The 288,358-nt window shown below is 38.4% G+C and overlaps 3 protein-coding genes and 1 non-coding gene across 6 annotated transcripts; 3 read left to right on the top strand and 1 right to left on the bottom strand.

The window, feature by feature from the left end:
- The first annotated feature begins 33,424 nt into the window (after positions 1 to 33,424).
- Positions 33,425 to 60,712, top strand: ATP12A (ATPase H+/K+ transporting non-gastric alpha2 subunit). The gene is made up of 23 exons (XM_036097131.2): positions 33,425 to 33,539; positions 34,203 to 34,358; positions 37,404 to 37,463; positions 40,316 to 40,519; positions 41,298 to 41,411; positions 42,398 to 42,532; positions 42,664 to 42,781; positions 43,036 to 43,304; positions 43,955 to 44,153; positions 44,312 to 44,421; positions 46,003 to 46,137; positions 49,281 to 49,473; positions 51,637 to 51,812; positions 52,489 to 52,625; positions 55,398 to 55,548; positions 56,090 to 56,258; positions 56,346 to 56,500; positions 57,798 to 57,921; positions 58,104 to 58,249; positions 58,735 to 58,868; positions 59,022 to 59,123; positions 59,560 to 59,651; positions 59,737 to 60,712. Exons 1-23 carry the CDS (start codon positions 33,531 to 33,533, stop codon positions 59,763 to 59,765), a joined length of 3,117 nt encoding a protein of 1,038 aa, XP_035953024.1. The 5' UTR covers positions 33,425 to 33,530; the 3' UTR covers positions 59,766 to 60,712.
- Positions 60,713 to 91,943: 31,231 nt separating this feature from the next.
- RNF17 (ring finger protein 17) lies at positions 91,944 to 238,960 on the top strand. 2 transcript variants are annotated; one of them, XM_036097134.2, is made up of 35 exons: positions 91,944 to 92,073; positions 94,229 to 94,323; positions 99,546 to 99,637; positions 103,007 to 103,118; positions 104,295 to 104,375; positions 105,623 to 105,723; positions 122,060 to 122,231; positions 123,835 to 123,911; positions 124,280 to 124,354; positions 128,304 to 128,611; positions 130,723 to 130,881; positions 133,011 to 133,200; positions 134,083 to 134,251; positions 136,605 to 136,795; positions 137,659 to 137,800; positions 151,042 to 151,195; positions 153,450 to 153,565; positions 154,536 to 154,656; positions 157,930 to 158,050; positions 168,752 to 168,979; positions 169,646 to 169,796; positions 169,953 to 170,071; positions 184,676 to 184,766; positions 185,731 to 185,846; positions 187,470 to 187,759; positions 189,553 to 189,716; positions 200,932 to 201,051; positions 201,996 to 202,076; positions 204,517 to 204,642; positions 206,231 to 206,287; positions 209,711 to 209,827; positions 229,639 to 229,807; positions 232,706 to 232,841; positions 234,743 to 234,932; positions 238,862 to 238,960. In XM_036097134.2, exons 1-35 carry the CDS (start codon positions 91,944 to 91,946, stop codon positions 238,958 to 238,960), a joined length of 4,860 nt encoding a protein of 1,619 aa, XP_035953027.2. The 2 variants fall into 2 exon arrangements, with proteins under 2 accessions (XP_035953027.2, XP_077926743.1); XM_078070617.1 differs by having other exon boundaries at positions 184,676 to 184,778.
- Positions 238,961 to 239,665: 705 nt separating this feature from the next.
- Positions 239,666 to 288,148, bottom strand: CPAP (centrosome assembly and centriole elongation protein). 2 transcript variants are annotated; one of them, XM_036097135.2, is made up of 18 exons: positions 288,040 to 288,148; positions 286,051 to 286,131; positions 281,804 to 282,313; positions 281,135 to 281,258; positions 276,132 to 276,431; positions 273,900 to 274,011; positions 272,986 to 273,088; positions 271,227 to 272,856; positions 268,125 to 268,257; positions 263,775 to 263,940; positions 257,107 to 257,349; positions 253,000 to 253,084; positions 248,934 to 248,998; positions 248,331 to 248,450; positions 244,582 to 244,722; positions 244,418 to 244,502; positions 244,214 to 244,334; positions 239,666 to 241,661 (listed from the first exon to the last, which is right to left on the bottom strand). In XM_036097135.2, exons 3-18 carry the CDS (start codon positions 282,245 to 282,247, stop codon positions 241,469 to 241,471), a joined length of 4,065 nt encoding a protein of 1,354 aa, XP_035953028.2. In that variant the 5' UTR covers positions 282,248 to 282,313; positions 286,051 to 286,131; positions 288,040 to 288,148; the 3' UTR covers positions 239,666 to 241,468. The 2 variants fall into 2 exon arrangements, with proteins under 2 accessions (XP_035953028.2, XP_035953029.2); XM_036097136.2 differs by lacking the exon at positions 286,051 to 286,131.
- LOC118538898 (U4 spliceosomal RNA) lies at positions 268,014 to 268,158 on the top strand. Its single transcript, XR_004918829.1, has one exon. It is a non-coding gene; the product is annotated as a U4 spliceosomal RNA (small nuclear RNA).
- Positions 288,149 to 288,358: the final 210 nt, after the last annotated feature.

The following is a 288,358-nucleotide window of genomic DNA, read 5'->3' as shown; positions in this document are numbered from 1 at the left end:
GGAAAGGACAAGAGAACAAATGCAAAGAAAGCATTAGGAAGGGCGCCTGGGTGGCTCAGTTGGTTAAGCAACTGCCTTCGTCTCAGGTCATGTTCCTGAAGTCCTGGGATCCAGTCCCACGTCTGGCTCCCTGCTCAGCAGGGAGTCTGCTTCTCCCTCTGACCTTCCCCCCTCTCATGCTCTCTCTCTCTCTCTCACATTTTCTCTCTCTCTCTCTCAAATAAATAAATAAAATCTTTAAAAAAAAAGTAGTAGGAAGAAAGTAATATAGATAAGGGTAAAAGTAATGAAATAAAGAATGTAAAAACCATAGACAATCAACCCAATAAAAGCTGGTTCTTCACAAGGACTATAAAATGGACAAACTCCTTGCAAAATTGATAAGAAAAGAAAAACAAGTTACAAATAGGCAAATTTAGAATGAAAAGCGTGACATACCTACATATTCAGTAAAGTTGTTTAAATCCTAGGAGAATACTACAATTTTTATATCATTAAATCTGGAAACTTCAGTGGAATAGAATAATTCTTAGGTATAACTTACCAAAATTGACCAACGAATGAATAGAAAGAATGGAAGAAAAACAGAAAGAAATTGACTCAGTACTTGTAAATATTCCACCTAATAATGATATCAGGGAATAAATGAATAAACGGGGAAAATAGATAAATCTCCCACACAGAAGCCTTTCAAATAATTTATGTAGCTACTCCATCCTCAGGAAAATGAAGCATAACTCCTCACTCCTTAAGTGCAGGCTGTACATAGTGATTTTCTTTCAAAGAGTACAAAATGGATTGCACGGGGTGTGAGTGGGGAGAGTAGCCTTCCCATGGACAAATCTAGCAAGCACTCCCTCAGCCAAGTGAGAAAGGTCAGTATCAACAATGATAAATCATACTGAATGTATGTACATTTGATTTGATATGATGAGAACAGCAATTCACCTTTATGGTCTTCTTCCCCAAAACCCATAACCCAATATAATAATAAGAAAAACAGGGGCACCTGGGTGGCTCAGTCGTTAAGCGTCTGCCTTCGGCTCAGGTCATGATCCCAGGTACTGGGATCGAGCCCCGCATCAGGCTCCCTGCTCTGCAGCAGGCCTGCTTCCCCCTCCCCCACTCCCCCTGCTTGTGTTCCCTCTCTTGCTGTGTCTCTCTCTGTCAAATAAATAAATAAAGATCTTTAAAAAAAGAAAAACATCAAAGGGAACCCTCATGCACTGTTGGTGGGAATGCAAGCTGGTGCAGCCACTGTGGAAAACAGTATGGAGGTTTCTCAAAAAGTTAAAAATAGAGCTACCCTACGATCCAGCAATTCCACTTCTGGGTGTTTATTCAAAATAGATGAAAACACTAACTCAAAATGACCGCACTTATATGTGGAATCAAAAAACAAAAACAAAGCAAAACAAAAACCCAAACTCATAGATACAAAGAATAGATTGGTAGTTGCCAGAAGCAGGTGTTGGGAGGTGAGTAAAATGAGTGAAAGGGGTCAAAAGTACAAACTTTCAGTTAAAAAATAAATAAGTCCTGAGGATATATTGTACAGGATGGTGACTACAGTTATTAAGACTGCATTATAGGGCGCCTGGGGTGGCTCAGTCGGTTAAGCGTCTGCCTTTGGCTCAGGTCATGATCCCAGAGTCCTGGGATCAAGTCCGCATCGGGCTCCCTGCTCTGTGGGGAGCCTGCCTCTCCCTCTCCTCCCCACTTGTGCTCTCTCTCTCACTCTCTGTCTCTCTCTCAAAAATAAATAAAATCTAAAAAAAAAAAAGACTGCGTTATATATTTGAAAATTGCTGAGAGTAGATCCTAAAAGTGCTCATCAGAAGAAAAAAATTTTTAACTATGAGTGGTGATGGATATTAACTACTCATTGTGGTGATCATTTCAAAATATATACATATAAAAACCACTATGTTGTACACCTGAAATTAATATAATGCTATATGTCAATTTTATCTCAATTTTTTAAATAAATAAGTAAATATTTTTTAAAAAGAAAAACATCAGATGAATTCCAACTGAGGGACATTTTACAAAATACCTAACCAGTGTGCCTCAAAACTGCCAAGGTCATTAAAAACAAGAAAAGTCTGAGAAACTGTCATAGCGAAGAGGAGCCAAAAGAGACCGGATAATTCAGTGTAATGTGGTTTCCTGGGAAGGGATCCTGGAACAGTGAAAGGACATTAGGGAAAAACTAAGGAAATTGAAATAAAGTATGGACTTTAGTCAATAATAATGTATCAATATTGGTTCATTAATTCCAGCAAATGTACCACACTAATGTAGATATTAATAATAGGGCAAAGTGCATGTGTGGGGTGGCGGGTTATATGGGAACTCTCTGGACTATATTATCTGCTCAATTTTTTAAAATAGGTTTATTTATTTATTTGGGAGAGAGAGAGAGTACGGGGATGGGGGGAGTGCAGGCAGAGGGAGAGGGAGAAAAATCCTCAAGCAGTCTCCCTACTGAGCAGGGATCCCAGAATGGGGCTCCATCCCAGGACACCAAGATCATGACCTGATCCGAAACCAGGAGTTGGTGCTTAACCGACTGAGCCACCCCAGCACCTCTGATTTGCTCAATTTTTCTGTAAACCTTAAGGCTTCTAAAAAATTGTCTACTAACAAAAAAGCAGAAAAATAATTAAAAGTCAACAATTGTTCATTATTTGTTAGTTTCTGCTTATTGGAATATTATTAAATAAATAAATAATTTTTTAAAAAGCTCTTGGCAAATGTGGAATAAACAAGAATTTCCTTAACCTGATAAAGGGCATCTACTAAAAACATCAAACTTTACTGTGCAGCATCAGAAGTAGTCCATTTAAAGTCGGAGGCAAGGCAAAGGTGCCTACTCTCACCAACCTATTCAACGTTATCCCAGAGGCTAAGTCAGTGCAGTAAGAAAAGAAGCAAAAGATGTTAGGATTGGAAATAAGTGGGGAAAAATCATTATTTGCAAATGATAAATTTTACCAAATATATGGAAGTGAATCCACAGAGCAGCTCTTAGAGCCCCACTCTGTCACCTGCCTCTGACTGAGCTGCGTCTCTGAGGAGGGGCCTCAAGGAAAATGGAGGCTGTGGGTCAGGTCCTTCTCTCCAGTTTATACATTTTTCAAACCGTCTCCGTCTCCTGTTCTTCCTAACAGGAACCTCTGTGCAGCTGTCCACTGTGAGACGAGAAGAGAATTGAACAGATCCGTTGCACAGCTTCCCCGAAGCTGGCTTGGCCCAGTTGGAGGCAAGTCAAATGTCACAGTATGTAGCACCGTGGAAGCTGGGAGTGCAGCCTCCCCACCAAGCTCCTAATGCTTAACGTTTCACAGTTTGGGTTTGCTGTCTCCCACATCAGACCAACAGCAGTTTTGTCCCTCTAGGAGATAGAAAACTCCAGGGACAGAAGGGTCTCTCCCCAAACACCTTGAACTACATAAGCCCTCTGTACCACACAGACCCAACCCTCGGGACAGCTGGGGTGACCTCCATCATAGCAAAGCTGACTTTATACCACCTGGCAAATCGAATTTGAAATAGAAATTAAACTTAGTTATAGAAAAACAAAGTTCTATTTCTCACACTCTCAAGTTTGTTATCTGAGTCTCATTCCCTCTACATGAACATTACTGATGCTCAAAAATGTTTAGGGGTCATGACTCAACCTAAGTCACATGCGCTGCAGCTTGGGTGATCTCGATAAGTGACAGAAACTATCTTCCCCAGCAAGCTGTTAAGGTAATGACTTCTGAGAACAAAGATGGAGGGAAGGCAGCAGAGACGCTTTCATGCTTACATTATGCAGGGCTACATTACTTTTGTAATTAAAAAAATAATTTAAAAAAGAACTTATCAATTATATCTCAATTTTAAGAAAAGAAAAAATAAAATACGTTTATAGTACACCTAGCACATAGTAAGCTCTCAGTAAATGATAGCTACCAATGAGAAGATCAATGTAAAACAATTCTTGGAAGGCAACTGTCCACAAGCCATGAAATTATGTCCTTTCCCATGAGGATTTGTCCTTATTACTATTGTTTATTCTGCCCAATCTTTATTTTTTTTAAGATTTTTCTTTATTTATTTGAGAGAGAGAGAGTGAGAGTGAGCACAAGCAGGCAGAGGGTCAGAGGAAGAAGGAGAAACAGACTCACTGCTGAGCAGGGAGCCCAACGTGAGGCTCAATCCCAGGACCCTGGAATCATGAACTGAACCTAAGAGAGACGCTTAACCAACTGAGCCACCCAGGCACCCCACTGCCCAATCTTTAAATAGGATATTTTGACTCACTGATCAAGCATTTAACCAAATGAATTACTGTAAATATAAAAAAATTCTAAACAACAGAACATAGTACATAAATTCAAATAAAATTTGATATTTAAACAAGTATTCCCAAAAATTACGCATGTATGTCTTACTTTATGGAAAAATTAATTTTTAATAACATGATCTCTAAAATTATTCCCTTACTAATTTCCCACTGTTTTCTATTTTAAAGGGGAAGGAGTAGATGAAATAATATACCAGTCTGAAATTTTTTGTCTAAGGCCATTAGAATGCTGATAGTCATTGAAATCAAACAATTGAACACTAACTGATGATTCTGGTCACCTGTTAGTTCACATTTCCCATATAGCAGCAACCTGAGCCTCTTTTGACTGCTACCCACTTCCTTCCGAACCACAGAATTTACCATAATCCCTAGCTTTATACCCACTGCTTCTATTGTCATGATTTTGCCTTCCCTTGTTGCCTCGTAAGGCTGGACATTACTTTCACTGCTCCAGTCTAACACACGGCATTTTAGTTTTGAGGATGGAGAATGCATAAAATGAGTTATTTCCCTGTTTTATTAGGCTTAGCACATTGTATGCTGTGTTTACTGAAAGAGAGGATTACTCACACTATATATAACATCCGAAGATGTCATATAAAGGCCATTATTGGATTCATAAAGCTTTCCTTATATAGCCAGGATCATCATAAGGTGTATTTGTGGAGTGTAAATGGAAGAACATTTCCTATATCTAGTCAGTGCTGTTCCCAATCTCTGCCAGGCTTAAAAAAAAAAAAAAAAAAAATCTGCATTAAACACATACACACATACACACACATATCAGTATTCCTCATTAGCAAATAATTCTTTGTTCATCAGTGATTGATACTACCAAAATGATTACTTAAGAGCCACGGATTTTTTTCAGCTTTTACATTTTAGTGAATCATCAGATAGCTTAACTTAAAAGTTATCTCACTAACTACCTGAGTCCCCAAAAGTTATGAAAATAGTGCAGATTCAATCACCTTCATATACTTGTGGAGACAGAGAAAGAGCCATGCTCACCATAAAACTAAATTCTTTTTTTAAAGAGAGAATGATGATGCTCATCACCAAATTATAAGACTAACTAAAGTATTTTGAAATTATCTAAACAAGTCCTCCAAGACCATTTAGAAAAGGAACACTACTTAAACAGTTGCTCAGTTGTGTGTTACTTAAAAGTTACATCATGGGTTCTATATATTGGCTTGCACAGGATTCCTTTCTATTCTCAATAAAACAAAAGCAACTCAGCTTCTGCTGCTGCTATAATTGGTACTTCAAAAAATAAAGAAAAGAATATCTACCCTTCCATCCTTCCTGGTCTCTTGCTCCCCAAATGAGGGGATTACTTGAGGAAACTGAATCCTTTGCTCCAATCACACATCTGACCTTGAAGATGTAATTTCCAACATACATTAGGATCTATATTTACACAGACTTTATGAGAACACGGATGAGAATTTTATTTTTAGAAACAAGGAAACTACAAAGTTTATTCCAAGTAAATATATCTGGGGAGTGTTCTCTCTCTACTTAAGCACAGGAGATTTTTCTAGTTTGGGAGGGAGCTATCCTCTGCCCTGAAGGATGAATTTTGTTCCTCATTACATACAAACTCACTTTTCCTGGAAGGAATTTTTTAAGACTTCCTTGTGTATCTCCTTGTCTCCTGAGTAAATGAATTTTTCAGGTTTCTAAGAAAAAAATGCTACATATTGTGGGAGAAAGTATTCTACACTCCTTCCTCCCCTTGTCCTTGGGTCTGTTGGCTGCCATCTTCAATCCAGTGAAGTATATAGACTGTGGGCACCAAAATTCCTGTGTGCCCATGAGATGGGAAGTGAGTTCACTCAGCTGCAATGGTTGGGTCATCTTAGAATCCCTTTTTGCCACCCCTTCTTGAAACACTGCCTGTCAAGTTCCCATGACCCCTCAGGGAGGCTACCTGTGCCTGCCTTCAGCACTTTGAAGGGGAGAAGCAGAAAAATGGATCCATATCCCAGGAAGTTCTAGAAGAGCCTGTGCTATTCTTAGAGTCTAAAGAAGGGAAAGGGCTAGCCAAATAGTTTCTCACATTTCAAAGAAAGGCTTCCTGCTTCTCTCAATTCTCACACAACTTTCTGTGGAACTTTACAGAGAATGTTCAATAAATTCTCCCTTCCCTTTTGCCCAGAGTCAGAAAAATGAAGAGGTTACATAGCAGAAATAACTCCAGGTTGCAGTCCTGGATCTGGTCCTTGCATTGGCACTCACTTGCTCTGTGATATTGTGAAAGCCACTTACCCAAAGGAATTTCCACTTGCCCACCTGCAAAGTGCTTGTGGCAACTGTATCAATCTGAGTTCCACCAGAGAAACAAAACCTGGAGGAGATAGATAGTGAGAAACTGATTACAAAGAATTGACTTACACAATTCTCGGGGCTGGTGAGGCAGGTCTGAAGGCTATCAGGAAGTGGGGCTGGACCTCTGGATGAGAGCTGAGGCTTCTGGAATTTCATGTTCAGGGAACCTTCAGTTCTGCTCTTAAGGCCTTCACCTTTTTGGATTGTGCCCACGCAGATTCTAGCACAGTGTCCCTTGCTTAAAGACAACTGATTGGAGACTTGAGTCCCATCTTCAAAATACCCCACAATACCTAGATGAGCATTTGATTGAATAACTGGGGACTGTAGCCTCACCAAGTGGACACATCAAACTGACCTTCCCATGAATGTTTGTCCTTGCCGAGCCCCAGGCCTGTGAAATGATGAGCCACACTTCCCATACCTGGGAGGTTTGAAACTTGCTCTCTCTCTCTTTTTAAATTTAATTTAGTTGTATTTAAATTCAATTAACAGATAGTGTATTATTAGTTACAAAGGTAGAGTTCAGGGATTCATCAGTTGCATATAACACCCAGTGCTCATCACATTACATGCCATCCTTAACACACAAACCCCCCACCCACCTCCCCTCCAGCAACCCTCAGTTTGTTTCCTAGAATTATAGTTCCCCTTTCGCCACATCCTCGCCAACATCTGTCATTTGCTGACTTGTTAATTTTAGTCATTCTGACTGGTGTGAGGTGGTATCTCATTGTGGTTTTGATTTGGATTTCACTGATGATGAGTGATGTTGAAATTTTTTCATGTGTCTGTTGGCCATTTGTATGTTTTCTTTGGAGAAATGTCTGTTCATGTCTTCTGCCCATGTCTTGACTGGATTTTTTTTTCTTGGGTGTTGAATTTGATAAGTTCTTTATAGATCTTGGATACTAGTCCTTTATCTGATAAGATATTTGCAAATATCTTCTGCCATTCCATAGGTTGGTTTTTAGTTCAGTTGACCGTTTCCTTTGCTGTGTAAAAGCTTTTCATCTTGATGAAGTCCCAATAGTTCATTTTTGCTTTTGTTCTCTTGTCTTTGGAGACGTGTCTAGCAAGAAGTTGCTGTGGCTGAGGTCAAAGAGGTGGCTGCCTATGTTCTCCTCTAGGATTCTGATGGATTCCTTCCTCACATTTAGGTCTGTTATGAATTTTGAGTTTATTTTTGTGTGTGGTGTAAGAAAATGGCCTAGTTTCATTCTTCTGCATGTGGTTGTCCAATTTTCCCAGCACCATTTGTTGAAAAGACTGTCTTTTTTCCATTGGAAATTCTTTCCTGCCTTGTTGAAGATTAGTTGACCATAGAGTTGAGGGTCATTTCTGGGTTTTCTATTCTGTTCCATTGATCTATGTGTCTGTTTTTGTGCCAGTACCATACTGTCTTGATGATTCCAGCTTTGTAATATAGCTTGAAGTCTGGCATTGTGATGCCACCAGCTTTGGTTTTCTTTTTCAACATTCCTCTGGCTATTCAGGGTCTTTTCTGGTTCCATACAAATTTTAGGATTATTTGTTTTAGCTCTGTGAAAAATGTTGATGGTATTTGGATAGGGATTGCATTGAATGTGTAGATTGCTCTGGGTAGCATAGACACTTTAACAATATTTGTTCTTCCAATCCACGAGCATGGAATGTTTTTCCATTTCTTTGTGTCTCCTTAATTTCTTTCATAAGTGTTTGGTAGTTTTTAGAGTACAGATTCTTTACTCTTTGGTTAGGTTTATTCCTAGGTATCTAATGGTTTTTTGGTGCAATTGTAAATGGGATCGATTCCATTAATTTCTCTTTCTTCAGTCACATTGTTAGTGTACAGAAATGCAACTGATTTCTGCGCATTGATTTTATATCCTACCACTTTGCTGAATTCTGTATGAGATCTAGCAATTTTGGGGTATAGTCTTTTGGGTTTTCCACTTACAGTATCATGTCATCTGCAAAGAGCGAGAGTGACTTCTTCTTTGCCAATTTGGATGATTTTATTGATTTTTATTCTCTGATTACCGAGGCTAGGACTTCTAGTACTATGTTGAACAATAGCGGTGAGAGTGGACATCCCTGCCATGTTACTGACTGTAGGGGGAAATGCTCTCAGTTTTTTTCTGATGGGGATGATATTTGCTGTGGTCTTTCATGATATTGAGGTATTTTCTTCTTTCCCTACACGGCGGATTGTTTTTATCAAGAAAGGATGCTGTATTTTGTTGAATGCTTTTTCTGCATCTATTCACAGGATCATATGGTACTTGTCCTTTCTTTTAATTAATGTAGTGTATCACATTGATTGATTTGCAGATGTTGAACCACCCTTGCAGCCCAGGAATAAATCCCACTTAGTCATGGTGAATAATCCTTTTAATGTACTGTTGGATCCTATTGGCTAGTATCTTGGTGAGAATTTTGGCATCCATGTTCATCGGGGATATTGGTCTGTAATCTCCTTTTTGACGGGGTCTTTGTCTGGTATTGGGATCAAGGTAATACTGACCTCATAGAATGAGTTTGGAAGTTTTCCTTCCATTTCAATTTTGAAACAGCTTCAGAAGAATAGGTAGTAATTTTTCTTTAAATGTTTGGTAGAATTCCCCTGGAAAGCCATCCAGATCTGGACTCTTATTTCTTGGGTGATTTTTTATTACTGCTTCAATTTCCTTGCTGGTTATGGGTCTGTTCAGGTTTTCTCTTTCTTCCTGTTTCAGTTTTGGAAGTTTATATGTTTCTCTGAATGCATCCATTTCTTCCAGATTGCCTAATTTGTTAGCATATAGTTTCTCATAATATATTCTCATAATTGTTTGTATTTCTTTGGTGTTGGTTGTAATCTCTCCTCTTTCATTCATGATTTAATGTATTTGGGTCCTTTCTCTTTTCTTTTTGATAAGTCTGTGTAGGGGTTTATTGATCTGATAAATTCTTTCAAGGAACCAGCTCCTAGTTTTGTTGATTGGTTCTACTGTTCTTTTGGTTTCTATTTCATTGATTTCTGCTCTAATCTTTATTATTTCTCTTCTCCTGCTTGGTTTAGGCTTTATCTGCTGTTCTTTCTCCAGGTTGTGTATTTGAGACTTTTCTTGTTTCTTGAGAAAGACCTGTATTGCTATATACTTCCCTCTTAGGATTGCCTTTGCTGCATCCCAAAGGTTTTGAACAGTTGTGTCTTCATGTTCATTTGCTTCCGTGAATTTTTAAAATTCTTCTTTAATTTCCTGGTTGACCCATTCATTCTTTAGCAGGATGTTCTTTAGCCTCCATGTATTTGAGTTCCTTCCAAATTTCCTCTTGTGATTGAGCTCAAGTTTTAAAGCTTTGTGGTCTGGGAATATGCAGGGAATAATCCCAATCTTTTGGTATAGGTTGAGACCGATTTGTGACCCAGTATGTGATCTATTCTGGAGAATATTCCATGTGCACTTGAGAAGAATGTGTATTCTATTGCTTTAGGATGAAATGCTCTGAATATACCTGTGAAGTCCATCTGGTTCAGTATGTCATTCAAAGTCCTTGTTTCCTTGTTGATCTTCTGCTTAGATGATCTGTCCATTGCAGTGAGTGGGTGTTAAAGTCCCCTACTATTATTGTATTATTATCCATGTGTTTCTTTAATTTTGTTATTAATTGGTTTTTATAATTGGCTGTTCCCCAGTTAGAAGCATAAATATTTATAATTGTTAGTTCTTCTTGTGGGATAGGCCCTTTAAATATGATACAGTGTCCCTCTTCACCTCTTATCACAGTCTTTGGTTTAAAATCTAATTTGTCTGATATAAGGATTGATACACCAGCTTTCTTTTGATGTCTATTAGAATGATAAATGGTTCTCCGCCCCCTCACTTTCAATCTGGGGGTGTCTTTGGGTCTAAAATGAGTCTCTTGTAGACAGCATATCAATGGGTCTTGTTTTTTTAATCCAATCTGATACCCTATGTCTTTTGATTGGAGGATTCAGCCCATTTACTTTCAGAGTAACTATTGAAAGATATGAATTTAGTGCCATTGTATTACCTGTAAAGTCAGTGTTTTTGTATATTGACTCTGTTCCTTTCTGGTCTATGTTACTTTTGGGCTCTCTCTTCACTTAAAGGATCCCCTTTAATATTTCTTGCAGGGCTGGTTTAGTGATCACAGACTCTTTCAGTTTCTGTTTCTCCTGAAGCTTTATCTCTCCTTCTATTCTGAATGACAGCCTTGCTGGATAAAGTATTCTGGGCTGCATATTTTTCTCATTTAGCACCCTGAACATATCATACCAGCCCTTTCTAGCCTGCCACATCTCTGTGGATAGGTCTGCTGCCAGTCTTATGTTTCTACCCTTGTAGGGTAAGCACCTCTTGTCCCAAGCTGCTTTCAGGATTTTCTCTTTGTCTCTGAAATTTGCAAGCTTCACTATTCTGTTAAGGTGTTGACCTATTTTTATTTATTTTGAGGGGGGTTGTCTGTGCCTCCTGGACTTGGATGCCTGTTTCCTTCCCCAGATTAGGGAAGTTCTTAACTATAATTTGCTCAAATAAACCTTCTGCCCCTGTCCCTCTCTTTCCTCTTCCTCTGGGACCCCAACTATTCTAATATTGTTTTGCTTTATGGTATCACTGATCTCTTGAATCCTCTCCTCATAATCCAGTAATTGTTTATCTCTCTTTTTCTCAGTTTCTTTATTCTCCATCATTTTGTCTTCTATTCTTCTATTTCACTGCCTCTCTCTTCTGTGTTGTTTATCCTAGCGGTTAGAACCTCCATTTTTTTATTGTATCTCAGTAATAGCCTTTTTGATTTTCACCTGATTAGATTTCAGTTCTTTCATTTCTCCAGTAAAGGATTCTCTAGTGTCTTCTATGCTTTTTTCAAGCCCAGCTACTATGTTTATTTCACTTAGCATAGTACCTTCTAGGTCCATCTGTGTTGTCACAAATGGCAAAATATCATCCTTTTTTTATGCCACATAACATTCCATTGTGTATATATACTACATCTTTCTTATCCATTTACCAGTCAAAGGACATTTGGGTTGCTTCCATATCTTGGCTCTTGTAAATAATGCATATATCTTTTTAAAATTAGTGTTGTCATTTTCTTTGGGCAAACACCCAGCAGTGGAATTATTGGATCATAGGGTAGCTTTATTTTTAATTTTCTGAGTAACCTCCATACTGTTTCCACAGTGGCTGCACCAGTTTGCATTCCCAGCAACAGTGCACAAGTGTTCCTTTTTCTCCACATCCTCGCCAGCACTTGTTATTTCTTGTCTTTTTTATTTTAGCCATTCTGACAGGTGTGAGGTGATATCTCATTGTGGTTTTGATTTGCATTTCCCTTTAAGATGAGTGAAGTTGAGCATCTTTCCATGTGTCTGTTGGCCATCTGTATGTCTTCTTTGGAAAAATGTCTATTCAGTTCCTCTGCCCATTTTTTTTAATTTAATTTAATTTTATTATGTTACGTTAGTCACCATACAATACATCATTAGTTTTTGATGTAGTGACCCACGATTCATTGTTTTCGCATAGCACCCAGTGCTCCATGCTGTACGTGCCCACCTTAATACCCATCACCGGGCTAATCCAAACCCCCATGCCCCTCCCCTCTAAACCCTCAATTTGTTTCTCAGAGTCCATAGTCTCTCATGGTTTGTCTCTCCCTCTGATTCCCCCCCTTCATTTTTTTCCTTCCTTCTCCTAATGTCCTCCATGCTATTCCTTATGTTCCACAAATAAGTGAAACCATATGATAATTGACTTTCTCTCCTTGACTTATATCACTTAGCATAATCTCCTCCAGTCCCATCCATGTTGATGTAAAAGTTGGGTATTCATCCTTTCTGATGGCTGAGTAATATCCCATTGTATATATGGACCACATCTTCTTTATCCATTCATCTGTTGAAGGGCATCTCGGCTCTTTCCACAGTTTAGCTATTGCGGACATTGCTGCTATGAACATTAGGGTGCATGTGGCCCTTATTTTCACTACATCTGTGTCTTTGGGGCAAATACCCAGTAGTGAAATTCCTGGGTCATAGGGTAGCTCTATTTTTAAATTTTTGAGGAACCTCCACACTGTTTTCCAAAGTGGCTGTACCAACTTGCATTCCCACCAACAGTGTCAGAGGGTTCCCCTTTCTCCACAACCTCTCCAACATTTGTTGTTTCTTTCCCTGTCCATTTTTGCCATTCTAACTGCTGTAAGGTGGTATCTCAATGTGGTTTTGATTTGGATTTCCCCGATGGCTAATGATGATGAGCATTTTTTCATGTGTCTGTTAGCTATTTGTATGTCTTCTTCAGAGAAGTGTCTTTTCATATCTTCTGCCCACTTTTTGACTTCATTATTTGCTTTTTGGGTGTTGAGTTTGAGAAGTTCTTTATAGATCTTGGATACCAGCCCTTTATCTGTAGTGTCATTTGCAAATATCTTCTCCCATTCTGTGGGTTGCCTCTTTGTTGACTGTTTCCTTTGCTATGCAGAAGCTTTTTATCTTGATGAAGTCCCAAAAGTTCATTTTTGCTTTTGTTTCACTAGCTTTTGGAGACGTATCTTGAAAGAAGTTGCTGTGGCCGATGTCAAAGAGGTTACTGCCTATGTTCTCCTCTAGGATTTTGATGGATTCCTGTCTCACAGTGAGGTCTTTCATCCACTTTAAGTTTATCTTTGTGAATGGTGTTAGAGAATGGTCGAGTTTCATTCTTCTACATGTGGCTGTTCAATTTTCCCAGCACCATTTATTGAAGAGACTGTCTTTTTTCCATTGCAAGTTTTTTCCTGCTTTGTCAAAGATTATTTGACCATAGAGTTGAGGGTCCATATTGGGGTTCTCTATTCTGTTCCATTGGTCTATATGTCTGTTTTTGCGCCAGTACCATGCTGTCTTGGTGATCACAGCTTTGTAATATAGATTGAAATCAGGCAACGTGATGCCCCCAGCTTTGTTTTTCTTTTTCAACATTTCCTTGGCGATTCGGGGTCTTTTCTGATTCCATACAAATTTTAGGATTGTTTGTTCCAGCACTTTGAAAAATGTCATTGGAATTTTGATCGGGTTGGCATTGAATGTATAGATTGCTCTGGACAGCATAGACATTTTAACAATGTTTATTCTTCCGATCCATGAGCATGGAATATTTTTCCATCTTTTTATGTCTTCTTCGATTTCTTTCATGAGTATTTTGTAGTTCCTAGAGTATAGATCCTTTACTTCTTTGGTTAGGTTTATTCAGAGGTATCTTACGGTTTTTGGTGCTATTGTAAATGGAATCGTTTCTCTAATTTCTCTTTCTACAGTTGCGTTGTTAGTGTATAAGAAAGCAACCGATTTCTGTGCATTGATTTTGTATCCTGCCACATTACTGAATTGCTGTATGAGTTCTAGTAATTTGGGGGTGGAGTCTTTTGGGTTTTCCACATAAAGTATCATGTCGTCTGCGAAAAGAGAGAGTTTGACTTCTTCTTTGCCAATTTGAATACCTTTTATTTCTTTTTGTTGTCTGATTGCTGTTGCTAGGACTTCTAGTACTATGTTGAACAATAGTGGCGAGAGTGGGCATCTTTGACGTGTCCTGATCTTAAGGGAAAGGCTCTCAGCTTTTCCCCATTGAGGATCATATTCGCTGTGGGTTTTTCATAGATGGATTTTATGAACTTGAGGAATGTTCCCTCTACTCCTCTTATTAATGTGTTCTATCACATTGATCGATTTGCGAATGTTGAACCACCCTTGCATCCTGGGGATAAATCCCACTTGGTCGTGGTGGATGATCCTTTTAATGTATTGTTGGATCCTATTAGCTAGGATTTTGTTGAGGATTTTGGAATCCATATTCATCAGGGATATCGGTCTGAAATTCTCCTTTTTGATGGGGTCTTTGCCTGGTTTGGGGATTAAGGTAATGCTGGCCTCATAGAATGAGTTTGGAAGTTTTCCTTCTGTTTCTATTTTTTGAAACAGCTTCAGTAGAATAGGTATTATTTCTTCTTTGAATGTTTGGTAGAATTCCCCAGGGAATCCATCAGGCCCTGGACTCTTGTTTTTTGGGAGGTTTTTGATCACGGCTTCAATCTCGTTACTGGTTATTAGCCTATTCAGGTTGTCAATTTCTTCCTGTTTCAGTCTTGGCAGCTTATAGGTTTCCAGGAAGGCCTCCATTTCATCCAGATTGCTCAGTTTATTGGCATATAGTTGTTGATAATAATTTCTAATAATTGTTTCTATTTCCTTGGTGTTAGTCGTGATCTCTCCCCTATAATTCATAATTTTGTTAATTTGGGTCCTTTCTCTTTTCTTTTGGATAAGTCTGGCCAGTGGTTTATTGATCTTATTAATTCTTTCAAAGAACCAACTTCTAGTTTCGTTGATCTGATCTACTGTGTTTCTGGTTTCTAATTCATTGATTTCTGCTCTAATTTTAATTATTTCTCTTCTAATGCGTGGCTTAGGCATCGTTTCTTGCTTTTTCTCTAGTTCTTTAAGGTGTAGAGTTAGTTGGTGAATTCGGGATTTTTCTATTTTTTTGAGTGAGGCTTGGATGGCTATGTATTTCCCCCTTAGGACCACCTTTGCAGTATCCCATAGGTTTTGGACCGATGTGTTTTCGTTCTCATTGATTTCCATGAATTGTTTAAGTTCTTCTTTGATTTCCTGGTTGACCCAAACATTCTTGAGCAGAGTGGTCTTTAGCTTCCAAGTATTTGAATTTCTGCCAAATTTTTTCTTGTGATTGAGTTCCAGTTTTAGAGCATTGTGGTCTGATAATATGCAGGGAATAATCTCAATCTTTTGGTATCAGTTGAGACCTGATTTGTGACCCAGTATATGGTCTATTCTGGAGAAAGTTCCATGTGCGCTCAAGAAGAATGAGTATTCTGTTGTTTTAGGGTGGAATGTTCTGTAAATATCTATGAGGTCCATCTGGTCCAGTGTATCATTCAAAGCTCTTGTTTCCTTGTTGATTTTCTGCTTAGATGATCTGTCCATTGCTGAGAGTGGAGTATTGAGGTCTCCTACAATTAACGTATTGTTATCAATATGACTCTTTATTTTGGTTAAAAGTTGGCTTACGTAGATGGCTGCTCCCATGTTGGGGGCATAGATATTTACAATTGTTAGATCTTCTTGTTGGATAGACCCTTTAAAAATGATATAGTGTCCTTCTGTGTCTCTTATTACAGACTTTAGTTTAAAATCTAATTTGTCTTATATAAGAATTGCTACCCCAGCTTTCTTTTGAGGTCCGCTGGCATGGAAGATGGATCTCCATCCCTTCACTTTCAGTCTGGATGTATCTTTAGGTTCAAAATGAGTCTCTTGTAGACAGCATATGGATGGGTCCTGTCCTTTTATCCAATCTGCAACCCTGTGCTGTTTTATGGGAGCGTTTAGGCCATTCACGTTGAGAGTGATTATCGAAAGATATGAATTTATTGTCATCATGTTGCCTGTGAAGACGTTGTTTTTATAGATTGTCCCTGTAAACTGCTGTTGTAGATCACTCTTGGGGTCTTTCTCCTTTTATAGAACCCCCCTTAATATTTCTTGCAGGGCCGGTTTAGTGGTCACAGATTCTTTCAGTTTCTGCTGGTCATGGAAGCTCTGCATCTCTCCATCCATTCTAAATGAAAACCTTGCCGGATAAAGTATTCTTGGCTGCATGTTCTTCTCATTTAGTACCCTGAATATGTCTTGCCAGGCCTTTCTGGCTTGCCAGGTCTCTGTGGATAGGTCTGACGTTATTCTGATGTTCCTCCCTCTGTACGTAAGGAATCTCTTCCCCCTAACTGCCCTTAAGATGGTTTCCTTGGTTCTAAGATTTGCAAGTTTTACTATTACATGCTGGGGTGTTGGCCTGTTTTCCTTGATCTTAGGAGGGGTCCTCTCTGCCTCTAGACTTGAATGTTTGTTTCATTCCCCAGATTAGGGAAGTTCTCAGCTATGATTTGCTCAAATACATCTTCTAGTCCTCTCTCTCTCTCCACTTCCTCTGGGATTCCAATTATTCTGACATTGGAATGCCTCATGGTGTCACTTATTTCTCTGATTCTATTTTCATGGATTCTGAGTTGTTTTTCCCTGGCCTCCTCTTTTCCCTTTTTATCTATTATATTGTCTTCCAGGTCGCTTATTATCTCTTCTGTCTCAGTTACCTTAGCTGTTAGATTATCTAGATTGGATTGGATCTCATTGATAGCATTTTTAAGTTCTGCCAATTCACCTTTTATTTCTGCCCTTAGAGACTCTATGTTGCCATTAATTGATTTCTCCATTCTAGCCATTGTCTTCACAATTTCTAGCCTGAATTCCATCTCCAACATCTTGGTTATATCTGCATCCATTTGTAAATCTGCAGCATAAGTCATAATCTCTGAGTCTTTTCTGTTTTGGGGGCTCCTCCTCCTAGTCATTCTGTTGATGGGTGTTTGAGGGAATGTATAGAGTCCAAATTATTGACCAGAACCCAAGCAAGATGCACCTGTTTTCTTGGGACCTTAGGGTTGCTGGCCTCTTGTTTTCCCAGCCTGTCTACTGGGGGAGGGGCCTGCCACGCTGTTACTTAGGCAACCCTGTTGGGGCGGAGTTGCCCTGTGCCCCTGTGGTGGTGGATGGGCTCAGCGGGAATCAGTTTTTGGGGCTTTTGTTCTCTGGCAGCTTTCCCTGGTGGCTTTCCGCGTCTCTTCCACAAGTCAGAGCAGAAGAGACCATTTCCAGCCCTCTGCCTCAGAGCAGAGAGACCTCAGTCTGTTCTTCAGTGAGCTCTCCAGGCCACACTGTCTCCGTTTCTGTCCGTGCTGGTATAAACTGCAGCGTCCTGGGTTGTGCGCCCCTCCGCAGTGCTCCCAGTCCTGCCTCTAGGTTGGGGCATGTCTCTGCCCTTTGTGCTTCTAAAACCGCCAGCCGCTCCCAGTTCATGCGCGTGCGACCCACCCCCCCACCCCACCCCCTGTTTCCATCCCGGGGGCTGCAGTTCGCAGGCATGACCCCGCTGCTCCGGGTTTCCACCCCGGGGGCTGCCCTAAAGTCCTTTCCCCGCCGCTACCAGTCTGCGAGTCTGTGCCCGTCCGCAGCGCGGGAGGCTGTCACTCACCGGCGGTGTAGGCCAGGCTCCCTCCCGCTGCCATTTATCCTCCGATATCTGCCCGCAGAATCACGGCTCCCCGCTTTGTACCTCAAAACCAACCGCCTGCAATATTCTGTTTGTGAGATCCAGATCTTCTTACATCTCAGGCTGGTTTCGTGGGTGCTCAGAGTGGTCTGGTAGATATCCAGCTCAATTCCGGGGACCAGTGGGAATAGGGTCCCCTACTCCTCCACCATCTTTCCCCTTCTCTCACTTGTAAACAATTTAATTTGCTGCTTTTGTATTCCATTTTTTCTTTCTACCAACCCTGCTACTTATAGGTTATATGGAAGATGGAACCTCCATTCAATGTCATGTTCCTTTGCCCACTCTTGCATGTCATGACTTTTGAAATGTGACCCCTAATGATCATTTAGTCAAGGAGGGTATCCATATGTGGTACTTAGCTTCTCTAATTCTAACGGTGGCAGCCTGGTTTGCATAGAAACAGTGGAAAGCTTTGGGTCAGGCCAGACGTAGTGTCCACACAAACCAAGGCATATTTAGAACCTCGTTCAGAGGGAGGGAACCAACATAATCAATTTGCCAATCCCTCATTGGTTGGGAACTTCAGTGAATGGTCCCAGATTCTTTTGACATCTTCCTTGGGCATTGTTTAAAATACATAGGACAAGCTTTTATTGTATTAACCAAGTCATTATACCTCAAAGGCAATCCAGCATCCTTGGCAATATGCCATCCTACTCAGGCATTGTGATGGCCACTCTTTCTACACACCCAAACTGCTGTATCTACTGAAGAGTTGGTAATAGGGCTTGTACCTGAGCTAGGACATCAGCTTCCTGATTGCCAAGGGGTATAAGTGCCTTATGAGCTGGAGGATGAAAAACAGTGAAGGCTACCTTAGGCTCTTGCAGGTGTACCCAAATGTCTTTCCACATATTTTGCTCCCACAAAGGGTATTTATGATCATCTACCACTTAGCTTTCCATTGTCCAAGCCGTAGGGTTAATCCTTTTAGAACAAACCGTCAGTGCAAAAGATTAATGGCCAGAGTTCATGAGTAATCACCAGCCAGACCACTCTGCATCCATCCCACTGGCTGCTGCACTGGCTGCTATGTGGGAGGTTTACCTGGAGGAGCACGATGTACACTGCCAGGAGCTGGTGCTCTGTGAGGGTATATTGGCTTTCTGTCCCCTAGGGGCATTCTTCCATTTTGTTGTCTCTGTCACAGTGTTTGACACATACCTTCCAGGGTAGTATTTTTGCCTTCTCAAAGGCAGCTTGCTGCTTTGATCACAGGTCCCACACATGCCTTTCTTTACCAGGTGGCATAAGGGATGGAGGCACTGTGCCAGGTAAGGAATTAAAGTCCTCCAAACTCCCAAAATCCCTACTAGGGCTTGCACCTTATTAATCACAGCTTATCAGGCCAAACAACTCCCAAAACAACCTTACAGCAGTGTGTGGGCATTGAACTTTCTGTGGGTTCATTGCCCATCCTCTCCCTCATAGGTGTTCCAGCAAAGCCTGTAGGGTGTCCTGCAGCAAAGGCAAATCTTTACAGGTTAACATGATATCATCAGTGTAAGGGGCCCATTATACTGATGTAGGGAAGAACAGGGACAGGTCTCAGGCTACCATCCCATGACATACTGTGGGGCTATGAAGGTAGCCTTGGGGAAGCACTTGAAAGGTTCATTATTATCTCTCCCACAAGAAGGCAAATCGATGTTAGCTATCAGAAACCTGTACTTGTCAAAAATCTTTTTCATGAATTTCCTTGAAGTGAAGCACTTTTGTAGGAACACTTTTTGCCAAAGCATCAGAGCAAAATAACTGTCTGAATGACAAAAGGCTTAAAAATGGCCATGGTTAAAGATCTGATGAGACATTATTATTTATGACAGTATTATTTATGATAGTTATTATTTATGACTACAGCAGTCTGTATTTTGAAAAGGCTTCCTCCTATCCTTTTTTTCCTTCAGTGCCCCTGGGCAATGTTTTGGTTATCCTCTAGAGTGCTTACATTTCAAAGACATGATAAGATTTTCAACTTTCATAGGACAGAGAAAGAATGCAAGTTTTCTCCTAGGAGTTTTGGGGTAACTGACATTTAAAATTTTCCTCATAATAGGGGCCAGAAGACATGGGGCATTTTATCTGTTTTTTCATCAATTACCATAACATCCTCCTCTTCATTTTCATCACTTTGTCAGAGATCCTACCTCTTAGCATCTAACTTTGTCACAGATACCCAGATCTTCATCTGATGAATCCTAGGCCCTCCTAGGTTTGGAGAACACATGCCAAGGCCTCTCACTCCTTATCCTGCTCTCCCACTGTCTGCCAGCCATGAAGCTACCAGAGTATCGGACATTCACACATCCTTCTCTAATCTCAGCTGTTCTAATTTTCTTTTATTTATTTTTATCTTTATTTATTTATTTAGAGAGAGAGAGCACGCAAGCAGGGGTGAGGGGAGGAGCAGAGGGAGAGAGAAAATCTTAAGCAGGCTCCACGCTCAGCATGGAGCCCATCCCGGGCTTCATCTCACAACCCTGAGATCATGATCTGAGCCAAAATCAAGAGTTAGATGCTTAACCAATTGAGCCATCCAGGCACCCCTCAGCTGTTCTAATTTTCTACTTCAAGCTTCAGCCTCTAGTTGGGCACAGTGGCCACCAAACTGCCCACAGTAGAAACCAGCCCACTGTAGCAACTATGAGCTTCCTTTCTCTTCTGCATTTCCCAGGTGTCCCCATACTTACACAGTGGTCCACAAGCATCTGACATACAGGCCACCCCTCCCCACATAGAGACCTATGTCCAACTTGGGATTTTCCCAAGGATGCCTCACTCTCAAGGCTCATTTCCTCCATCTTCTGGCTGATTAACTAATTGTTGGGTCACAACCAGCTCAGAGCTTCCTGTGTAAAATATGAAATTCTCCCCCCATATGTAGACCAAAGAAAGAGGACGCCACTCCAGGTTGGTAGGTGGCAGTTTTAATAAGTAAAGGGAACTTACATATGAGGCTTATCTTGGGCAACATCAAGATGAGTGGATCCCTACCTCTGCTTGCCAAATTTTAAAAGATTATTAAGAGGCCCTAACTAAAGAATCTGTATGTCCATCAACAGATGAATGGATAAAGATGATGTGAGACACGCACACACACACACACACACACACACACAGGAATATCACTCAGCCATCAAAAAGAATGAAATCTTGCCATTTGCAATGACATGGATGGAACTCTATAGAGGGTATTATGCTAAGCGAAATAAGTCAGTCAGAAAAAGACAAATACCATATGATTTCACTCATATGTAGAATTTAAGAAACAAAACAGATGAACATAGGGGAAGAGAAGGAAAAATAAGATAAAAACAGAGAGGGAGGCAAAGTATAGGAGACTCAACTCTAAGAAACAAACTGAAGGTTGCTGGAGGGGTGGTGGGTAGGAGGATGGGGTAACTGAGTGATGGGCATTAAGGAGGGCACTTGATGTAATGAGCACTTGGGTGTTATATGCAACTGATGAATCATGAAATTCTACCCCTGAAACTAATAGTACAGTATATATATATTTTATTTTTTTTATTAACATAATGTATTATTTGTTTCAGGGGTACAGGTCTGTGATTCATCAGTCTTACACAATTCACAGCGCTCACCATAGCACATACCCTCCCCAGTGTCCATCGCACAGCCACCTTATCCCTCCCACCCCTCTCCACCGCAGCAACCCTCAGTTTGTTTCCTGAGAATAAGAGTCTCTTATGGTTTGTCTCCCCCTCCAGTTTTGTCTTGTTTCATTTTTCCCTCCCTTCCCCTATGATCCTCTGTCTTGTTTCTCAAGTTCCTCTTAACAGTGAGATCATATGATAATTGTCTTTCTCTGATTGACTTATTTCACTTAGCATAATACCCTCTAGGTCCATCCACATCATTGCAAAAGTACAGTATATTTTAACTAAATTGAATTTAAATAAATTTTAAAAAAAAAGAGGCCCTAACTGGTTTCAGTCATGTATACAGTGCAGGTATTCTCAGCACCACATTACATCTCAATCCTATGTTCTTGGAGCAGCCTCTGGGATCAGGAAAGGCAAGTGAAACCCACATTCCAAGGACAGCCAAGGGGATGAGGAGTCTCTGAGTGCCCAGGTTCAGCTCACAGGTGAATCAGCAGCCATTTCTTTTGAATGACTTTCCCTACCACCCTCTGAAGGAGGTTAATGGGGTCTTAGTACCTTCTGAATGCTAATAACATGGCAACTCTCCTAAGGATGAGAAGATTCCAAACATTTTTGAATGTATTTGTCCGTATGATCATGTTGCAGAACTAAGAGTCCATGGCACACATTTGGGGAACTATGAATAAGATAAATAGAATCTTCAAGAAATCACCTTTCTGTGTTTCCCCTTCTCATACATTAATAATCAGAGCTGAATAATTGATTCACTAAGACCAAAGAAGCCAAGAACACAAGAGTATTTAGGCAACTGTTTGGATCTTTCCAGTTCCCAAACCTCCAAATCTAGGTGATCCTGTGAGCTGCAGACTTGATGTCTAATGCTGTTTAAATCCACCAGAAAGTTACTGGGTGCCCTATTTCCTTTTATTTTGTAGAAATAGTTTACATGCTGCATTTTATTTTATTTTATTTTTTTAAAAGATTTTTTATTTATTTATTTGACAGAGAGAGACACAGTGAGAGAGGGAATACAAGCAGGGGGAGTGGGAGAGGGAGAAGCAGGCTTCCCGCGGAGCAGGGAGCCCGACGCCGGGCTCGATCCCAGGACCCTGGGATCATGACCTGAGCCGAAGGCAGACGCTTAACGACTGAGCCACCCAGGCGCCCCTACGCTGCATTTTAAAACAGAGCTTATAACCAGCATGAGATTTAGCAGAAATAGCTTGATTTCTCTGAGTTCCTAGGAAAACTAAGAATTCAAATCACTTCATCACAGCCTCTCAAATATTTCACAACCAGAGCCTCTACTCCATGCTTCTCTTACTTGAAGGTGATTGTTCATTGTCTGCCTCCCTACTGCTACCCAGACACCCCAAGATTAGTTAAATGACTTTAGAACAAATCACAAGGAAATCTGTTCTAAATAGTGCCTTTGAAAATGGAGCAGTTGATGGTAATATCTAGTTATGAGAACATTAATAGATTTTTTTATATAAACCCCATCCTAAAAGGTGGTCAATCCTATAGGTCTCCTTTAGGTTGTAGATGAATGACAGAAAACTGCCTTTGGCATCTGATTTCTTTTCTATATGCTAAAAGTTCTCTGTGTGGTTTACTGGGCTGAGCTTAAAGAACTCTCATTAGCTTGTATTAGTTCAGGATTCTCCAGAGACACAGAACCCATAGGATGTTTAAATATAAAGAGATATATTTTAAAGAATTAGCTCACAAAGTTGTCAGGGCTGGCAAGTCCAAAATCTAGAAAGCAGGCCAGCAGGCTGGTGACCCAGGGAAGACTTAATATTACAGCTTGAGTCCAAAGCGGTCTGGAGGCAGAATTCCCTCTTCCTTGGAGAACCTTAGTCTGTTTTCTCTTAAGTCCTTCAACTGATTGGATGAGGCTCATCTGCATTATGGAAGGTAATCTACTTTACTCAAAGTCTATTGATTTAACTGTTAATCACATTGAAAAAAAAAAAGCTTTCACAGCAACATCTAGACTGGTGTATGACCAAAAACTGGGTAGCATGGCCTAGCCAAGTTGACATATAAAGTCAACCATCACAGACCTTTAGTCAGAATTTTCTAAGAGCTGAAAGTTTGCATCAGAAGTAAGAAGGAGTGATTGAACTGAGACCAACTTTTTTTGCTTCTGTGTAGCATGTCTTTCATTGTTTGCTGAAGTGGAGCTGAGGGATGCCCCTGGCAGATGATCTGGTTCACAATCCGTGTCAGGACCAACTCCTTGGGAAAGCAGAGGCTCCAGGACACAGCCCGGGGTCTGGCTACTCTATTCTAAGCCCCACCCCAGCTCATCCTTCCTGGCCACACAGGGAGGGAAAGAAGAAAGGTGCCTCCAAGTTGCCGCCAAGGTGCTGATAAGCTTCCACAGGTGTTCTGAGAAGAGGGAGTCAGTGTTAGAGATTCAAATGGCCTGTAATCACTTAGACTAGTAGGATTTCCAGTCACTTGCTCACCACAGAAACAATGCTATTCTTACTGCAGATAAGCCATCTCTTACACACTCTTGATATCAAGACCAAGTAACTCATCACAGAGGAGTGGAGAACAATTGACAAAGCCTAGCATTTGCTGAACTGAACTAGAAAATCTCCCAAAGAGATCACAGGTGCTTGGGTCCTAGACTGGGTCTCTGGGAGTTAGAAACTGGCATTATGATGTAAACTGTGTTCTGTCAGCCCTCATTCCACTCTGCTAATGCAGAACCCCGACATCTACAGAGGCCTGGGATGCTGGGAGAGGTCAAGTCTCCCTCCTACCCTCCCTCTACTCTAGCCCTGTCACACTCCACTGCTAACTCCCTGTCCACCAGGCACCAAGGATCATCACCACTTCCTGCAAGTTCCTGCTGAACCTCAGTTTTTATGAAGCATGGCCACTGTGAACACACAGAACTTATAGATGCCAAACCCCAGAGTTTCACAGGTGTGGGGAACAGACTTCTGAGCTTTTACTCTAGTCCTCTCTCTTCCTTGGGCCAGAAGTGCATTATAAGCTGGGTCAAGAGGCAAATTAAAATGACAACACGTTGTACTGTCCTTCCAATGACTAAGGTTTTTGTACTGGACCAACCTTTGCACACCTTGCTCTTTCTTCCCTGCAAGGAGATGCCTCCACCCAACCTCCTTTTTTTGGCCTGCCCCACCAGTTAACCAGACATGCCCAGGCAGGTCCTACTCTTGGACACAATTTAGGCTCGAGGTGGAAGCCCTGTCGTGCTCCCAATGTGTTCATCAGTTACATTTAAAAATATAGAAGATATTAGAAATGTGGTTACCTTGAGGTCATCACAATTCAATACATTGATTGTAGAATGAGTCTATATCCCTGTTCATGAAAAGCTCTACTCAGATATCAATACTCACACATTACTGGAAGCCAGCACATGGCTGGGACACTCAACTTACTGTTGGTGAATGTGCACTTCAGGTGTCTGCCTTATAGTATAACTGGCCTGTGCTTACTCACCCACACTCCCACATCCCCTTCTTCCTGGGAACAAGAGTGACCCTTTGTAAAGGAGTGGCTATGAGACCTTTGCCCTTTAGTCTACAGATCTAAGCCACAATAGGAAGGCACCCGTTTTAATTAAATGCAATAAAACTACCACATAAGTACTTATAAAGGCAAGGTAAATGTTGTCGGACCATAAAGTGTTAGAGTCAGAAGGGATCTTATTGAACATCTAGTCCAGGGCCCTTGACCTTGATTGCACGTTAGACCCACCTGGGGACACAGCTCACACTAGACCATCGAAGTCACTCTCTGGAGGTCCAGGCATGGACATATGCAGGAGGGCCAGTGATCTGGTCCAATGGTTCTCAAGCCCACTTGTTCATAAGAATCACTTAGGGAACTTTATAAAAATAAACTTCTAGGACTTACCCCAGACTTACTTGGGTGTGGGGTTTTTAAAGCTCCCAGGTTATTTGGTGATCAGTCAGGTTTGGGAACCATTGATCTACCCAGCTCTAACACTGTACTGAAGCCACAGACATGTTAAATGTCTTGCCCCAGCAAATGCAGTCAACAGACAAGAAAGCCAGGACAAGAATTCAGTTGTACAGGTTCTCAATTCAGCATTATTTATGAAGAAATTATGAAGTCTTTCTCTCTTTCAAGCTGGAAAGAAATATCTACTTTCATATTTTAGTCTCACAAAAATTTTAAACCATGTTTTGTTTTGTTTTGTTTTGTTTTCTATTTCATCAACAGCTCCTTACATCTAGAAAATCCAGCTTCAACATGAGTTTTTTTCAGTAGTTATAAGGAAGGTGCTTTCCTAATTCCAAGAGTCAATCACAAAATCAAGGGTGATGAAGGAAGATTGTGGACTCTCCTTTAAAAATATTCTTTTGGGGCACCTGGGTGGTTCAGTCAGTTAAGTGCCTACTCTTGACCTCAGCTCAGGTCTTGATCTCAGGGTTGTGAGTTCAAGCCCCACATTGGGCTCTACACTGGGCGTGGAGTCTACTTAAAAAAATTTTTTTTAATATGCTTTCATTTTCCAAGATAATTGAGATATAGAGGCACCTACTTTGTGCCAATCACCATGGCCATATTTTTGAGAGATGTAAAGTATAAGACATGCCACAAAGAGCCTATTTCTTTGATGGGGAGACAAGCAAATGAAAGGAAGCAACGGGGCTATAGGGCCAAAACTATGATAATGCGTTAGTCCTTTGGAGCAGGTAGAGTGTGAAATGGGATCTTACTCAGAGAATACCTCACAGAAGAAGCAAGTCTTAAGAAGTTGAACATGATGTTTCCAAATCCCATCCAGCCCTAGGCGTAGGGAAACATTCACCGTTTTTTCATATAATCTTTTTTTTTTAAGATTTTATTTATATATTTGACAAAGACAGCACAAGTGGGGGGGGGGGAGCCACAGAGGGAGAGGGAGAAGCAGGCTTCCTGCTGAGCAGGGAGCCCGATGTGGGGCTCGATCCCACGACCCTGGGATCATGACCTGAGCCAAAGGCAGACGCTTAACCAACTGACCCACCCAGGCGCCCTTGTTTTTTCATATAATCGTGTGGTTTGTTGTTTCTTTGCACTAATTACCATTGGAGTTTTTTGTTGTTATTGTTACTTCTTTTCTTTTACTGCTGGTTTTTTTTCCTGGTTTGTTTGTTTGGGGTTTGTCTTTTACTCAAGTTGTCCTTTGCTCAGTCAGAAATGAAATATTTGGCACATAGTTACAAAGCCTGCGGGGGTTCTATAAATTCCTGGTGCCTGAGTGATGCCAGGTGGCCCCAACAGTAATGATCTCATCCAGGTAGCCTGAGCCTAGTGTGTTGTTTTGGAATGTGCTCCCCCTGCTGGTCACCTCTAAAAGTGAACATTAGTGTTTTTTGTTTTTTTTTTAAAGATTTTATTTATTTGACAGAGAGAGACAAAGTGAGAGAGGGAACACAAGCAAGGGGAGTGGGAGAAGGAGAAGCAGGCTTCCCGCGGAGCAGGGAGCCCGATGCGGGGCTCGATCCCAGGGCCCTGGGATCATGACCTGAGCCAAAGGCAGACGCTTAATGACTGAGCCACCCAGGCGCCCCAAAAGTGAACATTAGTTTTAAGAAAGGCACTGAATTCCTGTAGCGCTCTTCTCAGAAGAATGTGACCTCTGCAGAGTGGTAAGAATTTTCTCGCTGAAAAGATATCTGATTTAAAAAGAAAAAGAAAAAAAACTTACTCCCACATGCATTCAAATTGACTGGCTTAAAGCAAATCTGGTTCAGATGGGCTCTTGGGAGGGACGGGCAAAAAGAGAAAATGTGAATCTGTTTTACTTTCATGTTTGCCCTCTCAATAAGAAGACCAGTAGAGCTTAGGCCAATGTCCCAAAATGTGCCTGCTGACAAGCAACAAAGGATTGACCCCCAAGGCCTCTACAGGGAATAGGATTGCCAGAGTTAGGAAATAACAATATCCAGTTAAATTTGCATTTCAGCTAAACAACGAATAGCGAGTATGTCCTTTTTTTTTTTAAGCAAGCATGTCCTATGCAATATTTAAGACATACAAAAAAATTATTCGTTGCTTACCTGAAATGCAACACTAATGGGAGCCCTGTGTTTTATCTGGCAACTCTAAGCAGGAAGAAAAAGTGAGATGAGGAGAAACGTCAGTCCGGAGTCAAAGAAATCTCTTAGATGAATACTGCCCAAATGTAGTGGTGGCTGAAGCTGGAGACAGTTGAACCGTTAGACCAGACCTGCCAAGACCCTTTTTAATTCAATTTTCTCTCCCTAGAGCTGGAGACAGGCCCTGCACTATTGCATCTGTCAATTAACTAATGCAGTTTGTCCTGTTTTTCTGACTCCACCTGTTTTCCAGGCTATCATCATGCTGGTCTCATGTTAATTAACACATATGACACTTCAGCAGCCCATCCAGTGGCTTTATTTCCTAAGGGGATACTTTGGCAGCCACAGTAAGATGGCCTATAAAGGTACTAAGTGTTTTCTCTTGTCCTTCTCACTTCTGGCCTCCCCCAGCACCCAGATGCACTTTACAAAGCAGATCTGACCCTTTGCTGTCTCCTCTGAGTGACGGCAGGCAAAACTTCAGAACCTCCACGACCAGCTCATCTCTTAGGGGAACTTCCCAGGAGAATTTGCAGGCAAGCATCTGCCAGTTTTCTCCTAATTGTCCCTTGAAAGCAGTTTCTCATTCCTTTACTCATTTTTTATTTCCCTTCATTTATATGCAAAATGCCTAAAGTCTCAAGCCATGCTTTGGACTCTTCACTGGTTTGTGGCATGGTCCATTCTTGTGCACCTTTCTGGGTCAGCAAGAGCTAAGTTGGCCTTGCTGTGAATGAGACCAGGAATTCAGGCTGTGTTCCTTTTCTTTTTTCCCCTTTGTTTCTTCGTGAATTTTTGTTATTTTGAAGTGCTGATCCCAGAACAGATGTGAGCATAGAGCTAGACATGCTGACTTAAGACGTGGGGTTATCACAGACAATTATATAAAGTACATCAGAGAGAAAGAGAGAGACGATCAAGTAAGAAAGTGATTGTTATCTGTGCCTGACTTATATAGAACACTGACTCCATAAGGACAAGGTCATTCTCATGTAACCCAACACCAAACCTGTCATCTCACAAGGGACATATCAGAGCTGAGGGAGATGAACATAGCTGTATTGACTTCACTGAAAAAAGGTCAAACTTAGATCATCATAAAGAATGAAGCACCTCATCATTATTACTAAATTGAAGCCAATCTTTGTGGATGAAACAGACTATATGTCTCCTGTGATGTCCTTTAATTCTATAGCTTCTCTTCCCCACCTCTTAGAACAGCTCAGTTCACCCTGGAAACATAGCATAAATATAAATTTATTGGGGCATGGAGAGGGGAAAGTCCTCTAAGCTTCTCTAACGTAGATTGTGTGACGACCATTTGCTCTCTCCCTGGTTTCATTCCAAAGACTCTTGATAGAACAAATAAATTCTGCCCAAAATAACAGTTGCTTAGAGACTAGACATGCTTAGGGTGTCAGGGTGCTAAAGTACACTTGACAAAAGCAGCAAGACACCTTGTTTAGAACCTGCTCACTGACAGGAACCTACAATAAAGAGAATAGGGTTCAAGACTCATGCTGGGACAGTTGTAAACCCAGTAACTTCAGAGTCAGAAGGGCTCTCAGTTTTTGCTCAAGAACTGCTCATCTTTCCCAAAATATTGTTTCCATTAGACTACTCTCATCCTCAAGGGCTCCCTAAGGCACATTGATAAAATCCAACCCCAGCACAGTCCCACCTTGAGAGCTGGACCACCTGCTACTCCGAGAGAACCTGTCTGCTCCGGCTACCAGGCTCCTTTCTCTCCTTAGAATGCTGTCATTTTCATTCCCATCCCTTCGGTCATTGCAGGAGTCATAAACTTCTTCTTTCCTCTTCTCCTACAGCATGCAGTGCCCTACTCCTCCTTAGTTGTCTCAGGTTACACAGCCTTCAAAATCCACTTGCACTTGCCCCCCTTCGAGAATCACCCATTATTCCACTGTCTAGAGCTCACTTCTTCCTTGGCTCTTCTGGAATTCTGGTGTCTGTCCACTGACTCAGGGCTGGACCAGATGTAGCCTTTTTTTTTTTAAAGATCTTATTTATTTTTTGGGGTGGAGCACAAGCAGGAGGAGTGGCAGGCAGAGGGAGAAGCAGGCTCCCCACTGAGCAGGGAGCCTAACACAGGTCTCTATTCCAGGACCTGGGATCATGACCTGAGCCGAAGGCAGATGCTTAACCCACTGAGCCAGCCAGGTATTGTCCCTCAGGTATAGCCTTTGATGTGTCTTTATATTAATATTCTAACCCAGGGTGATGTATCTTACCTCCTTAATCAAGTCGAAAGCTCTTTCAGAGGAAGGACCTAGTATGGCCCTACACATTTATCCCAGGCCTCCAGTAAATATTTCAGAATAAATAAATATTGGAGTATCTGCTTTTGTCTCCCTACCTCTGAAGAATGTGGAAGCTGGTGACCAAGAGAGTATCACCTCACTCATGAGAGGCAAATGCCTACAAAGTTGACTGAGCTTATTTGTATGAATAATATCCTTCATGTCATATGTGTTATATGTCATATATGTTACACATATATATATGGTATAACTTCCATGATAAAGGTGAAGATGATTCAAATGGGAAGAATCTGTTTCACCCTCAGATTCAAAAACAAATTTAAGACCTTCAGGATGCAGTCAATTTTTTTCAATCACCTAATAAAAGGAAAATGATAATTTTTTGAAAAAGGATCTTAGTACCCAAAATAAGTCACAGAGAATAAACGTTGTAGTAACCTAAAATTTGGGGGAGCTACATTCACAAGGGGAGAAAGCATGCCCTGTGGCATGACCCCACCTAAGCCCCATGCGGGTCTTTTATCTACTTCTGGAATCACCCCTGTCCACTCTGGTCATGGTCTTTAACAGCCTCAGGCGGGGCCATTATTGTGGTATTGGTGCTTATTTCCGAAAGCAGGTTTCCTTTCTGCACGTTGTTCATCTGCCAATCTCAGGGTTTCTTATACGTGAAGAAACGAGGAAACAGCGTAGCGGTGTGCTTGGCTGCAGTTTTGTTTTGTTTTGTTTTTGCATCTTCACTCCAGGTGCCCTTGTTGGTGGAGAAATGCAGCCTAGTCAGAGCCTGGCACGATGAGTGAGCACAGGTGTGTGGGGACTGCCCGTGTGCGTGGGACAGGAATCCAGGAGAGGAAGAAGATAGTGGGTAACAGTGGCACCGGCTGATCCAGATGTGAGGCAGGAAGCGAAACTTCCTCTTCCCATTAGCACCTGGATCCCCTTCTCTGGAGTACTGAATCTTCACACTCACACTCTTGAGCCAGCTGGTGGATGTCCCTTCACCCAGGACTCTGCAGCAGGACAGGGGCCTTCAGGGCAGCAAGAGTGGTCCATAAACAGAAGGCCCTAACTCTGCCACTCTCTCTGCCTCTCTCCCACCTTTCATGGAGAGTGGAAAGAGATAGGGAAAAATCTGAATAATTAATTCTAAGAAATAAAAATCTTGCCATCTCCCTCATCTTTCCTTTAAACTTTTAAAGCACTCAGGGCCTATACCATTTAGCGCTAAATTCTTTTCTGGCTTGGGTCATTTACTATCGTCTATTCGTTAATTTTGCCTCTCCAATTCATCGCTTCTCGGCCTTTTGGCTAAGATCAAGTGTTGCCTCTCCAATTCATTCGTTAATTTTGCATCTCCAACTCAAGTGTAGCTTTCTTGAGGGCAGAGAATGACACAATTTTAGCACCATTTCTCCCCAACAGTCCCTATGTCTGGTACAGTTTCACAGACATTGTGTGCATTAATTGATTAAAATAAGCTAGGAGTAGTTACAGATATTATGACAGCCTATCCCAAATATGTAATATTTACCAATGGGAACAGTCCCAGAAGAGATTCGTGGCATGGATAGGCTTTTTTTGAAAGACAGGAAAACCCAGCTTTAAGCAGAAGCTGCTACTAGAGTATTTGGGCTGAGAAGGTGTCCCAAGTTGTACCCTGGCCTTTCCGGCCAGTTCAAGAGAGGTCATAGAATTGGGTGGAATTCAGGGTACACTGCCCAGAAAAGGATGGGGCATAGTTCCTGGGGCCAAAAAGTGGTGAGTCTGTGTTTCTGAGGGGAAATTCAGTCCATAGTTCTATCAGGTGAGGACCACTCCAGGTACCTGCCTCACAGATACCTGGAGGACCTTCTCCTCAAGAAATATTGGGATGTCTGGACTCTGGGGCAAGAGGACCAGCAACAGCAAAGCAGTAACTGGAGTTAGGGTGTGTGTGTGTGGAGTGGCCCCATTTGTCCTCTTTGGTAGAAGTCGCTATCCAGGATACCCGATGGCATCAGAAGCTGCCACGTGGGCCATAGCAGTAGTTGCCAAGACTGGCCCCTGGCAGGAACCAGAAACTCTGCAGGACCAGAGAGGTGCTAGAGTATCTGACAGTGTTCTCTTTTGTCCAATTTGGTAGTAACTAACACTTTCCCAAACTTGACACCAACAAGAATAAACAGCAATCTTCTCTAGCAGGAGTTGTTACAATTTGCTGACTTTAAAATCTGCTATCACCTCTCCATTAGCCCATTCCTCTCCCTACATCACTCTCTCCTATTCCCCTAATTAAGTAAGTGTGAATCTGACTTTGCTTTTGAAGCTTAAACTAGACTTGAGTTCAGGGGCATTTCTCTAGCCATCCTGCTTCTCTAGTCTCTCTGTCCAAAAAGGTAGAGCAGGAGCTCGAAGAGTGGAAGGTGAGCAAGCAGCCACTTGTAACTGCAAAATCCCTTCTCTTGGATTCCCAGCAAACAGTGGGAACATCAGTTGCATGCAAATTTTTTCTCCGTAGCCCTGTCTTCAAATTTTCCTTTGAAGAGCATTCTCCAGGGGAGAAGGAGAGGGAAGAACACAACACAGACTTAGCCAGGGGTCCGCTGTTGCTTAAGTCTGGACTAGAATTTAATGTCCCCTCCAACTCCAAAGAACCTGTGATCTGTATCTGCAAACCAAATGTCACCCGGAATTTTCCTGTCCCTTACCGTTTAGTTAAGAAGTAACTCACTGGTGTTGCCCAGCCCCACAATGGGTGTGTGTGTGGGGGGGGGGGGGGTCTGACTTCAAATTCTGCCATTTTGGAAAGAAAAGAAGAAAGAAAGGGCGGACAACGGAAGGCAAGAAGAAAGGAAGGAAGGGATTTATAGCATTGGCGGGAGAAGGAGATGTCCATCCCAATTAGGGGATGAGGGTGTTTATCCGACCCCAGCCTACAGCTTCGGTTCTGCCCACGAGGCAGCCTCATTCCTGAGTCCTCTGACTGCACAGCTTCCTCCCATCTCTCCTCTCCACTCCCCCCTCCACAATTGTTTTAGAACTCCAATTTTTATCCGGATCCCGCAAGGTAATTCAGCTACTCCTCAGATCTCTCTCCGTAATTCCCAAATTTACTCTGACACTACATTGGCCTGTGGAAATCCAACCTCCGATAATAAGGTTGCGTTTTATGGCCAGGACACCCTAGAGAGCAGTTGCCGGTAGGAGCCGCAATTCTCCCGCTCTGCTTAGTACTTTTACGAATTCCTTTATTAGCAAAACAAAGCGGGTGAGGGTCCCACCAAAGCTGGGATGAGGGCGTGCGATCGTCGGGGGCTCGCCCGGAGGCAGGCTGCGGCGGTTCGCCGGCGCTGCCCTTGGGGACCCCCAAGTCCCCGGCCGGGGCCCGCGCCCTGGATGGAGGCCCCGCCGCGGGCTTCCGCGCCCGGGTCCGCGCCTGCGGGATTCCCGCCTCCCGGGGCGTCGTGAGGCCAGGCAACCCGCTCGCGGGTAGGTACGTGGGCGGGGCAGGCGGCATTTAAGGCGGGCACCGCCTCCGCGGGCCAGCGGCTGGAGCTCGGCCGCGGGAGGTGCGCCTAGGGCTCGCGCCGCCGCCGCCGCCCGACCGGACCCCCGCCCCGCGCGCGCTGCCACCCAGAGCCTGGACCCCGAGCCCGCCTGCCGGCGGCACCACCACCCGCGCCATGACCAAGGTGCGTGCGGGCCCCCGGCGCCGACCGGGACCCGTGCAGAGCGGGTGGAAGGCGAGGGGAAAGAGGAACGACTGGCCGTCTTGATTCTGCGCTCCTGACCTCTGCACGGCTCCTCTCCCTTCCCGGAGCTGGCTGGGGTGAAGACCCGAGTCCAGACGCTGTGGGAAGGGGCCCCAGGGGTCCTAGGCCGGCTCCGATGTGGCGCGTGGCGCCGGGCTGGGGGTTACACGGCCGCCCTGCCCGGGACTGGGATTCAGTGGGCACGTCCCACCCAAGAAGCGGGACACACGCCGTGTGTCCTGGGGGGAGCAAGGTACTAGAGAGACCCTGGGGCTTGGAGGGCTCTTGTCTCGAGTGGGAGGAGGTAACTTCCCCCACCTTCCCCAACCCCAGGGTGGGGTCACCCTGAGGAGATGCCGGCAGGGCTGTGCTACCCAGCCTTCCCTCTACACTGGAGGGGAAGAAAGGAGAGAAAGGGCCTGGGAGTTGCTGTTTGAAGGTGGGGAAGAGAGAACCTCTCCACATCGTGCGACTTACTCTCTCTAGAGGAGAGAATGAAGGGGGCTCCCTTCCCTGTAGGTCCCTGACCCACAGAGAGAAGCGCTCGACACCTCTTCAGAAAACCCATCTTGGACCAATATTGTACCTCTGCTTTCCTTTCAGAAAACACTAGAAATTTACTCTGTGGAGCTCAGTGGAATGAAAGACATCGAACAAACAGACAAGGGGAACAGCAAGGAGAAGTACAGAGGCCTGAAGAACTGCTTCGAACCCAAAAAGAATCACCGTAAGGAGGAGCTTACGAAAGAACTGGATCTGGTCAGTTGATTTGGTCCTTAAGCCAAATGGGTCCACTGCCCTTCCCCCTTGAGAACTTGCCCCTATAACCTACCTCTTAACAAAAGAAAGATCAGTCTCAAGGATTTGAAAATCCCCATGAGATTTGTTTCCTAGTTTAAAATGAATGGTGTGATAATATCTGCCCAGGGGTCAGAGGCCTTCTGCAGGATTCCTGCATTCTGGTTGTAGCCACTCCCAGGTAGAACTCTGAGGGAAGCGCCTCTGATTCCAGTCCCCACAGGCACAGCCCAGACCTCTCTCCTTCCTACCCGTTTCACTGAGATATCCCTAACCAACTGCCAGTTTTTAGCTGATAAGGGAAAACTACTGGAGCTGGAACCATGCAGGAGGAAAACAAAACCACTAAACCTTGCTAGGTTTCTGGCTATGTATGCCCCATGAGAAAGAATAATTTCACTGTTAAGAATATTGGGCTTGGATTCAGAGGACCTTAGGCTCAATTAAGTTCCACTTCAGTGATTGGTAACTGGGAGCAAACTACCTAGCTTCAGTGAAGCTCCATTTTCTTTATGTAAAGTGGGAAATAAACAATTTGCATGGATGAGGGGGAAAAGTGAGAAAAGAGTAAGAATATTTTGTAATTTATGCAATTTATAATTAAATTATAATTTATAATTAGTAATTTTGTAACTTATGGAAGCACAATATTATTCCTGTTAAGGAAGAACTTTGGAGTTATTAAAGCTGGCCACCATGGGCAAGATCTGCCTCAGAACTGAAACGTGACAGGTTATGTTTCAGGAATGTCAAGGGGGGACCTTCTACACCAAGCTTGAAGTTTTATAGATCATCCCTGCAGTTCACTGCAGACTTTAAAACTGTTACTGTTGGAGCAGACAGCAGTGGTGTGAGTTCACATGGGCTAGAGAGCCCATCGTTAAATATTCAGGAATTCGGCAAGTTGATTGACACTGAGTTAGCATCTTGGAACTTGGTTATGGTGAAAAATCGGTAAATGCTACAAATCAGAGTTTTTTATTTATTTTTCCTGGAGAGCTTGTTAAACATTTAGCAGCACACTACTAGGCATTTGCCTATGTATGTTCTGACAGATATTTAAGAACACAGCCCTGAAATAGGACTGACCTGAATTCAGATCCCAGTTTCATTGACATTCAGTTCCTATTTCAAAAAATAGGAATTAAAGACAGAGCCTACCTGTTGGAGTTGTTAAAAAGGTTAAATGAAATAAAACTGGAGAAAGACTTAGCACAGAACCAGATAATAGTCGTTCTTATTTCCTACGTATCTCTAGCATTTAGGATTGAAGACATATCTAGTCTTCCTTGAAATTGCTACTTATAACATGACTATATATCCATTCTATCATATGCCTGTTTATTATGAAGAGAATCTCCCTTCTTTGAGCATTTTGTGAAGATACATAATATAGAAAGATAATTTTCATAGTGTTAGCTAGTGTGCCCCTGCTTCCCGGCTGAGAGAAGACCATCTTTCCTTCTTCTTTCCCAACATTCTCACAAGAATCCTATAATTTGATTTGTGAACGCGTACTGGGATGCCCTCTGGCACATTAGAACCTTGACGAGAATGAAAGGATCCCTGGCTGCTGAATGAACAGGCTGATAATGTCGGAAGCCTGAGCCACAGGATGCTGCCCCGAGCTATTCTAGTGCTGGCCGGCAGAGTGCACCACAGGCACCCAACATGCCTCCTGCCCCAGGCTCTCATCCCCAAAGCCAGGGCTGCAGAAGGAAAGATAGTCTGCCTCCTTCTGCCTCACGTACAGGCCCTTAAAGTCTGAGGTCCAGCCATGCAAACAATGGCTCTAATCACCTGTTACTTGTATCTGCGCAGAATTTAGCACACTGTGCACAAAACTGTGTCTTAATCCTTTGAATCCCCAGCAATATCTTTCAATCAATATTGGTTGGTACAATGACTAAATGAATAAAGCAGAATCTGGCTGAGGAGAAGACAAAATAATTTTTTAATTGGAAAATCTAATCTCTTAACACAACAGGTAACCTTTTTTGCATATACTTAAGAAAAGAGTTGGTTCTAGTACCCATCACAGTATAAATCTTTGTTTCAGTTGATCAGAGCTTGAAGAATCCTGAGTGCTAGGTTTTCTAGGTGGGGTAAAGAAGGCTTACTTACCCCTGGGTTTTCAGAGACAAGAAGAGGCTTCTAATCCTGTAGCCCAATGGCTCTCAAGGGACAGGATAGGAGGAATTTGCCCCCCATTGGGACATTTAGTGAGGTCTGGAGACATTTCTGCTTATCACTACTCCAGGGAGGGTGCTAGTAGGTGGCCTATAGTGGGTGGAAGCCGCCTCCCCCCCAACAAGGAGTTATTGGCCCAAATGTCAATAATGCCAAGGTTGAGAAACTCTGCTTTAGTCTAATGATTCTATAACAAAATTAGCAAGTGTGGGCCATACTGGTATTTATTTGGCAGTTTTAAATCTGCAGGACTTCTCTAACAAGTGAACTCCCTGAGTCTCAAGTACTTGATTAAGGAAAGGCTTGCTTCTCTCTACCAGACACTACCTGCCCAGTGGAGGGCTTCATGGGTAAGGAGTTGTCAGATGGGTCTGGTCTGGTTTGGTATTGCTCATCACCGTCAACTAATCCCAGAACTCAGGTCTGAACTAAGTATCCAGATCACTAGCACCCGGACAGCAGGCAGGTATGCTAGAACTTGCACGTGCTGGAGATCAGATTGAGATGAAATGCATTGCTTTGTTCGTAAAAACTAAAGACAGCTAATATGTAGTAAATGACAAATTAAGTCTGAACTCAAGGGATGGCCAGAAAATCCCCTGGCTGGTGAATCAGAAGAGTTTCTCCTGTAGCAAGACTCTCTCTTCCCTCAATGCAATAACCACCTGGCACAGAGGCTTTTCTCGTTCTCTCCCTCACTCCCTGGCCCCCTCCTATCATCAGTGCTTCTCTCAGTTTTCCTGGGCTGGGCAAAGCTTAGGGTTTGAGTATTCTGGAATTATTAATGCACTCTCTTCTTCCTTTCATGGACTTCAGGATGACCACAAACTCAGCATTAAGGAACTGGAAAAGAAATATGGTACAAACATCATTACAGTAAGTCATCAAGGGATTGGGGATTGGGAAGAGAAGCCCTGGGACTATGCAAAGGACTGTACAAAGCCGTGTGCTTAGGGTGTATGGAAAATTCGATGGCATCTTTAGGATGAAGCAGCAACTTTGAGAATGCCAGTCACCCACACGCCCAGCACGTGAGAGAGGGCTGGTTGACCTCAAGAGCTGGCGTGTCTGAACTAAAGCCCAGAGTCAAGCCCCTCTGCTGAGCTGGACGCCTGGCTATAAACATTTCTTTTGATTGTAACTGCAGGAAAGCTGTGGTATCCCCAGAAAGGCTCGGACACTTTCTTATGGTCATGGTCAGAGGTTGCTTTAGATCCCAATGTCCAGGAAGTATAATGGTCTTATCAAAGAATGGGGAAAACCAATGTTAAAAAGCAACCATCCAGAGTGACAGTCTTATAACCCTGCTTGTCCATCTCTTCCTATGAGAAGGAACGATGACTCCAGGACATACTGGTGTGCTCTCAGGTGTCTGGCAAATTCCCCCACCACAGAAGGACTGCTTTCTTGTGTGAATTCAAACTCAAATTAAATTTTAAAAGTTTTGGTGTCTTGACATCAGGAGATTTGGATGCATCTGTTCAAGTCAACAAAAAGACCTACTGTGTGCAACACACAAGACTGGCAGTGAGAGGGCCAAAGAGAGGCAGGTGATCCCTGGTCTTAAGGAGTAAGCATTTCAGCAGGGGAGGCAGGGATGTAAGAGAGTATCATAACATCCAGTCTGTTTGACTTAGATGGCAAAGAGAGGTCTAAATGGTGTGCTGAGTGAGTGACAGATTCTGACCTGACCAGAGGAGCCAGAAGGGGTTCCCTGGATCATGCAGTGTTTGAATCAGGACAGAAGAGGAGGATTTGGGTTTAAGTTAGCAGAGTACCCAGGAGACCGGAGAGGACAGTCTGGGGTTTCTGGGAGCTAATGTGTGTGGAAAGGGGAAGGAGGGGATAGAAAATGAGACCAAGGAGAGGTAATTTGGGTGAAACCATCAAGCACTTCCATATTAAACTAAGGAATAAGGACTATATTAGTTATACACAATTTCTAAACAGGGAAGTGATTTAAATAAGATTGGCTTTCAAAAGGTATTTCTGGTAGAAGATATATACAGATACAGGTAGTAGGTAGGTGGATAGACTTTTTTTTTTAAGTGGGAGATGGAAGGGTCTAGAAGAATGAGACAATAACCCAGGAATATAAAATGAGGAACTGAAACAAGGCAGCAGCAGTAAGATGGGAAGGGAAGGGGACAAGATTCCAGAGATGTTTCAGAGAAATAACTGGTAGGACTTTGTTTCACTGGGGTGTTTGAACAAATTCCTGATCCCAGTTACCAAGGTAGAGAAGCAAGAGGAGGAGATTTGGTCAGGTGGTCAACAGGGCCATGGTGGGACATGGGGCTGAGAGATTAGAGAAAACAGCAGGAAGGAGATGGTGATGAATTTTATTTTGACTACAAGTTAGTGACTTCAAATCCAGTTATTCAGCAAATATTTGAGCCTGTATTACAGAACAAGCAAGACACCCTATAAAGGACACGAAAATCAACAAGGATAAACTCTTTTTTAAAAAAAAATTTTATTTATTCATTTGTCAGAGAGAGAGGGAGAGAGAGCACGAGCAAAGGGAGTGGCAGGCAGAGGGAGAAGCAGACTCCCTGCTGAGCAAGGAGCCGGATGCGGGACTTGACCCCAGGACCCTGGGATCATGACCCGAGCCAAAAGCAGCCACTTAACCAACTGAGCCACCCAGGCGTCCCAGAGTCTTTTTTTTTTTAAATTAAAGATTTATTTTACTTACTTTAGAGAGCACGCATAAGTGGGGGGTGGGGCAGAGGGAAAGGATCGCAAGCTGACTCCGCATTGAACGTGGAGCCCAACACGGGGGTTGATCTCACAATCTCAAACAACCATAAAGTAAGGCCTGAGATCATGACCTGAGCTGAAATCAAGAGTAGGAAGCTTAACCAACTGAGCCACCCAGGTGCCCCAAGGATATAGTCTTTAAGCTGTCCTTTAAGTAGCTTACAACATGATTAGGAGAAAAAGTAATGACAAGACTTTCTCCATATAGGATAGTTTGTGGGGAAAAAAACCTTATGAGTCACAATACAGGATTTCAAGGGGGGTGGAGGGGCCTCTGTACCCCATGGAGGGCATGCTTACCAGGGAGGGCTTCTGGCAAGAAGTGACCACACGTGGGCTTCAGAGTTGGGTAGAATTTATAACTCTTAAGATGAACAAGAACTTAGAACTTGGAGTGGATATAGAGAAAAGCAGAAAGACACCAGACTTAAGGATGAAAAATTAGCCGGTGCAATATGTAGAAGTTCCAGAACAGAGAATATTTTCTGGATAGTTACCACATTGCCCTTAACCTTGGCGATTAGCTTTTGTATTTCGAATCCTCCCTAGCCAAGTTACTCCTATCTCTAGATAAATCTCCAAGAAACTAAAATGCCTTGGTAGAGTCTAATATAGTGGCTCTGGAGCCAGGTTACCTGGTCCCATTTACTAGCTGGATGATTTAACCTCCATGTGCCTCAAATTTCACATCTGTAAGATGAGGATAATAATTGCACCTTCTTCAGAAGGTTATTTTGAAGAGTAAATAAGCAAATATACAGAGTACATTGCCTGGCTGATATTAAGCATTAATATTAAATATTCTTTTTAAAAAAGTGTGAGTTGGGGGGAGGTGAGGCATCATCCACTTTTCCCAGGCCCTTCTTGGGCATGGTAACTCCTACCCACAACCTGCAGAAAAATGACATCCAATCTGAGGGAAGAGAAATGTCTAATACCTCTTTGTTTTTGTCTGGCTTTCTCAGGGTCTCTCCAGCGCCCAAGCTGCTGAGCTCCTGGCTCGGAATGGGCCCAATGCCCTCACTCCTCCCAACGAAACACCAGAGATCATCAAGTTCCTCAAGCAGATGGTGGGGGGGTTCTCCATCCTTCTGTGGATAGGAGCCATCCTGTGCTGGATTGCATATGGGATCCAGTACTCCATGAATACATCCTCATCCCTAGACAATGTAAGGGGGACTCCTTCCAGGGTTTGCTAAACTAGTAATGGGAAAACAACCATAAAGTAAGGCCATTAGTGGGCAGAGCAGTGGGCTGCAATCAGGAGTCTACACTGATCAATCACTGTGCGGGTTTGGGAAAATCAGTAATTTCGCCAGCTGTAAAATACAAATCATAGCTGACTTTCTGATGTCTCAGAGGCAGTATGAGCATGAATTTTAAAGGGAGAGAGAGACGCACTGTAAGTTCCTAAGGGGACAAAAAAGATCTATATCCATGTGAAATATTTTGGGTTTCTCTCTCCTCAAAGCTAATTGTGTCCCTTTAACATGGGGAGCATCTCTGCCTGCTGCTAACAGTACCAAAACCAAAAAACTGACCTGGCCAGCATGGTGCTAAGAGAAAGAAGCCAGATGCAAAAGGCCACATACTCTATGATTCCATTGATAAGAAATGTCCAGAACAGTCACACCTTAGAGACAGAAAGCAGATCAGAGGTGGTTAGGGCTGGGGGCAGGAGTGGGAAATGACAGCCACTGGGCAGTAGCGGTCTTATTGGGATGATGGAAATGTCCTAAAACTAGCTTGTGATGATTGTTGCAAAATTGTGTAAATTCATCAAAAATCATTGAATTATACACTTTAAATGGGTAAATTTTGTGACCTGTAAATGACACCAGAGTACCACTGCCATGTCTCTCACCTTCCCATGGAGAGCTCCAGCCCTAGGACCTGGCTCATTCCTGATGCCTGTTCTTCTGATTGATGCTTCTTCTCCTTACCCAGGTATACTTGGGCTGCGTGCTTGCCTTGGTCATTATTTTAACAGGGATCTTCGCTTACTACCAAGAGGCAAAAAGCACCAACATCATGGCCACCTTCAATAAGATGATCCCGCGGGTGAGTGGCAGCCATCCCTCTCTGGTCTCCACATGACTTCAGATGAGGAAGCATCAGATAAGGAGGAGAATGGGGCCTCTGAGGCAGAGGGTCAGTGCTCCACCCATTGCTGTCTGAGAAGTCTTAGGCAATCTTTCTGAAGCCCCATTTCCTCACAGAGTTTTGAGATAATCAGGGAAGTAAGATACAGGAAAATGCTTAGTCAAGAGCAAAACAGGACAGAAACATCAGTCATCGCACAACATCTTCTATTACTGCTCTTGAGCTTTGGTGAACTGTTCAAACAAAAGTAATTCAGGTGCTTCCAAAACTGAGTTGTAGAAGTTCGGGAGTATTCCCTGGTAGCCAAGGAGGTCAACCTACAATTCTTTATCTGTGACCATTTTTGCACCCATTTTGGAGTCTCTCTGCATGTTGCCCCAAACTGCTGTCAGTGAGGGACGCCCACTGCTCCTGTCTTCCCACAGGACCCCACGTTAGGAGTCTTCTAGGGAGACCACAAACCACTGTCAGCACAGTGGGAACACCACACTGCCCCTGGCCCACAGAGCTGCCAGCTGGAGAAGGTTCTGGATGGAATCGTCCATGCTAAGAAGTGGGAGATCTGCCTTCCACTCTGTTAAAGTCTTCCTGACCCGAGCAAGAGTATTAAACCCTTTGGCTCAGCCATTGGGGTTCTTCCTGGACATCCCAGCCAAGATCATTCATCCTTAATTGTCCCTCTCTGTCATGCTTGGGGCTGTCAATTTGCTATATCTGCCCACAGCAGCCTTTTCTGGTTCCAAGAATATCTCTAAGAGTTCCTCCTCAAGAAAAGATAGTTCTTAGTGTCTTCAGGCCCCAAGTAAAAGTCTTTTGTTGCATTTTTGCCATTCTGACAGTTGTGCCTTCCAGCGCCTCCATTCTGGAGATGTGGGGAGATGAGGATGGAGGAGAGTTGGCATCATTCCAGGATCTGAGGCATCTGTCACCGTTTTCTTTTGCAGCAAGCTCTTGTCATTCGAGATTCAGAGAAGAAGACAATCCCTGCAGAGCAGCTGGTGGTGGGAGACATAGTGGAGATTACAGGAGGAGACCAGATCCCTGCAGACATCAGGTTGTTGTCTGTTCAGGGCTGTAAGGTAAGTGCCACAGGGCACCCCAAAGATCACGCCGATAACTAGCTGCCATTCTGTTGTCTTTCTAGATCTCAGTGTGACTGGAACAGGGAACAAGATGCCTAGTCTTGAACTTTTTCCAAAATTTCTTCTAGGTAGATAACTCATCTCTCACTGGAGAATCTGAACCCCAGCCCCGCTCCTCTGAGTTTACCCACGATAGTCCCCTGGAAACAAAGAACATTGGCTTCTATTCTACAACCTGTCTGGAAGGTAAGTCTGCCTGGTTCCCATGACTGCATGCACCACCCATATCACCTCTCCCCTGCAGGCTTTATGCTCTTGTCTCTTTACCATCTCTTGCTACAAAGCTTTTCACGGACAAAACATGGAACTGAAGAGCCCAGAGAATTTTGTAATGTTGTGTGCTAATTGATCATGTAAACCAGCAAAGAGAAGACTATAAGCAGGCTATGGTCCCCTCATAGCTGAGGATCCCTGGAATAAAATGTCTACTTCACCTGTAGGCACAGCGACTGGCATGGTCATCAACACGGGCGACCGCACCATCATTGGTCAGATCGCCTCACTGGCTTCAGGAGTCGGAAATGAGAAGACACCCATTGCCATTGAGATCCAGCACTTTGTTCATATTGTGGCAGGAGTGGCCGTCTCCATCGGCATCCTTTTCTTCATCATCGCAGTATCCCTGAAGTATCAGGTCCTGGACTCCATCATCTTCCTCATTGGCATCATTGTGGCCAATGTGCCTGAGGGTCTCCTGGCCACTGTCACTGTGAGTCCATGCTGCTAGGTGGCCTGTCCCCTGACCCTGTTAACACATAGCATTCTGCTGTGCTGGGTGTGCGCCCACCATAAACTGCAAGTCTCCTCCATCTTCAGAACAACACTCCCTCCCTGTCAGGGGACACCATGGGACGTTCTGAGGAGACTGTTTCTTAGAGAGACAAACAGAATTGTGATATTGTTAACATTTTTAACACTGTCCTGGAAAACTTTATATTTTCATTTTTAGGAGCTCTATCTGCAAATTGCATATTATCTTTCTCCTTAAAAGCTCGATAAGATAAAAAAAAAAAAAGTAAGATCTAGATAAGACAGACACAAACCACCACTTACAGATTTTCAGGAAGCCTGACACCTTCTCTACATTTTCACATTTCTTAAAAAGAAAAAAGAATCCTTGGCAGTTTCTACAACTGAGGAACTTAGGCACATTGTTTACCTCCTACATTTAATAAAAGGATTATGGCATATATATAGGGCTTTATGTGGTTTATCAGCCACTGGGTCAGCTTTGCCGCATCTGTAACTATACCTCTGTCGTGAATCAGTTCCGCTCCAGCTGCTTCTACGTTATGGAGCCTGAGTTCAAAATGATGATTTTTCTCAAAGCTTCTTCCTCTCTCTCTCTCTCCTGTCTAGGTGACTCTGTCGCTGACAGCTAAACGGATGGCCAAGAAGAACTGCTTGGTGAAGAACCTGGAAGCAGTGGAGACCCTTGGCTCCACCTCTATCATTTGCTCAGACAAGACTGGGACTCTGACCCAGAACAGGATGACTGTGGCCCATCTGTGGTTTGACAATCAGATCTTCATAGCTGACACCAGTGAAGACCATTCAAGTAAGTCTTCTGGAACATTCATTGTGGCCCGAAGCTATGGACTCTAGCAGAGGGGGCCGAGCAGAACATGGCAGCATTGGTGTGCAGTCTCAGAGAATTGGTTGAATAGTATGGATATTAGGTCCAGGACCCACAGCATCCACTGTTCTGTTTTCCAGACCAAGTCTTTGATCAAAGCTCTGGAACCTGGGCCTCCTTATCAAAGATAATAACATTGTGTAACAGAGCTGAGTTCAGACCAGGACAAGAAAACATCCCCATCATGAAGGTAAAGCTTCAGTATATATTCGGTCTTAAATCATAGCCAGTTTGAAGTCACTTCCTCTGTTCTGATTTGGTACTTGATTTAAATCTCTCCCACTGAGTGAAGTTTGTACTAGTAAGAGGAAGTCTGACTCACAAGACCTGCAGAAAATTTTCTTCACCCTAACTTGCTTCGAGAAATCACCGAGATGTCTAAAAGTCCTCAGAACAGTGGTTTAGGCCTATTGAAAATTCTGTCTCATTCCTGAAAATGAATGTACCTTTAAGTTACTTTCCTTTACAAGCAAGTAGATATAATCAAAGTTCCTTTATTACATAAGTGCCATTCACTGAAGTTTAAAATATAATTGGAAGGAAATAGAAGGCTTGACCTTAGAACGTATTCCTCTTGGCAGCAGATGCGGTGCTAAGGGGCCCTGGAATGTTAGCATATACAAAAACAAACTTTTCTTTCTCCCCCTTCCTCTTTCCCTTCCTCTCTCTTCTCCCCCTGTCCTCTCCTTCTGAGTGAGTCACTCAATCTGTCTTCTCCTGGCTTTTCTATTTGCCATCTGTTTCCTTCATTGACTCTTTCTTTCTTATACTTTTTGTTTGGTTGCTTTTCTTTGTCAGACAGCTCATCAATTCTCTTCTTGGCCCATCACTTCTCTGTCCATATCTTTCAAATCCTTATCTCCAGTTCTGATTTTTCACCCAAACTCCATGGATCTCCAATTAGCTGTGTGTTCCCACTTGAAAGTTTTGCCATGTTAGACTCTGAACAAATTACACTTGCCACCTTCCACCTGTACCCAACCTGGCTCTAAATCACTATCTTGTCCCTTTTCTATTTTTCTATGACATAACCATTTTAATTTATCATCCAGTCCAAAATTTTTGGACATCATCTTTAACTTTCTTCGTTCCTAATATCTAGTGAGTCACCAAGTCCTGTTATTCTTGCTTCAAATAAATATATAATTTTACTTTTCTGTTATCGCCAGTACCTTACATCTAATTAATTATACCAACCTCTTGATTGGCCTCCATGATTCCAGTTTATCCCTCCCCCCAGTCTTTCTTGCATACCGGTAATTTTCCTTAAATACTTCTTTAGATGAACTGCTTCACCTAACTTGGCTCAAAAACTTTCCATGCATCTGTTTTCTGCTGCTCGAGTTTTGGACCTTGCCTGCCTTCCAGGGCCCTCTGAATCTCTCTGCATCCTCCATATCCACCTGCACACTCAGCACTGACAATGGAACTCTTCCACTTCATGCCTTCATTCATGGCATTCTGATTTCCAGAAGGCTTTCTTTTGTTCCTTTGTCTGCCAGTTATCACCCGTCTTTCAAGACTAGTTCATAGCTGGTTTTTTCATGGAACCCTCCAGGTCTCACAGAGCTCAAACTGTTTTGAATTTCCCTAATGCCAGTAAGCAGCACCATTCAGTTTAACACCTCCACCATGGTTCGGTCAGTGGCTCATTGTGGTGTAGTCGTTTGTTAGATACTGAGCTTAGTCAGGCCGTCTGCTGGCTCATTGAAAATAATCACAAAAGAATCAGATTATGTGCTACAAATATTTGTTTTCTCTTGATTCTCAGAGAGTTGTGGTTGGAGATGCCTCAGAAACTGCTCTTTTGAAGTTCTCAGAGGTCATTTTGGGTGATGTGATGGAAATTAGAAAAAGAAACCACAAAGTAGCTGAAATCCCTTTTAACTCGACCAACAAATTTCAGGTGAGTTTTTCCTCACAACTGAATCTTTGTTATCATAAGAATGGCATTTCTACCTGTAAGTGTCCTTTGGTTAGTATGTATTTTGAATGATATTTGACTTCAAAAATTGCCTTCAGGGATGGAGGGCCTGGGCATCTGGTAAGCCCAGAACAGGTTTTCCTTGCTGGCCTCTTTCCTTTGCCAGAAATAGGTAGAGAAAAAAGAAAAGGGAAGATCTTGTCAGGGCCTGGCTGTCCCTATGAATGATTGATCTATATTATACCCACCCCCCCACCCCCCCACACACACGCCACCACCACCAGGTAACTTGCACAGGTGAGGGGCAAAAGCCATATCCTAAAGGATAAATGAAAAGTGGGGGATTGGGGAGAACTAACATTTACTGCTCCCTTAGTCTGTATCTGGTTCTCTCACTTAATCCTCACGATAAACCTGAGGTAGGATTAATTAATCTCAATTTCTAGGTGAGGAACCAGGTCCTTAGGAAATGTTGATGTGACCAGAGTTCCCAAGCACCTAAGTGGCACAACAAATTTTCACATATATTTTCAACTCCCAAGGCCATGCTTTTTCTACCACCACACAGAACAGTTTAGCTTGGGCCTTGTGAGTAAACCTTGCCCTTACCAGCCACATTGCTTTCCAGTTCTGCCCCATATGCAGTTGACAGGGACCTCCTTTCTACCCATTGCTCAGGAAGAAAATGGCCATCATTGCCTATCTGTCTTCCCTCATTCCAGGCTGGCCAACAGTCAACTAGCTCCATCCTCCGCAGGGTGGGACAAGTGACAGTTTGTAGCCCAGTTTACTGCTGCAGGTGGGACTTCCCATAGACTCCAAAGCCCTGAGAGCAGGGCCTTGTGACTTGGTCTTTGCATAACAGGAAAGTATATAAATAAGATAACCATGTTTGTGTAAAAGTTTCTGGTGTTTACCCACACATTTTGTTCGGATGGCATTTAGGATTGGGAAATAACTGTGTTGCAAACATCTCTGTGGATAACAAGCCAATGAAGAATTGTAGTTAGCCAAATAGACAACTAAAAAATGTATGAAGTAAAATATTAAAGCCAGTAAATCAGGTCTCTTGTTCAAAACAGACGTGAAAATAGAATGAGTAATGATCCTAAAATAACAACAGTAATGATAGTTATCATATGCTAATTTCTACATGTATTGAATCACTCAATTCTCTCAACTCTATAAGGTAGGGAATGAGGAAACTGAGGTACAGGGCATTATCACACAGCTAGTAAGGGCCAGAGCCAGGATTCAAGCAGACCCAGGAGTCTGTGCTCTTAAGGAGTAGATCCAATTGTCTTCTAATCAGGAACAAGACTCAGAATCCTGCTGGGGCCCCATCTACTCTAGTAAAGACTTTCCTCATCATGTGAGAAATGAGAAAAAGCAGGTTCCATGAGGCTTCATATACTAAATGTTGAAGGGGAAAATAGGCTACGCAGAGTTGGGACTAGATAGGAGGACCTCTGTGGGTTCCTGCAGAAGAGGTCAAAGAGCCTCTTTGGAGGCTGTTAGTGCCATTTTATATCTACACATGAGCAACACTCAAAAAAAAGTCTTTGATGTTGTGACCTTGGAAGGTCTCTGGGGTATCATTCAACCAAAGGAAACAAAGTGGAAAGTGTATGTCTTATTGATTTTAGAATAGCAATTCCCCAAACTGAGACCAGCCTGTAAAAATATTTCCAATAGTTTGTGGCATACTGGAAAATTAGGACAGTATTTTATAAAGTTCTATATAAGGATGAGTGTATTTAATTTAAAAGATTATCCTTTATATGGTACCTGACTAAGGCAGGGACTCTGGAGCCTACTAGCCTGAATTCAAATCCCAGCTCAGCCACCTATTAGGGCATGACCTTGTTCATGCCAGTTAACCCCTCTGTGCCTCAGTTTCCTTCCTTGTAAAAGGTGATAATAATAGTACCCATAGCCGTAGGGTAGTTTCGAGAATTAAATGAGTCAATGTGTGAAGCACTTAGAAGAGTACACACTATGAAAGTGTTTATTGTTTCTACTTTTTAAATGTTAAAATATCCTATCTTCGAGAAGATGATAGTGATAATAGATGGGAGGTTTTGCTTTGGTTTTGGTTAGGTAGTTGGGGTTTCTTTAATGTGTTTACTTGGCCATTAAAAACAACAACAACAAGAACAACAACAAGAACAAAAAAACTATGTTTGCCCTCTACTTTTTTATTTTTTATTGTGCTCCTCTCTGGTATCCAGAAGGTGAAGAACTACTGATTTAGAATCAACTGATAGACCCAAAATGGTAGGGTTTTTTGTTTTGTTTTGTTTTTTTGTAACTTACTCATTCTCTTTCAAACACTCCAGCTTCCTGAAATTCCTTTCGAAGGCTTAGAAGAGTACCTGGTATATAACAGCTTCCATAAGACTTAGCCATTTTAAATAACTTTTTTTTTAGATTTTTTCTGATTACCTTATTAGGATGAATCTGGAAATAGAATCAGTAGATGAGAGGATGTTGATATTAAAATTGTGTTACTTAACTGTCCTGAAAGCCTGTACGTGAGAGTGTCTACTTCCTCCACCCCTACCATTTTCCTTCACCTCCAGGCAGTAAAACTGGATTAATTTGGAGCTGAAGAGGCATAGGAACTTCTGCTGCCCTCATGCCTGCCTGAGCTCAGAATAGCTTGGGACCCAAAGGCTGCTACCCATGATAGGGAGGTAGAGACAAGAAGCAAGAAGAGGTGGCTCACAGTCCCCTGACCCCTACGGGCACCACAGGAGATCTGGTTCAATACACAAGACTTCACAGGGCAACAACCACATCTGGCCTCCCTAAAGCAACTAGTTTCTGTTTGAAAGATGAGATCTACTTACTTTCGATTCAAATTCAGGGTGCCGCTCTGAGCAGGACCAAGTCTAGATCTCTGCATATTACTTGACCACAAAATAAAAAGGATAGAACATGCCTGTAGTGAACACTCCACTTCATGCCAAGGATAAGTAGCCTAATGAGAGAAAGGGATGTCTTTAATCTTCTTGTCATGTTGCTACTTAAGAGATCTGTCCAGTTCAGGCCCTTATGAGTAAAGATGGTGTCATTATTTAATGGCAGGGAATACGTAACACACTCAATTCCTTCTCTCCCAGCTCTCCATACACAAAACGGATGACCCCAATGACAAGCGCTTCCTCATGGTGATGAAAGGGGCCCCTGAGAGGATCTTAGAGAAGTGCAGCACCATCATGGTCAACGGCCAGGAGCAGCCTCTGGACAAGAACACAGCCGAGGCCTTCCACACAGCATACATGGAGTTGGGAGGCCAGGGGGAGCGCGTGCTGGGTGAGCTCTTGGTGGCAGAACCCTTACCTGTCACCTGTTGGGTGTGAGGCTCTATGCCAGGTCAGGGCACAAGAGGAGACAGGCTTATTATTTAGCTGAGTAGCTATGCATCCACATGAATCATAGAAAGAAGAATATGATAAACATACAAGAATATTATGTGGTGGTACTGAGGAGGGTGGGGTGGCTTCCAGATAAAGAAAATCTGGGAAGCTTTTATGGAAGGAGTTACATTTTAAACTGGGCCTTGCACAGCAATTCTTGAAGGGAGGTGAGGTAAAATATTTGAAGTAGAGGGAACAACATAGGCCAAAGCACAGAGTTAGAAATGGATGGGGTGTGTGCTCACATTATGAGTGAGCCAGTCTGTGTGGAGTGTTGCAGATAGATGAGATGGCATAGTCCTAGGGAATGGGCAGGAAAGATAGATTGGAGGGCATAATATAGAGTGCCTTATGTGGGTGAGGAACTGGGATTTCATTCCACAATCAGAGAGAGTCACAGAAGGCTTTGGGGTGAGTGAACCAATCAGAATTAGAGTTTAATTCTTGGCAGGAGCAGGGAGAGGAGAGGCATAGGTCTCAGGAGGAGGTGGCTGCCCTTGTTCAAGTAAAAGAGGGTGGGAATTTGATCCAAGGCACTAGGAAGGTGACAGAGGGGGCAGATGCAAGAGACTTCATGGAGGCAGAACTGGTAAGACTTAGCAACTAGTTAGAGGAGAAAAATAAGTTTAAAATAATGTTGAAGTTTCTCACTTGCCTATTAGGGAGAAAACACTGCCAGTAATAGAGACAGCGGTTGTCAGAGGTGGAAGGAACCATAGAAATACAGCCACTGGTAGGAACCTAATTGTGGTAACTTAACTGGTATCACAGGGTATGTTCTGTCCTGAGAATCTGGGTTGACAGAATGGCACCTGTGAACTACAGAATATGAATTCAAGGTAACAGAAGTTCACAGTTGATAATAAGGCTCATTAAACATCATAAAAGTTCTTGCCAATAGAGATGGAATCTGTGGAATGTGTGTTTCTAAAGGATATTTGAGCTTGTAAAGCAAATGAAATAATTAAATGAGGTGATAATGCTTTAAGCATGTCTTAAATAGCCCACAGCACCAGGTAGTGTTTTCAATGCAGGATTGATACCCATCTGACAAGAATCGCTGTAGGAACCTTGTGTTTGACCTCTCAGACTCTGTGCTTTACTGAAATGTGTGAGGCAGTGGGGCATGCTGAGAATAAATTTGATATAAAAGCTGATGAGAAAGTCACATGATCTTAGGAGTCCCACCAGACACAGGAATCCCTTCTACCTTAACTCAGATGCCTTCTGAGTAACAAAAGGTTCTCCATTCCTAATGGCCTTTCTCTCACACTTACCTTGATTAAAGACTGAGCTTCATACCATTCTCCTGGTGCCCCAGATTCTTTCCCCAGTTTATGCAGTAGCATGTGCTGTTTTCTTTGCCTCAAATGGCCATCCCATCCCTAACCCTCCCTTCTCCCTGGAAAACTTCTAACTCCTCTCTCAAGAGTCAACTCACATGTGACCTCCTTGGGGGAGTCTTTCCTAATTCCCCAGGTGGCTGTTCTCTATAACACTCACTATGGTGGGTTTTTTTTGTTGTTGTTTTTTGTTTTTTGTTTTTTAAAGATTTTATTTATTTATTTGACAGATAGAGACACGGTGAGAGAGGGAACACAAGCAGGGGGCATGGGAGAGGGAGACGCAGGCTCCCCGCTGAGCAGGGAGCCTGATGTGGGGCTTGATCCCAGGATCCTGGGATCATGACCTGAGCCGAAGGCAGACACTTAACAACTGAGTCACCCAGGCACCCTCACTATGCTTTTTTATGCTTTACCTCTTTATGTCTCTGTCCCCACACTAAACTGAGACATCTTCAGAAGCAAAGGCCACCCCCTCTTGGTTTCTGTATCCCTAGAACATACCAGAAAATCCAGTGGGCACACAGTAAATTACTTTTGGATGAAATATGTCCTTCCTAATTACAGCATGCATTTTGGAATTGAAAGAATATAACGATTCTGGTATACTGTCAAATATTAGTAAAATAGTAAGGGAGTGTGTGAAAATGTTCCTCCTTTTCTTTTGTTATTTCTTATCCTAATTTCATTGACTCCCAAATTCATGTGCATTCCAGGTTTCTGTCATCTCTACCTGCCAGCAGACGAGTTTCCAGAAACTTACACATTTGATGTAGACACCATGAACTTTCCCACATCTAACCTCTGTTTTGTGGGGCTCTTATCTATGATTGATCCCCCTCGCTCCACTGTACCTGATGCAGTCACCAAATGTCGGAGTGCGGGGATCAAGGTGGGAGTTATTTTCCTGACTTAAGAAGTCCTCCATTTATGTTGTCTAAGAATGTTTGCCATCGGAGATAGTATTTAAGTCTCAAATAAATATCATAATCCCCCACTCCCTTTTTATCTCAACTTTCACTATACTAAGATTCTAGTAACTGTCCCAATCAACAAAATACTGTGTCAATGTGGAACAAACCACAATAGTGACTGCAGTGAGAAGGCCATGAATTGACTTTATCTTGCCCTAGATTATGATAGACAATAAAAGGTTTTATTACTTAATCTTAAGGTTCAGCCTCCAAAATCCATTTGCCTTCATATTATCAAAGCCAAAATATTAATTCCATTAGCATGTTAATATCAAGACTGTTGAAGCAACATGAGGCTGTCTCAAGTACACATCCCCTAGCCCTTTCACAAGTAAGGTAACATCCAAGGGAAAGGGCCTCCTCTAATGTCAGAGAAGGAAATGTAAGAAGCTTAGAAGCAAGGATAGATCCAATGAGATCAGTGTGTTCTTCAGAGACAGTTTTGTCTTTGATCTAAAGATCAAGAACTGCCCATAAGGCCAAACCACTATAATCACTAATCACATTCTACCAGGTCATGGTAGAGTAGGTGATACTGTCTGGCCAGCCAAGTTTCTCATTGTCCACATGCCTTTCTCATTGTTTGTGTTCTAGGTTATTATGGTTACAGGTGATCATCCAATCACAGCCAAAGCTATTGCCAAGAGTGTGGGTATCATTTCAGCCAACAGTGAGACGGTGGAAGACATTGCAAAACGCCTCCACATTGCTGTGGAGCAAGTTAACAAGCGGTAAGCACAGAACCAATGTAGCCGAAACTCAAGTTCTTATCCAAGTCCTTATCCTTGTTAGTTCTAAAGAGCTGTGCTATCTGGAGCAAATCCCCTTTTTGCCAGACACTCTCTCAGGGTAATGCTAGTCTGTATTGATACCATGAAAATTACCCGTGATGTATTCCTTATATGAAATTTAAAGACCCAATGGAGTAGATCTGAAAACTTCAGTGCCACATCTAAAGTGAGAAAAACTGAAACAAAATTTATATGAAATTACTTGCCATTGATCCAGTTGTATAATCAGGAATATTAAGAACCCTCTGTGTTTGGTGCACTCCCTTAGTGCTTATTTTGAGTATTTATTCAGATGCTTCATAATGTGTAGCTATGTGAACATACGGTAGCAAATAGAATGAAAGCTTCCTAACGAAACACTTAGTTTTTCTTTCTGTCTCCTAATTCTTGTAATCATGTCTGTCCTTTAGTCCATTCACCCATTCATTCACTCATGTATTAATTCTTTCAACAATTGTTTTTTTTCTTGTTGTTGTTGTTTTAAAGATTTTATTTATTCATTTATTTATTTGAGAGAGAGAGAGAGAGTGAGCACAAGCAGAGGGACAGGAAGAAGCAGACTCCCTGCTGAGCAGGGAGCCCGATGCGGGGCTCGATCCCAGGACCCTGGGATCATGACCTGAGCTGAAGGCAGACACTTAACCAACTGAGTCACACCAGTGCCCCTCAACAATTAATTGTTGAGTGCCAACAATATACCAGGCACTGTCCTGGACACTGGAACTGTAGTAGCAAACAGACTAGACACTATCCCTGCCCTTGGGGAGCTTTCCATGTAGGCAGAGGGACAGAAAAATAAAAGCTACTTGTGATGTGGTAAGTACAGTGGTGTGATAAGTACAGTGAAGGACACACAGAGGACAACGGTTCAAGCAGTGGGAGGAGTCCAGAGTCACCTGGACTGTTGACAATTTAAACGATCAAAGACTCCAAAGTCTCAGTGTAAAAGTAAATGTCACTGGCTTTATTATAATTTCATATTATAATAAAGGGGAAGGGAGAGACCAGTGAACCTCTTCTAGTTTACCCAAACATTTATACCTTTTAGAATACAGAGCTGTCGGACGCCTGGGTGGCTCGGTCGTTAAGCGTCTACCTTCGGTTCAGGTCATGATCCCAGGGTCCTGGGATCGAGCCCCACATCAGGCTCCCTGCTCAGCGGGGAGTCTGCTTCTCCCTCTCCCTCTGCTGCTCCCCCTGCTTGTGCTCTCTCTCTCTCTCTCTGACAAATAAATAAATAAATAAAAATCTTAAAAAAAAAAAAGAATACAGAGCTGTCAGTTAATAAATTATTACCTGGGCAACAGTTACCAGTTAAGACTACCACACAGAATTGTAGCCTCTGGGCACAATAACAATATCTGAAGTCTAAGAGTATTCCAACATTCCTTTATGTAAACAGCATTCATCGACAAAAGCTTTTTGGAGCTTTTCTTAATTTGTTTTATTTATTTATTTATTTAAATTCAATTGGCCAACATATAGTACATCATCAGTTTTTGATATAATGTTCAGTGATTCATTAGTTGTGTATAACAGCCAGTGCTCATCACATCACACGCCCTCCTTAATGCCAAAAATAATAGGATTATACATATCCATGCAACTCACCTCACTGAACAGGAGATGGGATAGATAAATTTGTTAATGTTTTTAGCTATCCACTTTATCAACTGTACCTTTATGATCATACACTAACTGTACTTTTGCAGTTGTGGGGAGAAAGGACAAACCCTTTTCTTTTTATCTTACTTTTATATATATATATTTTTTACCAGAACATAAGAACACCTATAATTTGAGTCAAGTGCTAGAATTCCGGTATTTAGCACCAACAGGAAAACACAAACCTAAAAAAGCTCAAAACAAACATGTATAGAAAAAGGCATGCAGCGTTTTGTGAGTAGGGGTATAAGCTAAGATTTGAAAGCTCAAATGTGGAGTGTTAGCCAAGGGAAGGTGAGGTGAGAGATGCCTGTTCCTGGCAAAGGGGAAAGACGGGTGAAGGCCCAAGGGCACTGGAGGGGGTTGGAGGCTCAGGGCTGGGAGTCCCACGGGCTGCAGGGGGAGAGCCAAAGGGGAGGTGAAGCTGCAGCTGGCCTTGCAGACCAAGTGAGGGGCTCTGGGGTCTGCTTTAAGTGCAGTGGAAAGCCTCTGAAATGTTTTAGCAGGGAACAACACAATCAGATCTGCATCATTAATAGTTTCTAGAACCTTACTTTCATCAGCAGCAGACAATAGTTTTCCTCAAAGAGGACCTCAATAAATTGTTCTCCCTACGCGGCTCATTGCACAGTAGACACTATAAATCTGAAATAAGCAACAACACAGAATTGTTACCCATGTGTGTTGGCATAAGCTGAATTCAAGGACCCAAAACATTTGAACAGGAAGTTTTTTTACCCTCTTTTTACTCCTTAAGTAAAACATTGCCCCACAGGTGTTCCCACCCATTCCTACAACCAAAAGGCTTATTCCTATTGTATGATATCAGAAAATGGGCCTTACTGTTTCGCCTCAGTTTACTGTCTTGAAATGGAGACCAAAGTGTCCCCAGAACTCATAACCCCTATCATCCCACTAGAGTATTAGTGTCAAGGACATTGGGTTCCCGGTAAAGTCAAAGAGGCGTCAGCCCACTTCCTGCCCAGAGCAGTGTTTCAGCCTAAGATCCAACCTTTGGCCTCACTCAGTTCCTTCTGGCCCTTCTAGGGACGCGAAAGCTGTGGTGGTGACTGGCATGGAGCTGAAGGACATGAGTCCGGAACAGCTGGATGAGCTTTTAACCAACTACCCAGAGATCGTCTTTGCCCGGACATCCCCCCAGCAGAAGCTGATCATCGTGGAGGGCTGTCAAAAGCAGGTGGGTGGACAGCAGCACCCAGAGAAACTTCCAGGTCTGTCACTGTCATGGGGAAATGCAGGGCTGAGATCTGGATCCCAGATCAGGGCTATGACACTTTTTAAACCTCTTCAGAGACAATTCTTCGCCCGTCTTCATCACTTTACATTTCTACCCTCTCAGGGGGCTGACACTCCACCCTCCTTTGAGATCTTCCTGCATGCAGGGCTTTCTGACAATGAAACATTTGGTCCTGTGGTAGGTGTGCATATAGAAAGATTTGAAAATGTAAGATATAGAAGAAAAAATGTAAAGACACAAGATATAAAAGATCCACTTTAGCCTGCCACACACAATGGTTTTAATTACGGAACACATCTTATTTGGAGTTTGGTGTTCTTGCTTCTGGGATTTCCCGGCTTTACCTTTTCCCCAAAACAGACCGTTCATTTCAGCTCCAGTTGGGCCTACATCCTCCAGAGGAAAGGGAGACTATGTTGATTTTGTCCTACCTGTGACCCCTTAGATCTGCTGACTCCCATTTTCTCATGTGTCCCCATAGAATGCAGTTGTCGCCGTGACAGGGGATGGCGTTAACGACTCTCCAGCTCTAAAGAAGGCAGATATTGGGATTGCCATGGGGATAACAGGTTCTGATGCAGCCAAAAATGCAGCTGACATGATCTTGCTGGATGACAACTTTGCATCCATAGTCACAGGGGTGGAGGAAGGTGAGTGAGGTCTCAAGTGGCCTTACCAAGACAGCGGTCACCTGGGGGATCAAAAGCAAGTCCTATGAGAGCAACATCTTTGCCTAGGTCGCCTGATCTTCGACAACCTAAAGAAGACTATTGCTTACACCCTGACCAAGAACATTGCTGAGCTGTGCCCCTTTCTGATCTACATCACTGTTGGGCTTCCCCTGCCCATTGGCACCATTACTATCTTGTTCATCGACTTGGGCACAGACATAGTAAGTAGCACTAAAGGGAACAGGATCTGATAACTGCCCCAAGTGATGGCAACTTCAGGGGCATTACCTGCAAGGGCAAGGAATGGACTAAATCAGTGCTCCTCAAACTTCGATGTGATGGGGCCAGAAGGTCTACATTTCTAACATGCTCTTAAGTGATGCCAATTCTGCTGGTCCACCAGCCGCACTTCAAAGCAGAGGACTAAAGAGATCTGTCAAATGTTTGGAAGTTAAAACCACTTCACTTCCTATAAGAGCTTTTCAAGACATGAGCTCTTTACCCTCCCCCCAAAATAGGCCATTGGTCAGTTTCAGCTCACATGCCTCCCTTCCCTCTTGAGAAGATAGAGCTATCACTAAATAGCCCGTGTAACGCTGGGGCCCAGTGGCCAATGTGATAACCCACAACTGCTCCTTGTCAAGTAAAAGAATCTGTGATCTAGAAGCCCCTCACCTACACGCAGTTAGAAGTAGCAGGTATTAACACACGATCAGGCCTCATATTGACCTACAATAATGTCACGTAAACCCTCCCCTCTTCTGGTATGTGTCCATTTAAGAAATTATCATGACAGTTACCCACATGGCTCCAGCTTACATAGGCAAAGGGGAAAAAAGGCAATGGAGCGAGCTGAATTCACAATGAGAATGCAGCAAATGGCGCCTCCTACCCTCTTGTTTGGTAAAATACCCAGGCAGTCAACACATTGCAGAGAGACTAAAGATATCTTTGCCTTAGAGGGGAACCGGGGTCCTCATGCTTTACAGTCAGATCATTTTCCAGGCTCTTTCAATTCACTTCTTTTTCTCCACTGCAGTGCTTCTTGCATCACCTGGGAACTTGTTAGAAATGCAGATTCTCTGGCCCCAGCTCAGACCTTGGGAGAGACTGGAGGTGGGAGGTGGGGCCCAGCGATCTGACCTTTAACAGGCCTTCCAGGTGGGAGGACCTGTGAGAGAACCGCTGTGATCCAGTGGCATGCCTAAGGAGGAGAGGATGGTAGGGAAAATCTGCCCCAGAGGAGAAAAGTTTTTATAGCTAGCATCTTTAGAACTGCCAGCACATGGTGATAAAAAAGCAGACTGATTTTTAAAGCCAACTGTTTTTAAATTCTCTAGAAACAATGAACCCCCATTGCCTACACCCTGGACAGACCGGTTCCATAACCCTACCACCGCTGCAGTCTGCCAGCCCCCTTCCCACCCTGAGGCCCCCAGCTATGCCACTGCCATTATCACTCTCTTGGTACGGCACAGTGTTTCGGGGCTAGGCCTCATGGACTGTCTCCCCCTCTAGATCCCCTCCATTGCCTTGGCTTATGAGAAAGCTGAAAGTGACATCATGAACAGGAAGCCTCGCCACAAGAAGAAGGACAGACTGGTGAACGAGCAACTTGCCATGTACTCTTACCTGCACATTGGTACGACGAAGGCATCGCTGACCTGTCAGACAGGGACCACCCGAGAATTCATTCCAGTCAGAAACTGTTTTTCCTTGTGGGGCAGGCTTGGAATGGGAGGAGGAACCGAAAGGAAAGTGAGCAGAGGCGCAATTCCAAAGTCATTTATAGAACCTCTGCCCTTATTTCTTTTGTGCTTTCAGGCCTCATGCAAGCTGTGGGAGCTTTCGTTGTATATTTCACTGTGTATGCACAGGAGGGCTTCAAACCCAGCGGTCTCATTAACATCCGGGTGGAATGGGAAAATAGCAATGTGAATGACTTGGAAGACAGCTATGGACAACAGTGGGTAAGGGAAGGAGGCTCTGCCTTCAAAGTCCTGCAAAGTCCTGCTTCTCCCCTCCTCTCACTGTCTTGCCCAGACTGATGCAGAACTTCCATTTCCCTGGACAGCCTTAATGAGACAGAGAAGGTGAACGTTTTCTCAGTTAATAGGGCCTGTGGGCCCCTTTGTTACATTGGTTTGGCCTTTGCCAGGACTCAGCCTCCTCTCTCGAATTAGATACCTTGAGCTCACTTTCTTACATTGGCTTTGCAATTGATATGGAAGAGTAACCAGTCCAACAATACCCATGGTGGGGCCAAATCAATTAAGTTAGCATCTTTCCCTACTCAACCGAGTAAAGAAAAAAAAGTTTCTTTCCAAACACAAGGAGGTGATCCTCTGTCAATCTTGGTGAGGTGGGGAGAGAGTAAAACTTTACAGAACTACGTTGATATCGTCCTGAAGTTTTCCCTCTGGGGTTTCATGGTCTCCTTTTTGTCTGTTGACAGACATGGTACCAGAGGAAATACTTAGAATGGATGGGCTATACGGCTTTCTTTGTTGGCATCATGGTCCAGCAAATAGCAGATCTAATCATCAGGAAAACCAGGAGGAACTCCATCTTCCAGCAGGGTCTCTTCAGGTACTGCCCACATCCAACCTCATAGTTCAACCCTGGGCCTTCGATGCAGGAATGATGAGGGTTAGGCCTATAATACATGAGGCCTTGACTCCACTAGGTGTGTGGTCCTGTAGCCATGTGAATTCAGAATGTTTGCTTTTATGTTTCTTGCAGAAATAAAGTCATCTGGGTGGGGATTGCCTCACAGATTATCATTGCATTAATCCTCTCCTATGGGCTTGGAAGTGTCACAGCCCTGAGTTTCACAATGCTCCGGTGAGTTCCTCTTCAACAGTGGACAGGAAAGAGCCAGCCGTGTTCTGAACTGTCACAGCCTAAGTAAACATTTAGAATTCCAGTGGGTTATTTCCCCTCCAGGCTTTCAAATGAGACAAAACCAAATCAGTTCTATCTTAGTCTATCTTAGATTTTGACCTGCTAGTTTTCCCAGAAGAGGAAATGGGTTTTCTAAACTTCACCATCCCATCTCCACCTTCAACCAATAGGCCACTTCAAAGGCAGATATTGCTTCTACCAGTCACAGTCCAGTTTAAATAAGAAGCTTTCCAGTTTTATGTTGTATGACCCAATGGATGTGTTGTTCTTTCCAGTAGGGCAGAGAAAATGACCAAGAAGCTCTCTGCCCATTGGCAGGGGGCTTGGCCCTTTCTTTGGATGCATTCAGACTTACCTTCCTCCCTTCTGCTTCCAGGCCTCAGTATTGGTTTGTGGCTGTGCCATTTGCCATTCTGATTTGGGTGTATGATGAGGTGCGGAAACTTTTCATCAGACTCTACCCTGGAAGTAAGTAGTAATATGATTTTTGAGACTCTGTTTATCTACTTCAACAGACTCCTGATTTCTCAGTAACTTTTTTCTACCTCCACAGGCTGGTGGGATAAGAACATGTATTATTAAGACCACCTGACTTCCCAAGTCTCCCAGTTGCACACTGGGGTTGTTCTTCATCTTCTGGCTGCATCTGGGAGACTGCTGCAGTAGGGACTTACCAAAATGCAGAAAGAGAAGGCAGAAAACAGTATGAAAGATAACCACCAAGGTTTTGTACTTTCAAGCAGATATTCAACTGTTTATATATGATTTGCTTCTCTATATCCATCTCCTTGTTCAAAAATATGTGAATTTCAAGGGAAGAATGACATGTTTATATGTATATAAAGTTCACTCACATTAAATAGTCTTGGGTAATCCGACCACCTGCTCAGATCTCCCTGCTAGATAAGATTGCTCAAACCTCCATTCCATACCCTATTAAAAGTCCAATGACCTTCCTAGATTCTGTGAATTCCCAGAGAGCTTATAATTTCATAGTCACCTTACTTAAAAAGGGTTAATTCAGCTGAAGGTTTGCAAGAGGTAGAAGTGATGGCAGGTTTACATCACAGCAACATGGACAACCTCAGTTTTGACTCTCAGACATCCTTCTTAATGGTCCCCAGTCACCCAGCTGCATCCCTGCTCATCCCACTCCTCACCACCTCACCAGTCCTTTGGCGCCCTCCCTCCTCCCAGCTGGACTCCTCCCTCCCTCCCACGTTGCTCTCCACCCCACCACCAACTCCAAAACTGAGCTCCACGTCCATTTTGCACATCCCAGCTCCAGATGCTCTCCCATCCCAAAGAGGCTTTCATTGACCAGGATTCAGCCTCAATAGAGAGGCATTGGGGTTTAAAACAATAATATTTATTTCACGTAAAATGGTTGCAAAGCACTCTCCGGCACTAATTTTATGCCAGTTATGTTTCATGCTTTAACTTCGCTTTATTCACATGTGACACATACATCCATGTTGACAGCCCCTAGGAGGCCTCATTTTTAAGTAAAAGATGTTTTATAAAACCCAGTCTAATTGTTGTATTTTAATTAATCTGAGTTTTTCAACTTTTTTTTTTTTTAAAGATTTTATTTATTTATTTGACAGAGAGAGGGAGACACAGCGAGAGAGGGAACACAAGCAGGGGGAGCAGGAGAGGGAGAAGCAGGCCTCTCGCGGAGCAGGGAGCCCGATGTGGGGCTCGATGTGGGGCTCGATCCCAGGACCCCGGGATCATGACCAGAGCCGAAGGCAGACGCTTAACAACTGAGCTACCGAGGCGCCCCTAATTTGAGTTTTTCTAGAATGCATAGCATAGGGCACAAAAAAATGAGATGTGATTTCAATTTTTTTTTTTTTTTTGCTTCTTTCAGTCATTTTGCTTTTCTATGGAAGGTCTAAAGATATAAGATATAAGATTTACCTTCTGAACTCCCCTCACCAACATCCCTGCTCTGTATCCTGAATCTGATGTGCCTACATTTTTAAGTCAGTATTTCTGGGGGAGGATACACCTTTCATCAGCAGCTCTGGGGAAAGCAGTTTTCACAGCAGTTGACTTGACAGAACCTAAAAATTGCACTTGGTTAAACTTTCCCATTCCCTGGCCTACCCTATCACCTCTCCTCCATTGTGCCTTTAGACAAGGACATTCTGCTGCTGATGGCTCTAGGCTGGTGTCTCTGGGACAGGAAGAGGGAGCCACAGAACCTCAGTTCTGTGGCATTTTCTCATGGGTCACATTGAGAAGCATGAAAGAGGTCAGGGGCCACCATTGTAACTTTATGTGAATAGATTATGATGTACAATGTGTACTGTATGTGTATATTTTAAGTGAACCGTATTGGGTCCTCAAGGTCTTGCATCTCTGTTTTCAACCACAGTTATCACTGGGCTAATCTCACATCAGTAGTAGCAATGAACTGGAAACCCTTTCCAGGCAGCAACATCATGGCCTTCTCATTCCAGTCTTGACAAGGCAGCTAATGCTTTCTAAACTTCAACTAAGAATAATTTGTCCTCACTCTGTTTCCTGCCAGGCTGTCTGAGCACTCCTGGCTGTAATGGTTGGTAGCTCTTGGTCCTGCCAGAGCCAGCCAGGAAAGGCTATAAATCTAACACAAACCTCTAAGGGACTTAACTTGAGGTTGAAAGGAGTAACATTTGAAATAGAAGTCTCCTCACAGAAGGAGTCCTGTCTGGAATAACTCTCATATTGTACATACCTACTCTTATAAAAGTTGACACTCAAATATTGTAAAATGAACATATAACTAATTTAAGAAATCCCAGAAATGAGACTCACATATCAAGTAGCTTTATGAAATTGTAGACAGAATAAGGCAATAAAGTGCCATATCAGAGAAATGTTTTTTTGGAGGGACTACTTCATTGACCTGCTAAGGAAGGTCTAGATACGTTTTAGAAACAATAATAAAGTTGACTTTAATTGGTGTGGCACAGTAACCCAAGGATATGAGGATGAGGCTGGATTTACTGAGTCTTTATTTTTGTATTTCTGGTTTTTTTTAAAGATTTATTTACTTGAGAGAGAGAGAGAGAGCATGAGCAGCGGGAGAGGGAGAAGTAGGCTCCCCCATGAGCAGGGAGCCCAACGCAGGGCTCGATCCCAGGACCCCGGGATCATGACCTGAGCCGAAGCCAGATGCTTAACCAACTGAGCCACCCAGGTGCCCCAAGTCTTTATTTTTTAAAATAATCTATGTTTGGAGCATTTTTAAGCCTCTTGATACACATTACCAAGTTTATTTTCAGATAAGCTGTATCAATTTACATTCCTGCTAGCAGTAATAAAGTGAGTATTTATTTTGCCTGTCATAAAAGATATGAAGGATCAGTCAACTATAAGAGATTTTTATTCATTCAGCGAAGATGTATGGAGTATCTGCCATGCAGTCTGATCATACAGCAGAGAACGAGACAGAATCATGGAGCTGATACTCCAATGGAGGGGCAGAAAAAAATATAAATGGCAAAAAGGCTTTAAAAGACATAATGAGGCTTAGATAGTAAGCTGTAGGTTGGGGAGGTATGGTGAGCCTACTTTAAATAGGTGGTCAGGAAAATCCTTTCTGAGGAGGTGAGTGAGAAGAAGCAGTCATTGTCACCAGCAGAGAGAAGAAAATTCCAGAAGAGGGGGCACAGTGAGGTGTGAAGGGACAGGGACAGCAACAGGAAGACTGGTTCATCAGGCAGTTGGAGAAATAGGCAAGAATCATATTGGGTCTCATAGTCCCTGTGAAAGAGGTTGAATTTCATTACAAATACAGGGTCGCACTATTGGAGATTATTAATAAAGGCAGTGACTTGCTCCAGTTTACATGTTATGATCACTTTGACTTCTGCATAGAGGACAGGAAGAGGGGGGCCAGGGAAGAATGGATGCAAGAAGATGAGTTAGGCAAGGAAAGCTATGATTTAGACTAGGCAGGTAGTGACAGGTATGAGAACACCTGAATGTGAAGCACCTGGCCCCTGTGAGTGTGTGTGTACCTTTAAGTAGATAAACAGACTTACATGGAAGAATTTTGTAAGGGAGGTTACCTGTAGATGCTCCAAATCAGGCCGCTAGAAAGGCCACCAATTTCCCTGGCTGACTCCATGATTATGAAGATGGGGGAAAGGAGAGATATTGAGGCAAGGATCTTCCTCCCAGGGGACTTCTTAAGCAGAACAAGATACACATTTAAATGCACATACGCTAGTTGCTCCTGACTCTACCTTTATAAAGAGTATAAGGTCTCCACATTCACTCATTCTGCCATCACCACTCTACTTGTGGAGTTTAATGTCGCTTAACAGGACAGTAACAACCGCTGAAATCTATTAAATACCTATTACGTCTGGGCACTGTGATATCTTCCTAAAAGCATTATCTTATTAATGGTCACAACGACCAGACCAGTGAATAGTGCCAACTTCACATTACAAATAAGGCAACGGAGACTCAGGTTAAGTGACTTGCCCAGCACTGTGGATTTCTTCTGTTCTACTAAGTAGCTCAATTTTAGAATCTGTGAAGTGATGGAGGGAGAATTTGTGCTTCCATGGAAAACACCCTTCAGGTGTTATCTAAAGTTATCAAGAACTGACAGCAAATCAAAATATTCCTTGTCTATAGATACGTAAATGAATCCCATCCCATGAGGGACAGTCCTGCTTCCTCTGGAAAAGCCAGGTTTACTCCTTTTGCATAATCTTCTGACATTCCTTGACTACAAATAAACATGTGTTTTTTTGTCCTTTGAAACAGTTCTAAAAACCAGTCCTAAAAACCAGTCCCCACATCTAAATAATGGGCCAATAAAATCTTTTAACCCTTGTTCATTCTGTAGTTGTGGAAGAGCCATGATTTTACCTTTTCTTTGAAAAATACCCTTTCACAATGAAAAGAGAGGAAGAAAGCCGTCATTCACTCCTCTCAGGGGCTTGTAGCCTTGGTGCAGTTCACATCTACCAACTGCAGGTGGGCTAATCTCACCCAGCCAGCTACCCAAACAAGCTCCAGGGCCTGTCTTCCATTTTCCACTTCCGCTTCATTGATGCTGTTTTTTCTGCTTCAGACCAGATCTCTGGGCAGGCTCCTTCCTCCAGTCTGACATACCAGAACCAACTCAGGATTTTATCTTCTTGGTCTAGAGGTTCTAAGATAAAGTTCAATGGAAATTTAAGACAAAAGCCTGATTCATTTTAAAGGGATAGAAGCTCCCCTCTACAGAGTTGTTATAGAGATAAATTGAGATACTGTGGAGAAAAGCACTCTGTAAGCCTGAAAGTGCAAGAATTTATTAGAGGGTCTTTTTTGCATTTCATAGTTATAACAGGGAATTTCTCCCTCTTGCTTTCATTTTTCAACAAAATCAAGCACCTGCTAGGTAGACAGCGGCAGGCTAAATGAGGTGAGGAAACTAGGATTGATCAGTGTGGTGCTAGCCTCAGAGGAGCGAATAATACAACAGGAAGGGCATGTTCGTATATAAGCTGTGGCTCGAGGGCAGGGTTTGGCGCAGGCAGCAGAGGCACAGTGTTGTAAGTATTCAGGAGACCGCCCTCAGCAGGCCCACTGAGTCAGGAGGTGGGATTTCAATGGCAGAGATGAGGGAAAGCACCACAGCAAGGGAAAGGAAGGGGCAGGGGCAAGTGATGTGTCCCAGTGGGTCACAATGTGTCCCGGAAGCCAGCTCCCTTGAAGGTAGGTTTTAAGCTACCTGAGTGTAGTAACGGGAGGATGAAGAGACACCTATCTCCCGGCCCCTGTGAGCCTGGGTCTAGTATTCGGCCTGACCACACCCTTGGGGGGCTGCAGTATCTGTGACCAAACCCCCAAGAGACAGAAATAAGATTGCCTATGAGATTAAAACTGAAATGAACACATCCAGGGCCAAAGCAGAGATATACCTTAAATAAGAAGACCCGTGCTAAAGACTGTCAGAAAGCAGCTGTCCACAACAGAGATAAAGAAAAGGAACACTGAAGCCTAGTTGATATGTCCACTCATACCTGTCAAGGGGAAAGAGCCTGGATCCACTGAGCCATGTGATGGCATCCCTGGTAGGTCTAGTCCTAACATGGGGACAGGCATGTCAGACCCACATCAGGTCACAAAGCCACATCCGCTTCCTCTAATTCCATTTTAACCTGTTGACATTCTGACTTGTGATGCAACCAGAGGAGGAAGGCCTGGCTGGGGAATATGAAGACCTCATGCCCCAGGCAGTTATTTCATAATGTAAATTCATTAAACCAGCACCTGGTTTATATACTTGAGCCTCTAGGACATCAGTCATGGTGGAATGAGACTCTGAAGCCATCAACTCCCCAGAGAAGTCTAAAGGGCCATTGCCCCTGACAGATCTCTGATCATTCCCTTTAATGTCTAGTGTGGGAAAGCCTGGGCTGGTCCTAGAGGAGAGTGGAAGGTAAGTCAGGTAGGCAGACTGTGGAGCCCTTGAGTGCCTAGCTCAGGAGTCAGGACTTCATTCAAAAGGCAATGAAGGATGAAGAAGGCCGAGCTCTTGGGGGTCATAAGGATTAAATAAGCCCATCCATATAAAGCACCTAGAAGAGTTCCTGGCACATACTAGCAGCTCAAACGGTATTGGTGATCCTCATTAGAACTTCACAAGTCCTTATTGGTCTACAAGGCCCCATGCAGTGTGCCTTTGACCTCTATGTTGTGAGCTGTTCATTAGGCCTTGATCTGGCCCCATCAGGATGCCAAATGGTCACCCAGCTCGGAGCCTTTGTGCTAGCTGCTCACTCTACTGGAAATGCCTTCTCCCAAACACCCCGAGGCTTCTTTCCCTCCCACCCTTCTGAGATCTGCCTGATGACTATAAACACCCCAACACTCCTCTCCCCTTTCCATGCTTCATCTTTCTCCATAGCAGTCCTCGGCATCTGACATGCTCCATGTTTCACATGCTGATCTGTTTGATTGCCTATCTCCCCATGGACAAGCCCTGGAATGTAACCTCCTGGAGGGCTGGAACTTGGTCTCCTTGGTTTGCTGCTAAGGCCTAGAAGAGTGCCTGGCACATAGTACATGCTCAATAAATATTTGATGAATGGATGATTGGAGGAGCTTAGAACAGACTATCAACAAGGGAATAAGTCAAGAAAACAGGCTTAGAAACAGAAGCATGAAAAGACCTATATTCAGAAGGTAGGAAAAAAGGAGAGGGATTCAGAAGGTAGGGAGAAAGGGGATTGTTCATAGTGGAAAAACATCCTGGGCTGTGGAGTCAGATAGATCTAGTGTAGATACTCCCTGCCATTTATTACATTACTGTGGCATTCTCTGAGTCTTCATTTGTCATCTCTAGAATAGGGATGATACCTGCCTCATGGGGCACAATACCTATGAGGCCCTCAGTATCTTTCAGTTGCTGTTCTTCCTTTTTTCACTTTACAGTCACCATATGTAGATCTATTTTTTCATTAACATTCACATACATATGGGGCACCTGGGTGGCTCAGTTGTCAAGCGTCTGCCTTCGGCTCAGGTCATGATCCCAGGGTCCTGGGATCGAGCCCTGCGTCCGGCTCCCTGCTCCTCGGGGAGCCTGCTTCTCCCTCTCCCTCTGCCTGCTGCTCCTTCTGCTTGTGTTCTCTCTCTCTCTGTGTGTCAAATAAATAAATAAAATCTTTAAAAAAAACCACTCACATACATATATAATTTTAATAAATGGGGTCATATTATACTATGTATATTATATTTTTATATGTAATCTTTTTTCTTTTTCTCATCTTAACCATTTTTTTAAGTATAGTTGACACACGATGTTACATAGTTTCAGGTGTACAACTTAGTGATTTGACAAGTTTATTCATTTTGCTATGCTCACCACAAGTATAGCTACCCTCTGCCCCATTATGTGATTATTACATCATTGGCCATATTCATATGCTGTGCTTTTTATTCCCGTGACTTACTTATTCCATAACTGGAGGCTTGTATCTCCCACTCTCCTTCACTCATCTTGCCCAACCCCTTCCCCCCCCTCCCCTCTAGCAACCATCAGTTTGTTCTCTGTATTTATAGTTCTGATTCTGCTTTTTGTTTATTCATTTTTTTAGATTCCATTTATGAGTGGTTACATGGTATTTGTCTTTCTCAGTCTGACTTATTTCACTTAGCATAATACCCTCTAGGTCCATCCATGTTGTCTCATATGGCAAGATCTCATCATTTTTATGGCTGTGTAATATTCCATTGTGTATATATACCACATTTTCCTTATGCATTTGTCTATTGATAGACACTTAGGTTGTTTCCATGTCTTTGCTATTGTACATAATGCTGCAATAAACATAGGGTGCATTTATCTTTTTGAATTAGTGTTTTCATTTTCCCTGGGTACCCAGTAGTGGAATTATTGGATCATATGGCATTTCTGTTTTTAATTTTTTAAGTACCTCCATACTGTTCTCCACAGTGGCTGCACCAATTCCCATGCCCACCAACTGTGCACAAGGGTTCCTTTTTTTCCACATCCTCACCAATACTTGTTGTTTCATGTGTTTTTTATTTTAACCATTATAACGGGCATAAGGTGATATCTCATTGTGGTTTTGATTTCCATTTCCCTGATAATTAGTGATGTTGAGCATCCTTTCATGTATCTGTTTGTCATCTGTAAGTGTCTTCTTTGGAAAAATGTCTACTCAGGTCCTCTGCCCATTTTTTAATCAGATTGTTTCGGGGTTTTTTTTTTTGGTGTTGAATTGTATAGTTCTTTATGTATTTTCGATACTAACCCCTTACCAGATAAATCATTGCAAATATCTTCTCCCATTCAGTAGGTTGTCTTTTTGTTTTTGATGGCTTCCTTTGCTGTGTAAAAGTTTATTTTTGCTTTCATTCCCCTTGCCTTAGGAGACATATCCTAAAAAATGTAACTATGGCTGATGTCAGAGAAATTACTGTCTGTGTTTTCTTCTAGGATTTCTATGGTTTCAGGTTTCACATTTAGGTCTTTAATCCATTTGAGTCTATTTTTGTATATTGTATGCAATCTTTTTTCTTTGTTGCTTGCTTCTCCCTTCCCCCACTCCAGGTAACCTATATTACCAAACTGGTATGCAGTCTTCCTTACTTTTATCCATGCTTATATAACCATAAAGAAATAAAAGGTAGTAATAATACAACATTAACTTGAAAGCACTCAGAATGGAGTAAAAGTTAACTTTGCAAATTTGTAGAAAGTAGCAAATAGAGGTAATGCCCTAATTTCTGCATTCACTCAAATTCTTGGCCTTTGAGAAGATCCTCCTGTAGGCTATCCCAGGGGTGGCAGTCTGCCCATGCTTTCCTTCAAGAGAACAGAAAACAGGTTTATCCAACTACTCAACCAGTAGGGATAGTGTCTTCTAGTTCTTTTGGGGGGGTGGGGTAAGGGGAGAGGTAATTAACATACATTGTTATATTACTGTCAGGTGTAGTGTCCTCTAGTTCTTTTATATTCCTCATAGAGCTTATTCTACTTTTAGACAAATAACAGGCTCTCAAAACTCATCAAATAGTGAACAAATCAGAAAGGGAACTGACTGAGCCCAGGCTGAGGTGTGTTAATTGATTGATAGAGTAATAAGTAGTCATTAATGGCCATTATAATTTGTAAGTTGAGCACACAGAGACATAATCTCTCTCCTCTTCATTCTCAAACTTTATATAAAAAGTAGTCTCCCTTAGAAGGACATAGACTCCAAAATTTTACTTCTAGATAAGACCTGTTTTTTTCCCTTCAGAGAAAGTATTCATAACGTGTCCTTTCATTTATAATTTTATGAAAGTTTCCATTGAACATGTAAAGAAAGTGGAAAAATTTTAAGTTGCCATGAATGTTTGGTATTTTTCCCACTCTGTTAAAATCTACTTTCTCTTCCAAGTGAAATGGAAGAAGGAAGGCAGTTTGTAATAGTGCTAATAGATATAGGCCCTGGAGTCAACCTACTTGGGCATCATCAAAGCCCACCAACCAAAGAGCATCAGGAACACACCTTCAGTCAAACAAGCAAGATTGAGTTAACTTGCTGCTTCAAAGGAAAGAGCACACCAAGAAAATCATGGGGCTCTCAGTGGAGGGTCTCATTTTAGGATTTGGTTCATCCTGGGAGATTCTAAGGAAGGTCTGGGGGAGCAAGAGTCAGTTTTAATTGGATGCCATCAAGAAGCAAGGGCAAATTGGTGTTTGGGTATCTTGGTAATTTTTATCTAGGAGATGGGAGAATTAAAGAGGGCTAAAGCCATCATGGATAAAGAAACTCACATTAGCTGGAAGAAAGGAATATTTAGTTCTTTCTAGTTGCAGAGCATCCTTGTCTCTTTCTAGGATCAGACATGCATGAACCAAGTAGTTGTATTTCCATCCTGTTCCACCCTAGCCACAGAGTGGATGTATCTGAGTCTTGGTTAGAGTCTGTGAAAATTGTTCATGCTCAGTTGGGAACATTGTGGCCTACCTATCAGCTGCCAGGGCTGTTTCCTTACCTACTCAGTTTGAATTGATTTAGCTGTAAAGGCTTGTACAAATAACTTTCTCTCTCTGTACTTCAGTTTCCTCCTCTGTAAAATTTATCTCACCTAATATTATTGTTGTAAAAATTGGAAGAGTTAATACACATTAAGTGATAAGTATTGTTCATTATACATAGTAAGCACTCAAGAATTGGTAGCTACTATTATCAATGTCATTCTCATGATGATCATTACAACTTTCCATTAGCTTAGAGATGACTTTTCTGAAGGAAAATGTTTCCAAGCTGGCATGCTCACTCGTGTGAGCATGCACATACACACACACGACCAGATGTAGGATTTTTCCAATGCTGCTTTCTCAAGAAGCTGCTAAAAAGACAGTGTTGGTTTAGATCCGTTAAATAAGAAAGTCCTTCAGCAACCTTGACAAGAGTTACATTAAACATAAAGTTCAACCCTGAAGCAAGGGGAAGAAGGCCAGGGAGGCCTTTCTGGACCCTGAAATCCTCTAATGATCTTTGCAAAGTACCAGTTTCCCCAAATTAACTTGATCTGAATCTAATAAGAACAATAATAAGCACCAATGCAAATCACTGCAGACTTAGTCACCTAAAAATATCCTATGATCTTCTGTATTAGGAGGGTAACCATATAATGTATCACTCAAACTGGGACACTTACGAAAATAAAATGAGGCACTATTAATAATTGTGCTGAGATAAGAGGCATAAACCAGGATGTCCTCAACTAACTGGGATACATGGTCACCCTGTGCATTAGGTGGTGTGACCTGGCAGAAAAAGCACAGGTCTAGGGTCAGACCCTCCATCCAAACATATTCATGGACAACTCATTTAACCACTCTATACTGCAATTCTTTCAAATGTAAGGGAGCAATGATGATAATCTCTCTTCATCTCAAAAGGAAAGAGATATTAATACTTATTTAAACCATATCTCATCAAGTGTGTGATAACATGTTTCTAGTGTTATTAAACATTTTCTATAGGGGGTCTGAGAATCTAGCCTCTTAAATTCTTGAAAAAAAGGACTTATGCTCAGAACCAGCAACCTTGCCCTCCTTAGCAGTTGGGGTCAAATAAGGACAGAATGTAGGGTTTTCTCAGGAGAAAGGTACCTCCTCTAACCACCAAATGTTCAAACAGCTTCCATGGGGGCAAGTCCAGAAAGCTGCTCCAATCTTCAGATACTAAAACCAAATACTTAGACTATCTCCAGAATGGTTAGGTCCTCAATATGTGTCCTGTTTTTACCACCTAAAAGTGACAGCTTTGAGACAACAGGGCAAATTTGTACTGTCTAGCCCCACCCTTTTTTTTTTTAAAGATTTATTTATTTATTTGAGAGAGAGAAAGAGAGCGCAAGGAGGGGGAGGAGCAGAGGGAGAGAGACAAGACTCTGAGCTGAGTGCAATCCTAATGCAGAGCTCACTCTCACAACCCTGAGATCAGAACCTAAGCTGAAATCAAGAGCTGTAATCAACTGACTGAACCACCCAGGTGCCCCGGTCTTGCCCATTTGAATTCTCCAGAAGGTAGCAGCTGTTCTATTTATATATTATTCAGTTAGATCTTCCATAAGCAGTAATTGACTATTTCACATAGTGCATTATTAGAGAGAGGGTGTTGCAGCCACTCTGATTAAACAGAATGGACCCCACCCAAAATTTGGTGATATCAAATTACACACACCAAGAGGGTATGGAAAGGTTTATTACTCACGTAATGAGACTTTCTGCTCCCAAGCAGGTCCAAAATGGCTGTGAGAGCAGAGAAAGGAAAGTGGCTTGGGCTTGTACTGTGGTACGGGTGGGGATGGGTTGAGGATTCCAAAAGAGAGACTATCCGGGCTTTCTTATTATCTTTTTCAAATCTGGGACAAAAAGAAAAGAGATAAGTGATGCTTAAAAGCTGTCAGCAAACATCAAAAAAAAAAAAAAAAAGCTGTCAGCAAACATCAAAAAGGAGTCTGACTCCTAACTACAGGGGATATGTCTAAGTCAAGTCAGCTCAGTGGGACAAGGAGGACAAGCATAAAGAAACAACAGGGACACATCGGATCAAGGACTCTTATCTAAGTAAACAAAGAACTCTTAAAACTCAACAATAAGAAAGCAATGTAATTTAAAAAATGGGCGAAAGACCTTGACAGAGGGACGCCTGGGTGGCTCTGTCAGTTAAGCATCTGCCTTCAGCTCAGGTCATGATCCCATGGTCCTGGGATCAAGTCCCACATCAGGCTCCTTGTTCAGCAGGGACCCCGCTTCTCCCTCTGCCTGCCTGCCACTCTCCCTACTTGTGCTGTCTTTCTCGCTCTCGCTTTCTCTCATTCTCTCTCTCCCTTTCTCTGACAAATAAATAAATAAAATCTTTAAAAAAAAAAAGACCTTAATTCATTGTTTTTGTATAACACGCAGTGCTACATGCAGTACGTGCCCTCCTTATCACTACATCAAAAATTAATGATGTATTGTATGGTGACTAACATAATAAAATTAAATTAAATTTTAAAAAAAAGACCTTAACAGACACCTCACCAAAGAAGATACACAGATGGCAAATAAATACATGAAAAGATGCTCCATATAACATGTCATCAGGGAAATGCAAATTAAAACAACAATAAGATAACCACTATATACCTATTAGAATTGCTAAATTCCAAAACACTGACAACACCAAATCCTAGTGAGGATGTGAGCAACAGGAACTCTCATTCATTGCTGGTGGGAATGCAAAATGTTACAGCCACTTTGGAAGACAGTTTGGCAGTTTCTCAAAAATTAAATATACCCTTACTACATGATTCAGCAATCATGCTCTTTGGTATTTACCCAAAGAAGGTAAAAACTTATGTCCATACAAAAACCTGCATATGGCTGTTTACAGCAGCTTTATTCATAATTGCCAAAATTTGGAAGCAACCAAGATGTCCTTCGGTAGATGAATGGATAAATAAACTGTGGTACCTTCAGACAATTGAATATTATTCAGTGCTAATAAAAAATGAGCTATCAACCTCAGCCACAGCATGTAGACATGCCACCAAAGGCAAGGAAAACGAAGGCAAAAATGAACTATTGGGACTTCATCAAGATAAAAAGCTTTTGCACAGCAAAGGAAACAGTCAACAAAACCAAAAGACAACCAACAGAATGGGAGAAGATATTTGCAAATGACATATCAGATAAAGGGCTAGTATCCAAAATCTATAAAGAACTTACCAAACTCAACACTCAAAGAACAAATAATCCAATCAAGAAATGGGCAGAAGACATGAACAGACATTTTTCCAAAGAAGACATCCAAATGGCCAACAAACACATGAAAAAATGCTCAACATCACCCAGCATCAGGGAAATACAAATCAAAACCACAATGAGATACCACCTCACACCAGTCAGATTGGCTAAAATTAACAAGTCAGGAAACAACAGATGTTGGTGAGGATGCAGAGAAAGGAGAACCCTCTTATGCTGTTGGTGGGAATGCAAGCTGGTGTAGCCACTCTGGAAAACAGTATGGAGCTTCCTCAAAAAGTTAAAAATAGAGCTACCCTACAACCCAGCAATTGCACTACTGGGTATTTACCCCAAAGATACAAATGTAGTGATCCGAAGGGGCCCCTGTACCCCAATTTTATAGCAGCGATGTCCAAAATAGCCAAACTATGGAAAGAGCCCAGATGTCCATTGACAGATGAATGGATAAAGAAGATGTGGTATATATATATACAATGGAATACTACTCAGTCATCAAAAAAAAAAAAAAATGACATCTTGCCATTTGCAGTGATGTGGCTGGAACTAGAGGGTATTATCCTAAATGAAATAAGTCAGTCAGAGCAAGACAATTATCATATGATCTCACTCCTATGTGGAATTTAAGAAACAAAACAGAGGATCATAGGGGAAGAGAGGAAAAAATAAAACAAGACAAAACTAGAGAAGGAGATAAACCATAAGAGACTCTTAATCATAGGAAACAAACTGAGGGTTGCTGGAGGGCAGCGGTGTGGGGGGAAGGGATAACTGGGTGATAGACATTAAGGAGGGCATATGATGTAATGAACATTGAGTATTATATAAGACTGATGAATCACTGACCTCTACCTCTGAAACTAATAATACATTATATGTTAACTAATTGAATTTAAATTTTAAAAAGTATATTAAAAAAAAGAATACCAGGAGTTTTAAAAAAGAAAGAGATGAGCTCTCAAGCCATGAAGAGATAGAAGAAACTTAAGTACATATTATTAAGTGAAAGAAGCCAATCTGAGATTACATACTGTATGATTCCAACCATATGACATTCTGGAAAAGGCAAAACTATGGAGACAGTTAAATGATCTGTGGTCGCTAGTGAATGAGGAGAGGGAAGAGATGAATAGGCAAAGCACAGAGAATTTTTAAGGACAATGAAAATATTCTATGATATAATGATGGATATATATCATTGTCCATTTGTCCAAACCCATTGAATATATAACATCGAGAGTGAATCCTATGGTTAACTATGGACTTTGCATGATAGTAATGTGTCAATGTAGGTTCATTCTTGGTTAAAAAGAAAAAATGTACCATTCTGGTGAATGATGTTGTTAATGGAGGAAGCTGTGCATGTGTGGGAGGAGGTTGTATATGGGGTATCTTTCTCTTTCTCTCAATTTTATTGTAAGCCTAAAACTACTTTCAAAAAGAAAAGGAAAGAAGCAATATTGGAGACAACACAGTTGTAGAAGCCCTACATGGTGCTGAAAACTGTGCTAGGCACTGACTACAGGACTTTATTTAGTGCTTATTGTTTGTCAGACACTGTTCTAAGCACTTTTATATATGTTAACTCAATTAATCCTAACAACAACCTTGAGAGGGAGGTACTATTATCATCCCATTTTGTAGAAGGGAAAACTGAGGCAGAGAGAGTAAGAACATTGCCCAGGTACACATAATTAGCTTTAAGTAGCAGAGCCAGGAATCAGACCCAATCAATCTGACTCCACAGTTTGTGCTCTTAGCCACTGTGTGATACTGTCTCTCATAAATAAGGGATCAGTCAATGTCTGTGAAATCCAAAGATATTTATTTCAGTTTCTTCTACTTGAAGCGAATACACTCTCCAAGAATACTTTCCATAGTGATTTTTATGTATTAACATAAAAAATAAAACCTCAAAAATACGTGACTAGTCCTACACAATTTTTACAATTCCATTTAGTTTTGTAGCATCAGTGGGAATTAAATGGGGGGCATAGGTTTACTACTATATTTCTATTTTGTAGGAAGGAAAACCATGGTTCCGAGAAGTTAGGTCTGGACTACATATAAAGCACTGCAGCCAGACCTCTCCAGGACCCTTTGTGCTTCACCTGGACCAACCCCTGAAAGGTAATTTCAGGTTCAACGAAAGAGCAGAACTGGCAAACTTACGAACTGATGGAGAGCCCATTTGCCATGTCTCACTCATGCGATGTGAATGCTAACACAGTCAGGCCGTGGGATTTTAGGAAATGAAGTGTAACGAGAAGGCTGCTGTAGTCTCCAGCACACATTCATCTTTACAAGTGAATGCCACCCTTGGTCACAGCTCCAGATTCTTTCCACTCATGAACATCTCTAGGAACATGGAAGGTCAAGTGTTATTTAAGAAGAGCATTAATATCTGACACTTGTTAATAGTGAACTGTCTACAAAGCCCTTTCACACTTAACTCTCATTATAAGCCTGAGAAATGATCTGGGCATTTTACAGGTGAAGGAAATGAATCTCAAAAAGATTCCCTTGCCTAATGTCGCAAAGATAATCAAGGACAGAATTGAGTTTATCTGCCTTCTGGCATGGAATAGTTCTCAGGACCCCAGTGAAATCTTCATTCAAAATTCTTGAAAGATGGAGGAAATTCACAGAAACTCTGAGCAGGTTGGGAGTCAATGAGAGTCCATCTTAGTTCATGTGCCTACTGGATCCCTCTGTGTGTAAGGCACTGTGGGAGCCTTCTGCATGCATTATCTTGGTGAACCCTGCAAGCAGCTCTACACTGTAGGGACTATTATCATGTCCATTTCGCAGATGAGGAAAAAGAGGCTTGGATAGGTAACATAACTTGCTCCAAGATCACATGGATAATAAGTGTCCACAGAGGTAGGGGCGGACCAAGATGGTGGAGGAGTAGGAGACCTGGATTTCGTCTGGTCCCAGGAATTCAGCTGGATAGGGATCAAACCATTCTGAACACCTACGAACTCAACAGGAGATCTAAGAAAAGAATAGCAGCAACTCTCTGAACAGAAAAGCAACCACTTTCTGGAAGGTAGGACGTGTGGAGAAGTGAATCCGAGGCGATATTCGGGAAGATAGACCGCAAGGGAGGGGGCCTCCGTCAGCTGCTTCTGGCAAGCGATAGTGCAGTGGAGCACAAAATCGGAACTTTTAGAAGTCTGCTCCACTGAGGGACGTCGCTCCAGTGGCTAAGTGGGGGGTGAAACCCTCCCTGGGACAGTGTGGTCTCAGGACCCTCAGGGTCACAGAAAGACCGGGGGTGCCTGAGTGCGGCAGAGCTCCCAGGTATCGGAGCAGGGAAGCCGGCTGCAGAGATGGAGCCAAGGAGCTCCACAGATCGGGGTTGCCATAAACCGTGATACGCGGCATAGTCGGGCCACTGCTCCTCCAGCAGGGACCCAACAAGTGGCAGATCCGGGGAGACACCCCTTCTTCCCTGGGAGGAGTGTTGCGGGAGTGCACCGCAGGGATCTGCTGGGTTTGGAGACTCCACACGGGGTTGTGTGCCAGAGATAGAAATGCTCGGTCACAGGCCGGGTGAGCACGGAGTGCGGCCGGAGACCAGGGAGACAGGAGTGATTCCTTTTCTCTGGGGGCTCACTGAGGAGCAGGGCCCCAAGTTCTCGGCTCCTCCAGGGCGGAGATTGGGAGGCCGCCATTTTCACTCCTGTCCTCCACAGCTGTGTGGAAAGCTTGCAGGGAACAAAAGCTCCCGAGAGCAAACCTGAGCAGATTACTTAGCCCAGACCCGGCAAGGGTGGGGCCATTCCACCTCCAGCAATGACATTTGGGAACCACAGCAACAGGCCCCTCCCCCAGAAGATCAGCAAGAACAGCCAGCCACAACCAAGTTTACCGATCAATGAGAACAGCAGAACTCCAGCGCTAGGGGAATACTGCACATAGAATTCATGGCTTTTTCCCCATGATTCTTTAGTCTTTCAAAGTTTTTTTTTTTTAATTTTTCTTTTTCCCTTTTTCAACCAACATCTTATCAATACCTTTTTTAAAAAATATTTTTTATTTTTTATTTTTACAGTCATGTTCTATCCCTTCATAGTAGTTACCCTTATTTTTGGTATATATATATGTTGTTCTCTCTTTAAAATTTTGAGATACAGTTTCTTCTAACAGATCAAAATATACCCTAAATCTCTAGTGTATGGCTTTGTTCTAGTCTCCTGCCTGATCACATTCTCTCCCCTTTTTTTTTTAAATCCTCTTCTCTTTTTTTAAACCAACTTCTTATCTTATCAATTCCTTTTATAAAATCTTTTATAATTTTCATCATTACAGTCATAGTCCATCCCTTCGTTGTATTAACCCTTATTTTTGTACATATATGTTTTTCTTTCTTTAAAATTTTGGGAGGCACTTTCTTCTAACAGAGCAAAATACACCCAAAATCTAGTGTGTGGCACTGATCTATGCACCAGCCTGATTGATCATATTCTGTTTTATTGTTTTGTTTTTGTTTGTTTTATCTTTTTCTTTTCTTTTTTTTTTTTCTTTTTTCTTTCTTTCCATTTCTTTTACCCCGGTTTCAGGTCTTTTCTGATTTGTTTAGTGTATATTTTCTGCAGATGTTGTTACCCTGTTAGCATTTTGATCTCTCATTCATCTGTTCTCCTCTGGACAAAATGACAAGATGGAAAAAATCATCTCAACAAAAAGAACAAGAGGCAGTACTGACTGCCAGGGACCTAATCAATACGGACATTAGTAAGATGTCGTAACTAGAGTTCAGAATGATGATTTTAAAGATACTAGCTGGGCTTGAAAAAAGCATGGAAGTTATTAGAGAAACCCTTTCTGGAGAAATAAAAGAACTAAAATCTAACCAAGTCGAAATCAAAAAGGCTATTAATGAGGTGCAATCAAAAATGGAGGCTCTAACTGCTAGGATAAATGAGGCAGAAGAGAGAATTTGTGATATACAAGACCAAATGATGGAGAATAAAGAAGCTGAGAAAAAGAGAGATAAACAACTACTGGATCACGAGGGCAGAATTCGAGAGATAAGTGATACCATAAGATGAAACAACATTAGAATAATTGGGATCCCAGAAGAAGAAGAAAGAGAGAGAGGGGCAGAAGGTATATTGGAGCAAATTACAGCAGAGAACTTCCCTAATTTGGGGAAGGAAACAGGCATCAAAATCCAGGAGGCACAGAGAACCCCCCTCAAAATCAATAAAAATAGGTCAACACTCCGACATCTAATAGTAAAACTTACAAGTCTCAGACACAAAGAGAAAATCCTGAAAGCAGCTCGGGAGAAGATCTGTAACCTACAATGGTAGAAACATTAGATTGGCAACAGACCTATCCACAGAGACTGGCAGGCCAGAAAGGACTGGCATGATATATTCAGAGCACTAAATGAGAAAAATATGCAGCCAAGAATACTATACCCAGCTAGGCTGTTTTTGAAAATAGAAGAAGAGATAAAAAGCTTCCAGGACAAACAAAAACTAAAGGAATTTGCAAGCACAAAACCAGCCCTACAAGAAATATTGAAAAGGGTCCTCTAAGCAAAGAGAGAGCCTAAAAGCAACATAGACCAGAAAGGAACACAGACAATATACAGTAACAGTCCCCTCACAGGCAATACAATGGCACTAAATTCATATCTTTCAATAGTTACCCTGAATGTAAATGGGTTAAATGCCCCAATCAAAAGACACAGGGTATCAGATTGGATAAAAAAACAAGACCCATCGATATGCTGTCTGCAAGAGACTCATTTTAGACCCAAAGACACCCCCAGATTGAAAGTGAGGGGGTTGAAAACCATTTACCATGCTAATGGACACCAAAAGAAAGCTGGGGTGGCAATCCTTATATCAGACAAATTAGATTTTAAACCAAAGACTGTAATAAGAGATGAGGAAACACTATATCCTACTTAAAGGGTCTATCCAACAAGAAGATCTAACAATTGTAAATATCTATGCCCCTAACATGGGAGCAGCCAATTATATAAGGCAATTCATAACAAAAGCAAAGAAACACATCGACAACAATACAATAGTGGGGGACTTCAACAACCTCCCTCACTGAAATGGACAGATCATCTGAGCAAAAGATCAACAAGGAAATAAAGGCTTTAAATGACACACTGGACCAAATGGACTTCACAGATATATTCACAACATTCCATCCCTAAGCAACGGAATACACATTCTTCTCTAGTGCCCATGGAACATTCTCCAGAATAGATCATATCCTAGGTCACAAATCAGGTCTCAACCGGTACCAAAAGATTGGGATCATCCCCTGCATATTTTCAGACCACAATGCTTTGAAACTAGAACTCAATCACAAGAGGAAAGTCGGAAAGAACTCAAATACATGGAGGCTAAAAGAGTATCCTACTAAAGAATGAATGGGTCAACCAGGAAATTAAAGAAGAATTTTAAAAATTCATGGAAACAAATGAAAATGAAAACACAACTGTTCAGAATCTTTGGGATGCAGCAAAGGCAGTCCTAAGAGGAAAGTATATAGCAATACAAGCCTTTCTCAAGAAACAAGAATGGTCTCAAATACACAACCTAACCCTATACCTAAAGGAGCTGGAGAAAGAACAGCAAATAAAGCCTAAACCCAGCAGGAGAAGAGAAATAATAAAGATCAGAGCAGAAATCAATGAAATAGAAACCAAAAGAACAGTAGAACAGATCAATGATTGTTGACTAGGAGCTGGTTCTTTGAAAGAATTAACAAGATTGATAAACCCCTGGCCAGACTTATCAAAAAGAAAAGAGAAATGACCCAAATCAACAAAATCATGAATGAAAGAGAGATCACAACCAACACCAAAGAAATACAAACAATTACAAGAACATATTATGAACAACTCTATGCCAGCAAATTAGATAATCTGGAAGAAATGGATGCTTTCCTAGAGATGTATCAACTACCAAAACTGAACCAGGTAGAAATTGAAAACCTCAATAGACCTATAACCACTAAGGAAATTGAAGCAGTCATCAAAAATCTCCCAACAAACAAAAGCCCAGGGCCAGATGGCTTCCCAGGGGAATTCTACCAAACATTTAAAGAAGAATTAATACCTATTCTTCTGAAACTGTTCCAAAAAATAGAAATGGAAAGAAAACTTCCAAACTCGTTTTATGAGGCCACCATTACCTTGATCCCAAAACCAGACAAAGACCCCATCAGAAAGGAGAATTACAGACCAATATCCTTGATGAACATGGATGCAAAAATTCTCACCAAAATACTAGCCAATAGGATACAACAGTACATTAAAAGGATTATTCACCACGACCAAGTGGGATTTATCCCTGTGCTGCAAGGTTGGTTCAACAACTGCAAATCAATGTGAAACAATACATTAATAAAAGAAAGAACAAGAACCATATGATGCTCTCAATAGATGCAGAAAAAGCATTTGACAAAGTACAGCATCCTTTCTTGATCAAAACTCTGCAGAGTATAGGGATAGAGGGTACATACCTCAATATCATAAAAGCCATCCATGAAAAACCCACAGCGAATATCATTCTCATTGGGGAAAAACTGAGAGCTTTCCCCCTAAAGTCAGGAACACGGCAGGGATGTCCACTATCACCACTGCTATTCAACATAGTATTAGAAGTCCTAGTCACAGCAATCAGACAACAAAAAGAAATAAAAGGCATCCAAATCAGCAAAGAAGTCAAACTCACTGTTTGCAGATGATATGATACTTTATGTGGAAAACCCAAAAGACTCCACCCCAAAACTGCTAGAACTCATACAGGAATTCAGTCAAGTGGCAGGATATAAAATCAATGCACAGAAATCAGTGGCATTCCTATACACCAACAACAAGACAGAAGAAAGAAATTAAGGAGTCGATCCCATTTACAATTGCACCCAAAACCGTAAGATACCTAGGAATAAATCTAACCAAAGAGGCAAAGAATCTGTCCTCAGAAAACTATAAAATACTCATGAAAGAAATGGAGGAAGACACAAAGAAATGGAAAAATGTTCCATGCTCATGGATTGGAAGAACAAATATTGTGAAGATGTCAATGCTACCTAGAGCAATCTACACATTCAATGCAATCCCCATCAAAATACCGTCCACTTTTTTCAAAGAAATGGAACAAATAATCCTAAAATTTGTATGGAACCAGAAAAGACCCCGAATAGCCAGAAGAATGTTGAAAAAGAACAGCAAAGCTGGCAGCATCACAATTCCGGACTTCAAGCTCTATTACAAAGCTGTCATCATCAAGACAGTATGGTACTGGCACAAAAACAGGCACATAGATCAATGGAACAGAATAGAGAGCCCAGAAATGGACCCTCAACTCTATGGTCAACTAATCTTCCACAAAGCAGGAAAGAATGTCCAATGGAAAAAAGACAGTCTCTTCAACAAATGGTGTTGGGAAAATTGGACAGTCACATGCAGAAGAATGAAACTGGACCATTTCCTTACACCACACACAAAAATAGACTCAAAATGGTTGAAAGAACTAAATGTGAGACAGGAGTCCATCAAAATCCTAAAGGAGAACACAGGCAGCAACCTCTTCAACCTCAGCTGCAGCAACTTCCTCCTAGAAACATCACCAAAGGCAAGGGAAGCAAGGGCAAAAATGAACTATTGGGACTTCATCAAGATAAAAACCTTTGCACAGCAAAAGAAACAGTTAACAAAACCAAAAGACAACTGACAGAATGGGAGAAGATATTTGCAAATGACATATCAGATAAAGGGCTAGTATCCAAAATCTATAAAGAACTTCCTAAACTCAACACCCAAAGAACAAATGATCCACAATCAAGAAACGGGCAGAAGACATGAACAGACATTTTTCCAAAGAAGACCTCCAAATGGCCAACAGACACAGGAAAAAGTGCTCAGCATCACTCGGCATCAGGGAAATCCAAATCAAAACCTCAATGAGATATCACCTCACACAGTCAGAATGCTAAAATTAACAAGTCAGGAAATGACAGATGTTGGTGAGGATGCAGAGAAAGGGGAACCTTCCTACACTGTTGGTGGGAATGCAAGCTGGTGCAGCCACTCTGGAAAACAGTATGGAGGTTCCTCAAAAAGTTGAAAATAGAGCTACCATACGATCCAGCAATTGCACTACTGGGTATTTACCCCAAAGATACAAATGTAGGGATCCGAAGGGGTATGTGCACCCCGATGTTTATAGCAGCAATGTCCACAGTAGCCAAACTGTGGAAAGAGCCGAGATGTCCATTGACAGATGAATGGATAAAGAAGATGTGGTATGTATATATAATGGAATATTATGCAGCCATCAAAAGGAATGAGATCTTGCCATTTGCAATGACGTGGATGGAACTGGGGGGTATTATGCTGAGCGAAATAAGTCAATCAGAGAAAGACATGTATCATATGACCTCACTGATAAGAGGAATTCTTAATCTCAGGAAACAAACTGAGGGTTGCTGGAGTGGTGGGGGGTGAGAGGGATGGGGTGACTGGGTGATAGACATTGGGGAGGGTATGTGCTATGGTGAGCACTGTGAATTGTGCAAGACTGCTGATTCACAGATCTGTACCTCTGAAACAAATAATACATTATATGTTAAAAAAAAAAAAAAAAAGAAGAAGCTAGCAGGAGGGGAAGAATGAATGGGGGGGAATCGGAGGGGGAGACGAACCATGAGAGACTATGGACTCTGAAAAACAAACTGAGGGTTCTAGAGGGGAGGGGGGTGGGGGGACGGGTTAGCCTGGTGATGGGTATTAAAGAGGGCACGTTCTGCATGGAGCACTGGGTGTTATACGCAAACAATGAATCATGGAACACTACATCAAAAACTAATGATATAATGTATGGTGATTAACATAACATAATAATAAAAAAAAAATAAGTGTCCATAGAGCCCTTTGGCCAACTTAAGCCTTCCTACTATACTGCTCTGCCTGTGTGGTATAACAGGCCCATTTCCTTGGTAAGTAATATCCTGGGTAGGAGAATCCCCAGGCTATGAGGATAATAGCTCCTTATTCTGGAGCTAAAAATAACAACTGAAGCTCTTCTACCCATTGCTACCAACTCCTCCCCACAACATAAAAGAAAGAGAAAGCAGTTGGATCCTATCACTCTCCTGCTTAACAAAATTCATAGTTTTAGCATAGCCTACAGCACTGTAACTGATCTGCCTTTATCCACCTCTCCAGCTTCATTTTGTACCATCTTCCTCACCTACCACCACTAACAGGAAGGATGTCAACAGCACCTTGCAGGGGATAATATGGGGGCCATCTTTAGGAAAATGCAATCTGCCTCAGAAAAGCAAGACTAGGGGCACCTAGGTGGCTCAGTCGGTTAAGCATCTGCCTTCGGTTCAGGTCATGATCTCAGGGTCCTGAGATGGAGCCCTCATTGGGCTCCCTGCTCAGTGGGGAGCCTGCTTCTCCCTCTGCCTGCCACTCCCCCTGCTTGTGCTCTCTCTCTTTCTCTGTCAAATAAATACATAAAACCTTTTTTTAAAAAAAAGGCATACATGCACCCTGATGTTCATAGCAGCATTATTTACAATAGCCAAATTATGGAAGCAGCCCAAGTGTTTATTGACTGATGAATGCATAAAGATGTGGTATACATGTATATAATGGAATATTATTCAGCCATAAAAAAATAATGAAATCTTGCCATCTGCAACAACATGGATGGAGCTAGAGAGTATAATGGTAAGCAAAATAAGTCAGCCAGAGAAAGACAAATACCATATGATATCATTCATATGTAGAATTTAAGAAACAAAACAAATGAGCAAAAGAAAAAAAAGAGAGACAAGGCAGGAGACAGACTCTTAACTATAGATAACAAATTGATGGTTACCAGAGAGGAGATGGTTGGGGGATGGGTTAAATAGGTGATGGGGATTAAGAAGTACACTTGTTGGGATGAGCACCAGGTGATGTATGGAATTGTTGAATCATATTGTACACCTGAAACTAGTATAATAACACTACAGAGATCTTGGTGATGGTGGGAATCCACCATCTGGATTCAGCCCTGGTGGGGAATGTTTGAAGGAAGCATTGAGGATTTGAGAGCAGCTTTGTGTAAAAACACAATGATGAATTATGACATTTAATATACTGTTTTCACTAAAATGAGATAGACAAGTGACTTGGCCTATAGGAATGAGTCCATTGGTTTCCAAAAACTTCTGTCAATTCTGATGTTTTATTTGCCCTTAAGACAAAAGGTGAGGGGTGGGCACCTGGCTGGCTCAGCCGTTAAGTGTCTGCCTTCGGCTCAGGTCATGATCCCAGGGTCCTGGGATAGAGCCCCGCATCGGGCTCCCTGCTTGGCGGGAAGCCTGCTTCTCCCTCTCCCACTCCCCTTGCTTGTGTTCCCTCTCTCGCTGTCTCACTGTCTCTCTCTCTGTGTCTGTCAAATAAATAAATAAATAAAATCTGAAAAAAAAAAAAAAAAAAGACAAAAGGTGAGGGGGTTAGAGGAGATAAAAGGAGGACCTCTAAGAGGAAACAGGAGAATTAAATTTCCTGGCAAGAAAAGGGTCATAAATGTGACCATATTGTGACTCAGGCTACACCACCACACCCCCGCCGCCATTCTTCCATAATTCTATAATCCTCCTTTACCACAGTGAGCTTAAACACCCCTTCATTTATTTCTTCATCTCCTCTCTGAAGCCATCATCGAAACCGATGCCATGTGTTAGAATCATACCCAGTGTTGTGAACCACATTAAAGATATATCTGACTCGAGTACGGTGAGTAAGGATGGCATTTAGAACACAAAATGGCAGACATAAAATACCACAACAAGACAACATGAGACTGAAGAAGTGTCTCTGCTTCTAGAGCTTTGTATGAAATGTTTTTATTCTTTTACATTATCTGAGAGGAGGGATGGAGAGCCTTCCATCCATGAGAAATGGACAGGTGAGGGTTTGGAAAGGTGGAGAACAGAGGCTGTAGATGTGTGCCTACCCACCCCTCTGGCCAGGGCTCCTGAGGAAAGGCTCAAGGGGCAAGACTAGAGCTAACAGTATAGCATACAGAATCAGCAACTATTAGAGTCTGAAACAACAGGTCATATTTTCTGTTGAAAGTTATCTGCAAATGCAGTTCCCTTCATCTACTTCACCACAGAGTAGAAGCAGAGTCTGAGCTTGGACTGACTGTCCCTTGGAGATTTTCTAATCATAACAATTTGCATCAATGTAAACAAACAAAATCACTGTGAACATGGGAGTTGCTTCTCCCTCAGTGTCTATAGCTTTATGTTTCCAAGAGAGAAAAAAAAACAGATGTAGATAGCAGGGAATGTAGGTCTTGGAATGCAAGGAACTAGGGAAATGTACATAAACCACTGAAGAGTCAGAAGAAACTTCAGCTATATAAGGTGGTCTATCTCTCAGTGAGCTTCACCTAGACCTCCTAAATTAGAACCTCTAGGGCTTGGGCCTCTGCATTCCCATAACCTCTCCAAAGGGTTCTTTTTTTTATTTTTAAAGATTTATTTATTTATTTATTTGCGACAAAGAGAATGAGAGAGAGAGCACATGAGAAGGGGGAGGGTCAGAGGGAGAAGCAGACTCCCTGCCGAGCAGGGAGCCCGATGCGGGACTCGATCCAGGGACTCCAGGATCATGACCCGAGCCGAAGGCAGTCGTTCTAACCAACTGAGCCACCCAGGCACCCCTCTCCAAAGGATTCTTAAGCAAAGTCTGAGAATTACCAGATAACCTCTGCAGTGTCTAGCCCACACCCAACTCAGTCAGAAAAGCAGTCACTTGCCCTGACAAATGCAGATGGAGAATTCTCCCAATTAATGAGTCCTGAATAGAACATAGGAGAAACAATGGCAGATACTAACACCCTGCTGCCCTATAAGAAGGCTCACAGGGGTACATTTCCTCAGGCCCTGCAGATTACTCTCCCAACTTTTAGGACCCCAGAGCTCTTTTTGGGGTTATTTCTGCAGTCCCCATCTTGTCCATTAACAGCCAAGTTGAAGTTTGCTGATCCCTACAAAAGGTCCCCAAATCTGGCCTGGAGCAGCAACTGTTATCTCTCCATTAATCCAAAATTTCCTATCCATCCAGCCCATCTCTGTTACAATTCCCCAAAGTAAAGTCTTCTGGAAGTGGATGTGGAATTTGGTATAATAAAATATAAGAGCATAGTCCAGAAATCAGAACACCAGGACTCTAACTCTACCCAAGAAAGTCAGAGTGGTTCTGAGCCTTGGCTTCCCCATCCCAAATGAGGAGGGGTCTGCAGCAATTTCTAAAGGTCATTCCTGCTCCCCTGCTCTGAACTTTATAAAAAAAAAGCCAAGTCACTTCCTGGAAAAGCTGGGTATTCTGCCTCCTTCAGACAACATATAGAAGACAGCTTATACCTTTTCACTGTACGCCTCTGCGAGCAGTGTTTTAGGACAGAAAAGTCAGTGGCAACATAGCAGCTGACCTGAAAACTTCCTCCAAAAAATAAGGAAGGAACCAAATTGCGACTACTGTTTGTTATGGGCCTGGCGCCACCTAGTGCATTTTGAGATTATGTCAAGCTGGTTATTGCTATGTTGGTGCATTCTCCCTACAAATATCTTGTGTTCTGACACCACGTAAGCATTTACTACTATATTTCTACTGAGCATGTATTTGTGTATGAGGCTCTGTGAATGTTGTATAATAAATTATTATTATTTTAAAGAATTTATTTATTTATTTGAGAGAGAAAGCGCCAACAGGGGGGGTAGTAGAAGGAGAGGGAGAAGCAGACTCCCTGCTGAGCAGGGAGCCCAATGCAGGACTTGATCCCAGGACCCTGGGATCATGACCTGAACTAAAGATGGACGCCAGCCAGGCGCCCCCCCCCCTTTTTTTTTTTTTTTGGTGGGCAGCAAAGCAAAGTTTATTGAGTGATAGTAAAGTGATAGTACAAAGCTCCCAAAGAGGGAGGGGACCCAAGAGGGTTGCCCAAATGTTTTATAATAAATTATTTTAATGACAACCTGATACTTTCAGAGGGTCTAGAAGAAAAATGTTAAATCCAATGTTTTAATGAAACAAAAGTAGAGTCAAAGTTAAAATATACTTGATAATTTTAAAAATCATAATAAAATGTGGAATATCTATCTCTGTATCTGTGTTCTGAGATGGCACTATACCAATGGTATATTCATAGAGATACACATGTAAAGAGTAAATCAAGGTTCATGACCTTGTCCATCCAAATTACTGGGATCTCGGGCGCTTGAATGGCTCAGTCGGTTAAGCGATTGCCTTCAGCTCAGGACATAATTCCAGGGTCCTGGGATCGAGTCCCACATCAGGCTCCTTGCTCAGCGGGGAACTCGTTTCTCCCTCTCCCTCTGCGGCTCCCCCTACTTGTGCTCTCTTGCTCTCTCTCTGTCAAATAAATAAAAATAAAATCTTAAAAAAAAAATTACTGGGATCTCATGTTTCCTTTGCACCTCACTTTCTCCCACTCCTATGCAAATACCAATAACAACAAAGCTGAATTTTAAAATAGAAGAGAAGGTAATAAAGCTTATGGAAGATAATGAATAAAATGAATGTTTAGCTTGAGGAAAGATTTTTAAATAATACTCAAAAATTGCATATCTTAATGAACATTTCATAGTAAAATAAGACACTTTTGGACAATAAGAGATACCATACACGCAAACAATGAATCATGGAACACTACATCAAAAACTAATGATGTGGGGTGCCTGGGTGGCTCAGTCGATTAAGCGTCTGCCTTCTGCTCAGGTCATGATCTCAGGGTCCTGGGATCGAGCCCTGCATCGGGCTCCCTGCTCGGCAGGAAGCCTGCTTCTCCCTCTCCCACTCCCCCTGCTTGTGTTCCCTCTCTTGCTGTCTCTCTCTGTCAAATAAATAAATAAAATCTTTAAAAAAAAAAAAAAGAATGATGTAATGTATGGTGATTAACATAATAAAATAAAATTTAAAAAAGAGAGATATCATAAACAAAGTAAAAATAAAGCAAAACAATAACAACAAAAAATAAAACAAGTCATAACCTAGACAAGGATATTTGCTTTGGAATCTAGAATAAAGAATTGCTATAAATCAATTAAGAGACAACCCAAAAGGCAAAAAAAGAATACGAAAGTCCAAATGACCAATGCACATGAAAACTCATTACTCATTAGTCATTAGAGAAATGTAAATTAAGGCTACAAAAAGATATCATGCTACAGCCATTGAATTAGCAAAAAAATAAAACAGGGGCTAATCCAAGCATTTGCATAGTAGGTTCATACTTTGATGATGGGAATGAACAGGTAGGCTAAAAGACAAAGAATTTTGTTTATCTTGTATACCTTTGGGTGGAGAAACTATATACCCAGGTTACCTAGAATACATATGTGCTTTCAGGTAGGCATGGGATTAGAAGTGTGCTATCAGAGTAGTCTAGGAAGCCAACACATTAAATTAAAGTGGTCCTAGATTCATCATGCCTTGAGGTGCCTAAAGGAAGCAAAAATGAAATCTGAAGAAATGTATCCTTAATACAGGCCTCACAAGATTCCCACAGATAAACACTTTCAAACATGAGCTTAAAATCCAAAATTACAAAACACATGAGGAAACACAGCACCATGAATAAGAATCAGTAAAAATAAACTGCATATTTATATCCCTCAAGAATATCAGATAAAGGAATTTTGGGGTTATATAACAAAATAATTGTGCTTAAAATATTAAAGTAATAAAAGATGGAATGAAAAAACATGAGAAAGGAACACAGTACTATCCAAAAAGATCAGGGATATTTTGAAATTAAAAACAAAAAGAATATCTAGAATTGAACAAAATAGGCACTAAAATTTAAAACTCAGCAGTCATGTTAAATAGCAGATTAGATCCAGCTGAAGAGAGAATTGATTAGCTGGGATAGATATATGAAAAAAGTTCCCAGAATGCAGCACAGAGAGATAAAGAAATGGAAAATATGAAAGAGAAGAAAGGTATAGAATGAAAAGACCCTATTTACTATCTAATAGGAGTTCCAAAAAAAATAACAAGGAAGAACTAATATACAAAGAGTTTATAAATGGTCAAAAATTTTCTAGACCAGTAAGATAAGAATACTTAGACTGAGGAATTGCAATCAATCCCAAGCAGAGTAAATATATATCTACACTTTGATATTATAATAAATATATAAAATGCCAGAGGCACCTGGAGGGCTCAGTCAGTTGAGCATCCAACTCTTGATTTCAACACAGGTCATGATCTCAGGGTCATGGGATTGAGCCCAGCATCTGGCTCCATGCTTGGCAGGGAGTCTGCTTGCCACTAACATATCCCCACTATAGACATTTCTTCAGAGTGTCCTTGAAGAAGAAAACTTATCCTAGAAGGAAGGTATGAAGAAGAAGAATGAAAGAATTGACGAAATGTGAATAAATGGCCAAAATAACGTGATAAAACTAGATTATCTGGATAAAATTAGATTGTTAAAGTGGTTGGAGGATACATGGACATTCATAATTTTATTCTTTATTCCTTTTTGTGGGACTAAAATATTTTATAACAATTTTTTTAATAGTGAAGGGTAGAGAGTTCCAGGTGAAGGTCCTGTGAGTGGAAAGAGTTTGACCTACTTATAGAACTGAAAAAGGCCAGTGTATCCAGGACATAGTGAGGAGAAGTGGTACAAAATGAAGCTAGAGAGGCAAGCTGAAGCCAAATCACAAAGGCCTCAGAGGCCATATTAAGGATTTGTCATAGTCAATGGGAAGCCATTAAAGGAATCCAAACAAAGGATTAATCTAAACTAAATGTTAAAAAAATAATTCTGCCTGCTGTATTTGAGAGGTCATGTTAAGTACTAAGACCTAAACATATGTCATTGTATTTCTCACTGGTCCTGATTTACCCAAAATTTATTCAACTTCTGAGATTACCAAAGGCAAAATTTTCTCCAGCACATCTGGTAACATTCAGAGATGATTCCTCTGTACTGTACCATGTTAAATTCATAGTATGACCCATTAAGAACCCCTATGCAATGAGATTATTATTATTCAAATTACACTACAGATATCCATAGTGGAAAAGAAGATTGTTGCTACATGCTAGAGTAGTATTGAATGCAGGGAGAAATGTAAAGGTTTCAGGGAGAAGCAGGTGGTTCTAAAGACGACTCATGGAGGATAAGGAGAATATAAGTCAACAAAGAGGCAGGAGTATTCCAGATGAGGGGGATATGGAATACTATTCACAAAATGGTATAAGAATCAGCAGTGTTCCGGGGCACCTGGGTGGCTCAGCCAGTTAAATGCCCAACTCTTGATTTCCACTCTGGTCATGATCTCCAGGTTGGGGGATCCAGCCCCCCACTCAGGCGCCATGCTCAATGGGGAGTCTGCTTGAGATTCTCTCCATCTCCTTCTGCCCCTCCCTCTGGCTCGGGTGCCCGTGCTCCATCTCTTTCTCAAGTAAGTAAATAAATCTTTAAAAAAAAAAAGATGCAAACAATGAATCATGGAACACTACATCAAAAACTAATGATGTAATGTACGGTGACTAACATAACATAATAAAATAACATTAAAAAAATAAAAATAAATAAAAATAAAAAAAGAATCAGCATGTTCCATGGGAATATTGGTTTGATCAGTACTTCAAATTCCATTCTGGAATAGTAGTAGAAACCATTGGATGAATAGCATGAGGATAGATTAAGAAATTAATACTTTCTCCTGAAGGCAACAAAGTATAAACATTTTTGAGCAGGGATGAGCTTTTGAACATAATATTTCTGTTTGTATTTTTTTAAATGTAGAGGGAAAATAGGAATATATGCAGGCTTTTATTCTTAACCTCTGAAGGCACCCTGCCATCCCTAGGTGCTTCCTCCACGACATACCTGCCACATTGCTACCAGATTACTGCAGCCCTTGCTCAAACAACTTCACCAGCATTCTACTGCTTAAAGGATAAAGTCCAAACTCCTTAGTACAACGTTCAAGACTCTCCAAAATTCGACCCCAACATACCTCTCCAAAAAGCTCACTTTAAGGAAATTAATACTCTGACCAAATGGCCGACAAAATAAATTCTGAAGAGACCACTATGTCTGCCACCTACTTCCCTTTGCTTATGCCATTCTTTCTCCCCGGAATGCCTGATTTCCTAAGTCCTATCCAGTTTTTAAGTTCTAATGCAAACCCCTATATCCTCTAGGAAGGCTTTTCATACCACTGTGGGTCATACTGACATCATCTCTTAGAATTCAGTAATTCTTATTGTCTCTAACCCTCCTCTGGTACTGAACACAAGCTACCCTACCAAAAGTTACCGTTTTAGGTAGAGGGCTACATACCTCTCACGCAGGAACCTGTTAGTTTATCAATTCTTACCATTCCCAACTGCTCCCAGCAGTGCCTTGTTTACCATTATGCTCAACAACTGTTAAAGATGACCAGGCCTTAGTTTGAAATTACTAACGGACTCTCCCCACTGGCAGCTTTTGATAGGTTCTCCACTAAGCTCACTATTAGCCAAACCTTCACATGCCTAGCTCACGGGTTTAGGCTTCTGGCCCTGACACACTTAGGGAAGATGGATAACTTCAATATAAAAGACTGTTTGCTACCTGTAAAGTTAACAACAACGTCAGTAATAATATGCGAGATCTGAATTTGAATGCAGTAAGAGCGCTAAGGTGGTGGGCTTTGGGTAAAGATTTGAAAATAAAAACGTTCCCCACCCCGTCCTTTTTCAGAATGGAGCCGCCCGGAGCAAAACCACAAACAGCCACGCAGCACGTGGAAAGACACCGCAGCAAAGCAAGCTGAGGAGGCGGGCTTTAATCTCTTTGATTGGCTGTCTGGAGACGCCTGCCTCTGATGATTGGTAGCTGCCGCGAAGGACGCCGGGAATGGCACGTGGTACCGGTCTTCGGGGCCAAAAGGGGGCAGAGATGGCGGCGGAAGCTTCCGCAGCTCGGTTCACCCTGTCTTCCTATCAACGGATGGGGAGGAAGAGTCGGCCCTGGGGTACTGCCGAGATTCAGTGTACTCAGTGTGGAAGAAGGGTGTCCAGAGTTTCCGGTGAGGAGATTGAGGGTGAGCCTCCGAGGGCCCTGCTCTGCCTTGGCCACCTGCCCTTCAAGGGCTCCATCCTAATCAGGCTGCTGGGTGTGGAGACCTGAGAGCGAGGCCCACCCGGAGGTCTGAGAGCCAAGGGAGCTGGCAGTGTCGGGGGATGTCCGGTTGCAGCAAGATGGACGGGGAAAACTGCCCTCACGGGCCTCCCCGATTGCCACGAGCCCACGCTCAGGGCAGCAGAGACACCCACTGTGGTCGGTTGAGGGTCGTTTCGTGCCTCTCCAGAGCTTTGTCCGCTTTGCACCTGCTTCTCACCTTTTTTTCACTGATTCTCTTAGGGGATGACGTGTGAGCTCTCTTGAGCACTATTTCGAAAACTTCCCCAGGTTCACAGGTTCATGAAAGAGTAGATGTAAAAATTTAGCCCATGGTCTTGTGATTCAGAAGTAATGAAATTTGATTTTCTTACGTAGTTTTTGTTGTAGGAGTAACAAGTAGACCACTTTAAAATGTTCCTGGATCTAAAAACAGTTGTTTGGGATCCGGAGGGAGGTATTATTGCTCAGTTTGGCTTAAGCATTGTTTGGGAAACAATTTGTTCCTGTTGGGCATCTTGTGTTTTTCTTTGTACGTCAAGGGGGAAAATCCACTGCACTCCTATTGATCTAATTTAGACTCTACTCAAGTGAAAACACATTCAAGTTACTTTAATTTAAAATGCCTTAGAGTGCTGTGTCTCTGACCGAGAGGAGTTGTTGAATTTCAAACTGCAGCTGCTGAATGAAGTCTTAACCACCCCCACAACTGTTTAATGTTTATACTTTCAAAGTGAAAGTCGTTAATTTTCTCAGTCCTCCAAGATGGACTCCGTTTAATAGACATGGACCTTTGTAGAGAAAGTTGGTTGTGTTTTAGGGTGGAGAGCCAAGTTTCTCCTCTTTTTTTTAATCACTGCTGTTACATAGAAAATCTCTATTTGAAAGAAATAAGTTGTTTAGAACACGACCTTCTAAAATCACTCGTTTTTCCATATGTTTGTATTACAGTGCTCAGAAATACTCTAGATGGTGTTTATGCATATAAAATTGTGAAAGTGCTTTGTAAGCTATGATGCATCACAAATTAGACTTGAACAATATCAGAAATTTTATAAAGATAGAACAGTTAAACATTTTATTTCTTTGGTAGGATCTCTGGAATTTAAATAGAACTTTAAATTTTAGCTTGGTCCTAAGCAAGTTTCAGATATTTCACTTGGCTTGAAAACTAAAGCTTTTTTTTTTTAATCAAAAGAATGTAATTCTTATAAATCAGAAAGAACACTAATTTTTTTTGCCAATAAAAGATGACTGATTTAATCTAATAATTTTCCTTTTTTCTTGAAAAGTTTTAAAATTACAACTTTTTCAAGTCACATAACTAAAACATGTTTATTATGATAAATGTCAAATTCTAATTAGAGCATTAAAATCTTGATATTAGGTTTTCACTCAAGATTATGGTATTTCCCTTCGTAAATGCTAGGTTTGTGAAAATTATCTTTATGTGGGTATGTATGTGTGACAGTAATAGCATCTGGCTTCTGTCCTTGCCAGTATCTTAGGTCATTGTAAGAGAGGGGTCTTCCCAATGTCTCATTTCTGCCCTCCCTGCTCCCTTCACAGGATTAGAAATATAAATTAGTAGAGGCAATAGGATCAAGTAGAAAGAATATTGGACTTGGAAACAGAACTGAGCTGGAGTCTGGATTATACCATTTACTTAGCCAGATCACCAAAATGTTTACCATTTCTAAGTTGAATATAACCTTCCCAAGCCTACTTAGCTGTGATGTTTACAAAGATCAAATAAAGTATGTCAGAGCATTTTGTATGATTAAAAGATATGGCAAGTTCAAAGTATTATAGGTACCAAAAACTATCTAAATTAGTGCAAAATGTATTGCATAGTACTGCCTGGTTTTTGACCTGTTTTTTTTTTTCTTCCCACTTACATAGTTTCTCCTGAATTTTGTTCAGTAATTCCTACATTGCTAATGACACTTGATATCTTTTCCTATACATGAGCATCCCCTTTAACTTTCCCCTCTGATTAATGCATCATATTCAATGCTAACAAATTGTTAAAAGTTTAATTCACAACAGAATTTCATTAATAGGTCACCACCATGAACTTCAGTGTGGACATGCTTTTTGTGAACTGTGCTTGTTAATAACTGAAGAATACAGCACAATTATATGCCCTGATTGTGAGGTAAGTTTTATCATCTTTCATCTTTAATACATTACAACCTAATGTTAAAGATAAAAATGTTAGAGACAACATACTTCTAGTTAGAACCTAAAAACTTGCATTTTTGCTGCTGACTCTTAAACTTAACAAAAGATAAAGCTTTTCTGATTCATTTTATAGTTGTTCAGAGTGATCAAAAAGAATACAGAGTTAAAGTTCTATATTAATCAGCCTACCTATTTTTTTTGACTCTTTGGAGACTTCTGTGGGAAATTGCCTCTTTATTTATTTTTAATGAAGTATATTCCTTTCAAATCCCTACCCTTCTTTACCACACCAATGCCACGCAAGCAAATTTTGAACTCTCCCTGGCCCTCAATCTTTGTGTCATCAAATCTACATTTGTAGAGATGCCATAGTTTAAAAAGAGAAGCTAAACTAAACAGTGGCCTCAAGTTAACTTCAGAGACACTGAAAAAGTACAGTTGCACTATAGACCCATAATAGAACATATCAAGGATTTCAAGTAAAATTTAATGAATATCTTTGCATTTGCTACAAATACAAATGTAGTTCAATTTATATAGTATGTCCCTAGAAAATTATCTTAATCTCTAAATTCTTAATGTTCCACTTGAGATACCAGATATTGAGGATTTGTATATATCTATTGTTTTTTGTGTCAGTGAGACAAACAATACGGAGGCGGGAGACCTGGAATGCAGTCCTAGTTCTGTCACACTAAGCCTGAATTTCCTCATTTGTGAGATGGAAATAATACCTGATTTTCTTAAAATTGTAAAAGGCAATTTTGAATTATACAGAAGTTCTCTACAAGCTTCAAGACTATCAAAATAAGTGTTATAATTGGCCCATGATTACTTAGGTGTGGATTAATTGGTTTGTAGGTTAAACATGGTAAAAATACACATACATACATTTATATAAATTTGTGAAGGTTTTAATTATAGCGGAAACATTTACATATTAAAAGATGTCTGTTTTGGAATTACATACTTTACAAATAATGGCCTTTATAGTGGAAGAGTCCCTTCTCCTGTTTTTTGTTTTTTTGTGGGGTTTTTTTTTTTGTCATCAGTGGGCTCCTCAGATGAGGCTTTACCACATAGTTAAAGCAAAGGGGAGCCTAGTTCCTGCGGTTGTAATGGAAGATCCCTGACTGATTCAGTCTTGTGGTGGGTAAAGAATAAGGAAAGGGGAATAAGCTGGCAGGTGGAACTGTCTCTGTTTATACCCATTCTAATATTAAAAAAAAAAACAGACAAATTTATTAGCACGGTAGCTTTTCCCTTTTTTGACAAATGATTTCATGTTCAATGGTCTTAAATCATTATACTGCTATTATTTTGGAAAACATCTATACAGATGTTTATGGTATGTTGACAAATATTGGTTTTGATTTTAGGGTTGTGATAAATCTATTTTGTATCATTTTGACTAGGTCTGACTCTTACTTTGGAAGATCTGTGATTTGTCTTATTCTTCCTTTCTCCCATTTCCCTTGTGCTGTTAGCCCAGGGAATTGACAAGGGACAACGGATTCTTCAGATGCACTAAAGCTGATCACTATTTTTTTTAAAGATTTTATTTATTTGAGAGAGAGAGAAATAGAGAAAGCCCAAGTGGGGGTGGCTGGGGGCGAGGCACGGGAGAAGCAAGCTCCCCGCTGAGCAGGGAGCCCTACCTGATGGTTAACCAACTGAGCCACCCAGGCACCCCAGCTGATCACTTAAGGGAGTCCCTTCAAGAAGCCTTCCTGAAATTGTTACCACTCTTTTATTAGTTTTCAAAATTTAGGATTTTTGCTGATATCTAATATTTATTTGGAACAAGAGCGAGTGGAAGGATCTAGTCTAAATTAGTAAGAATGAATTTATAGAATATTTCAGTAATGTAGTTTATTATTTTTATATTATGTGCTCTTTTCTAAAAAGTGAGATTTAGGGGCACCTGGGTGGCTCAGTCAGTTAAGCCTCTGCCTTCTGCCCAGGTCATGATCCCAGGGTCTTGCGATTGAGCCCGGCATCGCATCGGGCTGCCTACTCAGCGGGGAGACTGCTTCTCCCTCTCCCTCTGCTGCTCCCCCTGCTTGTGCTCTCTCGCTCTGTCGAATAAATAAAATCTTAAAAAAAAAAAAAGTAAGATTTAAATACCTATATTCACATTAGGCTTGTATTTATAATTTATCTTTAATTTTGAAGACCTACATAATGCTGTTTATTTCAAATTTAAACCTAAAATGATTCCGTTCAGGATTAATGGGTATACTTTTGTTCTTATTTCTGAGTTTGGGTGAATATGGATTTATCTGTCAGTCTTTATCTTTCATAGTTCTATGGTTTTTGATAACATCTGTTCTGTGCTTTTGATTGATATTGTTAATAATAACCATTCTGCATCTTGCACAGCAAGATGGCAGATTTTGTTCAGAGGATCATACTTAGGTATCCTTCCAGAAATACTGATATTGTATTGATCTTTTGGACCTGAGTCCAAAAATATACTGTGTGAGGAGGTAAGGATAAGTTATCTGATCAATAGGTAATATATATTAAAATCCCATGTGGATTGGAAATGTTAATAATATGCAAATTAAAAATGTAAACTAGAAGAAAATATAGATAATTGTATAATTTTGGGTGGGGAAGTCTTGTTAAACATATCACTGAAATCAGGAACCATAAAAGAAATACTGGCTAAATCTGACCACATTCATTTACAGTTAACGAAAACAAGCCAAAAAACCACCAGAAATAAAACTTAGATGACAAGCTGTGGGGGTTGGGAAGAGAACTTTTATTTTGTAAATTACATGTTAAGAATCTTTATACAATTTTAACTGAAATCTTTTAAGTCAGTTGTATTTAATATTTTCTTAAATTTTCTGGAAGAGATGTTCTGTATCAAATCTGTTGATAGTAACATTAATCTCTTACTACGAAATGCAAAACCAAAGGGGGATAAATGAGTAGGCATATAGAAATTAAGGTTTTAGCCCCCAGTTTTTGGGGGGAGGGAATTCTTAAAAATAGCATTTGATCCAATGTGATTGGTTAAAAGTAACACTTTTCCCTTAAATTAATAATACATGGCTAGGGGCGCCTGGGTGGCTCAGTCGTTAAGCGTCTGCCTTCGGCTCAGGTCGGGATCCCAGGGTCCTGGGATCGAGCCCCACATTGGGCTCCCCGCTCAGCAGGAAGCCTGCTTCTCCCTCTCCCACTCCCCCTCCTTGTGTTCCCTCTTTCACTGTGTCTCTCTATCAAATAAATAAATAAAATCTTAAAAAAAAAAAATAATAATACATGGCTATCTTTGGTATGTTACACCTAAAACCTTGACAGAATATCCTCTCCGCTATCAAAAAAGTATATTTAACTGGGAGGCTGTAACATTTAGTAGTCTTTATTTTTTTTAGCAACATCAATGTTAACTTATTTTCATGAGCGTCTCCTACAATTACTTTTTTAAAAGTTTCATGTGTGCAAATTTAAATTAAATCAATCGGTAATACTGTAGGAGGAAAGATGCACTTTCAACTCAAAATTGAGTTCACATTTAATAACAAATAATATGCTTAATGTATAGACCTCAGCTGACTTTTAAAACATTGGCTAATAACCTACAATTACTTTTAATGGCTTCATAATAAACCATGTACATAAGTGCTATAATTCTTTTTTTTTAAGATTTTATTTATTTAAGAGAGACAGAGTGAGCGAGAGAGCACACAAGCTAGGGGGAGAGGGAGAAGCAGACTCCCCACTGAGCAGGGAGCCTGATGCAGGGCTCAATCCCAAGACCCCAGGATCATGACCTGAGCCAAAGGCAGATGCTTAACGACTGAGCCACCCAGGTGCCCCAAAGTGCTATAATTCTTAACTAATCCCTTTATTATAAACATTTAGGTGGTTTTCAAAATTTTTTACTATATATAATCTCAAAACCACTCCTACCAAAAAAAATTCTGTGAGCGAGTTCTGTTAATTTCTAACTCCAAAACAAATCCATGTTCGAATTTGTCATATTTATTTTAATGTTTGGCAATTTGATGAGCAAGAAGCCGGTATATCCTTGCTTTAAACTGTAACTCCCTGATTACTAGTGAAATTGAGCACTTTCATATGTTGACTTATCAGCTTCTCTATCTTTAATAGATCCCTTCAGATCCTTTGCACATTTTCCTTTTGAATTGTCTTTTTCCTAACTTGTAAGAATACTTCATGTGATAAGGATATTCATACTTTGTCCTGTATATCTTAACTATTTTCTCCCAGTCTTTCACTTTGAATTTTGTTTATTTAGCCATTCAGAAATGTTTCTTTTAGTCATTTTTCTCCCTCCTTCATGGTTTCTAGGTTTTCTTTGATTAGGCAGACCTTCCCATCTCAGAGTTATACATGTATTTTCCATACTTCTATCGTGTTTAAGGTATATATATACTTTATAATCTATTTTATATGATGTAGGGAGGGTGTATAACTTTTTTCTTCAGAATGATTAGCTGCCTTTCTCACACTATTTGCTGAATAATCCTTCTATTTCATTGTGAAATGCCCCTTGTATTCTGTATTAAGTTCCCATACAAATGTGGCTGTATTCTACTCATTCATTGTCCCAGTACCCTAGGATTTTAATTACATTAGCTTTATGATCTGGTGGGATAAATCTCTACTGAATGGTATGTTAAAATTTTATAATTCTTGCATAGTACATTTTGCATATGAACTAAAGAATTGTACTAATTTTTTGTATTTTATATTAGATATATTTTAGGATATTAAATCTTTGTCTTTAGGAACTTGACATGATTTTCCATTTACTCTGTTTTTGTTATATGATTCCAATAAATTATTTGGTTTTCTTTTCTTAGAACTTATATTTTTCTTATTAAATTTATTCCTAAGTATTTTAAAGTTTTGAACATAACTGGAGATGTCATTGTGAAAATTTTACAGTAGATTTTTAAAGTATTATTACAAGTATTTCCTTTAGAATGGTGGTAGAATGAAGTGTTTTAATTAATGTTCTGTTTAATTAATAGCTGCCAAATTAGATATCTTCAAAAATTGAAATAAGGTAAAAGCATCATACACGTACAATTTTTTCTTTGATTTAAAGAGAATTAAGTTTATCTATGAATGGCACACTAGTTATTTGAATTCTGGATAAATGGAATTTATTGAATGACTTTGTTTTTGTTTTTATTCTTGTTTTGTCCTAAGATTGCTACAACTATAAATAGGAGACAAGGATACTGCCCAACAGATGGATATATTAAAGAAGATTCTTTTATGGAAAAACTGCAGCCTAAAAAGTATGTTTTATGTGTATGTATTTTAGTATTTGAAGTTCAGTGTATTTCTGAAAGGATAATTTTAGCATCATTGATAAAATGTCATTCTTAGATCAGTGTTTCTAAGAAAGCCCATTGTTTATAGAGTGCTCTTTATAAATTCTTTTAAGTATAGTTGACACACTATTACATAATTTTCAGGTGTACAACATAGTGATTCAACTTCTCTATATGTTATGCTATGCTCACCACAAGTGTAGCTACCATCTGTCACCTACACTATTACAATATCATTGATTACATTCCCTATGTTGTATTTTTTATTCCAGTGACTTATTCATTCCATCTGGAAGCCTATTATCTCCCATTGTAGAGTGCTCTTTTATAATTTGTCTTAACTGTTAGTGAAATGGAGAATCCAGCTCCTAAAGAAGCATCAGTTTGTCCTTACTTAAAGTAGGGGGAAAAAAAGAATGCAAGTTAAAGCTGAGAATGTCATTCTAGCAAAAGTTACTGGTGCTGGCTGAGAGTAAGGTGTGGCTTTAAAAAGGTGTTAATTCTTACGAGTATCATGAGCATGATATAGTAGAGGACTTTGGAAAGAGGTGGTGTGAGAGGTGATCGATTAAAGGAAAAGTAATAATTTTGGGATTCTTTTACTCATTTTTTTCCTTTCTTCCATAGGACTTTGTACATGTATATATTAAGCTCTTTTTGAATTAGTAATGCAGAGATTTTTTTTTTTTAAACATATCCCAGCTGGAGACCAGCACCTGTGTTACTTTTTTTGCACTTATTTATTTATATGTCTTCTTCTGCTGGTCTATAAGCCACTGTAAGGGCATGGACCACATTTTACTGCTTTCTACGTTCCTGGTGCTGGACACAGTAAGCATGTAATAAATGTTTGTTAGATGAAATACCATGATGTTTTGACATTTGCTATGGTTTTTCTGAAATCGTGTTTCAGTCCTAGATAAATTTACAATTAGGGTTGACTATGGGATGGGATGGGATGGATCACAGTGAAAAAATCATAAATTTTTACTTTGTAACTTTTTAAGTCCCAATTAATTCACTGAGACCCTACTCAGAAGGCAATTATATTTTTGTATAACTTTAACTTTTTAAAGCATATTTAATATGGTAAAAAATTACGTGGGAAATAAAGAAACACAGGAAACCTTCAAGGAACAATCTCATTTGAAAACTTTCAATTTTGTTAATGGCACCAAGCATCAGTAAATCACCCCATTTCCTCATATCTCCTTCATTTTGCCTCCTGCAGACTATAATTTCCACAGTATCTTTCATATCCATAATTTATCGTCCATTTCTACTATCCTATTTAATTCTTATTCTTTTTTGACTACCTCCTTAGCACCTCTCTACTCTTCCCTGCTCCATGCTTCTTCACTGCCTACCTAAATAAAATCCAAATATTTTATACTAGCATTCAATGGCTTTTCACATTACTGATGCAGCTTCTCTGTCCAGACATAAATGGGTGCTTAGACAGACACCAAAAGAATATAGTTATCTCTTTAGGTAGTAAGCCACTTAGCTAAAATCTGGCAACTGGTTATTGACAGGACCAGTGGAACTCAGGCTTACTGAATGCCAACCCCTATATTTGTATTCCACCAGTCATTTCCTCCATAAGTTCTGAATGAAATGATTAGAATAAATCATTAGGAATCTTTTCAGCTCCATGTGAGTCAGCAGCCACAACAGATTTGAGTACCTACAGGAGTCTAGAAGATGACTTACTGGGTGATGTAGAGTTTAAACAATGAGTGGTATGAATTGTGGCAGACAAAAGAAGGTTCACCCCCTCCAAAGGAGGTGGCCCCTTTTCAGCTCCAGCCAATTATTGCTGTGTGTTAAGACCAACCCAGTGTTGCCAATCTTCCTTCCTAGAGATCTGGACTTCTAAGTGAAAATTTCTGACTTTTTAAACCTTACACAAGTTAAATCTGTTTATATTCTTGTCTAGATATATATAACTATATCAAGTGTGGTTATAAAGTGAAATTTAACTTTCAGAAGTAGATGAATCCATTTTAAATGCCCAAATTTTTTCCAAATTACTGTTTTGTTTTTTTAAATTCTCCATGTCAAGTATACTTATGTTAGAAACTCCTATTCCTTAATTTCAATAGTTTGGTTTAAAATAGTTGTTTATGTGTCAAGGGATAAGTCTGTTTAAAAATAATGTATTGCTTCCTGATTTATCTTTAATATTTTGAAACAGGAATTGAATAATGAACTCCTAAGGGCTTATGCATTCATATGTTTTCAAGAACATGAATATTCACTTTTCAAAGTAACTGAATGTTTAAAAATTAAAGTCTATTTTTTCTCTATAAGGGTAACATTTAAACATCATAGTTACTTCTATAAACTATTACAGGCTTATGATTAAGTTATTCAGCACACATTTATCAAGAGCTTACTGTCTGTTAGCCAGTATGGGGCTATAAAGATAAATATGGCAAAAACTCAGGACGCCTTGGTGGCTCAGTCAGTTAAGCCTCTGCCTTCAGCTCATGTCATGATCCCAGGGTCCTGGGATGGAGCCCCATATCGGGCTCCTTGCTCAGCCAAGAGTCTGCTTCTCCCTCTGCCTGCTGCTCCCCCTGCTTCTGTACTCTCTTTCTCTCTCTCTTTCTGACAAATAAATAAATAAAATCTTAAAAAAAAAAAAAAATAGGGGCGCCTGAGTGGCTCAGTTGTTAAGCGTCTGCCTACGGCTCAGATAGTGATCCCAGAGTCCTGGGATCGAGCCCCATATCGGGCTTCCTGCTCAGTGGGAAGCCTGCTTCTCCCTCTCCCACTCTCCCTGCTTGTGTTCCCTCTCTTGCTCTCTCTCTGTCAAATAAATAAATAAAATCTTTAAAAAAAAAAAAATGGGCAAAAACTCTAGCATGTGTAGATAAGAAATGAAACTAATTTTTTCTTTGCAAATTAACTTACCTAGTAAATTCATTACCTTTTCATAAATTATCTAAGCCTATAAGCACATTTTTTTAATAGCAGGCATTTGTGTATAAGTAATTGAGCTTAAAGACAGTTCAGTGACTGTCAACATCTCTATCAAAAAATATCAGGTAAGGAGAGGTAATTAGATTAAAGCACAATTTATACTGTGAGATAAATTTTTTTATTTTTAGGGATTTGCTAAGAAGTTGAATTCTTGGTAAAATTTTTATATGGAAGCATATTTAGCCATGCTTTCCCTCTTTTTGCTTATCATAGATGACTAAGAGCCCACTATAATTGTTATTATAAGTTGTCATATGAATTATTTTTGATAGTAAAAATCAGAATAGAAGGTTAAAATTGTTATATTAATATGGTATTTAAAATAATGTACTTGACATTTTTCAGGATAAAGAATTGTTCGCAGGACTTTAAAAAGACTTCTGACCAGCTAACTATTGGTTTAGAACATTCAACATCCACACACAGGACTATTTTGAACTCCTCATCTCTAATGGCGGTATGAAAAAATGTTACTCGTGAAGTAAGATGAAGCCAAACATTTTTACTTGGTGTCTGGTAGCTTAACTCTCCTCTCAAGGTTCCTATAATTACAGGGTTTGTTTTTTTTTGTTTTTTTTTTTTTGAAGCATAAAGGTAAGAGGTAAACCTACATTCTTTACCTGAATCTCTTATTTTATTCTAAATATGCTTGAACCCCAATTCTCATTTTTCCTAAGGCAACCCAGTCTCCCTTTGACCAACTCTATTAGTGTTCTTAATGTTTAACCATATGTAGCTTCTTCCCTTTGAACCTAGTTATTGAATCTAGATTATGTGAAACTTGTATAAAGTACAAGTTTCTAGATTCTGAATGTGATTTTTCCAGTCATTTTAATGGCAGCCAAAAGGCCTAATTAATTCACTGTGATGATGATGAGGTTATTGTTGGAAGATTGAATTTAACCTGTTTCTATAACTTTAAATAATGTATTATTTTAGTTTAAGATCAGAAATAGAACAAATTCCAAAATGCTGTTATTAAAAAGATCTTTAGTGAGCTAGAGGAAGGGAGAAAGCACTTAATCTTGCTATCTTTTACTTCAAGTTTAAATTTTAACATAGCCAAATTATAATCTTCTTTAAAAACTTAATTTTTACATGTGTGTGCATTAATTGCCATGGTACATTTTTCAAGATAGTTGGTTTTTTTTTTTTAAGATTTATTTATTTGACAGACACACAGAGAGAGAGGGGAACACAAGCAGGGGGAATGGGAGAGGGAGAAGCAGGCTTCCCGCTGAGCAGGGAACCCGATGTGGGGCTCGATCCCAGGACCCTGGGATCATGACTTGAGCTGAAGGCAGACACTTAACAACTGAGCCACCCAGACGCCCCTCAAGACAGAATATTTTGTGTAACCATTTTCCAACTTAAAACTATTTTTTCAAAAAGATTTCTAAAAACAATCTTGAATACTATAATCTATAATCAAAACTCTAAAATGTTAGTTTTAAATTTCTGGATAAGTAGGATTGAAAGTGTCATTTTTGTTACTTATTTTCAGACTTCTGTGGTGGTCTGTGTTACTTTTGTAATCAAAATTGTAGCCTGATTCGTTTGCAACTAATATAATGTATATAAGCATCTATTTTTATATTTTATATTTGTATGTGGACCCTTTTCACCTTCTTAGGAAACTAAAACTGCAGAAGAAATTGATGAAGCATTGAAGATAGCAGGCTATAGTTTTGAACAATTAAGTGTTGCTGTAAAAGTAAGCATTTTAAATGATTAAATTCTATAGTGAATTAAGGCATGTTCTCTTTAAATGTGTATATTTAGGGGTATATCACTGAAGTTAGAGCCTAGCACTAAGTTATTGAGCGTGATAATCCAATGACAGAGAAACATACAAAAGAATAGAAGACTTCCATGGCCTGCTAGGATTGGTCTTGCGGCATTGTTATGCTAGCGGTCTACTGAAATTGGAGCACTATTAAGGAACCATGATTTTTTTCTTGCTGTGAGCTGAATTTTGTCTCGAAAGTATTGCAGACCATCTTTCTAACATTGCTCATTATTCGGCTGTTTACCCTTACCCAAAGAATCTTATTTTCTTTCCTCCTTTACTCCATCCTCCCCCAGAAGAGACTCACTTGGTGACAAAAAACAAGCTCCTAAGCACCCAGCAACAACAAATTCACAACCAAGGCAGTCAAAAGATTATAGCTGATACAGGAATTAAGACTTCAACATACAAATTTGGGAGAGGGGTGGACAAAATTCAACCCATAACAATCTGCTCTCTGACCCCCTCCAGATTCATGTCCTTCTTATATGCAAAATACATTCACCCCATCCCAACCTAGTCTTAAATCTATTCCAGCATCAAGTCCAAAATCTCATCTAAATATCTTCTAAATCAGGTATGGCTGAGACTCAGGGTATGATTCATTTGGGAGCAAAATTCCTCTCCAACCATGAACCTGTGAAACTAGATAATTAATCTCCTTCTAAAATACATTGGTTAGACAGGTATAAGATAGACATTCCTGTTCTAAAAGGGAGAAAATGGAAAAAAGGGGTCACAGATCTCAAGCAACAATTCTTTGTCAAAAAATGCAAAGATGTGGAATAGTTAACATTTTAATTCAAGTATGTCTGATATTATGTATTAAGGTTTTTTCATTTAAGGAATCCTGCCAGAGAGAAATTCAGCTATTCAGAATGACTCTTCCTGTAATGATAAAAAGGAATAAGAAGTTTAGAAAACTTAGTGGATTTTCTAGGCCTTTTTGCCAGTTTATCAGTGCATAGTGCCAACAAAGATGTGATCTTGCTGACAAGTACCAGGATTTAAAGTTGAACCTGTAACTTATTCCATTTTTATCACCTAATCTCCTCTTGTGTGGTTACTTTGAAAAGTCCAAAAAGTACCTTTTACTTTTAAAATTATTTGAACAGTACAATTTCTACAAAATAAAAATACCAAATTAGGTCTTTGTATTATGTTCTTCTCAGATGCTAGAACACATACACAATCAAACAAAAGAGGAAACGGTCAGTCTTGTAGAGGTTCTGGAGAAACAGTTTGATCAACTTTTTACTTCTCTTGATTCCAGGTAATAACTTAAAAATATAGACTCAATGAAACTAAAGTTTTTAACATGAACTTGTCACTTTGTTTCTTTGTATAGATTGTAAAATTTACTGAGTAACTTTTAAACAAGTTTGGAAGGTATTGGGTGATCCCTACAGACTGATGTCTACAGCTTGAAAACGAACAATTTGTACATTTTTAAAATTTTTTGGCTATTTGCCATCTGGTCCCACAGCTAACTGTTAAATAAATAAGCTTCTTAAAACAGCACAGAAAATTTTCAAAATCTGCATGTTGTAGAATTTCACTTACTTGGGTAAATGCAAACATGCTTTTTCTTATACATCATTCCATCATTTTTTCATGTGTTTATTTGCATCAGAGCAAGTAATATTCTTACACTTTCTAACACTCATTTCTAAACAAATACCACATAGTTGCATATCCATCACTTTAAAAATTCTTTGATACGTATGATCTTTAATAATTTTTAATCACATTTTTCAATTCAAGAAATAGGATCGTGAAAGTTTCAACATGACAAAAGTAATATATTTAGTAAGGGTACTTGTCCATTTGACTCTTAGTTTTTTTCTTTTTAATCCCATTAGGATGCCTAGGACACAGGCTCAATATACTGTCAATGAATTTGTTGATACTCTTCAGTCTTCCATATTGATGCTATCTCACATATAGTCTTTAATTATAACATTTAAGTTATAAGTCATGTGCATGCATTTTAAACATTTTTATAGTGGTAAAATATACATAACAAAGATTACCTTTATAATCATTTTTAAGTGTCCAGTTTAGTGGCATATGATAATTTTATGTTTAACTTTTTGAGGGAACACAAAGTTTTCTACTGTAGCTATACATTTTACATTCCCACCAGTAGTGCATGGGGTTCCAGTTTCCTCATATTCTCACTAACAGTGTTGTTTTCTAGAGTTTTTTAGTAACCCTATCCTAATGGGTATGAAATAGTATCTTGTGATTTTGATTTGCATTTTATGTTGAGTATTTTTTCATGTGCTTATTTATTGTGTATTTACATCCTCTTTGAAGAAAAGTCCTTTCTTTTGGATTGGATTATTTTGTTGTGGGGTTGGAGTTCTTTATACACTAGGGATACTAATCCTTTATCAGATATGTCATTTTCAGATCTTTTTTCCCATTCTGTGGGTTATCTTTTTACTCTCTTGACAGCATTCTTTGATCCACAAAAGTTATTGATAAAGTTCTGTTTATTTTTTCTTTTGTTGCCTGTGCTTTTGTGTCATAGCCAAGAAATCATTGCTGAATCTAACATTATGAAGCTTTTCCCCTGTGTTTTCTTCTAAGAGTTTTACGGTTTTAGCTCTTACACTCTTTTTTTTTTTAAAGATTTTATTTATTCATTTGAGACAAAGAGACAGAGAGAGAGAACATGAGCAGGGAGAGAGGGAGAAGGAGAAGCAGGCTCCCTGCTAAGCCAGGAGCCTGATGTGGGGCTCGATCCCAGGACCCTGGGATCATGACCCAGGCCGAAGGCAGACGCCTAACCATCTGAGCCACCCAGGTGCCCCTTAGCTCTTACACTCTTGAGTTAATTTTTGTATATAGTATGAGAGAAAGGTCCAATTTCATTTTTTTCAATGTGAATGTCCACTTTTCTCAGCACCATTTGTTGAAAAGATGGTCTTTTCTCCATTGAATGGTCTGGGCATGCTTGTCAATACTCAGTTAACCATATATGTGAAGGTTTATTTCTGGGATGTCTATTTTATTCCATTGGTCTATCTGTCCTTATGCCAGTAGCACACTGTTTTGATTACTATAGCTTTGTAGCAAGTTTTGAAATCAGGATGTGTGAGCCCTCCAACTTTGTTCTTTCTCAAGATTGTTTTGGCAGTTTGGGGTCCTCTGAGATTTCATATGACTTTGAGGATGGGTTTTTGTATTCTGCCTGAAACGTCACTGAAATTTTAATAGGGATTGCATTGAATTGTAGATTGTTTTGGGTAGTATTGTCAACAATATTGGGTCTTCCAGTCCATGAATGTGGGATGTCTTTCCTCTTATTTTGTCTTCTTTCATTTCTTTCAGCAGTCTAATATGGTATATAAGTATACAAGTCTATTCCCTCCTTGTTTAAGTTTATTCCTAAGTATATTCTTTTGTATTCTATTTTAAAGGAATTGTTTTCTTAATTTCCTTTTCAGAGAGCTAGTTAGAAATGCATGTGATTTTTGTGTATTGCTTTTGTATCCTACATTTTGCTGAATTAATTTATTAGCCCTGCAAGTATTTTTTGGCCTCCTTAGGATTTTGTTACATATAAGATCATGTCATCTGCAAAAAATAGATACTGTCACTTCTTTTCAATTTGGATGTCTTTTACTTCTTTTTCTTGCCTAATTACTCTGACTAGAACCTACAATAATATGTTAAATAGCAGTGGCAAATGCATACATCCTGATCTTGTTTCTGATCTTAGTGAAGAACTGACAGCTTTTCCTCTACCTAGTGTAACGTTAGCTGTGGGTTTTTCATGTATTGCCTTTATGTTGATGTAGTTTCCCTAAATTCCTAGTACATTGAGTGTTTTTATAATGAAAAGGTGTTGAAATATGTCAAATCCTTTTTCTGCATTGATTGAGGGGATCATGTATGGATTTTTACTTCTTCCTGCTCTGGTATATAACATTAATTGATTTTCACATGTTGAATCATTCTTATATTCTAGGAATAAATCCCACCTCGTCATGATGTAGTATCCTTTTAATATGCTGCTGAATTTGATTTGCTAATACTTTGTTGAAGATTTTGCATTGATACTCATAAGAGATAGTTGTCTGTAGTTTTCTTGTAGTATCTTCATATGGCTTTGATAATGCTGGCCTCATAGAATGAGTTAGGAAGTGTTCCTACCCCTTCAATTTTTTGGAAGGGTTTCAGGAAGGTTGGTGTTAATTCATCATTAAATTTCTGGTAGAATTCACGAGTGAAACCATCTGGCCTAGGGTTTTTCTTTTGGGGAGGCTTTTGATTGCTGATTCAATCTCCTTACTTGTTATTGATCTGTTCAGATTTTCTATTTCTTCCTTACTCAGTCTTGGTAGGTAGTGTGTTTCTAGGAATTTGTCCATTTCATCTAGGTTATCCAATTTCTTGGCATACAATTGTCCTTAGTACTCTCTTGTAATCCTTTTCACTCCTGTAAGATCGGTCATCATGTTCCCACTTCCTTTATGATTTTAGTAAGTTGATTCTTCTCTTTTTCTTAGTGTAAAGAGTTGTCAGTTTTGATTGAAAAGAACCAACCTTTCTAGAAATCAACCACAAGAAAAAAAATTGGAAAGACTTTAAATACATGGAGGTTAAACAACATGCTACTAAACAATGAATGGGTCAACCAGGAAATCAAAGAGGAAATAAAACAATATATGGGAACAAATGAAAATTAATACACAGTGGTCCAAAATCTTTGGGATGTAGCAAAAGCAGTGCTAAGAGGGAAGAATATAGCAATAGAGGCCTACCTCAAGAAACAAGAAAAATCTTGGGGTGCCTGGCTGGTTCAGTCATTGAAGCATGCAACTCTTGAACTTGGGGTTTTAAGTTTGAGCCTCACCCAAGATGTCCATCGACAGATGAATGGATAAAGAAGATGTGGTATATATATACAATGGAATATTATGCAGCCATCAAAAGGAATGAGATCTTGCCATTTGCAACGACGTGGATGGAACTGGAGGGTGTTATGCTGAGCGAAATAGTCAGAGAAAGACATGTATCATATGACCTCACTGATATGAGGAATTCTTAATCTCAGGAAACAAACTGAGGGTTGCTGGAGTGGGGGGTGGGGTGGGAGGGATGGGGTGGCTGGGTGATAGACATTGGGGAGGGTATGTGCTATGGTGAGCGCTGTGAATTGTGTAAGACTGTTGAATCACAGATCTGTACCTCTGAAACAAATAATGCACTGTATGTTAAGAAAAAAAAAAGAAGAAGCTAGCAGGAGGGGAAGAATGAAGGGGGGGAAATCGGAGGGGGAGATGAACCATGAGAGACTATGGACTCTGAAAAACAAACTGAGGGTTCTAGAGGGGAGGGGGGTGGGAGGTTGGGTTAACCTGGTGATGGGTATTAAAGAGGGCACATTCTGCATGGAGCACTGGGTGTTATGCACAAACAATGAATCATGGAACACTACATCAAACATTAATGATATAATGTATGGTGATTAACATAACAATAAAAAATTTTAAAAAATTCGAGCCTCACATTGGGTATTGAGATTACATAAAAATAAAATCTTTAAAAAAAGATGAATTTAAGAATTGACAAAAATTTCAAACAACCTAACCTTACACTTAAAGGACCTGGAAAAAGAACAACAAAGCCTAAATACAGAAGAAGAAAGGGAATAATAAAGATTAGAGCAGAAATAAATGACATAGAAACTTAAAAAATTGTACATCAGTGAAACCAGGGGCTGGTTCTTTCATTTGCTTTCGTCGATTTTTTTTTCCTCCATTTTTTTTATTCTCTAGTTCCTTATCACCACTCTAATCTTTATTATTTCTTCCTTCCACTAGCTTTGGGTTTAGTTTGTATTTTTCTAGTTCCTAAGGCATAAAGTTAGATTGTTGGTTTGCCATTTCTTTTTTAATGTATTTACAACTATGTATTTCCATTTAACACTGCTATCACTGCATCTTGTACATTTCAATTTTTTTGACCCATGATTTTATAATTTTGTTCATTTTAATTTTTGTACATTTATTTTCAAATAAGTAATTTGTTCATAAGTTTCAACATTCAGAAGGCAAAAAAGATGTGCTATACCTATTTTCCCTCCCATCCCAGATTCCTTTTTTTTTTTTTATTCTTTATTTAAATTCAATTTAGTTAACATATACCATATTATTACTTTCAGGGGTAGAATTTGGGGATTCATCATTTGCATATAACACCCAGTGCTCATTACATCAAGTACACTCCTTGATGTCCATCACCCAATTATCCCTTCCTCCCACCTACCTCCCCTCCAGCAACCCTCAATTTGTTTCCTAGAGTTCAGCATTTCTTACAGTTTGCCTCCCTATTTTGATCTTATTTTTCCTTCCCTTCCCCTATGTTCGTCTGTTTGTTAAATTCCACATATGAATGAAATCATATGGTATTTTTCTTTCTCTAACTTATTTCACTTAGTATAATACCCTCTAGTTCCATCCACATCATTGCAAATGGCAAGATGTCATTCATTTTGACGGCTGAGTAATATTCCTGTGTGTGTGTGTGTGTTTCCATCACATCATCTTTATCCATTTATCTGTTGATGGACATCTGGGCTCTTTCCATAGTTTGGCTTTTGTGGGCATTGCTGCTGCCAACATTGGAGTGCATGTGCCCCTTCGAATCACTGTTTGTATCCTTTGGATAAATACCTAGTAGTGCAATTGCTGGGTCATAGGGTAGCTCTACTTTTAACTTCCTGAGGACCTCCATACTGCCTTCCAGACTGGCTGCACCAGTTTGTATTCCCACCAAGAGTGTAAGAGGATTCCCCTTTCTCCGCATCCTCGCCAACATCTATCGTTTGCTGACTTGTTAATTTTAGCCATTCTGACTGGTGCAAGGTGGTATCTCATTGTGGTTTTGATTTGTTTTTCCCTGATGATGAGTGATATTGAAAAATTTTCATGTGTCTGTTGTCTATTTGTATGTCTTCTTTGGAGAAATGTCTGTTCATGTCTTCTGCCCGTTTCTTCATTGGATTTTTTTTCTTGGGTGTTGAATTTGATAAGTTCTTTATAGATTTGGATACTAGCCCTTCATCTGATAAGACATTTGCAAATATCTTCTGCCATTCCATAGGTTGCTTTTTAGTTTTGTTGACTGTTTCCTGTGCTGTATAAAAGCTTTTTATCTTGATGAAGTCCCAATAGTTCATTTTTGCTTTTCTCTTGCCTTTGGAGACATGTCTAGTAAGAAGTTGCTGCAGCTGAGGTTGAAGAGGTTGCTTCCTATATTCTCCTCTAAGATTTTGATGGATTCCTGTCTCACATTGAGGTCTTTCATCCATTTTGAATTTATCTTTGTATATGGTGTAAGAGAATGGTCCAGTTTCATTCTTCTGCATGTGGTTGTCCAATTTTCCCAACACCATTCGTTGAAGAGACTGTCCTTTTTCTACTGGATATTCTTTCCTGCTTTGTCGAAGATCTAGTTGACCATAAAGTTGAGGGTCTATTTCTGGGTTCTTTATTCTGATCCACTGATCCATGTGTCTGTTTTGTGCCAGTACCGTACTGTCTTGATTACAGCTTTGTAATATAGCTTGAAGTCCAGAATTGTGATGCCTCCAACTTTGGTTTTCTTTTTCGGCATTCCAGTGGATATTTGGGGTCTTTTCTGGTACTGTACAGTTTTTAGGATTATTTGTTCCAGCTCTGAAAAATGTTGAGGGTAATTCGATAGGGACTGCGTTGAATGTGTAGATTGCTCTGGGTAGCGTAGACATTTTAACAGTATTTGTTCTTCCCATTCATGAGCATGGAATGTTTTTCCAATTCTTTGTGTCTTCCTCAATTTCTTTCATAAGAGTTCTCTAGTTTCTAGAGTATAGATCCTTTACCTCTTGGTTAGGTTTATTCCTAGGTATCTTATGGTTTTTAGTCCAACTGTAAATGGGATCAATTCCTTGATTTCTCTTTCATCTGCCTCCTTGTTAGTATATAGAAATGCAACTGACTTCTGTGCATTGATTTTATATCCTGCCACTTTGCTGAATTCCTGTATCAGTTCTAGCAATTTTTGGGGTTTCTACATAGAGTTTCATGTCGTCTGTGAAAAGTGAAAGTTTGACTTCTTTGCCAATTTGGATGCCTTTTATTTCTTTTTGTTGTCTGATTGCTGAGGCTAGGACTTCTAGTACTATATTAAACAAGTACTGTTGTCACATGGAGTGGCTATCCCTGTCGTGTTCCTGACCCTAAGGGAAAAGCTCTATTTTTCCCCATTATGGATGGTGTTTGCTATGGGCTTTTCGTAGATGGCTTTTATGATACTGAGGTATGTTCCCTCTATCCCTACACTGTGGATAGTTTTCATCAAGCTTCATTTAAGTGCTGTATTTTGTCAAATGCTTTTTCTGCATCTCTTGAGAGGATCATATGGTTCTTGTCCTTTTATTAATGTGGTGTTCCACATTGAATGATTTGTGGATGTTGAACCACCTTGCAGCCCAGGAATAAATCCCACTTGGTCATGGTGAATAATTCTTCTGATGTATTGTTGGATCCTATTAGTTGGTATCTTGGTGAGAATTTTTGCATCCATGTTCATCAGAGATATTGGTGTCTAATTCACCTTTTTGGTGGGGTCTTTTGTTTAGGATCAAGGTAATGCTGGCCTCATAGAATGAGTTTGGAAGTTTTACTTCCATTTCTATTTTTTGATACAGTTTCAGAAGAATAGGTATTCTTCTTTAAATTTTTGGTAAAATTCTGCTGGAAAGCCCTCTGCCCCAGGCTCTTGTTTGTTGGGAGATTTTTACTGCTTCAGTTTGTTTGCTGGTAATGGGTCTTTTCAGGTTTTCTCTTTCTTCCTGTTTCAGTTTTGGTAGTTCATATGTTTCTAGGAATGCATACATTTCTTCCAGATTGCCAAATTTGTTGGCATATAATTGCTCATAATATTCTCTTGTAATTGTATTTCTGCAGTGTTCGTTGGGATCTCTCCTTTCATTGATGATTTTATGTATTTGGGTCCTTTCTCTCTTCATTTTGATAAATCTGGCTAGGGGTTTATTGATCTTACTAAGAACCAGCTCCTAGTTTCATTGATCTGTTCTGCTTTGTTTTGGGTTGTTATTTTGGGGTTTTTTTTGTTTGTTTCTATTTCATTGATTTCTGCTCTGCTCTTTATTATTTCCCTTTTGCTGGATTTAGGCTTTATTTGCTGTTCTTTTTACAGCTTCTTTAGGTGTAATATTAGGTTGTGTATTTGAGACTGTTCTTGTTTCTTGAGAAAGGCCGGTATTGCTATATACTTCTCTCTTAGGACTGCCTTTGCTGTCGCCAAAGATTCTGAACTGTCATGTTTTCATTTGCATTTGCTTCCATGTATTTTTTTAATTCTTCTTTAATTTCCTGCTTGACCCATTCATTCTTTAGTAGGATGCTTTATTTTTTCGTGTACAAGTCTTTTGTGATCATATATTTTTATTTCTCTTAGTAGAGTTGTTGGGCCACGCAGTAAATATACATCTCTTTTTTTGTAAAGATGTGCATTTTTCATATTTATGCAATTTGTGTATATATTTCATTTTGTAAGAAACTGCCAACCTGTTTTCCAAAGTGCTTATATCATTCTACATTTCCCATCAACAATGTATAAGAGTTCTAGTTGTTCCTCATGCTTGTCTGCCTTGGCTTATATGGTTAGTCTTTTAAAATTTAGCCATTCTCATGGGTGGGACTATCTCACTGTGATTTTAAATTGCCTTTCCTAGGCACTGTGTTAAGTGCTTCATTAACTTATCACAACAGTCTTATGAAATATGTGCTATTATTATTATTATTATCCCCATTTTACGTGTGAGAAGACAGAGGCCCTGGAAGGTAAAGTAGTTTGCCTAAGGTCACAACATACCTAGTCAGTGGCAGAGCCAGGGTTCTGTCCAGGCATTCTGGCTCCAGGGATCAGACTCCTAACCTCTTTGTTGCACTAACCTCCCCAAGAAGTTCTTGGTCTCTTCCATGGGTAGTCCTTCATAAGGAGGCCTGGAAGCAGCAGCCAGTCACCTGAAGAAAAAAGGTGTTGCCTAAGATAAAGCTCTACAGCCTAAAGATAGATATCTGAAGAGCCACACACCAGGAAACAGAAGAAACTGCCCCTACCAGCCTACATGTGGGCATTGGTCCAGGATGAGGGCCAAGAGCCCCTAGTCTCAGTCTCTTGCCTTTCCCTGCTGAGCCTGCCAAAGGGTAATGTGGCAGCTCTGCCTTCAACAGATAGTACAGTGTCGTCCCTTATCCACCCCTTCTTAGTAGGATGGTCTTTAACCTCCATGTGTTTGTGGTCCTTCCAAATTTTTTCTTGTAGTTGACTTGAAGTTTTAAAGCATTGTGGTCTGAAAATATGCATGGTATAATCTCAGTCTTTCTGTCTTGGTTGAGACCTGATTTGTGACCCAGAATGTGTCTATTCTGGAGAATGTTCCATGTGCACTTGAGAAGAATGTGTATTCTGTTGCTTTAGGATGGAAGGCTCTGTATATATCTGTGAAGTCCATCTGATCCAGTGTGTCATTCAAAGCCCTTGTTTTTCTTGTTGATCTTCTGCTTAGATGATCTGTCCATTGCAGTGAGTGGGGTGTTAAAGTCCCCTACTATCATTGTATTATTATCAATGAGTTTCTTTAATTTTGTTATTAATTTGTTTATATATTTGGCTGCTCCCAAGTTAGGGTCATAAATATTTATAATTGTTAGAACATCTTGTTGGATAAATCCTTTTATTATGATATGGTGTCCTTCATGTCTTGTTACAGTCTTTGGTTTAAAACCTAGTTTGTCTTATATAAGGATGGCTACTCCAGCTTTCTTTTGATGTCCATTGGCATGATCAATGGTTCTCTACCCCCCACTTTCAATCTTGAGGTGTCTTTGGGTCTAAAATGAGTCTCTTGTAAACACCCTCTATCAATGGGTCTTTTTTTTTTTTTTAATCCATTCTAATACTCTGTGTCTTTTGATTGGAGCATTTAGTCCGTTTACATTCAGAGTAATTACTGAAAGATATGAATTTAGTGCCTTTGATCAGCGACCTATAAAATTGCTGTTCCTGTAGATTGTCTCTGTTCCTTTCTGGTCTTTGTTACTTTTGGGCTCTCTCTTTGCTCAAAGGATCCCCTTTAATATTTCTTGCAGGTCTGGTTAAGTGTTCACAAATTCCTTTAGTTTTTGTTTGTCCTGGAAACTCTTTCTCTCTCCTTCTATTGAGAATGACAGCCTTGCTGGATAAAGTATTCTTGGCTGCATATTTTTCCCATGTAGCACATTGAATATATCATGCCAGTCCTTTCTGGCCTGTCAGGTCTCCGTGGACAGGTCTGCTACCAGCCTTATGTGTCTACCCTTATAGGTTAAGGATCTCTTATCCCAAGCTACCTTCAGGATTTTCTCTTTATCTGTGAAATTTGTAAGCTTCACTATTCTATGTCGAGGTGTTGACCTATTTTTATTGATTTTTTTAAGGGAGTTGTTTGTGCTTCCTGGATTTGAATACCTGTTTCCTTCCCCAAATTAGGGAACTTCTCAGCTATAATTTGTTCAGATAAACCTTCCATCCCTCTCTCCATCTTCTGGGACCCTTATTATCCAGATATTATTTTGCGTTATAGAATTGCTAAGTTCTGTAAGTCTGCCTTCATGATCCAGTAGTTTTCTTTCTCTCTTCTTTTCAGCTTCCTTATTTTCCATCATTTTATCTTCTAAATCACTGACTCTTCTGCCTCATTTATTCTCATTTTTAGAGCCTCCATTTGGGGCTGCATCTCGGTAATAGCATTTTTAATTTCTGCCTGACTAGATTTTAGTTCTTTTATTTCTACAATAAGGGATTCTCTACTGTCTTCTATGGTTTTTTCAAACCTAACTAGTATCTTTACAATTGTTGTTTTAAATTCTAGTTCAGACATCTTACTTATATCCGTATTAAATCCCTGGCAGTGAATACTACAACCTATTCTTTTTTTCAACAACCTATTCTTTCTTTTGGGGTGAATGTCTCCATGTCATCATTTTGTCCAGAAAAGAATAGAAGAAAGAGAAAAGACAACAATAACGATGACAACAGGAAAAAAAAAAAAAAGCAAAAACAATACAAATCAAGAAAAAACCAAGAAACAACCCTTCCCCCCAAAAAAACTAGATCCTAGGTGTGTTTTGACCTTCATGTTAAAAGAAACTAGATCCCAAAATAAGAAAGAGAGAAAAACTTCTATTTTAACTTTTGTATGTATATAATAATATACAGTGAAAGGAAACAAAAAATAAAAAATTTATATATAAGATATATAAAAATTTTTTTTTAAAAATTGAAAAAATAAAATAACTGAAAAAATAATAATGAAAGACTTAAAAATTAAAATTAAAAAAAAAAAAACCACAGATGTTATATACTGTTTTCCCCAAGAGCTTTGCAGCCCTCTATGATCAGTAAACTTGGTGCAGGCCAGTTGTTCCTACTGGTCTCCTGAGGGAGGGGGCCCGTTGCACTGATTCTCAGGTGCCCTTGCCCTAGTGGAAATGCTCCCCACTTGCCAAGGGGCCAGGCATAGTGTAAGTGGCTCCAGATTCCACTATGTGGTGCTGTTTTGCTCCCTGAAGGGTTTCAGCACTGATGGGTGGCATGAAAATGGTGGTGCCCCAATCTCTAGCCCTGGAGCTGAAAGTCCACGCCCTTCACTCTTCAGTGAGCTCTCATAGAAAAGCAGTCAATTACTCTAGTCTCCCTGATTTCCATCAGATCTCTGTGTTTATCTGGCCTATGACTGAGCGTTTTTATTTCAGGCACGCAACTGAGTTTCAAACTCAAATTTTGGGGCACCTGGGTGGCTCAGTCATTAAGCGTCTGCCTTCAGCTCAGGTCATGATCCCAGGGTCCTGGGATCAAGCCCCGCATTGGGCCCCCTGCTCCGCGGGAAGCCTGCTTCTCCCTCTCCCACTCCCCCTGCTTGTGTTCCCTCTCTTGCTGTCTCTCTCTCTGTCAAAAAATAAATAAAATCTTTAAAAAAAAAACTCAAATTTTATGGACACCTGTGGTGCGGATCCACACTGTTCCTATTGTGGAGGGAGGGGGGGGTCTCACCATGCTTTTGCCTTTTGCTGGACTCCTCCCAGGAAAGCGGTCCCTGGAATGTGCAGCGGGTCGCAGTTTATGGCAACACAGAGCAGAAAGCTGGCACCTAAACTCACTGTTCTCAGTGGGCTTCCCTGCTCCTATGCCTGGGAACTCTGCCGCACTCAGGCACCCCCATTCTTGTGACCCCAGGGATCCTGAGACAATGCCATTCCACCTGGGATTCTACCTCGCTTTGTTACCTGAGCACCTTTAAGCCAGGGACATATGTAGCAGACTTTTAAAAGTTCCGATTTTGTGCTCCACTACTTATAATACTTTGCAGTAGCCTCCTTAAGCAGTCTCCCTCCCCTCCACCATATCCTCCAGTATATCACCCCATATTCAGGTCTCTGCACCTTCCAGAAAGTGGTCGCTTTTCTATTTATAGAATTGCAGCATTTCTTTTCTCAGATGTCTGATTGATTTCACAGGTGTTCAGAATGATTTGATAGTTGTCTAGCAATATTCAAGGGAATAGAGAAACTTAGGGTCCCCTACTCCTCCACCACCTTAACTCCTCTCCCTTTTCAATTTTTAAAATTTTTGTTTTTCATTTGTCTCAAGATATTTTCCTGGTGATTTTTTTTTGTTTGACCCATTTGTATTTAGGGGAGTATGTTATTTAATTTCCACATATTTTTCATTTCCTTCTGTTAACGTTTTCTAGTTTCTTTCCATTGTGTGACCAGAAAAGATACTTTGTATGTTTTCAGTTTTTTTTTAATCTGGGTTTTTAAAAGACTTGATTTTCAACCTAACATACGCTGGAGGATGTTCCCTGTATGCTTGAGAGAAATGTGTATTCTCTGTTGTTGGGTGGATTTTTCTCTTCATGTCAGTTAGGTGCAATTGATCTGTCATATGGTTTAAGTAGTCTATTTTTTATTGATATTCTAATGGTTTTCCTACTTGTTATTGGAAGTAGGAAGTAGGAAGTAGGATATTGAAGTCTCCACCTATTATTATAGTGCTATTTTTCCTTTTAATTTTGTTAGTGTTTGTGTCATATAGTTCAGAGCTCTTGTATTTGGTGCATATATGTGTTATAGTTGTATATTCTTGATGTTCTGTCAATTTATAATGTCCTTTTTCTCTTGTAACAGTATTTGACTTAGTCTATTTTGTCTAATATTTGTATAGTTCTCTTTTGATTACTATTTACACAGACTGTTCATCTTTTCACCTTTGTTCTGTGTGTCTATAGATCTAAAATGAGTATCTGTAGACCAAATATGTTGTCATTTTTTTAACTCTAGTCCTTTACTCTGTGCCTTTTGATTCTGAAGTTTAATCCATTTACTTTTAAATTAATTATCAATAAAGAAGGACTTTTGCCATGTTGTTTTCAATGTGTTTTAGAGCCTTTTTATCATTCATTTCTTCTATTACTACCTTCTTCTGTTTACTTGACTTTTTTGTAGTGACATTTTGATTCCCTTCTCATTTCTTTCTTTCTTTCTTTTTTTTTTTTTTGCATATTCTATACTTTGTGGTTACCGTGGGGATTACATATAACATATTAAAGTTATAACAGTCTATTTTGAATTGATACCAGCTTAACTGAATTGCATGTAAAAACTTCTTTACATCTTCATACATCATGTATCCATTAACATAGATTTATAGTCATTTTATGTATTTGTCTTTTAAATCCTGTAGAAAATAAAAGTGGAGTTATAAACCAAAACTACAACAATACTAGATTTTATATTTGCCTGTGTATTTACCTTTACCAAGTACAAGTTACTGTCTCTCCTCCTTTCATTTTAACCTGAAGGACTTTGTTTAGCATTTCTTGTAGTCCAAGTATATTGATCATGAACTCCCTCAGCTTTTCTTTATCTGGAAGTGTTTTAACTTTTCCCTTATCTTTTGAAGGACAGTTTTGCTAGTTATAGAAGTCTCAATTGGCAAGCTTTTCCCTTTCAACACTTTATTTATTTATTCATTTATTTTTTTTAGAGAGAGTTCAGGGGAGGGACAGAGAGAGAGGGAGAGAGACAATCCTAAGCAGGCTCCACACCCAGTGCAGAGCCCAACACGGGGCTCGATCTCATGACCCTGAGATCATGAACTGAACTGAAATCAAGAGTCGGATGCTGAACTGACTGAGCCATCCAGGCGCCCCTCAACACTTTAAATATGTCATCCCATTGCCTTCTGGCCTCAAAAGGTTTCTACTGAGAAATTGGCTGATAATCTTACTGAGGATTTCTTGGGTATAACAAATTACATTTCTCTTAATGCTTTCAGAATTCTCTATTTGTATTCCAACAGTTTGATTATATTGTGTCTCTGTGGGGGTCTCTAAGTTTATTCTATTTAAATATCCTTGGGTTCTTGGACTTGTCAATTTATGTATTTTATCTAATTTGGAAGTTTTTAGCTATTATATCTTCATATAATTTCTCTGCACCTTTCTCTTTCTCTCCTGCTTTTGGGACTCCTGTAATGCATATGTTGCTTTTCTTGAGAGAATCCCTCAAGTTCCTTAGGCTCTGTTCACTTCTCTTCATTATTTTTTCTTTCTGTTCCTCAGACTCTGTAATTTCAGTTGTCCTATCTTCAGGTTTGCTAATTCTTTATTCCTGCTCAAATATGCGGTTGAACCCCTCTAGTGAATTTTTTGTTTTAGTTATTATACTTTTGAGCACTGGAATTTGTTTCCTTTTTATAATGTCTATTTATTGATATTCACATTTTGGTCCTTCATTTTTTCCTGATTTCCTCTAGGTTCTTTGTGCATGTTTTCCTTTAGCTCTTTGAGCATATTTAAAACCTTTGTTTTAAAGTCTTTAATAAGTCCTATGTCTCTGCTTCTTCAGGGATGGTTTCTGCCACTCTGTTTTTTTCCTTTGAATGGGTCATGTTTTCCCATGTCTTTATATGCCCTTGCTGTTTTGTTGAAAATTGGGCATCTGAAAACACAGCCACCTCTTCTAGTCATTGCAAACTGGCTCTCTTCAGGGACAGTCTTTCACTGAGTGAGCATGCTCTGAGCCTTAGAATCAGCCTCAGGTGAAGGCTTAAGGTATTCTCAGGTCTTTTCTGAGCATGCATCTTGCCTGGGCCTGAGTATGATTTTTTTCTTTATTCCTTTATATACATAGCTACTTTTAAATGTATTCATTTCTGAAAGAGTCTCACCCAAGCTTTTGCAAGCCCCAGATGGTCTAGTGTATGTCTTTACCGATAATCTCTTGCCCAGGGATCTATAGCTCTTAGTCTTCCTACAGCCTTCCCAAGTACTGCCTGTTGCTCTTCACTGCCTGAGCTCCAAGTTAGGTGAAACAGACTAGTTCCTCAGGCATCCCACAAACAAGTTAGAACATTACAGATGAAGTCTGCTATGCTCCCTCTGGTTTGACGGAAGGAATTGGGAACTGTGCTGCTATCTCTACACCAAGACTACACCATGCTGAGGAGGGGGCTGGGCAAGAACAAGAAAAACCACCATGAATTTCCTACTGTTTTTAATGTGGCTTTTCCTTGATTGGGCATTTGCTTGATTGCTGTATACCTTTGTTTATTTTCCAGAGTTTCTATAAGATTATTTTAACTAGTTTTTGCTTGGTTTTTTTTTGACATCTCCACTGGGTAACAAGGGCTTAGAGTTACCTAGTTTGCCATTTTGCTGATATCAGTCTACAGGCATGAGTTTTTAGAAACCATACTAGAACTTACCAAAATAACCATTTTCTCCCCTAAAGAAATGACTTTCAGATTATTTATACAATTACCAAAACGGTTTTTGGAATACCTCTTCACCTTCAGAGCCTGTGTCACATTCTTGTTACTCTTCAGTGTGGCAAACACTCCTTTTTTTTTGCGGCCAGATTTGATCTTGAGGAAATAGTCATTTGTTTGATAATAAAATGAGAAAGTTACACACTACAATTTTTGGTACAAAATTTTTTTAATTGCCATAATAATTTAATTCCATCATAGGCCCAGAAAAGATTTTGAGTACTGAGGTACAAGTAATGAAGGAATTGCTATTTGCCATTCTAAGGGATTACTTTGAAGATTATAGTTAATTGATACCTGTGTTCTGGTTTGGTGAAGTCTTATTTTAAAATCTCATATTTATGTAATTTGTGTCAACTGATGGAAATTTTAAAATGTGCAGGCATATCTTTGTGGGAAATGAATACAAATTGTCTTTGAAATGGCACAAGTGATTACAAGATAGGATTTCTCTTTTATGTGGAATCATCTAGGATCTGTCTTCTGTAATTCTGTGACAGCTGTATCTGTGACATGATAATTATATCCTACTTATTCTCTAGTTACCCATACATAGTTTTCAATTATATCTCAGTTGAATTGAATGCTTCTTTTAACCATGTTCGTAAACTAGTGAAATTACCCTTTTGATACCACTCAGTTGTTTTAAACTCACTTTCATCTGAGCATTTATGAAATTCTGTAAAATAACTTTGGGATCTTACATGAAGGAAAAAGAATCTGTGTGAAGAAGTAGTAAGAAATGCAGATGATTATCTGTCAAATGTAATAATGGCTAAAAGCTACATTGAAGAGAAAAAAAATGATTTGGCTGCAGCTATGAAGATAGCAAGAGAGTTAAAATCAGCACCTTCTTTAAGGACTTATTGTGACCTGAATCAGGTAATTTTGATCATAATGTGAATTTATTTCTGAGGTATATTAGTTTACATGCTTTGGAATATGATATTTAAGACTTAACAGGCATTTATTTTCAGACTATTCTAACTTATCTTGGCCTCAATTTAGAATTCTTAGTGTTTGAATTCTAAAACAAACATTAATAAATTTGTTTAGCCTTTTATTGTTATTTACCAGTTAGGGATATGGCATGGTAATAAGGTCTTTATAACACATGATCTGAGAGCAAGTAGGGTGACATTGAGTTGGAAATTGATGTTCCTAGAATATTTGAATAAAAAATGAGAACATGTAAGGGCAGCAAACTAAATGAGATTCTCTGTTCTTTTCATAAACAATTTAGATATGACTGAATTCTTGACTTAAAAACTTAATTCAAGTTCTCATTCAGGGTTTTGTTTTTTTTTTTTTCCTTTTCTTCCTGCCTCCCCAAATGTGTGGGTCAAGAGACAGGGTGCTTCCACTATATTCTATCATCTAATAATGTGCCTAGGGAGCACAGCTGAGCAAAAATAAAAACATATTCCTGATGAGATCGTTTAGCCAGACAGGGTTAACCATCGATCTTTTTTGCTGATTTCTACCTTGCTCCTTTGGGATATAGATCCTGTTCTATTGTCTTTGAATCCTCATGGCCTTTTCCCATAGATAATCAGGTGTTTGGGCTGAACTGAGGTATAAAATAGAAGCCATTGGTTTACCTGCCTCCAAAGTCTCTAAGTGCCACCGTCTTACTTGATCAGACCTCTCTCATTTCCTGTGTATTACACATGAGGCATTAGGAGATGTAAAAAAGTGATAAGATTTGGTATTCACCTGGGACACCTGGGTGGCTCAGTCAATTAAGCGTCTGCCTTTGCCTCAGGTCATGATCCCAGGGTCCTGGGATCAAGCCCCACATCAGGCTCCTTGCTCAGCAGGGAGCCTGCTTCTCCCTCTGCCTGCTGCTCTCCCTGCTTGTGCATGTGCATGCTCTCTCTCTGACAAATAAAATCTTAAGAAAAAAAAAGATTTGGTATTCACCCTAGTTAGATTTATTAAGAAGATAAAACAAAAAGACATTGGAGGAAAGCAATGCAGATGCAAAGTGAATATAATCAGAATCTTCTCTGATTACATAGCTATATCCCATTTGTTAACTAGTGTCTTTTGTTGTTGTTATCTATTAATTTATGTCTCTAAAAGATTTAAAATTTCTTTAAGGGGAAAAACCATAAACACTTACTTGCATCCCTTCCTTTGGGTGCCTATAATCAAACCTTGAACACATTAATTAGTGAGATACTTAAAGGCTATAGTTTTCCTTCTAAAATCTTACTTTGTTTCAATAATATTTATTTTTTTAAGGATTTTTTTCATTTATTAGAGAGAGAGAGAGAGAGAGCAATGGGAGGGGAGAGGGTCAGAGGGAGAAGCAGATTCCCCACTGAGCAGGGAGCCCGATGCAGGACTCGATCCCAAGACTCCAGGATCATGACCTGAACCGAAGGCAGTCGCTCAAGCAACTGAGCCACACAGGCACCCCCAATAATATTTATTAAAAAAAAAAATTCACATCTGAGTAACACTTGTCTTTTGATTCTAGATTATCCGTACTTTGAAATTAACATTTGAGAGTGAATTGTTACAAGTTAGCTCTCTAAAACTAAGGAACTCTCCCAGGTAAGTAAGTTATAATTCAGGAGAACCTAAAAGTTAAGTATAAAAATGTATTAGAGCCTAGATTTATTAAATAGCAAGCAATTATAAATTGAAAATTTGTGTCACAAATGTTTCCCAAATTAGCAAACATGTAAAATAAGAGTAATTTATGATAAGTTGGGCATAGAGGATTCTTCAGTTACACTAGAAAAATATGTTGTCTTTGGGGTTCTTAATGTCAGCAACTGACTTTCAGAGAAAGTAGTAAAGTTGTATTAGAGCACTTAAAATGTTCTTTTAGAGTTTTTAATGTTAGCACTGACTTTTATTTAGAGAAAGTAATAAACTGGTATTAGAACATTTACTTATATGCTAGTGTTTTATTTTAGGTTGAATATGAATTGCAGTGAGATCATCTGTATGTTCAACAATATGGGAAAAATTGAATTTGAGGGCTTAACAAAGTAAGTATAAGAATGGTGACATGGGGGTGCCGAGGTGGCACAGTGGATTAAGCATCTGACTCTTGGTTTTGGCTCAGGTCCTGATCTCAGGGTTGTGGGATCAAGCCCCGAACCGGGCTCCGCACTCAGCAGTGTCTGCTTAAGATTCTCTCTGCCTCTGCCCCCCTGCACATGCACTCTCTCTCCCTCTCAGATAAATAAACCTTTAAAAAAAATGGCAACATGCCATTAATTTCTGAGAGGGTCTCTTAGAAAAATTACCTGAGACAGGAAAATTGATGTGTAGTGTGTAGTATGTATGATTCAAATACTGTAAAATAATATGAAGGGCAAAGTTTTCTATCACTTTAATTCTATGTAAAATATTTAAGAATGAAAAGACTTAGAAGTGATCAGTATTAAATGATATATGTGTGAAAGTTATCTTTGAGAGTCATTCAGCGAGTATTGAACACTGATTTTACGCTAGGCACCATTATCCTAAACATTGAGATATATGTCAGAGAAGTTACAATAAGTAGAAGATGACACATGTAAACAATCAAGTGAATAATTGCTATGATGGTAATATATGCAGAATTTAGTGGAGATGCAAACGAAGGGAACAGTCAGTTCTTTTGGGGGTAACAGGAGACTTAGAAAAAGGAGAATTTTATTTTATCTATGAAAATGAGTAGCAATTGGAAAGGAGGCCAGAAGGCAGGTAGGCATCATAACAGAAAGAAGGGTATAGGCAGTGAGATAATGTGCCACATTCAGGGAACTGCTTATATAATTCCAATTGGCAGAGGATACATATAGGCTAAATCCTAAAGACTTTGTATGCTGTGTAGCAGCATTTGAACTTTATTTTCTAGATCCATGTTATCCAATGTGGTAGCCACTAACCACATGTGCCCATTTAAATTTAAGCATAAGTTAATTAAAACAAAATTAAAAGGAAAAATTGGAGGGGTGCCTGGCTGGCTCAGTCAGTAAAGCATGTGACTCTTGATCTCAGGGTTATGAGTTCGAGCCCCACGTGCTCAGTAGTTACATGTGGTTGATAGCTACCATATTAGACAGTGCCCCACATTTTCACTATTGCAGAAAGTTGGACAGCACAGCTGTAGATAGTAGAAACCACTAAAAGATTTTCAACATGAAAATAAAAATAGATTACATTTTAAAAAGATAACTCTGGTGGCCATTTAGAGGATTATTTGGAAGAGTATGAGGCTAGAGGCTGAAGGATTAGTTGGGTTATTGTATCAATAGTCTCAGCAAATAATGAGAAACCAAACATAGGTAGTAGTACTGGAGAGCAATAGATATGACAAATGCTAAATAGGGAAAATTGATAAAGCTTATTAATTGTTTGAACATGATGAATGAGGAAAAGGGAAGCATCCTCAGTGATTTACAGGTCTAGCTTTGGTGGTTAAGTTGATGGATTGTGGTATTATTCACCAAGATTGGGAATACAAGGAGAAAATTTAGGAGTGGAGGGATAGTGGACATGTTGAGTTATTGTTGTTTACCAGATATCTGGGGAGAAATATACAGAGAGCAGTTAGCTATATGTACTAAAACTTGATTCTGTGTGTAGGAATAGTCAGAATATAGATGGTTTAGAAACTCCCAAAAAGAAAGTAAGTTCATTTACTTGTAGGTGGTATGTCTCCAGGGGAAATCATCCCCCAGGAAGCATCTACATTCATTACCTTAGGTAACTAACCAGAGTTTGGCCCACAATCTTAAAAGGTCAGGAACAGACATGAGCAGATGCGGTATAAGCCAGGTGAACTCCTACAAGCCAAGTTTACAAAACTGAATGCCAGAATTCCAGTTTAGTCAGAATGCCAGGTTATAAACTTATGGACAAATATAATTGCCACGTGGACTGGAATACTTGTGTTGGCATTCTCTACAAGCATCCGAACAGGCCTAAGAAGCCAAATTATAAGAAATTGCTCTGTTTGCAGTGTTGTTTGCAATAAAGGGAATAAGATTAATCAAATAGCTTAATAACATTAGGCCTAGATAGTACATTCCTAGTACGTTTCTTACCACCAGAGGAAAGTCCTTGCCAGAGGACTAGAGTATCAGTCCTTTGGCTCAAATCATTTTCCCCCAGATATGGAGCCCTGTACCCTGTTTGTCTTTGTGACTTGACTTTTGTGCTTCCATGGATAACCATCAGCCTTCCCAATGAGTACATTCTTTTAGATATTTTCATAACTTGAATATGATTACTATCGAATATTTTTAATATCAAAACCTATTCTGTCTCTTTTAGACTCTGCATTGATCTTGTCTTGATTTTAACGTTAATTCAGAGTATTAAATTTTTTCCTAGTTTAAAGGGAATGTATCACTACAATCTGCTTCTACTTATTACAGGTGGTAATTAAACAACGGGTTTGCCCAGTAAGAGCAGGTATTGACATAAGTCAAGGACAGTACCCTGGAAAAATACTAAATTTTAAGACCGAGAAATGGTAACCTGCAAAACAAAACTGAGAGGGAGTAGGCAGAGGTTGGAAAACAAACAGGAGAAAGTGGTGTTCTGGAAGTCAAAGGAGGAGTTTATGAGACTGGAGTCGGTTGACAGTGTTAAATGTCCCAGGTCAAATGAAAATTGTTATAAAAAGAAATGTCTAGTTTGCAAATTTGGGTACATAGATGTATCCCCAGAAGGTGTTTGAATTCAACATGTATTTTACTTATGTTCAAAGCATACCTTTTTTTAGAAGAGACAGATAATATGTGTCATTGCTGAATCTAATTGGCTTTGTTGGTTCTTATTTCTAAAATGCTTCTTAAATGATCTGTGATGAAGTTAAATCCATAATGGGTTAACCAAAAGACAAGCTTTTTGAGACTCAAGCTCATTTCTTTGATAGAACTTCTATACTTGTAGATTGATAGCCTAAATCTGTGTGGATACGTGAAGAAGATAAAAAAAAAAAAATGGAGTAAACTGCATAAAAGTTCAACTGCGGGTTGTGGCTATTGAATAATACCCAAAGGATTCAGACTAATGGTGATTTTTAGGCCAGGTGGAGGTTTTTAATGATTTGCTCAGGATTATACCCTTCACTGTTTCCTATACTTTATTTTTAGGCCAGTAAATTAAAAAATAATCGTAACATAATTTAAAATCAAACAGCTAAGCCAGATCAAAATGATTTCTTTCGAAAACCTATATCCACTATTCTTTAGGACTAGAAGATTGTGACATGACTGTATCATTTCTTTCTTCAGCTTCTCATTGATTATACCTCTTGTTACCTTTTAAAACCCTTAGGCTTGCCTTAGGGCTGGGAATGGGCAAAAATTTCTGGGTAATGGAAATGCTCTAAAATTAGGTTGTAGTGATGGCTGCACAACTGTAAATTTAGTAAAAATTATTGCATTTTATGCTATGTAAATTACACATCAGTAAAGCTATTTAGGGTGCCTGGGTGGTGCAGTCGGTTGAGCATCCGACTCTTGGTTCCAGCTCAGGTCATGATCTCAGGGTTCTGAGATCGAGCCGCATGTTGGGCTCCACACTCAGCATGGAGTCTGCTTGAGATTCTCTGTCCATCTCCCTCTGACCCTCCTGCTCGTGCTTTCTCTCTCTCTCTCTAAAATAAATAAATAAATCTTTAAAAAATATAAAGCTGTTTAAAAAATACTTCTGAGGCACCTATACAAAACTTTAGCTCTTTATATGTGTCACAGTATTAACTGTCATGTGGAAAGGAAATGGCTTGAAGGTAGATAGAAAAATGTATGAAAAACTTAAAGTAGCCATATGCCTATCTATTTTTTATTTTTCTCCAAATTTTTATTTAAATTCCAGTTAGTTAACCTGCAGTGTAATATTGGTTTCTGGTGTAGAATTTAGTACTTCATTGCTTACATACTGTACCCAGTGGTCATCACAAGTGCCCTCCTTAATACCCATCTATTTTTTAAACAGATGTGATCCCCAAGAAAATGAAATGGGACAGAATGTTCAAAAGAAATATAATCATAAAAAGGAATTTTCTTGTCATGATACATACCCATTTCGAGAAAAGAAAAAGGTTGACATGTCTATTCCAACTAATGAAACCCCATCACCTTCTTTGCAACGGGAAGCCTGTGATGTACATTTAGAAGCAAAAGACTTCCAGCCACAGAAAGAGGTTGTTGCAACACCATCCCCTAAAACCATTGCTGTTCTGCCTCAAATGGGATCTGACCCTGATGTGATAATTGAAGAAATTATTGAAGAAAACATGGAAAGTGAGTGAAAATTCAAAAGCAAGGAAACAATATATCATGTCTGTAATTAGAAACAAAATTAGTCCCTGTACTTAACAGAAACATATTGCTGTTATCTTATACCTCATTATGAGTTAACACTTCATTCCTTGCCCCTACTTTCACATTTTCCAAAATTAGGATAATTTTTTATTTTTAGTGTAATAATCTAACCTCTGAGATGTAAATTTAATATTTGGTTTAATTGAGATATTTGACTTTTTGGTGTTGCACACATAAATCTTGTATGAAAGACAAAAATACAAGTAAATAAGAGAGACATTTGTAGAGCAATCTCATGGTTTTGTCCTTAAATTTAAGAACAGGTTCTCTTAAATCTTCTTTTGAGGGATAATCTGTTATAAAATGAGTTAACATGAATATAATAGCATCTGTATTGTAACATTTCAATGTATCATAATAGTTTGATTAGATTTACAATGCTGGTATTCTCCCCATTAACTACTACTGTGTAGTTAGTATACTACCAGTCTTCTTTAGGACCATTTTCAAGTTCTGTTTTAGGTCTGTTCTGCCCACCACTTCCCAATCTGTTTCATTGGCTGATTCTCCAGAATGACCTTTTGAAAGCAAAAAAAAAAACAAAAACACATTTTTGGTTGTTTCCATTCTATTATTATTGCTCATATCTCAGTGAGTTAAGAAACCTATCATGACTATATCTACTGATAAAAAGGAGTCTTCCATTTCCAGTATTTTGCCAATTCAAGTACAGCTTTTTAAGCAATAGTGTGCCATTGTCATCCTAATAAAACTAGTACAATTGCCTTTATTTCCTATTTTGATGAAGCATGCTTCACAGATTATCTTGTGGAAACACCTAGAGATCCAAAAAAGCCTTTTCAGAAAAAATCGTCTTTCCCTTTTGGATCAAAAGCAGGTACTTTAACAACTATGAACTTGATGTTATGGAGTTTGCTCTGTGTAAAGTAACTCTAATGTAGTGTGAAGGCAGTGAATAAAATTTACTGTTAACTAAAACTTCTTCCTTTTAATGTTACAAGTTTTAGTTGTTACTGGCAAAAATATTTCTGAAATTTGTAACACTTCTCTCAACTGCTTCCCCAGTTACACATATTTATCTCTTTACCCCATCCTCAATATGGGTATTATTCTTTGTGGTCTGTATTGGACAGTTAAAATGATCCATTTGTTTCATTTTTATCATCTCTCTTTACTGTCTCCAATTCCACTCCTCCTATTCTTTGTGTTTTAAACATTTTTAGTAAATAAAACATCTACATTGTTCAAAAATTATATATTAAAATAGTGTGAAATTTTTCCCTAACCTGTCCCATTTCATTCAGTCCCTCCCTCTCTTCCAGAGTTTCTTTATGCATATACAAATATATATATATTATTTTTATGTTTTTGTACACGAAACAAAGCATACCATGCACACTGTTCTGTTCTTTTAATTCCTTTTTTAACATTATATTCTGGACATCTTTTCAGTAGCTACACTTGGCTTCATTACTGCTATATACAAAAAATTTTTCTCTTTTATTCTACCCTCACCACCCCTGCAACCTCCACCAAAACACACAAATCTTCCCCTAAATGGTGCTCAATATATTGGCTTTGCCCAGACATTTTTTCACACTTCTCTAGCCAGATAAGATTTGTATTCAGAGTGTCTATGAGCTTATTCTTGGTTCTTTGGGTATAGTATAAACAGGATTTTGGGGATATGCAAGAGACCTACTTATTATCAATAGAGTTCTGAGTTCCAGAATGTTCATAAATAAACTCTGATGTTTTGTTATAATGCAGTAGAGTTACAGTATATCATGACTTTAGAATCTAACTATCAGATGAACTGCAATTCCACTTAACATACTTGGCAAGTAAAATAAAATATTTGCAGTTCAGATTGCTAAAGAATTTAATGTTGAAAGCGGGATCTATTTGTCTTATTGGTTACTATTTTGGGTTTGGACTCTTGTGGGGCCTAAGTATTCTAGAGTTTTCAGTGCCACAAGACACTTAATATTCTTTAGAGGATTATTGCAGTTTTTTGAATTCTTTCCTAACTTATGATTTATTAATGTGGTTTAAATATTCTTATCTAGGTTCTCCTGAGCTAGTTTTTGTAAGCCATGTAATACATCCTTGCCACTTTTACATCCGGAAGTATTCACAAATTAAAGATGCAACAGTATTGGAAAAGAAGGTGAATCAGTTTTGCAATAAGAGTTTACACCTTGAGCCTTCAGACATTTTGGAACTAGGTAATGAAATCTTACTCCAAGCTAAAATATTAAGTTTATTTAAATATTACAGTATCTGGCCAATCCACATAGACCTTTTGTAATATAGATTTGTGTTCCAGGCATAAAAGTTTTATAATTATATAACATTTTATTTAGGTAAGTTGGCTAAATATTGACTGCTGAGTGAGGTATATACAAAAACTATTATTATGGAGTGAAAGTAGTTATTTTTTAAATTACAAAACCCTTCACAGGCTATGTAGTTTGCTCCCTTGTCTCCAGGGAAAATTGGCCTGTAAGATGATTCCTTGTAGTATAACTACAGTCCCTTGCTGTCCACATGTGAATGTTGAGGATGTCATTAAGCACTTAAATTAGGTGCAGGAGGACAGTGGTGTCTATTTCCTAGGGCCATTCAGAGGGTAGTTGGTAAACTTAATCAGCCTATCTTAATTCTAAGGGTATGTGTAATTTGCCATAATTTAGGCTTTTATTGCAAATATTTTCCTTATAACACATTGACTAAATTTGATTTTACTCTATAATAAGGTGAAGCTATGATTTTTTTGATTTATTAACAGAGAAAACTGCTCTGTTAATAGCAATCAATGCCTATACATAATACCAAAAAATATTATCTGTTTAAGGTTATATAGTAGTTCTTTAAGAATGTGATTAACTCTCAGCTCATCTATGTGGCATATCAGAATATCCAAAAACTAAGATTATCATATACTTCTGACAAAAATTGATGATAATTTTAAACTTTAGATAACATGAAATTATGAATATCTAAGAAAAGAGAAGTGTAGTATTAAACTTTTATGGCTACAAATATTTCTCTTAAAATTTGATACATGCCCAAAAGGGTTCAATTTAGATACAGAAAATGTTCTAAAAAAGCCACAAAATCATCCTTTGTTTTAAATTAAGGATAATTATTATTTCAAGGTAAATAAATTTACATGACTTAAATACTCATTTATATTTTGAGAAAGTGACAAGGGGGAGAACTGTGATATGATGCTTTAAGAGGATATCCTCTTGTTCCCTTTTCCTACCTGTGCTCTTCATTATAAAGAACAAATGTCTTCAATAGGCTTTTATCTTACCTATTGCAAAAAAGAATGGTTTCATAGCATGTAGTTTAAAATTCAGACTATTGTTTATGTGGTATATCAACATAAGAGAAAGGTTGATGACAATCTTTAGGCCAAATAAACATTTTCATAGAACTAAAAATTAAAAGGCTGTCCTAATGTGCCTCTCAGCTATCCTGTTTTTATTTGCATATACAGAGGATATTTATACAGCACCCTTCTGTATATAATCAGTGGTCAGATCTACCAATTTATCTCTGATAGGTAGCTTAGTTGTTAAGAGAATGGGCTCTAAGATTACCTGGATTCTCCTTGTACCTCTTTGCCTACCTGTATGATGGAAGCCCCATCTCCAGAAGGTTATTGGGTGGAGTAAGTAAATTCAAACATAAAATACTGAGAACATCACTGAGCTCATAGTAGGCATTCAAATTCAGGCCTCTTTCTTCCTTGACCTTTTTTTCCTGGTTATTGTAATTCATCTGATCTCTCTGCTGCTAGGTCCTTGGTTCATCTCCCCCTTCTCTGAACTCCACTGTGTATTAATTTAATTTTGGCATGTCACATACTGCCTTTCATTGTTTCTTTACTTTGATTCCTCTTTACCAAGAGAAGGTAATCGTTTCTTCCTTTATGCTACCAAAGAATTTTATAAATTTCAGCATGTATATATCTGTACATGTATGTGTATGTATGCATAGGGTAGAAAGTCTTTATTGTTGTAAGTACAGTCATTTACTTGCCTATATCTTTTCCTTTCTTGAGCTTCTTGATGGCAGGATAGTCTCATTCATCTTTGTTACAGCTCATAAAATATAGGTCCTCAATAAGAGACTGGTAACTTTGTTTTTACCTCCCCATTTAGCTATATAACAGGAACTATCACAATATACTACCTTCATAGCACTTGACATGTACTATGTTATCAGTAAATAAATGAATTAAAACTTATTAGTGGTGGAACTAATATACATGTTCATAAATTAGAGCTTATTAGGTATTTTTCTCCATAAACACTAATAATGATTTGTCTTCTTCATTATTTAGGTGCAAGAATATTTGTCAACAGTATTGAAAATGGAATGTGGTGTCGAGGAACTATCACTGAATTAATTCCAATAGAAAGTGAAAATATTAGAAAACTTTGTAGTCCAACCAAATTCTCAGTCCATGAAGTTGGACTAATACAAATATTCATGGTAGATTTTGGAAATTCTGAAGTCCTAATTGTTGCAGGGTATGATATTTTATAGTTATTACGTGTTCCTGGCCTGTTTAGAAACATTTGTTATCAGGGGAGTAAGATACTAAAGAATAAAGGAAATTGGAAAGGAGTAGAAAGGAGTAATTTATCATTCTTTACTTCTAAGGCATATACTTTTTATTTTGCTCAATTATTTGTTTTACTAATTACTAAATTAATCAAGTATTATCATTTATCAGTGTTACTACATGAGGAGCTTGGAAAAGGAGTGGGTTTTGTTGTTTTGGAAAAGGAGCTTTTTGATGTATCCAAACTTAAGTCCTTTTCTATGTTGCTTCAAAACAGGGAATGATGCACAAAAATATTTCTTTTAAATAAAGTATTACAGTTAGCTGCAGGATGATTGAGTAGAATTTTAAATCTGATTTCTATAATTAATGCACATTAAAGTGGCATAGTGTCTAACCCTAGGTACTCAAAACTATTTCCCTCAGTCTTCTAGGAAAATAAAACAAAAATAACAATAAATAATAAAAATAAAACTGAAAATGTTTCTATAATAAGGACCAGTATTAACTACATAGAATGGTCACTAACTATTTAATGGTCATAGCTTTATAAATAAATAGGTTTCTGTTTGGGGGCATCATTATCCCCTTTAAGTCTAAACTTGAATAGATATATGAAAGACAATTCAGATAAAGGCAATTGAGATTTTATTCTATAGATAAAAGTAGTGTCTGTGCTTATAAAATCTGGATTAAATCTATGTAGTAAGAAAGCATGAATTAGAATACAACTTCCTAGAAGATTTAGCTTAAGGAGCGTATCCTTAGAAATGCATAGGTTTTATGGGGGAAAGCAAGTTTGGGTCTCAAGTATTATTTTCAATAAATATTACTTGAATTCTTTTAGAGTTGGTGATACCCAAGCAAGATCAGAACACACTGCTGAGCAGCATATAGTACTAAATGACTTATGCCCAGTTCTAAGGAAGTCTGAACCATATATTGAAGGGCTGCTGAAAGAAATCCAGCCATTAGCACTGCCATGCTCATTGAAAGACATTGTTCCACAGAATTCAGTAAGTGAGCGTTAAATTATTTCTTCTTCCGGGGGCTAAATATCTCAATTTTAGCTATGTATTGCCAGTTAGATTGCAAAGTATAGGTTCAAGGCACCAATTCTTTTGGTAGATACATTTTGCATAATAAACTATCAGTCCATAATTGGAAACATTCTTAATGGGAAATTGAGTTGAATAAACATGTAAGAATGAATAAACATATCCTTGGAATGAGTCCAAATAAACCACTAAATTTGAGTCACATATGGAGAGAAAAATAAATTTTAAAATACAGTATGGCGTGTATTTCTGTAAATTTCTTCACTGTTTTCATGGCACTTCATTCATTAGTTGTAGCCCATATTGCATTCTGCTTTGTATTATTTATTTATATTCATTCCCCAGCAAGACTTAAAAACTCTTACAAGACAGGAATTATGTGTAAGAATATATATTAAATGGTTATATTATGAAGGCTTTGAAAGAAGGAATCCGTGTCTTTGCCTATCATTGTATTCCCAGTGCTTAGCAGATGACCTAGCACATGATAGGCATTTAACAGATATTTGAAAGAATGAGCAAATGAATAAAAAATGTAAAAGGAAACGTAAGTATTAACACTGGTGTTTTCCTCAAAATGGTAAAATTGGTTTAAATTTTGTCTTTTATACTTTTTTGCATTTTCTGAGTAAACTTTATAATCTTTAGAAAGAGGTTTTATTTTTTGTTTTTAAGAAACATGTAGCTTTTAAAAAATTTGAGTATAGTTGGCACACACTGTTACATTAGTTTCAGGTATACCACATAGTGATTCACCAACTCTGCTGGAGGTATCACAATTCCAGATTTCAAAATATACTACAAAACCAAAGTAATAAAAAAAAACCAGTATGGCACTGGCACAAAAATAGACTTATAGATCAATGGAACTGAATAGAGAGCCCAGAAATAAAGCCATGCTTATATGATCAATTAATCTATGACAGTGGAGATACAATGGGGAAAAGACCATCTCTTCAATAAATGGTGCTGGGAAAACCGGACAGCTGCATTGCAGAAGAATGTAACTGGACCACTTTCTTATACCATGCACAAAAAGAAACAAAATTAAATTTCTAAATGTGAGACCTGAAACCATAAAAGTCCTAGATAAAACATAGTAATCTCTTTGACATCGGCCTTAGCAATATTTTTCTAGATATGTCTCCTCAGGTAAAGGAAATAAAAGCAAAAATAACATATTTGGGACTACACCAAAATAAAAAACTTCTGCACAATGAAGGAAATCATCAACAAAACAAAAAGGCAACCTACTGAATGGGAGAAGATAGTTACAAATGATATATCTGATAAAGGGTTAATATTCAAAATATATAAAGAACTTAACACCAGGAATGTGTAGTTTTAACCCTTGAAATGTATTTTAGGTATGGGAAGTTAAAAGTTCAAAGATCAACTTAAAAGTTTTTTTAATGGGTGAATATTTTTCCTTATTATTTAAGTAGCATATACCTCATATATTCCTAGTTAAATGGAAACTAAGTTAACCAATGATGATTATAAATATCTTGATTGCATCACATGGCTTCCATTACACTTTCGAAATTACCTTTTTTTTTTCTTTATTTGAGAGAGAGAGAAAGCACAAGCGGGGACGGGGAGGGGAGAGGAAGAGGGAGAAGCAGACTCTTTGCCAAGCAGGGAGCCCAATGTGGGGCTTGATCCCAGGACCCTGGGATCATGACCTGAGCCGAAGGCAGATGTTTAACCAACCGAACCACCCAGGCACCTCAAAATTACCTTTTGAATTTGTGTTATTTAAGTGGAAAAATCATATATTTTATTTTAGAATATTTATAATCTTCATATTAATATTCAGAAGTGAAACTAAATTCTAAAATACAACAGCTTAATGGACACTTTGAGACTGTTAATAAAAATCAAAGATCTTGGGGCACCTGGCTGGCTCAGTTCATAGAGCATGTGACTCTTGATCTCGAGGTCATGAGTTCAAACCCCACATTGGTCGTAGAACTCACTAAAAAAAAAATTCATATACAAACAATGAATCATGGAACACTATATCTAAAACTAATGATGTATGGGGATTAACATAACAATAAAAAAAATTTTTAAAAAGGGTATTAAAAACATACACAATTTAAAAAAAAAATTCATATATTGTACATACATAAACACTGACCTTGGGCTTCTGGGCCTAGCTATTGTTTAGTATATGTGGTTGAGTCCCTTTGCTCAAGTTTGCAGACTTTGGTTGTAAAATAAATAAAATAAAACCTAAATCCAGAGTATTGTACCATTAGAGCTAATTGTAATTACTAAGTACATTGGAATTTCATTTTTTCCACAGGATGAAGGCTGGGGAGAAGAAGCTAAAGTAGAATTTTTGAAAATGGTAAATAACAAGGCTGTTTTAATGAAAGTTTTTAGAGAAGAAGATGGTGTGCTAATTGTAGATCTGCAGAAACCACCAACAAATAAAATAAGCAGTGATATGCCTGTGTCTCTTAGAGATGCATTAGTTTTTATGGAGTTAGCAAGGTAGGTAACTTATTAAAACAAATACTTTTGAGATTATAGTTCTAAATTGGAATAACAGTTTACCTTTAAAAACTATGGACTGACTCTAAAGTGAATGTAATCTAAGAGGTTAAAAATATTGCTACCAGAGTTTTCTAAGTACAGTTGTCTGAAAACTGCATTCAGATAATTTAAGAAAATAGAGAAATTAAGGTAACTCAAAAAAAACTATTTGTAGATACTGAACATTTTTTAGACTCTTCATAACTTCACAAACACCTCCACTAGGGTTGTAAGAATTATAGTTTAACAGTTCCTGACTTAAATTTTCTAACCTTTGGAATAAGTTCATGATCACCATTCTGTATTTAATATATGAATCTAGAATAAAGTTTCTTCTTCCACCCCCATCACTGATAAACAAAGTAAGATGACTAACGATAGAGATAGTGAAAGATACTTTTTGTCCTGAGTGATGAGATGACTCTAGAAGTGACCCAAGTAGGTCTCATTGTGGAAAAATAAAAGTAGTATTAGAGCTGGATGGAGTCACACAGACCCCTCAGGTGGCCTTACTGAGTGCTACCATAGTCCATGGTTGTCAATTCCTGAAAGGAGAGAGACTTTGAGTAGAAGATACAGGCCTGGCTCAAAAATGTCCCAACACAAATTCGAAGGTCAATTACTGATTTTTGAGACTTGACATCTTATTTAACCTGGTTTGATAATTGGAGACAATACCAAGAAATGTATTAGAAAAGAAATTGAAAAGGGAATACCCTTGGTAGATAAATCAGTAAGTCCTTTCTTCAGACCAAGCTGCTGAGAGAAGAAAGAATTTAAGAAAATGGCATGCTTATGCTTTTGATTGTGCTTTTAATCAGGTTTAGGTCGCAATCACCAAGAAGCCACTCTGAAAAGAATATGACTTTATACTATCACCCACCTATTTTGCCTAAAGAAATGACAGATCTTTCAGTTATGGTTTGTCATATAAATAGTCCTGCCGATTTCTATCTTCAGTTGGTAAGTATTTAGTATTCCTTTGAGACAAAGTATTTTTTCAAATTTTAAGTAGAAATGTATAATGGGAATGAATACCCAGTATGAATTTTAGAGCAAACAAACCACTGTCAACCTTCTGTAAATTTACGTTTCTTAGCTGCAACTATAAATGAGAAATTCCCATGATTCATTGTAAATTGAAGGAACTCTTCATCATGCAAATTAGTGAAATATGGAAGGAAAGGACAGTGAAGGATACCTAATATATGTGTTTCTTGCCACCTTATGAAATCTAGAGAGTAGGAAAGCGCATAGACCTGACATCAGAATACTATAAGAAGGTATCTCATTGTGGTTTTGATTTGTATCTCCCTGATGCCAAGTGATGTGGAGCATTTTTTCATGTGTCTGTTGGCCATTTGGATGTCTTCTTTGGAGAAATGTCTCTTCTTGTCTTCTGCCCATTTCTTGATTGGATTATTTGTTCTTTGGGTGTTGAGTTTGATAAGTTCTTTATAGATTTTGGATACTAGCCCTTTATCTGATAGGTCATTTGCAAAAATCTTCTCCTATTCTGTCAGTTGTCTTTTGGTTTTGTTGACTGTTTCCTTTGCTGTGCAAAACCTTTTTATTTTGATGGAGTCCCAGTAGTTCATTTTTGCCTTTGTTTCCCTTGCCTTTGGAGACCTGTCTAGCAAGAGTTGCTGCAGCCAAAGTCAAAGAGGTTTCTGCCTGTGTTTTCCTCTAGGATTTTGATGGATTCCTGTCTCACATTTAGGTCTTTCATCCATTTTGAGTCTTATTTTTGTGTATGGTGTAAGGAAATGGTCCAGTTTCATTCTTCTGCTTGTGGCTGTCCAATTTTCCCAACACCATTTGTTGAAGAGACTGTCCTTTTTCCATTGGATATTCTTTCCTTTGTCAAAGATTAGTTGACCATAGAGTAGAGGGTCCATTTCTGGGTTTTCTATTCTGATCTGTGTGTCTGGTTTTTTTTGCCAATACTGTCTTGATGATTACAGCTTTGTAATAGACCACCTCACACCAGTCAGAATGGCTAAAATTAACAAGTCAGGAAACGACAGATGTTGGCGGGGAACTCTCCTATGCTGTTGGTGGGAATGCAAGCTGGTGCATCCACTGTGGAAAACAATATGGAGGTTCCTCAAAAAGTTGAAAATAGAGCTACCCTATTACCCAGCAATTGCACTACTGGGTATTTACCCCAAAGATACAAATGTAGTGATCCGAAGGGGCACCTGCACCCCAATGTTTATAGCAGCAACGTCCACAATAGCCTAACTATGGAAAGAACCCAGATGTCCATCCACAGATGAGTGGATAAAGAAGATGTGATTTATATATATATATATATATACATACAATGGAATATTACTCAGCCATCAAAAAAATGATAGCTTGCCATTTGCAACAACGTGGATGGAACTAGAGGGTATTATGCTAAGTGAAATAAGTCAATCAGAGAAAGACAAGTATCATATGATTTCATGGATATATGGAATTTAAGAACAAAACAGGAGCATAGGGCAAGAGAGGGAAGAACAAAACAAGACGAAATCAGGGAGAAAATCATAAGAGACTCTTAATCATAGGAAACAAACTGAGGGTTGCTGGAGGGGAAGGGGGTAGTGTAACTGGGTGATGGACAATAAGGAGAGCATGTGATGTAATGAGCCCTGGGTATTATATAAGACTGATGAATCACAGGCCTGTACCTCTGAAATAATACATTATATGTTAATTAATTGAATTTAAATTAAATGTTTAAAAAAGAATACTGTGAGAAAACCTGTTTCTGACAGTGGACGTCTGAGAATTTACACATTATTACTGGGTAATTTTCTGAATTTGAACACAAAATAAATTCAGATCAAAGGCATTTCATATTAAATTTTGGATGTGGACTGATGGGTTTGTTTAGATAGCTACGAACAATGAATTCATCCTTCTCGATTTCTTTGTGTCTGTGCTTCATATGAATTAACTCATTCTAAAGGCCATAATGAGTGAATAATTCATTAATCTTCACAACAGTCCTATGAAAAAGATAATAGTATTTTCATGTAGATACGAGACTCTAGCCAAAAGGATAAAGCAACTTGCCTGAGGTCGCACAGCTACAGAATGGAAGAGCCAGGATTGAACTGGGCAGTGTAACTTCATTCAGAGCCTGTCATCTTAATCACTGTACCACACTATAAGGGCTCCCCAGATAAGTTGTGGAAGTCTGCTTATTTGGCACTAAGTAAGGACTTGCATATATTTCTTTCACTGAATTTTTTTTACAGTGCCTTTTATTTAAATTGAAGTAAAACATACATAAAATGTCTTGTATCTCATTTTAGCCATTAAATGTACAGTTCAGTACCAATAAATACACTCAGTGTTGTGCAACCATTGCCATTATTCATCTCTAGAACTGTTCATTATCCCAAACAGCTCTGTAACCATTAAACAACTCCCCATTTCCCCCCTCCCCCAGCCTCTCATAACCTGTCCTACTTTCTTTTTCTGTGAATTTATCTATTCTAGGTACCTCTTAAGTGGAAATAGAATATCTATGTCTGCCTTATTTCACTTAGCATAATATTTACATATTGTAGCATGTATTAGAATTTCATTCTTTTTCATGACTAATATTTCATTGTATGTATATACTATATTTTGTTTACCCATTCATCTGTTGATGGACACTTGGATTGTTTAAACCTTTTGGCTGTTGTGAATAATGCTGCTATAAGCATGGGGGTACAAGTGTCTATTTGGGTCTCTGCTTTCACTGAAAGTTCTTTTGGGTATATACCTAGCTCTGGAATTGCTGGCTAATATTATAATTCTGTTTAACTTTTTGAAGAACTACCAAACTGTTTTCCACAGTGCCGCACCATTTTGTATTTCCATTAACAATGCATAAGAGTTCCAGTTTTTCCACATCCTCACCAGCACTTTTTTTTTTTTAATAGCCATTTTAAGGGTATGAAGTTGTATATCGTTATGGATTTGATTTGCATTTCCCGCATGGCTAGTATTGTTGAATACATTTTTTTCACATGTGCATTTATTAGTCATTTATAAAATTTCTTTGGAGAAATACCTATTCCAGTCCTTTCACCAGTTTTGAATTGGATTATTTTATATCAATCCTTTATCAGATATATAATTTTCAGATATTTTCTTCCATTCTGTGGGTTGCCTTTTTACTCTCTTGATAGCATTCTTTGATCCATAAAAGTTTTTAACTTGATAAAGTCCAGTTTATTTTTTCTTTTGTTGCCTGTGCTTTTGTGTCATAGCCAAGAAATCATTGCTGAATCTAACATTATGAAGTTTTTCCCCTATGTTTTCTTCTAAGAGTTTTATAGTTTTAGCTCTTACACTTTGGTCTTTGATTCACTTTGAGTTAATTTTTGTATATGGTATGAGAGAAGGGTCCAATTTCATTCTTTTCCATGTGAATGTCCACTTTTCTCAGCACCATTTGTTGAAAAGATGGTCTTTTCTCCATTGAATGGTCTGGGCGTACTTGTCAATACTTAGTTAACCATATATGTGAAGGTTTATTTCTGGGATGTCTATTTTATTCCATCGGTCTATCTATCTATCCTTATGCCAGTAGCACACTGTTTTGATTACTATAGCTTTGTAGCAAGTTTTGAAATCAGGATATATGAGCCCTCCAACTTTGTTCTTTCTCAAGATTTTTTGGCAGTTTGGGGCCCCCTGAGATTTCATATGACTTTGAGAATGGGTTTTTCTATTCTGCCTGAAACATCACTGAAATTTTAATGGGATTGCATTGAATTGTAGATTGTTTTGGATAGTATTGTCAACAGTATTAGGTCTTCCAGTCCATGAATGTGGGATGTCTTTCCTCTTATTTTGTCTTCTTTCATTTCTTTCAGCAGTCTGATATGGTATATAAGTATACAAGTCTGTTCCTTCCTTGTTTAAGTTTATTCCTAAGTGTATTCTTTTTTTTTTATGGTATTGTAGAAGGAATTGTTACTTTCCGGTTTAGATTGTTAATTACTGCTTTATAAAACATAACTGATTTTTCTGTCTTGATTTTAGATCGTTATAACTTCACTAACAGGTTTTTTTGGTGAGCTTTTTAGAGTTTTATACATTATAAAATTATGTCAGCTGCAAAAAGAGATAATTTTATTTCTGACAATTGGAATGCCTTTTCTTTTCTTATTTAGTGGCTCTGGCTATGAGTTCCAATATCTTGTTGAGTACAAGTAGAAAACTCATCTTTTTCTTCTGTCTGAGGGGTAAAAAGGATTTCTCTTTTACCATTGACTATGGTATCTGTGGGTTTTTCCCATATGGCCTTTATCATGTTGAAGAAGGTTCCTAGGAATAGTTTATTGAGTGTTTTTATCAGAAAAGAATGTTTAGTGTTGTCAAATATAGTTTTTGCATCATTTGAGATGATCGTAGTTTTTATTTTTCCTTCATTCTGTTGTGTACTGCATTGTTTTTATTTTATATTTTGAACCACCATTGCATTCCAGGAATCAGTCCCCCTAGATCATGATATATAATCCTTCTAATATAACACTGAATTTGGTTTGTAAGTATTCCGTTGAGGATTTTTGTGTCAGTGTTCATAAGTGATACTAGTCTGTAGTTTTCTTGCCCTGTCTTTGTATGGCTTTAGTTTCAGGTAATGTTGACCTCTTAAAATGAGTTAGGATGAGTTTCTCCCCCCACCCCCAGTTTTTTGGCCAAGAAGGGATCGTGTTCTTTGTTTAGGTTTTTATGTAAACTCCAGTTAATTAACATACAATGTAATATTAGTTTCAGGTATACAATATAGTGATTCAACATTTCCATACATCCAGTGCTCATCACAAGTGCACTCCTTAATCCTCATCACCTATTTCACCCATCCCCCCACCCACCTCCCTTCTGGTGACCATCAGTTTGGTAGAATTCATCAGTGAAGCTGTGTGATCCAGGGCTTTTCTTTATTGGAAGTTTTTGATTACTGATTCAGTCTCCTTGCTAGATACAAGTCTGCTTAGATTTTTCTTTTCATGATTCAGTCTTGGTAGGTGGGTGTTTCTAGTTATAGTAGACTCTTCTCATCCTTTTTATTTATTAAAATTAGTAGGAATTCCCTCACTTTCTTTGATTTTAGTAATTTGTGTTTTCTTTTTTTCCTTAGTCTAGTTAATGGTTTGTCAGTTTTGTTAATCTTTTCAAAAACCAACCTTTGTGTGTTTTACCCATTGTATTTCTATTTTCTATCAAAGCTCTACTCTTTATTATTTTCTTCCTTTTGCTAGTTTGGGGTTTATTTTACTTCTTTTATTTCCTTAAGTTTTATGGTTAGTTTATTTATTTATTTATTTATTTTTTTTTTACCGTATGCATTTACAGCTATAACGTTCCCTCTTAGCACTACTTTTGCTTCATCCCATGAGTTTGTTGTGAATTTTTTAGTTTTCTCTTAATTTCTAGTGTACTTCCATTGTGATTAGGAAAGACACTTTGTGTGTTTTCAGTCTTTTAAAATTTACTGAGGCTTGTTTTATAGCCTAACATATTGTTTATCCTGAGAATGTTCCATGTGCACTTGAGAAAAAAGTGTGTATTCTGCTCTTGGCTTGAATGTTCTGTATATGTCTGTTACGTGTAACTGATTTGTACTGTTGTTCAAGTAATCTGTTTTCTTCTTGACATTCTTTGTAGTTCTGTTTTTGAAAATGGAGCACTAAAGTCTCCTTTTATTGAAGAACTGTCTCCCTTCGATTCTGTCAATGTTTGCATCCTATATTTTGGGGAGCTGATGTTTGGTGCATATGTATTTGTAATTGTTACATCTTATTGGTGAATTGACTCTCTTATCAATGTATAATGTCATTCTTTGTTTCTTGTAATATTATCTGACTTAAAGTATATTTTGTCTGATAATAGCATAGCCACTCCAGCTCTCTCTTGGTTACTGTTTGCATGGAATACATTTTCTAATTTTTCACTTTTAACCTGTGTATGTTTTTGGATCTAAAGTGAGTATCTTATAAATAGCATATAGTTGGGCCATTTTTTAAAATCCATTCTGCCAATCTTTGCCTTTTAATTGGAGTGTTTAAACCATTTTAAAGTACCTATTAGGGGCACCTGGGTGGTTCAGTTGCTTAACTGTCTGCCTTCGGCTCAGGTCATGATCTGAGGATCCTGGGATTGAGCCCTGCATCAGGCTGCTCCTTGCTCAGCAGGGAGTCTGCTTCTCCCTCTCCCTCTGCCTGCTGCTCCCCCTGCTTGTGCTCCCTCTCTGAAATGAATAAATCTTAAAAAATAAAAATAAAAATAAAGGACCTATTAATAGGAAAGGCTTCTGCCATTTTGCTATTTTCTGTATATCTTATAGCTTTTTTGTCTCCCATTTCCTCTATTACTTCCCTCTTTTGTGTTTAGTTGTTTCTTGGTAATGTCATTTTTTAATATTTTTGAAAAACATTGTCATAAAAACATAATAAAATTTACCATCTAACCATTTTTAAATGTATAGTTCAGTAGTGTTAACTATACTCACATTGTTGTGCAACAGATCTATAGAACTTTTTCATCTTGCAGAACTGAAACTCTACATCTCTTGAACAAACACTCTGCATTTTCCCCTACCCCTAAGCACTGACAACCACAGTTCTATGAATTTCACTATTTTGATACTTCATATAAATGGAATCATACAGTGTTTGTCTTTGTGTGGCTGGCTAACTTCATTAGCATAATGCCCTCAAGGTTCATTCATATTGTTGTGTGAGAAGATTTCCTTCTTTAAGGCTAATACTCCATTGTATGTATATATCACATTTTATTAGTTCATTCATCCATCAATGGACATTTGGTTTGCTTCTACCTCTTGGCTATTGTAAATAATGCTGCAGGGAACATGGGTGTGCAAATATTGTAGTTTCATGTTTTGATTACCTTATTTACTCTTGTATATAACTATAAGTTTTTTATCATTACCATAGGGATTACATATATCCTAAACAATTAATATGAATTTATACCAATTTTAATTGCACAAAAACTCTATTCCTGTGCAGATTCATTCCCCTTTTATATTATTGATGTCACAAATTAACCTTTATACATTGTGTGCTCAGTAACATAGATTTATAATTTTATGCATTTATCTTTTAAATCCTAAAGAAATAGATATTATCTTATAGAAATAAATAGAAATAAAAGTGAAGTTACAAACCAAAATTAAAATATAAATGGCTTTCATATTTGTCCTTGTACTTACCTGAACCACAGATCTTCATATCTTCATGTGACTCTGAGTTACCCTCTAGCATCCTTTTATTTCTACCTGAAGGACTCCCTTTAGTGGCAGTGAACTCCCTCACCTCTTGTTTCTCTGTGAATGGCTTAATTTCTCCCTCATCTTTGAAGGATAGTTTTGCTGGATCTGTAATTCTCGGTTGATAGGGTTTTTGTTGTTGCGTTTCAGCACTTTAAATGTATCTCCTTATTGGGGCGCCTGGGTGTCTCATTCAGTTAAGTGGCTGCCTTAAGCAGCTCAGGTCATGATCCCAGGGTCCTGGGATCGAGCCCCGCATCAGGCTCCCTGCTCCGTGGGAAGCCTGCTTCTTCTCCCACTCCCCCTGCTTGTGTTCCCTCTCTCGCTGTGTCTCTCTCTCTGTGTCAAATAAATAAAATAAACTTAAATGTATCTCCTTGTTGTCTTCTGTCCTCAAAGCTTTCTTAGGAGAAATCAGCAAGTAATCTTGTTGATGATCCCTTGTACATGACAAGTTGCTTCTCTCTTGCTGCTTTCGAGATTCTGTCTTTGTCTTTGGTTATTGTTTGATTATAATGCATTTGAGTGAGTCTCTTTGGGTTTATCCTACTTAGGGTTTTGTGGAGTGTATTAGTTTCATAGGGCCGTTGTAACAAAGTACCTTAAGTTGGATGGCTTGAACAACAAAACTTTATGGTCTCACAGTGATGGAGTCTAGAAGTCTAAAATCAAGGTGTTGGCAGGGTTCATTCCTTCTGAGATCTTAGAGGTAAAATCTATTCCATGTCTCTCCTCTAGATTTTGGTGGTATGCTGGCAATCTTTACCACTCATTGACTTCTGTTTCATCACCCCAGTCTCCTCATCTTTCTTCACATGGCATTTTCTCTGTACTTGTCTGTCTCAGTTTTTTTAGTAAGGACACCAGTCATACTGAATAAAGTCTTAGTGCCTAAGACTTTATTTTACCTTGATAACCTCTGTAAAACCCAATTTTCAAATAAGGTTGCATTCTGAGGTACTTTGGGGTTAGAACTCCAACATATGTTTTGGGGAGGACACAGTTTGCAAAGCAGTCTACTCTCTGCTCTATCAGAAATGCATGTACTTCCCACAGGCAAAATACGTTCACCCCATTCCAATCATTACAGCATCAATTCTGAGTCCAAAGTCTTATATTTAAATATCATCAACCAAAAGTCTCAAATCTCATAGTCTAATTCAAGTACAGGTTAAGACTAGGGTATCACTCAAGCTGGAGCAAAATTCTTCTCTATCTCTGAATATGTGAGACCAGACAAACCGAAAACCTAGCAGGACAAATTCTATTAGATTCTTATGACTTGAGAATCATCTTCATTGGCTGGATGCTCCACCCTCCAGTCCTACTAGGGTGGTGGCTTTGCCCCCTTAGCCCTGAAAGCAGCCTCACCTGTTGGAATTGAGGGGTTGTCCTCATGCTCTGGAACCCAGGAGGCTGCACCTCCTGGAACAGAGGATAGGACAGTCCTGCCTCTCAGGCCTGTGCTCTCTGGGCTCCTGGTGGCAGTGGCAGACACACCAGCCTCTGAACCACCTCCAGGGTCATTATTCCTTTTTCTTGAAAGGTAACACGTGTTCAGGGCTGATAGCCCTGTCAGCTCACTTCCTCCATATAAAATCCCACAAGTCCAACAGCCTTCCTTCTTCCCATCTCTGTCCCCTTAAGTTCAAGCTGGTAGTGTTTCTACTGAGATGATTGATTGGATCCAGAAGTCTCTTGCCCATAATCTCTTCAGCAGTGTCCAACCACACCCTTGGTGTCCTAAGTATACATTCTCATTGTTTACAATATGGATAAACTGAGAATTTTATAAATCCTTCAAGTTCTGCTTCCTTTATGTTTGGCAATTCTTTCTTTATCTCTGTCTTCTCATGTTTTATTATAAACAACAAGGAGAAACCAAGCTGCACATTCAACATTTTGCTTAGAGATCTCCTCAGCTAAACATTAATGTTCTACTTTCTGTCCAACAGAACAAAATTCAGCCAAGTTCTCTACCACTTTATATCAAGGATCTCCTTTCTTCCAGTTTCCAATAACATGTTCCTCATTTCTGTCTGAGATGTCACCAGAAACACCTTTAACATTCATATTTCTGCCAAAATTCTTTTCCAGGCAATCTGGACTTTTTCCATTCAAGCACCTCAAACTTCTCCTCTGCCCATTACCTAATTCTAAAGTCACACACACATTTTAGGTATTTGTTACAGCAACACTCTACTTCTCAAAACCAAAATGTGTATTCATTTCCTAGGACTGCAATAACAAAGTTACACAAATTAAGTGGCTTAACGAACATAAATTTATTGTCGCATAGTTCTGGAATTTAGAAGTGTGAAATCAAGGTATCAGTAGGGTATTTTCCTTCTTAGGACTGTGAGTAATAATCTCTTCCATTCCTTTCTCCTACTTTCTGGTGGTTAGCTGGAAATTTTTGGTGGTCTTTGACTTCTGCTGCATCACCCTCATCTCTGCCTTCATCTTCACATGCATTCTCCTGTGTTTGTCTCTGTACTAAATCTTCCTCTTTTAATAACACCAATCATATTTGATTAAGGCCTACCCTAATGACCTCATTTTAACTTGATTATCTGTTAAGACTCTGTCTCCAGGGAGCGCCTGGGTGGCTCAGTCATTAAGCATCTGCCTTCGGCTCAGGTCATGATCCCAGGGTCCTGGGATCAAGCCCCACATTGGGCTCCCTGCTCAGCGGGAAGCCTGCTTCTCCCTCTCCCACTCCCCTGCTTGTGTTCCTGCTCTCGCTGTCTCTCTCTGTCAAATAAATAGTCTTTAAAAAAAAAAAAAAAGACTCTCCAAATAAGGTCACATTCTCAGGTTATGACTCCAACATATCCTGGAGGTACAAGTCAACTCATAACATTGACCTTCTTGGATTTGTAGATTCATGTCTGTCATCAAATTTGGGCCGTTTTCAGCCATTATGTCTTCAAATAATCTTTCAGCTCCTTTCTCTCTCCTTCTGGAACTCCCATAATGTGTATATTAGTATGTCTAATGGTGTCCTTGGTCTCTGTTCAAGTCCCTTAGCCTCTCTTCCCTTCACTCTTTCTTTTCCCCACTTAATGATTTCAGTTGTCCTGTCTTCAAGTTCACTTGAAGGTCACTTTCTTATGCTTGTTTCAGATATGCTGTTGAATCCCTCTGGTGTATTTTTCACTTCAGTTATTTTACTTCTCAGCTCCAGAATTTGTTTTATTCCTTTTTATAATTTCTATCTCTTTGATGGTATTTTCATTTTGGTCCTTTATTGTTTTCCTGGTTTCCTCTAGTTCTTTATCCATATGTTCCTTTATTCTTTGAACATATTTAAGGCAGTTGCTCTGAAGTCTTTGTCTAGTATGTCCTTTATCTGGGCTTCCTCAAGGGTGGTTTCTGTTTTGTTCCTATGAATGGGCCATGTTTTCCTTTTTCTTTGTATTTCTTCTGATTTTTTGTTGAAAACTGGTCATTTGACTATTATAATGTGGTAACTCTGAAAATAAGATCCCCACCTCCCTGGGATTTGCTGGATTTTCTTATTGTTGAAGACTGCAGTGGTTGGTTAGTTTTGAGACTTTTTCAAACTATTTTTGCAAATGCTATTCCTTGCATGTGATCACTCAAGTCTCTGTTCCTTTAGCTTGTGTTCAGAAAATGTTTTGACAGAGATTTATCTGAATGCCAGGAGCTTGATTGGGTGTTTGCTTGGTTGCTATAAACCTTTGACTTTTCCATAGTTCTGACAAAGTTCATATGGCTTCTCTCTCTCTTTTTTTTCCCCCAATGTTTCTGTAGGGGAACAAGAGCTTGGAGCTTCCTAGTGTGCTATTTTGCTGATGTCATTCCTCTGTTGAATTTTTCACTTCACTTTGGTTGGAAGAATATGAATAAAACCTACTTAGAAATAAAAATTTTAAAAATTTGAAGTTTTTAAAGTAATTTAAATGAAATAACAAGAAAAGACAGATTCACAAAATTTCCGCTTGCATTATAATACTTAAAAAAGAAAAACTTCATTTTTTGCCATTTGAAATAGATTTTAAAATATTTTTTAACCTTAAGAATTGGCATTTAGAGAGATAATCAGACATTCTTGGTGTTTTGGGATTTTCTTTCTTTCTTTTTTTTTTTTTTTTGGTGGAGGAACAATGTTTTAGGTACTATAGGAACTTTAAGAACTTAAGTAACCAAATAGTCTTATTTATTAATAAGAGAAATCTCTAGTTTATTCAGTGTAGTCATTTCACAAACCCTACTGAAATTACTGATTTAAAGAATGATCAATTCACTTTAAAACCATCTGATGGAAGGTTGATGGGAAACTGGACATTCATATAATGCCAGAGTATTATTAAATGAATTACTTGGTGGATACAAGGGTAAAAACACAACTGTACAATAGAGGGATCAGAATCATCACCCCAATCTGCAGGTGAATCTTAGCATGTTAATATTGAGTCAGTAATATTATGTCTTTTGATGTATTGTAACCTAAGTACACTTAAAATGTATTCTGGCCAAAAGGTTTGAATCCACCAAACCTATAGATATAACTTCTGGCTTTGGGGAAATTTCAGGAGACAGACCCCATTTAATGGAGGAACAAGCTAAATAATAGCATGAGGATGTAACCATATAAATCCAGAAGATGGGGCATTCTGCAGAAAAATAGCAGTCTCTCTTCAGCAAGACCTAGTCATTAAAAAAAAAAAAAAAGGACTACACTAGATCCTAAAAGATTTATTGAGATAACTAGATATAATGTGTAGTCTTGAATTTGATACCAGTTTGGGCCAGTTAGGGATATCTAAATGTGGTCTAAAAGTACTAATAGGAATACTTACTGAAACAAAAGTGAGAATTGATGGAAAATGCAAATTATCACACTGTAATCAAATTGCAAGTAAAAGATCATCTCATTTTTGTTTTAAAAAATGTGGAAAGTATGTGTGTGTATAAGAAAGGGATCTGGAACAAATGTTGGAAAGGATGTGGAGAAAGGGGAACCCTCTTACACTGTTGGTGGGAATGCAAGCTGGTACAGCCACTCTGGAAAACAGTATGGAGGTTCCTCAAGAAGTTAAAAATAGAGCTACACTATGACCCAGCAATTGCACTACTGGGTATTTACCCCAAAGACACAGATGTAGTGAAAAGAAGGGGCACATGCACCCCAATGTTCATAGAAGCAATGTCCACAATAGCCAAACTATGGAAGGAGCTGAGGTATCCTTCAGCAGATGAATGGATAAAGAAGATGTGATTCATATATATAATGCAATATTACTCAGCCATCAGAAAGGATGATACCTACCATTTGCATCAACATGGATGGAACTGGGGGGTATTATACTAAGTGAAATAAGCCAAGCAGAGAAAGACCGTGCTCATATGGTTTCACTCATATGTGGAATATAAGAAATAGCGTAGAGGATCATAGGGGAGGGGAGGGAAAAATGAATGGGAAGAAATCAAAGAGGGAGACAAACCATGAGAGACTCTTAACTATAGGATACAAACTGAGGGCTGTAAAAAGGTAGGTGGGTGGGGAGATGGGGTAACTGGGTGACGGGCATTAAGGAGGGTGTGTGATGGGATGAGCACTGGGTGTTATATGCAACTAATGAATCATTGAACACTACATCAAATACTAATGATGTACTATATGTTGGCTATAGAATTTAAATTTAAAAGAAAGGGATCTGGAAGGATATACACTTAAGATATCTGGAGAAATGTGATTTTTAAAAAAAATTTGTTGTGTCCATATTTGCTAATTTTATATACTGCTTCTGTAATAAAATATTTCAAATATAAATTACATAACAATTGATTTGTCTGATTCCAGTAATTTTATAAGCAGTGCTTATAATACATGCCACGTTTACATTTTGTTTCTTTGAAACTATAGTGTTTTAATCCCTTTATTTCTTAGATAGAGAACCTGGATTTTTTGTTTTTGCTAAAGACAATTGAAGAATTCTATAAAAGTGAAGATGGAGAAAATCTGGAAATCCTCTGTCCAGTTCAAGGTCAAGCCTGTGTAGCTAAATTTGAAGATGGAGTTTGGTACCGAGCAAAAGTTATTGGTAGGAAATTGCATACTATTTCTACAGGGAAATGTTATGCGTAAAAACTGAAACCATTTGAGTTGGTACAAATTAAATCATGGAAGTGATATTATTTGATCTTTGCTCAGTTATCTTTAAAAAGCTAGTGGTAATGTTGGGAGGTGAATCTCTGAGTCCTTAGATTTTGATTTGACTAGGACTTAACTATTTTTTTGTTGTTGTTTTCTAATGTCTGCCTTATTTAAAAAGTTAAATGGTGCTAAACAACTTATACTGCACTCCTCAAAGGCAAATATTTTAGGGTTGTCTAGCTGGCTCAGTTGTAAGACCATGCAACTCTTGATCTCAGGGTTGTGAGTTTGAGCTTAATGTGGGATGTAGACATTACTTAAAAAATACTTTAAATTCTTTCAGCTGTTGCTTTTGGTATTTATTTGTGTTATTTTTTCTAAATATGTAATACTTTGTTGATATTTTACTCTTAGATATTATCTGTTCTTATTTTTTTTATTTGTGTTATCTATTCTTATTATGGTAGATAGCAGTTTTAGATTTCTTCTAGCTCTTTTATGCCCTCCCCACCCCATCCCCATAGCTGTATCACAATTTTAGTTAATCCATATTCAATATAAATATTTTCACCAAGTCATAAAGAATACTTTCCTGTTTCAAGTTAATGCATCAAATTTTCACTTTCTTTTCTTTAATTTATGGCTACATTTTCCTGATTGTTCAAAACAATTTTCCACATGATTGATTTTTCAGGTAATGATAGTTTTTTTTTTTTTCCTAGCAGTGAAAACATCCTTCTATCTTCTCCAATTAGACTGCTAGTCCTCTAAGCTTATTAGACTTTTGTTATTCAGGGAATTTATTTCACTTGGCAATATACTGTGTTTTCCTGTATTGGATCCCTTGTTTTATGGATCCCATGTTTACCTCTTCAGTTTACTCCCCTATTTTGGGGGAGCATCTTCTGATTGTTTACTCAGAATAAATGGAGGTAAATTTTGAGACCTTTCATGTCTTCTGACTCTACTCTCATACATGATTGATAATTTGGGTAAAAAATGTTCTTTAAATTTTATCTCCTGTCCATTTGTTTATTTGTTTTGTCTAAAACTATATCTCCATTCAGAGACTTGAAGAATGATAAGAATGTAATGGCATTAGTACAGTTAAAAATATCCTTCTAGCATGAGAATTCCAGTGGAAGTGTGGAGGGATTCCCTCACCTTCTTAGACTTATGGTAACATGTGTCTTCTCAATTACTTCAGATAGCAGTTATCACATGGCCTAAGTTGCTTGAAGTGTCCTCTTGAGTACCAGTGTGTTCCATCTGCTTCCACTTCTGCTAAGGAGCAGAGAGTGCCTGTACTTCTTCCATTTTTGAAATATATATACTGTACTACTCTTTAAATTTGAAAATGATAGCAACCATTTTAGTAGAATTATACATAGGTGTGCTAAGAGAGGCTAAAGTCAACCATATATTTTGAGTATTTTCAAAAAGGTCAGTGTGATAGGTTTTTATTCAAACTTCCATGTGTTTGAACTTCTTAAGGGATTCATTGGTATCCTGTAAAATATAGAGACTAGATTGACATAGAGGTCTGTCTCTGCTTATTTTTCACAATATCCCCCCAAATAATTTTTTTTAATTTCAGTTAAGTATCATCATATGAATGAATCTTTAGTTTGATTATTAAATCTTTTGCCTTAATCACCTGTCTTGACTAACAGTAAACATTTATTAAATGCATGCTTACTTTGGTGTTTTGCAAATTATTTTAAATAGGTGAATCCTCAAAAAAAAAGTCTTGTGAGATTGGATTCTATAGGTATGCCAATTTTACAAATGAAATAATGAGGCTTAGAGAGAAAAAGAAACTTGCTCAGAGTAATATTTTAGAAAGAGTGATTAGCTTGCTTAGAGTCACATGGAATTTAATGGATTCTGACCCAGTCAGTCTTAACGCCTAACTTTTAGGCCACAACAGCTAACATTTGATAGCTGTGTTGTTATCCTGATTTTGATTGTCCTTTGGATATCTTAAAATTGTTAATTTCTCATTCACCAAATCTATGCATTATGTTGATTTTTGTAAGTCCATGTATTAGAAATATTTTTTATATTAAAAAAAGTATTAAGCTTGTATGTTGATCATAAAAGTATTCTAACATAGTTGACTGTCAATTAATCTAAATTTTGCTAGATAATTCTCTGTTTTCTTTCCAAGTTTGTGATTTCTAATTTCATAATTTTTGAAGGATTGCCTGGACATCGTGAAGTTGAAGTTAAATATGTGGACTTCGGCAATACTGCAAAAATAACACTTAAAGAAATGCGTAAAATAAAAGATGAGTTTCTAAATCCCCCAGAGAAGGTAATCTAGTTATTGTGAGTCATAGGGTTAGAATCTTACACAAATATGACAGTATTTTTAGAAATCATTTTTATCATAGAATTGCTCTGTTAAAAAACATTTTTGTCTGTAAATAATTTGATACGTGGAATCTAAAAAAGAGTTGCTGTCATTATTGTAATTTCCTATATAGCAACCATAAATTGTTAAGATATATGTATATCTTAGCAAATAAGCATTAATTATAAATGTATATGTGTATGTATGTTTGTGTCTTTATAAGTATTTACTGGTCTGCAGCTCTTAATGTTATTTTGAAATACCTGTATAATGTGGTAGGAAGATGATATATCTTGTATAAAAAAAACTCAGAAGTATTTTTATTGCAATTCCATTTATGTTTAAGTATATATAACATGTCCAAGAGAAAGAGAGAAGTCTGGAAGAATAAGTAAAAAATTATCCTTCTCTTAGAATCCTATTCCCCAGAAGACAAGGAAGGTTAATGGGGCTTATTTTCTAACTCACATTACACCTAGACATTTGTTAAACAATATTTTTCATTTTAAAAATGGGTAAAATATTATAGGAAAAACTTGAAAATATAGATAAACAAAAAGAGGAATCATTTAGAACTATTGAATATTTTTTATAAATATAATTCTAAGATGCATCTTCTGTTTTTAACAATTACAGGATTAGACAAATAGTCCTATAACCTGCCTTTCTCATTTAACAGTATATCATAAGTATCTGTAATTCTTTCAGTAGATGCTTGTTATATCAGTGTCTGAATGTGCAATAATTCAACCAAATGCTCTATTGATTCCAGTTATTGGTATTTAAAAAATATTTTATAAATACCTTTTGCACATTTATTTTCCAAATATATATTCAAACAGAGTTTTTTGACACATACAAAATTTTATTTTAATTCTAAAATAACTAGAAATTTTACTTTTTCTTAATGGCGCAATTTTGTTTGACACAGGCAATTAAATGTAAGCTGGCCTATATTGAACCATGTATAAGGACAATGCAGTGGTCCAAAAAAGCTAAGGAAAAATTTGAAGAAAAGACTCAAGATAAATTTATGACATGTTCAGTCGTTAGTAAGCTATTTCCATTTTTATTTGTTGCTATGTGATTATATATAATAAGAATAACATTATAATACAACATTTGCCAGATTTTAGAATAAATTCAATGTGTCATCAGTAAGAGTAGTGAGAGAACATTTATTGAGAATTAGGTATAGTGGATGTAGTTGCAGGCTCTAGAGTATAAAATCAGTACAAGGCAAAAATTGCCATTAAAAAATCAAGTTATCCCAGGGGTGCCTGGCTGGCTCAGTTGGTGGAGTGTGTGACTCTTGATCTTGGGGTTGTAGGTTCAAGCCCTACATTCGGTGTAGAGATTACTTAAAAATAAAATCTTAAAAAAAAAAAAAAATCAAGTCATCCTGGACATGGCCTCTTGAAAGCCTTAAAGCCAGAAATTAGCTTCTCTTATTTCTGTTACATTTCTGCAAGGGCTCTATCCTGATTTTGGCATGATGAATGCTAAAGTTTAATGTGCAGGAAAGTGAGGGGAGGTGGGACATAACTGTTAAATAGTTTTCGTATGTTTTTTCATTTCATTTGACTTAAGTGAATTCAACTGTAGGCTCTTCCCATATTTTGAAAAAAAGTTACTTCTTTTTTGGAGTAGTTTGGGTGCAAGATACAGGCTGACCACTAGCTCACAATTTTGTAACCCAACATGTTCTGGAAATGAAAAGTTGAGTAGCAAAACCTGATCTGAATTGACATGAAGATATATATAATCTTTATCTCCTTTATAGTGAATATTCATATATTCCATTTCAGGGTAGTAATGTATGTTTGTAGGCTGCTGCCTCAGAATCTGCTGGGGGTATTATAAAATATGCAATATATCTTTTATGTAGCTTTTCTCAATTTGAAGTTCTAAAACCTGTCTGGCCCCAAGGGGTTTAGATGCAGGGGTTGGGGAGTGGTGGGAGTCTGTTATTTATCTGGCTGTGTTGGTCTTAATAAGTATTAGTGCAAGACACACAAGATTATGTTTACTTAGGGTTGATTTATGGGAATTTCCAGGGTAATTTTTACTATATCTGTTTGTTCACATTTATCATACTACCATTAAATGAACCCAACCACCAGAAGAGTGTTAGCTTATGTTACAGTGAGAAGACTGAGTGAGCAGCTTCAGTGATCAGCTGCTCAAGGTTATATAACCGGGAACTGATGGCGTATCAGTGATAATTTATCCATGTTGTTGATATGAGAAATTGTTCTGAAGAAATAATTTCTTTAAAGAGGAATGTGGTTATAGATATTGCATCCTCAGTCAATAACATTTTTATATCAGCCTTCTCTGATGTGAGCAGTAAATTAAGGGCTTCTTAGTCCTTGAGTAATCTCCTCTGATTTTGAGCTGACTTTAACCTAGATAATTCTGCTTACCAACTTTGCTTTTGGTATTTTATTCTCTTGGTTTTAGCTCCCCGCCCTCTATTGGTTTTAGCTCCCGTGGACAGCATCAAGACCTGACTTGGTTTCTTTCTTGACTCCTTCTTTTTCGTACTTAGTTACTTGTTATACCAATAACATCCAAACACTAGCCATAACATAGTTATTATGCTAGATAATTTGTTTGAGCAGGGCCTTCTGGCACTCCTTAAATCTAAAAGATCTACCCCATTAACCTGCACAATGATGAGATTGAGAGTTTAAGACATTAATAATAGATGAGAAGGGGAGCCTTCCATTAATATGCATTGTTACCTTATAAAGCAAGGGTTATTTAAATTTTAATTAGCAGAGTAGGGAAGTTGGTAAAGGTACAGAACATATGGAAAGTTGGGCCTGTTGGAATAAAGAACTCTATATATGGGAAATACGAAGTCAAAGAATTAAAGGGAACACAAGACATGGAAAGTAAGGAGATGAAAACTGAGTCTCAGCATTGCTTAGTGTTTTATTTTTAGATGATATATCTGGTCCATTGAAAAGTAGTCAGGAATCATTTTTAGGCTCTTGAAAAAAGTTTTCTAATATTTTTATGACTAGATAATATAAGATGCTGGTAACACTTTATCTTTTTATTTGGAATGATCATTCTGACCTGCAGCTACCAGCTGCTATTGTGTAGAAGGTGTAGGTATAAACTGCATTGAAGTGTGCATTCAGTGCATACTTTAGTGCACTGAAGTATGTGTTTCCTAAAGAAATTACTCTGTTGTTTATTCAGATACATATTAGGCAGGTTCTCTGTGCTATGTACCATAGCATGTGCTTAGCATGTAGTCTTGCCTCCCCTCCCTGCCCTAACACTGGAGGACTTAGAAGCTAGAGAGGGCCTGCCCTTTTTCCACTGTAAGCCCTAAGTAAGGGAAGAGAAAGAGATGAGAGGAAACATTTAAATATATTGGACTGAGGGGCACCTGGGTGGCTCAGTTGGTTAAGTGTCGGACTTGATTTCAGCTCAGGTCATGATCTCAGGGTTGTGAGATGGATGGAGCATATGAGATGTAAACTTTACCCAGTTTAGTTTAAGAAATAGATCTAAATAGGTCTACTTGTTTACGTAACCAATATGTATTCTAAAAGAAGTTAAAAGTTAGATGGTTTGTCCTAAAAACACAGGGATGGGGGAAAAAAATCCAGATTCCAATCTCTAGTTGAGGATTCTAGATTGAGTTTTTGTTGTGTTAAACTTTGTGCCATTCTTATAAAAGCTGTAAACCTTTGCAGATAACCACTGGGCTAAATTTCATTCTTTTGTCCTCTGGAACTTGGATGAATTCAGTAAAATAGTTTAAAAACACATCAGAACAGGGGCGCCTGGGTGGCTCAGTCGTTGGGCGTCTGCCTTCGGCTCAGGTCATGGTCCCAGGGTCCTGGGATCAGGCCCCGCATCGGGCTCTCTGTTCAGCAGGGAGCCTGCTTCTCCCTCTCCCACTCTGCCTGCTTGTGTTCCCTCTCTCACTGTCTCTCTCTGTCAAATAAATAAATAAAATCTTTAAAAAAAAAAACAAACACATCAGAACACTTCTTCAATGAATATGTCAATTATATTTTTCTGAATTTAAAAGCTTTAAACTGCTTTTGATTTGTCATAGAACAGTACACAATAATCTAAAATGAAAATGTTATTAATTTGCATATGCTACAGATAACATAGACAATTGTTTTATCTTTGCAAAATACTACTTTTACCCCTACAGAGAGACTTTGATATTATTCAGCAAAAAACCACACGTGCAAAATGAAATTGTTTACAGCTTTTTTTTAAATTACCTCATTTAGTATGTTTTGCAACATATTTCTTTCTTTCCCCAAACTCATCTTAATGTTTTACAGAAATTCTGGAAGATAATGTGCTCTTGGTTGAGCTTTTCGATTCTCTTGGTGCTGCTGGAATGACTCCTACTAGTATAAATGACCAGCTAGTCAAAGAGGGCCTAGCATCTTATGAAGTAGGGTAAGTAGACCTATAAATGTTTGTTAGTTTGTACATAACACTTTATTCACAAGAAGGATAACTGGCATATCATTCCCTTTAGGATATGTGCTTAGGCCATAGCTTTGGGAGTTTTCACCCTGTTTTGGGTCAAGAAAAATAGGCGGAAAAATAACTGGAGTCATTAGTCTAATGGGGAGTAGAGTGGCTTTTCCCTCCATCCCTAAGGGACCCTGAAACCAAGAGAGTGGCTTCTAGGGATTGAAGGTACTTCTAAGAAAAAGAGAATGGCATCTTATTTCTAGGTGGAATATCTGCTTTGGCAGCCCTCTCTGCCTATTTGAGAAGAAAATTAGGAAGAGAAGTGGGAGGATAGGGTATTTAGTGGTAGAGTTAGCCCAAATTTCCCATTTGGAGAAATGTGAATTCTTTCTGGGTTCAAGTGGTTACTTTGAACAAGAACCAGATTTGAGCCATTGTGCCTAGTACCCAAGACAGACCAGTGGTTGAGCAACCCTGAAGCAAAAGGGCAAGGGGTGGTGAGGAGGGGTGAGAGGGTTGGGAGTCAAGACAAAACAATTCTTTCATAATACAGACTTAGGCAGTAGGGTGGCCCTGAAGGGTCTTCTGAAGAATTCCCACATACCGTTCTCAAGAAAGCAAATATTTGATAACACCCACACATAATGTCTGTCAGAGTAAGCCAGAGAAGCAGAAATCTGTAGTCATGTGCTTAGCATGTAGTCTTGCCTCCCCTCCCTGCCCTAACACTGGAGGACTTAGAAGCTAGAGAGGGCCTGCCCTTTTTCCACTGTAAGCCCTAAGTAAGGGAAGAGAAAGAGATGAGAGGAAACATTTAAATATATTGGACTGAGGGGCACCTGGGTGGCTCAGTTGGTTAAGTGTCGGACTTGATTTCAGCTCAGGTCATGATCTCAGGGTTGTGAGATGGAGCCCCACTCGGGCTCTGTGCTGGGCATGCAGCCTGCTTAAGATTCTCTCTCTCCCTCTGCCCCACCCTGCCCTTTCTCACTTCCTCTCAAAAAAAAAAAAAAAAAATATATATATATATATATGCAGATATACAGATATATATATACATATATATATAATTTCTCTTTTTTTAAAAGTCAGGGTTATTGAGGTAAAACATACAATAAAATTTCATCCTTTTACGTATACAGTCATATATAACCATTATCACAGTCAAAATACAGAGTATTTCTATCACCACAAAAAGTTCCTTGTGCACCTCTGTAGTTCTTTCTTGTCCTCCACACCCAAAACTTGACAATTACCGATCTAATTTCTGTTTCTATACTCTTCCACAACTTCTTATAAGTGGAGTCATAGTGTATTTGCCTTCTGTGTCTGGCATCTTTCATTTAGCTTAATGCTTTTGAGATTCATGAATGTAGTTACATGTATCAGTAGTCTTTATTGCTCTCTACTATCCTGTCGTCTGGATATACCATAATGTTATACATTCCCTAATTGATGAACATTTGAGCTATTTCCAGTTTGAGAGATTTTATGAATAAAGGTGTTGTAAACATTTGCATACAGGTCTTTGTATGTAGACATATGTATGTATTTTCTCTTGAGTAAATACCTAGGAGTAAGATTGCTGCTTATAAGGTAAGTGGGTTTTTTTCTTTATTTAATCTAATGCCCCACCCACATTATTGCCTTGATAATTTTGGTGTAAATCTCAGACACCATATAACTTCATCCATTTAATATTTTGGTATGTAGATCTAAAAGAAAAAGTTTTTTTTTAAAAAAAAGGTGTGTTTTTTTAACTTTATAAGAAACTGCCACACATTTTCTAAATTGGCTCTACCATCCTGCATTTCCACCAGCAATTTGTGAGAGTTGTATTGTTCTATATCTTTGCCAGCACTTGATTCTATCATTTTGTGTTTACATCAGCCCTTCTAATAGAAATACAGTGTTTTCTCGTAGTAGTTTTAATTTTAATTTAATGACATTAAAGATCTTTTCATATGCTTATTTGCCATCTGTGTCTATTCTTCAGTGAAGTTTCTTTTCAAATGTAAAATCTTCTGTAAAATTGTGTTGCTTATTGTTCTTGAAATGTGAAAGTTCTTTAATATATTCCAGGTACAAGTTCTTCATCAGATAATGTGCTCTGCAAATATTGCAAATATTTTTTTTCCAATCTCTGCCTTCTTAACAGTGTCTTTCAAAGAGCAGTTTCTGGTTTTGAAGTCTACTTGGACAGTTTTTTCTTTCATAATTGAGGCACTTTGTGCTGTAATTAATAACTCTTTACCTAACTCAAGGTCATAAAGATTTTCTCCTATGTATTCTTCCTAAGTTTTATAGTTTTAGGTTTCATATTTAGGTCTGTCATCTTTTTTATTTTGTTAAATAGACTTTATATTTTGGAGCAGTTTTGGGTTCTCAACACTGAGCAGAAAGCACAGGGATTTCCCATGTATTCCTGGCTCTCCCAACAGGCACAGCCTCCCGCACTGTCACCCACCAAAATGGTACATTTGTTAACATCCATGAAACTACATTGACATATCATAATAATCCGAAGTCCATAATTTACATTAGTGTACATTCTGTGGGTTTTGACTAAATGAATGAGGACATGAATCCACCATTATAATATCAGAGTATTTTCACTGTCCTCAAAATCCCTTGTGTTCTATTCATCCTTCCCTCCCTCGAATCTCTGGGAACCACTGATATTTTTTAGTGTCTCCATAGTTTTGCCTTTTCCAGAATATCATATAATTGGAGTCATACAGTATATAGCCTTTTCATATTGGCTTATTTCACTTAATAATATGTGTTTAAGCTTCCCCCTTGTCTTTTCATGGCTTGATAACTCATTTCTTTCTAGCACTGAATAATAGTTCATTGCCTGGATGTACCACAGTTTGTCTATCCATTCACCTACTAAAGGACATCTTGGTTGCTATCAGGTTTTGGTAATTATGAATAAAGCTGCTATAAACATCCACATGCAGGTTTTTGTGTAGACATAAGTTTTTACCTCCTTTGGGCAAATACCAAGGAGTGTGATTGCTGGGCTGTATGGTAAGAAGTGTTGTGTAAGAAACTGCCAAGCTGTCTTCCAAAGCAGCTGTACCATTTTGCATTCACACAAGCAATGACTGAGGGATTCCTGTTGCCCTATGTCCTCATCAGCACTTGGTGTTGTCGGCGTTCCAGATTTTGGTGCTTTGATTATATGTGTAGTGGTAGTATCTCATTTTTTGTTTTAATTTGTGTTTCTATGATGACATATGATGTGGAGCATCTTTTCACATGCTTATTTGCTATCTTTATATCTTTTTTTGGTGAGGTTCCTCTTAATGTTCTGGAACCATTTTTTAAGTGAGTTGCTTTCTTATTTTTGAATTTTAAGTGTTCTTTGTATATTTTGGAAAACAATACTTTATGGTATGTGTCTTTTGCAAATATTTTCTCCAAGTGTGTGGCTCTCTCTTCATCCTCTTGATAGTGTCTTTTGCAGAGCACATGTTTGTAATTTCAATGAAATTCAACTTTTCAGCATTTTCTCTCATGAGTCATGGAATAAAACTATTTTTAAACTTCAAATTTTTTCCCTTTGTCTTAAGCAGCTTTGGGGAATAAGGCATTTATTAGATGAATATTCCAAAATATCACAACTATCAAGAGCATCAGAGGAAAACAGCAAGCACCCATCACCTCACTTTGATATGCCACTGTTATAGGGGAGCACTAAAGCTAAAACAGAACTATTCCACAGTAAGCAAAACAGATTATGGAAAGAAGAGCTCTTTGTGACAGTGACTCAACTTTCTGCAAGAGCAGTTTCTATAACATACACAGGGAGCTCTACTAGCTTTTAAAATAAAATTTCCCTGCCTTTTGCATCTCTCCATATATATAAATTCAAAATTAAGTGAGAATTTTCTAGTTACAAATCATAAATTTAGTGGGCAATATTGAAGTCATGTGTGATACAACTCTGCCTTCACCCCCCCCAAAAAGCAAGATAGATGTTAATTAACTAGAAAAGCGGAAGCCTTTCATGATGTGTACTTATATCCAATCACTACAGTGTGCACTTTAAATACCTTACAATTTTATATGTCAATTACACCCCAGTAAGCTGAATTTTTTTAAATTGGCCATCTAGTGGTAAAGTATGGTCAACATACAGTAGAAGATAACATTAATGTGTTAAACTGTGAACATGCCCTGAATTTTTCATCAATGTTAGTATCTTTACATGGATATTTAAGCCATATAATCCAGTTGCTTCTATTCTAGCCAAAAGTTAAAGGTACAGTTCTTGGCCATAGAAATTTGTATTTCTTTTGAATGACTCTCTTAGCCAGTCTGGGTCACTAAAGATAGGTGTAATAACATTGAATTCAGAAGCTTTCCATTGCTACAGTTGTGTTTTAATTAAAATCATGAAATATTTTCTTACCTCTCATTTAACCAAACTTTTAAAAAAAATCAAGGTCATATAGTTTTAACTAAGTTTTTTCCAGTTAACATTAATTTTATAAGGCATCAGATTTGGGCATATAATCAAAGATGGATGTTTAGTTTTTTTAACCAAAAAGTATTAAATACATGTATATGTACTATTTCTCTGGAAAGAGTCATAAAATTCAAAATTTTAAATTTTGAACCATGTACATATATTACCTTCTCAAAAACTAATAACATTTATTTTTTAAGAGCCTATTAATGTGCCACTTCACACACACCAAGATGGCTGTAATAAAAAAAAAAAAGGAAAATAACATGTGTTGATGAGAATGTAGAGAAATTTGACCCTTGTACATTGTGGGGAGGAATACAAATGGTGAAGCCACTATGGAAAACAGCTTGAAGATTCCTTAAAAACTTAAACATAGAATTACCACATGGCCCAGAAATTCCATTCCTGGGTATATACCCAAAAGAATTGAAAACAGGTACTCAAGTACATGTACATATATATTCATAGGTGGAACCACCCTGTTTGTCTGTCAATAGTTGGATAAACAAATTGTGGTAGATAGACATACAATGGAATATTATTCAACCTTTAAAAAGGAATTAAATTTTGGGGTGCCTGGGTAGCTCAGTCTTAGGTGTCTAACTCTTGAATTTTGACTCAAGTCACGATCTCAGGGTTGTGAGATTGAGCCCCGAGTTGGTTTCCATGCTGGGTGTGGAGCCTGCTTAAGATTTTTTCTCTCCTTCTCCCTTTGCGCCCCCCCAAAATAAATAATAAATATAAAGGAATTAAATTTTGATATAATATTGATGAACCTTGAAAACTTTATGCTAAGTGAAATAAGCCAAACACAAAAGGTGACATATTGTATGATTCCATTTATATGAAATATCCAAAATAGTTAAATCCACAGAGAATATAGACTGGTGGTTAGTAAGGGTTGAGGGGAGAGGATTATGGGTAGCAATTGCTTTAGGGAGATTTTATTTTGGAGTGATAGAAATGTTTTGGAACTAGATAGAGGTGTAATGGTTGTGCAACACTGTGAATGTACTAAATGCTCTGGATTGTTCACTTTAAAATACTTTTATTTTATGTGAATCTCATCACACTTTTAAAAATATTTTTAAGTCCATTAGCTATAGATTCAACTCAAGCCAGAACAATTTTGCAAACAAAGACAAAGTTGGAGGACTTCCACTTCCCAATTTCAGAATTTAATATAAAGCTACAACTACCGAGACAGTGTGGTACTAACATAAAGATAGACATATAGATGAATAAATAGAATTGACAGTTGAGAAGTAAATCCTTATATTTATAATTAATTGACTTTTTAAACAAAGGCAGTTCATTGGAACAAAGGTAGTCTGTTCAACAAGTGGTGCTGTGGCAATTGGATATCCACCAGCAAAAAAAGATGAACATAGCCCTTATCTCACACCATACACAAAGTGCACTCAAAAGGGATTATACTTTTAAGAGCTAAAACAAAATTTCTAGGAGAAAACAGGAGGAAATCTTTAGGACTGTAGATTGGGCAAAGATTTCTTAGATATGACACCAGAAGCACAGTTCATAAAAGAAAATTAGTAAGTTGATCCTCATCAAAATTCAAAACTAGTGTATTTTGAAAGATACTATTAGGTAAAGGAAAAACAAATAACAGAGTGGGAGAAAATATTTGCCAGACGTACCCCATAAAGGATTTGTATCTGGAATTCATAGAACTTCTACAACTTAAGAAAACAAATCATTCAACCCCCCAAAAAATGAGCACGAGATATAAGCAAACATTTACCAAAGAAGGTATATAATTGGCTAATAGTACATGAAAAGACATTATTAACATTATTTACCATTAGGTTTAACATTATTAACCATTAGGGAAATGCAAATTAAAACCACAATGAGATACCATTTCTCACCCACTAGAATAGCTATTACACATAAGACAATTACAGATGTTGGTGAGGATGTGGGGTAACCCTTATTACTGTCAGGGATGTAAATGGTATGGCCTCTTTGGAAAATGGTTTGCAAGTTTCTCAAAAAGTTACACATAAAATTACCACACAACCCACCAATTCCACTCCTAGGTATCTATCAGGAGAAATGACAACACATGTTCATACACAGACTTACGAGCAAATATTCATAATGTTATTCAGAATAGCCCAAAACTGGAAACTATGTAAATATCCAGTGAGTGGTGAATAGAATACTATATATTCATATAATTGAATACTATTTAGCCATAAAAAGGAACAAAATACTGACACATCTATATCATGGATAAACCTCAAATTTTAAGCTAAGTAAGAAGAGGTCAGAGACAAGAGACTGTATATTGTATGATTCCATATATATGGTATGCCCAGAAAAGGCAAGTTTATAGATACAAAAAGTTTATTAGGGGGTGCCTGGGGCTAGGGATGAGGAAGAGTCATGGTAAATGGACATAGGGGATCTTTCTGGGGAGAGGTGAGAATGTTGTAAAACTGACTTATGATGGTTACACCATTTGGTAAAGTTAACTCATTGAACCATACACTTGAAATGGGCGAACTTTTTTTTGTGGAAAATCTACCTCAATAAAGTTTTTAAAAGTCCATTAGCTAGTTTTCCCTTTCTATTGTTTGGTTATATAAGCAAGAGATATTTATATGCCTACTTGTTACATTGTACCAAATGTTATACCCAGTGATGAATAAGGATGGTTTGTGCCTTCAAGGAGCTTAGAGTATGTAGTAGGAAGGAGAGATGGTCAAGCTTACCTTTCAGTGTGATAAGGACTCTGCTAAGGGTAGTCACAGTATTATGGGATTTCTGGAGGGTTTACCACTGGAGATTTCACTTAAACTGAATTCTGTCGTACAACTGGGAGTAAAAGCCTATACACAGGAAAAATAAATGTTTAGGATTGTTAGTACACTCACACAGCTGGTAGACAGGAAAAAAGGTAGTAGTGGCAGGTAAGGTAAGAGATCAAGCTGGAGAGAAATGCAGAGACCAGATAATTACAGAACCTTGATCACTGAGAAGTAAAAGTACTTTTCAAACACTTCTGTGTGTTTGAACTTTATCACTTCAGGAAGGAGGGTGAGGGGCTATTGAATGATTTTAAACAGAGGACTGAGAGTAGACTTGGGTTTTGGAAAGCTCTCTGACTGCAAGTCTTAAAAAAAGTGTTAGGCTAGACGTGGGTGCTGTAGGCTATTGAAGTTACAGTTACTTGGTGATAGAAAAATGGGTAGATTATGAAACATGGAGGTGAATATTGCAAGACTTTGCTACTCATTGTAGGTAAGGAAGAGGAGGGGTCAGGATTGACTTTGAGGACCAATGACCATAACCACCTAATACCAGGTGATACTGTTCCTTGAGAACAAGGAACAGAAGAGTGGGGAGCAGGTTTTGGGGAAAACAGATGTGATATCAACTTTGGACATGTGTTTGAGGTGCCTTTGGCATGTTAATGCGGAGGGATATATCTTCACGTGGCAAACAACTGTGCAGTGGCCAGAGGACTGTCAGTCACACACTGTAGTGGTTTATTTGCATAGCAACAGACGCACATGATAAAGAGTGGGAAGCAGGTACAGCAATAGCTAAGGAAATGGATGAGGCGGCGCAGGGGTAAGAAAAGGCCAGACATGTTTATTCATTTCTGAATGCTCGTACTTTTGCTCAACAAGGGCAAATCGAGGTTTCATGGGTGAGCCTGAAGGGCCCCCTTTAAGAAAAGGAATTCAGAGTTTTAACTATAGAATTAAATAAGCAAAAGTAATGTTTACGTAGACTGATAAAAGAAATCCCAGTAACAGATTTTCAAAAGTTGACAAATACTACAAACATTACAAAATTCAGACTCATCACAAAATGCTTTCTTATTACATTTTTTATCTGTATACGAACCACCACTTGAAATGCCAGATTTTGTGATATTCCCTATAGAGAGAAAAGTCTTTAGTATAGATGATTGAAATTTATTTATTGGTAATTTTAAAAAGTGTTTTTTCTGATCCATAGCTCAATCATGGCTAATGTTCTATAAATTTCTAAAAATTGTAGTTACTTTTAGGAAAACCTATCCTGTTTCTTTTTTGTGTTTATATATGTAATAATTTAAGGCATTTCAAATTTTGTTGTGTAATGATGAATCTTAAAGTTTGGATTAGCAATGTTAATTTATTTCATTTATTAATAAGTGGGCATATTTCTCATCCATATTGGGACATGTTTAAGAGTGAAAGAGAAGCAATATGCCAGAACAACAGGTTTAAACCGGGTGGTGTGGTCACTATACTCATTAAACAGTTTGTCATCAGCACCCTCATTGTAGTGGTTTATTATGACATTTATGTTGGACCCTGTATTTTCATGTTGTGACACTAAGGTGATGGGAGTATTTCTGGAATCCTTTCCTACACAAAGATGGCTAGCAATAGCTTAACTCTACAGAAAAGTGGCTATCGATCACAAAACTATATTCCACTAAATACAAGCCAAATGTTTCTCCAACTCAACTTCCCTGTAGTCAACTCAAAGTGCTGTATCCAACACCCAAATGAAAAGAAATGTGAGAGAAGAAGAATGAGGGTAGAGTCTATGACCTTTACTAATTGCAGTTAAAAATGTTTACTTTTGAAAATTTTACCAAAAAAAAAATGTTGATTTGCCCCTCCCAAGTTTCCTGTGTAAGTGAGGGATCCTGAAGCTTAAACTCAAGTTTTACTAAAACCACTTCTGGTATTCTGGCAGCTGCAACCAATCTCCTTGCCCTCCAAAACCCAAATCCCTATTTTCTGACCGCTGCAGCTAGACCTATTGTTTTCATTGTTATCTATTGCCTGTCCTCAAAATAAACCACGAGCTTCCCTTGATCAGTGCCTGCTCTGATCACCTGAGGAAATGAAAAAAAAAATCCCACAAACCAGTGTCTCTACTGGATTCAACTGTATCATACACAGTACCCACCACCCTTTATAAAATAATATCGCCAAAATAACCTGGCTCCTCCCTACCTCAAAGTTCATGCCATCTTCTCTTGCCTTGCTATATCAAACCCTATGTTTTCTTTCAGTTTCTTGAATGTCTAGCTAACTCCTACTTATTCTTTTAAAATCTCTGTTGAAATGTTACTTAATCAGGCAAACGTTCTCCCAGACTAGATTAAATTTCATTGGCCTATGCCAAATCTTTTCTTTGTAACTCTTGTTCATATAATTTATTCTCATGTATGTAACTATGTGTCTCAGGGTCACTATACTTTAAGCACCATGAGAACAGGAACCCTGCCTACTTTGTCCACTGCCATATCTCTGCATCTAGCATTATGCTTGGTTCACAATATGTATCCAGTAAATATTAGTTGAATGGCGATGAATCCATGGATCTCTGAAGAGAGACCTGGTTAGGTGTCTCACCTGGGAGTTAGCAGCATATAAATATAAACAAGTCCATTAGAATAAATGAGATTATCACTTTCATCACTCATCTCAGTCTCACTTGATGAAAATGCAATTATGAGGATTATCACCTATGAAAAAGAACGTCCAAAAATGTAGATCAGGAACCTGAGACTGAAGAAAAACCAGGAACCAAAGAAAGAACATTTCAAGAAGGAAAAAGTAGCTAGTGCTGAGAATTCAAGTCAAATAAGGACTGAAATTTGTCCATTAGATTTAGCAACAAAAATGTTTAAGTCACCTTGGTTAGCTAAATCTCAAGCTTATTGTGAAAGAAATTTTTTCTTTATAGAAATAAAGGACATCTAATTATCTGTGGTTTTAGTCTGAACTAATCTGATTTATTAAATATTCTAAACACTTCATTCAATAATTTCTCTCCTTAATACATTTTAATAGTAATTGGTTACCACTTGAACTCTCATTGGCAAATGGATTGATACTTTTTAGTCAGGTTATCAAACAAATTATGAATAATTCTTCTATTCCTTGTGAGTACAAAATATCAATGGGAAATGGTGAAATTATAAGCAAACGTGGTATTTTAAACTGTTTTTAAAATAGAAAGGTTGGCTTTTAGGGGGTTTTTTGTGCTTACTTTGGTAGTATTTAACCCTTTTTTGAAAAAGAAACTAAAACTGCTATTAATATCAAAACTGGGAAGCAGTGAATCATAGCTAAAATTTGTTCATCTCTAGATCTAAGCAAATACAAACATAAATATTTTGCAAACTGCTCTTTTTGCTAATGGGTTTTGTTGTTTTCCAGATATACCCTCAAGGATAATTGCAAAAAGCATACTGAAGTATGGGATCCTTCTCCAGAAGAAATTATTTCAAATGAAGTAAACAGCTTAAATCCTGTGTCTGTAAAATCTCTACCTAATGAGAATCTCCAGTCACTTTATAATAAGGAACTGCCTGTACATATCTGTAATGTGATATCTCCTGAGAAGATTTATGTTCAGTGGTTATTAACAGAAAACTTACTTAATAGGTATAACATATAAGGAAAACATATATTACCTATGGGCTTTTTTCTATATTTTTTCCTATAAAGATCTAGAAATCATAAATGTAGAATTTTAAAAGCAAAATTATTTCAGCTAAACAGTTATTTAAAAATAGTTAAAAGTACACAAATAGTATCTTTACTAGTTATTTTCACTGTATTATTAGAATTAGTCATTTACGAATACTTATTGGGCACAACCAGTACTCTAGGTAGGTGTTGGGGATATAGTGGTAAAAACATTTACAAGTCTTGACTGTCATGAGGCTTAAATTCTAATAGAGGGAGAGACAATGGACAAATAAAATATTTACTGTAGCAGATGATGATAAAAAAAAATAGAGAAAAAGCAGTTGGGGAGGAGGGCAATTTTGGATAATCAGGGAAGACCTCAAGAAGACAGTGACATTTGTAATGGATCCTGAAGAAAGGGAGTAAGCCATGAGGCTATCTGGAGGAAGATAATCTCACACAGAGGGAACAGCTAGATCAAAGATCCTGCAGTGGAAATATACTTGGGTATTCAAGGAAGAACAAGGTATCCACTTTGGCTGGAGTGGAATGGGTAAGGAGGGACAGTAGAAGACATGTGGTCGGAGAATTATATGTTGTAAGAAAAGGTTTGAAAGTTAAATTTTTTTCCTTATATAGTTTAGAAGAAAAGATGGTAGCTGCTTATGAAAACTCAAAGTGGGAACCAATTAAATGGGAAAATGATATGCACTGTGCTGTTAAGATCCCAGATAAAAATCAGTGGCGAAGAGGCCAGATCATCAGAATGGTTACAGACACATTGGTAGAGGTAAATGAAGAGTTAAAAATAATAATTGTGAAGGTGAATGCATTCAGTATTTTTATCCTGAAATTTTTTTAATCTAATTTTATTATGCTATTCAGTTTGCAAAATATATTTTGAAATATTGTCTTTCCACAGACTCAAAAGTTATTGCTTTCATAGGTCTTGCTGTATGATGTGGGTGTTGAACTAGTCGTGAATGTTACCTGTTTACGAGAACTTCAAGAAAACCTAAGGACAATGGGAAGATTATCTTTGGAATGCTCTCTTGTTGACATAAGGTAGTTATTTGCTGAATAAATTTTCTCACTATTGAATAATTATAAATCTTTTTCTTTTTGGATGGGTTCTTGTCAGTTTTCATTTTACTAACACTCTGAAATTTCATAAATTATTTAATTTTGAGATTTTAAGAAAAGGGAAAGATAAAAATTTGGAGCACATAAATTTTAGTGGTTCTAAGGAATAGAGAGAGGTCAGTATGATTGGTATCTAAGTAGAATTCAAAGTGTTAAATATTAAACTGGAGGGACATAGGCAGATAGAAATAATATGTGTTTCATAAGCTTAGCATTGCATGGAAAGCCAAAAATGTGTAAATTACCAAAAAGTGAATTAAAGAGGATTCTGGGAAAGTGGCATGAAATAGTTTTTGAGTCTAGTAGAATTCTACCATAAACACAGAGCAACTTGGATAGCAAAACTAAAGACAGCACAGTCAGTCTCTACAATAAAAGTAAGCAACTAGATTTCCCTCTGTAAGCCCCCAGATACAAACAGGTGTGGCACACCATGCCCTTATGGACCCTTACAGTTATCAGCATTTGTGTGGAAGGAAGGCTGACTGAGAATGGTATTTCACTGGAGCATGCAAGCCAATCTGAGAACAGCAACCAAGACTGAGAAGAGAGTAATGCAAGATGCTCTTCATAGCTGGATGCTAAAGATCTATAATGTGCCACAGTTTCATGGTACTGGAGCCATAGCCATATAACCTTTGGAAGTAAACTGATGCTGTCTTCCATGACTCACACTGAATAGAAACTGTTGGAAATAGAGCCTAATATTAGCAAGTCAGACAATGGGGCAAAGGAAAGAAAAGATGCAGGCAAAAGTAGGGGAGAGGAGCAAGATATCAAAATATGAGGCCACATTTTCTGTCATTTTGGTAAAACAACCCTGGAGAATTCTAGAACCATGAAGCTAAGAAAGCAATTGTGATCCACCACTTCCTTCTAAAAGCAGAGGAAATTTTATTTCACTTAAAACATGAGCAAAAGAAAGAATTACAGTCAAATTCTGTACAAACTATTATGAGAAAAAATAATAAAAAGCCAAATAATACCCCTAAAGGCAATGGACACCCACCAAAAAGGCATGCTCACAAAACAATGAAACTGTAAATTTCAAAATGAACTAAAAAATTTAGAAAATTATGGACACTGAAGAACAACATAAAACTATAAAAACTCAGAAATAAGGTTGATTACAGAAAAAGGAAATTTGAAATGAGAAATGACAACACTCAAAGAATTAGAAATAAAAGAAAATTGAAAAATCATATCAGAAATACAGACTAAACTAGAAAAAACACAAAAGCAAATACACAATAGATAGTATCTTAAGAGAAATAGAAGGCAGGGGGTGCCTGGGTGGCTCAGTTGGTTAAGTGTCTACCTTCGGCTCAGGTCGTGATCCCAAGGTCCTGGGATTGAGCTCCGTGTCAGGCTCCCTGCTAAGCAGAAAGCCTGCTTCTCCCTCTCCCTCTGCCTGCCCCTCCCCCTGCTGGCATGCGCGCTCTCTCTATCAAATAAAATAGATAGAAGATAGAAAGGAGGACAAACTTTTTTTAAAAATTTTATTATGTTATGTTAGTCACCATACAATACATCATATGGTTTCACTTATTTGTGGAACATAAGGAATAGCATGGAGGACGTTCGGAGAAGGAAGGGAAAAATGAAGGGAGGGAAATCGGAGGGAGATGAACCATGAGAGACTATGGACTCTGAGGACAAACTTTTAAAATAAAAAAAAGCCAAAAATCCAAAAGATTAAAACAAAAGATCTCTAAAATAGATCAAAAAAGGCTCAACATAATGTGTAATAGGAATCTCAAAGAAGAAAATTAAATAGAACAAAACAATACTAAAAACTACAAGAAAGTGTTCTTAAAATAAAAGACTACTTAAAACTATATATAAAAGGGCGCACTGAATGTCGTGGAAAATTAATTCAGGAATGCTGACACTCAGAGATTAGTAAAATTATTAATTTATAAGAGGAAGATCACACTGTCATCACCAACACTTCATGCCACATGGCAGCGGAGTAACATTTTTATTTTATTTTATTTTTTAAAGATTTTATTTATTTATTTGACAGAGACACAGCGAGAGAGGGAACACAAGCAGGGGGAGTGGGAGAGGGAGAAGCAGGCTTCCCGCTGAGCAGGGAGCCTGATGTGGGGCTCGATCCCAGGACCCTGGGATCATGACCTGAGCCGAAGGCAGACGCTTAACGACTGAGCCACCCAGGTGCCCCCGGAGTAACATTTTTAAAATACTCAAAGAGAATGGCAGAGTATGGGTTTTATATCCACCCAAACTGACCTTCAGGTATAAAGACTACAGACAAACTAGGAACCACTCCTGAGGAATCTGTAAGAGAACAAGCTTTAGTTAATCAACAGTACGTGAGAGAGTTTGACTTAAGAACTGGTGGTGAGTGTTATATTTATTTTACCTAAAGAACAAAGACTAAATGATCATTGTTACGGAAGCAGTATAGTATGGAAAGTAGATATGGCACAATTTCAAAAAAAATGTAGGGAGATAGAAAGTTAAGTATTTGTGAAAAGTGGAATAAGCTTGCCTTTTGCCTTATTAACTAGGAGTGAGGATTTCCAATAAGATACTGGGGAGAAGTTGCTAACAGTATTGATTTAATACGGGAACTCTGTTAACATTTTATATAAACAAATTAGCAAAACTAGTAAGGAAAATGAAATTATAGTCTCTCAGAAACTTCTTCAAATGACTTTTTTTTTTTTTAAGAGAGGGAGAGAGGTAGGGAAGGATGGGTGCGGCAGGGCAGAGGGAGAGAGAGAATCTCAGGCAGGTTCCACACCCAGTGCAGAGCTTGACACAGCCAGATTTCACAACCCTGAGATCATGACCTAAGCTGAAATCAAGACTCTTAACTGACTGAGCCACCCAGGCGCTCCTTCTTCAAATGACTTTAAAACATAATAAGCCGTCTGTACATACTTACCAGAATATATCCTAAGGACAAAAAAGGAACTGTCCCCTGCCAAAATCAACCGTTTTTTCATTAATCCCAAAGTTGGTTGTAATGTTACTGAAACTACTGTGTGTGTATTGTGGGATAAGTCAAAATTATAATTATGTATGTAACATTGAGACCTGGTATGGTTGATACATGATAAAGATGGTAAGATTAAGGTTAATTTACCTTGTACTCCTGATTTTGGATCAGAATTATAACTAGAAACTCATGTGGTATTTTAATTGTAAAAAATACATGTCTTTTGGGGCACCTGGGTGGATCAGTCATTAAGCGTTTGCCTTCGGCTCAGGTCATGATCCCAGGATCATGATCCCAGGGTTCTGGGATCGAGCCCCGCATTGGGCTCCCTGCTCGGCATGAAGCCTGCTTCTCCCTCTCCCTCTCCCGCTCCCCCTGCTTGTGTTCCCTCTCTGGCTGTGTCTCTCTCTGTCAAATAAATAAATATAATCTTTAAAAAAAAATACATGTCTTTTAGCCTTATAACATGAAGGACCTAATAGCAGTGACCTGTGCTGGTGTACAAATTGTGGTCTCCAAATACCATTTCCCAATAAAAGAAATTGGAGCTCTTTGGGACACTATTGATTCCAGATCTTGGACAGGAAATGTACAGTATGAGCCTAGAATATTGTCATAGCAAAAAACAAAGCTGTAAAAAAAAAAATGTTATGACAAAAGGACTCAGTAGCCAATCTGAATAAACTTCCACTGACCGAATATGAGACAACTTTAGCATCAGTAAGATAGTTGTAATGTGGTAAAGCATTTGACATATTTAAATCCCTAAGTTCATAAAGTGATTTTAAAAATCTTATTGGTCACCTTCACAGGATTCTAGGGAACTACCTCATTATTCTGAAACTGGTGAATAAGGAAAATGAAAATTTGTCTTGCTTTTCCTATACTATCTATATCTCAGGATAATCAAATAGTTGATAAGGGGAAGTTGTTCTTTGTAAGTATTCCAGCTAACAAAGGAAGAATGATATCATTAGAATTCTACCATTTTACAACCCTAATAAACTAAGTAGTCAGGGGCGCCTGGGTGGCTCAGTCAGTTAAGCATCTGCCTTCGGCTCAGGTCATGGTCCCGGGGTCCTGGGATCGAGCCCGCATTGGGCTCCCTGCTCTGCGGGAAGCCTGCTTCTACCTCTCCCACTCCCCCTGCTTGTGTTCCCTCTCTCACTGTGTCTCTCTCTGTCAAATAAATAAATAAAATCTTTAAAAAAAAAAACAAACTAGAGTCTAGACAGTGATTGTCAATGGCTGCTAATATCACAAAATGAAAATTGGGCATCATGTGCTTCATGATAGAAGTACACAGCACCACTTATGAATAGTATTGCTGAAATAAGTAGAAACCTGAACCTCATCAATACTGCATAACTAACTATGAATTTAAAGTAGATTCAAGGGACAGAGAAACATATTAAACATCATGGGAATGCAGTCAGCTAAATCCAGTCATGGAAACTGTAGAACAATGACTCAGTTTCTTTAACAAAAAAAATCATAAGGGATAATTCAAAATAATGGTTTGAAACAGGAAAACATGAACACTATCTGAATGGTTGATATTAAAGAATTTTTTTAGGTGTATTGGTACTGTGGTTAGGTTTGTTAAAAAGGACTTCTAGTGAAGTGTAATTGGTGTACAGTTTTATATTCATTTCAGGTGTACCATATAGCGATTCAATATTTATATACATTACAAAATGGTCACCACAGTAAGTCTACTTACCATTTGTTACCATACAAAGTTGTTACAGCCTCTGTCTTATTTATTTTATAACTGGAAAATTGTACCTCTTAATCCCTTTCACCTATTTCATGCATCACCCCTCACCCCTCTGATTTCATGCATCACCCCTCACCCTCTGGCAGCCACCAGTTTGTTCTCTGTATCTATGAGTCTGTTTGTTTATTCATTTGTTTTGTTTTTTAGACTCCGTATGTAAGTGAAATCATATGGTATTTGTCTTTCTCTGTCTGACTTATTTCACTTAGCATAATACCCTCTAAGTCTACCCTTTTTGTTGGAAATGGCAAGATATCATTCTTTTTTTATGGCTGAGTAATGTTCCATGGTATGTATATGCCACATCTTTATCCATTCAACTATCAGTGGATACTTGGGTTACTTCCACGTTTTGGCTGTTGTAAATAATGTTGCCCTAAACATAGGGGTGCATATATCTTTTTCAATTAGTGTTTTTGGATTCTTTGAGTAAATGCCTAATAGTGGAATTATTGCATCTTATGGTAATTCTATTTTTAATTTGTTAAGGAACCTCCATATTGTTTTCCACAGTAGCTGCACCAGTTTGCATTCCCACCAACAGTGCACAAGGGTTCCTTTTTCTCCGCATCCTCACCAACACGGTATTCTTATGGGGTTTTTTGTATGTTATTTATGCATTTTATTTTAATTTTTTAAGTTTTTGTTCAACTTCTAGTTAACAGTGTATTATTAGTTTCAGGTGTACAATATAGTGATTCAACACTGCTGCTCATCACAAGTGCTTGTGTTTTTTATTATAGCCATTCTGACAGGTGTGAGGTGATATCTCATTGTGATTTTGATTTGCATTTCTCTGATGATTAGTAATATTTTCATGTCTGTTGACCATCTGGATGTCTTCTTTGGAGAAATGTCTGTTCATGTCTTCTGCCCATTTTTAATTGGATTCTCTGTTTTTTGGGTGTTAAGTTGTATACGTTCTTTATATATTTGGGATGCTTACCCTTTATTGGATATAAGATTTGCAAATATCTTCTCCCATTCAGTAGGTTGTCTTTTTGTTTTGTTAGTTGTTTCTGTTGCCATGCAAAAGCTTTTTATTTTGGTGTAGTCCCAATAGTTTATTTTTGCTTTTGTTTCCCTTGCCTCAGCATACCTAGAAAAATGTTGCTGTAGCCAATGTCAGAGAAATTACTGCCTGTGTTCTTTGTTAGGATTTTTATGGTTTCAGGTCTAATTTAGGTCATTTTTTCTAAAGAAGACCTACAGATAGGCAACCCACAATAGAATATCACCTCACACATGTTAGAATGGCTATTCTCAAAAAGACAAGAAATTACAAATGTTGGTGAGGATGTAGAGAAAAGGGAAACCTGATGCACTATTGGAATATAAATTGGTGCAGTCACTATGGAAAACACTATAGAGGTTTCTCAGAAATTTAAAATGGAACCACTATATGATCCAGCAGTTCCACTTGTAGATATTTTTAAAAAAACAAACACTGATTCAAAAAGACATATGCACTGCTGGGTTCATTTCAGCATTATTTACAATAGCCAAGGCATGAAAGCAACCTCACTGTCAACCAACAGATGAATGCATAAAGAAGATGTGTGAGGTGATATCCCATTGTACCAGGGTAATGCTGGCCTTGTAGAATGAGTTTGGAAGCATTCCTTCCTTTTTAACTTTTGAAATAGTTTGAGGGTAAGTATTATCCTTTCCTTAAATGTTTGGTATAATTCACCTGTGAGGCCATCTGGTTCTGGACTTTTGTTGGGAGGTTTTTTTTTTTTATTATTATTACTGTTTCACTTTCATTACTACTAATTGGTCTGTTCAGATTATCTATTTCTTCCTGATTATGTCTCGGAAGATTCTGTGTTGTTGTTTTTTTTTCCTAAGATTTTATTTATTTGACAGAGACACAGCGAGAGAGGGAACACAAGCAGGGGGAGTGGGAGAGGGAGAAGCAGACTCCCGGCTGAGCAGGGAGCCCGATGCGGGGCTCAGTCCCGGGACCCTGGGATCATGACCTGAGCTGAAGGCAGATGCTTAACGACTGAGTCACCCAGGCGTCCCGGACGATTCTGTGTTTTTAAGAACTTACCTGTTTGTCCCATTTGTTGATGAATAATTGTTCATAATAGATTCTTATGAGACTCAATATGGGTATATATTATTATTGGATTTCTTTTTTTTTTAATTTAATTTTATTATGTTATCTTTGTCACCATACAGTACATGATTAGTTTTTGATGTAGTGTTCTATGATTCATTGTTTTCATATAACACCCAGTGCTCCATGCACTATGTGCCCTCCTTAATACCCATCACTGGGCTAACCCATCCCCGCAACCCCCTCTAAAACCCTCAGTTTATTTCTTAGAGTCCATAGTCTCTAATTGTTCGTCTCCCCCTCCAAATTTCTCCCCCTTCATTTTTCCCTTCCTTCTCCTAATGTCCTCCATGCTATTCCTTATGTTCCACAAATAAGTGAAACCATATGATAATTGACTTTCTCTGCTTGACTTATTTCACTTAGCATAATCTCTTCCAGTCCCATCCATGTTGATGTAAAAGTTGGATATTCATCCTTTCTGATGGCTGAGTAATATCCCATTGTATATATGGACCACATATTCTTTATCCATTCATCTATTGAAGGTCATCTCAGCTCTTTCCACAGTTTGGCTATTGCAGACATTGCTGCTATGAACATTGGGGTGCATATGGCCCTTCTTTTCACTACATCTGTGTCTTTGGGGTAGATACCCAGTAGTGCCATTGCTGGGTCATAGGGTAGCTCTATTTTTAATTATTTGAGGAACCTCCACACTGTTTTCCCAAGTGGCTGTACCAACTTGCATTCCCATCAACAGTGTAAGAGGGTTCCCCTTTCTCCACAACCTCTCCAACATTTGTTGTTTCTTGCCTTGTCCATTTTTGCCATTCTAACTGGTGTAAGGTGGGGTGTTTCAGTGTGGTTTTAATTTGAATTTCCCTGATGGCTAATGATGATGAACATTTTTTCATGTGTCTGTTAGCCATTTGTATGTCTTCTTCAGAGAAGTGTCTGTTCATGTCTTCTGCCCATCTTTTGACTTGTTTATTTGTTTTATTTTGGTGTTGAGTTTGAGAAGTTCTTTATAGATCTTGGATATCAGTCCTTTGTCTGTGGTGTCATTTGCAAATATCTTCTCCCATTCTGTGGGTTGCCTTTCTTTTTGGTTGACTGTTTCCTTTGCTGTGCAGAAGCTTTTTATCTTGATGAAGTCCCAAAAGTTCATTTTTGCTTTTGTTTCACTTGCCTCTGGAGATGTATCTTGAAAGAAGTTGCTGAGGCCAATGTCGAAGAGGTTACTGCCTGTGTTCACCTCTAGGATTTTGATGGATTCCTGTCTCACGTTGAGGTCTTTCATCCATTTTGAGTTTATCTTTGTGTATGGTGTTAGAGAATGGCTGAGTTTCATTCTTCTGTATAGAGCTGTCCAATTAGAATGGAGAAAATGATTGGAGTCTCTAAGGGCAGAAATGAAAGCTGAACTGGCAGAACTTAAAAATGTTGTCAATGAGATCCAATCCAATTTAGATGATCTAACAGCTGGGGTAAGCGAGGCAGAAGAATGAATTAGTGATCTAAAAGACCAATTGATACAAAAGAACAAAAAAGAGGAGGCCAGGGAGAAACAACTCAAAATCCATGAAAACAGAATTAGAGAAATAAGTGACACCATGAAACGTTCCAATGTCAGAATTATTGGGATCCCTGAGGGGATGGAGAGAGAGAGAGAGGACTAGAAGATATATTTGAGCAAATCATAGCTGAGAACTTCCCTAAGCTGGGGAATGAAACAAACATTCGTGTCCTAGAGGCAGAGAGGACCCCTCCCAAGATCAAGGAAAACATGCCAGTGCCCCAGCATGTAATAGTAAAACTCACAAATCTTAGAACCAAGGAAACCATCTTAAGGGCAGTTAGGGGAAAGAGATTCCTTACATACAGAGGGAGGAACATCAGAATAACATCAGACCTATCCACAGCGACCTGGCAAGCCAGAAAGGGCTGGTAAGACGTATTCAGGGTACTAAATGAGAAGAACATACAGCCAAGAATACTTTATCAGGCAAGGCTGTCATTTAGAATGGATGGAGAGATGCAGAGCTTCCAAGACCGGCAGAAACTGAAAGAATCTGCAACCACTAAGCCGACCCTGCAAGAAATATTAAGGGGGGTTCTATAAAAGGAGAAAGACCCCAAGACTGATATAGAACAGATATTTACAGAGACCATCTATAGAAACAAGGACTTCACAGGCAACATGATGACAATAAATTCATATCTTTCAATAATCACTCTCAACGTGAACGGCCTAAATGCTCCCATAAAACAGCACAGGGTCGCAGATTGGATAAGAAGACAGGACCCATCCATATGCTGTCTACAAGAGACTCATTTTGAACCTAAAGTGACTGAAAGTGAAGGGATGGAGATCCATCTTCCATGCCAATGGACCTCAAAAGAAAGCTGGTTAGCAATTCTTATATCAGACAAATTAGATTTTAAGCTAAAGACTGTAGTTAGAGACAGAGAAGGACACTATATCATTCTTAAAGGGTCTATCCAACAAGAAGATCTAACAATTGTAAATATCTATGCCCCCAACATGGGAGCAGCCAACTACATTAGCCAACTGTTAACCAAAATAGTCATATTGATAATAATACATTAATTGTAGGAGACCTCAATACTCCACTCTCAGCAATAGATCATCTAAGCAGAAAATCAACAAAGAAACAAGAGCTTTGAATGACACACTGGACCAGATGGACCTCATAGATATATACAGAACATTCCACCCTGAAACAACAGAATACTCATTCTTCTCGAGCGCACATGGAACTTTCTCCAGAATAGACCACATATAGGTTCACAAATCAGGTCTCAACTGATACCAAAAGATTGAGATTATTTCCTGCATATTCTCAGACCATAATGCTTTAAAACTGGAACTCGATCACAAGAAAAAATTTGGCAGAAATTCAAACACTTGGAAGCTAAAGACCACTCTGCTCAAGAATGTTTGGGTCAACCAGGAAATCAAAGAAGAACTTAAAACAATTCATGGAAACCAATGAGAATGAAAACACATTGGTCCAAAACCTATGGGATACTGCAAAGGCAGTCCTAAGGGGGAAATACACAGCCATCCAAGCCTCACTCAAAAAAATAGAAAAATCCCGAATTCACCAATTAACTTTACACCTTAAAGAACTAGAGAAAAAGCAACAAACGATGCCTAAGCTATGCATTAGAAGAGAAATAATTAAGATTAGAGCAGAAACAAATGAATGAATTAGAAACCAGAAACAGTAGATCAGATCAACGAAACTAGAAACTGGTTCTTTGAAAGAATTAATAATATCAATAAACCACTGGCCAGACTTATCCAAAAGAAAAGAGAAAGGACCCAAATAAATAAAATTATGAATGAAAGGGGAGAGATCACGACTAACACCAAGGAAATAGAAACAATTATTAGAAATTATTATCAACAACTATATGCCAATAAATTAAGCAGCCTGGAAGAAATGGATGCCTTCCTGAAAACCTATAAACTACCAAGACTGAAACAGGAAGAAATTGACAACCTGAATAGGCCAATAACCAGTAACGAGATTGAAGCTGTGATCAAAAACCTCCCAAAAAACAAGAGTCCAGGGCCTGATGGATTCCCCTGGGGAATTCTACCAAACATTCAAAGAAGAAATAATACCTATTCTACTGAAGCTGTTTCAAAAAATAGAAACAGAAGGAAAGCTTCCAGACTCAATTCTATGAGGCCAGCATTATCTTAATCCCCAAACCAGGCAAAGACCCCATCAAAAAGGAGAATTTCAGACTGATATCCCTGATGAATATGGATTCCAAAATCCTCTACAAAATCCTAGCTAATAGGATCCAACAATACATTAAAAAGATCATCCACCACGACCAAGTGGGATTTATCCCCGGGATGCAAGGGTGGTTCAACATTCGCAAATCAGTCAATGTGATAGAACATATTAAGAGAGAGAAGAACCATATGGTCCTCTCAATTGATGCAGAAAAAGCATTTGACAAAATACAGCATCCTTTTCTGATTAAAACTCTTCAGAGTATAGGGATAGAGGGAACATTCCTCAAGTTCATAAAATCCATCTATGAAAAACCCACAGTAAATATCATCCTCAATGGGGAAAAGCTGAGAGCCTTTCCCTTAAGATCAGGAACACGACAAGGATGCTCACTCTCGCCACTATTGTTCAACATAGTACTAGAAGTCCTAGCAACAGCAATCAGACAACAAAAAGAAATAAAAGGTATTCAAATTGGCAAAGAAGTCAAACTCTCTCCACAGATGACATGATACTTTATGTGGAAAACCCAAAAGACTCCACCCCCAAATTACTAGAACTCATACAGCAATGTACTAATGTGGCAGGATACAAAATCAATGCACAGAAATCAGTTGCTTTCTTATACGCTAACAATGCAACTGTAGAAAGAGAAATTAGAGAATCGATTCCATTTACAATAGCACCAAAAACCATAAGATAACTCGGAATAAACCTAACCGAAGAGGCAAAGGATCTATACTCTAGGAACTACAGAACACTCATGAAAGAAATTGAAGAAGACACAAAAAGATGGAAAAACATTCCATGCTCATGGATCAGAAGAATAAACATTGTTAAAATGTCTGTGCTGTCCAGAGCAATCTATACCTTCAACGCCATCCCGATCAAAATTCCAATGATATTCTTCAAAGTGCTGGTACAAACAATCCTAAAATTTGTATGGAATCAGAAAAGACCCTGAATCACCAAGGAAATGTTGAAAAAGAAAAAGCTGGGGGCATCATGTTGCCCGATTTCAAGCTATATTACAAAGCAGTGATCACCAAGACAGCATGGTACTGGCACAAAAGCAGACATATAGACCACTGGAACAGAATAGAGAACCCAGATATGGACCCTCAACTCTATGGTCAAATAATCTTTGACAAAGCAGGAAAAAATATGCAATGGAAAAAGGACAGTCTCTTCAATAAATGGTGCTAAGGAAATTGGACAGCTATTATTGGATTTCTGTTTGAAAAGTACAGAAGTGGCGATTTCCTGCTTCTAGGGGACTTTTCTTCATTGAGAAATCCATGGAAATATAATTCTTTGTAACAAGAATTTTAGAATTTTATAGAGGGGATTAGGAGGTACAAACTTACCATTATAAAATAAATAAGTCATGGAGATGAAAAGTTGTCAGCATAGGGAATATAGTCAATAATGTTATGATAATGTTGTATGGTGACAAATTTACACTGGTGAGCACTGAGCAATGTATGGAATTATTGAATCAATATGTTGTACACTTGAAACTAGTATAACATTGTATGTTAATTATACTTTAATAAAAATAAAAGAATTATAGAATCTTAGACTTGGAACTCAAAGATACTAGAAGCATCATGACAGTAATTCTTTGTATACCAGCCCTAATAAATGAACATTCAAGACCCTCTGACTTCAGTGCTGTGAAGCGTATCTCTCAAAGGAGGTTGTTTCTTTATCAGGCAGCTTCAGCCACTAGTATTTCCTTACATGGCATTAAGATTGGTCTCCCCAATAGGATACTTTGTTCTAGGGACCCCTTTCTGTTCTAATTGCTGGTAAACCATTTATTTAATGTCCTTGAAGAGCTTATAGTAGTAGTTACCATAATCCACCTGTTTGCACAGAACATTTCTCTAATCTTACAGGTACCTCTCCCACTGTCTGTGATTACTAATAGTGACTGTGGGACCATATCTACAAATTTGTTCTATCAATTGAAAGAATTTAATGCCCTGGAATGGAAATCTCCAGCTGACATACTATAAAAATCTTATCCTAGTTTTCACTTCTACCTTGAACAGTTCAGTCAGAACAACTGAACAGAATTCTATAAGTCCTTTAATTGTATCCAGTAATGTAGAGAATGTGTTCCTGTGCACACCTTGGATTACAGCTTTTGGACTCTAATGGAATACCATTATTTCAAGAGTCTAACAACCTTAACTACTTCTGGACCCTGTATTAATTACCTTATAGACATTACTTTAATTAATCCTCATAATAAACCTTAAAGCTATAGATAAGGTATTATTTATAGATAAGGAAATTGAGTCTTCAAGAGGTCAAGTAATTATCCAGAGTAATGCATCTGTTAACTGTTGAGCTAGGATTATAAACAAGGTCTGAATTGAGAATTGGAGCTCTAATTACTGTTTTACCACTCTTCTGAGAAATCTCTTATTTTAGGAAAATTTACATAACATACAATTTGCCATTTTTAATATGTATTTCAGTGGTATTAAGTACATTCAGAATGTTGTGCAACCTTTACCACTATCCATTTCCATTTTCATTTTTCCCAACTGAAACATACAGTTTTATGAATACAGACTAAAGACTTTTTTAAATGTTGTTAGTACTTTCAGATGTTTAAAGGTTAGGGACGCCTGGGTGGTTCAGTTGTTTAGGCATCTGCCTTTGGCTCAGGTCACGATCCCAGGGTCCTGGAATCGAGCCCCGCATCGGGCTCCCTGCTCAACAGGGACCCTGCTTCTCCCTCTACCTGCTGCTCCACCTGATTGTGCTCTCTCTCTCTGACAAATAAATAAAATCATCAAAAAAAGATGTTTAAAAGTTACAAAACGTATATTCATAGTAGATCTGGTAGAATCTTATTGTTGACACTAATTTTTATCTGAATACCTTCATAATAAAAAAAAAAACATTCTAGGAGTCACTGACAATTTAAGCTTCTTAACTCATAAGAACACTGTTTGGGCTTCTTAATAAATAATAAGTGTAGCACATTTACTGAATCCTACTTGGTCAAACTACATGCACAGTTGATTTTGTTAGTTCATTCATATAAACCATTTAATGTGAAAAGATTGGCCAGACTGGTTATTTACTCAGTGGGTCAGCTGCAATGAAACTCCAGATCTAGAAACCATGTCTAGAGAGCATTCAGAGCCTGCATTATGATACTTGTAATCTCTTTAGTGGTATTAGTTCTTATTCTTTGGAGGTGGAGTTGATGGTTAGAAAGTCACTCCGTTTCAAGTCTGCAAACTAAAATAGATGATGAAACTGAATACTCAGCTTTTCATTGATCTGTCAATATTTATTGAGAATTTTTACCATGAATATTAAAAAGTAAATTTTCTATAAATTAGTGAGGCTACTATTCGTGGGTAGCAATTCATATTAGATTTAAATTCCAGAAAAAAACTTCCAAAATTGGGCAGTGGAATTATCATTGCAAAGGGACTGTTCTTTTTAAATTTCCGTTAAATAATTTTGAAGTGCCTCCTGTGTGTCAGGCACTATCTTAGGCATTAGGGATATGATGATGGATGTAACACATAATACATTATCCCTGCTCTCTGAGTTTATGGTCTAGTCAGCATGTATGAAATGTACATTCTATGTAAAAAAAAAAAAGTAAAAAAAAAATACTTAAAATGTACCTTTTTTAAGGTTTCTCAGTATAGCTGCAGAACTATTATGTATAAGTTAGCATATGATATGGTCCATAAGTAGAATAGAGGAAAGAACAAAAGGATATGAAAACACAGAAGAAAATTGAAAATAACACGAAGTCATGTTAACAAAAAGTTCAACTGATTTCTTGCTACATATGTAGTTTGTTCATATATATATGAATGTATACATATAGTGGTTCTTTTATATTTCTATATGTTATGCTGTTTGTTACAAAACAAGTTGTCTGTTGTTATAGACCAACTGGTGGGAGTGACAAGTGGACAGCTACAGCTTGTGACTGTCTTTCATTGTACCTGACTGGAGCTGTAGCAACTATAATCTTACAGGTGTGTAGTGGGGTAAACAATTACAATAGATATGTAATGAATATTTCATTGATGTTTTCTATATTTTATTGAGAAAATAACAGCAAACTCTTTGGATTTTTTTGGCAGCCCTTTTTTTTTTTTGTCTTATTTTTTTATAAAACACCTGTTTTTGATAATAGATGTCCCATAATGATTATATGAATTAATCAAAACATTTCTAAAGTAATAATCTTGAGTTGATAATTTGCATGTTAAAAAAAACAGAATGTATGTATGCTAGAGTGCATTGCAGAAGCCTTTTGCTATTCTTTACAAACTGCGAAGTTAGGCTTCTAGTGAAATCATATTGATTGTTATGTCATAAAAAAAATGTGTGTTTGTAGGAGTATGGGTTTGAGAAGAGGATATATTTTTTCAGAACACTTAAAAATATTCTTTTTTTACTCCAATTTGATACTTTTTATTGCATTAATGATTACAATTTTCTTGGATAAGTAATTGGTCCATGTTACTTTTTCTTTGTGTACCTTCTCCATTTTCATAATCCCATTTGAAGCAGAATATAGGTCTTGCAGTTCCTTCCTTTCTTTTCACACACACACACAAGACACACCTGGGAAAATACATTTCAATTCTGTAATGTGCCAAGAGTTTAGGATAATAGAGAAATTTGTAACTGATGTTTCCCCAGCCCATTGCGGGCTGAAAAAAAATTTTTCAGTTGGCCTTCCCCTACACACATCCACCCTTTTGGTAAGTTTCACCTTGACAGAGAAGTCTTCCTGACATATTTCACAAACTAATTGTCTCCCTTGACTCTCTTCCATGTTTTTTCTTTCTGATAAGATATCAAAATTACTTGAGTGGAAATTTATTTTTCTGGCTTGGATAAATGTGGAGGAAATGCCTGTGAAAAGTATGTTGTTTATAAGAAGGTTTCCTTTTAGTGTTTCATATTTACTCTGCTCTTAAATCACTGCAGGAAAACAATACAACATGGCCATTACCTGTGAAAATTTTCTGCAGAGATGAAAAAGGAGAGCGTGTCGATGTTTCTAAATATTTGATTAAAAAGGGTTTGGCTTTGAGAGAAAGGAGGTATAGACCTTTTTTTTTTAACATCAGTTTATAATGAAGGCTTGTTATTTGCCTATGTTCGTTTTCATATCTGTGTGCTTTCAAACCTGAATTTCATCTTGTTTGCTCTTAATGATTTATAAACTAACCTTGAGGAGACAGTTGAGAAATTCATTCAGGATTACTAATTTCTTTATTCAAGCACATTAGCTCTTGTATATTTAAATCCCTACTGACATTTTTGCTTTTGTATTTTCCCTTTTGCTTTGGCATTTATACTCTAAACCAAAGGAAAAGATAATTGCATAGTGGTTACCAGATCTGAGCCCTCTGACACCATTTGCTTAGACATAAATCTTTAAGCTTTATGTTGGAAACTGTGGTAGGTATATACTAAAATGTGTTTATGTGAAACAGAAATGGATAGCAGAAAAGTAATGAATAATATTTACATTTAAAGACCTTTCAGGTACTAAGTTTGTGGTTTAAGGTACCATTTGTCCAAGGGGCAAAGGATTAGGATATTGCTATAGCCCTAGCTTCCTCTTCTTATTTCTTTCCTTCTGGATGTAAGGTATATTGGAATTGCAAACACATGTTCCAAGTAGCCACTTTTTACCATACATGGCCAGATTTCTTTTTTTATCTTGCATTATTATATATTACCTTGTATGGACTAGGACTGCAATCCTGATGGAATGGAAGGAGAATGAGAAATCAGAAGTAAAATGGGACATGAAGTAGTTGGCTAAGCATGGTAGATGCTGGCTTAACTGCCTAGCTGTTGGCATACGGCTATGCTCTGTGTATAGATGTCCTGCATGTGTCTCTTTTCAGGTTCACTAGCTTTAGGCTAAAGCAATTCCTTGATAAATGTTAAAATGAAAAATGCTAGGCAAGGTAATACTGTTAACATCTGCCACTGTGATGTTCTTTACTGCTTTTACAGCACTAAAACTACTAGCTATCTCAAGGCTGGGCACCAAGTGGGAACGATCTTAGTTGAAGAATTATGTAGCTATTTCATAAATGCTTATCTCCTTTTGAAAGAAAATACAAGAAAGTAGAAGAAACAAAAGTCTGCTATAATTCTACTAAAATAATATTAGTATCTCCTAGGATTTTTTTTATAGTAGGCATAACTTTTTTTTTAACTGGAAGGGAATGACAGGAAGTTAAAAAAAATGAATATAACATATTACCACTTTCTCAATAGTACTGTATTTTTTAAGGGACTTGTATTAATTTGACAGAACATGTACATGTTCTGTCTGTGGACTACATTAAAATCAACCTGAAGATGCTGTATTTCCCTTTAACATCTAGTTAATTATACAATACTGGTGATACACTTATTATGAGATTTTAAGACAGAGTAACATGTAAATATGAGATAGTAATTTAAAACATTTAAGTGAAATTTATTACTCTTTTTCTCGTCAAGCTCACTTACATTTTAAAATAATTTTTATTATAACCTAAATTATGGTCATTTTTATGTAACAAATTAGACTAATATATCCTAGACTAGAGCAAATATATTCCTTAAATTTCCAATATATTTGAAGGGCTGTTTTTATATTGTTTTCTACAGAATGTTTTTATTTGCTCATATTTAGATATAATATTTTTTGGATGTTACAGAATTAAAAAATTAAATAACAGTCATTCATCATCTGAGAAGTCTCTGGAAATCCCCTTGGAACCGGAAGATTCAATGGTTACTAAGTGTATTAAGATTAACTTTGACCCTGACAAAAAAGCTGCTGATGTTATTAGTGAATACAGGGTGTCTGAATTTCAGCAGAAAATTCCAGAACCAAGAACCACTGGATGCTATAAACCACCAGCTATTCCTAACATGAAAGTATTTGAGGCAATTGTCAGCTGCATTGGCAACGATGGAACTATATTTGTAGTACCTAAATTGTCAGGTAATATGTTTTATGTTATGTAGAATTAATCAGTAAAAGGAGTAGCTAGCAGCTCCAGTGCTCTAGTAAGGTATAGGTTGAAATACCTTGGGCAAGATTTAACCTCATTTTCACAGGTTTGTTGCGAGGTTAAATGAAATAACTCAAGCAAAGTGCTTTTCACACAAAAATCATTTATTGACATGAAAAATCATTTATGGGAATAGACACTGGGCCTAAGGTAAGGATGGAGGTGGTTCCAGGGTTGTAAGACCAGGCACTTAATACAAGTTTGGAGGCTCTCTAAGAAAAAAGATACAAAAGTTTATATTCCTTTAGAATGAGGAAAGAAATCACAGTGACTGACTGGAGTGTGGGGCCCTTTGAGAATATTCAAGTCCTTCCTGGGATTTATGTACAAGTATCTCCTTACTACAACCTGGGTGTGTCTAGAATACTTTATAACTGACAGTAACTCTAGCACTCGTGGGTCTTAAAGCTCCATTAACTCCATAGTAAGTCCACCTATGGATAGATGGCTGTGAATTTGTTGAAATTTTTGTCTCATTTGTTGACCTCCTAAATACTGTTTCTTAATTCAAAAATAAATCTGTGCAATTGGCTATTCTAGAAGTGAACAGTGGTTGAGACCTCTTGGAGTAGTACTTAATCCAGAAATTTTCTTGACCTTTATATAGTCATAGCTAAAACTGGTTGACTCTTATGTTGTCAGGCAGTGTTCTGGATGTTTTACACTTAATCCCCTGCAATATTGATAATGGAGATAAGTTCTATTATACCAGGTTTATAGAATAAACTGAAGCTTATGGAAGTAAAGGAACAACCCAAAATCACACAACTAAAGTGGTAGAACTGTTATGGTAATTGACCCCACACCTTGTCTTCAGTGGTATCTATTATGGGGTTATGTATTTACTATGCGAATGATGATCCAATTAGCAGTAAGTAGCAACATTAGAATTTTAATTTTATATCCCAGCATTATGCTGTATCTATCTAAGCATCAAGTAACACCTGACTTGTGTTCTATTTTACTTAGGTATGCTGGCAAAATGGCATAATCTTAAAGTGGTAGTTCTTTTATATTAGGCTATCTGGTATGTGCTTAGAGCTTTTAACGATGCTTTACTCCCAAAATAATGCTTGCATTTATAATCAGAGATCAGAATAGTTATTTACATGTTAGTAGTAGTATGTTTTGAAACATATAGAAGCTACTGACTGAATTAGATTTTTTTTTTAAGATTTTATTTATTTATTTGACAGAGAGAGATACAGTGAGAGAAGGAACAAAAGCAGGGGGAGTGGGAGAGGGAGAAGCAGGCTTCCCGCCAAGCAGGGAGGCTGATGTGGGGCTCGATCCCAGGACCCTGGGACCATGACCCAAGCCAAAGGCCAGACGCTTAATGACTGAGCCACCCAGGCACCCCTGAATTAGATTTTTTTTTTAAAAGATTTATTTATTTTAGAGAGGGAGAGAGAAAGTGCACGTGCGCACATGGGGGGAGGCGCAGAGGGAGAGAGAATCTCAGGGAGACTGTGTACTATCGTGAAACCCAAGGCAGGGCTCAATCTCACGACCCATGGGATCATGACCTGAGCCTACACCAAGAGTCAGATGCTTAACCAACTGAACCACCCAATCGCCCTGACTGAATTAGATCTTTATTAAAGCTCTATTAATTCCTTATGCTGTTGTCTAGGTGGTGAAATTATTAAAGGTTATTGATGATTTCGTATTGAAAATGGTAGTAAATTCTTCCTAAATTCTCTTTTTTAAATAATTTCTTCAGAATTCGAGCTAATAAAAATGATGAATGAAATTCAAAGTAATTTAAAATGCCTTGGTCTTTTGGAGCCTTATTTCTGGAAAAAGGGAGAAGCCTGTGCAGTAAGAGGATCAGATACTATGTGGTATCGAGGCAAGGTAATGGAAGTTGTTGGCGGCACTATCAAGGTGAGTCTCATACTCTTTTATGACTAATTTAAGGCTAAATGCTATAATGTTAAGTGATCTTTAGAGTATAAATATATGAAAGTTTGATTAAAACATGTATTAATGAGATCAGTCTTGTAGGAAGACCAGTCAGATACATTACACATTTATTTGTAACAAGAATTCTTATTTTGGGGCACCTGGCTGTCTCAGTTAGTAGAGTTTGCAACTCTTAATCTCATGGTCATAGATTTGAGCCCCACATTGGGTATAGAGATTACTTAAAAATAAATAAATGAATAAGTAAATAAGAATTTTGGGCATGCCTGGGTGACTCAGTCTGTTAAGCTTCTGCCTTTGGCTCAGGTTGTGATCCCAGGGTCCTGCATCGGGCTCCCTGTTCAGGGAGTCTGCTTCTCCTTCTCGCTCTGTCCTCGCCCCGTCTTCATGCTCGCTCTCTCCCTCTCTCTCAAATAAATAAAATCTTTTTTAAAATGCAGTGTTTTAAAAAATAAGAATTTTTATCTTCAAGTATATTTATTAACTTGAATAACCAAAACCATTTCCAGGTAGGGATCTGGCCTCTGGTACTTTAATGGTACCACTTATTTGTAATTGGCAGCCCTATTTGTACATATAGTATTAAGTAAAACAACTTGTTTTTCAATATGTTATATATTTCCATAGCAAATTTGTTTACAGCCCAGCTAGTTTACCCTTTAACAATAAGTTAATTTACCTTTCCAGAATACTGAGATAGTACTTACTTGAGTTTCCTACAAAATCTTCAGAAAGAATTATATATTTTGAAAAAACTCTGTATATAAAAATATAGATGAAAATATCTCCATTTACAGTGACTTAAGTAAAGCAATGAAATTGATAAAGTACTTCATAAGACATTTAGCAGTTGAGACTTTTAGTTTTAGGAGGGGAGGAAAAATTAAGAAAAGTCTTTTGTTTCTACTTGAACAAGAATTTTATTACCTACTTGATGATGATACCTAACAATTACATAGCACTTTAGATTTTTAAGCTTCTTTCACATGTGTGCATTCATATTTTTAAAATTTGTTTCCAACTATCATAGAAGTAGATTATTCCCATTTTACTAATAAGAAAATTAACATTTAGATCCAGTGACATGCCCAAGGTCACCAAGGTCAATATCAGTGGGTAGTGATGCTGGAATTCATATCCATTCATCAGATTCCTAAATTTCCAATCTAAGTCATGTGCTTCTCCGGCTGGATTGGCTTTAACTGATTTTAATAGAAGTAAAATGGTTTCAGATTTTCAGTATTAAGCATAAAGATACTTAAAGATTCATATATTTATATGCAAATGAGTCAGGTTTCACATACATTTGAATTGTTCAGGTAACCCCTTTTCTTTTTAATATAAAAGTAAACTAAAATCCAATTTGTATTAAGTCATCATAATTCATGAACTTTACATATATAGGATCCAAGTAAATAAGATGGTGGTGAACTTTATTTTTTCTCACACAAAGATCTCTGTTTTAAAATTTTATTTAAAAGTACTTTGATTTTTTTTTTTTTTTAAAGATTTTATTTATTTATTTGAGACAGAGAGAATGAGAGCACATGAGATGGGGGAGGGTCAGAGGGAGAAGCAGGCTCCCTGCCGAGCAGGGAGCCCGATGCGGGACTCGATCCAGGGACTCCAGGATCATGACCTGAGCCGAAGGCAGTCGCTTAACCAACTGAGCCACCCAGGCGCCCCAGTACTTTGATATTATAATCATTACTTTTTTTCCTAAGGTTATTTTACATTTCAAGTATACACAATCAATTTTTCTTTTTTCTTTTTTTTAAGATTTTATTTATTTATTTGACAGAGACAGAGAGCCCAAGTAGGCAGAGCGGCAGGCAGAGGGAGAAGGAGAAGCAGGCTCCTGCTGAGCAGGGAGCCCAACACAGGGCTCGATCCCAGGACTCTGGGATCATGACCTGAGCCGAAGGCAGCCGCTTGACCGATTGCGCCACCGAGGCGCCCCTAAATTTTTCATTCCTTAACCTGATATCTTTCAAAATTTATCCTATGATCTGCATTAAGAAATATCACAGGGGCGCTTGGGTGGCTCAGTCGTTAAGCGTCTGCCTTCGGCTCAGGTCATGATCTCAGGGTCCTGGGATCGAGCCCCGCATCGGGCTCCCCACTCTGCGGGAGGCCTGCTTCTTCCTCTCCCACTCCCCCTGCTTGTATTCCCTCTCTTGCTGTTTCTCTCTCTGTCAAATAAATAAAATCTTTAAAAAAAAAAAGAAAGAAATATTACATTAGGGGCACCTCGGTGGCTCAGCTGGTGAAGCATGCAGATCTTGATCTCAGGGTTGTGAGTTTGAGCCCCATGTTGGGTGTAGAGATTACTTAAAAATAAAATCTTAAAAAAAAAAGAAGTATTACCTTAAACTGTACTCACCCTAACTACCTGTGATGTACTCAGATACCTTTCATTCAGTTCTGTTTCATTTTTTAAAATGTTGATTGCCAAACCAACCCAATTAAACAGTGATATGTTAATTTCATTACATTGGGGCAAAAGAAATACTTACTGACATTCCTTATTACTAAATTTAGAAGTTGAATTATCATAAATACATAAAGCATTTCAAAGACAGGCTGTTGAGGACTCCTGGGTTCTGGTTGCAATTGTAAGGAGCTTGGAAGTTGCCACATTATTCTAACAAGTAAAAAGCTAACAAAGTGAAAAATCAACAACTCTTCTCGAATCCATAACAGAGGGAGTATACAAGGTAAACCACTGCTCCAGAGATTAGAGTCAGGCAAATATAGGGAGTCACAGCTTATAGGAGCAGAAACTCAAAACTGGAACTGGAATTGAGGTATTGCTGGAAACTCGGTGTGGACAGCTCTGAAAGTTAAAAATTTCAGAGAGGCCCAGTCATAGGAAGGCCCCCCAGAATTCTGTGGCATTTACCTTCAGCTGTTCAACCTGATTCTCACAATAAATACAGAGAAAGAAAATCCCCTCATACTTCTGTCATCAGGAACTTTTGAAATATGCCAGAGCATTCTGGTTTTTTTGTAAGAAGGCCTGCCCTCAGGAAAACTAGTTAACCAGGGCCTAATCAGCTAGGATATCACCAGCCTAACTGATCTAGGAGAAAGGAAAGTACCCAATTTCAGTTAACTCTAGTCTTCCACATGGAAAAAAGGAAATACCCAACTCCAGCCCAGTCTATCCATCCTCTCCCATACCTAAAGGAGGAGAAGAACAAAACTGAGAAACACTTGTGAAATTTACAATCTACAGTCATAAGGTCACTAAAAGACTAAGACCTAATCCTAGGGCTTCAGAACACTTCCCCTCCCTTCACACTTTACTACCACATTACTAAAGGCCTATTTATAGCAGTCTCTTTTACATAGTATATCATGTCCAGCTATCAAGAAGAAAATTAGTCAGGGGCGCCTGGGTGGCTCAGTTGTTAAGCGTCTGCCTTCGGCTCAGGTCATGATCCCAGGATCCTGGGATCGAGCCTCACATCGGGCTCCCTGCGCAGCAGGAAGCCTGCTTCTCCCTCTCCCACTCCCCCTGCTTGTGTTCCCTCTATCGCTGTGTCTCTCTCTGTCAAATAAATAAACAAAATCTTAAAAAAAAAATAGTCAAAACAGTATGGTATTGGCATAAAAATAGACATGTAGATCAGTGGAACAGAATAGAAAGCCCAGAAATAAATCCATGCATGTATGGTCAATTAATTTATGACAGAGGAGCTAAGAATATATGCTGGCAAAAGGACAGTCTCTTCAATAAATGGTGTTGGGAAAACTGGGCAGCCACATGCAAAAGAATGAAACTGGATTATATCTTACACCATATATAAAAATTAATTCAAAATGGATCAAAGATTTGAATGTAAGACCTGAAACCATAAAACTCCTGGAAGAAAACACAAGCAGTAACTCCTTGACATGGGTCTTGGTGATTTTTTGTATACACCAAAAGGAAAGGTAGCCAAAGCAAAAATAAACAACTTGTACTACATCAAACTAAAAAGATTCTTCACAGCAAAGGAAACCATCAATAAAATGAAAAGGCAACTTACTAAATGGGAGAAAATATTTACAAGTCATATATCTGATAAGGTACTAATATTCAAAATATATAAAGAACTCATACAACACAATAGCAAAAAACAGTCTGATTAAAAAATGAATAGAGGATCTGAACAGACATTTTTCCAAAGAAGACATACAGGTGACCAGCACATGCATAACAATGTGCTCAAAATCACTAATCTTGAGGGAAATGCAAACCAAAATCACAATATCACCTCACACCCATTAGAATGACTTATCAAAAAGACAAGAAATAAGTGTTGGTGAGGATGTGGAGAAAAGGGACCGCTTGTACACTGTTCTTGGGAATGTAAATTGGTACAGCCACTATGGAAAACACTATGGAGATTCCTCAAAAAATTAAAATAGAACTATCCAAAAATTCCACTTCTGGGTATTTATCTGAAGGAAATGAAAACACTAACTGAAAAAGATAATATGCACCCCCATGTTCATTGCAGCGTTATTTACAATAGCCAAGATATTGAAAGAACCTGTCTATTGATGGATGAATGGATAAGGAAAATGGGCTATATATACATATACATATATATACATACAAACAGTGAGAGATTATTCGGTCATAAAAGAAAGAAGGAAATCTTGCCATTTGCTACAACACGAATGGACCTTGAGGTCATTATGCTAAGTGAAATAAGTCAGGGAAAGACAAATACCATATGATCTCATTTATTTGTGGAATATAAAAAACAAAATACCATCAATATAAAAAAATACTAAGCTCATGGATACAGAGAACAGATTGGTGGTTGCCAGAGGGGGAGGGTTGTGGGCATGCAAAATGGGTGAAGGAATCAACAAGTACAAACTTCCAGCTATAAAATAAATCATGGGACTGTAATGTACAGCATGGTGCCTGTAGTTAATGATATATTGTATATTTGGAAGTTGCTAAGAGTAAATCTTAAAGTTTTCCTCACACACAAAAATATTTATGTAAGGCAATGGATAGTAACTAGATGTATTGTGGTGATCATTTTACAGTATATATAAATATCAAGTCATTATGTTGTATACCTGAAACTAATATAATGTTATATGTCAATTAAACCCAAATAAATTTTTATTTTTATTTTTTTAAAGATTTTATTTATTTGACAGAGACAGAGACAGCAAGAACAGGACACAAGCAGGAGGAGAGGGAGAAGCAGGCTTCCTGCTGAGCAGGAAGCCCAATGTGGGACTCGATCCCAGGACTCTGGGATCATGACCTGAGCCAAAGACAGCCGCTTAACGACTGAGCCACCCAGGCGCCCCAATTTTAATATTTAAAAAGGGAAAAAATCACAAGGCATACTAAAAGACAAAAAACACGACTGGAAGAGACAGACACATCAGAATAAGACCTGACAGGGATGATGGAATTATCAGAATGAGAATTTAAGACAACTATTATTAATATGCTAAGGCCTCTCATGAATATAGTAGACCGTGTGCAAGAACAATATAGTAGATGGTGTGCAAGACCGTGTGCAAGAACAGAATTTAAGACAACTATTATTAATATGCTAAGGCCTCTCATGAATATAGTAGACCGTGTGCAAGAACAATGGACAGTGTAAGCAGAGAGATAAAAATAGTAAGAAAAGACAGAAAAGTAGAGATCAAAAATAGGTAAACAAAAATGAAGAATGCATTTGATGGGCTTATTAGTAGACTATCAATAGAGGCCTCTAAAATTGAAAAGTAAGAACAAAGACTGAAGAAACAGAACCAAATACCCAAGGACTGTGGGACAACTACAAAAGGATATGGGCTATGTATAATGGGAATACCAGTGGGAGAATAAAGAAGTATTTGAAACAATTATGACAGAGAATTTCCCCCAAATTAATGTTACTCAACCACAGATCCAGGAACTAAGAGAATACCAACTAGGACAAATGCAAAAACAAAAACAAATTTAAAAAAACTTACACCTGGGCATATCATTTCAAACTACAGAAAATCAAAGTTAAAGGGAAAAAGTCCTGAAATAAGCCAGAGGGAAAAAAGCACCTCGCCTATAGAGGAACAAAGATAAGAATTACATCCAACCTCTCCTCAGAAACCATACAAAAAAGAAAGTGGATTGAAATATTTAAAAACTTGAGAAAAACACCCCAACCTAGAATTCTATACCCTGTGAAATTATCCTTCAAACTGAATGAGAAACAAAAATTGAACTTGTTGCTAGTAGACCTGCTTTGCAAGAAATATTAAAAGAAATTCTTTAAAGAGAAGGAAAATAATGTCAGAACCTCAGATCTATATAAAGAGAAAGGAATAGTGAAGATGAAATAAAACTTGTAGTGGGGCTCCTGGGTGGCTCAGTTAAGTATCTGATTCTTGATTTTGGCTCAGGTCATAATCTCAGAGTCATGATATTGAGCCCCACATCAGGCTCCACGCTAAGTGTGCAGCATGCTTAAGATTCTCTCTTTCCTTCTCCCTCTGCCCCTCCATTCTTGTGTGCTCTCTCTAAAAAATAAATAATAAAACTTGCAGTTTTCTTATTCTTAGTTGATATAGCATAATAGTTCAAAGTAATAGCAACAATGTATTCAACTGCATATGTATATACCATATACATATATGTGTATGTATATGCATGCTTAAATATAAGTGAAATCAATGACTATGGTACAATGAATGGAAGAGAGTAATCAGGATTGTTTTCTTATTATATGGTACTCATAATACCTGTAAAGTGGTATAATGTTATTTGAAAATAGACTTGGATTCAGTATAAATGTTTAATAATAATAATAATTCAGTATTATAGCATACTGAATGGAAACCACTAAAAAATGCTTTTTATCTTTTTTCCTGTGGAGAATGCAACTTTCTTTTTTTTAAATGTAAATTCAGTTAGCAAACATATTAGTTTTTGATGTAATGCTTTTTAAAAAGTATAATATACTTTTTAAAGAAACAGAAAATGCTCAGTTTAAACCACAAGAGACAGAAAGAGAGTGGAAAACAAAAATAAGAACAAAAGCAACAAATAGGAAATAGTAACAAGTATGTTGGATATGAATCCAGCCATATCAATAATTGCTTTGAAGATCAGTGGTTTAAATGCACCAATTTACTATATGTTGTCCACAAGAAACTCACTTTAAGTATGAGACACATATAGATTAAAAATAAGTGGATAGAGAAAAATAATCTATGCCAACACTAATCAAAAGAATGCAGGAGTAGCTATAATAATTTCAGAGTAGATTTCCAAGCAGGAAAGTTAGCAGGGATAAAGAAGGGCATTACATAATGACAAAGGGGTCAATTCTCCAAGAAGACATTATAATCCTTAATGTGTATGTGCCTAACAACAGAGAGTCAACCTATGTCAGGCAAAAACTGATAGAATTACAGGAGAAATAGATATACCCACTATCATAGTTGTGGACTTCAACACTCCTCTATCAGAAATGGACAGGTCCAACAAGCAGAAAATCAGTAAGGACATAGTTGAACTCAAAAACACCATCAAGTGACTGGATATAATTGGCATCCCTGGACTAATTCATCAAACAACAGCAGAATACACATTCTTCTCAAACACATGCTGCACACTTAGCGTGGAGCCTGATGTGGGGCTCACATGGAACATTTACCAAGATATACCACATTCTGAGCCATTAAAACAGGCCTGAAGTTTAAAAGGATAGAAATCAAACAGTGTGTGCTCTCAGACCAGAATGGAATTAAACTAGAAATCAGTAACAGAAAGATAACTGGAAAATCCCCAAATACATAGAGATGTAACAACAAACTTCTAAATAACACATGGGTCAAGGAGGACATCTCAAGAGAAATTTAAAGATAGTTTGAACTAAGTGAAAATGAAAACACACTTATCAAAACTTCTGAGGGGCACCTGGTCGGCTCAGTCAGTTAAGCATCCGACTCTTGATTTCAGCTCAGGTCATGACCTCAGGGTCATGAGATTGAGCCCTGCATCAGACTCTGCAATGAGTGTGGTGCCTGCTTAAGATTCTCTGCTCCTCCCCCCCCAAAAAATAAAATGTCAAACTTAAGAGATGCACTGAAAGCAGTGCTTAGAGGAAAATTCATAGCATTGAATGCATAGATTAGAAAAGAACAAAGATTAAAATCAATTTTCCAAGTTTCCACCTTAGAAAACTACAAAAAGACAAAATTAAACCTATAGTAAGCTGAAAAAAAATAATTTGAGCAGAAATCAATGAAATTGAAAACAGGAAATCAAAAGAAAATCTGTGAGATTAAAAGGGGCACCTGGGTGGCTCACTCAGTTAAGCTAAGCGTCTGCCTTCGGCTCAGGTCATGATCTCAGGGTCCTGGGATCAAGCCCCGCATCAGGCTCCTTGCTCAGCGGGGAGCCTGCTTCTCCCTCTCCCTCTGCCTGCTGCTCCCACCGCTTGTGCTTTCTCTCTCTCGCTATCTCTCTCTGTCAAATAAATAAATAAAATCTTAAAAAAAATAAATTAAAAATTTGTTTCATTGAAAAGGTCAATACGATCAATAAGCCTCCAGCCAGGCTAAGAAAAAAGAGGACACAAATTACTAATATCAGAAATGAAAAGAGATAACAGATTCTAAGCACATCAAAAGATAAGGAATACTATGAATAGCTCAGTGCCCACAAATTTGATAACCTAGATGAAATGAACAAATTCCTTAAATGACACAATCTGCCAAAACTCACACAAGAAGAAATAGAAAATTTGAATAGGCCTATATCTAATAAAGAAATTAAGTCTGTAATTAATAACCTTCTAAAACAAAAACACCTGGCCCACATGGGTTCATTTGGTGAATTCTACCAAATATTTAAGGAAGATACTTTACCTCTTCTCTACAATCTCTTTCAGGGGATAGAAGCATAGGGAAGACTTCCTAATTCATTCTATGAGGACAGCATTACTGTAATACCAAAACCAGACAATGACATTATAAGAAAAGAAAGCTACAGACCAGTGTCTCAGGAATATACATGGAAAAATCCTCAATAAAATATTAGTAAATCAAATCCACAATGTATAAAAATAATTATATATGTGTGTGTGTGTGTATATATATATATATATATATTATCATGACCAGATGGAAGTTATCCCAGGTATTCAAGGCTGATTCAACATTTGAAAATCAGTTAACGTAATCTATCACATTAATAGGCTAAAGAATAAAAATCATATGATCGTATCAGTAGATGCAGAAGAAGCATTTGAGAGGATCCAACACCCATTCATGCTAAAAAACTAATGGGAATAGAGGGGAACTTCCTCCTTGATGAAGACTAACTACAAAAAACCTACAGCCAATATCATACTTAATGGTGAGAACCTCAAGACTTTCCCACTAAGATCAGGAACAAGACAAGGATGTTCCCTCTTACAACTCCTTTTCAACATCATACTAGAAGTACTAGCTAATGCAATAAGATAAAAGAAAATAAAAGATTAACCGATCCTTCCCAAACAGATTGGGAAGGAAGAAATAAAACTTTGTTCACAGATGACATGTTTATATAAAAAATGCAAAAGAAACAACAAAATTCCTGGAACTATAATTCCAGGAACTATAATTCCTGCAATTATAGCAAGGTTGCAGGATACAAGGTTAACATACGAAAGCCTATTACTTTCCTGTAGATCAGCAATGAACAAATAGAATTTGAAATTAAGAATATAATACCATTTACATTAGCAACCCAAAAAACAAAATACTTAAGTATAACTGTAACAGAATATGTAGAAGATCTATATGAGGAAAACTACAAAACTCTGATGAATAAAATCAAAATGAGCAGAGCGATATTCCACGTTCATGAATAGGAAGACTCAATATTGTCAAAATGTCAGTTCTTCCCAACTTGATCGATAGATTCAATGCAATCCCAATCAAAATCCCAGCAGGTTATTTTGCAGATATCAACAAATTGATTTTAAAGTTTATATGGAGAGGCAAAAGACCCAGAGGAGCCAACAGAATATTAAAGGAAAAGAACAAAGTCAGAGGACTGATGCTACATGGCTTCAAGACTTAACTATAAAGTTATAGTAATTGGGACATTGTGGTATTAGCAAAACAATGAACAAATGGTTCAATGGAATAGAATAGAGAGCCTAGAAATAGACCCATGTAAATGAAGTCAACTGATCTTTGACAAAGGAGCAAAGGCAATACAACTAAGCAAAGATGGTCTTTTCAACAAATGCTGCTGGAACAAGTGGACATCCACATGCAAAAAAATGGATCTAGGGGCGCCTGGGTGGCTCAATCATTAAGCGTCTGCCTTCGGCTCGGGTCACGATCCTGGGGTCCTGGGATCAAGCCCCACATTGGGCTCCCTGCTTAGCGGAAAGCCCACTTCTCCCTCTCCCACTCCCCCTCCTTATGTTCCCTCTCTCCTGTCTCTCTCTCCATTAAATAAATAAATAAAATCTTAAAAAAAAAAAAGGGATCTAGACTTTGACACCCTTCACAAAAATTAACTCAAAATGGATCACAGACCTAAACGTAAGACACAAAACTATAAAACTCCAGAAGATAGCAGAGAAAACCTCAGTGACCTTGAGTATGGTAATGACTTTTTAGATAATAGCACCAAAGACATGACCCATGAAAGAAATGAAGCTGGACTTCATTTAAATTAAAAACTTCCCCTCTGTGAAAGCCAGTGTCAAAAGAATAAGAAGACAAGCCACACACTGGGAGAAAATATTTGCAAAAGATACATCTGGTAAAGGTCTGTTATCTAAAATGTACAAAAAACTCTTAAAATTCAACAAGAAAACAATATATTCCTTTATTAAATGTAAATCAGTGCTTCTAAAATACTTAGAAAAACAAAACAAAATTAAATTGTCTTCAAAAAAATTTTTAAGGAATTTATAAATCTAATAAGACTCCATTTATAAAAAAAAGCTTTGGTTTATGCATAAAGAAACTTTTGACAATGAAGTTTAATACACTATGGGATGAGGGAATTCTGTGTTTCTTTTTTCTGGAGATTTTTCAAATCCAGATTTAGATATTTTTCTAGGATGTCTGTTTCTTTTAAATACCAAAGAGTACCTTCTGGCCCCTACTTTTTAATAGTAAATTTAAATTATAAATTTTATTTGTCCTATTTCAGGTACAGTATTTAGATCATGGATTTACCGAGAAAATTCCACAGTGTCATCTTTACCCTATTTTACTATATCCTGATACGCCCCAATTTTGTATTCCATGTCAGCTCTATGATACCAAACCTGTGAGTAAATTGTAATTTGTGGGATGATTAATTTTAAATATTGTCTTTTTTATTAACAATAATTTTCTAGAAATTAGAATATAAGATGATATCCCTTTCCGTTGCAGCAAAAATAATAAAATACTTAGAAATAAGTTTAATAAGACAGCTAAAGGGCCTTTATGATGAACACTACAAAATCATACTGAAGGATATAAAAAATCATCTGAATAAGTGAGGAGACCTAATATTTTCATAGATGGGAAAGTGTAAGATTGTTAAAATTTAGTGATTTCTTCATCAAATAAAATCATAACAGATTCAAAGCTGGAAATCAGATAAAGGAATGGCATATTAATTATCTCTTGCTGCATAACAAATTAAGCTAAAACTTAGTGGTCTAATTTAACAATAAACTTTCCCTCATACAATTTCTGTGGCTCAGGATCCCTAGTGATGCTGCAATGAGTATGTCCACAAGAGATTCAGGCATCTAAGGGTTCACTGGGATAGAGGATCCACCTCCAAATAGCTTTCACATGGCATTGGCAGCTTGAGGCTCCTCAGTGGCTTTTGGCAGGAGGTCCCAATTTTGCCATGTAAACCTCTTAACATAAAAACACAACAATCACTGCTCCTTAGTAAATACATATTATGGGCATTAGACAAGCACCAATTGGCATATTGGTTTTAAAAAAAATTGTTTTGTGATGCTTTGTTTTTAATGTAGGTTTATATTTTTAAAGCATAAAATGTTTCAAGAGAGAACTATAGGGGAAGCTCAGGCAAATTATTCAGATCATTTTTATCGTATATCCATGATATTCTCTTAAAACTGCTTGTATATGTTATACTCTTACCTGCTGTTAGCCTGTTTATGGCTACTTTTGTATTTCTCATCTGCCTTCTGCTCTGTCATATTTTTTGAAAATATGAAAGAATCTGAGTTTATTAATCCCAAATAGGTTGGGAATGTCTGGCAACCAGATGCAATAGAACTCCTTCAGGAACTGCTTTCCAAGAGAGAGGTGGAAATTCACATTATGGTAATGTATATTTAAAGCATATATTGTTGATTTAAATTATTTGCTATAAAGTATCATAGGTAACATAATTTGAGGGATATTTTTATGACAAGCCATGTTCCTGTGTGAATATAACTTATTCATTAACATGGAAGAGTTACCATTTTGGTTTTTAGGCTTGTTTTAAATGAACCTAATTTGAGAAAGTTCCTAAGAACTTTCGTAAGTACTAAAGTCAGTAATCTGAAAGATTCTTTATCAGCAACAGGGAGCAGCATCAAAGAACTGGAGTTGTTTATAAATACATGTAGGAGTTTTCAGGATGTTACCATGTATGTAGCACTGTGCTAGGTGCAGGTAATCCCTGTCCTCAAAGAACTTATCTAGTTAGTGAAACAGCTAGATACAGGACATAAACCTAAAAATTCCACACTACAAAGTAACATGCCAAGAGCCAAGTGGTAAAAAGAGTAAGTGTAATAGGAATTTAGAGATGATAAGTGAGGTAGCCCTTAAAGAAAAGATGGAAAAGTTCTCCTGACCGGGGAAATGGAATACACAAGTAAGCATAGAGAGACAGAACTGGGCATGGCACATTTAGGAAATAGTATAACTGTTTGGCTAGAATAATAGAGGTTTTATGAGGAAAAGCAGTGGTGAATAGGATTTAAGAGAAGTAAAAGTCAATCAGTGGCACCCCATTGGAGGTTTCTGAGCAGTGAGGTAATAAGATTAATCTACAGCTATGTTTGAGGATTCCAGTAGAAAGGTACAAAAACTGTAAGGAAAGTATTTCTGTATGAAAGGTGTAATTAGAGGATGATAAAAGACTTAACAAGAGCCATAGACCCACTTACATAAAACAGTAGAGAAGTTTTATTGTTGCTGATGTTAGTACCAAGAGCCTCTCTGGTTACTCATAGCCTCTATGGAAGGTCATGGCAGTGAGGTTGAGATTGAAATTTTTTAGTTTATCAAGGTCGCTTTCTTTGCTGCTTAGCTTAACAGAGGAGAGCAATTCATAGTATATCCAAGGCTGCTTGAATTGTCAGAAACCATGAATGTGCACGTCCTGCAGCCCTTACTGCCATACCAGACCTTACCCAGACGTGCTCCTGTGTTTTTATAGTACTAAGAAATACTGAGTACCTCTTATGAGCTGAGCTCTGTTCTTAGCCTTGGAGGTACAACAATGAACTGAAGAGCCAAATTTCTGCCTTCATGGAGCTTCCATTTTAGTAGTGGGAAACAAAAAAAAAACCTAAAATATAAGGTATATTAGATCGTGGTAAGTGCTAGGAAGAAAATAAAGAAGGAAAGGCTGATGGGGAGGTTGGGACAGGGGAGAAGATAACATTTTAAATACAGTGGTTAGGGAAGACCTCACTGCAAAAAATGAGATAGGAGTAAAGACTTTAAAATGGCGAGAGGACAAACCATGCAGCTCTCCGGAGAACAGTGCAGAGAGCTCCAAGGCAGGAGCGTGTCTGGAGTGTTCAAGGATTGGCAGAGAAGCCACTGGGGCTGGAGCAGAAGGAGCAAGACAGAGAAGAGTTGGAGATGGGGGGAGATTTGTGAAAGTTTCAGCTCTCAAACTGACACAGGCAGCCACTTGAGGACTTGAGCAAAGGAGTGACATGACCTACCCTTTACATTCTAGTATTTCCACTCTGCTACACTGAGAAAAGCTGGAGAGTAGAAAAGATAGGGAACAGGGAGATCTGCTGGAAGGCAATTACGGTAACTCAGTAGAGACAGTAGGCCTAAGGTGGTACCAAGTGTAAACGATGAGAAATGATCAGCTTATCAGCTATGTACATGTTCGGTACCTAATAACTGTTAAGTGAACTTAAGAATTTCAAAGCTATTATAACTCCTTCTAAACAGTCTTGAATTTCTTCTGATTCCTGCCATTTCTGGATTTTTTTTTTTTAAAGATTTTATTTATTTATTTGAGAGAGAGAGAATGAGAGAGAGCACAGGAGAGGGGTTAGGGTCAGAGGGAGAAGCAGACTCCCTGCCGAGCAGGGAGCCTGATGCGGGACTCAATCCAGGGACTCCAGGATCATGACCTGAGCCGAAGGCAGTCGCTTAACCAACTGAGCCACCCAGGCGCCCCATTTCTGGATTTTTAACAAGACTTCATTTCTTTACCTCTGGACATACGTTTTCTTTCTCCTTCTACTTAGTATAAATTATTAGTATCCTCTAAAGATGATGTAATTTTTTAGTAAATAACTAGAAAACTCTCTACCTTATGGACATGTAAGTATATTTTACAGAAACCATGATAGTAGAATTACTGTTAAAATACCAGGAAGAAAATTTTATGAAATGAGCCACTGATCAAACTGGTAATACTGTGGTCATCAGAAATCTAATTTCTTATTTGCCTACTCAAAAATTTTAATCTTCAGACTTTATTTTTATAGTAATAATTTTGTTTATTGAACTTACATAGGAATTACCTGAAAACCCATGGGAGAAATTATCTATTCATCTCTATTTTGATGGAATGTCACTTTCTTATTTTATGGCATACCATAAATATTGTACTTTGGAGCATTCTGAAGAGATATTGAAAGAAGTAAGTGAGCTATTTTTCTATAAAAATCTAAACTATAGAAAAACAAATTCTGGATAAAATGTCATATTTTGCCTTACACTTCAAGTCTTCAGTACAACTCTTTGTGTCTGATGTGTTAAGAGAGTATAGAGAATTGTAAATTATTTATTGAGAAAGCAATACACTATATCATGCTTTATAAATGTCCTAAAAAAGGCTTAAATTGCACTAAGATTCAGTTAATGTTTCTGTATCTTTAAGCTTTATTGATATATAACTTACATACTATAAAATTTACCTTTTTAAAGTGTACAATACAGTGGCTTTTAGTATATTCAGAGTTGTGCAATCATCACAGCTATTTAATTCCACAATATTTGTTATCCAGTGTTGTTTGGATATAGAAATGTAAATTCTAAAATGCTAATAGAATTCACTGCCAGAAAAGGATTCTCTCAGCAGATAAAATTTTTTTTCCTTTTATTTGACATTATAACATTGCCTCTATTTTGCCCTCATACAGGAAACTCAGAGCTGGATTTTAGCTTAGCTTCAATAAATAGCACTTTCCAGTTTCCCAGTGCTTCTGTTTTTTAATATTTTAAAAAACATAATTAGCCTGTTATAGATATGTTTTCACATTGCAAGATGCCATAAATACTTAATGGAAATAGGGAACTCATCATAAATAATAACATAAACATTTAAATAGCAAGATATTTTTATTTCTAGACTTACAGTTCACTTGTTAGATTTTTAAATATTCATTTTCATAACAGTACACAGCCAAACATTGAATGTTCCATTCAATATAGAAAACTACTTTCTTCTCTCACATAGAAACTGTGATATTACTTTGTACACGTAATTCTCACTGCCAGTTTTTTCTTATGAGCAGAAGGGTGTGTGTGATGTGTGTGTGGGTGTGCATGTGTGTATGTACCCATGTATTTGTATAAAAGGTATACCATCTGTTAAACTGGTTTTATAAAGATTACTAAGTCCCTCCCTTCCAGTTGTACTCTTTAGTGTGAACATTTAAAAAAAATATATGTAAGAACTCCTACTCTCATAATAAACTGCAGTTGGTCCTTGAACAACACAGGTTTAAATTGCTTGGGTCCACTTACATGTGGATTTTTTACAGGGCTGTAAATGTATTTTCTCTTCCTTATGATTTTCTTAACATTTTCTTTTCTCTAGCTTACTTTATTGTAAGAATACAATATATAATACACATAACTTACAAAATATATGTTGATCAACTGTTTTTGTTATTGGTAAGCTTTCCAGTCAACAGTAGGCTCTTAGTAATTAAGTTTTTAGGAAGTCAAAAGTTATATGTGGCTTTTCACCCCTAACCCTCATGCTATTCAAGGGTTAACTGTAATTACTATTAACGTGTGTTTAACATAATTTTGAATATTCTTATTACTGCACTATTATGATCACTCAGAACATTAGATTTTCCCATAGTTAACACAAAATAACTAAATGAATGCCAACAAGGACATGCACCCAGTTTTTGTGGGGATGAAATATGAAAGTGCCTTAAAAATATTATATAGTTGAAGATGGTTTATTTATTAACAATACTATATTATTTCAGAAACTAACAGATTACAATAAAAAGTACGAGGATGAAAGATGGGAAATAAGATTTGAGGTAAGTTTCAATCCAAATATTTTGGAAACTTTGGACATTTCATCAGTACAAAGATCTAATATAAGATCAGGAAGAAAGTGATTTCTTTTATAATGGCTTTATTGAGATATAATTTACGTACTATAAAATTTACCTTTTTAAAGTGTACAATACAGTGGTTTTTAGTATATTCAGAGTTGTGCAATCATCACAGCTATTTAACTCCACATTTCATCATCCCAAAAAGAAGCCCCATACCAAGAGGAGTCACTTCCCATTTTTCCCTTTCCCAGTGTCCTGGAAACCACTAATCTTCTGTCTCTCTGGATTTGCCGATTTTAGACATTTTATATAAAGAGAATCATATAATACATAGCCCTTTGTAACTGGCTTCTTTCAATGGAATGACATTTTCAAGTTTCATTCATGTTGTAGTGTAGTATGTATCCTTATTGCTGAATAATATTCCATTTACCACATTTATGCATTCATCTGTTTATGGACAGTTGGGTTTCTCCGTTTTTGCAATTGTGAATAACGTTGTGAACATTTGCATACAAGTTTTTATGTAGGTATCTGTTTTCCCTTCTCTTTTGGTATGGACCTAATTCCTACTAGTGGAATTGCTGAGTCATATGGTGATTCTGTTTACCATTTTAAGGAACTACAAAACTGTTTTCCAAAAGGCATGCACCATTTTACTTTTATACCAGGAATGTACAAGGTTCCATTTTTTTTCCCATATCCTTATCAATACCTGTTACCTGACTTTTTCCCCAGCCATCCTAGGAGAGGTATAAAGTAGTATTTCATTGTGGTTTTTTGATTTGCTTTTCTCTCATGAATGATGATGGTGAGCATCTTTTCATATGCTCTTTGGCCATTTATATATTTTCTTTGAAGATATCTCTGTTCAAGTACTTTGCCCAGGATTTGACACCAAAAGCAAAGCCAACAGAAACAAAATTTAACAAGTGGGACTACGTCAAACCAAGAAGTTTCTGCACAACAAAGGAAACCATCAACAAAATAAAAAGGTGGCGTACAGATGGGAGGAAATACTTGCAAATCATATATCTGATAAAGCATTAATATCCAAAATGTATAAAGAATTCTACAACTCAATAGTAAAAAATAAACAATCTGATTAAAAAGTGGGCAGAGGAACTAAATAGACATTTTTTCGAAGAAGACATACAAATAGCCCACAGGTACATGAAAAGGTGCTCGATATCATTAATCATCAGGGAAATGCAAATTAAAACCTCAGTGTGGTATCACCTTACATATATTAGAATGGCCATCATTGAAAAGACAAGAGATAAGAAGTGCTGGCGAGGACGTGGAGAAAAGGGAACACTTGTGCGCCAGTAGTGGGAATGTAAATTGGTACAACCATTACAGAAAACAGTATGGAGGTTCTTCAAAAAATTAAAAATAGAATTATCATTCTCAATTTCACTTCTAGGTATATATTCAAAGGAAACAAATCACTGTCTTCAAGAAATAACTGCACCCCTATGTCCATTGCAGCATTATTTACAATAGCAAGACATGGAAACAACCTAAGTGTCCATCAGTGGATGAATAGATAAAGATGTGGGGTGTGTATGTTACACACACATATATCTTTACACAGTGAAATAGTGTTCTATTCAGCCATAAAAAGGAAATCCTGCCATTTGTGAAAACATGGATGGACGTTGAAGGCATTATGCAAAGTGAAATAAGTCAAATACTATATGATCTCACTAATATGTGGAATCTTAAAAAAACTGAACTCAGATACAGAGAACAGTTTGGTGATTGCCAGGGATGGTGGGTGGGGGAAGTGGGTGAAGGCAATCAAAAGATAAAAAACTTCCAGTTATAAATAAGTCCTGGGGATGTAAGATACAACATGATGATTATAGTTAACACTTTATTATATATTTGAAAGTTGCTAAGAGAGATCTTAAATGTTTTCATCAGAAAAAAAAGTTTTGGAACTGTTACGAGGTTATTGATGTTAACTAAACTTGTGGTCAGTTCACAGTTATAGACATATACTAAATTATTATGTTGTATGCCTTGCACTAATACAGTGTTATGTGTCAATTATATCTCAATAAAACCAGAAAAAGTGGAAAATAAAAACAGAAACAAATGAAAAAAATCCTCTGCCCATTTTTAGTTGGGTTGATTATGTTGAATTGTAAGAGTTCTTTATATATTCTGTATACAAGTCCCTTATCAGATACATGATTTGCAGATATTTCCTCCCATTCTGTGAGTTGTCTTTTCACTTTGTTAATGGTATTCTTTAAAGCACCAAAGTTTTGGGGGTTTTTTAAAGATTTTATTTATTTATTTGAGAGAGAGAGAGAGAGTGAGCATGAGTGGGACGGAGGGGCAAAAGGAGAGGGAGAAGCAGACTCCCTGCTGAGCAGGGGCTCCCATCCCAGGACCCTGAGATCATGACCTGAACCAAAGGCAGATGCTTAACCAACTGAGCCACCCAGGTTTTTAGCCACCCAGCACCAAAGTTTTTAATCTTGATGAAGTCTAGTATATATGCTTTTTTCTTTATCCACTTGTGCTTTTTGGTGCAGGAAGTAAGAGTTTTAATGAAAGTTCTAATTATTTATAAGTAGAATTTTATTCCTGTGGTTATAAAAATAACTAAAGTGTTTTGTAACAAATTAGTCATATAGCAGTTGGTAGTCACTTTTTGCTGAATTCTACTAAGTGGTTCAGATAGGTTTTGTTCTGTTTTGCCACCAGTTTGGAAATGTAAATAGTAATAAATTAATCTAATTTGAATGTGATTATTTAACTTTTTATGCTAATTATCATATTTAAGACTCTTAAAACTTTCTTAAAGAAACACCATCCACATTTTTATATTTTTGCTTTAAACAATGCCGACTGCCAGGTTCCTCTTGGGAATCACATAACTTTTTATTATTTGTTATGTTTTTTTGGAGTTTAAAGAGAGCACACTTTTTTCTGATAATTTTAGCTTAAATCTTCTTCTGGCATTTCATATATTATTTTTTACTATAAAATATGTACATATTCTAAAATTAAATGGAACACTATAGAAATGTGAATAGAAAAATGTCCCCCTTTCTATACCTCAGATATCCCGGTCCAACTAAGCAGTGGCAATTACTGTTAACTGTTAACCATTCTTCTAGAGTTTTATGTGTATATGTAAATATGTATACATAAATAAATATTTATATGAGTGTTTTAACACAGATTTTTTTTTAATTGGGGGGAGTTAAAGATCTTTACTCCCATTTTGGTGCTACTAAAATAAAATCATTTTGTGGTATTCATTATCTAAGAGAGCTTGCTTTCTGCTAATTGAAAATAAATTGGCAGTGTAATGAATTTTAATAATGTATTGGATTTCTGTAATAGTCATTCTGAAATTTGAATTTATTTGTGGTGCTTTAGGAATTGCTTTTGTCTGAAACAGAGACTCCTATTTTACCACCGTATTTGCCTTCATCTCTGCCTCCCCCAGAAGAACTCTACGCTGTTCAAGTTAAGCACGTTGTCTCACCTAATGAAGTATGTAATCTAAATGATTTGTTGTTGGTTAAAAATATAACAGGAAATCTTGGTCTTAAACTCTAGGATTGACTCTTTATGATCCCATCCTCCCTTTTTTTCAAATTTTATTTAAATTCTAATTAGTTAACATATAGTGTAATATTAGTTTTGGGAGTAGAATTTAGTGATTCATCACTTAGATATAACACCCAGTGCTCATTGTAACAAGTGCCCTCCTTAATACCCATCACCCATTTATCCCATCCCCTGCCCACCTCTCTCCAACCATCAGTTTGTTCTCTATAGTTAAGAGTCTCTTACAGTTTGCTTCCCTCACTCATTTTTCCCCTTCCCGTATGTTCATCTGTTTGGTTTCTTAAATTCCACATATGAGTGAAATCATATATTTGTCTTTCTCTGACTGACTTATTTCACTTAGCATAATACACTCTAGCTCCATCCACGTCATTGCAAATGGCAAGATTTCATTCTTTTGATGGCTGACTAATATTCTATTGTAAATATCACATCTTTATCCATTCATCAGTCAATGGACATTTGGGCTCTCTCCACAGTTTGGCTGTTGTTGATAACGCTGCTATAAACATCAGAGTGCATGTACCCCCTTCAAATCTATATTTTTGTATCCTTCGGGTAAATACTTACAATTGCTGGATCCTAAGGTAGCTCTACTTTTAACTTTTTGAGGAACCTCCATACTGTTTTCCAGAGTGGCTGCACCAGTTTGCATTCCCACCAATAGGGTAAGAGGGTTCCCCTTTCTCTGCATCCTTGCCAGCATCTGTTGTTCCCTGCATTGTTAGTTTTAGCCATTCTGACTGGTGTGAGGTGATATCTCATTGTGGTTTTGATTTGTATTTTCCTGATGATGAGTGATGTTGAGCCTCTTTTCATGTGCCTGTTAGCCATCTGTATTTTCTTTGGAAAAATGCCTGTTAATGTCTCTACCCATTTCTTAACTGGATTGTTTGTTTTTTGGGTGTTGAGTTTGATAATTTCCTTATAGATATTGGATACTAACCCTTCATCAGATGTCATTTGCAAATATCTTCTCCTATTCTGTAGGCTGCCTTTTAGGTTTGTTGATCATTTCCTTCACTGTGCAGAAGCTTTTTATCTTGATGAAGTCCCAATAGTTCATTTTTGCTTTTGTTCCCTTGCCACCAGAGAGAGATGTGTCTAGTAAGAATTTGCTAGGTCAGGGTCAAAGAGATTGCTGCCTGTGTAGTCCTCTAGGATTTTGATGGCTTCCTGTCTCACATTTAGACCTTTGAATTTATTCTTGTGTATGGTGTAAGAAAGTAGTCCAGTTTCATTCTTCTGCATGTGGCTGTCCAGTTTTCCCAACACCATTTGTTGAAGACACTGTCTTCTTTCAATTGGATATTCTTTCCTGCTTTGTCAAAGATTAGTTGACCATACAGTTGTGGGTCCATTTCTGGGTTTTCTGTTCTGTTCCATTGATCTATGTGTCTATTTTTGTGCCAGGACCATCCTGTTTTGATTACTACAGCTCTGTAATATGACTTGAAGTCCAGAATTGTGATGCCTCCAGGTTTGCTTTTCTTTTTCAAGATTGCTTTGGCTATTCGGGCTCTTTTGTGGTTCCATACAAATTTTAGGATTGTTTGTTCTAGCTCTGAAAAATGCTGGTGGTATTTTGCAATGAATGTGTAGATTGCTTTGGGTAGTATAAACATTTTAACAGTAGTTGTTCTTCCAATCCATGAGCATGGAATGTTTTTCCATTTCTTTGTGTCATTCTTAAATTTCTTCCATAAGTGTTCTATAGTTTTCAAAGTACAGATCTTTTACTTCTTTGGTTAGGTTTATTCCTAGGTATCTTACGGGTTTTGGTGCAGTTGTAAATGGGATCGATTCCTTGATTTCTTTTTTTGCTGCTTCATTATTGGTGTATGGAAATGCAGCAGATTTCTGTACATTGATTTTATATCCTGCAACTTTGCTGAATTCATATATTAGTTTTAGCAATTTTTTGGTAGAGTCTTTCAGGTTTTCTACATAGAGTATCATGTCGTCTGCAAATTGTGAGAGTTTGACTATTTTGCCAATTTGGATGCCTTTTTTCTTTTTTTAATAAATTTTTATTTATTTGAAAGAGACAGCAGAGTAAGAGGGGGAGCATGAGCAGAGGGGAGGGGCAGAGGGAGAGGGAGAAACAGACTCCCCACTGAGCAGGGAGCAGGACATGGGCCTTAATCCCAGGACCCTGGGATTATGACCTGAGCCGAAGACAGATGCTTAACAGACACATCTGGGTGGTGCCCTTGGATGCCTTTTGTTTTTGTTGTCTGATTGCTGAGGCTAAGATTTCCAGTACTATGTTAAATAGTAATGGTGAGAGTGGACATCCCTATCTTGTTCCTGACAGTAGAGGAAAAGCTCTCAGTTTTTCCACATTGAGGATGATATTAGTTGTGGGTCTTTTGTATATGGTCTTTATGATGTTGAGGTATGTTCCACCTATCTTTGTTGAGGGTTTTTATCAAGAAAAGATGCTGTTAACAGCTAGGGTAACTGAGGCAGAAAAGCGAATAAGCAACCTGGAAGACAATATAATAAATAAAAAGGGAAAAGAGGAGGCCAGGGAAAAACAACTCAGAATCCATGAAAATAGAATCAGAGAAATAAGTGACACCATGAAGTGTTCCAATGTCAGAATAATTGGAATCCCGGAGGGAGTGGAGAGAGAGAGAGGACTAGAAGATGTATTTGAGCAAATCATAGTTGAGAACTTCCCTAATCTGGGGAATGAAACAAACATTTGTGTCCTAGAGGCAGAGAGGACCCGTCCTAAGATCAAGGAAAACAGGCAGACACCCCGGCATGTAATAGTAAAACTTGCAAATCTTAGAACCAAGGAAACCATCTTAAGGGCAGTTAGGGGGAAGAGATTCCTTACGTACAGAGGGAGGAACATCAGAATAACGTCAGACCTATCCACAGAGACCTGGCAAGCCAGAAAGGCCTGGCAAGACATATTCAGGGTACTAAATGAGAAGAACATGCAGCCAAGAATATTTTATCCAGCAAGGCTTTCATTTAGAATGGATGGAGAGATGCAGAGCTTCCATGACCAGCAGAAACTGAAAGAATCTGTGACCACTAAGCCGGCCCTGCAAGAAATATTAAGGGGGGTTCTATAAAAGGAGAAAGACCCCAAGAGTGATCTACAACAGCAGTTTACAGGGACAATCTATAAAAACAACGTCTTCACAGGCAACATGATGACAATAAATTCATATCTTTCAATAATCACTCTCAACGTGAATGGCCTAAACGCTCCCATAAAACGGCACAGGGTTACAGATTGGATAAAAAGACAGGACCCATCCATATGCTGTCTACAAGAGACTCATTTTGAACCTAAAGATACATCCAGACTGAAAGTGAAGGGATGGAGATCCATCTTCCATGCCAATGGACCTCAGAAGAAAGCTGGTTAGCAATTCTTATATCAGACAAATTAGATTTTAAACTAAAATCTGCAGTTAGAGACACAGAAGAACACTATATCATTCTTAAAGGGTCTATCCAACAAGAAGATCTAACAATTGTAAATATCTATGCCCCCAACATGGGAGCAGCCATCTACATAAGCCAACTGTTAACCAAAATAAAGAGTCATATTGATAACAATACGTTAATTGTAGGAGACCTCAATACTCCACTCTCAGCAATGGACAGATCATCTAAGCAGAAAATCAACAGGGAACAAGAGCTTTGAATGATACATTGGACCAGATGGACCTCAAAGATATTTACAGAACATTCCACCCTAAAACAACAGAATACTCATTCTTCTCGAGCACACATGGAACTTTCTCCAGAATAGACCATATACTGGGTCACAAATCAGGTCTCAACCGATACCAAAAGATTGAGATTATTCCCTGCATATTATCAGACCACAATGCTCTAAAACTGGAACTCAATCACAAGAAAAAATTTGGCAGAAATTCAAACACTTGGAAGCTAAAGACCACTCTGCTCAAGAATGTTTGGGTCAACCAGGAAATCAAAGAAGAACTTAAACATTTCATGGAAACCAATGAGAATGAAAACACATCAATCCAAAACCTATGGGATACTGCAAAGGGGGAAATACATAGCCATCCAAGCCTCACTCAAAAAAATAGAAAAATCCCGAATTCACCAACTAACTCTACACCTTAAAGAACTAGAGAAAAAGCAACAAATGACGCCTAAGCCACGCATTAGAAGAGAAATAATTAAAATTAGAGCAGACATCAATGAATTAGAAACCAGAAACACAGTAGATCAGATCAACGAAACTAGAAGTTGGTTCTTTGAAAGAATTAATAAGATCGATAAACCACTGGCCAGACTTATGCAAAAGGAAAGAGAAAGGACCCAAATTAATAAAATTATGAATGAAAGGGGAGAGATCACGACTAACACCAAGGAAATAGAAACAGTTATTAGAAATTATTATCAACAACTATATGCCAATAAACTGAGCAATCTGGATGAAATGGAGGCCTTCCTGGAAACCTATAAGCTGCCAAGACTGAAATAGGAAGAAATTGACAACCTGAATAGGCTAATAACCAGTAACGAGATTGAAGCCGTGATCAAAAACCTCCCAAAAAACAAGAGTCCAGGGCCTGATGGATTCCCTGGGGAATTCTACCAAACATTCAAAGAAGAAATAATACCTATTCTACTGAAGCTGTTTCAAAAAATAGAAACAGAAGGAAAGCTTCCAGACTCAATTCTATGAGGCCAGCATTACCTTAATCCCCAAACCAGGCAAAGACCCCATCAAAAAGGAGAATTTCAGACCGATATCCCTGATGAATATGGATTCCAAAATCCTCTACAAAATCCTAGCTAATAGGATCCAACAATACATTAAAAAGATCATCCACCACGACCAAGTGGGATTTATCCCCGGGATGCAAGGGTGGTTCAACATTCGCAAATCAGTCAATGTGATAGAACACATTAATAAGAGGAGGGAGAAGAACCATATGGTCCTCTCAATTGATGCAGAAAAAGCATTTGACAAAATACAACATCCTTTCCTGATTAAAACTCTCCAGAATATAGGGATAGAGGGAACATTCCTCAAGTTCATAAAATCCATCTATGAAAAACCCACAGCGAATATGATCCTCAATGGGGAAAAGCTGAGAGCCTTTCCCTTAAGATCAGGAACACGTCAAGGGTGCCCACTCTCACCACTATTGTTCAACATAGTACTAGAAGTCCTAGCAACAGCAATCAGACAACAAAAAGAAATAAAAGGTATTCAAATTGGCAAAGAAGAAGTCAAACTCTCTCTTTTCGCAGACGACATGATACTTTATGTGGAAAACCCAAAAGACTCCACCCCCAAATTACTAGAACTCATACAGCAATTCAGTAATGTGGCAGGATACAAAATCAATGCACAGAAATCGGTTGCTTTCTTATACACTAACAACGCAACTGTAGAAAGAGAAATTAGAGAAACGGTTCCATTTACAATAGCACCAAAACCCGTAAGATACCTTGGAATAAACCTAACCAAAGAGGTAAAGGATCTATACTCTAGGAACTACAAAATACTCATGAAAGAAATTGAAGAAGACATAAAAAGATGGAAAAATATTCCATGCTCATGGATCGGAAGAATAAACATTGTTAAAATGTCTGTGCTGTCCAGAGCAATCTATACCTTCAGTGCCATCCCGATCAAAATTCCAATGACATTTTTCAAAGTGCTGGAACAAACAATCCTAAAATTTGTATGGAATCAGAAAAGACCCCGAATCGCCAAGGAAATGTTGAAAAAGAAAAACAAAGCTGGGGGCATCACGTTGCCTGATTTCAATCTATATTACAAAGCTGTGATCACCAAGACAGCATGGTACTGGCGCAAAAACAGACATATAGACCAATGGAACAGAATAGAGAACCCCAATATGGACCCTCAACTCTATGGTCAAATAATCTTTGACAAAGCAGGAAAAAACATGCAATGGAAAAAAGACAGTCTCTTCAATAAATAGTGCTGGGAAAATTGGACAGCCACATGCAGAAGAATGAAACTCGACCATTCTCTAACACCATTCACAAAGATAAACTCAAAGTGGATGAAAGACCTCAATGTGAGACAGGAATCCATCAAAATCCTAAAGGAGAACATAGGCAGTAGCCTCTTTGACATCGGCCACAGCAACTTCTTTCAAGATACATCTCCAAAAGCTAGTGAAACAAAAGCAAAAATGAACTTTTGGGACTTCATCAAGATAAAAAGCTTCTGCATAGCAAAGGAAACAGTCAACAAAGAGGCAACCCACAGAATGGGAGAAGATATTTGCAAATGACACTACAGATAAAGGGCTGGTATCCAAGATCTATAAAGAACTTCTCAAACTCAACACCCAAAAAACAAATAAGTCAAAAAGTGGGCAGAAGATATGAAAAGACACTTCTCTGAAAAAGACATACAAACGGCCAGCAAACACACGGAAAAATGTTCATCATCATTAACCATCAGGGAAATCCAAATCAAAACCACATTGAGATACCCCACCTTACACCAGTTAGAATGGCAAAAATGGACAAGGCAAGAAACAACAAATGTTGGAGAGGTTGTGGAGAAAGGGGAACCCTCTTACACTGTTGGTGGGAATGCAAGTTGGTACAGCCACTTGGGAAAACAGTGTGGAGGTTCCTCAAAAATTTAAAAATAGAGCTACCCTATGACCCAGCAATTGCACTACTGGGTATTTACCCCAAAGACACAGATGTAGTGAAAAGAAGGGCCATATGCACCCCAATGTTCATAGCAGCAATGTCCGCAATAGCCAAACTGTGGAAGGAGCCGAGATGCCCTTCAACAGATGAATGGATAAAGAAGATGTGGTCCATATATACAATGGAATATTACTCAGCCATCAGAAAGGATGAGTACCCAACTTTTACATCAACATGGGTGGGACTGGAGGAGATTATGCTAAGTGAAGTAAGTCAAGCAGAGAAAGTCAATTATCATATGGTTTCACTTATTTGTGGAACATAAGGAATAGCATGGAGGACATTAGGAGAAGGAAGGGAAAAATGGGGGGGGGGGAATTGGAGGGAGAGATGAACCATGAGAGACTATGGACTCTGAGAAACAAACAGGGTTTTAGATGGGAGGGGGGAGGGGGGATTGGTTAGCCCGGTGATGGGTATTAAGGAGGGCACGTACTGCATGGAGCACTGGGTGTTATACAAAAACAATGGATCGTGGATCACCACATCAAAAACCAGTGATGTATGGTGACTAACATAATAAAATTAAAAAAAAAAAAAAAGATGCTGTATTTTGTCAAATGCTTTTGCTACATCTATTGAGAGGATCATATGGTTCTTATCCTTTCTTTTATGTGGTGTATCACATTGATTGATTTGCAAATATTGAACCACCCCTGTAGCCCAGGAATAAATCCCACTTGATTGTGGTGAATAATTCTTTTAATGTACTGTTGGATTCAGTTTGCTAGTATCTTGTTGATAATTTTTGCATCCATGTTCATCAGGGGTATTGGCCTGTAATTCTCCTGTTTAGTGGGGTCTTTGGTTTTAGAACAGGGTAATGCTGGCCTCATGGAAGAAGTTTGGAGTTTTCCTTCCATTTCTGTTAATTGGGAAGAATAGGTATTAACTCTTCTTTAAATGTCTGATAGAATTCCACTGGGAAACCACCTAGTCCTGGACTTTGGTTTGTTAGGAGATTTTTTATTACTGATTTAATTTCTTTACTGGTATGGGTCTGTTCAAATTTTTTATTTCTTCCTGTTTTAGTTTTGGTAGTTTATATATTTCTAGGAATTTATCCATTTCTTCCAGATTGCCCAGTTTGTTGGCATATAATTTTTCATAATATTCTCTTATAATTATTTGTAGTTCTGTGGTGTTGGTTGTGATCTGTCCTCTTTCATTATTTATTTAGGTCCTTTCTCTTTTCCTTTTGATAAGTCTGGCTAGGGCGTTTATAAATTGTATTAATTCTTTCAAAGAACCAGCTCTTAGTTTTGTTGATCTGTTCTACTGGTTTTTTGTTTTGTTTTGTTTCTGTATCATTTATTTCTGCTCTAATCTTAATTATTTCTCTTCTTCTACTGACCTTAGATTTGCTGCTCCTTTTCTCCCTCCTTGAGGTATAAGGTTAGGTTGTTTATTTGAGACTTTTCTTGCTTCTTGAGGTAGACCTGTATTGCAATATACGTCCCTTTTAGGACCGCTTTTGCTGCATCCCAAAGGTTTTGGACTGTCATGTTTTCATTTTCATTTGCTTACATCTATTTTTTTATTTCTCAATTTCCTGGTTAACCCATTTATTCTTTAGTAGGATGTTCTTTAATCTCCATGTATTTGTGATCTTTCCATATTTTTTCTTGTGGTTAACTTCAAGTTTCGTAGTATTGTGGTCTGAAAATATGCATGGTATGACCTCGATCTTTTTGTACTTGTTGAAGGCTGATTTGTGACCCAGTATGTGATCTATTCTGGAGAATGTTACATGTGCACTCAAAAAGAATGTGTCTTCTGCTGTTTGAGGATGAAATGTTCTGAATATATCTGTTAAGTCCACCTGGTCCAGTGGGTCATTCAAAGCCATTGTTTCCTTGTTGATTTTCTGCTTAGGTGATCTGTCCATTGCAGTAAGTGGGGTGTTAAAGCCCTCTACTATTATTGTATTACTATCAATGAGTTTCTTTATGTTTGTTATTAATTGCTTTATATATTTGGGTGCTCCCAAGGTGGGGGCATAAATATTTATAATTGTTAGATCTTCTTGTTGGATACACCCCTTAATTATGACATAGTGCCCTTCTTCATCTCGTGTTACAGTCTGGTTTAAAATCTAGTTTGACTAATATAAGTATGGCTACTCTGGTTTTCTTTAGATATGTTAGATGGTTCTCCATCCTCTCACTTTCTACTGACAGGTGTCTTTAGGTCTAAAATGAGTCTTTTATAGGCAGCATATAGACAGGTCTTGTTTTTTAATCCATTCTGATGTCCTGTGTCTTTTGATTGGAGCATGTGGTCCATTTACATTCAGAGTGATGATTGATACGAATTTACTGCCATTGTGCTACCTGTAAAGTTGGTGTTTCTGGTGATGTTTTCTTTCCTTCCTAGTCTTTGTTGTTTTTGGTCCTTTTTTTCTCCACTCAAAGAATCCCCTTTAATATTCTTGCAGGGCTGGTTTAGTGGTCGTGAACTCTTGGGTTTTTTTCTGGGAAACTCTTTATCTCTCCTTCTATTCTGAATGAGAGACAACCTTGCTGGAGTTGGCTGCATATTTTTCCCATTCAGCACATTGAATATATCCTGTCATTGTCTTCTGGCCTGCCAAGTTTCTGTGGACAGATCTGCTGCAAACCTTATCCATCTTCCCTTGTAGGTTAAGATTTTTTTTCCCTTACTGCTTTCAGGATTCTTTCCTTGTCTATTTTATGAATTTGACTATGATATGTCTTGGTGATGGCTGGCTTTTGTTGAATTTAATGGGAGATCTCTGTGCTTCTTAGATTTTAGTGTCTGTTTCCTTCCCAGCTTAGGGAAGTTTTCAGCTACAATTTGCTCAAATACACCTTCTGCCCGCTTTTCTCTCTCTTCTTCTGGGACTGCTATGATATGAATATTATTAAGCTTTAAGGAGTCGCTGAGTTCCCTAAGTCTATATTTGTGATCCAATACCTTTCTTTCCCTCTTCTTTTCAGCTTCATTATTTTCCATAATTTTATTTTTTATATCACTGATTCGTTCCTCTGCTTTGTCCATCCTCATAGTCAAGGCATCCAGTCAAATTTTGGCCTGACTAGTTTTTAGTTCTTTTATTTCTGCAGTAAGGAATTTTCTAGTGTCTTCTATGCGTTTTTTAAGCCCAGCTACTATCCTTACAAGTTTCACACAGCTTACTTATATCTGTATTGATTAAATCCCTGGCTGTTAGTTCTTTCTTTTGGGGTGAATCCCTCAATCTTGTCATTTTGTTTAGGTTACTGTTTTTTTGTATGATTGTTAGGAAAGCCTGTCATACTCCTGCTTCTGAGAGTAATCGCTATATTAAGAAGAGGTCCAAAAAAAGGCGGGGGGATCCTATATCACTCTGTTGTTGTGTTTTGATGCTCTTACCCTCACGTCAGTCCTCTGCAGAGTTTTTCCTTGCCTGCAGTGGGGGGTGTTTGGACCTTGTCCACCGTGTGGCAAGTTTTAACTAGGTGTGTCTTGGTCTGCTTGTTAAAAGAAACTAGATCCAAAAAAGAAGAAGCAGCTAGATACTATTTCCCCTAGAACGAAGCTTTGCAGCACTCTATGATCAGTAGACTTGGTGCATGTGAGGGGTTTGTGCTGGTTTTTCTAGGGGAGGGACCTGCTGCACTGATTCTCAGGCTGATTTGCCCTAGTGGAGATGCACCTGCAGGGCACGGGGGCACAGGGCTTGGTGGTCTCCACTGAGGGGGGTGCTGTGTTGCTCCCTGAGGTCAGTCAGTGCTGATGGAGGGGGGAGGGAGGAATGGCATCGCCCTGCTCTCTCATCCCCGGCATAGGGAGCTCAAGCCTCCCACTCTTCTGGAAGCCCTCACAGAAGAGCAAACAATCACCCATCTTGTGCCCCCGGCTTCTGTTAGATCCCTGCTTTCACCCTGTCTGTGTCGGAGCTGTCTGCCTGTCAGGTGGCACAGCACTCCTGTGTTTTATCTCAGGAATGTGGCTGAGTTTCAAAACTCCAAATTTTATGGACCCGCACTGATCCTCTTGGGGAGGGTCTTGCCATGCTTTTGCCATTTGCCAGTTTGTCCCAGAAAAGTGGTTGCTTGACAATGAGATTGTTTGGAGTCTATGGTAAAGTGTAGCAAAAAGCTGGCACCAAGGCTTGCTGCCCTCAGCTGGTGTCTCTCTTCCTATGTTAGGGAACGGGGCAGCACATTGGCACCACCAGTTCTGTCCCTAGAAAAGCCATTTCACCACTCCCAGATGCACTCCAAGAAGGGAAACTGTTTCTCCCCGTATGACCTAGAGGATCCTCAGACCATGCTGCCTGCTCCAGAGTCTCTGCCTTCCTTCCCAGTAGGAGTACCACTAAGCCCACCAGGCATGACCTCAGTAGCAGACTTCTAAAACTTCAGACTTTGCACTGTGCTGCTTATAGTAATCTGCGGGAATCCACGCTTCTCCTTTTCCCAGTCAGTAGTTTTGGGGAAGAGTTTTTCTTGTGTAGTCCCCTACATGCTGCTTCACTCTTCTCCTCCCTCTCTCTTTCTCTCTCTCTCCGCAATCAGGGCTCCCTCCCCTCCACAGCACCCGCAGTTCTTTTCTCCCATTAATCCACTCTCCGCAGCCCCTACCTTCCACAAGGTGGTCATTTTTCTACTTGTAGTTGTGCAGTTTTGTTCTCTCAGTCCTCAGATCAATTTCTTGGCTGTTCAGAATGATTTGATGTTTATCTAGCTGTGTTCAAGGGACAAGGCAAGCCCAGGGTCCTCCACTCTGCCATCTTAACTCCGCTTCCCATCTTCCTGATTTTAAATAATTGGTGACCTCCAGGATGCCCACTGTATAATTTCCTCTTCAGACATTTGTTAATAAAGCAAGTGTTTCATAAGCACTTGCTGGGTTTCCAGTGTTGTATTGTTGTATTGCTTTAGTCATATTTATATCAACATTTAGATTTTTTTAATTATTATGTTAATCACCATATACTACATCATTAGTTTTTGATGTAGTGTTCCATGATTCATTGTTTGCGTATAACACCCAGTGCTCCATGCAGAACATGCCCTCCTTACTACCCATTACCAGGCTAACCCATCCCCACGCCCCTCCCCTCTAGAACCCTGTTTGTTTTTCAGAGTCCATAGTCTCTCATGGTTCGTGTCCCCCTCTGATTTCCCCCTCTTCATTCTTCCCCTCCTGCTAGCTTCTTCTTTTTTTTTTTTTTTTAACATATAATGTATTATTTACTTCAGAGGTACAGGTCTGTGATTCAACAGTCTCACACAATTCACAGCGCTCACCATAGCACATACCCTCCCCAATGTCTATCACCCAGCCACCCCATCCGTTCCACCCCCCCACCACTCCAGCAACCCTCAGTTTGTTTCCTGAGATTAACAATTCCTCATATCAGTGAGGTCATATGATACATGTGTTTCTCTGATTGACTTATTTCGCTCAGCATAATACCCTCTAGTTCCAGCCACATTGTTGCAAATGGCAAGATTTCATTCCTTTTGATGGCTGCATAATATTCCATTGTGTGTGTGTGTGTGTGTGTGTATATATATATATATATATATATAAGATAAATCTTCTTTATCCATTCATCTGTCGATGGACATCTTGGCTCTTTCCACAGTTTGGCTACTGTGGACATTGCTGCTATAAACATCAGGGTGCACGTACCCCTTCAGCTCCCTAAATTTGTATCTTTGGGGCAAAGAGTGAGAGTTTGACTTCTTTGCCGATTTGGATGCCTTAACATTATATGTTAAAAAATAAATAAATACCCAGTAGTGCAATTGCTGGATCATACAGTAGCTCTATTTTCAACTTTTTGAGAAACCTCCATACTGTTTTCCAGAGTGGCTGCACCAGCTTGCATTCCCACCAACAGTGTAGGAGGGTTCCCCTTTCTCTGCATCCCCACCAACACCTGTCATTTCCTGACTTGTTAATTTTAGCCATTCTGACTGGTGTGAGGTGGTATCTCATTGAGGTTTTGATTTGGATTTCCCTGATGCCGAGTGATGCTGAGCACTTTTTCCTGTGTCGGCCATTTGGATGTCTTCTTTGGAAAAATGTCTGTTCATGTCTTCTGCCCATTTCTTGATTGGATCATTTGTTCTTTGGGTGTTGAGTTTAAGAAGTTCTTTATAGATTTTGGATACTAGCCCTTTATCTGATATGTCATTTGCAAATATCTTCTCCCATTCTGTCGGTTGTCTTTTGGTTTTGTTGACTGTTTCTTTTGCTGTACAAAAGCTTTTTATCTTGATGAAGTCCCAATAATTCATTGTTGCCCTTGCTTCCCTTGCCTTTGGCGATGTTTCTAGGAAGAAGTTGCTGCGGCTGAGGTCGAAGAGGTTGCTGCCTGTGTTCTCCTTTAGGATTTTGATGGACTCCTGTCTCACATTTAGTTCTTTCAACCATTTTGAGTCTTACTTTTGTGTGTGGTGTAAGGAAATGGTCCAGTTTCATTCTTTTGCATGTGGCTCTCCAATTTTCCCAACACCATTTGTTGAAGAGACTGTCTTTTTTCCGTTGGACATTCTTTCCTGCTTTGTCGAAGATTAGTTGACCATAGAGTTAAGGGTCCATTTCTGGGCTCTCTATTCTGTTCCATTGATCTATGTGTCTGTTTTTGTGCCAGTACCATACTGTCTTGATGATGACAGCTTTGTAATAGAGGTGGAAGTCCGGAATTGTGATGCTGCCAGCTTTGCTTTTCTTTTTCAACATTCCTCTGGCTATTCGGGGTCTTTTCTGGTTCCATACGAATTTTAGGATTATATGTTCCATTTCTTTCAAAAAAGTGAATGGTATTTTGATAGGGATTGCATTAAATATGTAGATTGCTCTAGGTGGCATTGGCATCTTCACAATATTTGTTCTTCCAATCCATGAGCGTGGAACGTTTTTCCATTTCTTTCTGTCTTCCTCAATTTCTTTCATGAGTATTTTATAGTTTTCTGAGGACAGATTCTTTGCCTCTTTGGTTAGATCTATTCCTAGGTATCTTATGGTTTTGGGTGCAATTGTAAATGGGATCAACTCCTTAATTTCTCTTTCTTCTGTCTTGTTGTTGGTGTATAGGAATGCCACTGATTTCTGTGCATTGATATTATATCCTGCCACTTGACTGAATTCCTGTATGAGTTCTAGCAGTTTTGGGGTGGAGTCTTTTGGGTTTTCCACCTAAAGTATCATCTGCAAAGAGTGAGAGTTTGACTTCTTCTTTGCCGATTTGGATGCCTTTTATTTCTTTTTGTTGTCTGATTGCTGTGGCTAGGACTTCTAATACTATGTCGAATAGCAGTGGTGATAGTGGACATCCCTGCCGTGTTCCTGACCTTAGGGGGAAAGCTCTCAGTTTTTCCCCATTGGGAATGATATTTGCTGTGGGTTTTTCATAGATGGCTTTTATGATATTGAGGTATGTCCCCTCTATCCCTATACTCTGAACAGTTTTGATCAAGAAAGGATGCTGTACTTTGGCAAATGCTTTTTCTGCATCTATTGAGAGGATCATATGGTTCTTGTTCTTTCTTTTATTGATGTATTGTATCCATTGATTGATTTGTGGATGTTGAACCAACCTTGCAGCCCAGGGATAAATCCCACTTGGTCGTGGTGAATAATCCTTTTAATGTACTGTTGTATCTTATTGGCTAGTATTTTGGTGAGAATTTTTGCATCCATGTTCATCAAGGATATTGGTCTGTAATTCTCCTTTTTGATGGGGTCTTTTTCTGGTTTTGGGATCAAGGTAATGGTGGCCTCATAAAACGAGTTTGGAAGTTTTCCTTCCATTTCTATTTTTTGGAACAGTTTCAGAAGAATAGGTATTAATTCTTCTTGAAATGTTTGGTAGAATTCCCCTGGGAAGCCATCTGGCCCTGGGCTTTTGTTTGTTGGGAGATTTTTGATGACTGCTTCAATTTCCTTAGTGGTTATAGGTCTGTTCAGGTTTTCTATTTCTTCCTGGTTCAGTTTTGGTAGATGATACATCTCTAGGAATGCATCCATTTCTTCCAGATTATCTAATTTGCTGGCATATAGTTGCTCATAATATGTTCTTATAATTGTTTGTATTTTTTTGGTATTGGTTGTGATCTCTCCTCTTTCATTCATGATTTTATTTATTTGGGTCATTTCTCTTTTCTTTTTGATAAGTCTGGCCAGGGGTTTATCAATCTTGTTAATTCTTTCAAAGAACCAGCTCCTAGTCAACAATCATTGATCTGTTCTACTGTTCTTTTGGTTTCTATTTCATTGATTTCTGCTCTGATCTTTATTATTTCTCTTCTCCTGCTGGTTTTAGGCTTTATTTGCTGTTCTTTCTCCAGCTCCTTTAGGTGTAGGGTTAGGTTGTGTACTTGAGACCTTTCTTGTTTCTTGAGAAAGGCTTGTATTGCTATATACTTTCCTCTTAGGACTGCCTTTGCTGCATCCCAAAGATTCTGAACAGTTCTGTTTTCATTTTCATTTGTTTCCATGAATTTTTTAAATTCTTCTTTAATTTCCTGGTTGACCCATTCATTCTTTAGTAGGATGCTCTTTAGCCTCCATGTATTTGAGTTCTTTCCGACTTTCCTCTTGTGATTGAGTTCTAGTTTCAAAGCATTGTGGTCTGAAGATATGCAGAGAATGATCCCAATCTTTTGGTGCTGGTTGAGACCTGATTTGTGACCTAGGATGTGATCTCTTCTGGAGAATGTTCCATGGGCACTAGAGAAGAATGTGTATTCTGTTGCTTTGGGATGGAATGTTCTGAATATATCTGTGAAGTCCATTTGGTCCAGTGTGTCATTTAAAGTCTTTATTTCCTTGTTGATCTTTTGCTCAGATGATCTGTACATTTCAGTGAGGGGGGCTGTTGAAGTCCCCCACTATTACTGTATTGTTGTCGATGTGTTTCTTTGCTTTTGTTATGAATTGCCTTATATAATTGGCTGCTCCCATGTTAGGGGCATAGATATTTACAATTGTTAGATCTTCTTGTTGGATAGACCCTTTAAGTAGGATATAGTGTCCTTCCTCATCTCTTATTATAGTCTGGTTTAAAATCTAATTTGTCTGATATAAGGATTGCCACCCCAGCTTTCTTTTGGTGTCCATTAGCATGGTAAATGGTTTTCCACCCCCTCACTTTCAATCTGGAGGTGTCTTTGGGTCTAAAATGAGTCTCTTGCAGACAGCATATCGATGGGTCTTGTTTTTTTATCCAGTCTGATACCCTGTGTCTTTTGATTGGGGCATTTAGCCCATTTACATTCAGGGTAACTATTGAAAGATAGGAATTTAGTGCCATTGTATTGCCTGTAAGGTGACTGTTACTGTATATTGTCTGTGTTCCTTTCTGGTCTATGTTACTTTTAGGCTCTCTGTTTGCTTAGAGGACCCATTTCAATATTTCTGGTAGGGCTGGTTTCGTGTTTGCAAGTTCCTTTAGTTTTTGTTTGTCCTGGAAGCTTTGTATCTCTCCTTCTATTTTCAATGACAGCCTAGCTGGTTATAGTATTCTTGGCTGCATATTTTTCTCATTTAGTGCTCTGAATATATCATGCCAGTCCTTTCTGGCCTGACAGGTCTCTATGGATAGGTCTGTTGCTAATCTAATGTTTCTACCATTGTAGGTTACAGATCTCTTCTCCTGAGCTGCTTTCAGGATTTTCTCTTTGTCTCTGAGACTCGTAAGTTTTACTATTAGATGTCGGGGTGTTGACCTGTTTTTATTGATTTTGAGAGGGGTTCTCTGTGCCTCCTGGATTTTGATGCCTGTTTCCTTCCCCAAATTAGGGAAGTTCTCTGCTATAATTTGCTCCAATATACCTTCTGCCTCTCTCTCTCTTTCTTCTTCTTCTGGGATCCCAATTATTCTAATGTTGTTTCATCTTATGGTATCACTTATCTCTCGAATTCTGCCCTCATGATCCTTAGTTGTTTATCTCTCTTTCTCTCAGCTTCTTTATTTTCCATCATTTGGTCTTCTATATCACTAATTCTCTCTTCTGCCTCATTTATCCTAGCAGTTAGAGCCTCCATTTTTGATTGCATCTCATTAATAGCCTTTTTGATTTTGACTCGGTTAGATATAGTTCTTTTATTTCTCCAGAAAGGGTTTCTCTAATAACTTCCATGCTTTTTTCAGGCGCAGCTAGTATCTTTAAAATCATCATTCTGAACTCTAGTTCTGACATCTTACTAATGTCCATATTGATTGGGTCCCTGGCAGTCGGTACTGCCTCTTGTTCTTTTTGTTGAGGTGATTTTTTCATCTTGTCATTTTGTCCAGAGGAGAACAGATGAATGAGAGAACAAAATGCTAACAGGGTAACAACATCCCCAGAAAATATACACTAAACAAATCAGAAAAGACCTGAAACTAGGGGATAAGAAAGGGAAAGAAAGAAAAAAGAAAAAGATAAAAACAAACAAAACAAAACAAAAAACAGAACATGATCAAATATGATCAGGCTGGTGCATAGATCAGTACCACACACTAGATTTTGGGCGTATTTTGGTCTGTTAGAAGAAAGTGCCTCCCAAAATTTTAAAGAAAGAAAAACTTATATATGTACAAAAATAAGGGTTAATACAAAGAAGGGATGGAATATGACTGTAAAGATGAAAATTATAAAAGATTTTATAAAAGGAATTGATAAGTTGGGTGAAAAAAGAAAGAAGAGGATTTAAAAAAAAAAAAGAGAATGTGATCAGGCAGGAGACTAGAACAAAGCCATACACTAGAGATTTAGGGTATATTTTGATCTGTTAGAAGAAACTGTATCCCAAAATTTTAAAGAGAAAACAACTTATATATATATATACACCAAAAATAAGGGTAACTACTATGAAGGGATAGAATATGACTCTAAAAATGAAAAATAAAAAAGATTTTTTAAAAGAGGGATTGATAAGATGTTGGTTGAAAAAGGGAAAAAAATTTTCCAAAAAAAAAGTTAAAAAAAAATTAACTTTCGAAGACTAAAGAATCATGGGGAAAAAGCCATGAATTCTATGTGCAGTATTCCCCTAGCACTGGGGTTCTGCCATTCTCATTGATCGGGAAACTTGGTCTTGGCTGGCTGTCCTTGCTGATCTTCTGGGGGAGGGGCCTGTTGCCGTGGTTCCCAAATGTCTTTGCCGGAGGCGGAATTGCCCTGCCCTTGCCGGTCCGGGCTAAGGAATCTGCTTGGGTTTGCTCTCAGGAGCTTTTGTTCCCTGCAAGCTTTCCCTACGGCTTTGGAGGACGAGAGTGAAAATGGCAGCCTCCCAGTCTCCTCCCCGGAGGAGCTGAGAACTCGGGGCCCGCTCCTCAGTGAGCCCCCAGAGAAAAGCAGTCAATCGCTCCCGTCTCCCAGGTCTCTGGCCGCACTCCGTGCTCACCTGGCCTGTGACCACGCGTTTCTATCTCTGGCACCCGACCCCGTGTGGAGTCTCCAAACCCAGCAGATCCTTGCAGTGCGCTCCCGCACCCTTCCTCCCGGGGGGAGGAAGGGCAGTCTCCCTGGATCTGCCGCTTGTTGGGTCCCTGCCAGAGGAGCAGTGGCCCAACTGTGCTGCGGATCACGGTTTATGGCAACCCCGAGCTGAGAGCCTGCGTCTCGGCTCCGTCTCTGCAGCCGACTTTCCCGCTCCGATACCTGGGAGCTCTGCTGCACTCAGGCACCCCTGGTCTTTCTGTGACCCCGAGGGTCCTAAGACCACACTGTCCCAGCGAGGGTTCCACCCCCCGCTTAGCCACTGGAGCGACGTCCCTCAGCGGAGCAGACTTCTAAAAGTTCCGATTTTATGCTCCGGGCTCTATCACTTGCTGGTAGCCGCTGACGGAGGCCTCCTGCCCCGCCGTCTATCCTCCCGAATATCGCCTCAGATTCACTTCTCCGCATGTCCTACCTTCCAGAATGTGGTCGCTTTTCTGTTCAGAGAGTTGTTGCTATTCTTTTCTTCGATCTCCTGTTGAGTTCGTAGGTGTTCAGAATGGTTTGATCCCTATCCAGCTGAATTCCTGGGACCAGACGAAATCCAGGTCTCCTACTCCTCCGCCATCTTGCTCCTCCCCCCTCAACATTTAGATTTTTAAGGCAGAACTATTCCCATCTTTGAAACCTTAAACATCTCATTTCCTTGTCCTTTTCCTACGCTGAACTCTAGATGCTCTTTTTTCTGCTCTGTTTTTCCATGCCATTTATCACCTTCTAACACATTATGTCACTTTCTTACTATGTTTGTCTGCTTCTCCCTATTAGAATGTAACTCCATGAAGACTGGGATTTTTGCCCCTTCAGGCCACAGATGTGTCCCCAGGATCTAGAATCCTGCCTAATATATAGTAGGCACTCAATAAGTATTGATTGGATAAATAAGTGTCCTAAAGAAAGTTCAATTATATGTCCTTGCCTAACAAGAAAGAAGGAAGTGACAAATTAAGTAGCACAGGCAGTTCCTTCAGCTATTTTACATAGTAAACCATTCTTTCACAGACAAGGGAAGAATTTGCTCTATAATTCCATTAAAGAAAATAGTAGTGTACAACTGTGTTGGTTTTTATAATGATTTCTTTTCGTATTAGTTATTTATTGCTGCATAACAAATTACCCCAAACTTAGCAGGTTAAAACAAAACACACATGAGAGTCAGAAATCCAGGAGGATCTCTCATTGCTAGGCTCAGTCAAGGTATTGGGGGTGGAGGGGGGTCACTGCAGGACCCACTTCCAAAAAGACTCTCATCAATGTTACCTGGAAGGCTCAGTTCTTGGCCCTGTGGGCCTCCCCACTGTCCTACTAAGAACATGGCTGCATGCTTCCCTGAGAGAGAACAGTTGTAGAAAGAGCTTACCACCAAAACAGAGGCCACATGTCTTTGATGATCTGATCTCAGCAGTCATGTATCACTTATGTCATGTTCTTTTGGTCACAAAGATCAACTCTGGAATCCTGTGGGAGGGAAACTGTACAAGGGAACATCGGGGCCATTGTTAGAGGCTACCAACTACCACAATAATTTTGTACAGAATTTGAAAGTTTTTTCCTTCCCTTCCCCCCACTTAGGTATATATTTGCCTTGATTCTGTAGAAAGTTGTAATCTGTTTAACCAGCATAGTGATACAGATGACAGTGGAATCAGCTGGGAATCTGAGTCTGAGAGCCTTAATGAAGCACTACGGAGGTTTAATAAGAATGTGGAGACATTTCCTCCTCTGACGGATTTTAGAACAGGTATACTAAATTTTCTGAGTAAAATGGAATTAATAAACTGTTGTTTTAAGGGCTTTTGAGGTTCAGCTATTTCTAACGTTAACTGATACATTTTTTTAATTTTTTACTTAAATTCAATTTAATTAACACATAATGTATTATTAGTTTCAGAGGTAGAATTTAGTGATTCATCAGTTGCATCTAACACCCAGTGCTCATTACATCAAGTGCCCTCCTTAATGTCCATCACCCAGTTACCCCATCCCCCCACCTGCCTCCCTTCCAGCAATCCTCAGTTTATTTCCTAGAGTTAAGAGTTTCCTTACGGTTTGTCTCCCTCTATTTTCATCTTATTTTATTTTTCCTTCCCTTCCCCTATGTTCATCTGTTTTGTTTCTTAAATTCCACATATGAGTGAAATTATATGATATTTTTATATACTTTATATGCATGATCTCTTTGATTCCTCAAGACACTCAATAGATGATCTTTCTCATTTTCTAGATGAGTGAAGTAAGAGAAGGGCAGTAACTGCCTTGGGTCACTTCCATTTTCTAAAACTCAGGCTGCATTGGAAAATTGCATAAAGATGATTTTTCTAAGCTTGAGGTTTTGCTATTAGCTCAAATTGTTAGAGTTGTCATTCAGACCTAAATGGCAGTAATTTTAATTACAAACCACCTACACTGATAATTTTGAAGTAGGGCAGGGGAGCTCAGATTTTGTCCTATCAAGATAGGTCAAATCATGCTTTTTTTCTTCTAATCCATTCCTACCCATATTTAGTAAATATATGTGATTCTTCTATGAAGAAAATGCATCTCTTTACTGGTGTTGACAGTTTCTGAAAAGCATGAATGGTGTCTATACGTTTTTATTAATATGCAATATATAGAGGTATATTTATTCATAGCATTTTGTACATATCAGAGGATATGCTAAAGCAAAGGAAAGCATCAGCCTAAAGTCTTACCTGATTTTACTCAATGAGATTGTAATCACTTGTGACTCATGTTTGGCTGATAAACAGCACTTGCTATTTCCTCTGCCTGGAATGTTCTTCCCCCGAACTGTACAGCAATTTAGATCTCTGCTCAACTGTCCCCATATTGCCGGTCTTCCCTGTCCTCCCCATATAAAGTATAAAGCCTGCCACTCTCCCCTACCCCATTTTTCTCCATGCCTTCTATTCCTTTTTTAAATAGCACTGTGAGCAGGGACTCTTTGTACTGCTGTGTCACCAGCAGTTAGAAGGGCACCTTGCACAAGTTAGGTGCTCATAAACATTTGCTGAATGAGTGAAAGAATAAATTCATGATTTTTTCTTTTTATAAACTCAGATTTATAGTCTGGAAGAAGCAGTTCCTTCCTCATTGTCTTCTTGTCTCAAGGGAAGTCACAGAAACATTCTGTGCATAATGTGATCATTCATGGAGCTATATATAGCTCCATTTTCTGTGGGCACTTTATTTTTTCTGTGGGTATTTTATTTTTTATTCTAAAATAAAAAAATTTTTTAAGTATGCATATGTACAAGTTGATTCATAGGCAAATGCCTATTAAAAAGTTTTGTAGGTTAAAATAATATGACAACTAGGTTGGTTGGGTTTTTTGGTTTTTGGTTTTTTTAGTTCTATTTTGAGATGAACCTTTAGCCATGTTTTTAAGGCTGGAAATAGTAAAAGTTGAGACCATTAACAGTGATTCAGTCAGTTGCTTACTGTGCAGACAGCTCTATTAGAGGAGATTCTTTACTGTTCTATTGATAATCTTTTCTATAAACACAAGAAATTGTTTAAAACTCTTTAATAAAAATCTTTGTACATTAGAGTCATATAGTATTTAAATATCACTTGCCCACAAGTGGAGATTATGTAGAAAAGAATATGATAACATAAAGAGAGGGATGGAAGTAGGGCAAGACAAGAGCCTGAAGTGTGTTCCATCTACTCTGAAATCTGAAAGTGTATGAAGAAAAGGGAAGTACATACTATACTAATTTTTCCACAGTTTTACTCAAGCCTAGCATTCATTTATTAGCAGATTTTCTATCGAGCAATTGCTTGTACCAGGTACCATAGTAGGAATATAAATACAGTTCTGCACATAAGAACTAGTGGGCTAGCTGAGAGGGGACATGAAAACCAAGTTCAGTATGAAAATAACAGCTCATATCAAAGGTGTATGCACAGTACCATTGGATCACAGAGAAACCAATGACTAGAAGTACTCAGGGCTTTATAAAAATCATGTTGGAGCTGATCTTTGAAAGAGATGTTTATCAGAAAAAGGGCATGGGTGAACATTCTAATTATGGAGAACAGCCATGAACTAAAGTAGAGGCTCAGGTAATTCTAGTTAGGTAACACTTGAGAATATATGATAGGAGTTGGTTGGGAGTAGAATGTGAACAACCCTATAACTGCAGTACTAAGGACTTGATATTGCAGATGGTTATAATGCCATTGAAGAATTTTAAACAAGGGCAATTGAATTTTTAAAATTTAATTCTGGTGGTTTTATAGAGAATGGATTGGAGGAGCACAAAATTGAAATGAAGAGCAGAAACCATTTTATTATCTTTTGCAGAAGATGATGGCTTAAATGAAATGAAATTTCGGGAGTCTAACAAGTGGGGATATTAGAAGGATAGTCTAAGCCATGAGCAGAACTAGGAACTATGAGAATGGGAGAAGTGCCTTTCTTCAGAGCTTAATTCTTAGGAATTAGGAAAAACAAGCTATATAAATTATAAACAGAAAAAAGCAGAATCTAACATATGACAGACTGTTGAGTGTTTAAATATGAATGATGGGTTTATGGTGATTACATTTTCTTTGTACTTTCCTGTATTTAAAAAAATTGTTTTTTAAAGAAAATACAAGGCAATGTGATTTTTTACTTTTTCTGTCTTTCCAGAAATGCCTTGCCTTGCAGAATATGATGATGGCTTATGGTATAGAGCAAAGATTGTGTCTGTTAAAGAATTTAATCCTCTAGCTGTCCTGGTACAATTTGTTGATTATGGATCAACTGAAAAGCTGACAATAAACAGGTTGGTTTTTTTTTTTAAGTCAACTTAGTTGAATTAGAATTCTTAGAGGTTTTTTAAATAATAATTATTGGAAAATTTTTGGTTTTTCTTTTAAAAGAAAAACTTTTAAAGCTATTAGGATTTTTTTAAAAATCTGTAAGTCTTTTTATTAGAAAATATAGAATTTACCATTTTAGCCATTTTTAAGTATACATTTAATTGTCATTAAGTATATTCAGGATGTTGTGCAGCTATTGCCACTGTCCATTTTCAGGATGTTTTCCTAATCCCAAACAGAAATTCTGTACCCACTAAGCAATAACATTCCATTCCCTTTTCCTCACCTCCTGGTAACCATTTTTTACTTTCTGTCTCTGAATTTGTCCTATTTTAGGTACCTTATATACATACTGTCATACAGTATTTGTCCTTTTGTGTCTGGTTTATTTTACTTAGGATAAAGTTTTCAGGGTACACTCAATTGTAGCATGTATCAGAATTTCATTATTTTTATGACTAAATAACACTCCTTTGTATGTCTATACTATGTTTTATTTATTCATATGTTGATGGACACTTGAGTTGTTTCAATCCTTTAGCTATCATGAATAATGCTGCTATGAACATTAATGTACAAGTAGCTGTTTGAGTCCCTGCTTTCAATTGTTTGGTATGTATACCTAGAAGTAGAATTGCTGAATTATATGGTAATTTTGTTAAACTCTCTGAAGAACTGCCAAACTTTTCTGCAGTGTCTGTACCATTTTACATTCCCACAAGCAATACACAAGGGTTCCAGTTTCTCCACATCCTTGCCAACACTTGTTATTTTCCATTTTTTTGTTTGTAATATTTAATTGTGGTAAAATGCATGTATCATAAAATTTACCATCTTAATCATTTTAAATGTATAGTTTAGTGTTAACTATACTCACATTGTTATATAGCCAACCTCCAGAACTCTTTTCATTTTGTAAAACTGAAACTCTGTACCCTTTAAACAGCATTCCCCATTCATTTCCCCCTCATCCAGCCCCTGGCAACCACCATTCTACTTTCTTTCCCTATGAATTTGATTATTATAGGTATCCCATATAAGTGGAATCATACAGTATTTGTCCTTTTTTAACTGGCTTATTTCACTTAGCATAGTTTCCTTAAGGTTCACCATGTAGCATGTGTCAGAATTCCCTTCATTTTTAAGGCTGAATAATATTCCTTCATATGTATACACTACCTTTTATTTATCCATTCATCCATGGATAAATGGATATTTGGATATTTGGGTTGATTCCACCTTTTAGCTATTGTGAATAGCTGGTATGAACATGAGTGTACATACCTCTTCGAGACCCTGCTTTCAGTTCTTTGGGGGTATATACTGAGAAGTGGAATTGCTGGATCACATACTCATTCTATTTTTAGTATTTGAAGAAACCAGCAAACTGTTTTCCATTGCAGCTGTACCATTGTACACTAAGTGTCCAAGAGTTCCAGTCTCTCTCCACATCCTCACCAACACTTGGTATTTTCTGGTGTTTTGATAGTAGTCACCTTAATGGATGTGAGGTTGTATCTCACTGTGGCTTTGATTTGCATTTCCCTGATGATTAATGATATTGAGCACCTTTTCATGTGGTTGTTGGCCATTTATGTATCTTCCTTGGAGAAATGTCTACTTTTTAGTATGTATTTTCTCTCATTCTGTAGGTTGCTTTTTCACTGTTGATCGTCCTTTGCAGAGTTTTTCATTTTGATGTGGTCCAATTTATTTTTTTCTTCTGTTGTTTGTGCTTTGATATCACAGCTAATTCATTGCCAAATCCAATGTCATAAGTTTTTCCTCTATGTTTTACAGCTTTAGCTGTTAGAGAATTTTAATTGTGACATTCTGAACATGTTAAGAATTTCTTTTGTGACAGACTGCGTCAAATTCCTCTTCACCTTATGCAGTATCCAGCCCGAGCCATAAAGGTTCTCTTGGCAGGGTTTAAACCTCCCTTAAGAGATCTAGGAAAGACAAGAATACCATATTGTCCCAAATGGAGCATGGAAGCATTGTGGGCTATGATAGACTGTCTTCAAGGAAAACAACTTTATGCTTCTTCCATGGTAACTATCTATCTTAATTAGCCAAAATCTTATTGAGGCTATTTGTAGGGTCCCTGATTCACTTTCTAAAGTGCTTTCTATTTATGCAACTCTAGACGAAAAAAAAAAAAAAAAGCTTTAAAGTATATAAATCTGTAAATACAAGATTAATTTTAAGGCTTGTTAAAATTATGCTTTAAATTTATATTTAGCAAGTTTTTATTAGCCCTACAATGATATAAAATATCACTGATGTCATGAATAAGATGAAAATGATCAAGATGTAATCTGTAATCAAAGAACTGATAAATCAGTGAGGGAAATGAAACATTTGTAAACCATTAATAAATTTGAGGTAGAATATGTTCTATAAAAGAAGTATGGATACAAGAAGGACTATTTCCATCTGGAGAGATCAGGATATGGTATGGTATTTGAGCTCCTCCTTAGTAGGCAGTCAAATGATAAGTGAATAGGTAGGTCTGGGATGTGACATTGAACTGCATCCTAAAAGTAGGAAAGACCAGAATGGGAATTCTGGTCAAAGCCATGGAAAGGATTGAATTGTAAGAATTTTGAATTGTTTAATGCAGTAGAACCTGTATCAAAAGGTTCAAATAAACACATACAGCACTCACATTCCACACATAGCACACACAGAAATATACAACACACACTACACTTATAGAATATAACACGCAAAATATATGGCAGACACCCATACACCACATACCACACATACAACACATACCATATACCACACAAAACACACACGTAACACACACACATATCGAAAACCTTTCACACACACTACACATATACCACAAACACACCACACGCACCATAAAAACTACACCCAGAGCACACATATACCACACACAGTAGACACATTGCGCACTCTAAACACATAAAACAAACAAGAATTATACAAACGAAATACAAGACACACAAACACCACATATAGCACACACACCATACGTACCCCACACAACCACAGAAATACCATTCACATACCACATATTCAACCACAGACACCACACATAACCAACACATGAACAACTCAAAAATACACACCACCAAAAAACACCACACATCCAGCACTCACACCCTACACATAATAAACATACAACACACAGTACACATATAGAACATACAAAATATATTGCAGCCAAAACACCCAAATACCATATGCTCACCGTTCAACACACACCAAACATATACACACATCACTCAGAAAACATTCAGACCTCACACACACACACACACCTACATCACATTTCTACTACAAACTGTGCACACAACACATATTCATCATATATCACATCACCCAATACTTATACACCCCACATATACCACACACAAAACAGATACCACACATTCACCACATATAACCTGACACACAGTACACACATACCATGCACACACACATACTGCACACATTTTACACACACCACACACCACATAAAAACCACACTCGGTGTGCATACAGCACACACACAACACATATCACACACGCTCGAAATATACAACACACACTAAACATTTAGCACATATATACCACACATACACCACAAAAACACCACATACATATAAAAATAGACAATGCACACTACAGAAATTTCATTCACACACCACATATATACCATATAGGCATCACACATAACCAACACAACACAAACACACAACACTGGAACACACATACCACTCACAACAGACACCAGCATACACTACAAAGGCAGATAGCACACAAACACACAAAACACATGTGAAACACACACACCAAACACGTACTGTGCACACATGAAACCAATACACCATTTACACCACACACACCATACGTATACCACACAAACACGTTATACACTTAAACATCATGCACACCACTCATACACTACATACAACACTTACACTGCACACACAATTATATGCCACATATATACACACACGTTTGACACACCACACATATATCTCACCCATACACATAATGCACAAACACTAAACACACACAAACACATATACCACAAATACACCATGCACCAGTCAAAACCACACTGACACTGCTCATATACCACAGGCACTACATACATACAGCACACAAACATCATTCTCTCCATACAGCACAAACTACACATAACACAAACCACACACACCACCACAGAAAAACTACACACCAAAATATACCACACACACTACAGAAATATCCTTCACACACCACAAATACACCACACATATACCTCACAAACCTACACCACCAAAACAACAGACACATCACACATATACCACTCAGCACCACACATAACACACAGAAAAAGACAAAATGCATAACACATATAGAACACACACACAGAGTGCCTGGGTGTCTCGGTTAAATGCCCAACTTGTGATTTTGGCGCAGGCCGTGGGATCAAGCCCTGTGTGGGGCTCTGCATTCAGCAGGGAGTCTACTTGAGATTCTCTCTCCTTCTCCCCCTCCCCCTGCTCACGCACACCTGCTCTCTCTCCCTAATAGATAAATCATTAAAAAAAATATAACACATACTGCACACACATACCCACATACCACATAACACACTACACATACAACACACACACCAAACATACAACACAGACACACCACACAATCAACAGCACGCACACACACCTATATCACACATATAACACATTTATTTAAAAAAAATAAATGTTCAAATGAGAAAGTTCAGATCGTGTTTAATATAAATATGCTTTCTTTAGAGGTTTAGCATGTCACAAAGGGGTAGCCCATAGGCAGAATCTGGCCTGAACCTGTTTTAAAATTGGAAAAATTTACCCCCAAAAGTCTTTATTTGACTTCTGATTAAATTTTTTTTTTTTAAGATTTTATTGATTTGACAGAGAGAGACACAGTGAGTGAGGGAACACAAGCAGGGGGAGTGGGAGAGGGAGAAGCAGGCTTCCCACTGAGCAGGGAGCCTGATGTGGGGCTCGATCCCAGGACCCTGGGATCATGACCTGAGCTGAAGGCAGACGCTTAACGACTGAGCCACCCAGCGCCCCTTGACTTCTGATTAAATATTTTAAATTCCAGGAATCCTAGGTCTCTTTTCCAAAATGGCAGTCAGCCAAAGTGGTATATCAACTCCTTTGAATGGAAATATACTCTAATTCACCCTAGTCCTCAGCACTGTTGTTTCAGCCCAACCTACCCTGATTTTGGGATCCAGGATTTGGGGATTCCTGATGTACTGGCTCTGACAAGAATGAGTTCTTGGGGCGCCTGGGTGGCTCAGTTGGTTAAGCGACTGCCTTCGGCTCAGGTCATGATCCTGGAGTCCCTGGATCGAGTCCCACATCGGGCTCCCTGCTCAGCAAGGAGCCTGCTTCTCCCTCTGACCCTCTCCCCTCTCATGTGCTCTCTCTCTCTCATTCTCTCTGTCTCAAATAAATAAATAAAATCTTTAAAAAAAAAAAAAAAAGAATGAGTTCTTAATGAAACAGTGCTGTTACTGGAAAGTGCTTTTTGAAAACCTCTGTACATATGCTTTTGTGTGTGCAGAGTAGTGTAAATAGCTTATGTACGGATTCTCTCAAGCCAGTGAAAATACAGACAGGGCTAGTAAGTATTCTTACAGACATTATTTATTCATCTCTATGAATAACATTCAAAATTTGGTCAGTTTATGCATAAAAGTATAATGCCTTATAGGTAGAATATAAATGAATTTTAACAGGGATGGTAGTATTAAAGCCATTGGCTTAATCTAGGAAAACTTTGGGTTGAAGTTATTTTAAACATAAGATTGGAAAGAATGGGATTTAATAGGAAACCATCACAAAGATCTTTTTAAAATACAAATTATTCATAAATTTGGAGAATGCATTTTCCTTCCTATGTGATATAGGCCAGATATAGGAGGGAGAAACCAGCAAAGACATTACTGTATTTCTTGACAACTATCTTTTAATTTTAGGCTCAGGCACCAGAACAAATAGTGACATTATATGAAGATGAACAGTATCCAGTTCATATGTCATTAGTAGAAATGGGGCTGGCAGACCGAGACGAATGATGTTAAGTATCATGACTTCTTGTTCTCCCTTATAATCAGCATAAGGCATGTGACTGATATAGTGGAAATTAATGCTAAATTGCCCATAAAACACCTTCAGACTTTCCTTGATTTCTCAAAGAATGACAACAAAGCTCAACAAGAATCTCTCTTCTAGACTTCGTAGGCCCTTTTCACCTATTGAATACCAGAATCAAAGAGGATCTGCATCTGTAAGAATGCTTGGAATGACTATCATAGTATCAGAGAGTTGTTGGGGATGGGCAGAAGAGCAGAAGGAAGTGGGCACTATAAGTAATTTAAGCACATAAGGATATAGTAGGCACAGAACACTACTGAACAATCCATGACCTAATAACAAAGCTATTGAAGTACTTAGGTAACCAGCTGTTTATTCATCCACGTAAATGTAACAAGTGATTCAGTAACAGTTTGAACATTTAATTAAGCAAAGGTTTTAAATAACGTGCATTTTGTTTTTCAGTTATACAGTGCGGAGCCTCTATATAGCAGCCCAGAAGAAAGTCTTCTGTTATGTGTAAGCCATTTCAGGCTTATTTTTCTTGGCTTGTTCTGCTGCAATAGTGCTGGCCTTTTTTTTTTTCCCTTACATGTTAAACTGTCAGGAACTGTTTGAAAAAGTTAATAAATACTTGCTTTCAAATATTTTCTGATTTTATTTTACAATAATTTCAAAATCAAATATTTTAGGCATGTGAAACAAATGTAGTTCATTTTATTACGAATGTGTATTAAGTTTCAGAAGACAGACCTCAGTACAGTTGAAGACTCCTGTAGTGCCCTTCCCCATTCTCTTCCCTGCAGAGGTGAACATTGTTGTCAACTTGGTGTTTATTATTCTTACATTCTTATTTTACTGCATATGAATGCATCCATAAAGCAAGATACACTACTGCTGTGTATATTTTTTTAATGAGTGTACTACTGCACCTTTAATTTACTATTTGTGCTGTTTATCCATGTTGGTATGCAGAGCTCTATTTTATTCACTCTCACTCTTCTATCCATCTCCGCACATAATTCTGCTGATATTGAGGTTGTTACGTTTTTTCTCAATTACAAATATTCTTCTGTAGTACCCCTTGCGTAATATGTTACGGGTTTTCTAGTATACATACTTAGTAGTGGAACTTACTAGGTCATTAGGTAACTGCTTTCCAAAAAGTGGATTTACTCAATTTACTACCATCGGTAGTCTGAGTTCCTTGGCAATGTGTGGTGTGGCCAGACTGTTATTGGCCTGTATTGATACTAGTATAAAAAAGTATCTCGTTATTTCAATATGTATTCACTGGTTTAATAGTCACTTGTTCGCTTGTTCATATCCTTTGTCCATTTTTCTGTTGAGTTGTTTGTAATTATCTTAACTGATTTGTAGGAATTCTTTATATATTCTGGATATTAATCCTTTGTCAGGTATATATATCTTCTAGTCTGTGGCTCATCTTTTCTCCTTTTTTGTGGTATCTTTGGACACACTTTCCATTCATTTGTCACCTTTTTTAGTTTGCACTGTGTCTCATTTAAAAATCTTTCTCTATCCTGAAGTAATATATGTAACTCCTAATTTGAGAAGTTTGCAACTTCTTTCATATTCAGTTCTTAAATCGCCTAGAATTGATACATTTAGCTTTTTAAAAATGGGAATCATTGCCAATATTACTGTATATTGCACTTATGTGACTATACCAACCTGTAATTATTATGTAAATTGATATGTAGATGACTTGCCCTTCCTTCAAGGACATCTTGCTTCTGTCAGCCTACAGTTTTATAGGTTATAACGTCAAGGTACCTGTAGTTGATCAGTTAATACCAGCTCTAGTTATTTTTCCCACCCCTTCCATTCTCAAGTCTCCCATTTTAACCACTTACTATATACCATCACAGTAAATGTTTTCTCCTCACTATGATTATCTGTACTCACAGAATGAATTCTTCTACCTATTTTGGTGTTTGACCTATCTGTATTCATTCAGTTTTAACTTCCCATTCTATTACAATTAAAGAACCTCTTTAGTAGATAAAATGCTTTAATCTTAGTACTAACTGAACACAGTATATTCTGACTGGAGACATTCTCTTAACTCGAGTAAACTTTCTGTGCAAGTTCTTGTTTAATGGCTGACATGCTTGTGGCAAATCTGTGCTATTGTATTTCTTGTACTTCTTGGCTTTTATAACCATCTTCAATAAAAGTGCCTCATTATTTTTGCAGTCTATACAGTTTATAACAAATAATGCTTTCCTTAGTCATGCATTTAACTGTAGAAAGGTGAACTAAAAATGAAAGCTGTTCTTGTACATTTCAAAGAATATAAAAAGCTATGGCATTTTATTTTACAATCCAAACAATCTTTTCCATTCATATATATACACAACACACACAGTATGTATAAATTAAACCACAGAAACCACAAGAAATGTACATTTTTTAACAAGAAAATCAAGTTAGTGTTATTTCATGATTAGTCATGCACAGGATCATTACAATTTTGTATCCATTAGAACATTACCATCCTTGTCTTTAACCCTTATTCGACCGGATGTATATTTTGTTTCTTGATGACCATTTGTATATACAGTTTTAACAGTGCCATCTGGATATTCCCGTCTCTTGAACTGGGCAGTGTGTAGTTCTCTTTGGCCATTATTAAACTCTATGATTTTGTTGCCATCTCTGTAAATAAAATTTAATTTCTTTAAAATATTAAATATATAACAGGAAAATGATCTAAAAATGGCCTTTTGATTCTGGCAGTTTTTTCCTCTCCTAGAACCTCCATTGGTCCTCTCCTTGCACAATACCTTCTTTGCAAATTCTTTCCACGCTGTTTCTGCTTCAGGCTGATAGCTCCACTGATCAGATTAGCACTTAAATGTGCCCATGAAAAGTTTTTAATAAATTTTTTCACTACAAAATACTTAGGTTTTTTAACTTCACATGTATTCCGCCTCTAAGAAAAATTGGGCATTGTATTAAAATATGGCTTTCAGGGGCGCCTGGGTGACTCAGTCGGTTAAGCGGCTGCCTTCAGCTCAGGTCATGATGCCAGGGTCCTGGGATCAAGTCCCACATTGGGCTCCTTGCTCAGTGGGGAGCCTGCTTCTTCCTCTGCCTGCCGCTCCCCGCTTGTGCGTGTGCGCTCACTCTTTCTCTCACTCTCTCAAATAAAGTCTTTAAAAAAAAAATACGGCTTTCAGTTTTGACCTTTATTCTTTTCACTATGTTTTAGGCAGTCTGAGTGCTTGCTCTTTATCAGGCTGGAGAAGAGGTTTATATCCCTGGGAAGGGCCATAAATCAGACTTAAGACCCATTCTGAAGCAGTGGAACAAAGAAGCTGTTAATCCCAAGTGGACTGCTTGATGTGCGTGCAGGACATTCAAACTGAACCCCTACATCTATCTATAATGTGCCATTAGAAACACAAAGCTAGGCTATAGACTGTGAATCACCACTTGTCAACACAGTGGGGGTTTTTCTATTTTAGTTATTTCTCAAATTTTATGTGAATGTAATGGCTTTGTGCCACATAAGTGTTAGAACTAAAAGCCATTTTGAGAGCCACTGTTTTATCAAGTGCAGCCCCAGGACCAGGGATGACAGCATCTCCCAAGACATTATTAGAAATGCAAATTATTGGCGTGGGGTCCAGCAATCTCCAAATGAACAATTCTTCCAGGTGGTTTTGTTTTTTTTTTTTAAAGATTTTATTTATTTATTTGACAGAGCAAGGGCAGGAACACTAGCAGGGAGAGTGGGAGAGGGAGAAGGAGGCTCCCTACCAAGCAGGGAGCCCGATACGGGGCTCAATCCCAGGACCCTGGGATCAAGACCTGAGCCGAAGGCAGACGCCCAACGACTGAGCCACCCAGGTGCCCCTTCCAGGTGGTTTTAATGCACAGTTAAGTTGAAGAATCACTGCTATAAATAAAAAATGCCAAAATAATTCTGAATGACCTGATATCTGGGATTTGCTTGAATGTAGATGAAAAAAGACTGGCCATTAGTTAATACTTGTTGAAGATGGACAGATGGGTACATGGAGTTTTTCATATCATTTTCTCTACTTTTTATTATAAAAAAATTTCAAACGAGTTAAAAAAAGATGGAAAATTTTCTGAAATTGCTCAAAGTATAATGTACATATAAGATTTTCCTCAAAAAAAAAAAAAAAAGATTTTCCTCAAGTTTTAGGAGAGATTGGTATTTATTTTGTTGAGCACCAGAGAAAGTTTCAAACCATGTTAAGGGAAAATACTACCATGACCATAAGAAGTTCCTACATTATTTGCATTAGTATTTTTACCCCTTTTTTTTTTTTTTTTTTTGCTGACTTTCTAACACACAACTCAAGTTAGTTAAATGCATGCACACCTAGGAGAGGAGGGTGCAAACTAAGTAGGATGGTGGATCTGACAAACCTTCATGGTTTTAATTAAAATGGTGACTACAAGAAGCTCTGTATTGTGGATTGAAGAAGTCACTAAGAAGAAGTCTCTAACTTCAAGAAATATAACACTCAGAAAGATAAAGAAGTTGCTATTTTAAAGAAGTGAGTGAGGGAGGCCCGAGGAATAAAATACTAATCAGGAAGGGACAGGGAGATCCAGCAAATCAAAATAGAAGAGACACAGTCTAATTCAGATAGTGCCATCATTGTTCGTCATTGCTCTTTAAAAACTGATAGGGCGGCTTTCCTTCTTTGTGTCTTATTCACTGTTTTCAAATTTCACCAAATTTTTTTTTTTTAAGATTTTATTTATTTGAGAGAGAGAGCAATAGAGAGAGCATGAGCAGTGGGAAGGGGCAGAGGGAGAGGGAGAAGCAGGCTCCACCCTGAGCAGGGAGCCTGACGCGGGGCTCCATCCCAGGACCCTGGCATCATGAACTGAGCCGAAGGCAGATGCTTAACTGACTGAGCCACCCAGGCGCCCCACCAAATTTATTTCTGTACAAATACTTGCCATTCCCTTTTTGTGAAGTACTGTAGAGACTCCCTTTAGGTTTCTAGGCTACAGACTAAGTATTAGAACCTATATGTCTCTAAGTTCTAAACTCCAAAATGCTGAACTCTTTTCACCTGCTCTCAAAGTGTGTATCTATACTCACTACTAAACTTACTGAAATTCTGAATGACTTATATAAATATTTTAAGATTTTAAAAATTCACTTGGAAATACAAGTTGAAAATAGGCAAATCTAGAAGCAAATTTAACATATAACATACCTTTGTACTCTTACAATTGTACCATCTGGAAAAATGCTTTCTTTTTGTCCATCAGGAAATAGGTTTTTGATTGTCTGGTCAGGAAATGTGATTTCTTTTCTCCCATCTGGGAAATGTTTCTCTGTTTAAAAAAGGTTACTGTAAGTATTTTATTTTTAAAGAAAGGAAAGTATTTAATTAGGAGAGGGCAGAGCAAGTTTTTACCTATTTGTCCACTTGAGAAATGTAAGATTTCTAATCCTTCTGGATAAGTAGTGTGAGTAGTCTGGGCAGATGCATAGTAGTAGATCTGTAAAGACACAAAGTCAGTATGTGTTTTCTCTAGAGATGTTTAAGCCATGGAGAAAAACAATGCTAGGGAAACTTACCACTCTCTCATCTGGCATGACCTGCTTCACATCACCATTAAAGAAAGTGACGGTGACAGTCTTCCCATCTGCACTCACTTCTTTCTGAGTTCCATTTGGAAACAATATAACATGGCACCCATTCTTATAAACCTTTTCTATCTACAAAAAAAGAGAAACAAGATTATCAATAGGAGAGATTTCCTCCTGATACCACATGACAAAAATATCCCTAATTCTCCTTCAAATTACCTTTGAAATCTTTCATAATTAAAGGCAAAAACATTGTCTCAAAAATATTGTCTCCAAGTATCAACATATCACCATTCTTATGTCACCTATTCACCCAAAACAAACTCATTTTTTGCTGAGTTTTCTTTTTATTAAGTATAGTTGACACACAATATTTGTTTCAGGTGTACAACATAGTGATTTTACAAGTCTATATGTTATGCTGTGCTCACCACAAGTGTAGCTACCATCTGTCACCAGAAAATGCTATTATGGTATCATCGACCATATTCCCTATGCTGCACCTTTCATCCCCATGACTTACTCATTCCATAACTAGAAACCTGTATCTCCCACTCCCCTTGACCCATTTTGTCCATACCCCCACCTCCCCCAATGGCAACCATTAGTTTGTTCTCTGTATTTATAGGTCTGATTCTGCTTTTGGTTTATTCATTTGATTTTTTTTAGATTCCACGTGAAATCATATGGTACTTAGTCTGACTTACTTCCGTTAGCATAATACCATCTAAGTATATCCATGTTGTAACAAATGGCAAGATCTCATCCTTTTTTATGGCTGTGTAATATTCCAGTGTGTGTGTGTACACACATCTTCCTTACCCCTTTGTCTATCAGTGTACACTTAGGTTGCTTCCATACCTTGACTATTGTAAATAATGTTGCAACAAACATAAGGGCACATACATCTTTCTGAATTAGTGTTTTTGTTTCCTTTGGGTAAATACCCAGTAGTGGAATTACTGAATCATGGTATTTCTATTTTAACTTTTTGAGGAACCTCCATACTGTTTTTCCAGAGTGGCTGCACCAGTTTGCATTCCCATCAACAGTGTGCAGTGTTCCTTTTCCCCCACATTCTCACTAACACTTGTTATTTCTTGTCTTTTTTTATTTTAGCCATTCTGACAGGTGTGACGTGATAGCTCATTGTGGCTTTGATTTGCATTTTCCTGATTAGTGATGTTGAGCATCTTTTCATGTGTCTGTTGGTCATCTGTATGTCTTCTTTGGAAAAATGTCTGTTGGAGTCCTCTGCCCATTTCTTAATTGGATTGTTTTTTGGGTGTTGAGTCGTTTAAGTTCTTCATATATTTTGGATACTAACACCTTATCAGAGATGTCATTTGCAAGTATCTTCTCCCATTCAGTAAGCTGCCTTTTTGTTTTATTGATGGCTTCCTTTGCTATGCGCAAAAGCTTTTTATTTTGGTGTAGTCCCAATAGTTTTGCTTTTGTTTCTCTTGTCTTAGAAGACCTATCTTGAAAAATGTTGCTATAGCTGATGTCAAAGAGGTTACTGCCTGTGCTCTTTTGTATTTTTATAGTTTCAGGTCTCACATTTAGGTCTTCAATCCATTTTGAGTTTGTTTTTGTGTATAGTATAAGAAAGTGGTTCAGTTTCATTCTTTTGCAGGTAGCTGTCCAGTTTTTCTAATACCATTTATTGAAGAGACTGTCTTTTTCCCATTGTATATTCTTGCCTCCTTTGTCATAGATTAATTGACCATAAGAGCATGGATTTAGGGGCGCCTGGATGGCTCAGGTGGTTAAGCATCTGCCTTCAGCTTAGGTCATGATCCCAGAATCCTGGGATTGAGCCCCACATCGGGCTCCCTGCTTGGTGGGGAGTCTGCTTCTCCCTCTCCCTCTGCTGCTCGCCCTGCTTGTGCTTGCCCTCTCTCTGTCTCTCTCTGTGTGTGTCAAATAAATAAATAAAATCTTTAAAATAAAACAACAACAACAACAAAAAACCCGTCCTCTTTAAAAAAAAAAAAAAAGCATGACCTCTCTATTCTGTCCCATTGATCTATGTGTCTATTTTTGTGTCAGTACCATACTGTTCTATTATTACAGCTTTGTAATATAACTCGAAGTCTGGGATTATTTCTTTTGTAATTGCTTTCGGTATTCACGGTCTTTTGTGATTCCCATACAAATTTTAGTATTATTCTAGTTTTGTGAAAAATGCTGTTGCCATTTTGATAGGGATTGCACTGAATCTGTAGATAGCTTTGGGTAGTATGGACATTGTAACAATATTAATTCTTCCAATCCATGAGCATGGAGTATCTTTGTATTTGTTTGTGTCATCTTCAATTTCTTTTTTACTGAGTTTTTTTTAAAGTAAACTGCAGGTATCACTTCATATGTAAAACACTTCAATTGATTTCAGGATAGGTTTTAACATAACCAAATCATTACTGCCCCTAACAAACTGTAACTCCTTCATCATATTGTAACCCTCTATGTTGTTTCCCCTGAATTCACAAAATAGACTTTTTACAGTTTATTTGAATCAGGATCAAAACAAGGTCCACACACAACACTTGATGACATGTCCCTTAAATCTCAACCTTTAACATTCACCTCCCTGCCCCCTTTTTAGTGATGATTACTTATTGAAAGAACTAGGTCACTGAACATGTAAAATTTCCCACATTCTGGATTTGGTTGACTGCTTTCCAATCATGGTGTCATTTAACATGTTCTCGTACCCCCTATACTTCCTGGGAAAAACTAGTAGTTACATCTAGAGGTGTGAATAAAGCCTGGTTGAATTATTCTAACAAGAATACTTTCTACGAACTGCTGAGAGCTGCTTATGGCTACACATTCAGAAGTGCAGTATGCGACTGTCCTCATGACCACAAGACCGACTGGGTCACATCAGTTAGATCTGCCATGAAGCCCCATCAACCTCTCATCTAGGAGTTCAGTGCTTATTCATGACTACTGCCTAGATCCCTTATTTCATTAGAGACTGCACAGTGATGACTCAAATTTTCTCATTCCTTTTCCATTTATCCACAGAATTCTTCTAAAGAAAACCTTTTCCCACCAACGATTTGTTACACGAAAGCAGAATTGGTACAAGAAAAGTCTACAACTTCTTCCTTTGTTATTCTTTTGTCCCTCCCTCATTCCTCAAGACTAGCAGTGAACTTTGGCCTTATAATTTCAATTAAAATAAATCAAATAAAGCTTTGTGGAGAAGTAAATTTTCTATAAACCTGAGGAAAACTTACCTCATCCCCTCCCTGCTAACAAACCTATTTATGTCCCTTCCCTTTTCATTCTTTCTTCTAGCTGGAACACCCAGCCAGGCAGTATCCTGCTCAAAACCTTTCCTAAGCACAAAAGTAGAACTGTGAGCTGGAGATAGACAGAAAGGCTGCAGGAAGGGTAAAGCATTGAACAGAGGCTTTTAAAAAGTACCAAGATGACAAAGGCTTTTTAGCTATGTTTAGAGGAAGAACAGTTTAAACAAAGGAAGTGTAATTCCTTTGTAATTTGCTGTATCTCTAAACTAGAAATGGCAACTAAACGCATGTGTGTGTCAAGCATTTTTAGAGGAGTCCAAATGCTCAAGCTAAGGTCACACTCCAAGGAACTATAGTTCTTAAGCCCCCTCTACAGTCTGAAAGATCAATTAACTTAGAATGTAAGTGTTCCAACTCTACTTTAACCTATATTAATTTCTTATAGTATTCATTATTTTTAAAAAATTTTTTAACCTTTCCATCAGGATGACTGATTTCTCCCTGAATTTCTTCTTTTTCCTCCTTTTCGTCGTCCTTTTTACACTCAGGATCTGGGAAGTCCACTGGTTCAGGGGCCTCCCTGGGTGAGGCAGTCTGCAAGGAGAAGATGCGTTCTTTTTATCTGTCCTAAAGGACATGTAATCACATTTCAAACAGCTAAAACTTACATTTATTTCCAAATGCCAGATTCTACTCTTATAGGATTTGATGACTAGAAGTTGGTGTTATATAAAAAACATTCACAATGTTAAGTAAAAAAAAACCTCCTTTATAGGGGTGCCTGGGTGGGTCAGTTGGTTAAGCGTCCGACTCTTGGTTTCAGCTCAGGTCATGATCTCAGTGTTGTAAGATCGAGCTGCACGTCAGGCTCTGCGCTTAGCGCAGAGCCTGCTTGAGATTCAATCTCTCCCTCTCCCTCTGTCCCTTCCCCCACACAAGAGCTCTCTCTTAAATAAATGAATAAAATCTTTTTAAAAACCTCCTTTATAAATGGTTTAGAAACTTAAATCAGTTAACTAAGCAATTTTAAGCCTGAGTAATCTATGCTTAAATATATAAAAATATAAAGAGATTTACTTGTCCCTTATCCGAACTGCCTAAATCACGAGGAGGCACAGGCTTGGATCTTCGAGATGGATTACCTGTTAGAATATAATTGTCAAGAGTTAATTTTCAGATTTAATTGAAATTTTTAAGTTTACTTAATATTATGGTCAAACATTTCCTTAGTTCATATCCCTTTGTGAACTACTGTCCTTTACCCATTAAGTAAGGAATTTTTAATATTTTTCTTCACCAATTCATAGGAGTTTATTATATAAGTTCAAATATTTAATAGGCACTTAAATCTGTGTGACCAAGACAGACAAGGACAATATCTATTTTTTGAGAGTTTACAATCTGGAAGAAGAGACAGGTGTTCAACTAACCTAACAGATGAACCCAAAGGTATTTTGGAGATAATCACAAGGACTTTAGTTAGAGGCTTAGGTGTGGGGTAGATATAATAGAGGCATCCAAGAAGACAAATAGAATTTTGCTTAACAAAATAACTGGGCATTTCATTAAAATCCAGGCCTAATTGCTGTGGTCTAGAAGAAAACAGGGAAGGAGCTCTATGACACTGGTCTTGGCAATAATTTCTTGATACCAAAAGCACAAGCAACAAAAGCAAAAATCAACAAATCAAAACTCAAAAGCTTCTGTACAGCAAAAGAAATAATCAACAAAATGAAAAGGCAACCTACAGAATGGGAAAACTTTTGCAGACCATATATCAGATAAGGGATTAATATCCAAAATACAGAAAGAACTCCTATAACTCAGTAACAAAAAAAAAAATATGATTGAAAAATGGGCAAAGGAAAAAATAGACATTTTTCCAAAGAAGACATCCAAATGGCCAACAGTACATGAAAAGATGCTGAACATCACTAATTATCCAGGAAATGCAAATCAAAACCACAAGATACCACTTCGCAGCTGCCAGAAAGGCTATCATCAAGAAGACAGGAGATAAGTATTCGCAAGGATGTGGAGAAAAGGAAATCCTTGTGCACCGTTGGTGGGCATGTTAAACTGGTTCACCCACTATAGAAAACAATATGGAGGTTCCTCAAAAAATTAAAAATAGACCTACCATATGATCCAGCTATGCCACTTCAGAGTACACACCCAAAGGAAATGAAAACAGGGATATTGAAGCCCATGTTTACTGCAGCATGACTCACAATAGCCAAGATATGGAAACAACCTAAGTGCCCATCAGCATATGAATGAATAAAGAATATGTGATATATATACACAATGGAATATTATTTTGCCATGAGAGAGAAGGACATAACTTGCAGTAACATGGATGGACTTTGAGGACATTATGCTAAGTGAGGTAAGTCAGACAGAGAAAGACAAATACTGTATGATTTCACTTATATGTGAAATCCAAAGAGGCCTAACTTTTTGTAAAAAGAGAGTGAAGTGGTGGATACCAAGAGGTAGGAGTTTGGGGGAGAAGGGGCGATGTTGTTTAAGGGTAGAAACTTGCAACAAGTAGTAAATAAGTCCTAGAGAGCTAATGCACAGTATAGTGAATATAGATAATACTGTATTACAATCAACAAATTTGCTAAGAAACTAGATCTTAAATTCTCCAACCACTAAGAAGATTTAACTATGTGTTATACAAAAAAAAAAAAAAAAAAAGATACAACTATGTGATGTAATACAGGTGCTATTTATCACTACATTGGCAATCATAACATATAAATATATCAACATATCATACATCTTAAATTTATACAATGTTATACATTGAATACATTTCAATAAAAAAGATAAAGAGTTTTGGTTCATCAAAAGGTAAGAGTAAAAAGGCAGGCCACAGACTGTAAGAAGATATCTGCAATGTGTTAACTGTTAAAAGATTATGATGGGGGAAGAGGAAATGCCCCCATAAACCAATAAAGAAAAAGACAAACAACAGCACAGAATGAGTAAAAGACCTGATCAATTTTTCTCAAAAGAGGGAGTCTAAATAGCTAGTAAATATAGGCAAAGATATTCAACCATTTCAAAACTATAATGAGATAGGGGCGCCTGGGTGGCTCAGTCGGTTAAGCGTCTGCCTTCAGCTCAGGTCATGATCCCAGGGTCCTGGGATCGAGCCCCGCATCGGGCTCCCTGCTCCGCGGGAAGCCTGCTTCTCCCTCTCCCACTCCCCCTGCTTGTGTTCCCTCTCTCGCTGTGTCTCTGTCAAATAAATAAATAAAATCTTTAAAAAAAAAAAAAACTATAATGAGATAGTGTTGCATCCCTACCAGACTGGCAAAAATTTAAGTCTGACAATACCAAGTATCATCAAGGTGTGGAACAATGCAAGCGCTTACATTACATTGCTGGTTAGACAGTAAAATCATTTTGGAAAATGTTTTGCAAAATCTATGAATGTTAGAGATATTCTTACTGATTACCCAGTAATTCCAGTACATGCCTTGGAGAAATGAATGTATATACCAGAAATGTTTAAGAATGTTCATAGCATCACTGCTTAACATCCCAAATTTAAAAAAAAAAAAAATTTAATCATCAACAGAATAGTCAACTGTAATATATTCATAAACATTCAAACTGCCTTGCAGTTTTTGAAAATTTTAGTGAACTAGAGTTGCAGATCAATATGACTCTCAAAAACAATGTACAGTAAAAGAAGACATACAGTATAACTATTGGAACACATACAGTATAACTATTCAGAAAGTTCGAAAACAAAACATTTTTTAGGGCTGCACCTATGAGAGTAGAAACTACAAAGAGAAGCAATGTAATATGATCACAGAGGGGACAGCCCTGGGGTGCTGCTACTCTATTTCTTTATCTAGCTGGTAGTTATCTAAGTATGTCCTTTATAATTGTCAAACTGCATGTTATATCCACTTTTCTAAATTTAGTTCATGAAAATAATTTCTAAAAATTCCAGGTAAAAACCCAGTTGTGAAAACAAATGTTCATAAGAGAAAACAGTGTATTTGTGACCTAAGGATTGAGAAAGATTTCTTAAAGTCATAAAGATTGATAAATTCAATAATAAAAGGAAAAACAGGGGCACCTGGGTGGCTCAGACGGTTAAGCCTCTGACTCTTGGTTTCTGCTCAGGTCATGATCTCAGGGTCTTGAGATGGAGTCCCACAAGGGGCTCCCTGCTCAGCAGGGAGTCTGCTTCCCCACCTCTCTCCTTCTGCCCCTCCCCCCTTGCGTACTCTCTCTCTCTAAAATAAATAAATAAATCTTAAAAAAAAAAGGAAAACATGCACATAAAAAACACAAACCGAAAAGCTAAACCCAGAACTGGGAGAAAATATTAGCAGTGCTTGTAACTGAGAAAGGATTAGTATGAAGAAGAACTTCAATAAGGAGAAACCTCACCTCCCTATAAAGTTTTAAACAGGCCAAAGAAATGAACAGGCAATTCACAAAAGAGGAAACCCAAATGCCCACTAAATATACAAAGAGATGCTCACACAACCTTATCAGTAATCAGGGAAATGCTGATTACTAACCCACCATTTCACACCCATCTGACTGGCCACAACTTCAGTCTGACCAGGTGAAGGGTAAGCACAAAAGCATATTCTGCTGATGGTAAAAAAAAATGGCAAAACCACTTTGCAGAACAAAGGGAAAACCTCCTACAGCACAAGCCTGGTATGACCCAGCATCCTACTCTTGGTACGTGTCTTAGAGAAACTCACAGGACAGGTAAGTTCTGCAGCCCTATTCATTCTATTGACAAACTGGGGAAAAGCATGAACTCCATCAACAGGAAAACTCAACTGTAACAAATATACATGGAATCTGTAGCTATTAAAATCAATAAACTAGAGTTTATATGTATTAATGGGAGTATCAAAATATTGAGAGAAAACAAATTATAGAGGGATACATAGAAACAATACTATATTGATTTATGGACACAATGTAGTAAAAGAATGAAAAACAAGCAAAGGAATGTTGTCAGGGTGGAAATAGGTAGGGGAGTAGAATACACAAGGGCTTTAATGATATTTACAATGTTTTATTTCTTAAATTGGGTGTAAATTCTCTATTCTTTAAATTCCTTAAGTATTTTATAAAGGTAATTTCTTACCTTGTGTCGGCAAATGATTTTTCTTGTATTTTTCTACCTGGGTTCCTGAAGAAATTTGACTCTTTGGTAATCGAAATGATGAATTCTATAGTATGAGATAATTTTGAATATAAAATTAGTGTTGGTCTACACATTAGTACAATGAATGAAACTAAAACTCAGTTTGCAATGAAAATGGGTTAAGTTTGTTCATTTATGTTGTTTTCATTTATCACTACAGGTCAGAGGGAACAAGCTATTATTTAGGAATGAACTATACACACACCCCACCTTTAGAAATACAGCTGACCCTGAACAACACTGGGCGGGGGGGTTAGCGGCAGTGACCCCCCACATACACACACTTGAAAATCCATGTGTAACTTTTGACTCCCCCAAAATGTGACTACTAACAGCCTACTGTGTTGGCTGGAAGCCTTCCTGACAACATAAGCAGCAGATTAACACATATTTTGTATGTCCTATGTATTATATACTGTATTCTTACAATAAAGTCAGGTAGAGCAAAGAAAATGTTATTAAAATCTTAAGGAAGGGAAAATATATTTACAGTACTGTACTGTATTTATTGAAAAAATATGCATACAAGTGGACCCGCACAGTTCAAACACATGGTTTTATATGGTTCAAAGGTCAACCATATATTCATTCTTCAAGTGAGGGCCTAACAGACAACATAAAATGAAACAGTTTTCTGTGATTGTTACCAGAGTAGCCAAAGAAGAGGGCAGGAACTCAACATCAGCAAAACCCCTTTATCTCAACCTCTCCTGTGAACACACCCCTTACCATCTTGCTCTCACCTTGAGCCCTAGCTCCCCACTGAGAAGATGGCTCACCACAGCCCCCTTCCAGAGACAGAAGTTTCTCACCCTCAGAACTCACACCCCTAGGTTTAGGGGTAAGGTAGAGGTCTTCCTTGCTCCCCGTCACCACTTCCAATAAATCTCTCTCCTCCCTAACCACCCCTGCCCCAGGTCTGCGTCTCATGTCCATGACTCATCCACCATGTAGCCCCCTTGCCTTAGCTTCTGTTTCCTGCCCTACTCCATCCTACCTCAGTCATGCATGCCAAGGGGCAAACTCTAGAACTAGCCATTATCAATATCTGCAATTATCAGTAACTGCAAAGATCTCAATTTCGAAGCCCTCCAAGCTAGAATGTGGGGCATTCTACAAAATAATTAGCCTGGTCTATTCAAAAAGCCAATGCCATTTAATAAAATGCTAAAGTACTAAAGGGTAAGATGCCATGATTTCTCCAATTAGCTTCAAATGGTCCAGCAAAATACATATACACAAGTGGTAAAATGTTAACAGTGGTCGTATCTAGGTGACTATTCAGGTGTTCATCACACTATTCTTTCAAATTTCTGTTTGGGGAAGCTGTTATAATAAAACATTTGGGGAAGAGGCGAGAATTCCACTTTCTTCTGACTGCCACATCCTATCCTTCCAGCTCACTCCTCTAACACCCTAACTCCACCAATGCGTACAGCCTCCAGGGCCCTACAATTCACTGATCCATACAGATTTTCTATGTCCCTCAAAACCGTATAGCCTTTACGCCCTTCTTGTGCAGCTTAAATCATGGTTCACTACAGTTACTCTGGCTGCATATACCGTTGACTCCCATGCCCCTCACCCACTTTGGGTATTCACCTGCATGACCACACCTCTTCTAAAATATAACTCTCCACCACCCTACAACCAAAAAGCTGAACAAGAAAATAATACAAACAATTCTCACTTGAAATGTATGATCTCTAACCTACATTGGCCCCCAAAGCAGCCCAGGAATCAGGCTACACTTCCCCAGTCCCTTTGCTTTCCACTCCCTTAGACGACAATGTCACACTTTCTCCCATCTCCTCAAACCTCCTACACTTCTCCATCCTCACTCTCAGCTGATGACCAAGCTTCCTACTTCACTGACAATGTGAAGGTATTAGGAGGGAACTTCCCGCCAGCAGACACCACACATCGAGCCCAGGGCTACACCTTCCACATTCTGCTATCGGGCACGTGCTGTCTATGTTCCTGGCCAAGTCCAGCCGCCCACCCGCCCTTCATTCCCTAAATCCCCTCGCCTCTCACTTATAAACATTGCTTCAACAATTCTCCCACTTTCTCCGGCATCAGCATTTTCCTCTTTACTGAATCAATCCTACCAATACACAAACACTTGTTAATTTTCCCATTAAAAAAAACAAAAACAACTTTCCTTACAGCCACCACCCCATCTCTTTACATTTACTGCAAAACCTCTCCCACAAGCTTCTTATACTGTCTGAAACGTCTCTTTTATCCAGTCAGGCTTTTATCTTCAACGCATCCCTACTTGGTAAACCTAATGACTGTCAGCGCTCATCTAATTTAGCAGCAGCCTTTGACACCGCTGGCCACTCTCTTCTCCTAGAAGTCCTTTCTTTTCTTGGTTCTCAGGACACCACACTGGCCTCCTTTACTCTATCCTCTCTGGCTAACCATTCTCCTCATCCCATCTTCTCACACTCTGGCTCAGTGTGTGGATCTCTTCACTACCCACACTTTTCAGCGTTGATGATCTCTGCCAGCCCAAAGCTTTACCACACATCCTGATGAACCCCAAACTTCTAGCTTCAACCTAACCTTCTCCTGATATGTGCATAACTGCCCAGTTAACATCTCCACGTTTTCAAACTTCTCCTCCAAACTTCTCCAGTTAACTTCTCCACAGGCATTTCTAAAGCTGAGATCCTAATATCCATGCCCCCAAGAAATAAATACATGCTCTCTTCTTGTGTCTTACAATAAATGGAAACCCTATTATGCCAAAACACTACAATAAACTTGGAAACTATTTTTGACACCTTCCTGGCTGTCATACCCCATATCCAGCTCATCAATAAATCCCGTCCACAGCCCTCCACTGCTGCTCCCCCAGTCTTAAGCCACTGTTCTCTCTGGTATGAATTACTCCAACGGTCTCCTAACTGGTGTTCCGAATTGTGTGTATGCCCCTCCACTCCCTGTTCAGTCTACAGTAGACAGGAGACAAAGTAAGCTTACTAAAACAAAAGATTAAGTCAACTCCAATCATAGCCCTCCAAGTGCTCCCCTTCTCAGAGGAAACACCCAAGGGCTTACAGGAACTGATTAAGGCCCTAAGGTACTCTGCACCCAGCTCCCTCTGTCACATCTCTGGTCGCATCCCCTACCGTTCTCCCCACTTACTCTGCTCTAGCTCCACCAGCCTCAGGCCATGCTCATGCTCAGGCCCACCAGGCAGAGAGCCCCTGGGCCTCGGGCTCCTCTCGGGCTCTGCTCTCACCCAGGCTTATCTGCACCCCTTTATTATATTTATATTTAATATATAATAATTATACATATTTAAATTAATATATTTAATAATGCGGGCCATTATTCAAATATCACTTTTTTAGTAAGGCTTTCCTTGGCCACCCTGTCTAAAACAGCAACACCCCCCACCTCAACAGTTATCATCCCCCTTCCCTGCTTTTTCTCCTTGGTTCTTGTCACTATGTCACACACCATATATTTATTTTATTATCTATCTTATTTATAAACCTCCCACCACTAGAATATAAATTCCAAGAGGGCAAGGAAGTTCATCTATTTTGTTAATTGTCTTATTCCCACTACCCAAAATCAGCGTCTGGCACATCATAATTGTGAATATAGATGAATGAAAGACCAATTATTTGATTCAAAAGGATCATATGCATGTGACTTGCTGCAAAAAAATTTCACTTGGCCTGTTTTAACTAAGATTATCTGCCTACTGTACTATAATTCTTTTAAAAGAATTCTAAAAATGAATTTGAAAACTGCACAGCAATGCTCAAAAGAATTTTTCAATTGTGTTAAAAAATACATAAAACTCACCTTCGTAACCACTGTTAAGCGTACAGGTCAGTGGCATGAGGCACATCCAGTACTCTTTTCCTCTTGCAAAACTGAAACTCTGTCCCCATTAAAGAGCAACTTCCCATTCCCACCCCTCCCCCCAGCCCTGGCAACTACCCTCTACTTTTCGGCTCTATAAATTTGAGCGCTCAGATATTTAACATCTCCCTGACTTGACAAAACCGGCTCCAAACCTACCACGGGCCCATCTTTTTTTGCGGCAGGCACACAGGGACCAGTCCTGAGGCTGTTCCCAGTAGCTTCTGCTTTCTTCCAGGCGTCTAGTCGAAATCTTTCCATCACTTTTATTTCTTCCCTGAGGTCTGTGTTCTCTCTGACCAACATTTCTATCTGGCTTCTAAGACGGCCATGTGTACTTGACCATTTTGCTTCCTTTCTTTTCAAATCTTCCTGTAAATCTGCTATCTGCTGTTTCAAAGCCTCTCAAAAAAACACAAAAAACAAAAAAACAACCTAGGATTAAAACAATGCAATAGAAGAAAAGAGACACACGAACAAAACAGAAGTACTGCCCTAGCATAGACAGCAGAAAAGGGAAGGCTTGGTCAATCACATTTCAAAAATACCAAGTTCTTCATGAAAGGGACTGGGGTTCAGGTTAGAGACTCACCTTATACCATCAACAAAACTGATTCCAGAAGGAGGCAGGCACCACTTAGGAGTTCACTGCAATAACACTGTCATGAGGTAATAAAGGTCTACACTAAGCTATTGAAATAGAAAGAAAGATAAATTGGGGATTATCGGATAAAGAAAAAACTAATAGGAATTTATGACTAACTGAAGGAAGAGTTAAGGTAAAGGATGATTAAAAGACTCAAAGTCAAACCATCAGTCCTGAAAACAGATTCTACTTGGAATTCATGAGAAGAAACTGGTTTTAAGAAAATGATTTGTTTCAGATGCACTAAATGACAAATGTGAAGAAACTCCTGGAAATATCTAGAAGCAATTTGCAATTATACAAACAAAAATCAAGATTAATGTCAGAACTAAGGAAAAATTAGTCACCTACATGGCTTATGTGGGTGCAAGATACAGGGAGTGCCTGAGAGCTGAGGAAGGAGCATGGGTGGAAGCAAGACCTCATTGCTCACCACCTGAGAACTTTACCTGATATGAGCCTAAGGGAAGTGAGGAGCCCTAAGCAGCTCATTAGTACACATGTAAAACTTGACGTCTATCCATTTTCATGTAAGCCTCATGACTGCCAAAAAAGCAACCACGTTACAGAAAGAGACTAGGGCTGGAAGGACCTCCCTTGGGGGGTGGTCACATCACAGGGAGCATGGACTCTGGGTTTGGGTGAGATCAAGGCTCAAATCCCAGTTCTGTGTCTTAAAAGCTCTTCAAAGAAGGTATTAACCTCCCTAAACATCAGCCTCCCTATTTATAAAATTGTGGAGTATAACCAATAAATGAGCAATTTCTAGCTGGTAAGCATTATCATCATGTGGGCAAAGAGACTTATTAATATTAAAATGGTAACACATAAGTCTAAATAGGTTAAGAATTCAAAAGCAGGGCGCCTGGGTGGCTCAGTCGTTAAGCGTCTGCCTTCGGCTCAGGTCATGATCCCGGGGTCCCGGGATCGAGTCCCGCATCGGGCTCCCTGCTCAGCGGGGAGCCTGCTTCTCCCTCTCCCACTCCCCCTGCTTGTGTTCCTGCTCTCGCTATCTCTCTCTCTGTCAAATAAATAAAAAAATCTTTAAAAAAAAAAAAAAAAGAATTCAAAAGCAAATAAGCCAAACAGAGAAAGACAAATACTGTATGGTATCACTTATATGGGGAATCTTAGAGAAAAAAAGAAAAAAGCCAACTTTATAGAAACAACAGAATGGTGGTTGCCAGGGGCTGGGGGAAAGGGAAATGGGGAGATGAAGGTCAAAGGATACAAGCCCGCAGTTATAAGACGAATAAGTTCTGAGGAGCAGCGTACAACATGGTGACTACAGTAATAATACGGTGGTGTACACTGAGAGCAGATGTTGTTGCTGAGAGCAGATGTTGCTGAGAGCAGATTCTTAAGCATTCTCAGCACACACACCCACACAAAGAGTTAACTATGTAAGGTGATGGATGTGTTACCATCTTGATCTTGCTATGTATATAAAATCATTACACTGTACATTTTAAATATACATGCTTATATTTTTCAATTATTCCTCAATAAGGTTAAAAAATAATTCAACAGCAATTAATATTTATAAAATACCTACTATCAGGTACTGTTCTGGGTCCCTGGAATACAAAGAACAAAACAAAGATTGCAAGGAGACTTGTGTTGAAGGGGACAGGACCTAGGGAAGAAAAGGCAAGGCAGGCAGAAGAAAGCAGTATTGCGGGGAAGGGAGCATATGCAGGGAAGGGAAGCTGCAGTATTCAATATGGCAGGTCTCACTGAACAGAGACCTGAAGGAGGCTCAGAGTGAGCCACGTGGCTGTTCAGGGGAAGAGCATTCCCAGAAGCACCAGTAAATACACCAGGGAGGAGGGTGCCTGGGCACAGTTGCAGAACAGCAAGCAGGCCAGTGAGCTGGGGCAGAATGAATGACACAGAGGGAAAAAGGTGAAAGAACACCAGATTATATAGGAATTTGAGGCCCATTGTAAGGACTGGGGCTTTTATTATAAGAAAAAAGTGGAGCCATTAAAGGGCCATGGGCAGAGAAGGGACGAGACCTGGCATCTTTCCAGAAGAATCACTGGCTGCTACATGGTAAACAACCCATGGAAAAGACAGGGCGGGAGCAGAGCTGTGGCCAGCCAGTCCTTTAACTCAGAGATGGCAACTCAAGTCTGGGTACATTTTCTGACAGAAGAGCAAGCAGTGTGAGAGAAAGAGAAGAGAACACTCCTAGGTTTCTGGCCTGAGCACGTGGAAGGTCAGGGATGCTGCCACCCGAGATGGACAAGGCTGGGGAAGGGAAGTGCAGAAGTTCATTTGGAGACACGTGGAGGTGAACTATCCAGTAGCTGGTCAGGTAGACCAGACCAGCACATCGAGCAGGTCCAGGCCAGGATTTAAATGTGGAAGTCTTTAGCATATGAATCCTAACTGAAGGCATGAAACTAGAGATCCTCCTCCCTGCTGGGTGGTCTCCACCATTAAGTTAAAGACGAGGAAAAAGCAAAAGGGGACGAGGCAAGGCACCAGCCAGGTATGGGGGAAACCCAGAGCACCAGGTCTCCTGCGTATCAAACGAATGAAAGCTCTGATGAGCAGTCGTGTGCTGCTGGCAGCCAAGTCACAGGAGGACTGTGAGCTCCCCATCAGGGAGAGGCTGGGGACCAAAACAGGGGCAGTTTCACTGCAGTGGTGTGGACGGAAGCATGTGGAGAGAGAACAGGAGCTGAGATGGGAGACGGTGAAACAGACAACACTTTCAAGGAGTTTTGCTACAAAGAAACAAAGAAACAGCCGTTGTGACTGAGGAGTATGCGGGCAAGAGAGATTTTAAGAAGAGCAAGTGTGTACACTGATGACAAGGTTCAGTTGAGTGGAAAATGGATGGTGTTAGAGAAACAAGAAATGCTGGAGCAGGGCTGTAGGTAGTGAACGGGTGAGACCTGGTATATAAGCAGGGCTTCCCATAAGCATGGACAGTTCATCTAAGCAACAGACAGAGGCAGAACACATGGGCTCAGACACCAAGGCAAGACCAAGAGTAGGATCAGTGGGAAGTTCTCAGCCATGTAGAAAGCAGGGTCTTCAGGGAGTAGGGAAGTTTGAGAAGGGGGTGGGGGGCAGAGTATGGAATGGAAGAGTAGGAGAGAAGGGAAAATAGAAACAATATAGGCCCACTCATAGTTCGTGCTCATGACTTTAAAATGAGCTTGTTTCCCATTAAATTTTTCTTCCAGCTAAACTAAGTGTTACAGGCACAAAGATGAAGTAGGCAGGAAATGCTAGGCTTATAGTCTTGCCAACAAAATATCATGACTTGAGAAAGGGAGTAAAGAATACGCTTATAGAAATGATTAGAGTGACTGACTCTGGGGTTTAAGGACATAAGAGGGTGGGGAAAACCAATGAATTGGAAGGTCCTAAGGGGACCGAAAGATTAGAGTAATAAAGGGAGTGAAAAAATATTAATATGCTTGGTCACAAAGGGCTAGAAAATAGGATTTAAAAAATAACAGCTAGAATGAATATGTGTGAAGAAGAGGAAGAGAAAGGGTCAGGATAAAAAAGATATGCAGAAGATAAAGTCAAAAGAAATTACTGAAGAAACAGATACACAGGTTGGTAACTCAGCAGAGATCTGACTGAACATCAGTGTGTAAATGGTCAATGAAAACTCACTGCATGAAAATTAGAATAAAGTTACATGATTAAGATAAAAGAATCAGCGTGAACTCACGACTTCAGAAAGACATCACCCTTCCCCAGCGGTGCCACTCCAACAGGCACCAACAGCAAGGACACCACTGCTGCTGACGCCAGTCGGCTCCCTAGTAGGGCTCCTTGGACAATGGCTGATTTCAGATGTGGGACAGGTTGAAGAAAAACAAAAGCAAAAAACCAGGTGATCTGAAATAACCAGTTGTTAGAGAAAGCAGGGACAATTTCAAACATCTAAGGGCAATGGCAAAGCTGAAGGACAAGGAAGCTCCCACCGGCCAAATTGGGGCCACTTGTTTATCAAAAAGGAAATTTTGTAATTAATTAGAGTAACTTGAATCTGTAAAAGGCTATAAATCAATAATGATGAATGTAAATTCCAGGAGGACAGAAATATCTTCTTCATCAACAATTCCCCAGTGCTCATCATAAAGGGTTCTCAAATCAATGTGTTGAAGGAATGAACACCCGAAAGAAAAGAGTTAATATTTTTAAAAATAACTATAATATAAAAGAAGATTGAATATACCATCTCTGTTCTTTTAACAATTTAATAAGAAGAGTAGCAATAAATACAGGTTTGTTTTCTATTAAGTATATATCTGTTTTTGAAGTAGTATTTGCATAGTGTAAGAAAAAGAGAAAGTGTAACAAAAACAAAGAAATAATGAGTACCCACTGTCACACACAATAATCAAGTCTGAAAGGGGTCTAATGCTTAAGTCAACACTATCAAAGTAGAAAGAGCATTCAGGAATGAGTTCCAAAACTATGAAAAAGATTCTTAATGTCTAACATACTAGATTCAATAAACTGAGCATTAACCAAAACATAACATCACATGTTTCTTCCCACAAAAATAAACAGAATTAAAGACCCTAACTGACATGGCACGTGGTAACTTAAGCTTTAGGTATGCAGATGAGCTTGCTCAAAGAGGGTATACTACACAAGAGGGGAGAAAACAGAGGCTGGGACTCAATCTTACTAGTATTTACTTTTTTTTTTTTAAGTAGGCTCCACACCCTGTATGGAGCCCAATGCAGGGCTTGAACTCACAACCCTGAGATCAAGACCTGAGCTGAGATCAAGAGTTTGATGCTTAACCAACTGAGCCACCCAGGAACCCCAAAAATACTAGTATCTGAAATATGGAATTTTGCATTTTATGCCATAAGCAATGGAGAGCCATTTAAAATTTTCCGTTTGATAAATTGAAGTTTTACTTGTTTTGGTTCTTTTTTCTTTTTAAGATTTTATTTATTTATTTGAGAGAGAGAGTGAGCGAGAGAGAGCAGGAGCAAGGGGAAGGGGCAGAGGCAGAGGGAGAAGCAGGTTCCGCAATGAGTAGGGGGCCCGACGCGGGGCTCAATCCTGGGACTCCAGGATCATGACCTGAGCCGAAGGCAGTTGTTTAACCAACTGAGCCACCCAGGCGCCCCTGAAGTATTACTTGTAATGAAGTTCAGTATGTCCGTGTTTTCTTTATACTTAGTTCTTTGTGTCCTCTCTTAGAAATCTTTGCATATGCCAATGTCACAAATATATTCACCTATGTTTTTTTCTAGAAAGTTTACAGTTTTAACTAGAAATGCATTAGTTATTTTTATTTATTTTAAAGACTTATTTTTATTTTAGAGAGAGAGTGAAAGAGAGCATGGGGGGAGAGGGGCAGAGGGAAACGGAGAGAGAAACTGGAGCAGACTCCATGCAAAGTGCGGAGCCTGACGTGGGACTCAATCTCAGGACCCGAGCCAAACCAAGAGTCAGGACGCTTAACTGACTAAGCCACCCAGGTGCCCCTGCAGTGGTTATTTTTAACTACTACATTCCTCTGATTCTGTCCATTCTAACTTTGAAATAAATAGGACTGATTATTTGGCCTATCAGTTGATAAGTTTTAAAATTAAACACCCTGTTAGTACAGGGGCCTTAAATCTGTATAAATGACTAGAAGTAACAGTATTTGGTGTAAGGGGTGTCAATCAGATCAACACAACATGATGCTGGTGAATTTCCAACTCTTGGCTTATTAATTCATCCATGGCATTACTGTACTCTTTTTTTTTTTTTCTTTTTGGAAGCCTTAGTAAGAAAAGAACTGATATATTCTACTCTTTAAAACTCAGACTACAAAAAATGTTCCTCATGCAGTCTCAGATTACTTATTGAGTCAATGGATGATTAATAAATTGATACCCAGGGGCCCCTGGGTGGCTCAGCTGGTTAAGCATCTGCTTCTGGATTTCAGCTCAGATCACGTTCTCAGGGTCCTGAAATCGAGCCCCATGTTGGGCTCCACACTCAGCAGGGAGTCTGCTTAAGGAATTTCTTCCTCTCCCTCTGCCCTTTCCTTGCTCTCAAAAAAATAAATTTTTTTTTAAAATGTTTAAAAAAATTGACACCCCATTTCTCTTTGACACATCATATAACTCTGAGATTCTTACAAAATTGTCATCCTTACTAACTTACATAAGTATAACATAATGAACTGGCATACCTGTATTTCTTCACGTTCTTTTTTATCTGGAAAAGTTCTTGCAACTGCAGTATACTTTTCAAAAACTTTGCGTTCCTTTTGTAGCTTCCTCATTTCCTCCTTTTTAAACTCTTCTATTCGAGCCAATTCTTTTGCTTTCTGTTGTTCAAAGTCTGTAATTTCTTTCCTAAAATGACCAAACCATGTTATCATTTAAAGGGACCATCTTAATGGACTAATCCACATGTGGTACAAAATGGAACATCAGTGACAGCCTGGAATGGAGGAGCTGCTGGTCTTGGTGAATCCATCTTCAATCCATAGTACTGAAATAAACTGTCAGTTAACTCTATAAAGCATTCCTCCAACAAATAGTCATTGAGCACCTACTATGAATCAAGCACTACCCTGGGTACTGGAGAAACCACAGTGAAAAAAATAAACATCCTTACTTTCTTGGAGCTTCTCAATCTAATGGAAGAGACAGACAATAACAAGATAAAATATATGGCCCATTAGAAGGAGAAAAATAATGCAAGGAATGAGGGTAGGAAATATCAGGGAGGTTGAAATTATGGATGGGGTCATCTTGCTGAGATAATATTTTAAGTAAAACCTGAAGGAACTGAGAGAAGAGCCATAAGAATATCTGGACAAAACAGCTCAGAAAGAGGGAGCACCACATGCAAAAGCCCTGAGGTAGGAATATGCCTGATGTGATCAAAGATCAGCTAGGAGGCCAGGGTGGATAAAACAGAGTGAGCATGAGACAGAAAAGTAGGAAAAACCATCAAAAAAACAAATACAAAAAACACCACACAAACAAAAGAGAGGGACAAATGAATTAGGGTCTTATAGACCAGTGTCAGGACTTTGGTGTCTTAACTTAGGAGAATGTTGATCAGGGAGAGTGACATATCAAAATGGTGGAACAGGAGATCCCCAGCTCACATCTCCCTACACAAATAAAAAGCTGAAAGCCATACACAGATAAAAGTACTTTTGTGGGAGCTCTACCATCCAGGTAGGAGGTTGAGAAACCCCAAGCCCATCTGCCAAAGGACCCAGGAGGAGCCATACCCATCTGTGTCCCTGGTAACAGGCCCACAGACCTCAGTCATGACTACGAAATCTGAAACAGTCCTGTAACCTGGCGCTAGCCCTGCTGTATCCCTGGGTGAGCAGGGACCCAGCAGGAGGACACCAAGGGGCCAGCAGGAGGATGCTCAAAAACCTGGCAGGAGCCACACCCATTCTCACCCCTCGTAACAGATCTACTGTCTGCACACTCAACAGTGGACCTGGAAGCAGCCCCATGACTAGCTCCAGCACTGCTGGACTGTGGTCCTACAAGCAGTCCTGTTCAACTGGGGATCTAGTAGGAACCACATCCACCATACCCCTGTGAAGAGACCCACCAATTATGGACTCCAGTGTGGACCCAGCAGTAGCCACACTACAATCCCATTCAACTGTGATCCTAGAATCAGGCCATCAGTCCAGGGATCCGCTTGGAAAAGGTCTTTACCTGCCAAAACTGGTCTGTAAAGACAGAGTTTTCTACCCTTTCAAATGAAAAAATGTCAACACAAGGCTACACAAGAATCAGGCAAACGTGACACCACCAAAGGAAACTAATAAAGCTCCAGCGACCAAGCCCAAAGAAATGCAGATCTAAGAATTGCCTGACAATCAAAATAACTGTTGTTTTTTTTTTTTAAGATTTTATTTATTTATTTGACAGAGAGAGACACAGCAAAAGAGCGAACACAAGCAGGGGGAGCAGGAGAGGGAGAAGCAGGCTTCCCGCGGAGCAGAGAGCCCGATGCAGGGGCTCGATCCCAGGACCCCAGGATCATGACCTGAGCCGAAGGCAGACGCTTAATGACTGAGCCACCCAGGCGCCCCTCAAAATAACTGTTTTAAAGCAGCTCAGCAAACTACAAGAGAACACAGATAAACAACAAAATCAGGAAAATAATACATGAAAAAAAAAAACAAGAAGTTCAACAAAGAGATAGAAATCATTTTTTAAAAGCACCAACAATTACTTAAAAAAACTAAATAAATAAAACTTAAAAGGGGCGGGGGGGCACCTGGCTGGCTCAGTCGGTGGAGCATGTGACTCCTGATCTCAGGTTTCATGAGTTTGAGCCCCATGTGGGATGTAGAGATTACTTAAAAATAAATAAAACTTGAAAACCAGAAATTCTGGAGCTGAAGAATACAATGAATGGAGTGAAAAAATACAATAAAGAGCTTCAACAACAGACTTAAGCATAAGAAAGAATCTGTGGACTCAAAGGTAATTTGAGGTTAGTCAGAGAAAAAAAAAGAAAAAGAATGAACAAGAGTGAAGAAAGCCATGAGATCCATGGGACACTACAAAAGAACCAATACATTCATTATGGAAGTCTCAGAAGGAAAAAACAAAATCAACAAACCCCTACTAGACCTAAGAAAGAGAGAAAACTCAAAATCATAAATGAAAGAAGACACATTACAATAGATGCCCCAGAAATAAAAAGGATCATATTATGAGCAATTATATCGCCAAAACTGGATAATCTAGAAGAAACAGATAAATTCCTAGAAATATACAACCTACCAAAACTGAATCTAGAAGAAATAGAAAGCCTGAACAGACCAATAATAAGGAAACTGAATCAGTAATTAAAAGCCTCTCAAGAAAGAATAGTTCAGGACCAGATGGCTTCACAGGTAAATTCCAGCAAACACTCAAAAAATAATTAATACCCATCTTGCCTAAACTCTTCCAAAAAAGAGAAGGAATACTCCCAAACTCATTTTATGAGGGTAGTCACTTGGACACCAAAGCCAGACAATGACACAAGAAAACCATAGGGCAATCCCTGATGAACACATATGTAAAAATCCTCAATAAATACTAGCAAACCAAATCCAACAGCACATTAAAAGGATTTACACCATGACCTACTGGGATTCATCCCTGGAAGAGAAGGATGGCTCAACAAATCAAATCAATCAATGTGATGTAAACTGGTACAGCCACTCAGGATCAGTATGGTGGTTCCTCAAAAAATTAAGTATAGAATTGCCATTTGATCCAGCAATTCCACCCCTAGGTATATACCCAAAAGAACTAAAAGAAGAGACCTGAACAGATATTTACAAACCAATGTTAATAGCATTATCCACAAAAACCAAAAGGTAGAAACAACCCCAATGTCCAGCTGTAAGCCAAGAAATGTCAAGGACTGACAGCAACCACTATAAGATAGGATAGAAAGCATAGCTCTGCTGATGCCTTGACTTCAGACTTCTAGCCTCCAGAACCATGACGAAGTAAATTCCTGTTGTTTTAAGCCACTTAGTTTGTGTGTACAGTTGATCCTTGAACAACAGGGGTTTGAACTGCATGGATCCACTTATATACAAATTTTTACAGTACAGTACTGTAAATGTATTTTCTCTTCCTTATGACTTTCTTAACATTTTTTCTCTACCTTACTTTATTATAAGAATTACCTATCTTACACATGTAACAAACCATGTGTTAATCAACTGTTTGTTATCGGTAAGACTTGCAGGCAACAGTACACTATTAGTAGTTAAGTTTTTAGGGAGTCAAGAATTATATGTGGCTTTTTGGCTGTATAGGGGGATGGAGCCCCTACCCCCCACATTGTTCAGGATCAACTGTACTTTGTTACAGTAGCCCTAGAAAATTAATGCACTGGCCAAGGTAGCACTTGAATTCACAGCTTCAAAATGCTTTTCAAAATTCAATTTATGATCTCCTCACTAAGAGAATTCCCTTTTTAACACATTTCTGACTATAATGGGTCATTTTAATTAAAAAATTTTGTGGTTAAGATATCAAAAAAAAAAAAGATTTCACTTCCTTTTCCTTTATCTTGTTGGACTGACAAAAATTACTTCAAATATTTTATATATAATCTTTTTTTGCCTCATATGCATTTATATTTTAACCAACTAACATATAATACAACTAAAATATACACACACAAAAACAAGTAAGGAACATTTATAATGTGATGTGTTGTGAAAGAATTTCCCCATTCAGTTAATTAACACTCCCATCTCCTCACATTTACCTTTTTTTTTTTTTTTGGCGAGAACATTTAAGTTCTACATTCTTAGCAAATTTCAATTATACAAATACACTGTTATCAATTATCATTACCATGTTATACATTAGATCCTCAGATCTTATTCATCTTATAGTATAATCTTGAAGATAAAACTGAATCACTAAGCTTTGCGCAGTGGCAGTATCATAGCCAATGAGGTTTATCCGAGGCACGATTATTGCTAATTGAAAACTGAATCACTATATTTTTTCCCAACTTACAGATACTAACTTACCTAAGTTTTTCCAAGGCATTTTCCCGTTCAATGCGAAGTTTAGTTAAAGATGTGTTCTCAGCTTTAAATTTTTCTATTTCTGTTTCCAATTCAATAACTTTCTCTCTCAAAACCTGAGATCGAGCACTGTCACCTATAAAATAGGTCATAATATTGAACTTCACAAAAGGCCTTCAGCAGCAAAAAACATTAGCTAGCTATTAACACTAAGAGCCAAAAATACTGTAAACATTGGTACTATTAAAATGTTTCTAAGAACAACAAAAATTATATTTGGCCTAACTTTCCAGATGAAACCAATCTAAATTTAAGAAAGACATTATTCTACCTCAAGAGTATCAGTCTGATAATGAATTAACATTACATATAAAAAGAAATTCAAATACTTTTTTTAAAAACTAATACATACATTTTTTGTCTTTTTGATAACAGCCAATATTGAAAGAACTTTGTAGGGTAACAGATGGTAACTAGATTTATCATGGGATCATTTTGTAATGTATAAAAATACTGAATCACTATGATATACACCTGAAACTAATAGGATGTTGTACATCAATTATACTCCAATTATACTTCAATTTAAGTATATACATATAGGGATGCCTGGGTGGCTCAGTTGGTTAAACAACTGACTCTTGGTTTCGGCTCAGGTCATGATCTTAGGTTCATGAGAGCCATGTGTTGGGCTCCATGCTCAGCAGGGAGTCTGCTTCTCCCCCTCTCCTGTCTATCCTGCCCTCCAAGCTCACGTGCTCATGCTCTCTCTCTCTCAAATAAATAAATAGGGGCTCCTGGGTGGCTCAGTCAGCTGAGTAGCTGACTCTTGATTTCTGCTCAGGTCATAATCTTGGGATCCTGGGATCAAGCCCCACGTCAGGCCCCCCACTCAGCGAGGAGTCTGCTCAAGGATTCTCCCTCTCTCTCTGCCCCTCCCCCCCACTTGCACATGCTCGCATGCTCTCTCTAAAATAAATAAATCTTTAAAAATAAATAAATCTTTTAAAAATGAATGAATATATACACATATATAAATAGCTTAAGAACATGAATAAGTAATATATACACATATATAAAGACATCTAAAGCACTAATCAACACCAAAATCAAAATTTATGCCCACTAGTCACAGAAATATAAATTGACTTTTTCCATACCAAATTTGCTATTTAAAAGAGTAAAATAGCCAATGTTTCTGTCCTTCCATTACCCTTCTGAAAAACTGATTTTTGCATAAAAATATGCATTGCAGTGTTATTTCTAATAGTGAAAAATAATTTAAGTATCCAACATTAAGGAAATTACTGAATAAAATAATGCTGCATTCATACAATGTTCTGCAACCATTTTTAAAATACACAAAGAAGGGCACCTGGGTGGCTCAGTCAGTTAAGCATCTGCCTTTGGCTTAGGTTATGATCCCAGGGTCCTGGGATCGAGTCCCACTTCCGGCTCCCTGCTCAGCAGGAAGCCTGCTTCTCCCTCTGCCTCTCCCTCCACTGGTATGTGCTCTCTCTCTCTCTCGCTCTCAAATAAATAAATAAAATCTTTTTAAAAAATACACAAAGAGTTTTAAAGATACGGCCAATGTGTATTATACACTTGGTCAAAAAAGATAAGATAAGCTTTTTATTAGTGGTTCGGTGATCTCTAACTGTGGTCTCCTTGGGCCAAGCAATTTCTTTAAAGGAAAAGTTAGCATTATGTATGTGGGGTGCCAGGACCACTGCCACATGAAAGCAAGTATGATTTTTATTTTTAATATTATTTTATTTGTGTCTGTACATATTCATGTATAAATTTTATGAAACCCAGGCATAGTGCTTATTTTTAATAAAATTCACAACTGACTTAAAAAAAAAAAAAGATAAGGTAAGCTTTAACAAATAACTGTACTATATTAAAAATACATAGGAAAAATGACTGGAAGGAAATATCCCAAAATGGTATCACACCTACCTTTGGATAGTTTAGTTATAAACATTTTTCAGTCTATACTTTTTAAGCTTCCAAACTTTCTGCAAAAAGTACTACTTTTAAAGTCAGAGTATTTTTTAAATAGTTTAAGTTATAATTTATATTTTAAAGCACCTATGCTTTGCTAGGCATTCAGAGTTTATAATATATAATAGAAAGGAGTTTTTCAATATGAATTTTAAGAGCCCATCACATTAACTGAGTACTATATAGCCATTAAATGGAATAGGCAGATGTGTATGTGGAAAAGAACAATCTTCAAAATTTATTATAAACAAGGTGAAGAGGGTGCACCTGAGTGGCTCAGTTGGTTAAGTGGCTGCCTTCAGCTCAGGTCATGATCTCAGGGTCCTGGGATCGAGCACGGGCTGCGGGCTCTGTGCTCAGCGGGGAGTCTGCTTCTCCCTCACCCTCTGCCCTTCCCTCCCTTCTTCCCCCGCACCTGCTCATGTGTGCTCTCTCTCAAGTAAATGAAATGAATAAAATCTTTAAAAAAAAAAAAAACAAGGTGAAGAATGGTATACAAAAAACATGTTTTCATTTGTGTAGAAAGAAGATGATATACCCACTCACCCATATGCTTTCATATGTACAGAATCTTTTTAGAATACACAAATGAAATGGGAATGTAGGTTCCTCTAGGAAAGGGAACTAGGCGCACAGGTCCAGGGAAGAAAGGAAACTTCAGTTTTACTGTATTTCTTCTTGGTCCTATTTAGCAAGTTATTGCATGAGGTAGTAAAAAAATTAAGTAAAAACATAGTCATTTTAAAAAGTACACACACGAAGGGGTTCACCTCACAGTGACACAAACCATAAATTTGGGTACTCTCTGGTTACAAAAGTGTTATCTCACTTTATAATAAATTAATTAATTTTAAAGCCTTGAGAATAAGGCATAAGCTTAAATTTGAAAAATCTGAAATCACAATGCATCCAAATCTTTTATACTAGTGGCTATTATTTAGGCCCACAAAATAAATCAAATTTTAACAAATCACCTAATTAGACTTCTACTGAGCAACTAGAAAAGTTAAGATTTTAAGCATTCTGACAGCAGACTAATACAGTAAATGTGAAATTTATAACATTCTGATACCTATTTATTTTATAATGCTGACTTACCAAGTGGTTGGTCTTGACTTGGGTTTAACTTGGGTTCATTTCCCAAGTGTGAATCTGGTTTTGGTTTCAGTTTCAAAGCAGGAAAGAATTTCATCATGAGATCCGATGTAGGAGGAGGGCTTGTGCTCCTACTGGGTTTGCTCAAGTCTTCTCCCTTCTTAACCGGTGCAACCTTCCTCTTGATCGTTTTGTCCGATACACATATTTCACTCTTAGGGTAGGCTGTTTGAGGAGTCCCATAAAAGGCCTCATTCCCAAGAACAGCATCATGTTTAAATGAATTCTCTTCAAGGTCAGTCCAAGTTCTTTCATCATCAAAGTCAATTTTACTCATGCTTACGGATGAGGGTCTTCTTGAGGACTCAGAAACTTTGTTTTTCAAGCTTTCTATAATGACGGACTCATCGCTACTGTAATCTTTATCAGACAGATCTAAATCAGCATCTCTCCTTTTATCTTCTTCTTGAGTCCCAGTGTCCGTAAAAGGCCCCTTACCATCACAGACTTGTGGACTGTCCTCTCTGCTGCTGAAACCCCTCTCTTTATCCTCAGTTGATGGTTTTATGGTAACATCAAGTTGCTCCTCAGAGTCAGTGCTACTGTCACTGTCTGTGACACCTTCCTCATCACTTACATTCCACCGAGTCTGATTTTCAGAAGTGCTCATTTGGAACGCTTTCCTACTGACTTTACACAACTGTTCCCTATATCCTTCAGGCGAGGAGACTGAATCAGGTTGGTTGGGTGCGACCTCACACTCACCCTCATGTTCAGGTTCAGTACAGTCTGGAGCCTCACTGTGGTTAGACTGGGTAACAGGATCCAGGGTCACCATCTCCGGCTGCACAGCTTTGACAGGGGTGGAAGACAGCCGGTGACCTTTGCAGATCCGCTGGTCCCTCTCTAAGATCTTTAGTACAAATGAGGAATTACTGGAAAATGATATTTCATCAGCAGCTTGTTCCAAAAACAAAAATTCATCTAACTCCAAATTTTCCTTTTCCTTTTCTCGTTCCCAAGTCTCTAACTTTTTCTGAAGAGAAATGTCAAGAGAAGATTCTGACTTTTTTAAGGTCTCATTTTTTGGGCTATTCGAAGACATGCAGCTGACCAGTCCTGCCGAAAGAGGAAGTCTATCTTTACCCTGTGTCTTATTCCAGACTTTGCAACCAGTATCACAAGGTTTTGCACACTCGGGTACATTATCTCTATTATTAGACTCAACTTTTTTTTCTAATTTGATCTGTTCTCTAAACTGCCCATCACATTTCTTCCCTCCAGGTATTTTCAATCCTGATGGAGGAAGACTTTTCCTGTTACTACTCTTAAGCACTTTTGGCTTCTGACTGAGTGTGACAAAACCACTCTTGGCTCTACCTTTATTGTTCTTTTTAACAGGAGGGTTATCTGTACACAGTTCTTTATTTATAAGAGCAGTTTTCCGCTGGAATTGTTGTCTATCCATTTTAAACACAGGTTGGTCCTCTAAAATGCTCTGATTAGTCACTAGTTTACTTTCTCTCCCTTTCTGAGACTTAGATTTAGCATTAGTAAATCTAGCTAAACCTTCTCCTCGTTTCAAGAATGGTTGTTTTGGTTTTGCTTTGATTAGGAACGATCCTTCTGCTTCCTAAAATAGAGAACAATATTTGAATTAATTCTGGTATATCCAAGTTATCTCAAAGTTATTTTTAAAGCAAATTATAAACAAATCTCTAAAGTCTTAAGTGAACTTAATCAAAACAGCGGAAATGCCTACCCTTAGTTGTTTTCGTTTCAGTTCTTGTTCTTCCAGCCGAATTTGTTCTTCTAAGTAGTCTTCGAATGTCTGTTTCCTTTCTCTGATAGCAGCTTTAATAGGTCTAATCACAAAAATAAAGTTATTTAACATGCAAATCAACATGTGGTGAATATCTGACACTTAGTGTGCCTGACACAGACACCCCGACTACACTAAGAACTAACCTTTTTCAAAGTCATAGACCCTCTCTGAGAATCCAATGAAAGCTATAATCCCACCCCATCTCCCAAAATACAGAAATATGCAACTCTCTACACATGATTTGAAAAAAAGCCCTTCTGAAGTCCATTTATTGCCTATAGATTAACTTTTGATATTTTGAAAATCTCATCAAATATGCATCTTTAACAAAGAGCCTTGACAATGTAGAGCAATAATCAGAAGTCATTTGCCCAACCATAACATATACTAAAATATTTCAAATATTTAAGAATATAATAAACCTCAATATTGATATTTTATCTTTGTCATAAGATTTTTAAATTCTGTAACCAGACTTACCCAATTATAATTTATAGGTGACACCAAATATGAGACTCAATAGTAATTTGTTATTGTCTTTGCCAAAATGGGATTTACTTAACTATTTGAAAGATTAATTTTATCCAGATTTTTTCTCTTTGGTGAAAAAACTTTGCTCAGTTCTTCCAAAACAATGTCAAAGCTACTTGAACTGATGTATCTCCCTAACAGCTGTCTGTTGCTGACAATATGTGGTAAGTTGTACCTTTAACATTATACTTAAAAGCATATTCAAGCAAAAACAAGAAAACCATGGGTCTTTAAAAAAAAAAAAAGAAAGGGCTCTATCTTAATAGCTGTGTATAACATTAAACGGTCACTCTTCTTATTCTTTTCAACATGGATGATACCTTTCTTCAATATTAGCCACTTCTGAAGAATCACCAATTTTTTTTACATTCACATCATTCCCTTCCTCAATCGGTTCGGTCACTTTTTCCCAACATGGTAAAATACCTTCTCCTAGGATAAAAATTAGGAAAATTTAGTTTCAAAAAATCAAGAATAAAGTCTTGTAAAATCAAATTTTACAAGTTACTATGCTAAAAAAATATTTATCAAAAGTAATGTATGCCAGGGACACCTGGGTGGCTCAGTCAGTTGGGCATCCAACTCTTGATTTCAACTCAGGTCATGGTCTTGGGGTTGTGGGATCGAGCCCCGCAATGAGCTCTGTGCTCAGCGGGGAGTCTGCTTCTCTCCTTCTCTCTCTGCCCCTTCCACCCCCTCTTTGCATGCACGCTCACTCTCTCTGAAATAAAGAAATCTTTAAAAAAAAAAAAAAAGGTAATGTATGCCAAAGATTTTAGAGCCCTTAAGGATTTCTTTAATATTACAGAGATAAACTACAAAACCCTAATTAAAACATGACATTCTTCAAAAGGTTAATGTTATGAAAAAAAGTGTGGACTTTTCTAAATTAAAATTGACTAAAGAGCTGTAACAACCAAATGTGATAGATGAACTTGATTAGAACCTGTTTTTTTTTTTCTTTTTAAACACCTTTAAAAGACATTTTTGGGACAATAGCAGGAATTCTAAAATGGATTTGAATATTACAGAATAGTACTGGGACTATACAGAAGAATGTCCTAATTTTTTACTTGATGCACGCTGAAATATTTAAAATAATGGAACATAATGTCTGCGTATTACTTGCAATGAAATGATTGAGCAAATTACATATAAATACAGAGATATTATAGATGTAGGTATAAATATATATAAACACATATAAATATATAGAGACAAAGTAAACATGGCAAAATATTAACTGCTGAATTGAGCTCTACTGCTAATCATTACAGTGGACTTTCAAGTTTTCTGGAAGTTTGAAATTTTCCAAAATAAAAGGTTAAGAGACTATACTGTTTAAAAAAATGTTTAAAGGCATTAGACCTTTCCATACTAAGGAATTATTCTAAATTAGAAATAAAATATTATGCACAAAAGTGCCAAATTCTAAGTAGTAAGTGTAGACACCTTTTGTCATATTATTTGTATTTTTAATAACTTACTCCACAGAACATATTCATGAAAACACCATTAAAATTGACAATTAAATTTAAATAAAAAATATTGGAAAATATTGCCCTACTGCAAAGAACATTAAATACTGATATATTATTTGATGACTAGCATAATGATGACAACCATTAAAATTATGGTTATGAAGACTACAGAATGTACCATAAGCATTTTCCACATTGAGAGGGCAAAGAACACAATTATACAATATTCTATGGTTACAAAATGTAAAAAAAAAAAAAAGAAAAAAAAAGTAGAGGTGGGGAGTGGGGCACAGAAACAGGAGTTAAGAAAAAAAGACCAGAAGAAAATGCCATGAGAGCTCCATGAGTTCAGACCATCAGACACTGCTGGTTCTCTGGCAGGAACGTGCTGGATGCTGGGAATACAGAGATGAAGTGAGGACAAACGGAATGTCTGGGGTTGGAGGGGATTTCTTTTCTGAATAAAAACTGCCATCACCGGGGCGCCTGGGTGGCTCAGTCGTTAAGCGTCTGCCTTCAGCTCAGGTCATGATCCCAGGGTCCTGGGATCAAGCCCCGTGTCGGGCTCCCTGCTCTGCGGGAAGCCTGCTTCTCCCTCTCCCACTCCCCCTGCTTGTGTTCCCTCTCTCGCTGTGTCTCTCTGTGTCAAATAAATAAATAAAATCTTTAAAAAAAAAAAAAAACTGCCATCACCAGCCTATTTCTCACATTTCACATCTTCTAGCACGTTTCCCCACCACCACCATGCACATTTTAAATCAACCTCAAACTATTTCTATGCTCTCCAAGAAAAATGGTATACACAGAACTCACTGCCTCCCTTTTTGAAGACCCCATGCTCCAAGGGGAGGTTTGAAGTCAGCATGAGTACTGCAATTATTCTTGCAAAGTCACAAATTCTATGTCCAGCTCTACATCCAATCCAGGTTCAGTGGCTGCGCAACGTGTAGGGGCTCATAATTAAAGCCACATGGGACAAGAAAAAAATGCAGAAAGGACTTTTCTTATCTTAGCACAGCTTGGTAACACTGCTAATTAGGGGTACAGAAGAGAGAAATATAAGTACCTCACCTAAAGAATGGTTATGGTTTTCTTCCTTCAAATCATTTTTCTTCACAAGTGCTTCTTGATACCGTGCCTCACAAAACAAATTGAGAGAAGCACCACTTTTTGAAGTTAAGACAAAATCTGGGTGAGCAGTTCTACAGAAGTTGTTTTGTTCATCAGCTAAAATGCTGGAAGTGTGCGTTTTTTCTTGGGTTTGATTCTGGTAGATATACGCTGGTGAGAAGGGTGTGGTTTTCTCCACGGTGGTTGAATTTCCGGGAGATCTGTACTTCTGGCTCTGATCATCAGGCAGTAGGGTTGAACCTGGCAATTAAAAAAATCATCAAAACTAATGACTTCCTAGAACATTTTCTCTTCTGTATCTTTTTTTTTTTAAGATTTTTATTTATTTATTTGACAGAGAGATAGAGAGCACAAGTAGGCAGAGCGGCAGGCAGAGGGAGAGGGAGAAGCAGGCTCCCTGCCGAGCAGGCAGCTCGACGCGGGGCTCGATCCCAGGACCCTGGGATCATGACCTGAGCCGAAAGCAGATGCTTAACTGACTGAGCCACCCAGGCGCCCCAGAACATTTTCTCTTCTGTTAGTGATCCCTACCCACCAGGTTTTCTCCAAAGTGAAAAAAGTATTTTTTCTTCCATATGAGGAAACTCTGTTTAACAAAATCATGAAATCTTAAAAGTCTAAAAATGACTCTTGCATAATTTTAATTACAGGTATATTTATACTATCATTCCTGTGCAGACAGTGTATACCTGGCAGAGCTGCAGCCCTGCCTGATTCTGGAAGGCACCATTCATGTTCCATCTGTGAGCAGCACTGCTGGAATTGTCAACTCTGCAGCGCCGTGACAAACACAGACAGCACCAATGCAGATGGCTGCAAACGATCTGAATAGTTCCCTAATGACAAATAACTGCCCTGTGTCACAGGCTAGAAAAGCACCTTCCTCTAGATTACTGTTAACATTTTGGTATCTTCAGGTGGTAGAATTATGGGTGACTTCTGTTTTGTACTTCTTTGTAGTTTCTAAATTTCCTGTATTACCTTTTTTTTTTTAGAGAAGAATTCTGCATTTTATTGTACTCAAATAACATTAAACAGAAGACATTTACATTATTTTTAGAAAATCCATTGATATTGCCCAACGTGGCTCGTATTTGTGAAGACAAGGCTCGTTAATTCAGATATTTGGAATTAGAAAGTATTTGAAGTTGACCACAGCATAATGAATCCTCAGTTTCCAGAGCTCTAGAGATGATTATATACAAAAATCCAGCAAAATTCTACTCACTTAGCAGTTCTATGTCACTCCTAAGTTTCCCTAAAAAAATAAGGCTTTATAAAAAGTAGTGTTCTATAATTCACAATATGAATTAAGAGCTTTGTTAGAATCCTGTATTACCTTTTCACTGTTTTCTTGAGTCTCTGCTTTGGAAATAAACACAGAGATTCCCCTCCTATATATCTCTAATTTATAATTCTTGGAGGGTAGATGGCAAAACTTCATCCTAGCTGCTGTACCATACCGTTGAAATCCCGCTACTATCCTTCTCTTCTCCCAGAATGTCTCAACTGAATTTAGAAGTGAAGGGGCACCTGGCTGGCTCAGTCAGTAGAGCATATGACTCTTGGTCTTGGGGTTATGAGTTCAAGCCCCACACTGGTTGTAGAGATTACTTAAAAATAAAAGTCTTTAGGGGCGCCTGGGTGGCTCAGTCAGTTGAGCATCCAACTCTTGGTTTCAGCTCAGGTCATGATCTCGTGGGTGACGGGATCAAACCCTGCATCGGGCTCTGTGCTCAGTGTGGAGTCTGCTTGAAGATTCTCTCCCTCTGTCCTCCCCGCTCCCGTCCCCCCACTTCTCGCACACGCGCCACTCTCTCTCTCTCTAATAAATAAAATCTTTTTTAAAAATCTTAAAAAAAAAAAAAAGAAGAGACACAATGGGAAGTGTTTAATAAAACATAAAAGAGCCATGCCACCTATCTCTCATACCCATCTGCCTCACCTCCAGCCCACAAATAAAACTGGAAATCAGGTAGGTCCCTCAGCGATTATCAGGTTTGACCTCCCTTCCTTTATAATAACAATACTCTCCCCATTCAAATATTTCTGACCAAAGTCAACCCACTTCAGACTGGAGATGTCTTCGATAAAAGTGCAATAGCCCACAGTAGCAGTTCTCAAAGTGTGGTCTGCAAACCCCTAAGGGTTTCTAAGATTCTTTCAGGGCATCCACCAGGTCAAATCTATTTTCATAAAATATTAAGATAGTATTTGCCTTTTTCACTTTGTCAACACATGCACTGATGATGCAAGAGCAAAATGGAAACTCCTGGTGCCTTCACCTAAAAGCAGGACAGCAGGCCCCAACTGTGCTAGCAGTCACTGTATGAGTCACCACCAAGCACTTGCAGTTAAAAAAAAAGAAAAAAACCAGTTTTACTTAAGAATGTCCTAGATAAAGCTGCAAAAACTATTAATTTTTTAATTGAATTTTAACTGCTGAGTACACGTCTTTTGAACATTCTACTGAACAAGACAGAAAGTATGCATAACTCACTTCTGCTGCAAACCAAGACATGGCTGTGTCATTTTTTGAGTTGTAAGCTCGACTAGCCACTTCTCTCAAGGAACATCATTTTTACTTGAAAGAATAAATGACAAACTATCATGATTTAAACTTGGCACCTGGCAGATATTTTCTCAAAAATGAAACAAGTGAGCCAGTCACTTCAAGGAAAATAACTGACAGTATTTGCAAAGAATGCTAAAATTCGAACTTTCAAGTAAAAATGAGAACTTATTAAACATGTCTACCACCATGAGCTTGACAGCTTCATAATAATACTTCACGACTTTTATGATGAGATCTGTAGTGGTATTAATGGATATAATTTTTTGATATTACATACTGAAATGTCAGTATTTTAAAGAACCATGGAACTCTGTGAACCACTATTTTCCAAATAACCAATGCACAATTTTACCAGATCATGCATGAAGAAAGAGCCATTCAAAAATGCCAAGATATTCCAATATATTTTATGCAATATATTCCAATATATTCATGCAATTTTTTTTATAAAAAAAGTACATGAATATGGTTTCAGACTCCATACTGTGAGTCACCACTAAGAAATGGCCCCTTGTTAGGTTTGGATACAATATCAAAGAAATAATCACAATTACTTGAAAAGGCTATTATAGTATTCCTCTTTCCTTTTTCCAATTAAACATCCATGTGAAGCTGATTTTTTTTTCACATACTTCAACCAAAACAATATAACTTCGGAGACTGAATGCAGAAGCAGATAGGAGGATCAGCTGAGCTCTTTTAAGCCAGAAGTTAAAAAAGATATTCAAAAATATAAAACTATGCCATTCTTCTAATTTTTTAGAAAAGGCTTTTCGTTAAAAAAATGTTAGTTATGATAACACGCAACTGGTTATTATTTTAGGTGAATTAATTTTTTAATTTCTCCATTTTCATTTCTGATACAGTAAATACCAACAGTAAGTGCCCATATAACAAATGCTCTCTGGGGTCCTCAATAATTTAAGAGTGTTAAGGGGTCCTGAGACCAAACTGTGAAAACCACTGCCCTAAAAGCAATGTTCCATAACTGAATGGGGCTAGTTCTTATATTAAGAACTTTGAAATCTGCTTCCCTATTGCTCTACCATAGTGCTATTTCTACCTTAAAAAATATCACAGTCTTGGGGCGCCTGGGTGGCTCAGTCTTCAAGCGTCTGCCTTCAGCTCAGGTCATGATCCCTGCGTCCTGGGATCAAGCCCCGCGTCGGGCTCCCCACTCCGCAGGAAGCCTGATTCTCCCTTTCCCACTCCCCCGCTTGTGTTCCCTCTCTCACTCTGTCTCTCTCTGTCAAATAAATAAATAAAATCTTAAAAAAAAAAAAAATCACAGGCTGTTATTTAAATGATCTTGATTATCCTCTTTATGTATTCCATAAAGGATCCCTGAACCACTCAACTATTTCAAGACACACACTATGTTCTCTATATTCACTATAAACATCCTATTTCCTAAACCAGTCTTCATGTGGTACGTTTCTCATCACTACCACTACTACCACTCCCAGAATCCCATCCAGCTACACTCTGCATACTCATCTGCCAATGTCTTTTCTTCTTTGTATTCTCAATGCCCAGTGCAGCCTCTGAACAGAACAGGCACTTTCCTGAATCAGTGGTGTGTCTCTTAAAAGGGAGCACTGAGAAGCAAACACATTGCTCCAGATTACTATTTTTCAAACTGTGGGACACAATCCATTAGTAATTTTATCATCAGAATCACGACTGGCATTTTTTTTAAATGACCAAGAATAGGATAAAATAAGTAGAAGATATCCTTGCTACATGCCAGGCACACCAATAAGGTCTGATTTATGAAATTTCTTTGCAATTATGAGTTTAAATGTTTTTGTTATAATGTGATATGGTCAGATAACTTTCAAAACCACTGCTCCAGATCACATTTTAACAGGTTTATATTCTCCTGATAAGTACATCATTCTTTCTTTTAATTGATCTAGCATACAACAAAAGAATTCTGTCATCTACCATCACAGAAAAGGTTTTTGGTATGGTTCTTTTGCTGAGCAGAATGGCTTCTATACATATTTACCGTTATGACCCTGAGGAGTTTTTTATTCTTCAGGCAGAGATTGTAAGCCAGTAGCCCTGGGCCAAATTTGGCTCTAGACCTTTTATTCTGCTACATCTTTTTTAAATTTTATTCTAAATAAATATGAATGACTTTAAGCAGGGCACACACGCTCCAGAATGGCACAGCTCCCACTTGGCCCAATTATATAACACTACCACCATTTCACAGTTCTCTGCAAGGCCCCTAATGAAACTGCAGTTTACAACATATGATAGAGAAATGGCAGAAATAACCTGTCAGACAACTAAAAGTGAGAAATGTATGTAACTGTCCACTGTTGTACTAACTGAAGGCTCTGTGTAAGCAAAAAAATACCTGGAAGTGTGTGTTGCCCAGACACCATCGTAAGCAGCTTCTCTTGTTCTTCCATGAGTCTTTGTAGTTGCTCTAACTGCTGCCTCTTCAGTTCTTCCTGCTTCTTCTGTTGTACTTCTTTCAGCTTTTGAAACATAAAATTAATTTGATTAAACTAACTTTACATTTCTTTATGGATCTTTGCTCCTTATATTTATCTTAATGCCTCTCATCTCCCGTTCCATATCACCTCTAATAAAGAGTTTCAAAGAGAGATTCCTAAGTAACTACATCTGCCACCAAAACTCCAAAATCCTATTTTTTTATGAAGGAAACCGTATCGACTGTCCCAACTAAGAAACAGAAAAAGTCACATGAATTCTTGGATTCTTAAAAGAGGATAGGTATCAGTACATTTCTGATCAACTTTTTCCCTCTAACATTTGATCAACCATTTCTAATTTAGTTTTTACCAAGTGAAACAGAAACTTAAAGACATTGTTACCTCAAGTGTTATATCTTACATACCAAACCTGTGTTAATGTTTCACATTAGACAAAAGGCAAAATTTGGTGTTTTGAGGATTTCACAGTAAAGGGGAAGAAACAAGAGGCCCTGAACAGGTGACTTTTCATTATCAACAGAAACTTGCAATAAAGCAAATACATATTAGGCCAAATCCTGTTGTACCTGTTCAAGCTTTTTGAAGAGTGGGTCTTTATAAGCCACTTCTTTGCATTCACCGGAAAGATCTGAGATAAAGTCATTTTTGTTGTCTTCCCGGTGTCCTGGAGCATCTTGACATGCCACTATTTGTGGTCCTTCTTTAGTTAAAGGAAACACTGCATGTGTTTCAGATTTATCTGATTGTAGTTTATAAGGGCTATTAGACTCCAACTTCTGTTCTTCATGAAGTGAATCTTCTTCACTTATAAAGCTGAAGCTATTTGAAAAATGTGTGGCTTTAACAGGAAAGCTGGTAGAAATGTTCACATTTCCTCGCTTCTCTTCATCTGCTTCCAAAATAGGAAATCCACGATTTAGTATGACCCCAGCCCGAGAAGGATTGGTCATCCACTGGGTTAAGAAGCTCTGTCCACTGTTTAACTCGGAAGAGGTTGGCATCAGGAACATTTTAGTCCAATGATAATATTATATTTAAATAATGTAAAAGTTAGAAGAGCTATTAATTTCCAAAACCTGTAGAAAGAAGATGCCAACAAAAAGAATTGGTTAAAGGTATTCTACCCAAAACTCAAACCAGCACAAAAATCTACTGAATATTTTTTTTAATTTTATTATTATTATTATTATTTTTTATTAGACAGAGAGAGTACAAGCAGGGGGAGCAGCAGGAAGAGGGAGAGGGAGAAGCGGGCTCCCCGCTCAGCAGGGAGCCCGACACAGGGCTCGATCCCAGGACCCCGGGACCATGACCCGAGCGGAAGGCAGATAGATGCTCAACCGTCTGAGCCACCCAGGCGCCCCAAATACAAATTCAAATTTGTATTTGAATATTTCAAATACAAAAGACTTCAACCAGCAAAGCAGTTGGGCATTAAGCTATGTGGTTTCTTTTAAGTCTTAAAAACATCCAAATTGAGTGAATCAAAAACCTAAGTTCCCTTTTGATCTAATCATTTCATTACTGAGGATTTTATACAAGTGCTCAATCAGTTGACCTAAAACTCTAGGAGCTAAAACACCTTCTAAGTTATTCGATTACTATAACTATCAAATGTTACCCATATTAAACACTTTCATACTTCTGGCCCTACTCCAACATGGCTTCTTTGCCCAACTGGGGAACCCATGTTCTCCCTACTTACAGAACAAGAGTCACCACCACCCCCATGGCTTCACTGGCACTGTTTCTCACTTTCCCTTATTCCCTCAACCCCCTTCTAGCCTCTTGCCCACCAGGCAGACCCTTATCTGTATTCTTAGAGGTCTCTGATATCACTATTTTGACATTCATCTCAATATTAGTGGTACTCTGCCTTTGTGTTCATAATCTACCAAGCTGTGAGTTCCTTGAAGATACAGTCACCTGTATATTCATCCAGGCCTAGCACCATCCATTCCTGGCAGAAGGAGAAACTTGATAAATGTTTGCTAAAATTAAGTTAAAATTAAATCGGAACTAAGATTCTATTATTTAAAATAAATTCAGTATTAAAAATAATATTTAAAATAAATTCAGTATTATAGTTCATTCGATGTTCAACAACAAAATTACATTAGTTTATACAATAGGACAGCTACTTTGCATGAATCATACTCTAAAATAACCAAATTCCTAGTGTAATTCAGTCACCGTGCACATCACACAGAAGATAAGCTGTATGACTGATTTCACTCAACTAACATTTATTGAATTCTTACTCTGTGCCAGATATTATTTTAGTCATTGGGCATATAGCAGTTAGTAAGTCAAGAGTCTAGTGAAGAGAGGCGCCTGGGTGGCTCAGTTGGTTAAGTGACTGCCTTCAGCTCAGGTCATGATCCTGGAGTCCCGGGATCGAGTCCCACATTGGGCTCCCTGCCCAGCGGGGGGTCTGCTTCTCCCTCTGACCCCCTTCCCTCTCGTGCTCTCTGTCTCTCATTCTCTCTCTCTCTCAAATAAATAAATAAAATCTTAAAAAAAAAAAGAGTCTAGTAAAGAAAATACATGCATATAAAAGTAAATTATACAGTATGTTATACAGTAATAAATGCTAAGAAGAAAAATAAAAGTAATGTGGGGGAAGGAGACTTGCAAGTTTAGAGAAGGTAGACAGGGAGTCCTCCTTTAAGAGATAAACTCAAGGACCTGGTGGAGGTCAAGGAGCGAGTGGTGCAGTTATGAGGGTGGAGTAAGACCCAGCCTTCATATCGAAAACCCTTACTTGCAGGATGCCCCCCACCAATTCTTACAGTCCCATCACCACTATCTATCTTGAATTCTCTGGGATTAATCTCGTTATGTGTTTAGACTTATTTACATCAGTCACCATGAGGAGGACCTGGCTCCTAAGCCACCCTTTATCTCTAACACTCTGATGTCCATGCACATGCCTTATTCCATCTCCAATGGCCACACAGCCCCAGTGTCCATCACTAGCAAAATCTCCTATTATCCTTGCCCTCATCTCTCACCTTCCTGAGAACACTTCTTCCTATAGAGCCCATACTCTGTACCACTAGGCCTGGAAGTAGCATATGTATTTTCCTTATTGTCCTTTTTGGCTTCTAGATGATTCTCCCTTCCTCCACCATAAAAACCACCAAATTCTGAATCTCATATGATTTCACTATATTACCTACGACGACTCCTTTATTGTCTACCAAATCTCCAGGTCACCAGGGTCCTCCCCTTCATTCCTTAAAATTTTCTGGCTGAGCAACTAGAAGAACAGTATGGTCATTAACTGAAATGGGGAAAACTGGGAATGAAACAGGTTTGGGGGAATGAGAGATCAAGAGTTGAATTTCAAACATTTTTTTAGGCTTTTTTTTTTTTTTAAGATTTTATTATTTGGGGGGGGAGAAAGCAGGGGGAAGGGGCAGAGGGAGAGGGAGAGGCCGACTCCCCACTGAGCAGGGAGCCATCCCTGAATTTCAAACATTTTAAGATGCCTAACAGACATTCCAGTCATTATCATATACGCAGCTGGACACACAAGAAGGATTCATGGATGAGGCCAAGGCTGTCAAGCATAAATGTGAGTATCCTTAGCATATGGATGATATTTAAAGCCTTGACACTGGGTGAGATCACTAAGTGACTAAGGGTAGACAAAAAATAAAAGATGTAGAAAGTATAGTGTCCTTGAGGCCAAGTGAAGAAAGTGTTTCAAGGAAGAAAGAGATGTGTTAAAAGCTTTTAAGAGATGAAGGGTGAGGAGAACTGAGAACTGACCTTGGGATTAAGCAAAGTAAAGGTCATGATAACTTCAATGAGAGCAACTTGGGGAAGAAGAAGGCTGCAAAAGCTTGAATGGAGGTAATACATGAAAGAACGGAAAACTGAGGACAGCTAACTCTTTCCAGGAGTTTTGTTATAAAGGGAAGGAAATAAATAGGACAGTAGCTGCACAGGGAAGCATGGCGAAGAAAGATTTTTTAAGACAAGAGAAATAAAAGCATGTCTGTAGGCTGATGAGGATGGAGAAAGGAGAGAATTACTATAGCATATTGTCCTTGAGGGTAGAAATGAGAAAATCTAGTACCAAAGTGAAATGCCATGTCACACTTATTTTTCAGATACAATTCTAGACTTTAAGACAGACAGATAGATAGATAGATAGATAGATTAGATAGATATCCCCAAAGGGAAATGAAAAATGGCAACCTGGAGGCAAACATGTATTTAGCTTTGTACCTAGTGTCTGCAAAAAAAAAAAAAAAAAAAAGATATAAGCAGAAAAAGAAATACAGATGTCCATACATTAAAAAATGCTCATCATCACTCAACTGAATAGAAATTAAAATAGTAATGACATACCATCTTTCACATACCAGGTTGGCAAAAACTAAAAATTACTAAACCCCAATGTGGAAAAGAAGTCTTCATAAAGTGTTACTTGGGAATGTAAACTGGTAAAACCTTTTGAAGGGCAATTTGACAATATCGATCCAAACTGTAAATGCACACAAACTTTGACTCAGCAATTTCACATCTAGCATTTTGTGCTATACTGGCACAAGTTCGCAACATTTGTAATAAACTGAGATTAATGTCTTAAATGTCTATTAAGGGAGGACCAGCTAATTGTAGTATTCACATTACACAACGGTTACAGAGAACCAAGTAAGCTTAATAAGTACTGACACGGGAGTCCTGAATATATCCAAGATATACTGTTAAACTGACAAAGGCAAAATGCAAAGAAATAAAGAAATATAAGAAATAAAGACAAAATAAATAAGACATAAAGACAAAAAAGTACAATTACCTAGAACTTGCTGTCCATTATGGTAGCCACTAGTCACATATGGCTATTTAGCACTTGAAAGTAGCTACTGTGACTGAAGAACTGAAAGACAGATGGGGTCATTTTATTAAAACCGGATTTAATGGAATTTTAAAACAAGAGACTGCTGTTTCCCTTGTTGCTTTACTGAGTGTAATGACATACACTGAAAATACTTGTGCTCCATTTTCTGAAGCAGAATCCTGAAACAGTGTCATGGGTACAGTTGTTAAAACATATATACAAATACTATGAATCACCAGTTTGTAGAACTATTCAAAGAAATATAGGACAAAAGGGATGCTTGCAAACTATTCAATAAGCAAAGACCAAAGTGACAGTGTGATTTTTCTCATTGATATCACAGTTTGAGAACCACAGCTATTCACATATTTTAAAAAACTGCTGCTACAAACAACATGGATGAGTAATGTTGAGTCCAAGTCTCAACAAATTCATACTGTGTTTCCATTTAATATGAAATTCAAGAATAGGCAAAATAAATCTGTAAGTACAGAAGTCAGTCCCATGGTTATCTAGGTAGCTGGGGTTGGCACTGACTGAGAAGAGGCTTCTGCCTTCAGGGTTGATAGGGAGTGTTATCATCTTTATCTGGTGGTGATTACACCCTGTATACATCTGGGTACTACACTTAAGATCAGGGCAGTTTACTGAATATCTGTTATTCCTGAATAATTTTTAAAAATCTGTTCTAAGCAAATTAATTCTATTTTTTAGTTGAAAGCCTATCTAAAAGGTAAGAGCTTTTCATCAAAATCAACCAAGTAATCTATGTTAAATTTCAAAGACTTTAGCGAGAAAATTTGAAATCCAAATTTAGAAGAGACAAGCTACAAGGTTATTTTGTAACATCAAAAACTAGAAAAGTTCCCTACTAGACTGACGAGTGCCCTTGTGCATCTTAAACATCTTAAAACAAACCACACTTAAGGGCGCCTGGGTGGCTCAGTCGTTGAGCGTCTGCCTTCCGCTCAGATCATGATCCCAGGGCCCTGGGATGGAGCCCCGCATCAGGCTCCCTGCTCAGCGGGAAGCCTGTTTCTCCCTCTCCCACTCCCCCTGCTTGTGTTCCCTCGCTCGCTGTCTCTCTCTGTCAAAATGAGTAAAATCTTTAAACAAACAAACCACACTTAAAGCACCTCTATTCCTTCATTTTAATTTCATGAATATGATCCTCAGTGTATTTACTGTCAGCATGAAGAATAAAAATACTGTTTCACCTTAATCTCCTATTTATTATTAATATTCAGGCAAACTAAAGGGAACATATATATATGTTGCTAAACGGAACATATATATAGCAAAATGTCTAGAAAGGATTAGCATGTGGACTAGGATTTTTTATATATCAAAATCTGTCTGAAACAAATTCACAGCCTCGAAACCTCCAGAGAGTGCTATGTAAACATTCTTGAAGCAGTTTGGGAGAATAAATTCTCTGCATCCTGACGGGAAAAAGTGGACATACACAGTTTATTCAAAGTCACCCTCCGACCGTATAACTAGTTGATTTGGGAGATGATTTATCAGTCTCCCAAAATACATGTTCTTGAAAACCACGAATCCACAGGAAAGCTTTAAAAAACAGCTCTTGACTGATGATCATCTGATGATTGGCCCTTAAGGAGGACAGAAAGCAATGCCACTTTACACTTTCTTTTCGAACCGACTGTGACCCCTGCGCTTCTAAACAGCAGCTTGAAGTACAGCCAAAACCACAGGCGGTGAGCGTCCTTGAAAGGCAGGCTCCCCACAAAACAGCGTGAAGCAAGGACGTCCACAGAATTGATGTTGGCCTCCGCCGCAGGGTCGCCCCGCGTCCGGCTCCCTCCGCGCCCCGCCGAGCCAGCCCGGAGGCCCGGAGAGGGTCCCTCCCACGCCCCGCCGACACTATTAGATGCAGGGCGGCAAACACACCAGCTCCCCCCGCTCCTTTCACCCACAAATTACCGCTCCGCCGTCCCCCGGCCTCTCAGTCCACTCAAAGCACAGCAAGAATCGTCGCGGCATTTATGAATGAGGCGCCACAATCACCGCCTCCGGTTGGAGCCCCGCCCCCAAGGACGGCTCCGCCCCTGGTCCGAGGGCTCCTGGGAAATGTAGTTTCTACCGGCCCCCCTCTGCACTTGCGCGCGGGCAATGGGGGACCCATGCAAACTACCACTCCCAGCGGGATCGCAGGGGCGGACGTTACCGAAGGAATTCATTGCGAGGCGCCTTCCTCCTGGGCCGCGGGCTAGTGGCTGGAGTAGGCGGGCGGCTGGGCGGG

The sequence above is a fragment of the Halichoerus grypus genome, chromosome 4, assembly GCF_964656455.1.
Source record: "Halichoerus grypus chromosome 4, mHalGry1.hap1.1, whole genome shotgun sequence".
Classification (NCBI taxonomy): Eukaryota; Metazoa; Chordata; class Mammalia; order Carnivora; family Phocidae; genus Halichoerus; species Halichoerus grypus.
The sequence above is the reverse complement of the archived record's forward strand: the minus strand, read 5'-3'. Positions and strand labels throughout refer to the sequence as shown.

Coding starts and splice junctions, on each gene's coding strand:
- ATP12A (XM_036097131.2), top strand. Junction 56,259..56,345: donor AGTCACAGGGGTGGAGGAAG/GTGAGTGAGGTC, acceptor ATCTTTGCCTAG/GTCGCCTGATCTTCGACAAC. Junction 58,250..58,734: donor ACAGCTATGGACAACAGTGG/GTAAGGGAAGGA, acceptor GTCTGTTGACAG/ACATGGTACCAGAGGAAATA.
- RNF17 (XM_078070617.1), top strand. CDS start 91,944: ATGGCGGCGGAAGCTTCCGCAGCTCGGTTCACCCTGTCTTCCTATCAA. Junction 94,324..99,545: donor TTATATGCCCTGATTGTGAG/GTAAGTTTTATC, acceptor TTTTGTCCTAAG/ATTGCTACAACTATAAATAG. Junction 137,801..151,041: donor CCGATTTCTATCTTCAGTTG/GTAAGTATTTAG, acceptor TTTATTTCTTAG/ATAGAGAACCTGGATTTTTT.
- CPAP (XM_036097135.2), bottom strand. CDS start 282,247: ATGTTCCTGATGCCAACCTCTTCCGAGTTAAACAGTGGACAGAGCTTC. Junction 257,350..263,774: donor AAGAACGTGAAGAAATACAG/GTATGCCAGTTC, acceptor TTTTTTTGAGAG/GCTTTGAAACAGCAGATAGC. Junction 248,451..248,933: donor GCAGTTCGGATAAGGGACAA/GTAAATCTCTTT, acceptor TTCTCCTTGCAG/ACTGCCTCACCCAGGGAGGC.